Below are 288,358 nucleotides of genomic sequence, written 5' to 3'. Positions count from 1 at the left end.
ATAATAGATACTGTGTACTAAATTCACTTAGGCAAAGTTTAAGTACTTGTTACCACGGGGCCAATACTATAAAACAATGAGCCTTTTCGGAGGTGGAGAAATTAATTAAATAATTGCGTTCCACAGCCATTGCGGCGTGCATTCCACCGTCGCTTATGTGCTTCCTGTAATTGTAGAGCTCAGCTGTGAAGCCGCGCCAAGCGGCGATGCTCCGTGACTCAGTGTACCATGGCAACCGATTGTAGCCTTGACGCGCTTCCGCCTTCCGGCGCGTCATGCGTTTCAGTATTCATGGACTTCCTGTATTTGCGTTCCAGCCAGCGTGTGTGAATTATGTTGTGTACGACTATGTTGTTAATACATTAAAGGTGTGAACGAACCATTATCATTTCAGGCAAGACAATTTGAGTAATTTATATAGTTACCGTACATATATGTTACCTATGGGTTTAATTCACATTTGCTTAAAGGGCCACTATATTAAGAGTCCATGATAGACCTAAATGTAACTAGTCAATATTTAAGAAATAACAATATTATTTAAACCTTAATGTGAATTGTTAATAGTGCACTTATTAAATATTGGTTATGATTAAATATGGTCAATTACATAACTATGACCCTATTGGTCAAATGCATTTATTCCAGGTCACCTATAATTAATTGTGATCTTATGTGTATCTAATGTATTTAAATCCTAATTGAAAATCTAATCCTTAGTGTCATTTTCCTATCCAATTAAACCTTATTGTGATTCTTCAATAGTGCATTTATTTAATTACTTCTATTATTATATCATAATAAATTGTGATCAATTAAATGAATATATCCTATTAATTAGCACAATAGGATTGTGTATCAATCATATTAAAGTGTCTCACATAACATATTGATATAACCTCCTATAATTCAATATGGTACAGATGTGTTTAACTCATTTTAATCCCAATTAAAATCATTAATAAATCCTTACTATTCTGTGGTTACCATTTCAAACCACCTGTGATTTCGTGTATTTCATTGTTTTCATTGTTTAATCCCTTTACCCCTAGATTTGATGGTCGTAGATTAATTCCAATTTAAACTATGTGATACCCTTAACATTATATGATTACTATCTGGTCGGAGGAATTATGCTGGTTAACCGTGGATGTTCAGGCATTATACTCTTGTATTCCTCACATTAAAGGTCTTGAAGCTGTTAAGAAGACACTCTCAGCGGATCCAGATAAATCCACCAAGGGGATTGAATTTCTTTTGAATAGTATAACATTTATACTTAATCACAACTATTTTGAATTCAATAAGAAATTCTATTTACAACAACAAGGGACCGCGATGGGGACTAAATTTGCCCCATCGTACGCAAACATCCTTATGGGAGTCTGGGAAGACCTATTTGTATAGGTATGACGCGCCAGAAGGCGGAAGCGCGTCAAGGCTACAATCGGTTGCCATGGTACACTGAGTCACGGAGCATCGCCGCTTGGCGCGGCTTCACAGCTGAGCTCTACAATTACAGGAAGCACATAAGCGACGGTGGAATGCACACCGCAATGGCTGTGGAACGCAATTATTTAATTAATCTCTCCACCTCCGAAAAGGCTCATTGTTTTATAGTATTGGCCCCGTGGTAACAAGTACTTAAACTTTGCCTAAGTGAATTTAGTACACAGTATCTATTATGTATGGTAAATAATCCTTTTACACTCTAAATAGATAATTGAATTAAAGGAAGTGATGTCACGGGTAGTGGGGTTTAAATAACCCAGCCATTTCAGTCCAAATTTGTGCAGCAGCTAGGAGCATTACTGAATGCAGAGAGGTAAGCACACTGATCTCATGGTCTTCTATATTTTATTGGTGTGTAATTATAAATGATGTTAATAATTAGAATGTGTGGATTTAAATATTAGCCTGAAAAAATCTTGTGGCTTTGATAATAAGGATATTTATATAGATAATCCAAAATCCACTTTTCAGTTGATCTACAGCATTTTTCTCATAATATATAGCTTCTAAATGTGAACATGATAATACACATCTGATAAATAGTCCTGGATGTTCGGAAATCTAATTCTAACACATTATTTAATATTTAGATAAAAAGGGTTTATATATCTTTTTACCATTCTAAATCAGATATGAATAAATTCTGGTAGAACCCTTCAGTATATTTTTGATAATGATTAACACCTTCCTAAAACATTAATTCTGACTAGAGCTTGAGCTGATCAGAATTATTTATGTATCCATATCTTTATTCCCTTATTTATACATTCTGCTCCATCATAGGTATAATTACAGTTTTCTGCCTTGTGTAAAATCCGCGTTTGGATGTGATTAAGTGAAAAGCTGCTCTATGAGCTATTTTTCAACGCAATTGGTATGTATGAAAAATTATGGGCCAGCATTTTTAAGTATATATCATACCCATATAATATTGGAAATGTGTTTTCCATTATAGGTTTAAATACAATTGCTCTCAGAAATCTCCAAACATAATTTGGCTCAGTAGAATGAATTACATCTAATTATCTGCTGAATTGGTATGTATAAATATATCATTTGAATATGATACGTCCCCCATTTTAGTTTATAAATGATGAATATGATAAAAAATTTCTAACAGTTCCATCTAGCTTATAAATGATGAATATAATAAATCCCTATAATAATTTAACTATATAATTTAACTAACTTGGTTTGTAATGTTAACACAGACCTAATAGGTCAGATTTGATCCATTAAAGGAAACCCCATTTATCTATCATTCAGTTGTTATCCTCCACTCCTCCTCATATATATTCTTATCCTGCCATTATTTGAATTTACAGATATCCCATGTGGTGATCTAGTTCGATATCGCTTTTAAGTGTTTTTATTTATCTTTGAAGATACGCTAAGTTGCTTATCCATACTGTGATCCTTTGGTATGTATACATTGTAACTGCAATTAACATGAGTACACTGCAGATAAACAAAATGATATATTTATGAAATGCTTTCTACATTGTTTAGATTATAAATATAACCCCTGATGAAGTCCGTAGGACGAAACGCGTTGGAATAAGACAGCGGTTTTTGTCTTATCTTCAAGGAAGATCAATCATCATGTTGATATGTGACTGAAATGAATTGTTACCAACACAAATATCTGTATGAAACTTTGTTGATTGTCACTTTGGACATATTATTGTGATACAGCTTATTTTACTGTATTTTATTAAATAAATAAGTCTATTTCTTATGAATTTTCATTATAAGTGACAATTTTTGATATACCAAAGAAAATCACCAGCTCCCTGGGGAAACTTTACCTTTCTTATTCTTAACCATTGTACCCCATCTAACAGGGGGTACTTCCCCTTGGTGTAGCTTTATATCTATAGCGCGATAAAGGTCTTATACTTTTTCTATATATATATATATATATATACACACGTATATATATATATATATATATATATCATATGTGTGTGTGTGTGTGTTTATATGTATGTATATATATACATGTGTATATCTGTATGCACATGGATATATATACTGTCAAAGTCAGAAAAATATCTCTATGCACACTACCATATTTGCACCTCACACAGGTCCGTGCTGCGCATGCGTACGCTCTCCCGTACGTGCGCATACTCACAGTCGCGGGCACCCGCAGGCGCATGGTATGCGTATTTACGGTAGAGTTTATGTGGTTGTAGCGTGCGACTCAATCGTAACATATTTTCAGTAATAATGTATTTTGTAGATCATGGTCCCTTTGATAGATTCTGAAAGTTTGGTTAATATAGAATGTTTATGAACAGAGGAATCCCTCTTTGTTTGATACGAAGGGTCAGACAGGAGTAATACAGTGGTGTTTAGTATCCATCGGAAGAATATTTAATTAGAAATATTCCGGTGTTGGTTTGAAGCAGATCAATCGCTCGTGCGAATAGTTATGGACATAAGAAGTTTATGAACATTTACTTTATTTGCACTTTATTACCCATGCGGCGGGAAACCCAGTTTCCCTCCCACCTGAGCAGTTGGAAATAGTCACAGCCCACCTGTATGAATCAACCTATGACCTTTTGTTATAATGCGAAGCCGAATTCCTATGTCCAATGAACAATGAGATTGTAGGGACCATTGAATTGTATTGTGTGTGGGGCATAAATAGGCAGGCCGACCGTATCCAGCTCTCTCTCTCTCTTCAACGGTTCTCATTGCTGATAATCGGGAGCTGGATATCGAGGCGCATGCGATCGTTCCCCTTGTGCGTAAGTTTTCTCCGTAATCATATTGTCTTACTGTGAGCCATCTCTCTCTCTCTACTCTTTCTCTCGTATTTTCCTTAAATTGTATTGTATTGTATTTCCTGTGTAGTTTATCTGGTTAGTTGGTTTATGTTATATTGTAGTGTATCATTTGTACTGTGATTCCTTTTTGCAAGTATAATAGTTATAATACATATAATAGGTTTCGGACCCTAAGCCCAGGTATCTGTGTATTCTTTATAGTGTTAAGTATTCTCTGAGCGTCGGTGACGCTCAAGCAGCTTTGTAGTTAATCAGGTTACACCAGGTTGCACTTACACTCTGTCTCTACACTAAGGTATACTGTGTATCTCACTGTTAAAGGTATAGATATAAAGGTTTAAACGCTGTAAGCGTCTGCATCGCTGGTGATCTCCTCGTGGTCCCGAGCGTACGCTACGCTATAGCGAATCATTACGTTAGTCGGCAGCCAATAGCGTGCCTGCCTGTGATCACTGGGCCGTAAGCGAACGTGACGCTTGAGCGTCTCGACTACGGTTGAGCGATCGCTACACAACTTGCGTACCCTTACGGTACTTCTTACGTAGATAGCGTATAGTGTTCTTAGACCTCTTAAAGTGTTTTATATACGATAAATATTCAGCTTTATCAATATATATGTACTATAATTAAAATAAAGTAAACTTTTATTGCACCTACAAGTGCCACCAGGAAGACAGCAGGCTGCAGAGGACGCTAGACAGCCATTAATAATACTCATGCAGCTAAAAAAAAAAAAAAAAAAAAAAATTTTTTTTTTTTTTTTTTTTAGTGGAGGGGGGTTTCTGGGTGCTCGTAAACCCCCCCTGGGTGCAGGTTCGGAATTCAGGATTGGATCCTGGTTACCACAGACGCGAGCCTCCGAGGATGGGGAGCGGTCACACAGGGAAAAAATTTTTTCAGGGTATTTGGTCAGACCAGGAGTCCTGTCTACACCAGTGGCGTCATGAGGCGGGTGCGGGGGGTGCGGCCCACACCCGGGTGTCACCCTTCAGTGGGGTGACAGCAAACAAGAGCCGCACACCTCACACCGGTCACATTCCTACCATTACACTGACAATGTGTCAGAAAGCACGGACCCAGCCGCGGCGCACATGCACCTGCTCGGGAGGGGAGGGTGGGGGGGTTGCACGATCATAACTGTGCCGCGGCGTCCTCTTGTTATGATCGCATCCCCCTGCTGACTCAAATCGCTGCCTGAATACCGCCGCCGCCGGGTCCGTACTGGCGGTTCCTGACAGTCTCCTCAGCCAGGATGCCGGTCGCTGTACGTCACTCCTCATGACGTCATCTTGCGCGCCGGCACCGCTTGCAGCTTGCCATTCTCCTCACTGCCGCCTGCCACGTTCTGCACACCGCAGCCCACTTCCTCCGCTGCCTAGGGCCGCCTACTACACCCCCCTCCGCTGCTCAGGTACTTACCCTGCTTCCCTATGTCCCTGTCACTGCTGTCACTCACTTTCCCTGCTGTCACTGTACCTCTGTCACTATACTTCAGTCACTGTCCCTGCTGTCACTATACCTCTCACTGTCCCTGCTGTCACGGTCCCTGCTGTCACTATACCTCTGTCACTGTCCCTGCTGTCACCGCTGTCACTGTCCCTCTGTCACTGCACCTCTGTCACTGTCCCTGCTGTCAGTATACCTCTGTCACTGTCCCTGCTGTCACTATACCTCTCACTGTCCCTGCTGTCACTATACCTCTCACTGTCCCTGCTGTCACTATACCTCTGTCACTGTCCCTGCTGTCACTATACCTCTGTCACTGTCCCTGCTGTCACGGTCCCTGCTGTCACTATACCTCTGTCACTGTCCCTGCTGTCACCGCTGTCACTGTCCCTCTGTCACTGCACCTCTGTCACTGTCCCTGCTGTCACTATACCTCTGTCACTGTCCCTGCTGTCACTATACCTCTGTCACTGTCCCTGCTGTCACCGCTGTCACTGTCCCTCTGTCACTGTCCCTGCTGTCAGTATACCTCTGTCACTGTCCCTGCTGTCACTATACCTCTGTCACTGTCCCTGCTGTCACCGCTGTCACTGTCCCTCTGTCACTGCACCTCTGTCACTGTCCCTGCTGTCAGTATACCTCTGTCACTGTCCCTGCTGTCACTATACCTCTGTCACTGTCCCTGCTGTCACCGCTGTCACTGCACCTCTGTCACTGCACCTCTGTCACTGTCCCTGCTGTCACTGTCCCTCTGTCACTGTCCCTCTGTCACTGTCCCTGCTGTCACTCTCCCTGTCCCTGAATTTTGGATAATACTGTGTGCTTTAATGTGAATTTGGCTCAGTCAGTGTGCTACAATGTTAGTTTCGGCTCATTCAGTGTGCTACAATGTGAATTTTGGATCATTCAGTGTGTTACAATGTGAATTTCGACTCATTCAGAGTGCTACAATGTGAATTTCGGATCATTCAGTGTGTTACAATGTGAATGTCAGCTCATTCAGTGTGCTACAATGTGAGTTTCGGCTCATTCAGTGTGCTACAATGTGAATGTCGGCTCATTCAGTGTGCTATAATGTGAATTTTGGATCATTCAGTGTGCTACAATGTGAGTTTCGGCACATTCAGTGTGCAACAATGTGAGTTTCGGCTCATTCAGTGTGCTATAATGTGAATTTCGGCTCATTCAGTGTGCTACAATGTGAGTTTCGGTTCATTCAGTGTGCTACAATGTGAATTTCGGATCATTCAGTGTGTTACAATGTGAATTTCGGCTCATTCAGTGTGCTATAATGTGAATTTCGGATCATTCAGAGTGCTACAATGTGAATTTTGGATCATTCAGTGTGCTATAATGTGAATTTTGGATCATTCTGTGTTCTATGATGTGAATTTCGGCTCATTCAGTGTGCTACAATATGAATTTCGGATCATTCAGTGTGCTATAATGTGAATTTCGGCTCATTCAGTGTGCTATTATGTGAATTTCGGATCAATCTGTGTTCTATGATGTGAATTTCGGCTCATTCTGTGTTGTATAATGTGAATTTCGGCTCATACTCAATTATGGACATTATTCTGGTTGCATTTAATTTTAGCAATAAAATTGCTAAAATGCGCCACGCTGACAGTGAGCATGCAATCAAAGTGCGGTCGCATCCCTGAGGGACTGCACTTTCATTGGGGGCCGGCGTAGCAGGGTGTGGTTGGGAAAGGGGATCAGAGCTTTTTTGGGGCGGCTATGTGACATCACACGCACCCACTGCAACCCGAAAAATGGCGGTGCATTGCCTGCATACGCAGCCTAGCTACGTCTGCAGGGGGTCATCCTTCGTATCTGCTTCAGCGATGTGATCGCAAAATAATTGAAATCGCATCGCTGGATGCCAATTAGCATCCTGGACGGACCCCAGCATGCTACAGAAACGATTGCAGATTCTGCTTTTAAGCAGAATATGCAAACCAACCTAAATAGGGTCCTATGTCACTACTATTGCCATCGCATTCAGTGATATACAGGAATTATGACTTACAAGTAAAACTAGTACAAAAACATTTCTAAGGATTGCGTGTGGTGTGATATGGGAGAAGGTCCATGGGGGGGTGACACCATGAGTTACCACACCGGGTGACACCAACCCTAGTGACGCCTCTGGTCTACACATCAATGTGTTGGAACTCAGGGCCTTTTACAACGGCCTTCGACAAGCGGAGAGTCTTCTTCGAAACCTACCGGTTCTGATTCAATCAGACAATGTCACAGCAGTGGCTCGTGTGAACCGCCAAGGCGGGACAAGTAGCAGAGTCGCGACGGCGGAAGCCACAAGGATTCTTCACTGGGCGGAAAATCATATAAGCGCTCTGTCGGCTGTCTTCATTCCGGGAGTGAACAACTGGGAAGCAGACTTCCTCAGCAGACACGATCTCCATCCAGGAGAGTGGGGACTTCATCAAGAAGTCTTTGCAGACACAACACGTCTTTGGAGAACTCCTCAAATAGACATGATGGCATCACGCCTCAACAAAAAGCTTCGGAGGTATTGTGCCAGGTCTCGGGACCCTCAGGCAGTAGCAGTAGATGCTATGATAACACCGTGGCTGTTCAGATCGGTCTACGTGTTTCCTCCTCTTCCTCTCATCACAAAAGTGTTGAGGATCATAAGGCAAAGAAACGTACAGACAATACTCATTGTCCCAGACTGGCCTCGAAGGGCCTGGTACTCAGATCTACAAGAGATGCTCACAGGAGATCCCTGGCCTCTTCCTCTGAGGGAAGACCTGTTGCAACAGGGGCCCTGTGTATTTCAAGACTTAACGCGGTTACGTTTGACGGCATGGCGGCTGAACGCCGAATCCTAGCGAAAAAGGGGATTCCGGAAGAGGTTATCCCTACTTTAATAAAGGCTAGGAAGGAGGTGACGCTTAAGCATTATCACCGTATCTGGCGAAAGTATGTGTCTTGGTGTGAGACCAAGAATGCACCTACGGAAGATTTTCATCTGGGTCGTTTTCTCCACTTCCTACATACAGGAGTGGATATGGGCCTGAAATTAGGCTCTGTTAAGGTACAGATTTCGGCCCTCTCGATTTTCTTTCAGAAGGAATTGGCTTCTCTTCCAGAAGTCCAGACGTTTGTAAAGGGAGTGCTGCATATACAGCCCCCTTTTGTGCCTCCAGTGGCTCCATGGGACCTGAACGTGGTGTTGCAGTTCCTAAAATAACACTGGTTTGAACCGCTGAACAAGGTTGAGTTGAAATTTCTTACCTGGAAGGTGGTCATGCTGTTGGCCTTGGCATCAGCAAGGCGAGTGTCTGAATTTGCGGTTTTGTCACACAAGAGCCCCTATTTGATTTTTCATGTGGATCGAGCTGAATTGAGGACACGTCCGCAATTTTTGCCTAAAGTGGTTTCTTCATTCCATATGAATCAACCTATTGTGGTGCCTGTGGCTACAAGTGACCTGGAGGATTCCAGATCCCTGGATGTAGTCAGGGCCTTAAAAATTTATGTAGCCAGAACGGCTAAAATTAGGAAAACAGAGGCTCTGTTTGTCCTGTATGCTGCTAATAAGATTGGCGCACCTGCTTCGAAGCAGACTATTGCTCGCTGGATCTGTAATACGATTCAGCAGGCTCATTCTACGGCTGGATTGCCGGTACCAAATTCGGTTAAAGCCCATTCCACTAGGAAGGTGGGCTCTTCTTGGGCGGCTGCCCGAGGCGTCTCGGCATTACAGCTTTGCCGAGCGGCGACTTGGTCGGGGTCAAACACTTTTGCTAAATTCTACAAGTTTGATACCCTGGCTGATGAGGACCTAGCGTTTGCTTAGTCGGTGCTGCAGAGTCATACGCACTCTCCCGCCCGATTGGATGCTTTGGTATAAACCCCATGGTCCTTATGGAGCCCCCAGCATCCTCTAGGACGTAAGAGAAAATAAGATTTTAAACCTACCGGTAAATCTATTTCTCCTAGTCCGTAGAGGATGCTGGGCGCCCGTCCCAGTGCGGAAACTCTGCAAGACTTGTATATAGTTGTTGCTTACATAAGGGTTATGTTACAGTTGGAATCGGTCTTGGACCGTTACTGCTGTTTTGTTCATACTGTTAACTGGTTATGTATGTTCCAGGTTACATGGTATGATTGGTATGGGCTGGTATGAATCTTGCCCTTGGATTGCTAAATCCTGCCTTGTATTGTCCATCTCCTCTGGGCACAGTTCTCTAACTGAGGTCTGGAGGAGGGGCATAGAGGGAGGAGCCAGTGCACACACTTAGTAAAAGTTCTTTTTAGGTGCCCTATCTCCTGTGGAGCCCGTCTATACCCCATGGTCCTTACGGAGTCCCCAGCATCCTCTACGGACTAGGAGAAATAGATTTACCGGTAGGTTTAAAATCTTATTTTTTTCAAAAGGCTATCAGCCCCCCATCCGCCGCCCTTGGATGGGGGGGACAGCCTCGGGCTTCACCCCTGGCCCTTGGGTGGCTGGAGGGGGGGACCCCTTGATTTAAGGGGTTCCCACTCCTCCAGGGTACCCCGGCCAGGGGTGACTAGTTGGGTATGTAATGCCAGGGCCGCAGGGACCAGTATAAAAGTGTCCCCCGGCTGTGGCATTATGTACCTGGCTAGTGGAGCCCGGTGCTGGTCTCAAAAATACGGGGACCCCTACGCTTTTTGTCCCCCGTATTTTTGGAACCAGGACCAGGCGCAGAGCCCGGTGCTGGTTGATTAAATATGGGGGAACCCCTGTCATTTTTTCCCCCATATTTTTTCAACCAGGACCGGCTCAAAGAGCCCGAGGCTGGTTGTGCTTAGGAGGGAGGACCCCACGCATTTTTTTCAGATTTTTTAAGACTTTGATCAACTTTTTATTGTACACAATGAAGCCCTGCACGGATCTCACAGATCCAGCCGGGATTCCTTGTATTTTGTCAGGCAGTGTTTTACTCATCACTCCCGTAAAACACTGCCTGATATTACGAATCACATCGACATTGGAAAAAACGATTGTGCAAAACTCGGCAGCTTAGTGAATGATCGTATCAGGATTCAAAAAGTTGCAGTAAAATGCACCCGATACCATTCGAGTTCAAACACCCTTCAAAACGGCAAAAACACGAATCTTTGTAAATATACCCCCTTGTGAGGATCTGAGACCAACTCGTCATGGCCGACCTAGAGCTTTATTAACAGAGCGACCAGCACATGAGAAGGAATACTTTTACTTCAGCATTCATTAGAAATCGTAATATGAATATACATAAAGTAATACACAAATACACACATATCCTATATATATATATATATATATATATATATATGAAACATACATATAAGCGGATTGTCCGGAACCGTCGGGTCCCTAGTGACATTAATGTGTTCTGAATGTGTATGACCATGTACTGAATGCCCCAGTTGTGGATCTAACAGGAAACCTTATGGTCGACAGAAAACCTAGTATTCGTCGACAGCAGGGAGTAGTAACCAGGCAAAATAACATTCTTACAACCCGAGGGGTCCGAGGGAAGTATATACATATATAATTTTAATAACACTCCCCCACAAATACTACCATGTCTGTGCTCGAGCTACAGGCCCATGGAACCGTACCATACATATACATATAAATATATATTTACAAGTATAAGGCAGTTACAGCATGTTAATTTACACCCAGTAATAACAGTTGGTGCCGACAGGGTCACCCACATACTACTGTGTTTCCCATACAGTGTTTACTTTAGAAAAGCATACAACTATCGACCTGCTGACACTGTATCTACTGAATCAAGTACCAACAGGTGTCGGCGATGCCAACAGTGATCCCCACAGCTGTTTGTGACAGAGTACTCACGCATGTCGATACATGTGGACTAAAAAGCTATAGTGGGTATATCTGACAGGGAACACACAGCCATATATGCACAACACAATGATTACATGCCCATTCTCTAAAATAGTGCTATATTTCCTTCTATATAGCACTAAAACACTGTGCCCCCCCCTCATTTGCACTGTATACATAGCTTTGGCGGGGACATGGAGAAAATGGCGCTGAATCCTGTTGTAAGGACTAAGCCCCGCCCCTTCTCGGCGCGCTTCAGCCCCGCTATTAATATAGCTTTTTATGCTGGCCAGGGTCCGTATACAGTGCCTACGCACTGTATACGTTTTTAGCCAGACTCAAGTGAGGTATATATTGCTGCCCAGGGCGCCCCCCCTGCGCCCTGCACCCTTGTAGAGCCGTTGGTGTGTGGGAGCAATGGCGCGCAGTGCGACCGCTGCGCGGTACCTCTGAGACTCGGAAGTCTTCTGCCATCACTGAAGTCTTCTGTTCTTCTCATACTCACCCGGCTTCTTTCTTCTGGCTTCTGTGAGGTGGATGACGGCGCGGCTCCGGTAAACAAGCAGCTAGGCGCACCAAGTGATCGAACCCTCTGGAGCTAATGGTGTCAAGTAGCCTAAGAAGCAGAGCCTTTAACTCACAGAAGTAGGTCTGACTTCTCTCCCCTCAGTCCCACGAAGCAGATAGCCTGTAGCCAGCAGGTCTCTCTGAAAATAAAAAACCTAACAATTAAGTCTTTTAGAGAAACTCAGTAGAGCTCCCCTAGTGTGTGTCCAGTCACTCCTGGACACAGAATCTAACTGAGGTCTGGAGGAGGGGCATAGAGGGAGGAGCCAGTTCACACCCATTCAAAGTCTTATAGTGTGCCCATGTCTCCTGCGGATCCCGTCTATACCCCATGGTCCTTATGGAGTCCCCGCATCCTCTAGGACGTATGAGAAATAATAGCATTTCACCAAGAAAGGATTCAGTAACTAGCATTTGAATAAATTGCAGTCATTCAAGGATGGTTAAAAAGTTAACAGCAGGTCAGGTTATCCGGCTATCCTTATGACAGTACTGTCTTGTGGTGGATCCTTATCCGTAATATAATGCAGTCTTAAAGTCTATGATGCCAAATGCATAAGGGTGCCTCTCTATTGATAAAAGCATGGCAATGTGTGGCACTTAAATACCCGGTAATGATTGCTAGGGTATAGATGTATCCAGTGCTGTATGGTGTCAGGTTCAGCAATTAGCGGCACCAATATACCCCAATATTGTGTAGTATGGGTAAGGGTGTATCCAGTGCTGGGGAGTAATAAATAAGCCTCCAAGTGTCCAGACTTGTCTGAGCATCTTCGGATAGTTGGAGTTACCTGACCACACTGGAGATAAAAGCCAGGATTATACCACTATGTATTGAGTTACCTTGCCATGCTGGAGAGGAAAGCCATAAGGATCCAATACACTGCTGAGTCCCATGTGTAGGTTAAGAAGAAATTGAAGGCAGAGTCTAGTGCGTTTCAACACATTCACGTTACTTTCTCAAAGATCTTTTACAAAGTCAGTGCAGAAGTGAAACTGGCACTCTGCTAGCAGGATACAAAGCCAGCAAGGGTACTACCCCCAGGGCACTCTACCATGCTTATGACATTTAAGCTGTGTTGAACCATTTTAACTGTCAACTTTAACAATCGCCATTATGACCCTTTCTACCTTATGTCCATGTTGAGCTTTTAGTTGAGGGGAATTTGACCATGTCAACACTTTGATTGTCTAAGTTTTGACTAGCAATATTTTGGCTACATCCCTCAGGGATGTGCTGGAGTATTCCAATTACAGTGTGGCCCAACTTAAACTTGCTGGAAATTGTCCCATTTATTTATTACTTTCTTTTGTACGCAAACCCGATGGCTTGCATATAAATGTGATGTTTGTGGGTCTGTGCATATGCAGAATAGGTCTTGCCATGTCACTCGCAGCCCCCTGTCAGCCGCAGCATGATTGACATACTGTGGCATTTAAGGAGTGGGGCCGGCACTGTTCTTCAAACAGGGGCATGTAACCCCCATTTTGAAGGCATGATGGGTCCAGGGTCTGTGTCATTTTATACAGACTTCCTGGACCTGGATGACGGGATCTGACGGGCAGCATGAGCAAGCTTCAGAAACGGCTCACCTGACCCTGCAGAAGCTGCCAGAGCCCCTCTGCTCCGGAGAATCCCTCACCCGGTGGCCATCTTGGATGACAGTGGCTACATACAAGCTTGCAAATAGTGGATGGTAGTGGTTGCTGGCTGGACCGTGACCACTCTCCACTCACTCCATACTGGGCAGCATCCTCTCTTTGGCCACAGAGTGAGATAATAGTCAGCTACTTTATATACCTGATGACAGGGGTAAGCAAGACTGGACATAACTGTGCTTTACCTCACTATTTTGACTTTTATTTTTTATTTTTTTTATTTTTTTATTTTTTTTATTTTTTTTATTATTATTATTTTTTCTTATTTTTATTTTTTACTACTCCATATCTATACATAAATAATCATCACTGCTGGGTGCTGGACATTATAGGTCACCTGACCCATACACACCTCAAACGTTATTGCCTGTACGACAGTTCTTGGTAATGGATAAGTACATGGCTAAAACTCCCAGAAATCCCGGCGGCTCACAAGCGAATAAAGGCCGGGTTCGGGACAATATTCCTGCAGATAGCCCTCGGTCACCGGCATCTGGTCTCAGCAACAGCCCATTGGGACGCTCATCACTTACTACAACAACTGATCCCGCTAAATCCTTTACTACGCATGAGATCACTGACATATTGGCTTCACTCTTGGATCAAAAATTGGCTCCTTTGAAGGATTCATTGGACTCCGCTCTTACCCAATTGAATCATCATGACCAACGTATATCGGAGGCGGAGCAAAGAATCTCTGACCTCGAGGACGATCTAACAACGGCTAAAGCAGCGCTAACTGAACAGGATAAACTTGTGATGTCCATGCAAGAGAAACTTGAAGATTTAGAGAACAGAAACAGAAGAAGTAATGTGCGCCTCATAGGACTCCCGGAAATGGTAAAACCTTACGAACTCATGAACTTGGTCTCCCAATGGTTGCCGAGAGAGTTGGGATGTGTATCTGATACTGACTCCTTGGTGATTGAGCGTGTTCACCGTATTGGCCCTGATCGACATCCTACCAAGGATAGGCCTAGACCAGTTATCATGAAGTTCTTAAATTACGCGGATAAGGTCCGTCTACTAGATGCCTACAGGAAATGTTCCATTCTCAAATATCAAGAGTCCAAGATTCTACTTTTTCAAGACTTCTCATACATGGTGGCGGCAAAGAGACGAGAGTTTTCCCCGATATGCAAACGCCTGTTCGAGATGGAACTTCGATTTGCTCTATTGTATCCTGCCAAGCTGAGGGTCACATACTCAGGAAAAGCCTACTTCTTTGATACTCCACAAGCCGCAAAAAACTTTGTGGACTCAATGGCTTCTTCATGTTCGTCTAGGATGGATGATGCGGATTGACACTACAGAATTTCATTATGTCGAAATCTTCAAATTTATTGAACATTCAGGTCATGGATGGTTATTTTTTGCTTGAACTGTTATTGGCTTCTTACAGGTTGTTTAATTTAATGTAGCTATGATGTAACATTTCATAGTTCTAACTGGAGTCCTTTAGAGACCAAACTTGTTATGGAAAGTCTCATGTTTTGGTTTACTTTTTTCTTCCTTGGCTCGGTTGCCCTCTTTTTCTTATTCTCTTTCTGCATCTTGCTGAACTTCCTTCTTCTTCTTCTTCTTCTATTTACTCAGCTTTCAAAATGCTCTAGTTTTAGCTGTCCATCTGGTTTGAAATTACTATTGTTACACTGGTATGACGGTGCCCTGCAAGTTCCTGCGGGGATGCCACCCGGTTGGACATACTATTGGGTTCGTATAAGTTTAAAATGGTTCTTGATAATTGTTGAAAGGTTAATTGTGGCTAACACACATGGTATATTCCGCCTACATGTGATATGTTTACATCTCCCCTTGTTGGGCCGATATTTGCCTCCCCCTTGTCCGCTTGCTGGGACGGATAAGGGTTTTTCAAAGAAAGTTGATAATGTTACTCTTTGGCCTAGGGTAGGCATCGGTTAAATGGCAGCAACGGTAAATCCCCCCAAAGAGTTAAAAACGGCCCTTAAATTAGTAACGTGGAATGTGGAGGGCCTGAACTCCCCCATAAAAAGGAAAAAGATCCTGACCCACCTAAAACGTTTGCGACCGGATATAGTTTTATTACAAGAAACACATTGGAAGATTTCTGATCCCAATGTGGTAAGAGATACATGGATAGGAGACTTTAAAACAGCATCTTACACATCTAAGCAAAGAGGGGTTATGATACTTTTTAGCAAATTTCTTGTTTACAATATTGGTGACTGCTTGATAGACCCAGAAGGAAGGTATCTATTTGTAAAACTGACTATACATGATATATCTTACACAATTGCTAACATTTATGCTCCCACGGGACCTAATGCCCAATTTTTCACAGAGATTTACGCAAAGTTACAGGACTGGGCAGAGGGTGCTATAATTCTGGGTGGGGACTTTAACTGTGTTCAGTTGACTGGATTGGACAGATCCACATCTGCTAATTCCCATGGCTCGGCTGCTCCCCCATCGCTTTCGTTATTGACTAACACGTTGAGACTATGTGACCCCTGGAGGTGCCAGCATCCCGATTCTCGCGAGTATACATTTTACTCGCACCCTCATCATTCCTCGTCCAGATTAGATTATTGGCTGATCGCGGATACTCTTCTGCAACGGGTAGTACACTCACAGATAGACCCAATCCTCCTTTCTGATCATGCCCCGGTGTGGTTTACTTTAAAGTTCAACACTCCAATACCACGCTCTTACAATTGGAAGTTTCCAGCTTATATGGAAAACTCCTCGGACTTCCTTTTTTCATCTTGAACAGTCATTTCTAAATTATAAAACTGATAATATGGAACATGTTGAAGATATTAATTTATTTTGGTCCGCCTCGAAACCTGTACTACGTGGTCAGATCATGGAGTATGTCTCCAGGAGACGCAAGGCACTTAATAATCAATTAGGTGATCTTAGCCAAAATTTGACTAGAATTTATAATCTACTCTCATCACATTATTCACTTGAAAACCGCCAGGCCTATCTTACAGCTAAACAACAATATGATGCCCTATGTACTGAACGGGAGAGTTTTTCTCATGACATTCGTAGAAACAAATTTTTTAGGACTGGCAATAAATCAGGCAGGTTGTTGGCAAACTTGGTTCGGTCGTACTCTGCTCCCTCACGTATCACCCAATTGTCTATTGACCTCACCTCTAACGTTACGGATACTCCCGCTATCTCGGAGGAATTCCTACGTTACTACCAAACTTTGTATGAATCGCCTCCTGATCATCCACTAGAGGGCCTGAGATTTTTGGATACGGCAGGACTTCCGGTTTTGACGGAGGAAGAGAGGGAATCTCTGACGACGCCAATCCAGGAACCTGAATTATTATCCCTGATTAAATTATTGAAAAAAGGGAAATCTCCTGGACCGGATGGTTTTGGGGCAGAGTATTACCGAATGCTGGCTCCTCACTTGATGCCTTACATGCTAGCTCTTTTTAATTCATTATTATTAGGGAATCCAGCCCCGACTGGGTTCGATGAAGCGAGAATAGTGGTATTTCCGAAACCGGGAAAAGATCCCACATATGTCCAATCTTATAGGCCGATCTCCCTATTGAATCAGGACCTAAAATTATTTACCAAATTATTAGCGTTTCGACTTCAGCCCATTCTGCAGCGAATTTTACACCCAGCCCAAAATGGGTTTGTTAGAAACAGAACTTCAGTACATAACATCCGTACCTTATTGGCGGCGATACATAGCTCAAAACAATCAAAATATAAAAATGCCCTTATAGTCAGTTGTGATGCACACAAGGCATTTGACCGTGTCTCCTGGGCACATATACTGCGAGTCTTACATGCCCAACACTTTGGTACTCAGTTTATTGATATTTTTAAAACATTATATGCCACGCCACAAGCTTTTATCACGATTAATGGATTAAACATCAAACCATTTCAGCTATTTAGGGGAACAAGACAGGGCTGCCCCCTTTCCCCCTTGCTATTCAATTTGGCTTTGGACCCACTCATACGCACGTTCGTAAATGATATAGCTTGGAAGGGTATCCAGGTGGGATCTCATACCGTAAGGGTCTCCGCATTTGCGGATGATCTTCTACTGTATTTCAGGGAGCCTATAACATCCTTTCCCTCACTACTGACCGCATTAGAGACCTTCAATTTAATATCAGGATTTTTAATTAATTTTGACAAGACGGAGGCACTGGCATTGGGAGAAGATGCGAGCATGGGTTGGGACGATAAGTTCCCATTTAAATGGGCGCATAATTACATACAATATCTAGGTATACGGGTGTCAGCTAACCCCTCAGAAATATATTCTTTAAACTTCTCTCACTATATTAATAAGATGGTCAAGGATTTTACGAGATGGCAACACCTGCCAATTTCTTATTTGGGTAGGTGTCATTTGTATAAAATGGTGTCTTTTCCTCGCTTACTTTACCCGATACAGATGCTTCCGTTTTTGCTATTGAAAAAAGATATTCATACAATAAACAAAGCCATTACGAAATTTATATGGGCGAATAAGCGTCCTCGAATAGCTTTATTTAAATTAAAACAACCACCCTCACTTGGAGGAGTCAATCTTCCCTGTCCGGAGGACTACTCATTAGCGGCTAATTATAGATGTGCCCTAGATTGGATAGGTGGGGGAGACAATTTCGTTGATAAGGCACTGGAACAGGCTTTACTGCCTAGTCATGATTTGCTACAGATATTACATTTCCCGAACTCCTCGATGCTACAGGATATTAAATCAATTCCATTGTTATATGCTCCTTACAAGGCGTGGCATCAAATTAGAAAACGTTCTAAACTCATTCTGGCACATTCCTTGTTTCAGCCCTTGTTAGGGAATCCAGCCTTCCAGGGAGGAGAGGCGGATGAGGTCGTTCACAGTTGGCACCACGGGGGTCTTCGGTCCTTATTTCAATTTTTGAATGATGATTGTTCAACGGTATTATCATTGTCCCAATTACAAGCTAGATACCCGACCTTAAAATTCCCCTTTTTTGCATATTTTCAGATACGCAGCTTTGCCACACATGTTATTACTCACCTGCAGCCTATTGATCTTAATTTTCCACTAGATGGTATTGTGCGACGACGTTTGGACTCTCCCCATTCTACATCATTGATTTACTCCTATATCAGACGGAGGATTGACTACACCAAACTCACCACGGGCATAGTTAAATGGAAAGATGTCTTTACGGGAGTAGATTTGCACACTATTATTAGATGGTCTAATTTGCTTAATAAGCAATTGGTATCTTCCTCATATGCGGAGATGCATTTAAAAATTTTACATAGAGCTTATTATACCCCTCGTCTGCGATTCCTTACAGGAGCTGCAGACGCCTCTCAATGCTTTAAATGTAGGGCCCCTGATGCTGATATTATACACTGCTTATGGTCTTGCCCAATTATACAATCATTCTGGGACCTAATACAGACATACATCAAAGTTAACCTGGGTATTTCATTTACAATATCAATGGCATGGGCCTTTTGGAATTTTATAGAACCTCAAACTCCAGCTCTACCCAAGGGCAACAGATTGCTTCTGGCTCGCATCTCAGCAGCAGCGAAAAAAACAATATTATCTCAGTGGATTCAAAAAGATCATATCTCTGTGTCTCTTATGTTACCCCGGTTATCGTTCCTATTCCAAATGGATTGGACAGAATGCTCTTTAGATGTTGAGTCTCGGGCTACAAATTTTTTTTCGATATGGCTTCCCTATATAATTACATTGCCTGTTAATACCAAAGAAAGTATTCGTAAAGTAGTAAGATTGTCTACTTGGTATAATATGGCAACTCTCACTGATGGGTCACCACCGTTTTGAGCCTTTTTACATGGGTCTTTTGCCATTGGATGTCTACTACGCCACTTCTAAATTTAGCCATATATGTGTGTAATTGATTTATTTTGTTATACTGCATTTCAAGATTATTAGGGATTTGGCAATTTGGTTTCCCAATATTCCACAATTTAACATATCACTATAAGACTCGGATGATAGATTAGTCTGTTTGTCTTTAATTCTATGTGTTAATAACGTTGAATGTGTGTTGCCTCTCTTTGCTTCTTTTCAATAAACACAATTGAAAAAAAAAAGAGAAAATGTCCATGGTGGAGATGGGTCAGGAAGACTGAGCAAAGGAAAGGGAGAAACAAATTTGAGTTCCTGTCACAATATATTGTGAATTGAGTAAATACTATAGATTGATGATATAAATGTTTGTAATTGATAGTCTGAAGAAGCAGAGATCTCAAAAACACAGTAATATGTTGAAATTCTTATAGTGATGTAAGAAGTACTCAATTGTTTCTTAGTAACCCTAAACATTTAAGTTTTCCAATTCTTTTCATCAATATGATAGAGGTTTATTATTTACATCTCCATGTGCTGCCAATTTTTTGAAAAATTGTAAACTAGCTGTTCTACCCGTTCTTCACATGGGAGTTTCTGTTTTTCAAGGATGTAAATATAAATGAGTGCAAAAAATTTGGTAAATCTATAGAAATATAAATTTGAGACGTCTTAATGTAAGTAAATATTAACCCATGGTTTTTGGCGTTACCCGAGGAGCACCCGTAGCAGATACGGTAAAAGGTGACAGGACCATTTTCGTAGTTTATTAAATTCTACACACTAGAGGTGCAATCCAAATTTTGATCCTATTGTCCATTTGGGGGTTATCGTTCACGTAACGCAAGAAACGCATTGGTAATGATGTCATTATTTCAACCCCTTTTCATCCCTTTAGGGGAGGTTTATTAAAATTCTAATTACTTAGTTTTCTAATTTCCCACATGAAGAATACCTATGTTAAATTTCATCTTCCTAACATATGGGAAGTAAGAGAATTAGTGATGAGTGAGTTAGTGAGAGCTTTCGCATTTATATATAGATATTATCTAGCTTGTGATTCAAATTATTATCTACTATAGTGCTTGTGTGGTCTATTCTATTTATTGCAGAGAAGGCCACTCTACCTTGTAAATTATGCCACCTTCCCCCCACAAATATACAACCTGATTCAGAAACTTGCCAGTAATGTGCCTATAATCGAACACTTTAATGAAGCCAGCCATTCAATAAACCATTTGCCTTGATAAAGAGCCCAGCTGCTCAAAACGCGGCAGGGGCACTGTAAAGTGGATGCTGTTATTCTCTGATAAGATGGTCCTTGCCTGGTCCTATACCTTGGAGTCCAGCAGAGTGTTATATCTGGAGAACACTCTGTGTTTAACATCAGTGGCTCCCAACTCATTCCCCGGGTAGGACTTTGTCTTCTGAACTAAAGTATCCATGTTTAACATAGCTGTACTATTGCTTAGTGCAATATTTGCATGATTTTACAATCACTTACCATTCATATGCATCTCTTTTCATTATACTTAACGTGTTTGTGGTTGTTATATATATATATATATATATATATATATGTTTTTTTTAAATAAATATTCCTTTGGAAATTATTTAGCGCCCATTGGTCCTCAGCACCTTCTCTACACAAAATAACCATTTGTGTTTCAGTATTTACCACTTACTTCTACTTGGTGTAGTTTAGATAGGGAGAAATTAATGACACAAAAGGAGTAAAGGGGGTACACACGGAGAGATCCGTGTTTAAAATCTAAGCAATCTGACTAGATTGCTTAGATTTTAAGCACGGATCTGCCTTGTGTATGCCCCCAGCGATAGCAATGCGCTATCGCCGGTGCTAGATTGAGCCTCAATCTAGCGGGTCGCTCACTTCACCGCTGTGTGAAGTGAGCGCCCCCCCCCCCCCCGTCCGTCCGTCCGTCCCCTCGCTCAGCACATCACGCTGTGCTGATGGGGGGGAGAGATATGTGCTGAGCAGTCTGTGTTAAGATCGCTCAGCACACATCTCCCCCGTCAGTACCCCCCTTTACACCTTTACAGTGGATCTGTTCATTAGACACATTGGGGTAGATGTATTAAGCCTGAAGAAGTGATAAGTGAAAGGTGATAACGCACCAGCCAATCATTACGGGTTTAAAAAATTATAGGAGCTGATTGGCTGGTGCATTACCACCTTTCATTTATCACTGCTTTATCACTTCTCCAGGCTTAATACATTTGCCCCAGTATACTTTAAAGGGTTAAATGTGAACTTTCGTCCTTTCTTGTTAAAGGTTACATATTTCTTTTGTATGTTATATGCTGCTTGTTCTATTATTGTCTATGTTACACCAACATATTATGCAGAGCTTTGCCGAGAATATTTTGTTATTCATATCAGTCTTTGCCCCAACATGTTGTACTCTGAAAGAGTTAATGCACATATCTCACAATTTGTTGTTGCAATAAAACAATTTCATGAGGAGGTTTACAGAATGGACAACACTGATAGCTGTAAGTATATTATTTTATATACAGATGCTCATCACGGGTGTAGGAGAAACAACACACTTGTCCTCAGCATATCCTGGAACCATACAGAGAGGGTGGACCTGAAAGAAATACTTCTCTGTTTACACACATTTGTGACGGATGAATCATGAACACGTCATCTGTCAAGTGCACGGGAATATGAAGTCCTTTTGGGAAGCATGGGACATGACATCACAAACATGTAGCTAAAGCATTTCCATATCCATCCCTTTCCCGGCTGCAAATGTCTATTTTTTCCTGCATAGTCTTAAGACATAATCATCACAAACTAATTAAAAGAGAAGATGGCAAATGGAAAATCAACCTTATGTAATAATACTTTGTACAGTACATACTGTATATTTGTAGTAGCAGCATTAGTAATGCAGTCTAGGTTACTAAGGCCTTTTAGTGGCTATAGCTCGGCTCCAGAAAAAGAGATATCAGTGGTAAGCAAATATTTCAAATAACAACAACAGTAATAATAATAATAATAATGATGATGATGATGAAGATGAAAAAAAGATAGTAATACATTTTAATGCTTGGTACATACATACAAATTCTCATCAACCGTAGTTAAAACCCCGTCAACAACCTAGAGACCAGAAAACAAATTAAGCAAAGCCTGTTCAATGCAGTCCTATTGAATGGAGCTGATTAGAAGAACTGGACCTTGTGGCTTCCACTCCAAAATCCTCAAACAGCCCCAAATTAAAGGAAGTCTGGATTGAATTCCTCTCTGTTAATGTAGAAACAAGCTCCACATGGTCAGCACAGGGATTGTGCCAGTCTAGCATAAAACGTTAAACCACCCATGGATTACCTACTATGGTGCTAATCTTGCCCCTGATGTACTCCTAATTCGGTGGTAATTGACCAATGTTTTCAGGACTGCACAAGCGCCAGAGCCACAATGCACATGTTATGTGATGGTGCTGCTGCTTTGGTTGCAAAGCCCTGTTAGCTGCAGGCTGGTTGATAGGCTGCAGGCATTTCAGGGCAGCAACAAGGAGCATTCCAGAAAATGGGGGCATATTGGCTCCGTTTTCTGGTCGTGCCAGCAGAGTACTGTAGTCTAGCTGGACATACTGAGAAATGTAAGGGTTGTGATGCTTATTGAGGCTGTTCCTTCAGACGCAGGCAGCAGATCAGAGTAGACAGCAGTGGGCGTCTTTTAACACAAGACGCCTCCTGTGGCATTGGCATATTGTCGTTACACAACTGCTGCGTACAAAGAAGCAGTGACATTTGATTTGAATCAGACCTTCTGTGCTGAAGAGCCACAGGTGGTTATATCAACCCAGACAGAACCCTCACTGTTGCAATTTTGGCAGCCCAATGATGCCAGTATAAGGGGCTGTACAATTTATGAACTTTATACTGTAAAATCCACAATCACAATTATAAAAAAAAAAAAGTTTGACTGGAAAAAAAGTAATCAATGGCCATAGTCAACACTTACAGTATACAAAGTGGAAACTTCCTTATTCTTCTTGATTCACAGTAGCTCAATGGCATGAATGAAACCCATAATATATAATTATATGAACAACAGTCTGTTGCTAATTGATTATGAACAGGAGTGACCTGGAGTTCCCTTAGCGGGATGTAGTTAATTTGCCGGCTGTCGGGATACCGATGCCGGAATCCCGACAGGCGACAATGCCGACAACCGGAATCCTGGGCACACGGGCTATTCCCACTCGTGGGTGTCCACGACACCCATAGAGTGGGAATAGACCAAGTGACAAGCACAGCAAGCCACCGAGCCCGCAGCGTGGCAAGCACAGTGATCTTGCAAGGGGACTCTTTATGCTCGCCTCGGTGCTGGTATTCTAGCGGGCGGGATGCCACTGTCGGGATACTGACAGCCAGCATTTCATCCACCGGGAATACGTATGTATTCCCCCTCAGCACCAGTGTTTTCCACGATGGCCATCAATTGATTGGCTCGTGCAGTAAAATAATACATTTTAAACTCACAGAAGTGACATGTAATAAAAGCAGTTCTGATGTCCGTTCACACTTACCATTAAGATGTAAATGAGGCTACACTGAGTTTTTGAATAAAAATGTAACATAAAGACATGGCCTAGACTTTACTGTCACATTTTTGTTCAGTGCATCACGCAACATTTTTCAGCCTGTATTACAGGCGCTCCTGTGGAAAACTCCCTAGTTACCAGCCAAACATAAAGCTGCATTGGATTTTCACATATACAGTACAGTCACATTATATTTTGCTTACACTATCCTAGGTAAATGTGGGGGAGCTGCTTCACACTAAAAATGTACATGGGTCACTGGGATTATATAACAAGCTGAATTAATGAACCTTATAGAGGTATAGTTAATGCCACACAATAGTGACGTACTTAATGCCACTATTGTAATCACTAATCACTATTGTATGCTATATGGAAACTGTTCCTATTACTACAGTATGTAGAATTTTAATGGCAGATAAGAACCACTTGGCCCATCTACTCTGCACTAAACACATGTACATACACACACTTAAACGCTAGAGTTAATTTTTGTTGGATTGTGGGAGGAAACTGGAACACCTGGAGGAAACCCACACAAGCATGGGGAGAATATACAAACTCTACACAGTTAAGGCCATGGTGGGAATCGAACCAAGGCCCTCATTCCGAGTTGTTCGCTCGTTCTTTTTCTTCGCATCGGTGCGATAAGTCGCAAACTGCGCATGCGCAATGTTCGCAGTGCGTCTGCGCCAAGTAAATTAGCACAAAAGTTTGGTATTTTACTCACGGCTTAACGAAGATTTTTCTTTGTTCTGGTGATCGTAGTGTGATTGACAGGAAGTGGGTGTTTCTGGGCGGGAGTGTCTGGTGAAACGGGGGAGTGGCTGGGCGAACGCTGGGCGTGTGTGTGACGTCAAACCAGGAACGAAACTGACTGAACTGATCGCAGTGGCAGAGTAAGTCTCGAGCTACTCAGAAACTGCAAAGAAATATCTAATCGCTATTCTATTCGCAATTCTGCGAACCTTTCGTTCGCTATTCTGCACAGCTAATATTCACTCCCAGTAGGCGGCGGCTTAGCGTGTGCAAAGCTGCTAAAAGCAGCTAGCGAGCGAACAACTCGGAATGAGGGCCCATATCCTCAGTACTGAGGCAGTAATGCAAACCATTACACCATCCATACTGCTCAGCCTGTGGCTTTCCACTTGTCTACATCTCACTCCACATATACTGTATAACGTCACAGGAGTGGACATGTCACTGCCGCCACGAAGACCAGAAAACATATCCCTGAAATAATCTGTGTTGATGTGAAGATTCTGAAGAGCTGATTGGCTGCAGATAAGTCCTAGCCCTGCTGACTTCAAAATTAGGGACACATAGACCTGCAGTAGATGAAATAATTGAATAATTCCACTATTGGTAGTAGTGGAAAACGGATTTGTGCAGTGTTTCTCAAACTTGGCCTCAGGACCCATAGCATTTCAGGTTTTCTAGACAACTCGTGAACTTTCAGGGGTCCTGAGGACCAATCTGAAGAAATATTGGATTAGCAAATAAAAGCTGTACACTTAAGTGATGACAGTGCATTCTAGTGAGTGTTTCTTTGTTATGGTTTAGTAGCATGTTACTGTTATTGTTCATGCTTGCAATATAGTCACTTAAAGCACAATAAACTAATCTGTTATTGTTTCAAATATTTAGATGCTTCAGATTAGTTGAATATTTTTCATAGTAAAACTGTATGTATGAGTGCTGACCAGCCATTATCACGCCATCCTTCATATGCAGAGTGTTCCACTTAGAATAGTTTTGTGTGAGACATGCAGATTCAGATTAGCAGCAGAGCAAACAGCAAGCATACAAGCATGGATACTGTTAGCCCCACCCACTCCACAAGCAACTCCCAGTTACACTGAACATTCTGTACTGTAGCTTTTCTTTGTAATATAGCAGAATATAATAGTACCAATATACTGTACTCCTCAGATTTAGAGATGAGCGGGTTCGGTTCCCTGAGAACCGAACCCCCCCAAATTTAACTACCCGAGCTCGGTTCCGAGCCCGGCTCGGGTTTTCCCACCTGATTCAGAAACCAGAACGAGGAAAAACGTCATCATCCCGCTGTCAGATTCTCGCAGGGTTTGGATTCCATATAAGGAGCCGCGCGTCGCCGCCATTTTCACTCCAGTCCTGGAGAGTGTAATGAGAGGACGTGTCTCCGTCCTCAGTGTCTGTGCGGGAGGGAAAGTGGGGTGGCGATTCCAGTGCTGTCTTGTTCTGCTCAGTCCAGTGTAGTGTGTTGTGCTGCATCAGTCCAGTGTAGTGTGTTGTGCTGTATCAGTCCAGTCACAGTGGTGGTGTCCTCTGCTGCCATATGTCCAGTGCTGCTGTATAAGTCAAGTCCATTGCAGTGGTGCTGTGTTGTCCTGCATCAGTCCAGTGTTGGTGTCTCTGTGCTGCTGTATATGTCTAGTGGTACTGTCGTATATGTCCAGTGATACTGTCGTATGTGTCCAGTGGTACTGACGTTTAAATCCAGTGATACTGCCGTATATGTCCAGTGGTACTGCCATATAATTCCAGTGATACTGACGTATATGTCCAGTGGTACTGCCGTATAAATCCAGTGGTACTGCCGTATAAGTCCAGTGGTACTGCCGTATAAATCCAGTCCAGTGGTATTGCCATATAAATCCAGTGGTACTGCCGTATAATTCCAGTGGTACTGGCACATAAATCCAGTGGTACTGGCACATAAATCCAGTGATACTGCCGTAAAAATCCATTCCAGTGGTACTGCTCTATAACTCCAGCGGTACTGCCGTAGAAGTCCAGTGGTACTGCCGTATAAATCCAGTCCAGTGGTATTGCCATATAAATCCAGTGGTACTGCCGTATAATTCCAGTGGTACTGGCACATAAATCCAGTGGTACTGGCACATAAATCCAGTGATACTGCCGTAAAAATCCATTCCAGTGGTACTGCTCTATAAGTCCAGCGGTACTGCCGTAGAAGTCCAGTGGTACTGCCATATAATTCAAGTGATACTGCCACATAGATCCAGTCCAGTGGTACTGCCATATAAGTCCAGTGGTACTGCCGTATAATTCCAGTGATACTACCATATAATTCCAGTGGTACTGGCGTATAAATCGAGTGATACTGCGGAATAAATCCAGTCCAGTGGTACTGCCATAAAATTCTAGTGATACTGCCGTATAATTCCAGTGATACTGCCGTATAAATCCAGTCCAGTGGTACTGCCATATAATTCCAGTGATACTGCCGTATAAATCCAGTCCAGTGGTACTGCCATATAATTCCAATGATACTGCCGTATAAATCCAGTCCAGTGGTACTACCATATAAGTCCAGTGGTACTGCCGTATAATTCCAGTGGTACTGGCGTATAAGTCCAGTAATACTGCCGTATAAATCCAGTCCGGTGCTACTGCCGTACAAGTCCAGTGGTACTGCTGTACAATTCCAGTGATACTGCCGTATAATTCCAGTGGTACTGCCGTATTAATCCAGTGGTACTGTCCTGTGCTGTATATTATTTACTCCATTTTAAAGGGGTTATTAATATTTAATCCAAATCATTTTTACAGGGTTTGCCCTGTGAGGTGTAGGGCTATGCTCTCTTGTGCCGCATATTGTGTTATATAACTCCAGAAAAATAATGGAGAACAAAAATTTGGAGGATAAAATAGGGAAAGGTCAAGAACCACTTCCTCCTAGTGCTGAAGCTGCTGCCACTAGTCATGACATAGACAATGAAATGCCATCACCATCATCTGCCAAGGCCGATGCCCAATGTGATAGTAGAGGGCATCAATAATCCAAAAAGCCAAAGTTCAGTAAAAAGACCCAAAAAAAGAAATTTAAATGGTCTGAGGAGGAAAGAAAACTTGCCAATATGCCATTTACGACACGGAGTGGCAAGAAACGGCTAAGGCCCTGGCCTATGTTCATGACTAGTGGTTCAGCTTCACATGACGATGGAAGCCCTCATCCTCCCACTAGAAAAATTATATGAGTTAAACTGGCAAAAGCACAGCGAAGAACTGTGCGATCTAAGATGGGATCACAAATCCCCAAGGAGAGTGCAAGTGTGTCAGCGGTTGCGATGCCTCACCTTTCCAACACTGGACGGGAAGAGGTGGCTCCTTCCACCATTTGCACACCCTCTGCAAGTGCAGCAAATTGCACCCACAGTCCAGTTTCTGATATTCAAACTGAAGATGTCACTGTTGAAGTACACCAGGATGACGATATGGGTGTTGCTGGCGCTGAGGAGGAAGTTGACGATAAGGATTTTGATGGTGATGTGGTTTATTTAAATCGAGCACCGGGGGAGACAGTTGTTGTCCGTGGGATGAAAAGCCCATTGTGATTCCTGGGGAAAATACCCAAAAAGCCACCTCTTCGGTGTGGAATTATTTCTCCACAAATCCGGACAACAAGTGTCAAGCCGTGCGTTGCCTCTGTCAATTGGTAATAAGTAGGGGTAAGGACGTTAACCACCTAGGAACATCCTCCCTTTTACGTCACCTGCTGCGCATTCATCAGAAGTCAGTGTCAAGTTCTGAAACTTTGGGTAAGAGCGTAAGCAGTCCACTGACACCTAAATCCGTTATTCCTCTTGTACCCAAGCTCCTGCAAGCCACACCACCAACTCCCTCAACGTCAACTTCCTCCTCAGTCAGGAATGTCAGTAGTCCTACAGGCCATGTCACTGGCAAGACTGAGGAATCCTCTCCTAATCGGGATTCCTCCAGAGGATCCTTGAGTGGTACGCCTACTGCTGCTGTTGCTGCTGGGAGTCTATCGTCATCCCAAAGGGGAAGTCGGAAGACCACTTGTACTACTTCAAGTAAGCAATTGACTGTCCAACAGTCCTTTGCGAGGAAGATGAAATATGACAGCAGTCATCTTGTTGCAAGGTGGATAACTGATGCCTTGACAGCTATGTTGGTGTTAGACGCGCTTCTGGTATCCGCCATTAGTTCAGTGGGACTTAGAGAATTGATGGATGTAGTGTGTCCCCGGTACCAAATCCCATCTAGATTCCACTTCACTAGGCAGGCGATACCGAGAATGTACAGAGACGTCAGAAAAAGTGTCATCAGTGTCCTAAAAAATGCAGTTGTACCCACTGTCCACTTAACCACAGACATATGGACAATTGGAACAGGGCAGATTAAGGACTATATGACTGTGACAGCCCACTGGGTAGATCTATTGCCTCCCGCAGTAACAACAGCAGCTGCACCAGTAGCAGCATCTCGCAAACGCCAACTCGTTCCTAGACAGGCTACGCCATGTATCACCGCTTTCCATAAGAGGCACACCGCTGACGACCTCTTACGGAAACATCGCACAATGGCTTACCCCACTTAGACTCTCCTGGGGATTTGTGATATTGGACAACGCCACCAATATTGTGCGTGCATTACATGTGGGCAAATTCCAGCACGTCCCATGTTTTGCACATACAATTAATTTGGTGGTGCAGAATTTTTTTTTAAATGTCAGAGGCATGCAGGAGATGCTGTCGATGGCCCAAAAAATTGCGGGCCACTTTTGACAGTGCCGTGTGCCGAAGACTGGAGCGCTAGCAAACACTCCTGAACCTGCCCTGCCATCACCTGAAGCAAGAGGTGGTAATGAGGTCGAATTCAACACTCTTTACTGTATGCTTCAGAGGATGGAGGAGCAGCAAAAGGCCATTTAAGCCTATACATCCATCTACGATATAGGCAAAGAAGGGGGAATGCACCTGACTCAAGCGCAGTGGAGAATGATTTCTGTCTTGTGCAAGATTCTCCAACCCTTCGAACTTGCCACACACGAAGTCAGTTCAGACACTGCCAGCTTGAGTCAGGTCATTCCCCTCATCAGGCTTTTGCAGAAGCAGCTGGAGAAATTGAAGGAGGAGCTGAGATGGAGTAATTCCGCAAAGTATGTGGGACTTGTGGATGGAGCTCTTCATTCGCTTTGCCAGGATTCAAGGGTGGTCAATCTGTTGAAACCAGAGCACTACATTTTGGCCACCGTGCTCGATCCTAGGTTTAATGCCTACGTTGTATCTCTCTTTCCTGCAGACACAAGTCTGCAGAGGTTCAAAGACCTGTCGGTGAGAAAATTGTCAACTCAAGTGGAACGTGATCCATCAACAGCTCCTTCTTCATTTTCTCCTGCAACTGGGGCTGCGAGGAAAAGGATAAGATTTCCTAGCCCACCCGCTGGCACTGATGCAGGGCAGTCAGGAGCGAGTGCTGACATCTGGTCCAGACTGAAGGACCTGCCAACGATTACTGACATGTCTACTGTCACTGCATATGATTCTGTCACCACTGAAAGAATGGTGGACGATTATATGAGTGACAGCATCCAAGTAGGCATGTCAGACAGTCCGTATGTATACTGGCAGGACAAAGAGGCAATTTGGATGCCCTTACACAAACTGCCTTTATTTTACCTAAGTTGCCCCCCCTCCAGTGTGTACTCCGAAAGAGTCTTTAGTGCAGCCGGTAACCTTGTCAGCGATCGGCGTAGGAGGTTACTTCCACAAAATGTGGAGAAGATGATGTTCATCAAAATTAATTATAAATTCCTCCAGGAAGACCTTCACCAGCAATTGCCTCCAGAAAGTACACAGTGACCTGTGATGGTGGATTCCATTGGGGACGAATTAATACTCTGTGAGGAGGAGGATGTACACACTGAAAGAGGTGAGGAATCGGAGGATGAGGTCGAAATCTTGCCTCTGTAGAGCCAGTTTGTGCAAGGAGAGATTGATTGCTTCTTTTTTGATGGGGGCCCAAACAAACCAGTCATTTCAGCCACAGTCATGTGGCAGACCCTGTCGCTGAAATGATTGGTTTGTTAAAGTGTGCATGTCCTGTTCATTCAACATAAGGGTGGGTGGGAAGGCCCAAGGAGAATTCCATCTTGCACCTCTTTTTCTTCTTTGCATCATGTGCTGTTTGGCGACTAGTTTTATAAAGTGCCATCCTTTTTGACACTGCCATACAACTCCAGGGGTACTGCCGTATAAGTCCAGTCCAGTGGTGCTGTCTTGTGCTGCATCAGTCCAGCGGTGGTGCCCTGTGCTGTATATTATTTACTCCAAATAAAAAGGTTATATATATTACTTATATTATTATCCAAATAAGTTTTACAGGGTTTGCCCTGTGTGGTGTAGGGGTATGCTCGCCTGTGCTGCATATTATTATAATAGCTCCAAATAAAAGGGTTATTATTATTCAAACTAATTTTACAGGCTTTGCCGTGTGTGTGTGTGTGTGTGTGTGTGTGTGTGTGTGTGTGTGTGTGTGTGTGTGTGTGTGTGTGTGTGTGTGGTTTAGTGGTATGCTCTCCTGTGCCACCAATATTGTGCGTATATTACATCTGGGCAAATTCCAGCACGTTACATGTTGTTTGTGCCGCACACTTGTGTCGCTTAGCTTAGTCATACAGCTACCTCATTGCACCTCTTTTACTTCTTTGCATGATGTGCTGTTTGGGGACTTTTTTTAAGTACCATCCTGTCTGCAACTGCATTGACACTCCTAGATGGGCCACGTGTTTGTGCTGCACACTTGTGTCGCTTAGCTTAGTCATACAGCTATCTTATTGCACCTCTTTTACTTCTTTGCATGATGTGCTGTGTGGGGCCTATTTTTAAAATCTGCCATCATGTCTGCCACTGCAGTGCCACTCCTAGATGGGCCAGTTGTTTCTGCCGCACACTTGTGTCGCCTAGCTTAGTCATACATCTGCCTCATTGCACCTCTTTTACTTCTTTGCATGATGTGCTGTTTGGGGCAAAGTTTTTTTTAAGTGCCATTCTGTCTGCAACTGCAGTGCCACTCCAAGATGGGCCAGGTGTTTGTGCTGCACACTTGTGTCGCTCAGCTTAGTCATACAGCTACCTCATTGCACCTCTTCTACTTCTTTGCATCATGTGCTGTTTGGGGCCTATTTTTTAAATCTGCCATCCTGCCTGACAGTGCAGTGCCACTCCTAGATGGGCCAGGTGTTTGTGCTGCACACTTGTGTCACTTAGCTTAGTCATACATCCACCTTGTTGCAACCTTTTGGCCTAAAAACAATATAGTGAGGTGTTCAGTGTTCAGAAAAGACTGGAAATGAGTGGAAATGAATGTTATTGAGGTTAATAATACCGTAGGATCAAAATTACCCCCAAATTCTGTGATTTTAGCCATTTTTATGTTTTTTTTAAAAATCATCCAGATTTAAAACCAAAACACGAAAGAGAGGTTTTGGCAAAACCAATCCAGATCCAAAACAAGAGCATGGAACCAGAACCAAAACCAAAACACAAAACACGAAAAGTGCCAGCCGCACATCTCTACAGTCAGATTTAGGGGTCAATTTATTAACATTATTTTTACTATGTGGCTTCGAGTGCCATCTTGAAGATTGATGTATGCCACCGTGGTGGCATTGTCCGACTGTACTTGAACAGGTCTGTTCTGTATTAAATGGAGGGCCAAGTTCAATGAGTTGAACACCGCCCGCAATTCCAGAATGTTTATTGGGAGGAGAGACTCCTCCTTGGTCCACCGACCCTGAAGGGAGTGTTGCTCCAACACCGCGCCCCAACCTCTCAGACTGGCATCCGTCGTCAGAAGGACCCAGTGGGAGATCCAGAAGGGATGACCCCTGCTCAATCGTTGGTCCTGAAGCTACCAGCTCAGTGACAGACGGACCTCCGGAGACAAGGAGATCATTTGAGACCTGATCCGGTGAGGCAGGCCATCCCATTTGGCAAGAATCAGCTTCTGCAGGGAGCGTGAATGGACTTGAGCGTACTCCACCATGTCGAAAGCCGACACCATGAGACCTAGCACTTGTATCGCCGAATGTATCAACACTTGCGGACGAGATAGGAAGCATTGAATACTGTCCTGAAGCCTCAGGACTTTCTCCTGAGACAAGAACAACCTCTGGTTGTGAGTGTCCAACAACGCCCCCAGGTGCACCATGCTCTGAGCAGGGACCAGGAAAATTTCTTCCAGTTGATGAGCCACCCGCGGGCTCGCAGAAACTGCATAGTCAGATCCAAATGACGTAGGAGAATTTCTGGGGAATTTGCCAGGATCAACAAGTCGTCCAAGTACGGTAGGATCCTGACCCCTTGATGGCGGAGTACAGCCATCATTACCGCCATGACCTTGGTGAAAACTCGCGGAGCCGTGGTCAAACCAAAAGGTAACGCCCAAAATTGGTAATGGAGGTTGCCAACCGCAAACTTCAGGTACTGCTGATGCGACATTGCAATGGAAATATACAGGTAAGCATCCTGTATGTCCAGGGAGACCAATAATTCCCAGGTTCCAAGGCCAGAACAATAGAGCAAAGCTTTTCCATACAAAACTTGGAGACCTTCACAAATTTGTTCAAGGACTTGAGGTTGAGAATGGGGCGAGATGACCCATTCGGTTTCGGGACTAGGAACAGCGGTGAATAGTACCCCTTGCCTCTCTGAATCAGAGGCACCTGTACTACCACTCCTGTGTCCAGGAGGGACTGTACCACCGAATGAAGAGGGTTTTTTTTGCCTTCACCTGATCCAAAGGGATGTCTGTCAGGCAAAATCGATGAGGGGGACGATTTTTGAAGGATACGGCATAACTTCGAGTGACGACTTTCCGTACCCAGGCATAGGAAGTGGTCTTCAACCATTCCTGGGTATACCCTAGAAGGCAGCCCCCCACCCTGGGATCCCCCAGAGGGAGGCCCGCCCCGTCATGCGGCAGGCTTATCAGTCTTGGAAGCAGGCTGACAAGCTGCCCAGGATCATTTGGGTTTGGGCTTATTGGGTTTGAAAGTGCGAGACTGTTTCGGGTACGCCTGACCCTTTGCTTTCCCTAAAGGATGAAAGGAGCGAAAGGAAGTACTCTTAGCCTTCGGTACCGAAGGAGCAGTACTAGGTAGACAAGTTGTTTTAGCAGAAGCTAAGTCAGCCACTATCTTGTTGAGGTCTTCTCCAAAAAGGATGTCTCCCTTAAAAGGGAGTACCTCCAGGGTTTTCTTAGAGTCCAGCTCCACGGACCAGGACCACAACCATAGAATCCGGCGAGCCAGTATGGACGTAGTAGAAGCCTTGGCCACCAGGATACCGGCATCAGAAGCCGCCTCTTTAATGTAATGAGAAGCTGTGACAATATACGATAAGCATTGTCTAGCATGATCAGAAGCGTTGGAAGACATCTCAGCTTCCAACTCCTAAGCCCAAGCTTCAATAGCCTCTGCAGCCCATGTCGCTGCAATGATGGGCCGGTGCGCAGCATCTGCTAAGGTGTAAATCACATTTAAACAACCCTCTGCATGCTTATCCGTCAGTTCTTTCAAATACGTGACGGTAGTTACCGGCAGAGCTGAGGATACCACTAGCCGTGCCACCTGCGAATCCACTGGTGGGGGTGTTTCCCAATATTTACTTGGTCTTAGGTGGGCGAGGGTTAGACTTCTGAGTAGTCAGTGATTGGTTGAATTGCTGTAACTGAGCAGACAGTTGATCTGCCCAAGGCGGGGACCATAAGCGGTTGTACCGGCACAGGAGGTCCCATAGGGGACGTTAATCTAGTTACCAGTGTATTAAAAAGCGCAGAGAAAGTAGCCCAAGGTGGGTCATTTTGAATCCCCGTTGCTACTATCCCACTGGGGGGTAAGGAGCCCCCAGAACCTGAACCCTTAGCTGCTATATTTTCCTCAAATGCGTCTGTAGCGTCACCACCACACAATGTGGGATCAGCCCCAGCTCCGTTGCCCTTTGTAGCTGACATAACCAAAAACTCAATGCAGGGCAACCCAGTACAATATCAGCAGCACAATACCTGACAAGAACCCCCTGTGCAGTGTAACAGCACAAACAGGGAATTCAAGAGGTATATGGTGACTAATAATCACAGAAAAATACACACTGAGTATATCTTGTGAAACATCTATATTAAATGATAAACCTGGCGCACCTAGCCCCCTCAGGTTACAGAATATAGGGATAGCAATCTGAGTGAGATACACAAAATGGAGGTCACACAGCAGCTATATGCACACACACATAGTCACATTATACAATGCAGAAATTATGACATGCAATAAAACTGCACTGGACTAGCAATACAAAGTAGTACTAAGTTTAGCTATACACTCAATAGATAACAATGCACAGTAAAGACTGGATGTATATCACAGGGTACTTGTACTATATAACCCTGACTAAATGCAGTCTTTCTTAACTAACACTGTCAGCAGACATGTAGAATACTTAAGTGTCCTGTAAAATGCACAGCGCTGACATGCAGGCGGCTTTACAGAGGAGGATTTGCCCAAACAGTCCCAGGATCAGCTCTGCTTGCTATAATGGCGCCCAAACGCTGACAGGGAGTGAGAGAGAGAGAGAGCTGCAGCTCCAGGGCGGGAACATTTACTCTAAATGGCACCCTGGGGCTGGGGGAGGGGCTACAGATCAAAGCCTTATCCCCCTGCTGGACTTCACCATCGGGTACTGTGGGCTTATAAAAATGATTTATGAGAGAAAACCAACCTGTGCCCTTGCCCTGGTGGTCTAGTGGGGTCCCTGTACGGCCACAGTGTCCACGCCAGTGCGCGAGGCCAACCTCCCACCGGCCGCGCGGAATCGCGATTTACAGCGGGTCCCGCTGAGGGGACCCACTTACCTCCTCCCTGAGTGGGGACACGCAATTCAGGAGAACAGTGGTCGTGTGTGTGACTAACTGGAAGAAACTGGAGCTTCCGCTGTAAGTACCCGGCAACCAGGGCGCGGGAATATACAGCGCCACTGGGGGAGGTGATGGAGCTGGAGCAGGAGATGTCTGACTGATATCTAACACAGTCAGTGTCTCTGATGCAGCCCTTGAAGTCTTCATTTTTCATGAAAAGCTTCTTCTCAGGGCTGCGGGAGCAGCCCCCCTCTTGTATGCCTGCTTACTGCATGGCACCAACTACAAAACTGAGTTCCTGTGCACGGAGGTGGGGTTATAGAGGAGGCGGCGCTATGCATTCTGGAAAGAAGGTCAAAGCTTTGAGCCTGTTGGTGCCTCGGATCAAGATCCTACTCTACACCCCAATGTCATTCCCTGTGAAGCCCAGTGTACCCCGCAGCAGAAAAGGGTGTTTTCACACCCATTTCACATTATTTTAGTATCACCTGAATGTATAAAAGGGCATTTGGAGCAGTTTTCATGAAAAACTGCTCCAAACCCTTTAATTCACTTTTTTTTAGTAACCCACATTGCATTCACCATACTTACAATGGGAAATGTGATGTGGCCAAATTTACTAAAAAATGTTTTTGAAAAAATACTGCAGTGTGCCCTGTGATAATCTCACCAGGCTGGCGATTTCACAGGGCAGCACTGCGATAATGTGGCATTTGCCGAGCTTTCTCTGCCCCTGGCAGAGAAAGCTCTGTGGGGACCCGGCAGAGTGATCAGCTATGTGTGTCCGACAGACACACGAGCTGATTACAGTGTAAAAAATAAAAAAAAGTACAAAAACCCAAAAACCATACTCACCTGTCCAGGGAGCCGGTGTCCGCTGCTCCGGTGAGCGCTGCCGGGCGACCGTCCCCCATGTGCTGCAATGTGATCCCGGTGCAGTAAAGTGACGCTGCAAAGCGGCAGCGCAGCAGCGCACTTTACAGCAACGGGGGTCACCGCAGTGCACAGGATCTGGCACTGTGCATCCCAGCAGAAGCAGCACGGACCGGCTCCCTGGACTGGTGAGTATACTGATCTTCTTGGGGGGGTGAGGGGGGGTCCACGGCGCGCGCGGGTAGTCACAATGGGAAAGGGGGTCGACCAGGCCCCGATGACGCTGCGGAGTATCATCACGGGGACAGAGCTTGACCGCAAGCTCTGTCCCTGCTCGCGATAATTGATACATCCCTGCAATGTAATCAATTATCGCAGTGCAAGTTTGGGCGATTTTATCACCTGTCATCCGCATCCTGGATGCAGATGTTGATAAATAGGCCCCTTAGTGCTTTCAGCTATTTTTTCTTATTCAACCAATTCCTCCATGTGCGGTACAGAGAAAAACTACTATTGAGTCCCAGCAAATGGCAACCATGCCTCTGACTAAATCTTGGCTTGATAAATTGCTTGTACAAACATGTTATTGCTATATTCTGAAAGCAAGCTGTTTGCAACATTAACCTATATTTCTTGGCTAAATAATTTAAAATACATTCTATATAATTGAGTTCACAATGGAATTTACCATTATTAATTTCAAATGACTCCCTGCTCCCATCTCCAAAGAGAATGGTGAGACATAGGGGGTCATTCCGAGTTGATCGCTTGCTAGCTACTTTTAGCAGCCGTGCAAACGCATAGTCACCGCCCACGGGGGAGTGTGTTTTCGCTTTGCAAGTGTGCGAACGTGTGTGCAGCGGAATGGGACGAAAACGTTTTTTGCAGTTTCTGAGTAGCTCTGGGTCGTACTCAGCCGCTGCGATCACTTCAGTCTTTTTGGTCCCGGAATTGACGTCAGACACCCGCCCAGCAAACGCCTGGACACGCCTGCGTTTTTCCAAACACTCCCTGAAAACGGTCAGTTGACACCCATAAACGCCCGCTTCCAGTCAATCTCCTTGCGATAGGCTGTGCAAATGGATTCTTCGTTAAATCCATCGCCCAGCAACGAACCGCTTTGTACCCGTACGACGCGCGTGCGCATTGCGGTGCATACACATGCACAGTAGTAACCTGTTCGCTGCGCTGCGAAAAACAGCAGCGAGCGATCAACTCGGAATGACTCCCATTGCTCAGCTGCATGCCTCCCAGCGTTATTAGTACAGTATATTAAAATTTAATCAAAATAAGTAACACGCATGATCCACTAAAATCAAACCCTCATCCACACAAACCCAGATGTACATAGCAATGTTTTCTTTTTAAAATGTCATGCTACAGTACTTATAAGTTCTATCAGAACTGTCCAACTAAAATCAGAAGTATTGGGTGGTATGTAATTGAGTTAAATATGCCCACATTGCCAAACCCCAAAGTATTAAGATTGCCATGACATGGAATAATGATGTTGCACTTTTAAACACATTTATCATAAGCCGTCCATTGATTTTATTAACGGCCTCGCCGTCCACCCCCCTACCTTCTTTTCTCCCCAATAAACACGCGGACAACTGAATTGCGATTTAAAAGGTCACAGCCAAATTTATTGATTGAATTAGAATTGGTACTCTATAAGTGGGTGGCGAGAAAGCAGTGCATACCCCCGGCTACAGCCTCCATATTAATTTCTCCTCAATTAAACAACGGGGCGGAACCTAAGTCCCGCCCTTGCGCAAGTTAGCTGAGCGGTACCACTTCCCCTCATCGGCATAGCACCGGTCCACCCTTAAGATGACGACCGTGTCGGCCCTTGAGGCCACGACAAATTCGCCGAGTATCTGGGGAAGTGCCGGCCAACCGACGTTGCGCTACTACAGACCGCCGAGGAGCACTGCTTGCCGCGCCTGCTGGACCTCTTTTGCCAGACCATAATTAAAGACCGAATTGGCCTGACGTTGCCACCACCGGACGTAAACTTCAATTCAAATTCCAGTTACCTCACCTTCGCCCTGGTGATAGCGAAAACTCTGGATTGCCTGTCGGTGCCACCACCGAAATTAAAAAATGTTCAATTCCTAAATACCAGGGCCAAATTGCCCTACCAACTGGGCGGGAGGGTGGGTGCCTTCTTGTATCCTTGATCAGCCTGAAAGAGGGAGCCTGCCTGGCACTCCTGCTCTTTTGTACCTCCCAGGTAACTCTCCTCCCCCTCTTACCTATAGGATGCTGCTATGCTACCTGCTCTATCCCCCCCCCCCCTCCCCTCCCCTCCCCTTTTCTCTCCTTCCTTGCCCTAGGCTCCTTCTTTAAAAAACCCAGGACGCTTATTTATTCTCGGGCCTAGTTTGTCCCTCGAATTCTTTAAGCCGTCCATTGATTTTATTAACGGCCTCGCCGTCCACCCCCCTACCTTCTTTTCTCCCCAATAAACACGCGGACAACTGAATTGCGATTTAAAAGGTCACAGCCAAATTTATTGATTGGATTAGAATTGGTACTCTATAAGTGGGTGGCGAGAAAGCAGTGCATACCCCCGGCTACAGCCTCCATATTAATTTCTCCTCAATTAAACAACGGGGCGGAACCTAAGTCCCGCCCTTGCGCAAGTTAGCTGAGCGGTACCACTTCCCCTCATCGGCATAGCACCGGTCCACCCTTAAGATGACGACCGTGTCGGCCCTTGAGGCCACGACAAATTCGCCGAGTATCTGGGGAAGTGCCGGCCAACCGACGTTGCGCTACTACAGACCGCCGAGGAGCACTGCTTGCCGCCATAGCCTGGTTCCTAGAACCCAGGCCCGCCACCCCTTGCTACCTCATGCCTTCCACTGACGCTTTCTGCTATGTTGCCCAAGAATATAGCTAAACCTTCCTCTGTCAGGTGTACCCTGCCTTGCCTGAATAGTCCCTCCTCTCCGAACCTCAACAACGGGTGCCTGGCGATCGTATCGCCTTCTCCCGTTAAGAGACGGGCTACCGCCCTGTTCACCTTTCTTCTGACCCTTTGTAACCCCGTGCCCCCCTGTGCCCTTGGGACTATCTCGGACCATGTGATCCGTGTATTAGGCCACCGGCCCTTCAACCCTTGTATGCCGGCTTGAATTGCCGTAATCGGCTCGCTCCCCTAGCTTTTTCCTAGATCGCTGCCCCCTAGACCTTTTGCCCTCCTGAAAAGTAGAATTACAAATAACCGTTACCCCCTGTTGTATGCGGACCTATGGTGCGAACTTTCGCGCGACCCATATGAAGGTGAAAACCACAAAACCTCTTTTTGTTTGAGGGCAAAATTGGAAAAAGTCCTTCATTCCCCCATTTATGGCGGGCAGCTTAAGGCCTTGGGTTTCGCGAAAGACGCCGAGCTGCCTTCTAGTCTTGCTTTTCCGCGCGTAAGTGTACCTTGTACGCTCCTGATTTCCCCCTGGCCAGATTTTTGGTCTCGCCCGCTGGCAACCCCTTACGTGCCACTACTGCCATGTCTTGTCAGTTGATAATTACACTTTCAAATGGCCTGACGATGCCTCCACCGAAAAAAAAAAAAAAAAAAAAAAAAAAAAAAAACAATTTCTACATCCTAACGGTGCCAATAAAAAATTTCTACATCCTAACGGTGCCGAAATTAAAAACACAACAATTCTACATCCTAACGGGTTCAATCCGGTTAGGTATACTCATCATATAGCGCCCTATGATCTATACCTAGCAACTGACATATGACATAAGACACCCGAGAGTGCATACAAACTCCACAAAGAATGCTCTTAACTGGATTGAACCCATGACCTAAGCACTGTGAGGCCGTAATACTACCCATTGCCACATACTGGTGCGTTTACGCTGACTTGATATTCATGCCTTGCGCCAGACTATAGTTGTCCTACGTTATCCCGTCTACCGCTAAGGCACATGCAGCCTTGACCCCTACTTTATGCAGAGATGAGGTATTATTCAGCCCTTAAACCTTCGCTTTGCGCCTGGACCTTTTGCTTTCCTTTTCCTTCTGTCCTGTCTACCTTATTATGATACCATAAGTGACCATCATATTGCACGTTCACTAAAGTAGCTTTGATGGGTTTTTACTGTGATCGCTACCGCTACTTGTTGCATTTTGTATGACCGTTCGGTTCTGGAACAAACTTATTCAGCGCTTAAAGGCATAGCTAGTAAATGTAATATGAATTAAGAACTGGGATTGAACCCATGACCTCAGCGCTGTGAGGCCGTAATGCTAACCATTGCCCCATAAATGGTGCGTTTCTGCTATTCTGCTACCTAAGTGAACATAATACTGCGTATTCCCCAAAGCCGCTTTGATGGTTTTTCTATTGAGATCGCTATCGCTACTTGCTTTGTCTCCCAGGCCTGCCTTTTGTATGACACTCAGGTTATATAACAAGCGGTTATCATTATAACTATATACCACATAATACAATGCCAGGGGATTAAACCATGCGTTTAGCACAGTGGAAGTTGTACTGCGTAGCGCTGGGCTGTACCGCGCTATGCAAATCGTGGTCTGTCTATTTTTTATTTATTTTTATTTATTCATTATTATTATTATTATTATTATTATTTTTGGTTTTTGTTACTGCCTCGTTATGCTCTGTGTACCCATGCATTTTTCTAATGTATGGACTGTGCAAGGCATTGCAAATCGCCTGTGACGCCTTCCTACTAACTGCAATACAATAATAATGGAGCTAAGGCCACGGGTAATACTGAAAAAATTTGCTAGTATGAACGTTATGGTGCGTGACTGTCCCCCACTGATCTGTATTATACTGTTCTTATATACCTACTATCAATGCAATAGTACATGCTCACGGCAATGCGATGACTGTTCTGCCTTATATTATATAATTCATCGCTATTCCCCTCTATAATGTGCAAAATACCCCCCGGCCATTCGATCCGGTATTAAGCTTTATATTAGCCCGCTAGTATACCTATGATGCTGAAATATGCTCTTGCCGCCATGCCCTCAGTAATCATTACGCTGTATACCTAGTACGACCCGTACCCTGTAATATACCCATGCGGCAATGACATCGCTGATTTGCTTTATCTCGTATACTTCCCCTTTCACACTGCCGCCCGTACCCGGTATTTTGCCATTTTAACTGGCTTCCTAAACGGGTCAAAACTGCGATGTGAAAAGGGGTCCCCTTCAATTTACCGCTTTCAACTACAGGTATTTTGAACGGTAAAAGAAGGGTCCTCCCCGTTTCAGTCCCATTTCACTGTGCAGTGTGAAAGGGTCTGAAACGGTATTTGCAAGCCCCAGCAGGTCATAGGCTGTCTCCATGTGTGATGTCAGCAGCCACAACCAGGAAACAGCTTGGAAAACACCGGAGACCCATGTGAGAGTGGCTTTATAAACTTTTATACTGCAAAGCCACTATAAAATGTCTCATTGGAGTGATGAAGAGGTGAGGGAGCTGCTTTAGGATCAGAGGGGATGAGGAAATCTGCAGACAAATTACTGGGACAGTCAAGAATACCCTCATATATAAAAACATAGCAAAATGCTTCAAGCTGCTGGGTTCCATCGTACTACTATCCAAATTTATTAATAATTAATTAATTAATACTTATTAATAATGTGTGGTTAGAAAAGTCCATTTATAGCGACAACCACTGTTTTCTATTGGTGAAACGGGTTCAGTGTGAAAGGTACCAAAAAAAAATTAATGAAATGGTAATATACTGGTTACAACATGAGATGTGAAAGGGGTTTAACTGCTCAAACCCGTTTTAAGAACCGTTTCAAATACCGTTTCAAAAGCAGGTTTTGCGATGTGAGCAGCATTGCTAGTACCTATTCTACCCTGCAATATATACACGCCGTTGCACTTCTGCGATCCTTGCATCACTCGCATATTATAACCTTATCATACTTTATACGCTGTAATTTAATACTGACTGCAATGTAACCACTGACCCATGTTATACTGTCTACTATGACACTATTACACCCTATGCGCTGCCATAACCCCCACAACCCTGTAATTCTACCCAGCCCCCCACTGCCCTTTTATTTCCTTTATTTATGTATTTTTATTTTTACACCCCCTCCCTCGTATACCTTACACTGGTCACCCTGCTGGGAGGGGTTATGTGCAGGGGAGAAGATGAAAGGGAACCACCACCATTGTTGGAGGAGGGGAGATAAGATAACCCCCAGCCAGATAGCGTCTGCTGGACATGCTATCAGTAATTAAGAAGGGGGGAAGCTATTGTATTACTGTGAGAGCAAAGATTTTATGCGGGAAGCCTTAGCAACGGGGAAGGGGGGGGGGTTGCTTAGATGTGGTGTTTGCTATCCCTGCAGCAGCTGAATGTCCCATGCGTTTGTCTTTTAAAACCAACTCCAAGGCTGGAGTGATTATCTTATGTTTTCTTACCAGACAGTCGCTTTAACCCACTAAGCCATAGCGCAGAAGCCATACCCCTAGCCTGTAAATACATGATACTTATCTGGGTGGTCCCTCTGCGTGCCTCCTAAGGAATCATTAGATTGCAAAGTTTCGCGTGGGCTCCCCCTGAAGCTAAGCCGTAGGGAGAAGCGAGACGAGTAGCCTGATCATCTGTAAGTAAGTACAGTAAGTGAGAGGGAAAAGTACCATATTACAAAGTAACATGACCGAAAAGGGAACATTCATGGAAATAATTAATTAACTAACAACCCAATAACTTGAATTAATAAATAGGCTGGCTGATTGATATGGGTATTGGTACTGGCTAGCGCCCGTGCAGCCTGGCGGATATGGCGGGGCTGATACCCGGTGGAGTGGGCTGCGGCGGGCCAGCAGCTTGCCCACTGCGGATAATGGGCTGTGGGGAAGTGCTGCAAGCTGCTGCCCCCATCCCACTTGCTCTGGCTGTGCAAAATGAGTGTTTAGCAACTATTTTTCTATATAAACATTACTCAATTACCGACATAGGAGTATACACAGATAAAATGTAAGCTAACATGGTGCTGTTATAAAGAATGAGAAACTGTGACCTGTAAAATGTGGATTACTCCAAATGATCTTTACATTTTTGAAATCTTACTTTCCTATAATGTTATATTTTCATGTTATATTTTTATTGTATCATATTTACTTACCACTTTGCTCTTATTATTTTTATTGTATCATATTTATTTACCACTTTGTTCTTATTTTGATTAAAGATTTAGAACACATTCTGCTGTACCGTTTACCTTTAATTTTTAGTTAAAAACATGAAAATACTAATAAAAGTATTTTAAAAAGGAAAGCATGTTAAGTTTCTTAGTGAGAAGTAGAGTATTCCACCCACAGCAATCACGGGCTCCTGCGGTGGTGTCTGTCCCGCCGGAGCCGCTATCTGTGCCTGCTGTCGCTGCTGGGCGCGCACCTGCGTGTGTCGGTACGCGCCGCTACTGTGCAGCGTCGCTGGGGGTGTGAGTGCGGGCTCTGGCGGCGGCCTGTTAAGTTTCTTAGGACCTGACCCGCCGTAGACGGGGATTGTAGCTGCTGCTGTGGCTGGGCGGCGCCGAGCGTGACGCGATCGCTCGGCGCCGGAAGGAGGGGGGGGGGTGCGGCCTGCGGCTGGCTACGGGCTGGCTCGCCGGAGCCTGCTTCCGGGCCGCCGCGCGCCAGCCACGTGCGTAGGGGTGACGCGGTCGGCGGTCTCGCCGATCCCGTCCGGGGCCCTCGGGAGTGAGCAGCGTGCTGTGAACCGTGCGCTGCCTGGTCCGCCTGGATGAGGCGCCGGGGGGCGGGGGCATTCCTCCTGGGTCTGGGCATTCTGGTGTGCGGGCGCTAGATGACTGGGCTGCGTTTGGTGCAGTGAGTATATTTTGTGGTGAACTGTAAGGAGGGGGGTCTAGATTTTGGGCTGCAGTGTGTGTATAACTGAAGTGTATGAGAGGGGGCTTATAATAAAATTGTACTTATTCCTTTCCCTTGATTCCAGGAGCTGTGAGGTGGGTGCCTTCTTGTATCCTTGATCAGCCTGAAAGAGGGAGCCTGCCTGGCACTCCTGCTCTTTTGTACCTCCCAGGTAACTCTCCTCCCCCTCTTACCTATAGGATGCTGCTATGCTACCTGCTCTATCCCCCCCCCCCCCTCCCCTCCCCTCCCCTCCCCTTTTCTCTCCTTCCTTGCCCTAGGCTCCTTCTTTAAAAAACCCAGGACGCTTATTTATTCTCGGGCCTAGTTTGTCCCTCGAATTCTTTTGTCTGCAGCACATGATAACCCAGACCATAAGCTTTATATAATTGTTCAGAGAACCCCGTTTGCCCACACCTCCAGTATATATGAGGGAGTTTAGGAATTCATATAGTGCAATACTGACAATAGGAAATACAGGGCAAATACTGACAATAGGAAATGCAGGGCACATTAGGCAATGCCCCTGAATATAGCCAGTCTACCCACACATTCATTTCTCAGTAGACCACCTCCATGTCCTGACAAATCACACACGTTCAAGATCCAAAATTGACCACAATCAGATAAATTCAGAACCTCGACAATGTGTTTTGAGTTATTGTAACAATACTATGTAACCATCTCTAGCAATAATAGTAATACAAGCAGGATTGGACTAGTCCACAGGGGTACAGGAGAAATCCCCGGTGGGCCCCATTGCCTAAAGGGCCCTACACCCTGGCCGATCCGCCGCCGAGCTGCCCGACGGCGGATACGGCCGACGAGCGACCCGGCGGCGGGGGGGGTAGTGACGGGGGGAGTGAAGTTTCTTCACTCCCCCCGTCACACGGCTCCATTGAAGTGCAGGCAAATATGGACGAGATCGTCAATATTGGCCTGCATGTACAGCCGACGGGGGACCAGCGATGAACGAGCGCGGGGCCGCGCATCGTTCATCGCTGGAGCCTCCACACTGAAAGATATGAACGAGTTCTCATTCTTTTATGAACGAGATCGTTCATATCTTTCAAGCAAATCGGCATGTGTGTAGGGCCTATAAGGGTCCACCCCCTCTTCTAGGGATCAGTGTCCAGACTGTGCATTTGATTTATACATTATACATGTTACCTTATGCTGCATAGGACTATGGTGTATTCTGTAGTTATTAATCTGGTAAATTATATATATATATATATATAAAGATAGATATAGATAGATATATAGATATATATATATATATATTATTAGAGATGTGCACCGGAAATTTTTCTGGTTTTGGTTTTGGATTCGGTTCCGCAGCGTGTTTTGGATTCGGACGCGTTTTGGCAAAACCTTCCTTAAAATTTTTTGTCGGATTCGGGTGTGTTTTGGATTTGTGTTTTTTTTTTTCAAAAACAGCTTAAATCATAGAATTTGGGGGTAATTTTGATCCTATAGTATTATTAACCTCAATAACCATAATTTCCACTCATTTCCAGTCTATTCTGAACACATCACAATATTATTTTTAGTCCTAAAATTTGCACCGAGGTCGCTGGATGACTAAGCTAAGCGACCCAAGTGGCTGGCACAAACACCTGGCCCATCTAGGAGTGGCACTGCAGTGGCAGACAGGATGGCACTTAAAAAAATTGGCCCCAAACAGCACATGATGCAAAGAAAAGAGAAAAAGAGGTGCACTGTGGTCGCTGGATGGCTAAGCTAAGCGACACAAAGACCTCAATATCACAGGAATTATTTGTTCCAATCAATGGTATTATTGGTCCAAATCACTGGAAGAAAATGACAAAATCACTGGAATTAAATGGCAGTAATGTCGGGAATTATATCAAATGGCAGTACCACTGGACATATACGGAAGTGTCAGACAGGATGGCACTTAAAAAAATAGTCCCCAAACAGCACATGATGCAAAGAAAAGAGAAAAAGAGGTGCACTGTGGTCGCTGGATGGCTAAGCTAAGCAACACAAACACCTCAATATCACAGGAATTATTCGTTCTAATCAATGGTATTATTGGTCCAAATCACTGGAATAAAATGACAAAATCACAGGAATTATTCGTTCTAATCAATGGTATTATTGGTTCAAATCACTGGAAGAAAATGACAAAATCACAGGAATTATTTGTTCTAATCAATGGTATTATTGGTCCAAATCACTGGAAGAAAATTACAAAATCACTGGAATTATTTGGCAAGATCACTGTAATTAATAATTATAAATCACTGATATTAATTGGTAAAATCTTGCTATCACCTGCCTAGTGAAGTGGAATCTAGATGGGATTTTGTATCGGGGACACAATAACTTCATCAATTGTCTAAATCCCAATGCACTAATGGCGGAAAACGGGCGCACGTCTAACAGCGCACTATTTATACTGAGAACTGATTATACTGATCACTGATGATACCACGGAGAACTGACACTGAGCAGCGAGAACAGCACTGGACTATTGTACTGTAGTATACTGGTCCCCACAATGCAGCAAAGATATTGAGCACTGATCCGGAGAATAGAATTGATGCTGACACGGAGCTGCACGATACAGCAATGGCCTACTGTACTGTACTACTATATACTGGTGGTCACCAAAATGCTGCACTGTACTACTATATACTGCTCACAACAATGCAGCACAGATATGGATACTTCAAGTGACACAGAGCTGCAAGATACAGCAATGGCCTACTGTACTGTACTACTATATACTGGTGGTCACCAAAATGCGGCACTGTACTACTTTATACTGTTCACAACAATGCAACACAGATATGGATACTTGAAGTGACACAGAGCTGCAAGATACAGCAATGGCCTACTGTACTGTACTACTATATACTGGTGGTCACCAAAATGATGCACTATACTACTATATACTGCTCACAATAATGCAGCACAGATATGGATACTTGAAGTGACACAGAGCTGCAAAATACAGCAATGGCCTACTGTACTGTACTGTACTACTATATACTGGTGGTCACCAAAATGCTGCACTGTACTACTATATACTGCTCACACAACAATGCAGCAGATATTGAGCACTGATCAGGATACTAGAACTGAGTCTGACACAGAGCTGCAAGATACAGCAATGGCCTACTGTACTGTACTACTATAACATACTGGTGGTCACCACAATGCAGCACACTGAGCACAGATATTGAGCTTTTCAGGCAGAGAACATAGCCACGTCCTCTCCGCTCAATCTACAATGCACGAGTGAAAATGGCGGCACCGCGCGGTTCTTTATGTGGAATACGAATCTCGTGAGAATCCGACAGCGGGATGATGATGTTCGGTCTCGTTTGGGTTAACCGAGCAAGGCGGGAAGATCCGAGGCTGCCTTGGACCCGTGTAAAACATGTGAAGTTCGGGGGGGGGGTTTGGATCTTGACGAACTGAACCCGCTCATCTCTAATAAATAATTATATATATATATATATATATATATATATATATAAAAGGGGCCAAGACATCCACTCTCTTATAGATAGCCAAACATCTGTGGTGGCTGGCCACGCTACCTCTGGGGCTGGCCACACCCCTAAGCATGGGCCCCTACCACTGCATTCTCTCGGTGGGCCCTACATGCCTCAGTCCACCACTGAATACAAGTAAAGTACCACAATCTTTCCAGTTGAATCTACATCAAATATATAACTATACAGCTGTCTTTAGAGCATCGAATAAATATTTGTCAAGTTGACACGTTTTAACAATGGAATAGGAATACAAAGTTATATACAGAACCTTCATCCTACACAGCCACAACAACCCCTCTGACTACCTGGTTCCTGTCACTGGAAGTCACTTATACCAGATGGAAGAGCTAGCGGAGAAAGGAGGCAACAGAGTCATCAATCTGACTCATAGGACTAAAATAAAACTTACTTCAGTCTTGGGGCTAGGTACCACTTACTGCTTTGTATTTCTAATGTAGATGCCGATAGCTCTTTTCAAGTTAGATAGAGGGATTTCAATTATCTAACATTGTGATGTCTCTAGCACAAAGTAAAACAGACCAGACCTGAATAAGGAGGATTGACATTTACTATTAATGTGTGGAAAGAAACATCCATTATTAACTAGAGAGGAGCGGGTTCGGCTCTCAGAGAACCAAACCGTACCGAACTTCACGCTCTGAACCCGGTTATGAGTCAGGCTCGGGTTTTCCCGCCTGACTCGGAAACCAGAACGAAGCAAAACGTCATCATCCCGCGGTTGGATTCTCACGGGATTTGGATTCCATATAAGGATCCGCGCATCCCCGCCATTTTCACTCCGGCATTGGAGAGTGTACAGAGAGGACGTGTCTCCGTTCTCTCAGTGTCCTCAGTATCCTTGGCTTGTGCTGAATCTGTCCAGTCACAGTTCTTGTGTCCTCTGCTGCCATATGTCCAGTGCTGTCCAGTGGTGCTGTGTTGTGCTGCATCAGTTCAGTGGTGGTGTCCTGGCCATCAGTCATTCCAGTGACCAGGCAGTCACAGTGGTATACGCTGCTGCTATATGTCCACTACTACAGTATTATAATAATAATAATAATAATAATAATAATAACAACCACAAGTCCCTTACAGTGTTGCTGTGTTATGCTGCATCAGACCAGTGGTAGTGTCCTGGCCATCAGTCATTCCAGTGACCAGGCAGTCACAGTGATATACGCTGCTGCTATATGTCCACTGCTGCCGTATAATAATAATAATAACAACAACAACAACAACAACAACAACAAGTCCCTTACAGTGTTGCTGTGTTGTGCTGCATCAGACCAGTGGTAGTGTCCAGGCCATCAGTCACTCCAGTGACCAGGCAGTCACAGTGGTATATGCTGCTGCTATATGTCCACTGCTGCCGTATTATAATAATAATAATAATAATAATAACAACAACAACAGGTCCCTTACGGTGTTGCTGTGTTGTCCTGCATCAGACCAGTGGTAGTGTCCTGGCCATCAGCCATTAGTCATTCCTGTGCCGCATATTGTGTTATATAACTCCAAAAAAAAATGGAGAACAAAAATTTGGAGGATAAAATAGGGAAAGATCAAGAACCACTTCCTCCTAGTGCTGAAGCTGCTGCCACTAGCCATGACATAGACAATGAAATGCCATCAACGTCGTCTGCCAAGGCCAATGCCCAATGTGATAGTAGAGGGCATGTAAAATCCAAAAACCCAAAGTTCAGTAAAAAGACCCCAAACAATAAATTTAAATGGTCTGAGGAGAAACGTACACTTGCCAATATGCCATTTATGACATGGAGTGGCAAGGAACAGCTGAGGCCCTGACCTATGTTCATGACTAGTGGTTCAGCTTCACATGACAATAGAAGCCCTCTTAACTGAGGCCTTGACACTTATGTTGGTGGTAGACGTGCGTCCGGTATCCGCCATTAGTGCAGTGAGATTTAGACAATTGATGGAGGTATTGTGTCCCCGGTACCAAATCCCATCTAGATTCCACTTCACTAGGCAGGCGATAGTGAGATTTTGCCATTTAATTCCAGTAATTTGGACGTATAATTATTAATTACAGTGATCTTGCCAATTCATTCCAGTGATTTGGACGTATAATTCCAGTGATTTGGACATATAATTATTAATTACTGTGATCTTGCCAATTCATTCCAGTGATTTGGACGTATAATTACAGTGATTTTGCCAATTAATTCCAGTGATTTGGATGTATAATTCCAGTTGGAATTGTTTGTGTCGCTTGGCGTAGTCATACAGCTACCTCATTGCACCTCTTTGACATCTTTGCATGAGGTGCTGTTTGGGGCCTAGTTTTTGAAAAATGCCATCCTGTGTGACACTGCCGTATGAGTCCAGGGGTACTGCTGTATTAGTCCTGGGGAACTGCCGTATAAATCCACCAATTGCAGATTTTTTCAAAAGTGACTGGAGCGTGCTGGAGATGCTGTCAGTGGACCGAACAATTGCGGCCCACTCTCGACATTCAGCCACTGCGTGACACTACTAGATGGGCCAGGTGGTTGTGTCGTTTAGCTTAGTCACACAGCAACCTCGGTGCACCTTTTTTTCTTCTTTGCATCATGTCCTGTTAGAGGCCTTTTTTTATATCTTCCCTCTTGTCTGCCACTGCAGTGCCACACCTATATGGGCCAATAGTTTGTGTCGCTTGGCTTAGTCATACAGCTACCTCATTGCACCTCTTCGACATCTCTGCATGAGGTGCTGTTTGGGGCCTAGTTTTTGAAAATTGCCATCCTGTGTGACACTGCCATATGAGTCCAGGGGTACTGCTGTATTAGTCCTGGGGTACTGCTGAATAAATCCACCAATTGCAGATTTTTTTTAAAGTGACTGGAGCGTGCTGGAGATGCTGTCAGTGGACCAAACAATTGCAGCCCACTCTCGACATTCAGCCACTGTGTGACACTACTAGATGGGCCAGGTGGTTGTGTTGCTTAGCTTAGTTATACAGCAACCTCGGTGCACCTTTTTTTCTTCTTTGCATCATGTTCTGTTAGGGGCCTTTTTTTTTATATCTGCCCTCTTGTCTGCCACTACAGTGCCACGCCTAGATGGGCCAATTGTTTGTGTCGCTTGGCTTAGTTATACAACTACCTCATTACAATTCTTTTTCTTCTTTGCATGATGTGCTGTTTGGAGCCTTTTTTTTTTATATCTGCCCTCTTGTCTGCTACTGCAGTGCCATGCCTAGATGGACCAGGTGTTTGTGTTGTCCACTGGTGTCACTGTCGCTTAGCTTAGTCATCCAGCAAAATTACCCCCAAATTCTGTGATTTTAGAAATTTTTATGTTTTTTTCAAAAATCATCCAGATCCAAAACCAAAACAAAACAAGAAAGGGTGGTTTTGGCAAAACCAAGCCAAAACCAAAACACGAAAGTGGAATTAGAACCAGCCGTACATCTCTAATTTTAATTAACCCCTTTGCTTAAGAGAAGTTACTAATTCATAGTAGGGGTAAAGTAGCTAATTTGCATAAAGGGTGTCTGTGGAAGATTCTAAAAAGGAGTAATTTTTGCAAGTATCCCTGTATACAGATTAGCGCTTAAAATAAAACTAAATAAGTAAATAAATAAAAATATTTGCATTATTAGCACACACAAAAAGGAAGTTCTTGACAAGCAATTTTTATTAACAAAATGCAAGCATGATATACAGGTACATAGGTTGTGTATACCATTAAATCAGGAAATATTACTTAATTGTGATTAATGTTCTGTATCCATATCGTAACACAACTTATTTCATTCAACAGATCTACAAAAAGGTATCATGATGAAAATATGCTTTGACCCAGTTCTTCATGTGATACAATAACAAAACATATATTTCATCATGTATCATTTGGCAAGAATTCTGATTCAGGGCTGGCAAGAGGCATTAGGTGTGGAGGAAGCACAATTATCTAAGGAAAGCTGCTACATTCATTACCACAGGTAGGTCACCAATGGGAAGACATTTATTTATTATCAGTTAATTATATAGCGCACACATATTCCGCAGCGCTTTGTATAGACTATATGCCCCAGTGGAGCTTACAATCTATATTCCCTATCACATGTACACTAGGGTTCAGTTGTGTTGGGATCCAATTGACCTACCAGCATATTTTTGGATTGTGGGAGGAAACCGGAGTACTCGGAGAAAACCCACGCAAGTATGGGGAGAATATACAAACTCCACACAGTTAGAGCCATGGTGGGAATTGAACCCATGACCTCAGTGCTGTGAGGCAGTAATGCTAACCATTACACCATCCATACTGTCCAAAGACATTGCACATTGGGCCTGATTCAAGTGTGTGTGTATGTAATGCAAAACAAAAAAAGCTTGTTAACTTTGTGTCTGGAACAAATCGTATTGCCATGCAAGAGGAGCAAATACATTTTTATTGTTTCTGTGCAGGGTAAATGCTGGCTGCTTTTGTAATTAGCCCACAGATGTTAGACTGCTTTATTTTTACACTGCAATTTAGATTTGAACACACCCCACCCAAATCTAACTCTCTCTGCACATGTTGCATCTGCCCCACCTGCAGTTGTGGCATGGTTTTGCCAAGCTGCTTGCTTTTTTGCTTTACTTACAAACATGAATCAGGTCCATATACTTTTAAATCATCAGTGGCACTCCTCCCCGGTTGCGAAGACACGGTGAATTTGGGCGCGGACGCCATCTGACCGTAACCCTGAGATCAACCAGGAGACAATCATGTGGAAAGGAGAGTGGAGTGGCTGCCCCTGTGTGCGGACACCGATGGGAGTCAGGAGCGCAGCATCTAGTAAGCTCAAGCCCTATGGCAGTGGGGTGTAGGTGCTTGGAAAAGGGGGAAGGAGCATTCCATATTCCACATCACTTTTGATATGACAATGTGTAATAATGTCATTAAGATATATTAGATAAACTTACAGTGCTACAAAAAGATTTGGTCGCACTGCAGGATGTAGCACTGGAGGTGTATCTATTCTATCATAAAGACATTATTACAATATCTTTGCACTATGTTTGTTAAATGGACTCAGTTTGTAATGCCACCTGTCAGGATTCCAGCGGTCATAATACCGATGCCGGGATCACGATGAATGAAAGACTGACAGGGGTAAGTAGAAGGTATTCTCCCCTCTCTCTAACCCTCTAGCCCTCCCTTCCTGCAGCCTAACCCTAACCTCCCCCATTAGTGCCTATCCTTAATCCATCCCACATGTGCTTAAACCTAACCCCGCTGCCTAAACCTAACCCGCCGTGTGGTGGCTAAACCTAACCCCCCCCCCCTAAATCTAACTGACCGGCTGTTGTTATGGTCAGGATGATGGCTGTTGGGATTCCGATTTCAGTCTCCTGCCCCTTTCAGAGTTCAGTCGTTTGGGATTCCAACGGGTGTCGGCATTCTGGCATCAGTATTTCAACTGCTGAGATCCTGACAGCCGGCATTTTGACCGCATCCCACTTAAATATATCATGACAGTCAATATCCAGAAAAAGCAGGAGCACTCAGAGCACTTTAACATATGCTGAGAAGTTATATTTATCATATACCGGCATTCCAGGGCTCTCTAGCCCTTTTTTCAAGGTGGGCAAACAGAATATAAATGCAGCTTACCTTAGATAAGGACACTAATCAGTTGAATGCAGCAGGCTGGGCAGGGCAGGAATGCCGTACACACCGTGCGCTCCAAGCTTCCCGCACCTGTGATGTCACGTCCAGCATGACTTGATAACCACAGAGACTGAACGCTTGCCGGGTGCTGGCATCTCACTGGTTTGCAATATATTCCACATTATAATGTCCACCTTGAAAAAAGGGCTAGAGAGCTCTGAAACATTGGTATATGACAGGGGGTGTCTATTCTACCATAAAGAAATTGTTATTATTTGGCAAAGAAATAAAAGGTGGGAGCCTACTCAAGAAAAACATAGACTGCGATAGCAACAGTAGCTATCTCCAAGCTCTGGAAGTAAAGTAAGACATCTATATAAAGGCGGTGTAAGTGTGTGTGTGTGTGTGTGTGTGTGTGTGTGTGTGTGTGTGTGTGTTTTGGGCACCAATATTTGTCTTGCCTCTGAGCAACTGGGATAAAGTTACGACACTGCAAAGAATATTTTCCTTCACTCAATACATTTTAAGAAATGCATGCTTTGAGATGAAATTGATTGCCTGTCTATTACCTAAATAAGTAATGGTGCTAAGTACATAAATATATTTGTATTTTTATTCCAATATAATACAATACAATCTGCAATTAATATTTGTATATAAAGAAAGTTTCATATTCATCCGGTCTTATTATCTAACCCATTATTAGGGTACTCAGAATTTCTACAGGTGTTCTGCCCTTGGACAACATACTGTAGCTTCACAAGCTCCCAGATAGCCAATACACCACACAAACAGCTGATAGTAACAGCAGCCCCAATATGGCAGAGCACCACACGACTCCATTGTTCCTCTTTTATGTTCCCTGCTTCCACTTTTCTTTTTTAAATCTAGAGGGGGCATAGGGGGGAGTTTAGAGGTGGGTAAGTCAATAAGTCTTTCTCAACTTAACACGAGGCTTACCAGGGGTGGTCAATTGACTGTTTTCACATTTTTAAGTATCGCTGCTCTGTTATTTAGGTACTTATGGCAACAAAATTTTGTGGCTTTTAATAATTTGGGCGATTGTATGAAAAAGTGATAAAACAATTTTTTTTGAAAACCATTAGAAAATCTAATTTTCGCTTTTTTACCAATCTTTAACAGGAGTGGTCATGTGATCATATGGTCAATGTGACGATTTTGTTTTTTGATGTTTGTTTTGTAACCCAATGTTGTGTCTGATGCTGACAAACCATATACAGTATTTTTGGAAAATGAGAGTTCCGTATGCAATTACTGCATTTATCTGTATTTATACATTACCACAAGAAGTGACTTGCGTGCACGTGCTGTATGTTTTTGGATTCCAATTCCATATATTATGTCTGTAGGATAAAAACTCACTCTCTCTGGCTTCTGAAAAATCTCTGTGGAGCTGACAAAGTGCAATTTCCACTTTGTTGCGCTGAGCGTGTTTCCTTGAAGGTGCGTAGTGACAGACTGCGCTGATCAGGCTGAGCCGCAACAATGCAGCCACGTGGAAGTTACAACTTGCTGAGGCTGGTGTACTGTGGTTTTGTTTACAAGTCACTCAGTCCTTCTGTCTGCTTCATTCACCCTCTTCGGCATGCTACATATTAGTACACACGGAAGTAGCCGCTCCTGCTTCACAGCATTGGCAGGTGAAGTAGGAGTAGTATCTCCTCAAAAAGATGATTTTTAGTACATAGATCCCTTTATCTCTCAACACTCTATCACTCTCCAAGGCTTAGTACATCTGCCCATTTATCTCTCTTCACTTTATCTCTCTCCAAGCTTTTATATATCTCCTGCATACTGTAGTGCGGTGACAAGAGTTCCCAGTATAAGCCCCCCTATACGTGGCAGCATAGTAGCCACATGACTGATATGCCCTTGTCTGTTCCTCATTAAAAAGCAGACTAATTAACTGTGGCACTGGGCTGTCAGTGATCAAGAATGAATTAATGGCTATGTAGCTTGTGATCATTCTGTTTATTTCTTTGTTATGAAAATAAAACACACAATACACATTTTCACTTGTTGAAAACAATGGATAAAAGCTTAATAATTATCTTTGACTAATGAGGGAACTATAATTATTTTACACACAGAGGAACCAAACTAGACCTGCACGTTTACCAACTTAAATAAAACTAGAGATAATTATAGCAAGAGCAGGTAGTATAATTAGTTTAATGGCACAATATAAGAAGTAATCGAGGAGACCACGGTGACTTGTAGAGGGTGTGCTATCCTGTACAGTACACACGTTTGCCTAGTAGGGAACACTGAAGTAATGACTTTATGACTCACAGAAAACATACAATTCAATATTTATAGTTATACACATATTACTTACAGAACTAAATATAGCTTCATTTAGTGCAGGCATGTCCAAACTGTGGCCCTCCAGCTGTTTTGAAACTGCACATCCCAGCATGCCCTGACACAGCTTTAGCATTCTCTGATAGCAAAACTGTGTCAAGGCATGCTGGGATATGTAGATTCACAACAGCTGGAGGGCCACAGTTTGGACATGCCTGATTTAGTGTCACTTGTGTATTTTATAAATATTTGCTCCAGGAAAACGCTCAGGGCAAACTTAGGGGGTTATTCAGGTTGGGTCACAAAATTGCGCCTTCGCAGATCAGCCGATTATAGACCAACTGTGCATGCACTGCGACTGGATCGCATGTGCTTTTACAATGCGATTGCTTCCCGACAGGATGGGATCGCATAGTGATTGACTGCAGGTGGGCGTTCAGGGGCGGCGGCGCGACATTGGTGGGGAGTTGTGTGGGAAATACAGGCGTGTCATGGCAGTTTTCAGGGCAGCCGGATAACGTCGCCTGCAATTTCTGTGTTGGGAAACCTGGCTGCGAATGCGGGGGGGGGGGGGGGGGGGGGGGGGGGCTACCGGTATATCCCAATTTCTGTGATGCAAGCACATTTGCAATGTGATCGCAATGCAGGGTGTCGCTACACATGTACAGTAGCAGGTTTGCGATTTTAGCAAAATTGCTACTGATGCTGAATAACCCCCTTCATACAAAGTGAAACTTTTGGCTCATGCAAAAATAGCCCACCCTATGGCACCCAAATTGAAATTTATTGTGCCCAAACTATCCACCAATACAATGGCCTACTCACCGAATTTCCCATTTTCATGAAGCATTATCAAATATAAACAGCCCCCCAAATGTGACAAACTTTCTGAATGGTTAATCACAAAGTAGCAATCAGTCTTGATTATTTGGGGAAGACCAGTACGGAGACTATTGTAATAATCAATGCAGAAGATAATGATTATATGAATTCAGAGTTTTCGCAGTGTCATGCGTCTTGTATGAGCGTATTCTGCATATGTTCTTTTTGGAAATAGATTGAATGTGGGGAACAAAGGACAGTTCAGAGTCCAGCATTACACCCAGGCAGTGAGCTTTAGGGATAGGGTTGATTGTCAAGTTATTAACAGTGATAGAGATATCAGGTTGGTAAGTATTATGGCCGGTGGAATTATAATTAATACTGTTTTGGAAAGTTTGAGGTGGGGAGGATAGGTAAAAGTACAGATGATGCTGAAATGTCAAAAAGCTGATATGTTTGGAATATAACTTTTTTACTTATTTGAGCTGTTACTTATTTTTGGAGGGTGGACGTTTTCTGGATGCAGCATGCTCCATTTAATTCATTTTTAATGCAAGTTCAATGTATTGTGGTCAATTAAATTACCTCCTATGAAACCCCAATTGGAAGAAAAAACTATTAAATGCTTTTTCATTTAGCATGCAGTTTCACTTACGATTTTTAATGTAAATCAAATGCCAGTGGAGACAGTGCCTTTAGAAGACAGAATCACTATGGGGCTGAGTTAGTGTCAGGTATACATTTACCTGGGTACAAATACAAATATTTGTTGCATGTGGGCAAATACTGCATACACGTGCAGGGACGGATTGGGATGGAAAACCAGCCTGGGAAATTTATGAAAGCAGCCCTAATAGGGGTGCGGTCTAATGAGGGGGTGGGGTCTGTTAAGCAGACGGGATACTTCCTCATAGGGCCTGATTGTACGAAATTGTGCACTTTCTTGTGTTTTCTGCTGCAGTTATGTCTGACCAGGGGCGGATTGGACACTAAAGTAGTCCTGTCAAATTTAGTAGAAGTGCCCCAACGTGGGCAGCACAATAGGTATAACATACTGTGTAGCCATGACAGCATCACTGGATGGCAGAGTTACTGTACTGCAAACGAGATGAACCACCTGTGCTCCTAAATCACCTTGCAGCCTAAACTCAGTAAAAGTACACCCTGTATATTTTAAACAAATCCAAATAGTCCAAAAAGTTATACTGGGTTTCTGGTGCTGTGATACAATGTAAAATCCTAATGATTCCTTCTGTAACACTGAAACAACTCTTCTCATAAACAGCTCCTGTTAGGGACAGACTTATATTAGGGTTCTCACCCGCTGGCACGTCATGGTATCTTTTGACCGGATTTCCACACACAAATTACGGAATTGCACACAAAGATTGCAGTGCAGATTAAAGAAATATACATCATATCTCTGTCACGAGTTCACATAATGGTTTCTTTGATCTTTAGTAAAAGATGTTGTCCTTACACCAATATGTAGTAAAAGAAAGTCTTTAATATAAAAGCATAAAATACGGTCTTTATAAAAGCAGGTAACAGAGTGGGAGTCTCACAATCAGCAGTGCTTGCTAAAGTCAGATACCCGGCTGCAGACTGGGAAAGACCCGATGGCATATGCAAGCCGTGTCCTCTGTCCGTTCACTCTCCTTACAATTTCCGTTCCTGGTATCCTCAGCAGCAATGGGTAACGCATTTCAGGGTTGTCCCTCCCCTTCATCAGACAGAGTTACTGTACTGCAGAGATGGAATAACAGAATGAATGGGGACAATGCAGGGTACTGAGTGCGATGGGTTGCCTGTCATGTGTGTGGTGGGGCCACATGACAACACACAAAACAGGCCTCACAGACACGTCGGCCTACCAGGAATCTTCCTGGTGAGCCCTACGGCCAATCCACCCCTGTACACGTGTATGCTGTGCACATAGTACACCTACCAGGTTTCATTTAAGCTGCATTTTACATCCATACCTGTTAGGACAAAGGTTATATGTTACACAACTAGTAAGTATATTACATTTCTCAATTATTTTATATATTTTTTCATATTGTAGGAAATATGGCTGTTTTCTTTATGGAATGACTGAAGCGCGATCTTCAAAATAGCGGTGGGAAAAAGAGACAGCCTGCAACGTGCGTCTTCTGAATTAAAATTTTGTTGCTTCTATATATTCCTGTATGATGTATCTGTTTTTTTAATATAGTGAAAAGGTGGGGAGTGGGGGTAGATGTATGCGCTGTATAGAATCTTAAGCAAGCCCAGGGAAGGTGCTGGAGATCCCCTAGTGAACTCCCTGAATATACTGCACAAAGAAGGAATTTTTTGCATCCCCTTTAGGGTGCTGGATCCTTAACACCCTGTTGCTAGGTGTCTAATAAGTAGGTGTGATAATGTAGAATATAAAATCACTTTTAATCCATATAAAACAGATAAACATAATAAAATAATTCACATACGAGTTTAGGGTAATGAAATAAAATAGTTAAAAAAATAGTTCAAAAGTTATTAAGAAATGAAGTGGTTCAGAAGCACTTTTGGTGGCAGGAATAAAATCGTACCGGTGGAAGTATATGGTGCCGCAGGTGTTAAATGATGCAGAGTACCCCGGGAACCCTGCTTGTTGGCTCCTGTGACATCTCTGTGGGTGGGTGTCAGGATTATTTGTAGCACCTTTTGTGAAGCGCAGGGTATCTCTTACTTGTTTTCCCACCTAGCAACAGGGTGTTAAGGATCCAGCGCCCTAAAGGGGGTGCAAAAAATTCCTTCTTTGTTTTTTTAATATAGTATACTTAACTTGAAGAAAGCCAACTACTGTATATACTGTATATTGTATATACAAAAAACATCTCTCTCTCTCTCTCTCTCTCTCTCTCTCTCTATCTCTCACTCTCTCTCTCTATATATATATATATATATAGATGAGCAGAAATGGAGGCACTCGGAAATAATCAAACTACTCAGACGCTGGTTAGGCCTGAGTCGTTTGATTATTTCAGAGTGCCTCCATTTCTGCTCATCTACATGCTCTTGATTGAGTGGTTGTGCACCAGACCAGGTTGTGACTTTTTATTAATTTTGTGAGTGGCGGACATTTGTGTATCTATATATATATATATATATATATATATATATATAAAAATATGGAAACCGGAGGGCGCTGAGACTTCAAATACAATTGTACATAGTGAAGTCCATACACGGTTCAAGGGAAACCAATGTTCCAGTATTCAGATTCCAGCAGGACTTCATTGTGTTCCCAGCCTGGGATTTGTTGTTGGATGAAGCTTGAGCTGCCAAATTATTAACCTGAATATTGGTCTGGAAGATACCCTCACACCAGAGCAGACACCAAAAACACGGCACACAAGGCCTTTCATTAATAGAATATCTGAAATGTATTCATGACATTCAATATAAAATGCATACAATAAAAGAACTTTAGCTCTTACATCGTAAAGAAGGTGGTTTAGCATGAAACCAATGCTACACAAGAATAGATGTAGTAGGTCAACGCCAATGACCCTAGGGTGTGAGCTCAGTGATGAGAGTTCTTCAGTGTAGACCGTGGGTCCAATCACCTCGAAATGAGTAGGCGATAGTTTAGGCTCCTACATTACTGCCTACTGCTTACTGCCTACTGCTCATGTGCAAGAATAGTCTGGCCAAGAAGCATCTGTAAATGTAGCCTATAGGCTACAATGGCTACAATTGACCATTTTTTTAAGTGCCCATTGAAGCGCCCATTGAAATCTATGGGGACTACTTTTTCGATAGAATAAAAGAGAGAAAGCTACAGATATATAGGCGATATACCTTTGTGGTAAATGGCACTGCTACATAAATATGGTGGCTCCTGAGAATTGGCCACAAAATACCATGATGAATAGACCATCTAAGGTTTTAGCAAATAGTAGTTTGGAGCAAAGTAACTTCTAAACAATGAACGTTGTGGTTCATAGGTGACAGTAGACATTTCAATCCATGGAAGCTTGCAATATCTCTGAGTACCAATCATAATTGGCGCAACGGAATATGCTGCGCTATATAAGAAACTGCTAATAAATAAATAAATTCACTACAATATGATATTGTATCATTACATGATGGAATGTAATCATTATTCACTATATTCACTACAATATGATATTATGTCACTACAAAACTTGAAATATCTGTTAACTGAAACCTTATAATACACGAATATTGTATACAATTTTAATCATATACTGTAGAGATATATTGCTTGATTTTGTTCAAATTACATAAAATAAAATAGTTTCATCTTTCTTTTCATTTTACATAAATAAGACATTTAAATAAACCACAATCTAATGCTGTATTCAGAATGTGTCTCTGTCTGCCAAGGGATTCTGGAGTCTCTTCTTTATTGTGGATTATTTCACAATACTTCACATACACAATTGCATGGATGAGCCCCAGGTAATACAATAACAATAGTAATTATTTTTTTTAGAACATTCAAATCAATTGATAAATATGCCACTGTAGATTTAGGGCCAAATTCAATCAGCGGCAAAATCACGGTAATTTACTGCAATTGCCATTTTTGTGGATATCACATCTTTTTGGTCACGGAAATGGGCTTTTCAAGGGTATGTGCACTCCTGTGATTCGTCTATTCAATTGCAAATTTGTGAAAAAGGGGTAACAGTTAAAAATTTGTTGCTGGCAGTGAAATATGAAATATACTGTAGGTAAATCTGCCTGTACCCCCCCAAAAAAGCTAAACTAATAACATCGGATTACAGTATAGTCGTATTTCGGGTACGTAAATTGGGTGAAATGGCTGTTACATACGTTTTTTTAAAAAGTGAAAAAATTATAGAAAGCAAGTTTTTTTCATCAAAATAAGTGCTAAAATTAAATTGTGGGTACATAAAAATGAGTATAAGTATATATTTGGGTCATTTTATTCCACTTTGCAAAAAAAAAAAAAGATTGCTCCCACCTGCAAGCGCAAAGACACTTGTCCCACTCATAAAGCGCCCACTTTCCATCATTCTGCACTTTTTTTACCCCAAAAAATGGGCAATAAAAATAATTAAAAACATCTAAGTGCCTAATTAGTCATTCAGGGGGGTGTCCCAGGGGTTCTGAACCAATTCCTGAATTTTTTAACTTAAAATAGGGATTTTTTTCCCAACTTTTCACCTGCTCAGAGGTGGTGAATTGAAATTTGCAGTAAAATTACCACAAATCTGGTTTTGCAGACAATTGAATAGGCACTTTTTGTGATTCACGGTAAATTTGTGTTTTTTACAGTGAAAATGGCTTCTCGTGGCTAATTAAATGCGGTCCTTAAGCTTTTTTATTTGTTGCTCTGATAAAGTATAATCGTTTTTGGTCTATACCTCATGAGCTATATTTTCTATCTTTTTTGGCAATTTACAACCAGTGAATTCACCTTCCAAGCTTCTGGATATATTCGTCACTAATATTTGCTAATACAGGGTGTTTCTAATTACCCTTAATTGCATGCAGTCTAAGGGGAAACCTCCATTCCTAAATTTTAAAAAATCAGTTCCCTTAAATAATAGGCTGTGCTACTTCACATCTTTTCCTAGTCCCCTCGTTTGGGCCTCCGCACCTAAGGATGCCCGGCCTCCTCCTGCCATAACTTTGTACTGATGGCTCCTATCCCATAGGCTAGGCTAATGCTCAGTAGCATAACCCTTAATTGAAGGGGAGTGGGGGAATTGTTTTAACTTTTCATATTTGTTAATATGCTGATAGGCAAGATAAATGAAACCGTCTGTGGCTTGAGTTGTCTCATCTGTCAAACGGTAATTAATACATTTTACAGTTTGTATTCTTAGGTAAAGAATTGCAATGGCGATGCACTTTTAGTGCTTTTCTGGACATTTTTTTAATGGTTCAGCCTTTTGTAAATTTGCAATTATAAAATTGCTTAATAAGCCCATCAAGAACCACACTTTAGTAAATTTGAGTCACATATGGTAAAGTTGACCATTCATTTTTGAATTCACTAATTACTCTCCTGTTAAGATAACATTATTTAGTATAAGCATTGCAAGCAAGTCTGGTGGCTAAAGTAAGAAACAAATCCAGAAGAACCAGAAGTACCACTGTGTTCTAGCTGCTTCCAGCTAGGGAACTGCTGGTGTACAATCTATTCTGAAGTACATGCATGATATTGTAATTAGGTAAGATTTATGATTCATATTTAAGAAATGTGGATAGGAATGCTAACACTCTCCTTTAATTCCTTTATATGTATCGAGAGGCACATGTGCTGTTCCTGAGTACAGTATGTTGTGTACATCTAGTCTACATTATGTACTGTACAAATTTATCATAGTTTTGAATCTAAAAGTGAAATAATAATAATCAATATCCCTGATTGAATTTATGGCAACAAAGGAAAAATTGTCAGGAACAGCTGCAAATATCAGCTGACGATGGTCACGAATGCACCACTGACACACGTTGGGACTGATTTACAGGAGGATGCTATATCTATTAGATATTTTTTTTTAAACTGGGCATACGCCAGAGCCGCAGTGCACATGTCCAACAATGGTCTCAGTGCCCTGGATGCCGCAGCTTGATTGACAGGCTGTGGCTGTTTGGGGGTGGGATCAGCATTGGGGACATATGACAAAATTGGGGCGTGTCAGCCCCATTTTGTATGTGTGTCAAAGCTAGGGTCTGTGTCTACCAACGCATATTTACTGGCCTCTGCAGCAGAATTCTGGTGGCGTCCTCACTGCTAAATCCGCCCCGCTGAAGTGTAATACCTTTCGTGTTGGAAGTAAGTGCATACGTTATGCATAAAAAAGTGTTGTGCCTCACTGCACATGTGTACAATCATATAGCCATATTTATTGTTTTAATTAACTTGCCCTAATGGCTCCTTATGCCTGTAGACGCTGGTCAGGGGCTTGCATGTCCTGTACAGTGGCAGGTCACATGTACTCCCAAAGGGTTAGCCATAGCCAACACCCCAGGAGGGTTAGGGTTAGGGTAGGGGACGAATAGAATACTTACCCTGTCCGGTGTCGGGATTATCAGTGTTGGGATACCGCTGTTGGTCATGTGACCACCAGCATCCCAACCACCGGCATACCATACCCAACCCCATTTGCCCACATCTTATGTTATGCCTCTTAGAAACCATACCTATTGCAGCTCATGAAAACCTGCTGTAAAATTACGTGAGGGAAATGATGATGATGATGACCCTACAAAAAAAAAAAACCGTTACAGAGGCGCATTCTGCACTGCTTCTATTACCAGAACCGACCACTGCCATGTACTAGGACCCAGAGTGGCTTTCCTGGAGGCGCAACCTCTGACCTGTGCCTTCAGCACCAGTGTGCCTAAACAGTACAACTTTCTCCTCATTCATCCAAGCTAGATGTGCCCCCGGGATCTCCCAAGTGTGGGAGCCCTGCATAGACCCCATATTCCACTTAACCACCACAATATATTAACCATTCCCGCTGCCACCACTGTACCATAGCATATACAGTGAGTGCAACATCTGGTGCACCACAATGCCCAGCAACCCTAAAAATGCTCTTGGCTGCAACTGGGGAATCTTCTTACCATGTACCTGCTGTTAATCCTGTGTTGACATGTTCCTGTTTCTACCTAGGTTAATATACTTTCATCAAGTTAAACTGACATGCCATGGGGACTAACTTCCATTTGTGTACCGCTAGCACCTACCTCCGTATTGTCTGTCAATAAATAAATCCTTTAAAAAAAAAGCCAAAACTATGTGCAACTCCTCCTCAACTGAACATTATCAGCGCTATAGTATATCTTTGGGTGCTTACCACTAATGTAGGGGGACAATGAATGCAAGGTCACCCTGCAACTGCCGCAAACAGCACCAAGCTATGCAGTCAGAATAATTTACACTATAAGTGTGGGCTCCCCATGGCAGCACCATAGTGTAAACCAAACACTGGCAATCTTAAGTTACAAATTATAACAATCGGCCGATCCATAGATGGGCCGATACGATGTATTGATATATTCCACCAGCGTCCTCACTGCATGATCCACCATACAATTATGTTATATTGGTAAATAACAAATGTAACTAATTCAAACCGTACGTCGTGTAACACCTGCTCACCTGGCTTGTTGTATAAGGATGAGGGGGTCACACTAATAGGGTCTCTTGCTTAGGACTTCTTCCTACAAGTGATCTCTTACTGGCGGTACCTTCAACCAAGCCTTCTCATAGGTTGGTCATAGAATGGAGTCCACCAATATATATACTGTGATGATCTACCCTACCTCAAATACTATTACTAAAAATGTACCACTGTACACATACTATACTTCCATATACAGTACATATACATATACACAATCGAGTCACATTATTATGACCACAAACTAATAAAGTAACCGCTGCCTGCAGCACGGAATGTAGCTAGACGGGCTGGGAGTGACTTAATAAGGTGCTGGTAGGTTGGCACAAGGACATTTTGATGATGATCTGCTATATATATATATATATATATATATATATATATATATATCAGGCTGCATTCCAGCACTCACCCCTGCATGTGTCATATAGTATGTTAGCTCCGGTGCCCTCAGTTTCACACTGCTGGACGGCAGTGTTGTTTATGCAAAATCACCCTGCTGCGGCACTCAGAAAAGAAAACAATGAGGCAGGTCTCCTGGTCAACGTTTCAATGTTCACACATTTTCGTCAGGACAAAGAACAATTAGTAACTCACCAGTTTTAAAGTGTTCCCCCTCACCATTTTCGCGCTGTTTCCTGCAGGTCCCGTCGGTGGGAGTGCCTCCCGATGACATCACCAGAGTGCACCCATCACCATGGTAACATTTTGCAGCTTCAATGATGAACAATAAAGCTGTTACAAAAAGACAAAAAATCAATAAGCATTTTTTTCTTCTTTAAAATGATAACACCTTAGACACTGCTTCCATCACATACACACTCCTTATGTTGACCTCAAAAAACATAAGAAGAAAAATGTCAGTCTCTTTGCTATAATTTATAATTACTGGCCAGGAACATGTTGGTGCACTTAGGATGGTCACTGAACACCAGGGTTTAGTTTTCTATCATTCAGCATGAGTTGTCTCCTAACTTAAGGCTCATCATATAGTTTTCTCATCCTATGAAATGGTCCTCCTTGCTTTTTTACACAGTCTGGATGAGTAATAGGGGTGCTCAGAGGTAAAACTAGGGGCAAATCTGGAAAATGAGGGTAAGGATGGTGGAAAGGGATGATAGCTGTTGACCTTGTAGTAGTTTCTAAACTTGCAGTGGCTTGTACTTAATTAGGGGGCTATTCATGAAGCAGTGAAAAGAGTAGAGAAGTGAGTCTGTGGAGAAAATGCCCATGGCAACCAATCAGCTGCTCTGTACAAATGTATAGTATGTAAATTATAAATGTTACTTCAATGCTGATTGGTTGTCATGGGCAACTTCTCCACTTGCTCACTTCTCCACACTTTTCACTGCTTCATGAATAGACCCCTCGCTGTCTTCTCATTGACTACTTGCCTCTCTCTGTTGGTCACCTTAGATAAAATGGCAGCTACTGTAACCCATCACCCCTCTCTCCCCCTTACCAGATGTTGGGGACTTTCAATGACCACCTCACAGTAGGGCTCTTTTGCCTTCACATTACACTGCCTCCTCGCTCTCTCATTCACTTCACTGAATGTACAGTAGGAGACTCTGATGAGTGACAGTCTCCTGGTTAGGCACCACAACACTCACTCCCCCTCTTTCAGCTGATTCCCCACTGGCTCCAGAAACTTCCATGGCATGCACTCCTCCAAGTCTCTGCACTTAGCCCTATCTCCATGGTAACCTCACCATCTTCTGTCATTAGGCTGCAATACAGTCTCCCTCTAGAGACTGGCCACACCGCTAAACATGGGCCCTATCATGGCATTCCCCCGGTGGGCCCCTCACTGACCTCGGGTTCCTATATGTGTGTATAAATCTGGCTCTGATATAAGCCAGTGCCTCCCTTGCCATTTACCTCACTGCGCGTCACTGCTGTGGACAGCACAGCAGAGTAGCAGATGTGACCCTACGGGTAGCATAGCATAGCAGCGGGTAAGTACACAGCATCTACACAGTGCAGGGGAGAGCCTGGGGCAGCCCAGCATCTCAGTGAGTGCTGGGCACACTCCTACTGTAATGAAAATGGAGGTTTGCTATGAGGCTATTCCCCTGCAGTACAAGCCCAAGTCTCTCTTTTACAATCCTGTATATTGGCATGCAATTTTACAGCTGTACTGTAGGTTTATCCCGGGTGTAGTATGTTATGACGGCGGATGGGCTCCCGGCGGCCAGCATACCGGCGCCAGAATCCTGACCGCCGGCATACCGACAGCTGGGCGAACGCAAATGAGCCACTTGCGGGCTCGCTGCACTTGCCACGCTGCGGGCACGGTGGCGCGCCACGCTATCTATTCTCCCACCAGGGGGGTCGTGGACTGTTTGTAGGTAAATCAAGTGTATTGACTAGAACTAAACGTATTTTAGCACAGTATAAAAAATGTCATTTTAAAGCCTATAATTACATACAAATGATGCAGAGCCGTACCTAGGTGTGTGCCAGCGGTGCCTTGCCCACGCCACACCGTATGCACTGTGGGCACAGAACCATCGGCAACACCTGCACTGCTGCCGCCAGCTACAGTGCTACTTCTAACATAGGTAACCGGGCGGCGAGCTGCGCTGCAGCTGAACTTCCATAGCATCGTCAAGCTCCGCCTCTCCCTGCTTCCCCTTCTGTGTCCGCCCCCAGCGCTCACTGTCCCTGTTTTAAATATGAGGTGGGGGGGAATCAATTCTCTTTGTGGCACAGGGCACCAATATGTATAGTTACGGCACCGAAATGCTGAGTTTTGGAAAACGTGCTTACTTTTTAAAAACATATCAAAACAGACTTGAAACAACCTAATGACATTGATTCCCTTATATTATGTGTACATATTAATCACACCACAAAGTAAATATACAAATGCATTAGGAACTCCCTCAATATCTTCCATGCTGACCATTCAACAAAAGTTCTTAGTTGTTTGGTGAAAATTGCTGATGAGACGGTATAATGGAATTCCAGGTTTATGATGACCAACCTGACATACCAGTAATAGAAAGCATTGTGGTACGGTCCCTCCCACATGTTTTTATACATCACAGTAATTATTAATTACATCTTATTTAAGCAAGCTGCTCACTCACGTCTCTTTAATATAAAGGAATATCCACAACCGAACGGTCACAGAAACAGTTGTTTGGGATTGTAATATCTCAGGAAGGATTAGTAGCAGTTTGTTCTACCTGTATGGGAGCAGCCTCATTGAGGCACACAAGGTAAGTCCAAACATTTTATAGTTCCCTAAATAAGATGCTGAGGAGATTTATATTTAAGTCTAGTTGTTGGATTTGTAGTGTACTTTACATAGTATTGGTTATCACTATTGGTTATACACTTTTAGCGTAATTTGTTTTGTGTGTACAAAGTGTACAAATGGATGATTGACATGTACTGTATGTATACTGTTATAAAGTTGATCTATCTATCTATCTGTCTGTGTATATGTGTGTGTATGTATATATATATATATATATATTATACATACACACACATACATACATACATTCATACGTATATATATATATATATATATATATATATAATACATAAGTTGTGATACTATCATGCTTAGATGGGTAACGTCTAATGTTTTCTACTCCGTGGTCTATACGGCATCTACCGGTGTACTCGTGCCTACAGAGTCAGTGCTGATAGTGACTGTACACATCCATGCTGTATCCTCCTAATACCTATATTGTGGGATTATTAGGCTAACAATACAAAAAAGTGTGAGTGCTGCATATGGTGTTTGGTATTTAGGTTTCTTTGTCGTAGATAGGATTTAGCAAGGTATTATAAAGACCTTTTGATGATTTCCAGAGAATTTTGTAAAGTAAGTAAAATTAATTAGTAAAAAAAAAGTGCAATCTTGTTTTAAAAACTAGTATTAAGTAACTATAAGGTTCTGGTTGCTTGTATGTTTATATACTGTATGTAGTTAAGATCAGTCTTCTGATTGAAAAAAGATCTGCTTACCCCCTTGTATGGAGTCTCTTTATCTCCATATCTGCGCTAATCATTGATGAGATAATCACAGAAGTCTTATAATATGGGTTAAAGATGTCGTAAGAAGAACGGAATGACTGAAATAGGAATGGAGAGGGTTAAACATCCATGGGCTGGGGATGACTCTCTGAGGACATGTGATTAGACATCCAATAGGGATGCAGGCTGACAGGATCTAGCTGGTTCATATTGCTGGGGAAGAGGAGGAGTTTCCTCTTTTTCTGATGTTTCCTGCCCTCCCTCCCGTTTTTTGTGGTAGTATGGGGTGGATAGTTGCGTTGGCTGATTGGCTGAAAAGAACGCCAGATTAATTGTTTTTTATGATTATCTAGATGTTTCTAATGATTATTGCAGGTTTGGTTGGTGCACTCACTTTTGTTGACTATAGGCATCTGCTGGATCACCTGGTCGGGGACAGCGACACCACCCGGATGGGTGGGTAGTTAAGGTATAAGGTGGAGTGGATACCGTTTGTTGTTTTAGGCTGACTTTTTTGAGTTAGGAACAGTCGTATGGGTTGAGGGTAGAGGTTAGCCGTTCTTTCTTGGCCACCACTAGTTAATCTTCATTCAGACATTTTTAGTTATAAGTTATTGAATAAATCTGCTAACAATTTCTGCCAAATCTAAGTCTCCGAGTCTATATTTTAGAGTTAAGAGTTAAGGGTTTATCGAATGCAGAGTTATCCATCAGCCTTATGATGTTTAAAGACATAAATCATTTATTAAATATAATTTATTAATAGTTACCGTATTTATTTGCACATTTAAATTAAAGATAATTTTTAGCACATGTAAAGTATTCAAATTTAGGTCACCCATGTGACTAGACATGTGACACAATGACTAGGAGCTATTAATGACTGCTCACATTTGCAACATTCATTGGCACAGAAGCAAAATTACATCCAGCCAACACTGGCGTTTTGTCAAGTCATATTGTCCTGTAATTACAGCTATGTCTGTGCACATGAAGGCATTACAAAGTGAAACATCATTATATACTGACAATGAGAAACATGGCTGGTGCACAGTATAGATCCTGTAATGTGCCAGGGCAAGTTTGAGCAAAATACAGTATACTGTCTGCCTGGCATCCATGGGTTACTGCTTTGTAACATCATTTTGATTTGGTTTACACTACAGAGGTATCACTTTCTGGCACAGCCCTGTTCCGTTGTTGTTAATAGCTGACCCAATGATACTACACAGTTATCTGATATGTGACACGAAAATGTCAATTATTGAAGGTTCATGTCACATTATGTTATATATAATGTAATAATAGGATCATTTCACCACTTCATCAGTTACCACATTTTACTTTGTATGAGTACCAGCTGTATGTGGTTCAGAATCCAGTTTGCAGTAGTGTCTTGGTGATAATAGGCATGGCCTGTACCTCTATCAGTGGAGGATGCTAGTAGGCACACATAACAGTCAGTGCTTCACGTATGGTATGACAAGAGATAAAGTAATGTTAAGGGGAAGTGTTGCTATATATTTCCATGTATTTAGGGTAATATTGTCACTGCTCAGAACATAAACTGTGTATATTAAATTATTACATGGGGTCTATTTATCAAATAATATTCTCTGACAACAGCCATTTTCAGGTGGTACCCTCAAATATTTAGTATACACCAAATGTACCACAGAGGGTACATATCTCTGAGATCTGCTGTGGTCCCTCCATTTCCAACATCAGCCCCTAGGGTTTCTATGTGGGCTACGAAGCTGTCAGATTTACCAAGCTCTGTAATGCAAGGTATTCCTGAGCTTGGCCCCTGATAGAATAATGCCATCTCCAGATGGCATTATCCTATAATGGGGAACTTCTCCGTCGACCTCTAGTGACGCATGCGCCAGCCGGCAGCCACGCATGAGCGTTGGCTGCTCTCAGCTCTTCTCCAGGACAGGTTCTTATTGTAGCCTGTCTCCTGGCAAGTGAAAATTAATAAATATGCATGAAAATATTAATTTTCATAAAAAATATTGATCACAACATCTGCAGTAAAAATACGGATTGTGGCCTATATGCCCCTTAAACTTATAGGCTTGCAGTGTTCTCATAATAATTTACACTGGAAAGTGGTCTGAAGTTTATATCATGTGGTATGAGTGTTATAATAATTACTGTAGGTGCAATAAAAGTATGCGGAGTAGTGATTCCTGGCATTAACACAGCCCAGGATCGAAGTTAGTTACAGCTTGCCACTATTCACCATTTATTCAATCTGCCAGTTCTGTACCAGGCTTAGACAGCCTGTTGCGCGTCAGCTGTTGTGGAACTACAAATTTCAGCAAATCCTAAATAATTTAAATGTTTAAACTTAAATAAAATAAGTCCAGCATCACATCGGTCCCATCCTTTGATGTCAATATAATTGTTTATTGCAGAGTAGGAAGCAGAGCTTAACCAACTGGCAGCATTGTGAATCAGAAAGGTGGAAAAGTATAGTACATAGAAGTCTAAATCAAGCTGTAGGTTTATGTTATTTGGTGTTACAATAAGTGGAAAGGTATTGTACGTATTGGTGGAGTATGACCAGTGTTAGCATTAAAAGTTCTGCTGGCTAGTGAAATTGTTAGACCCAAATTAAAAATTGTTTAATGGCTGACTGCAGTACTCTTATTACTTTACATAATACAATATAAAAGAAAAAGCCCAATGTTCTGACACAAATATAAATAAATGAGTAAGGAAACAGATGGTAGCCACTTGTTGGTTATAAACAGAGAATTGCAGGTCAAACCCCCCCATAATAAATGGGAATACATTTGGGCAGAGATTCACAAAATGTAAACAACTGTAGTCAGGTCATATAGTGAGGTTTATCTATTGTCCAATCTGTCCCTGTAACAACAAACACTGGGCCTGATTCAATTGGATGCTTCTAGGCAACCGCACTGCCCTGGCCCTACGCTCCCAAGAGCATCTGTCTCCTATCATCGCCATTTGCTGGCCTCGTCCGTAGTGCAGGAGAGCAGCTGCATTTAAATAGATCTCTGCATGTGCACAGCTCAGAACAGGTTGCAGTCTACGAGTGTGTAGGCCTCTACATACATGCAGTTTGCTAAATACTGCTCTGTCTGTCTCCATTCTAAATTGCATGCCACTCAGAATCAGGCCCATTGTGTCTAATAATGGAACACAGTATTAACATAACACAACAGTCATGCCTGCTCAGCGATCCAGCCATGAAAACAGTGTGCAGTGAGTGAAGCCTATTATAGTATGGTCCAGCAATTGAGCAGTTAGAGGAAACATATGGATAGTTATGGGGATGGTGTATTAACCGTGGATTGAATAGTAAGACGTTGGCAGGAATACCTTGAGGTGAGATGGAAACCATTTACTAAAGCTGTTTAGCATCCATGAGGGGTGCTGGACTGCAGTTTTCAATAGAAGTTACGCCATAATAATTTACATAAAAGCTCAGTAGAAAGACATGTTTTATATATGAAAGCTCATTTTGTGTTAAGTTTACCTTTAATGTGTTTATAGACATTTGTTCAATTGCAGCACACTGGGGTATATTTACTAAAGTGCGGGTTTTTAGAAGTGGAGATGTTACCCATAGCAACCAATCAGATTCTACTTAACATGTATCTAGCACCTTCTAGAAGATAATAGCTATAATATGATTGGTTGCTATGGGCAACATCTCCACTTCTAAAAACCAGCACTTTAGTAAATATACCCTACTGAGTTCACAGCCTGATATGATTACAGGTGGTTTATTTACTAAAGGTGGACTTTCATTGATATGTATCCATTTCAAATTGATGAAAATCTCTCTAAATCGATATTGTATTAAAGGGGTAAAAACACACATTTACAGTTAATTAATAACATAAAATGAATAACATAAAATTAATAACATAAAATCTCTGTTAATAAATGTATTTTTTAGCTTCAGAAACCCAACATCGATTTAGATTGAGTTCCAACTATTTAAAAGCTATGAAAATTGACCTTTAGTAAATATGCCCTCAGGTGTTTGTTTCTTACTCACAGCAGGGATGGTCATCGACCATCGATGATTCAAAATCATTGATTGTTTATGGTCGATGTAGAATACTTTTGCCATTGATGGGGAAGACCCAGATGGTTACCCTCCATCGATGGCAAGGCACAACCAATTTTTTTTTCATATATATAATGTGGTGTCGGGACATAAAGCATAGCTCTGGACCCCCAACACCTGCGAAGACCCACCCCATGTTCTGATTGGCCCACGGGCCAGTCAGTGACAGAACAGGAATGACCATTGGTTGTGGAAACCATCAACGGTCATCCACTGAATAGTTGGCAGACATCGATGTTTACTTGTCATATTGCCATCGATGGCAATCATCGATCGCAACCACACCGATGGCCATACCTGACTCACAGTGTGATGATGATGGAGATTCATCAGTAACAGAATGATACTACAGTCAGAAGAGAAACAGTGGTATAATGCAATAAATGGATGATAAAATGTCTTAATGGAGAAAACTCAAGTAGCTGGAACTGTATGTTATACTCGGTCATCTTCACTTCTTAGCAAAGTGTACATTTTTCATTTGCATCCAGGTAGTACTTTGCCTTCTTCATTCATTATTCCCAATAATCCGGCACAGGACACAAAACAGGGTCCATGTTGTTAGAAATACACTATTGCTGGCTGTTACCACTATGCTTACACTCACCCATTTACTCTAGCCCAGTGGTTTCCAACTCCAATCCTCAAGTGCCCTCAACAGCTCATGTTTTCAGGATTTTGTTTGTAGGAGGTTTGTAGAAATAGGTGGGATAATTACTGATTCACTAAACTAGATTAACTCACATGTGCATGATAAAAGAAATCCAGAAAACAGGACATGTTGGGAGTACTTGAGGATTGGAGTTGAAAACTGCTGCTGTACCCATTCCTACACCCATCTGCATGATACTACTTCCTTTTGGCACTACAAGGGGCAGGGGCGTATCTAGAGAGGAAGCGACCCATGTGCATGCTCCATCCTGGCCCCCTCGTCTCTAGCCGGCAGCGCCACAGCTCTGGGCACTAGGGTCACTATGATACCCTAGCACTGTTCCAGAGTCTGGTGTGCATGCGCAGGACTCTGGAAAATGGTATGGTGGCTATTTTCCTAGTGATTTTCCTACTGCCCATGTGCGAAACACCAGGAAAATGGCCACCGTGCCATTTTCCTGCTGACTTCTGCAGCGTTGCTGCTGCTGTCGATGTTGGACTATGGAGGGTAAATATTGAAAAAATGGGTGTGCAGTGTGGGCCCCTCTGGACCCAGGGGGCCTGTGTGCACCGATTATAAACACATAATAAACAGTGACAAGGGGTAGATTTGCTAAAGCTTCTAAAACAGACAAGTGGTGGTCTTGCCAATAGCAACCAATCAGATTCCAGCTATCATTTCTTGATTGCATTCTAGAGAATGAAAAACAGAGTCTGATTGGTTGCTATGGGCAAAATCACCACTTGTCTGTTTTAGTAGCTTTAGTAAATCTACCCCCAAGTCTCTGTAGCTCCTATGGTCTCAGCATTGCTATCTCCCTCTTGCTGTACACCCTCGTAATCACGACTCTCTCTACCGTTTGCCACCTGTCTACAACTCTTCCCTCATATGTTCTTGTTCTGGGCCCACAGTATTTAAGTGTGGGAGAGAAGTACTGTGTCCCAGGCAGATTCCTGATTATTGGGAATCTGTGTCTTCGCATGCACAGAATAAGCCTTGTGATCTCGCCCGCACGTTCCTTCTGCAGCGTTGAGGGGGTGGGGAGGCCTAAGTTCCCTGAAACCGGTGCGTGCCACCCCATTTTCTGGGAGGGGAAAGCCAAGGGTCTGCTTGTCACCACGCAGACTTCCTGGCCTTGCAGCCCCTGCTTCCGTCGGTCAGTTGAGTAAGCTGGAGCTTACTCAGCTGGCCATCTGTGTTGGTTGCAGTGCTGGGATGGCAACTACAAGTAGAAGGCGTCTCTTCTATTGAGCCATCTCTTGCATGGACCTCCTGAAGATCGGATGGAAATACAATGTTGCTGGCAAGCAGTATTGCATTTTTGTCTATCTCTGAATCAGGTCCTCTGTGTCAATCTACAATGTATTTTTATTTTTGAGTTATCGGTGTACCTTTTAGATGTTAGAAGTTTAGTAATATTTCAACATTGTTATGACTGACCCCGTGTAAAGCACTTATCCATCCATATGGCACTAGAGCCTAAGCACCTTGTCCTTTCCGTAATAAACCATGCAGCGTCACCAGCCAATGCTGTAGGCTTTTAGAAACTGCTGTTGGCAGAAATGTAGAAGATCTTTCTATATCTGTTTTACATGTATCATTGTAACAGTTTTTAAGAAGTAGACAATCATGGAAGTATATTTCTGCCATCATATGTTTTCTGTAATCCCAGCATATAAGCGCAGTACCAACAATTGTGAGAAAGAAGATTCATGGCAAAACAGCATAAGAGATCTGTTATATCTTTTACTGTATATTAATGAGAATTTGCTTCTTATAAAAAAAAAACTTCATGAATTGATTATATTGTGAATTATTAAATGGGTAAATGAGATGGTTATTATAAAAATAGGCAAATCAAGCAATGCTGTTGTCAGACCGCTGTGTACCATAAACAGGAGGGCATTATGAAGCACAATTTGTTTTTGCAAGTGTGTTCTCGGATGTCTTCCTCAGCACACTTCAAGGAACAAGCCTACTAGTCTGTAAGCCAGTAGTGTGCCCAGGATCGTAGACTGGTGTGAGAATATAAACAGGCACACTAAGCAACTGGTAATCATTAAAACAAGCATAAACCATCCCCACTTTACAGTCGCCCTTTTCACTACATTAAACCTTCCTGATTTTCTTGCAAAACACTGATATCGCATTATTTATGGCTTAAATGGAGATTGAGACTGGGATGTACTGAAGTCCGATTTTGGCGGCCGCGTGGGATGCTGGCCGAACTCAGATTTTTTTTTTAAGGGGGCAATCATGTACAAGGCTAAACCATTCCTTGCACATGATTGCCCCTTTAAAAAAAAGTCCAAGTTTGGCCGGCATCAGCCGCTGAACTGGGACTTCATTGCATCCCACCCTGAGAGTATCAGCACTATTCTTGTAATATGTGCAGTTAGAAATAAGGGATGGAGGCTGTGAGGAACAGAAAGCAGGTGACATGTTTTCAGTATGACGCTGCAGCATATTTCACAGAAGTTACTTCTTACTAGAAAGTCACCTACACATCAGCACAATCATATGTCCCTACATACAGTATTTTTGTTCTGATAAAAATGTTGTTTCTCTTAGTGATTATCCCTTCTTCATACGTCTGCAACTGATTCAACTGTGTGCCATAGGGATGGCCATCGACCACTGATGATGCAAAATAATCGATGGTCCATGGCCGATGTAGAAAAGTTTATCCATCGATGGGGAGAACCAGATGGTTCCCTGCCATTGATGCTACACAACCATCACATTTTTTTTCTCAAGGTGTTAGCTTAGCTTTGCCCCCAACACTGCTGCAAAGCTCAGCCTCCGGGCTCTGGTTGGCCTGACCATACGTGGGTGAAACTACTGATGGTTCCCTTGCAGATAGTTTCACACCATCGAGGTCATCCTTCAATGGTAACATCAATGATGATCATTGATGGGTAACCCACTGATCAGGGACGGATCTAGATTTTTCTTTAGGGGGGGCGGTTTACTGTTTAATCTTGACTCCTCCCTCTACAGTCCCAACTCCTCCCATCTGCAATCCTAACTCCTCCTCTCTCAATTCTGACTGAACTTTCTGAGTGAGACTGAGATAGAGCTTTGTGATTGTTCTATGTACATGTGACTGTGCTATGGGGTAATTGTATTTATTAACCCTAGTACCCACACACCAGCAAGTGAGGGGCAAATGTTCTGTAACCCTTGCTCTCCTGGCTCCTCTGTGCTGCTGTGGTATAGGCTGCAGCACATCATTCTGCCTCAGGCTCTCCCAGGAGAGCTCTCTTCTGCTCAAAAGTGGGCGTGGCTATGACTGTTAGGGGGGGCGGTCGCCCCATTCGCCCCCCCCTAGATCCGGCCCTGCCACTGATGGACATCCCTAGTGTGTTGTTGACATTTGATTCCTTGGGATGGTGCAGCTAGCGTGAGGGGTCTTTTGGATATAAGAGAATTGTTACTGGACAAGACTGGATATTGTGGGCAGTGCTGACTTTACAACACCTGTTAGGTGCACATTGCTTTATTACATGAGGCACTACTGTGTGTACAGTATGATTTTAAATACATTGCTTGAAGTTCCTAGAAATATACCTCACTATGTAAATGCATCCATTAAGAAGATAGGATGGGACCCAAAGATGTAATATTGAAGTCCTTTTGTACAGTATCTCAGGGCCATGTTAATGTACAGGCACACTGGGCATCAGGGGCATAGCCAGAACTTTGTGGGCCCCATAGCAACATTTTGAAGAGGCCCCCGTCCCAGCAGTTCTTAATTTTATGCCCTATAATAGTGCCCTAGTTCATTTTCTGAACCATAGTAGTGCCTTATTTAATGTTATGCCCCATAGTAGTGCCCTAGTTTCTTTTATGAATCACAGTAGTGCTTAAGTTCACCTTATGTCACATTTCATAGCTGCCAGTACACATTATGCCGCACAGTACCCCCAATTCACCTTATGATATATATTGCTCCCCGTTCATATTGTGCCTCATTACTGTGCCCCGGTTCATATTATATAACATTTAAATGCTCTCCAGTTCATTTTATACCACACTACAATGAACAGATCCAGGGGCATACCTAGATATATTGCACGCCCCAAGGAAAAAGTTTGAAAGGACCCCATACATAACACCCAATGGTGAAAAATGTATACAACGCATGTAACTTTCACATGGAAGGTGGGCTCCTCTCAGCTCTGGGCCCCATAGCAGCTGCACTGCCTGCACCTATGGTAGCTACGCCCTTGCCGGGCAACAATTTAGGGTCCTTCAAGCCGGGGCGGGTGGTGGTCACAAAATCAGGCAATTCAGCATACTGAGTTGTGGATCAGCGATACCTGTACTGCTGGCTGTCTTCCTATGCTATCACCATCTCAGGGTGGTGATAGCAACAATGAAGAAAACCTGTTTTTATTATTAAATATAGCCTGACTGTCCAGTAGGAACCCTGACTGGATGGGAATGCAGTAAGTCACTGCTTACTGCTGCCAGTCAGTATGGTCAGGAAGCTGAGCATTGCACAACTGACCTGGTGTTTTGTTTTGTTAAATAGCAAAACATTGTCTATTACTGAGATAAACAAGTAACTTATTCACCCATTATCTTATACATGACATTAACACACCTCTCCCTGTCCCCCTGTTGGGCCTGTGTGACATACCACAAAATGACATTGAGCATATGTCCTTTTGCACAAGAGATCCAAAAATATAAATTTAGGTCCATCTTTATTTGGACAGTGACACAATTTTTCCTCATTTTGGCTCTGTATGCCACCACAATTGATTTGAAAATAACAGAGATGTAACTCAAGTGCAGTCTTTCAGCTTTAATTCAAGGGGTTGAACAAAAATATTGTATACAAAGTTTAGGAATTGCAACCATTTTTATACACAGTCCCCTGTTTTCAGGGACTCAAATGTTATTGGTTTAATTAACATAATCGCAAATAAAATGTTAATTTTTAATACTTTATTGAGAATCCTTTGCAGACAATGACTGCCTGAAGTCTGGAACCCATGGAAATCACCAAATTCTGGGTTTCCTCCTTTGTTATGCTTTGCCAGGCTGTTACTGCAGATATCTTCAGATGTCATTTGTGGGTCTTTCTGCCTTTAGTATTGTCTTCAGCAAGTGAAATGCATGCTCGTTCAGGTTTATATCAGGTAATTGACTTGGCCATTGCAGAGTATTCCACTTCTTTGCCTTAAAAAACTCCTGTGTTGCTTTCACAGTATGTTTTGGGTCATTGTCCATCTGTACTGTGAAGCATTTTCCAATGAACTTTGCAGAAATCAACTGAATCTAAGCTGACCGTATAATACACTTCAGAATTCATCCGGATGCTTCTGACTTCTGTCACATCATCAATAAACACTAGTTGCCAAGTGCCATTGGAAGCCATGCAGGAACATGCATTACACTGCTTCCACCACATTTTATAGATTATGTGGTATGCTTCGGATCATGAGCCATTCAAAGCCTTCTCCATACTTTTTTCTCCCCTTCTTTCTGTTAAAAGTTGATCTTCGTTTCATCTATCCAAAGAATGCTGTTCCAACCTATTTGTCAAAATCTATTCTGTCCTACTCCTTTCTAATCTTGAGGCTTATGAATGGTTTGCACTTTGTGGTGAACTCTTTGTATTTGCATTTGTGAAGTCTTCTCTTTATGGACTTCAATAATAAAATGTGTACCTCTTGGACAGTGTTCTTCACTTGACTGGATGTTGTGAAGTGTTTTTTCTTTACCATGGAAATGATCCTATGATCATCCACCACTGTTGTCTTCTGTGTATGTCCAGACCTTTTTGTGTTGCCGAGCTCACCAGTGCATTCTTTTTTTTCTCAGAATGTGCCAAACTGTGATTTGGCCACTCCTAAGGTTCTCACTATCTCTCTGATGGATTTCTCTTTTCTTTTGCAGCCTAAGGTTAGCCTGTTTCATGTGCATTGAGTGCTCCTTTCACCACATGTTGTGGGTCCAGAGCAACAGCTTCTAAATACAAATGCCACACTTGGAATCAACTCCAGATCTTTTCCCTGCTTAATTGATAAAGAAATAACAAAGGAATAGCCCACACCTATCCAGCGGTGCAAGTGTGCGGGTACAGGTGGATATGGCGTACCCTTAAGAATTTAACCGTGGGTACGCTGTACCCACGATGACGGGCCGCCACTCCTTGACGCTTCATCCCACCCTCCCTCTCTCCGCTGCTGACCGCCGCTGACCACCACTCCTGCTCCTCTCCTGCCCCCCAGTGTCTTTGTTCAATTCAGCGCCGCCCGTGAGCCAATCAGAGCTTGCAGACCATCAGCCAAGGCTGCCGGACCACGAGCTTTGATTGGCTCACGGGTCGGCGCTGAATTGAACTAAGACACCCGCACCCGCCGGAGACTGAGGGGCAGGAGAGGCGCAGGCTGCGCTCTCCTCCCCTCACACACACACACAGGACAGCAGCAGCGGTGAGCAGCAGGGGAAGGGGGGGGAATGGGGCATGTTTACCTGGCACTGGGAGCATATCTGGCACTGGGGGCATATCTGGCTCTGGGGGGACATGTGTATCTGGCACTGGGGGCATATCTGGCACTGGGGGACATGTGTATCTGGCACTGGGGGATATCTGGCACAGGGGGCATATCTGGCACTGGGGCGACATGTGCATCTGGCACTGGGGGCATATCTGGCATGGGGAGACATGTGTATCTGGCACTGAGGGCATATATGGCACTGGGGGACATGTGTATCTGGCACTGTGGGGGCATTTCTGTATCTGGCACTGCAGGCACATCTGGCACTAGGGGCATATCTGGCACTGTGGGGGCATTTCTGTATCAGGCACTGGGGGCAATGTATATCTGACACAGTGGGGGCATTTGTCTATCTGGCACTGTGAGGCAATGTATATCTGGCACTCTGGGGGCATTTGTGTATCTGACACTGTGGGGCAATGTGTATCTGGCACTGTGAGGCAATGTATATCTGGCAATCTGGGGGCATTTGTGTATCTGGCACAGTGAGGCAATGTGTATCTGGCACAGTGAGGCAATGTGTATCTAGCACAGTGAGGCAATGTGTATCTGGCACTGTGGGGCCTCCGCCACGCGCACACAGTACCTGCAAGACATTTTTTCTACTTGCACCACTGCACCTATCTAAAAAACAGCTTTTGAGTCAATTGTCCAATTATTTTTGGTCCCTTGAAAAAGAGATATTAAACAGCTGTAATTTTTAATCCCTTTCTCCAGTTTGAATGTGAATACTCTCAAATTAAAGCTGACTCTGCACTTTAAAACCATATTAATTAAACAACTAACTTAAATCTGTTTTGTTAAACAGCTAAAATGACAAAAATTGTGTCAGTGTTCAAATATTTATGGACCTAACTAGATTTTTAAGAAAAATTTCAGAATCTTTTAGGCCGCTATAGGCAACACCAACTTTTTTGTTTGCATAATTTTTCATTCCTTTAGGTAACCTTATATCACCTTAAATTAATATTTCATATCCAAATATGTTTAATGGAAATTGTTAAAATTACATTTCATAAACATAATTGTATTTCTATTAAATTAGGATGTGTTCACAACATAATGAGTTATATAATAAGCCATGGGCCTGTTTATCTAATGATGCATGTTTTCGGCACTACAGTAGTTACAACATCCTCAGCAATTTCTAAAACAACTTAGTCATATTTTGGTTGATATTGTACTTTTGTCAAAACTGTCACAACAATAGCAGCTGTACTATATCCGGCATATACATATATGAAGTATGGAAGGTTTCAAGGTAGTTACATCCTGATTTGTTTCCAGGCTGTTCACATTCCTCATTTTATATCACAAAGGAACCTATGCTACATTTTAGTTAATACATATATTTTAAAGACTTATGGGGGTATTCAATTACCCTCAAAAAAACATAGAATGCGAAAAAAGTCAGTTTTCACGATTTTTCATAATATTTTACCGATATTTTTTTTATAGGCTATCCAATTAGTTCAGTGAATCCTGTGTGTGTTTTCGACAGCCGCAGCCTTGTTTTTGCATGAAAACAAGGCTGCTTCTAGGGATTTGGTTTCGCCTGTCTGAGGCAGGCGAAACAAAATCCCTGATAAGACGCGGTTTGCGCCAGCTTATCAGAGCTAATTGGATCACCTCCGGCGAACCAATTACCCATGGTCAATGGCCGTTGGTAACTGGATACCACGCTTAATTGTTAATTTTAAGGTTTTGTCAACTCAATTTGTGTTAAGATTTTTAGCCTTCCAATTTAAAAGATGATCAGAAAATATTTTTTTTTTATTCAATCCTCCTTTATTGAAGGATAGCATACACTGCACACATAAAAGTACAAATAGAGATAGTGTCAAATATCCAGATAAAAAAGTTAAATTACAAGGCAAATTCAGATTAGAAATTTTTAAAAGGAAAAGTAAATTGGGATGGTCAAGAGGATGCAGAAATAATGGTGATAAGGAATAGGGAGACAGAATATCAGGTTCTTCATGAGACAATATGTACTCCAGTTGGAACCATTTAGGTTTGAGCTATATATACTGTTTTGTGCCTCCCACCCCAAGGTGTTTTGTAGATTGGATACAGATCTCCTGACTGTAGGGTGACACATAAATAATGAGTATGCACCTTTATTCAATTGTTTAAATAACAATTTCTTGTACTGAAAAATTAAGATGTTTTGAAAATTAAACAACAAAAACCCAGGGTCCAGCCAGTATCTCTCCGTCTACCATAGTTGCAAAGAGTTAATCATATTTTATGCACAAAAAGAAACAGAGAAGGATTGGACTTGAAGTGGCGCACTTAAACATTAAATTGATGCATAAATTATAACTTTTATTAGAGTATATTTGTTAAAAAGACCTGTAGCTGTGAAATATTAAAACCAAAAAACCAAAAACAATTTACAGCAGGTAATACCTGAAGTCAGTGTTACTTAAAGTGACACTGACTTCAGGTATTAGCTGCTGTAAATTGAATAATGAACAGCCAATTATATTGAGATCACTAGTGAGGAGAAACACGGATTCATAGCTGTATAAGCATATGAATGCATACAAGTGAGGGGTCATAGCGCCCAAACAGATTATTCACTTAAAGTGATACTGACTTCAGATATTACCTGCTGTAAATTTATTGAGAACAGCTAATTACATTGAGATCACTAGTGAGGATAAACACTGACTCATAGCTGTACAAGCATATGATTGCACATAAGTGAGGGGTCATAGCGCCCAAACTGAGGGGGAGCTTTCTATTGGAATATTGCACTTTACAGTACCCTCAGTAAGCCTATCTAGTACAACTGATCAGTGACTTCAAAGCGCCATTGGGCACTCAGCCTAACAATACATATAATTTGATTCAAGGGTCATAGTACCTATAATATATTATATATGTGTAGCACTACACAGTTAGCACAGTGTGTGTTTTTATTCACACATATCACACTTTGTTTTGTCAATTTATATGTTTTTGGTTTTAATATTTCACAGCTACAGGTCTTTACTCTTTTTAACAAATATACTCTAATAAAAGTTATAATTTATGTATCAATTTAATGTTTAAGTGCGCCACTTCAAGTCCAATCCTTCTCTGTTTATTTTTGTGCATAACTATATATTGGCAACAATATATTCAGTGGCAGCACCCCCTATATAATTCAAATATCTGATATAGAATATAACTAGGGGTTTCCTTTGTTCTAATTTGTAACTTTTCTATAATATGCTAGTGCAGTAGTATCCCTTTCCCTTTCCCTGCTAACGTATTAATCATATTTTACCAGTATGGTGATTCCTCTGCTCTTTCAATTGTTTGATAGAGTTCAACTGGGACCATTCTATCACACTAGTGAGAACAACCTTCCTTCTGGTAGTTATTTGGGCAACTGTAAACACCTCATATTTTGACAGCTATAAAGAACATCTTCTGTAAGCCTTGTTCTTCCCCTGCACCCCTGGACAAAACAATAGTCTTCTCTTGTTATTGATGGTTAAAGATTCAGGGCCAGATGCATCATCGCTTGGAAAGTGATAAAATGGAGAGTGCAAAAGTACCAGCCAATCAGCTCCTAACTGGCATTTTTCAAACACAGCCTGTGACATGGTAGTTAGGACCTGATTGGCTGCCACTTTTTTACTCTCCATTTTATCACTTTCCAAGCGATGATACATCTAGCCCTCAGACTTGGAGACATTTATTTTAAACAAGGCTGTGGGTTTCTTATAAAGAACCAGTGTTCCATGGAAGCAGGCCATCTGTAATGTGATCCGATCCCATACTGTATGTTTCAACAAGCCTGCCAGAAATTGTCAGGTAGAGCACCATTTATCATGCACAGTGGGTTTTATAATTCACAACAAGTTTTATCACTCATTGATAAATGAGCCCGTATAATTTAGACTTTCAGCAACAAAATGTATTACCAGCTGAGTGGAACACACTAAGGGGGACATGTACTAAGCAGTGATAAAAGTGGAGAAGTGAGCCAGTGGAGAAGTTGCCCATGGCAACCAATCAGCATTGACGTAGCATTTATAATTTACATACTATAAAAGTACACAGAGCAGCTGATTGGTTGCCATGGGCAACTTCTCCACTGGCTCACTTCTCCACTTTTATCACTGCTTAGTACAGGTACCCGTAAATGCTTAAAACTAAATACTTGTGTGTTCATTGCCTAGCTATATTTAGGAGTTCTGCAAAACCTGTGCATCAGTTTAAATCTTGCTAAGGGAGAATGATATGAGGACTGCATCTACCATATCTCTTCAAATTGAATTGATTCAGTAAATTGGCTCTAAAATCAGAAAACTCATCACAGTTTCTCGAATTGTATAACTGAATAAAAAACACATTGTTGAACTGTTCAAGCTGGTCTGACATGTTTCACAGTTACATTTCAGCTGAGATTTTAGCTGGTCAATTTTTATTTTATTGTTTTCAATACTGTTAAAATGTATTTCCCAACAAGTTCCCATTCCCATCACCTGCCTTTCTGTTAATTACATTTTAATGTTTAGATCAAGTGGATATCTGATTTTGCCTGTATATATTATTATACTAATCAACTTTCTCTTTCTTATTGCAGAATGATGAGTAAGAACGAGGGGGTGCCACTTCTGCCCAAGGACAGGATTCCACCAGGGACTCCCCCAAGAACACCAAAACTAGATAATGGACTGAAAAGAAGGTGAGCATTATACAGATAGTATCATATTAGGAGCCCTGCACTTCACCAGAGAGCTACTCTTTTCTCCATACTTGTCTATTTTTATCTCCCCTACAAGAGAGTAGCAGGTGGCAAGGCAACACTGGGTGACAGGGCCTCGTTTTGGAATCCGTAACCCACAGCACAATGTGTGATCACACCCTCATTTTATCCATTTCACTAAAGAAAGAAGGCTGGGTGTGGGAGGATGACCTGCTGTCCCAAGAGTCAGTGGGAACTCCCCAAAATGTATGAACCTTCCTGATGTTAACGGATAGCAGACACTTGTGACTTTTTCATATATCGATCCAAATGATACTTGGTAACCTGGACATAGAATGCGATATGGTCACAGGAGAGGAGTGCAGAAGAGGAGTGCATCCACTAAGAGGGAGGGGATGTATTCTGGTGGCTGGGAAATTAAGATATCAACCAGGGTCTCTGCCCCTTTACTCTCTGCCCCTGGTGTTCTGCCTTCCGAGTTCTCCCCAAACCTATTGGTAGCAATGGACCTTTTTGTAGTAATACAAATAGAATGGAATATATACAGTATACATAATACATTTTCTCATTGTACATCCGTAGAGAAGACAGAAAGCTACTGTATATTTTGCTTTTAAATTATTACTTGCATTTTAGTATAAACATATGAATGGAGCTATAATTTGGCTAGAGATGATAACATACAAAAAAATTTAAACTTTAAGTGGAATACACCTTCCCCACATAAAATTAAATAAAATTATATCTATCTATCTATCTATCTATCTATCTATCTATCTATCTATCTATCTATCTATCTATCTATCTGTATATATATATATTTTATATATATATATATATATATATATATAAAGGAAGATCAGAGGAGCGCTTCATAGTGCAAATATGCTTTTTATTCACAGACACATAGTGTCAGGCCCCTATGACTCGTACCACTGGCTTCATACCAGTGGTACAAGTCATAGGGGCCTGACGCTATATCGGCGGCTGGTGGAGCTGATGCCAGGAGTGTGTCAATCTAAACCAAGTGGTAATCTAAGTCCACTCAGAGGAACTCTGAGCAGTGGCGTCACAAGGCGGGTGCGGGGGGTGCGGCCCGCACCCGGGTGTGACGCCTGGAGGAGGGTGACACCAAATGTCAGCTCCTCCGCACTGACAGGAACCAGGTGCTGCAGTGAGAAAGTCTCCTACAGCACCCGGCTCCTGTCACAGAAGAGGAGCCGACAGCGGACGGAGACTGGCTCTGGGGGAAGCCCAGCATCTCCGGAGATGCTGGGCTCACCCCAGAGTGACGATTCTGGGATCCCCGCAAAGCCACGCCCCCTAAGTACAAGGCCACACCCCCTTTTTGCCGTGATCGCGGCAGGAGATCAGGGGCGCGCACCGGGTGTCACCACACCCGGTGTCACCACACCCGGTGACGCCTCTGACTCTGAGGTATTAGGAGAAGCTAAATTTGGATATCTGCTGTATTTTAACATGTGTCTGTGAATAAAAAGCATATTGCACTATGAAGCGCTCCTCTGATCTTCCTTTTTAGACAAATCATCCCATGGGATTCTGGGATTCCTTCCAGAGGTAGCTGCAGTCTGCAAACACAGATTTGGTGCTGGCAAATAAACTAGAGGATAAGCTCCGGGCTAGTCCTTGGAATTACCGTGAAGCACACCTGTACACTGTTACACAAAAAAAAAATATATATATATATATATTTATTTATTTATATATAGCATCCAGAGATAAATCGCACACACTTTGTAGTCTAATATCATGGGTGCCAGGTCAAATACATTTAAATACAGTCCATTCCTTGTATATTCCACCAAGGTCTAATACAAGGAGACCAGCACTACACCAAATAGCAAAAAAGTGAATAAAATGTAATGCAATAGCAGCATATTCAGGCCTTTAAGATAACTTGCTTATACTCATCAGGATTATGTGGGATAAAGTCCATAGGTAAATACACAGTATATATATATATATATATATATATATATACTGAATACAAATATATTCACGCACTGCAGAATTAACACGCAATATCCATGACTTGCCATTTCTAATTGAATTGCACAACTACAGTATCAGGAGCGCGCTTCATGAAAATATCCTGTGAAATGTGCCTAATGTTAACCCGCGAGCACAGGGCACATGGACCTTGGGGGTAATTAAATCTACCCCTGTATGTTTCTTTTTTGTCCTGTTTTTGCCATACATGTGAGGATTTAAAAGGCGAGGCTTTCGGAAGTTAATGGACTGTATACTTAAGAGGAAGTATATACATTCTTATCACTTGCCAGGCCAGTAAGGTGACATGTGTGATCTTTTTTATGGTTTCCTGTGTGCCTACTGTATCTGGAAGTTAGGATTTGGTCTTCCAGTTCTACATTCCACAAGAATCTTGTGGGCACCCCAGCTAATGCAGAGGTGCAAGTAGAAATATTTTCTTAGTGGTACTGAGTGCCGAAAAATGGGCGTAGTCATGTGTTGTGAGGGGGCGTGACCACATTTCACTAGTGGGAGTGGCTACATGACACTAGCGGCGTGGCCACACAACACAGACCCTTTTCTTTGGACTCTGGGGGCAAGGCTGGAAATATATAGTAATGCCTCCAGTATAATAAATACATATAGTAATGCCCCCAATTTGATAACAATATATAGTAATGCCTCCAGGAGGCTTAGTGATGCATTATAATTGTGGTAATGGAGGTCAGGGGTGCAAAGTGTGTGGCAGGTGGTACTGCGTACCCGCTGCCAAATTCTTAAGGGTACTCCATACCCGAGCGTACCCGCATACTTCCACCACTGAGCTAATGCAACCCTGAGATGGCAATAGCAATCAGAGGATAGGAGCAGAATATGAATGCCCCACCGATTATGGCTATTGCTTGCACCCTTGATAACATCCCGCCTTCACAGAATCTAGACCTTTCGGCTTTAATCAATATCTATATCCACGCCACAACCACACAGTGGAAGATTCTTTACATTCCAGTATAATATATCAGGAATAATTATGGATTATTATGCATCAATCACAGAAACCAGTTATCAGAACATTATGCAAACAAGACAACTTTATAATTGCAGCATCTATTCTTAGGCACAAATAATATGCCTCACTGCATTAACACAACTGGTTAGGTAAGGCTCTGCCCTGATTTATGCCACTCAGGCTATGTGTGTTTCATTTATCACAAGGACTTTTGAGCAGCTCAGTTCTAAAGCAGATGTCCTACTCAAGCACTTAAGATACTGTATAGAGAAAATACCTTTTCTTTTCTTTTTTTTGTGTTAATCGGTTACTTAAATACTTTATCAATGTCAATCCAGCATCTTGATCGATTACTGACAGAAACCTCTTTTTCCAGTGACACCACAGACTTCCCGGTGGTACCCAACAAATCTTCTTTCCCAGTGTTTTCCAAACCTATGGATTCAAATATAAAGCAATGGTGAGTAGCTACATTTCTAATCATACATTTATTAATGCATCTATTAGAGTATGATACAGGTTACTTTGCTGTATCTGATGTTTTGTTATTGTCTGCGTTAGTCATCACTGACTAGATCACAGGTTCTCAAACTCGGTCCTCAGGACCCCACACAGTGCATGTTTTGCAGGTCTCCTCACTGAATCGCTAGTGAAATAATTAGCTTCACCTGTGGATTTTTAAAATGTGTCAGTGAGTAATGAGTACACCTGTGCACCTGCTGGGTGACCTGGAAAATGTGAACTGTGTGGAGTGCTGAGGACCGAGTTTGAGAACCACTGGTCTAGATCAATCCCTACAAGGACTACAATATGCTGACCTTATGCAGAGAGCTACACTGTAGTCATCATTAAAGTCCATTCAGGTGCTATCTGCTCAGAAAATGCAGTGATGGATAGCGCTGTATCACATAGGTATGGAAGAATATAAGCTCATAGTTATAGATATAATTTGCTGCCAGTGTGTGTGTGTGTGTGTGTGTGTGTGTGTGTGTGTGTGTGTGTGTGTGTGTGTGTGTGTGTGCCCCCTGTCTCATGTCAAATGCTAAAATTAATGTTCTTTCACAAACATCCTAATAAATCAATTCTTCCAATTATATCAGTATGTATTCACTTACTGGGATACAATAAGAGGAAAGTATACATATATGTGATTCACATATGAGACAGTTGTTGGAAATGTCTTTACTGTAATTTTATATCGCAAAATTCTAAGATGTATTTTGCGTATTAGACTTGGGTTAGAGTGTATATATATATATATATATACAAAAACAGCTTGGAACACACTCACATTTTGAAAATTCCCTTGCTGGGGTGCGATCCAATGAGGGAAACCCGAAGCTACTGGAAAAGGGGTATAAGTAAATAATTGGGAAACAGAGCCTGATGTATATGTATGATTATGTAAATGATGGAAGGCCTGAATGTAAGGAAGGACAAGCCGAAAGCCACAGGTTGAGAGTCAGATAGTAAAAGGATTAGAGACATCCAACATCACAGAGGAGTGATCTCAGGCTCCAGTTATACTGATGCAGAAAGATTGTGGCAACAACGTTCATTCATCTTTTTTAATTGTCATTAATTTGCAGTTTATCATTGAAATAAGAGAACTGTGGTCTTAGCAAAAACACAAGTCAGTATTTTCAGGTGATGGTAGCAATAGATTACCATATTTCTTAGATCAAAATCTAAATGTGCAGTTATTATGTTTTTGCTGAATGACAAAGACAGATGACATCTATATAATGTGCTGTATAAATCTTTTTATATACTTCTACCCTAACTAGTGATAGCAGAAAAAGTGAAGACATCGACTCCCCGCAAACTCCTCAAGATGTGTCAGAGTATCTGTTAAGACAATATAACACTGGGTAAGGTCTTTTTCTATGCAAAATATTAGGATACATCTAGACGGGTTGAAAACAAAATCCTGGCAGTCAGGATCCCGACAGTCAGAAGACTAATAGCGGAACCCCAATGGACACAATCCCGATCGATCCGGGTAAGTATTCTAGCCCTACCCCTAACCCACCTCCCACAGCCTAGAATAACCTTCCCTTCCCGAAGCCTAACCCTAAGTGCCCCCCCCCCTCCCCCCACAGCCTACCCCTAACCCACCCCTAATGCCTAACCTTAACCCCACTACTTACTCATGGGATCTGTCAGGATTCTGTCCGTCAGGATTCCGCTGTCAGTTTTCTGACCGGCTGCCACATCCCCTTTAGACATCCAATATTATCAATTTTCATTGATTTCAAATCAGTATTTGTATGTATTGGGACAGTTTATCATGACTGGGCGATAAGAAAGAATTTCTGTCACCGCTTAGTCCAGTGACAGAAGTTAACTTGGCATCTAATTTATTATTAAAATATTGCAACGACAACTGAGTGATACCCAGCTCCCAGCAATACTGGCTGGCATCAGTAAGGGTGGCTACACATCAGAACGACTGGCAATCGGGCCGATTGTCAGGGCGATTTCCCTTCGTCCTGGACCATACCAGATTGCTGATACACACCAGTAAGATGTAATGACCAACGGAGCGATAATTTTTCCATCCTTCATTACACTGCACTGGGTCACATGCTATATCTTTCGGGTGGCCATGTAGCAGGGCCGACCGAAAGATGATGCATGTGATCCGTGGGAGTGAGCAACAGTGCGCACACAGTAAATGATTTGCACGATTTGTCGTGCCATTGCGGTAAATCGTGACGATAGTGCTCTGGTGTGTACCCACCCTAAGGGGCCTCTTTCCATTTTACATGCCCTCTGGTCATGCATGAAATGGCCTTTTCAGTTCACATATGTGTCTATTCATGAAGCAGTGAAAAGAGTGGAGAAGTGAGCCTGTGGAGAAGTTGCCCAAGGCAACCAATCAGCTGCTCCGTACAATTGTATAGTATGCAAATTATAAATGTTCTCCACTGGCTCATTTCTCCACTCTTTTCACTGCTTCATGAATAGACCCCTTAATTCTGTGCAGTACATGCATTATTATAATGTACATGATCATTAGTATAATGCAGAGGTGCGTCTTAAATAATCAGCTCTAAGTGTAGAGCTGCTCAGGTAATTTCAGGAGTCGGACCTCATTATATTTCTTACTTAAGGTTTTTGTAAGAGACATTACATAGGGAGCTCATTTGCATTCACCATAGCTACTTACAGAATTTTCTTTAATGTCTCTTATTTTGTTAAGGTGTCCCTAAAACCACTGGGATACATTTACTGAAGATTGGTTTTCAAAGCTGCCGAGAATTGGTGGCTTTGAAAACGATATTTAAAAATAAGAATTTACTTACCGATAATTCTATTTCTCATAGTCCGTAGTGGATGCTGGGGACTCCGTCAGGACCATGGGGAATAGCGGCTCCGCAGGAGACAGGGCACAAAAAGTAAGCTTTTAGGATCACATGGTGTATACTGGCTCCTCCCCCTATGACCCTCCTCCAAGCCTCAGTTAGGTACTGTGCCCGGACGAGCGTACACAATAAGGAAGGATCTTGAATCCCGGGTAAGACTCATACCAGCCACACCAATCACACCGTACAACTTGTGATTTGAACCCAGTTAACAGTATGATAACAACGAAGAAGCCTCTGAAAAGATGGCTCACAACAATAATAACCCGATTTTTGTAACAATAACTATGTACAAGTATTGCAGACAATCCGCACTTGGGATGGGCGCCCAGCATCCACTACGGACTATGAGAAATAGAATTATCGGTAAGTAAATTCTTATTTTCTCTAACGTCCTAGTGGATGCTGGGGACTCCGTCAGGACCATGGGGATTATACCAAAGCTCCCAAACGGGCGGGAGAGTGCGGATGACTCTGCAGCACCGAATGAGAGAACTTCAGGTCCTCCTTAGCCAGAGTATCAAATTTGTAAAATTTTACAAACGTGTTCTCCCCTGACCACGTAGCTGCTCGGCAAAGTTGTAATGCCGAGACCCCTCGGGCAGCCGCCCAAGATGAGCCCACCTTCCTTGTGGAGTGGGCATTTACAGATTTAGGCTGTGGCAGGCCTGCCACAGAATGTGCAAGTTGGATTGTGCTACAGATCCAACGAGCAATCGTCTGCTTAGACGCAGGAGCACCCATCTTGTTGGGTGCATACAGGATAAACAGCGAGTCAGATTTTCTGACTCCAGCCGTCCTTGAAATATATATTTTCAATGCTCTGACAACGTCCAGCAACTTGGAGTCCTCCAAGTCGCTAGTAGCCGCAGGCACCACAATAGGCTGGTTCAAGTGAAAAGCCGAAACCACCTTAGGCAGAAACTGAGGACGCGTCCGCAGTTCTGCCCTGTCCGAATGGAAAATCAGATATGGGCTTTTGTACGATAAAGCCGCCAACTCTGCTACTCTCCTGGCTGAAGCCAGGGCCAGTAGCATGGTTACTTTCCATGTAAGATACTTCAAATCTACCGATTTGAGCGGCTCAAACCAATGGGATTTGAGAAAATCCAAAACTACGTTGAGATCCCACGGTGCCACTGGAGGCACAATCGGGGGCTGTATATGTAGTACACCTTTGACAAAGGTTTGTACTTCAGGCACTGAAGCCAATTCTTTCTGGACGAAAATCGATAAGGCCGAAATTTGAACCTTAATAGACCCCAATTTGAGGCCCATAGACAATCCTGCCTGCAGGAAATGTAGGAATCGACCCAATTGAAATTCCTCCGTTGGGGCCTTCTTGGCCTCACACCACGCAACATATTTTCTCCAAATGCGGTGATAATGTTGTGCGGTCACTTTCTTCCTGGCTTTAATCAAGGTAGGAATAACTTCCTCTGGAATGCCCTTTTCTTTTAGAATCCGGCGTTCAACCGCCATGCCGTCAAACGCAGTCGCGGTAAGTCTTGGAACATACAAGGTCCCTGCTGAAGCAGATCCCTTCTTAACGGTAGAGGCCACGGCTCTTCCGTGAGCATCTCTTGAAGTTCCGGGTACCAAGTCCTTCTCGGCCAATCCGGAGCCACGAGTATTGTTCTTACTCCCCGTAGCCGTATAATTCTCAGTACCTTTGGTATGAGAGGCAGAGGAGGAAACACATACACGGACTGGTACACCCACGGTGTTACCAGAGCGTCCACAGCTATTGCCTGAGGGTCTCTTGACCTGGCGCAATATCTGTCCAGTTTCTTGTTGAGGCGGGACGCCATCATGTCCACCTTTGGTTTTTCCCAACGGTTCACAATCATGTGGAAGACTTCTGGATGAAGTCCCCACTCTCCCGGGTGGAGGTCGTGTCTGCTGAGGAAGTCTGCTTCCCAGTTGTCCACTCCCGGAATGAACACTGCTGACAGTGCTATGACATGATTTTCTGCCCAGCGAAGAATCCTTGCAGCTTCTGTCATTGCTCTTCTGCTTCTCGTGCCGCCCTGTCTGTTTACGTGGGCGACTGCCGTGATGTTGTCCGACTGGATCAACACCGGCTGACCCTGAAGCAGCGGTTTTGCCAGGCGTAGAGCATTGTAAATCGCTCTTAGCTCCAGTATATTTATGTGAAGAGACGTCTCCAGGTTTGACCACACGCCCTGGAAGTTTCTTCCCTGTGTGACTGCTCCCCAGCCTCGTAGGCTGGCATCCGTAGTCACCAGGACCCAGTCCTGTATGCCGAATCTGCGGCCCTCTAACAGATGGGCACTCTGCAACCACCACAGAAGAGACACCCTTGTTCTTGGTGACAGTGTTATCCGCTGATGCATGTGCAGATGCGATCCGGACCATTTGTCCAGCAGATCCCACTGAAATATTCGTGCGTGGAATCTGCCGAATGGAATTGCTTCGTAAGAAGCCACCATCTTTCCCAGGACTCTTGTGCATTGATGTACTGACACATTTCCTGGTTTTAGGAGGTTCCTGACAAGTTCGGATAACTCCCTTGCTTTCTCCTCCGGGAGAAACACCTTTTTCTGAACAGTGTCCAGAATCATTCCCAGGAACAGCAGACGTGTCGTCGGGGTCAATTGAGATTTTGGAAGATTCAGAATCCACCCGTGTTGTTGAAGTACTACTTGGGTTAGTGCTACTCCGACTTCCAGCTGTTCTCTGGACCTTGCCCTTATCAGGAGATCGTCCAAGTAAGGGATAATTAATACGCCTTTTCTTCGTAGAAGAACCATCATTTCGGCCATTACCTTGGTAAAGACCCGAGGTGCCGTGGACAAACCAAACGGCAGCGTTTGAAACTGATAATGACAGTTTTGTATCACAAACCTGAGATACCCTTGGTGTGAAGGGTAAATTGGGACTGCAGATAAGCATCTTTTATGTCCAGGGACACCATGAAGTCCCCTTCTTCCAGATTCGCTATCACTGCTCTGAGTGACTCCATCTTGAACTTGAATTTCTGTATGTACAGGTTCAAGGATTTCAGATTTAGAATAGGTCTTACCGAACCGTCCGGCTTCGGTACCACAAATAGTGTGGAATAATACCCCTTTCCCTGTTGTAGGAGGGGTACCTTGACTATCACCTGCTGAGAATACAGCTTGTGAATTGCTTCCAATACCGTCGCCCTTTCTGAGGGAGACGTTGGTAAAGCAGACTTTAGGAACCGGCGAGGGGGAGACTTTTCGAATTCCAACTTGTAACCCTGAGATACTACCTGCAGGATCCAAGGGTCCACCTGTGAGCGCGCCCACTGTGTGCTGAAAATCTTTAGTCGACCCCCCACCGCCCCTGAGTCCGCTTGCACAGCCCCAGCGTCATGCTGAGGGCTTTGTAGAAGCCGGGGAGGGCTTCTGTTCGTGGGAAGTAGTTGCTTGCTGCACCCTCTTACCCCTTCCTTTGCCTCTGGGCAAATATGACTGTCCTTTTGCCCGCTTGTTCTTATAGGAACGAAAGGACTGCGGCTGAAAAGACGGTGTCTTTTTCTGTTGGGAGGTGACCTGAGGTAAAAAAGTGGATTTTCCGGCTGTTGCCGTGGCCACCAGATCCGATAGACCGACCCCAAATAATTCCTCTCCTTTATACGGCAATACTTCCATATGCCGTTTGGAATCCGCATCACCTGACCACTGTCGCGTCCATAAACTTCTTCTGGCAGATATGGACATCGCACTTACTCTCGATGCCAGAGTGCAAATATCCCTCTGAGCATCTCGCATATAAAGAAAAGCATCCTTTAATTGCTCTATAGTCAATAAAATACTGTCCCTATCCAGGGTATCAATATTTTCAGTCAGGGAATCCGACCACACCACCCCAGCACTGCACATCCAGGCTGAGGCTATTGCTGGTCGCAGTATAACACCAGTATGTGTGTATATACTCTTCAGGGTAGTTTCCAGCCTCCTATCAGCTGGATCCTTGAGGGCGGCCGTATCAGGAGACGGTAACGCCACTTGTTTTGATAAGCGTGTGAGCGCCTTATCCACCCTAGGGGGTGTTTCCCAGCGCGCCCTAACCTCTGGTGGGAAAGGGTATAATGCCAATAACTTCTTTGAAATTAGCAGTTTTCTATCGGGGTTAACCCACGCTTCATCACACACGTCATTCAATTCCTCTGATTCTGGAAAAGCTACAGGTAGTTTTTTCACACCCCACATAATACCCCCCTTTGAGGTACCTGCAGTATCAGAGATATGCAAAGCCTCCTTCATTGCCGTGATCATATAACGTGTTGCCCTATTGGAAAATACGTTTCTTTCTTCACCGTCGACACTAGATTCATCTGTGTCGGTACCTGTGTCGACTGACTGAGGTAAGGGACGTTTTACAGCCCCTGATGGTGCCTGAGACGCCTGGACAGGTACTAACTGGTTTTCCGGCCGTCTCATGTCGTCAACTGACTTTTGCAGCGTGCTAACATTATCACGTAATTCCATAATTAATGCCATCCATTCCGGTGTCGACTCCCTAGGGGGTGACATCACCATTACCGGCAATTGCTCCGCCTCCACACCAACATCGTCCTCATACATGTCGACACACATGTACCGACACACAGCAGACACACAGGGAATGCTCTTATCGAAGACAGGACCCCACTAGCCCTTTGGGGAGACAGAGGGAGAGTTTGCCAGCACACACCAAAGCGCTATAAAAATGTATATAAACAACCCTAAAAGGTGTTGTTTCTGTTATATGCGCTTAATATATAAAAATATCGCCAAAATATGCCCCCCTTCTCTGTTTTACCCTGTTTCTGTAGTGCAGTGCAGGGGAGAGTCCTGGGAGCCTTCCTCACAGCGGAGCTGAGCAGGAAAATGGCGCTGTGTGCTGAGGAGAATAGGCCCCGCCCCCTAAAACGGCGGGCTCTTCTCCCGGAGTTTGCGATATATGGCAGGGGTTAAATACATCCATATAGCCTCAAGGGCTATATGTGATGTATTTTAGCCATAGAAAAAGGTATTATACATTGCTGCCCAGGGCGCCCCCCCCAGCGCCCTGCACCCTCAGTGACCGCTGGTGTGAAGTGTGCCGACAACAATGGCGCACAGCTGCAGTGCTGTGCGCTACCTTCTGCCGCCTGTTTCCGGACCTCTGGACCTCTTCAACTTCGGCATCTGCAAGGGGGGTCGGCGGCACGGCTCCGGGACCGGACTCCATGGCTGGGCCTGTGTTCGATCCCTCTGGAGCTAATGGTGTCCAGTAGCCTAAGAAGCAAATCCATCCTGCACGCAGGTGAGTTCACTTCTCTCCCCTAAGTCCCTCGATGCAGTGAGCCTGTTGCCAGCAGGACTCACTGAAAATAAAAAACCTAAAAACTTTTTCTAAGCAGCTCTTTAGGAGAGCCACCTAGATTGCACCCTGCTCGGACGGGCACAAAAACCTAACTGAGGCTTGGAGGAGGGTCATAGGGGGAGGAGCCAGTACACACCATGTGATCCTAAAAGCTTACTTTTTGTGCCCTGTCTCCTGCGGAGCCGCTATTCCCCATGGTCCTGACGGAGTCCCCAGCATCCACTAGGACGTTAGAGAAAGGTAAATACTGATACACCATACAGATTCTTCTTAGGGGATGTTCCTACATAAATATACACTATATAAATTTATTATTTTTGGAAGAAAGCTGTGCATATTAGTGTATGTTTCACAGGTGTATAAAAGCATATAACTAAAACGTTGGTGCCCCATAGCAAATTATGATGGGGTCCTCCAAAGTTTTAAGGCCCCCCACCTCTTTCCTCCCTTATCATAATAAGCCAAACAACCGGCTCCTCCTCCGCCACCACTGCTGTCTACATATGTCGCCCCAGAGCTTTATTCCACTCTGAGGCCTAATTCAGACCTGATCGCAGCAGCAAATTTGTTAGCTAATGGAAAAAACCATGTGCACTGCAGGGGGGGGGGGGGGGTCAGATATACTGTAACATTTGCAGAGAGAGTTAGATTTGGGTGGGTTATATTGTTTCTGTGCAAGGTAAATACTGGCTGCTCTATTTTTACACTACAATTTAGATTTCAGTTTGAACACACCCCACCCAAATCTAACTCTCTCTGCACATGTTATATCTGTCCTCCCTGCAGTGCACATGGGCCCTCATTCCGAGTTGATCGCTCGCAAGGCGAATTTAGCAGAGTTGCTCACGCTAAGCCTACGCCTACTGGGAGTGTATCTTAGCTTCTTAAAATTGCGACCGATGTATTTGCAATATTGCGATTACAAACTACTTAGCAGTTTCAGAGTAGCTTCAGACTTACTCGGCATCTGCGATCAGTTCAGTGCTTGTCGTTCCTGGTTTGACGTCATAAACACACCCAGCGTTCGCCAAGACACTCCCCCGTTTCTCCAGCCACTCCTGCGTTTTTTCCGGAAACGGTAGCGTTTTTCTCCACACGCCCCTAAAACGCCGTGTTTCCGCCCAGTAACACCCATTTCCTGTCAATCACACTACGATCGCCGGAGCGAAGAAAAAGCCGTGAGTAAAAATACTATCTTCATTGTAAAATTACTTGGCGCAGTCGCAGTGCGAATATTGCGCATGCGTACTAAGCGGAATTTCACTGCGATGCGATGAAAATTACAGAGCGAACGACTCGGAATGAGGGCCATGGTTTTGCCCATTAGCTAACAAACTCGCTGCTGCGATCAGATCTGAATTAGCAACTAAATCCTTTACTGGGTCAGCAACCCTTTACCCTCCTTCCCCACCAGGGATGTCCCACAGAGCAATGTGCCTGGAGTAGCAATAGTGGTAGAGATTTGCATTAACATCAACATTATATAACATTTATGTCGCACAAATGTTACTTGTCATCTATAATTCAGAAAAGTAGCAATAATATGTTTTGTCTGCTTTTCTTTAGTCCTGATTCATTAAACCCAAAGAAAACATCAAAAAGACCACCTAAAAATCTGTTGTTTAAAGCAGTTTCTGAAGGAGATTTGGAGTCATTGAACAGATTTCTTGAGGAAGCAAAAGAATCAGCTGCTGCATTAACCGAGAGAGGTGCACAAGGTAACTATTCTCATGCTACAGTGATGACGTCACAATCCCACATCCGTAACTTGAAGGAGTTTCTCACATTCAGACAACATGGCTTTACTGGCTTGTACTACAACTTTTTCTAAATGCAATGACTTATATTTCAGATTTTTATTCTGCCATGTTATTATATACCATTCAGCAAGGTTTCAAAGCTGCCATAGCAGTCCAGGTTTTAAGGCTATCCCTGCTTAAGCACGGATTAATAATTCAAACTGACTGAATTTCTAATTAAGTCACCGGTGCCTAAAAAATGGATATCCTTAAAACCTGGGCTGTTAGGATGCCCTGAGAACAAGTTTGGGAAACTCTGCCATACAGAATTGCTTATGTTTCCCCTGCATCAAAATTGACACAACACCATAACAAAGGGTTGTGTCATATCGTAAGCAACAGATAGAAATTCAGTAGTAAACCTCCAAAGCAACTATCTTTTTGTGTTAAAAGATATTCATTCAGCCGATGCAAATATATCTGAAAAATGTATCAGTGCACCTAAATTTTTGTACGGACGACCAAACAGCCCATATACTGCCGACACTGACATCACAACTGGGTGGGCAAATTTAAATGACTGCCCAGTTGTGATGTCTGGCCTGGCTAAATTGGCTACTCTGTCAGCAGATTTGGCGGCCCGCGGACAAGTCGCCATGCATGTACCCAGCCTTACTAGAGGAAATTGGATGGCTTATGCTAGTCCTCATACGTTGTGCTTTCTCCACCATTTCATCAGACATGTACAGTAGTTAGTTAATACTAACATCAATGTTTTGTTGGAGTGTGACTCACACTTATAATCTCTGTTTCAGATTTTTTCATGTACAAATTTACATCAAAGGACACTGGGAAAACCTGTCTGATGAAAGCATTACTGAACATAAATGATAACACTCATGAGATTGTGTGTATTCTGCTGTCATTCGCTGAGGAGAATGGATTCTTGGATAGATTTATTAATGCTGAGTACACAGAAGAAAATTATAAAGGTAAGTAACAATGTGTTTGCACATAGCTGCGTATCTCCCAGCTTTGTGGATCCTTGAATTGGAACAAGCTGCGTGGTTATATCCGGATGGGGCATGTCTACATTACAAAGGAGGCATAACCACGGTTAGGGTGACATTTACTAAGCAGTGATAAAAATGGAGAAGTGAGCCAGTGGAGAAGTTGCCCATTGTAATTTGTAACCAATCAGCATTGACGTAACATTTATAATTTGCATACTATAACAGTATACAGAGCAGCTGATTGGTTGACATGGTCAATTTCTCCACTGGCTAACTTCTCCACTTTTATCACTGCTTAGTACATGTCTCCCTCAGTGTTCTTTAAGTGCTAGGTTATCCTTTACCTCCTTCCCATTGCCACGCACTCCAGTGTCAGGCAATAGAAATTGGCCCTTGAATAGCCCCAATACTTAAATCCATGCAAAATGTACACTTTCATCATGACTATTGCATACCTCCCAACATTTCTGTGTCTGAGAGAGGGGGATATCCCACCTACCAAAGGAGCGCGCCCCGCCAACAAGGAGTCATAACTTTGTGATAAAGCAGTGAAGCCCCTCATTAAAGGGGCAGAGCCCCATACTAGTGCCCTAGTTTCTTTTATTAATGGCAGTAAGGCTTAAGTTCACCCTATGTCACATTTCAGAGCTGCCAGTACACATTATGCTGCACAGTACCTCAAATCCACATTATGATATATAGTGCTCCCCGTTCATATTGTTCCTCATTACAGCGCCCTGGTTCATATTGTATAACATTAAAATGCCCTACGGTTAATTTTATACCACACTACAATGAGCAGGTCCAGGGGCATACATAGATATATTGCAGGCCCAAAGGAAAAATTTTGAAAGGACCGCTACGTACCACCCAATGGCGAAAAATGTATATAACACATGTAACTGTGACAGGAAAGGTGGCCCCTCTCAGCTCTGGGCCCCATAGCAGCTGCACTGCCTGCACCTATGGTAGCTATGCCCTGTATATAACACATGTAACTGTGACAGGGAAGGTGGCCCCTCTCAGCTCTGGGCCCCATAGCAGCTGCACTGCCTGCACCTATGGTAGCTACGCTCTTGTCTATAGGGCTTTATGATATGACCATAAGTGGCACTGTCTGTTCTCCTCACCCAGTAACACATAAAACAACATTTGTAATACTGTACATTACCGGGTAATGAAGGGCGATATATTCACAAATTGTGCTTCATGCTATCTGACAGCATAAATTACAAATGCAAGTTTATTTTATCTGATACCTATTTAAATTTTTTTGAACCATTATGGTTTATGTCTCCACTTCTAGGTCAAACTGCACTGAATATAGCCATTGAGAGACGACAAAGTGACCTTGTCAAGTGCTTAATTAAGAAAGGGGCGAATATCAATGTACGGGCACAAGGCCGCTTCTTTAACCCCAAAAATAAGCATGAAGGATTCTATTTTGGTAAGTTTGACAAACTCTATAATTTATTAGCAGTGCAATAAATGTATCTACCAGTTATTTTAATCCAAATGTCCAATCATGGAAATTTATCAAAACCAAATCATGAAAATCTGCACAGTAATTCTGACAAAAATGACAGATATATAATTATATACGTTACAATACTTTGAGGAATCCCATATTTATTTTTTTGTTTTCTTTTAGCTTTTATTAAAACTGTTAGAGCTGAGAGCTTGTCTCCGAGTAACCAGTAATATTTTTTTTATTATAATTTATTTGTATGGGATGCAGTCAGAATCCTGGAGCTCGGGGTACCGACTGCATCCCATAAAAATAAATACAGCGACCGCTAATGTAGCGCTGTTCAGATACTGTATTATTTGTCACTCACATCCTTCCTTGCGGTAATGGAGATTACAGTGTAGATTCAACACACAAGCACACACATACTAGAGGACATTTTTGTTAGTAAACCTACCGGTACATTTTGGGAGGAAACTGGGGCACCTGGAGGAAACCCTACCAAACACAGAAGAACATGTAAAGTCACACAGATAAGGTCTGGGGAGGGGAGTGGTTATCTCCAAAACAACCAATCAGCTTCTAGATATCTGGTACATTCTGTAAAATAATAGCTATAATCAGCTGAATGGTTGCTGAGGGTAACAACTCCACCTGCCCTCTTCAGGAGGATTGGTACATCTCCTTCCCTGGTCAGGAAGCAAATGCATGACTCCAGTGCCATGAGGCAGCAATGCTAACCACTGTGCTATTGTGCAATAGTGATCACCACTTTTTCATCCCTTTAAACTCACTATAAAAAGTACTTTATAAGCCTATATATTAAGTTAGTCTCTATTGTATTTAAAGGTGAAACTCCACTAGCTCTTGCTGCATGCACCAACCAACCAGATGTTGTACAGCTGCTCATGGAGAACAACCAGACCAATGTCACCATCCAGGACTCTCTGGGAAACACTGTATTACACGCTTTGGTGACTGTGGCGGAGAATTCAGAAGCACAAAATGCCTTCATAATACGCATGTATGATACAATCCTACGCACCTGTAAAAACAAGTCTTTGGAGAGCATAGAAAATAATGATGGTCTCACTCCAATGCAACTGGCCGCTAAAACAGGGAAGACTGAGGTGAGACAATGTAAAGACTAAAGATAAGAGATTTATTCAATTCAATGATAACATTGTTATTGTGCAGTATGATCAACACTAATTATTGCTTCTCATTTTAGTATTCAAGGTGAAACAGTCTTTAACTGATATCAATGTGTACGTCCTATGTTTACTCCAGATCCTGCATTACATTCTCAGCCGAGAAATCAAAGAAAAGGAAAATAGGATCCTCTCCCGCAAGTTTACAGACTGGGCTTATGGACCGGTCTCCTCTTCTTTGTATGACCTGAAAGATGTGGACACATGTTCGCGGAACTCATTACTTGAAATTGTGGTTTACAACACAGATATTAATGTAAGTGGATCCGATGTTACTGTGTAGTTGTAGCAGATATTCTGTAATCTTACTTATAATGATATACTTTTACCATAGCTAACAATCTCATGCACTTTATTATAATGTTGTCATAATCATAACAACACACTGATAAATGTTTCTTTTTTTTTTTTTTAATATAAACAGATTTTTATATAACATGTATTCACTTATATCTATTATGATTCTATAGAGCATCAAGGTGGGCATAAAATACTGAAACACTTATTACAGTATTTACCCTATAGCAGTGTGGTTCCCAAACTCGGTCCTCAAGACATCCTAACAGTACATGTTTTAAGTGTTTCCCTGCTTAAGCACAGGTGACTTAATTAGTAACTCAGTCAGTTTGATTATTCCATCTGTGCATATGCATGGATATCCTTAAAACCAGGACTGGTAGGGTGCCTTGAGATCCAAGTTTTGGAAACCCATCTCCTGATGATCGCGGGGCCACTTACATGGAAAGTAAACAGCTGGCGGCTCCTTACCGTCTGGTTGCTGCTCCTCCATATTGGTAATTGGCAGGGAGTGTGGAGCTTGACTATGACATCAAAGTCTAGTGCCACACTCCCTATCTAAGGAGTAGAGGATGCTGTTTTACTCTCTTTCTCTACAAGGGGATGGAGCTGCACCTGCGAAGCCTCTGCCAGCTCTCAATACAAATATACAGACACTTTCAGATGGAATATAGAATTGTGAATGCAACACTAAATAAACAATTGCAGTATACTAGAAAAATTACCGCATAACAAACCTGTATTTATTATTATTATTATTATTATTATTATTAATGTATATGGCACCTCAATGATGAAATATCAGAACTTCCAACATAATTTTATTTATATATATATATATATATATATATATATATAAAGAGGCAGAGACCTAGGCGCTACAGTACAGACGTGCGGTGGAAAAAATAATAAAGAACACTCTTTAACCCTTTTAAGAGTAGCAGCTCATAATACAAGATTAGTGTATGGTGTACACATAGATAAAAATAGGTAGTAGAGAAAATAAGCGCTAATGAGTGTAGTAACAATTATAACGGAAATACTCAGGTGGGTAAAAATTATGGCCTTGGACACTTATCTGGTAAGTGAGAACTTCCAGCCGATGTTCATCATTTTAAGATTAACATGTAAAAAAGAAAAAACAGCAAACATAGTGTGTATCGTTCATGGATTAAAATGATGTCATTTGCAATATAGGGCAAGAAATTAGGGAACTTGCTTATTCCCAATAAAATGTAATCTGTAGCTTCACAACATAAAATACAGATTTAATGAACAATAACATAAAAACGGCTAGACAACACATGTACAAGATTTAAAATTATAAAAGCTTATCTGTCCATCATAGGAATAGGGAGGTCAGTAACAAACTATCCCAAGGACACAAGATAGCCAAAGATTATGCGTACAGGATAAAAAAGTTCAAACGCTTATCTGTCCATCAAGGGGAGTTCAGCAGCAAACAGTCCCAACGCGTTTCGTCCGTCAAGGTGTGGACTTCTTCAAGGGGATCAAGACAGTGAGCTCAAACAGCTCCATTTATACCATCCAACAGGAAGCTGCACATGTCAGTTTTAGTGACATCACTTCCTGTGTTGTTATTGATGTCAAATTTATTTAGAGACAAAAAAAAGGACTTAAAAAATACCTAATTTGTTAGAAACATGAAGTGGGATAACTAATATTACCAGGCCAATCGTGATAGGAATATAGAAGTGATTAGGAAAGTGATTAAATGATGTAGACGGCGGTGGAGCGCATTGTGGAACGCACCGCCGTCTAAAATACCGGTGGAATGCACCGCCATCTTGCGTACGTCACTTCCGCCAATGCAGACGGCGGTGGAACGCATTATGGAACGCACCGCCGCCCAAAAAACCTGTGGAACGCACCGCCATCTTAGGTGCGTCACTTCCGCCGCTGGTGCAATGACTAGGTGGAACGCACCGCCATTTTAGGTGCGTTACTTCCAAAATATGGAGCGCACCGCCATTTTGGGTGCCGTATCTGGCGGGGGGATGGCTTATAACCACGGGGAACGGCGTATTGAAAAATATAACATATTAGTTAAAGAAAACGTCATATGGTGATTGTAAGGAAGGTTGTGGTTTGTGCTTCCTATTTTTAGTCCGAGTGACGCCATAATGTTGTGGAACGCACCGCCATTTTTCAAAAGTAACGCACCTAAAATGGCGGTGCGTTTCACCTAGTCATTGCACCAGCGGCGGAAGTGACGCACCTAAGATGGCGGTGCGTTCCACAGGTTTTTTGGGCGGCGGTGCGTTCCATAATGCGTTCCACCGCTGTCTGCATTGGCGGAAGTGACGTACGCAAGATGGCAGTGCGTTCCACCGGTATTTTAGACGGCGGTGCGTTCCACAATGCGCTCCACCGCCGTCTACATCATTTAATCACTTTCCTAATCACTTCTATGTTCCTATTACGATTGGCCTGGTAATATTAGTTATCCCACTTCATGTTTCTAACAAATTAGGTATTTTTTAAGTCCTTTTTTTTGTCTCTAAATAAATTTGACATCAATAACAACACAGGAAGTGATGTCACTAAGAACTGACATGTGCAGCTTCCTGTTGGATGGTATAAATGGAGCTGTTTGAGCTCACTGTCTTGATCCCCTTGAAGAAGTCCACACCTTGACGGACGAAACGTGTTGGGACTGTTTGCTGCTGAACTCCCCTTGATGGACAGATAAGTGTTTGAACTTTTTATCCTGTACGCATAATCTTTGGCTATCTTGTGTCCTTGGGATAGTTTGTTGCTGACCTCCCTATTCCTATGATGGACAGATAAGCTTTTATAATTTTAAATCTTGTACGTGTGTTGTCTAGCCGTTTTTATGTTATTGTTCATTAAATCTGTATTTTATGTTGTGAAGCTACAGATTACATTTTATTGGGAATAAGCAAGTTCCCTAATTTCTTGTCCTATATTGCAAATTACATCATTTTAATCCATGAACGATACACACTATGTTTGCTGTTTTTTCATTTTTACATGTTAATCTTAAAATGATGAACATCGGCTGGAAGTTCTCACTTACCAGATAAGTGTCCAAGGCCATAATTTTTACAAACCTGAGTATTTCCGTTATAATTGTTACTACACTCATTAGCGCTTATTTTCTCTACTACCTATATATATATATATATATATTTAAAATTGAATGTTTGTGTACTTTGAAATATTGATCCCGCTCTCGTCACCAATGCTTTTGCTTTTATTGACAATCTCTTTTATTAGTTAAAGGAGCAGTTAATGTCTGGTAGTTCCTTATTTTGTTCAAGTGCCTCTTAGTTTAATATCGGTATGAGTAAGTAGCAGAAAAAGCAATACTATGATAGTTATATAACAAATATATAGTATATTTGTTTTTATATAAGGAACATTATCCGTTTTGTTCCTATAAAAAACCCTTTGAATAAAATATGTCTTCTTTTTTTTTCTCCTAGAACCGGCATGAACTGTTGGCACTCGAACCTCTCCACAACCTGCTTCAAATGAAATGGAAAAAATTTGCAAGATACATGTTCTTTATTTCTTTTCTTCTGTCGTTCATGTATAATGTTGTCCTAACATTAGTCTCCTATTACCGACCACGTGGAGATCAGGTATGTCCCCATTCATCATGTTCACTTACTACTCTCTAACCAATGAGTTGATATTCTTGGCTTGGGTAGTTGACCAGTAGTTGGAAGTTGTTGAAGTCATACCTCCGTTTGACAGAATAATGGGGGGGGAGAGGCAACCACATGATATAGCATGATAGAGTAGGGTAGTTGGGGTATATGCTTGCAACTCATGCACTCCGGCTACCACACTTTGCGGTGTGGATAAACGTGGTGAAGCACAACAGTGGCAATCAGGAATTTTAAATAAATCCATATACTGTGTGTGCATGTGCATTTTGTACATGTATGTGCAAGCCACAAATCTTGCAGAGCTACAATTTGTATTTGCACAGTAATACAAGGAGAACCTTGCAGAAGATTTAGTCTTGTTTATTATAAAAAAAACATTACCAGAATGTCAATATTGAGGATTGTTGTGTATTTATGACATAGAATATGTGCATTGTTTTAAATGGAACTTTAATATAACGCCTAGAATAATATAATATATTATTTCGGCATTAACAGTGGGAAGTAATATATTCCTTCCTTTGCAGGCTCTTTATCCGTTAAGTCCAACATATGATCGGGGATGGATACAGCTGGTCGGACAAATGTTTATTATTGTTTGTGCTACATTCCTCATGATCAAAGAGGTGAGTGATCACATAGTTTGTGAATTAGGCACTATAATTATGCAAATGACTCATTGCCTATGCTTTGTAAGTTTTACAATGTTTCTTAATTCTTTGCATAATTTTGCATTTGATGTTGTGTCCTATATTTATACTAAGCAATTATCTGGGAGTGCTTACCAGTGTAAAAACCTGTCTGCAATTTACAGCTAGTAAGAATTTTATATGAAAGAAGATAATCCGCAGAATACAGTAAACATGTGTACAGCATTGCTGGAACACGCATAACTGATTTATACACAGATGCTGCTCAAAATAACGTTGCTATATGTTACGTCTGTGATTTATATTTCAATAAAGGATTTCTTAGTAACCATGACACAGTTGTCATGCTTCTTTACTGTAGAACTGCTATAAGCACATAACACTGAAGATAGATTCATACACTGCAGTTAGATCCTTCCACCGAATACACACAGCAAGAGGAATTACATCCACCACAATATAGATTCCCAAAAATGTTTTACACTTTTTTAATAAAGCTTACTGGCAAAACAGTGCAGATAGTATATTTTAAAATAGTTATATGAGGCAGGATGTAATGGCATCTGAGTTTGCTGGAGGTGCGGGATACCGCTCGAACTTGGACTTTTTTTTAAAGCGGCAGTCATTTACTAGGCAAAACCATGCCTTGTAAATAACTGACACTTTAAAAAAAATAAAAAAATGTCAGAGTTCAGCCGGCATCCCGCACCTCCGGCAAACCCAGACACCATTACAGCCCACCCACAGAACTTAAAATCAGGCAAGAGCCTATTCTTTAATAAAAACAATTTACAGTGCATTAATCATAGAAATAATTTATGTAATAATGCAATCACCAGAAAGAATTTATTTTCTATAGGTGAAAGGGTTTATTACATATATATATATAATTATTAGTTATAAAATATGTCTTAAAAATAGATAAATAAGACAATGAACCCAAAATAGTACAGGAAATCACATAACATAGATTACACCCCCTCCAAAAATGTACTTAATAATATAAAGTATTTTTTCACTGCTGACGATGAAGAATCCAGTGCGTATGTGCTTTTTGTTTTTGAAAATGTGTTGCATGTAATATACTGATGATTGATGCTGATTAAATGCTTTGTTTCCTGCACAGGGTGTGGTTATATTCTTGGTGAAACCGTCAGATCTACGATCAGTTCTGTCAGACTCTTGGTTTCATATTTTGTTGTAAGTAGCTAAATCCACCTCACGAGTGTAAATTGCTCTGCTCCTCTCACCGACCAAATACATTCTGAATAGCTATACAAGACAACAATGTTTCCTAATGGCAAACTTATCAGAAATACACCTTTATCTTTCCATCTTTACTTATAATCTTCATTTTACATTTACAGAAATTCATTCACTATTAAACAGTATTCACCTCACATGGTGTAGGCAGCCATGTTATGGACCTGGGTTGAGCTAATGGTCACATGATGACAGGCTGTACAACCTGTAACATCACTGATTCACTTTATGAATAATTATCATGAGGCCTGGTAAATATTATGAAAGCATAGTCCCTAGGCAATTGATACCCTGCATTATTATACAGTAAATAGTGCAGAAGACAATATTGATGCCATTAACATTCAATATATAACATACACAATAGGAATTGGTCATGGAATTATTTCTTGTATTGCTCAAAGCAAAATAATAATGTAAACTGATTTTTACGGTAATTTTCCATTTTGCCTGTTTTGGTTCTTTTAGCCCATCTCACAATAACCTTAGTAGCTATTTTATGGGGACAATTCAGTTAGCTGTGGTATGCCAGTGCCAGCACATCACAACCGGTAACATGGCTAGTTTATTACATAGTGATGCGCATTAGAAATAGTTCCAGGTGCCGTATGTGCAGCCGATCATCAGGGCAATGCGCTGCACCACATCGTGACTATTCTTCCATGTATTTTAGGGCTCAATCCAAATACTTGCGAAGGGGCCAGTTGTCATTACAGTGGCATGTAATTGCCAGTGACGGCACTGCAATTCTCCTCCCCCCCACCCCCTTTGAGGCCCAATCTCATCCCGGATTCGCTGATTTTTGTAAATCATGAGGATATTATGGGGCTGATTCTAAGTCACACACAAAAGTGAACGCAGAAGTGTCTATTGGCAGTCACCTGTCGGTGACTTTGTGAATGGACTGCAAACTCCTTACCTGGTGTACATACGTGTGGCCACATGTGCAAGGACTGAGATGCCCACTTTTAGTACCCATGCACACTGTAATGCCAATTGGTGCGTCCTTATATATCACCATCTAATGCACCATAGAAACTTGAACCTGACCATGGCCTCCTATGCCTGCAGCTGTGCGCCTGTAATGCAGTCACTCCCACTGAATGGCCCATTTTTGCCTGCACTACTAGCTACCACAATCCAGGAGCGCCCATCAAGTTTCTGCCACCTTTCTGTTACCGTCTGACCTGATCACAAAAGCACAATTGTGCTTGCACTCTGTGCAACGCATGCACTGTAGGGGTTTTCATACATTTGTGCAGTTGCAAATAATCACCCAACTGTGTGACCATCGGTATTGCGTCCAACTCAGAATGAGGCCCAGTATGTCATTAGTAAGATCATTACCATACAGGAGAAAACTCATGGCTCTCAAGGTCACTTCTTGTGTCCATAATTATTGGCATTAAGAGGGTGTGTTATATACACAAGTTTTCCCGATGTGTGAAGTGATGACATCAGAAGTGGCCAATTATACAGATATTATTGACAGCAGTTTATGTACAATTTATGTTTTCATTATTGTATCAGTTACTACAAACAAAACAAACTTATCTTTTTCCTTTGCAGTTTCATTCAAGCCGTCCTGGTTATTTTATCAGTTTTCTGTTTCCTTTTTGGCGTCAAAGAATATCTGGCCTTTCTCGTATTAGCCATGGCACTAGGATGGGCAAACATGCTGTATTATACTAGAGGGTTCCAGTCCCTGGGAATCTACAGTGTTATGATCCAGAAGGTAAGCGCCAGCACTTACTGGTCTGTGATAGGTATCCTGTATGAAGTCATGTGGACAAACAATAGGAGAAAGCTAACTATAAAAGTTAAAAACGAAGTTAAACCACCACAAGCTTTAAAGTATGCTCAGGCCACTAAATCCAACTGTTACTACCAATTATGTGCCTAATATGTGCACTTACGCTAGACATATATGCGGCGGGATGTAATGCAGTCCGAGATCGTGGAGGTGTGGGTTGCTGGACGATCTCAGACTTTTTTTAAAGGGACAATCACTTACAAGGTTTGGTTTTGTCTTGTAAGTGATTGACCCTTTAAAAAAATGTTTAGCCGGCAACCTGCACCTTCGGCAATCTAGGACTGAATTACATCATGCCACAAGAGTCTGGATTATGGGAAAATAAATGTTGCAAGTGTAAGATTTTTGGTTCACATAATGGGGGACCCCTACTTGAGAAAAACAGGACACGTGAGACCTCCATTGTTTATCAGATTGTGAACTGTAGATTCTAAAGTCCCTCCTATTAAATTAGCTGTTTTCAAATTCAGGGGTATTTCTAGGTACGGGCACTAGTTACTAATAACATGTTAAACTATATTATTATTATTATTATTATTATTATTATTGTTGTTATTATTATTATTATTATTATTATTATATTGCTGTTTCCAATAAATATAATCTATCAGCAAATTTATAATACTCTAATCAGTAACCATTTTCTATAACAAAAATTTCTGCCTTCTTTTTTATCTAGACGTTACACGCTGATAAGTTCACATTTGACAAATCAAAGACACTATATTATTATATATTAACCAAACTCTTACGTGTCAATTCAGGGGCAAAGTGGGTGAGTTGCTATAGAAACAGTGTAAAAACGCTGGCAACTGCGCGTCAACGCGCCCCCACCGTAGCCCGATCTCACACTGGACTTGCTGATTTTCGTACACAGCCTAATGGGCTGGGAAGAAAACTCAGCGAATCTGGCAGTACAGTAAGTGCATCATACAGTATAGCTGCCCTCACTCGCGGGTGCAAGAACATCACTCCTAATTGATCCCATACCCTTTATAACTTTTCTCCCATTAATGTTAATTCATGGTAAAGAGATAAAAAAAATAACTTGCTCCTGATGGCTTTTGAATAAATGCATGTTTCCATAATTTTCAGCAGTGTAAGACCATTAATTTTAACATTACATTGTATATCTCTTTCTTCTAGGTCATCTTGAATGATGTTCTGAAGTTTTTATTTGTCTATATTTTATTTTTGTTTGGATTTGGAGTAGGTAAGTAAATTTTTATCCTGCGCTTTATAAGGATATATTTCATTAAAGTGGTGATGTAGCGTACTCACAATTTTATTTAATTAAGAGGAAAGTCATAATCACTTAAATGTTCCATGAGCCTGATGAAAGGTGGAAGATGTACATTTTGGGGATGGTGTAGAGTTGTTGTATGTGTGTTGTGTAAAATACTAATTTACTACCATGTAAGTGCAAAAAAAAGAAATTTTAGACCATAGATAGATTTGATTGTGTCTTATGTATACAACTTCCTACAGTTAGAGCGTTATAGAGGTGGGCAGACATAGGCTAAGTATAGTAAGGGGATGGCCACATAAAGTTCTTGCTTCTGACCCCTCCCGCTGTGTATAGGAATCAGTAGTGTGGCTGTTATGTTATATGAAGTCATGGCCATCTACAGTATTTTGCATTCAATCTGTGGCAGTTAAAAATATTCCTATGTCATGTGTAAAGGGGAAGACAACAGGTATTTGTATTTAACTCAATTTTGTAAATTGGTATCTGCATTTGTCAGTATTTTGTGACTATCACATTTATTAATAATAATGCCAGACACCTCATTACATAATATATTGTGTACAATTTGTGTAATGTGACTTCATTAACATTGTCAGGCCACACTGCTGCACCTTTGTTACTCCTGGTGTAAACTTGATACATATGTTTTCTCATGGCGTAAATGTAATGAATATGTAACTGCTTCCTCCTGGCATAAATCAGGCGTATAGTCTACTGCCAGAGGTGGACAATGCGTTGAAACTTTTTTGGCCATATTTTCCCAGTGTTTTTTTTTTCTTCTTAAAATATATCCAACTCTACATAAGCCCCTTGTTTTTCTATATCTGTAACGTAATGTTATATTTTCCTTTAGACATTAGACAAAAGTTAAAAATGTATAAAAAGCTTTGTCCACTTAAGGATGACTCCATTCCTTCCTAGTCCAGTTTCCCCCAGGTTGAAATCAGGCAGAGGTTCTTTACATGGGACCTGACAATTGCTTCTGTATTGCCACTGGTCACTGCTATGCACTGAAGAATGGATGACTAAAGGGTACATTTACTAAGCAGTGATAAGAGCGGAGAAGTGAGCCAGTGGAGAAGTTGCCCATGGCAACCAATCAGCACTGAAGTAACATCTATAATCTGCATACTATAAAAGGATACAAAGCTGCCGATTGGTTGATGGGGAAATTTCTCCACTGGCTCACTTCTCCGTTCTTATCACTGCTTAGTAAATGTACCCCTTAGGGGTCTATGTACTAAAGGGGGGTACTCACGGGAGAGATGTGTGCTGAGCGATCTTAACACAGACCGCTCAGCACACATCTCTCACCCCGCTCAGCACAGCGCGATGTGCTGAGCGAGGGGGAAAGCCGACGGGGGGCCGCTCACTTCACACAACGGTGAAGTGAGCGACCCGCTAGATTGAGCCTGCATGCAGGCTCAATCTAGCATCGGCGATAGCGATGCGCGGGGCCGCGCATTGCTATCGCTGGAGGGCATACACACGGCAGATCCGTGCTTAAAATCTAAGCAATCTAGCAAGATTGCTTAGATTTTAAGCACGGATCTCTCCGTGTGTACCCCCCTTTAGACTTGCAGAGAGATAAAGTGGACGGAGAATACGTACCATCCAATCAGCTCCTAACTGCTATGTCACAGGTTGTGTTTGAAAAATGACAGTTAGGAGCTGGTTGTTTGGTACTTTTTATTAGTCAGCTTTATCTTTGGGCTATGGGCAAAGAAGGGCTGGGTGAAGTTTGGAGTTGTCCTTAAAAGACAACCCCAAAGAAAACTAAAACTGCAACAAACTACTGCACCCCAAATATGCAGTGACATATTTTACATTTAATCTTAAAGAGAAAGAATACATGTTACATGAATGCACCCGTTTTGTAATGCTTTTTTATTTTTATTTTTTTTAAATAGCACTTGCATCACTAATAGAAAACTGTGCTGATGGTGATGAATGCAGCGCATATAAGAGTTTCAGCACAGCCATTGTGGAACTGTTCAAGCTCACTATTGGACTGGGAGACCTGGAGATGCAGCACGACTCTAAGTATCCGGTCCTGTTTTTGCTTCTTCTGATCACTTACGTGATACTGACATTTGTGCTGCTTCTAAACATGTTAATTGCATTGATGGGAGAAACAGTGGAAAAGATTTCAAAAGAAAGTGAGCACATTTGGAGACTACAGGTGTGTATGTACTCATGTATGCTAGATATATGCATGTTCTCAGTCAAACAACTTTCCAAATACTGCCATACATATATAATTATTATTATTACCAGTTATTTATATAGCGCACACATATTCTGCAGCGCTTTACAGAGACTATTTGCCCATTCACATTGGCCCTGCCCCAGTGGAGCTTACACTCTATATTCCCTACCACATGTACACGTACACACATTCATACTAGGGTTAATTTGTGTTGGGATCCAATTGACCTACCAGTATATTTTTGGATTATGGGAGGAAACCGGAGTACCCGGAGGAAACCCACGCAAGTACGGGGAGAATATACAAACTCTGCATAGATAGAGCCATGGTGGGAATCTAACCCATGACCTCAGTGCTGTGAGGCAGTAATGCTAACCATAATGTCTACAGGAGCGCATTACAGGAACTGGCGTGCTCTACATTGCTGTTTTTTTTCACATAACGATCAAATAGAAAGCTGGCAGATAGCGATGTATCCCCCTCATCGTTGCGGCAATGTGTACTCATGTGAACACGCATCGCGGCAGCGACTACATGCGCCCGGGAGCAAATAGTTGCACCCATGATCGTATTATGAATTTCCTATGGATCGCAGGTGCAAACATGCACACTAGTCGTGGCAAAGGCGTCAGCGTGGCCAGGGCTTAACAATGGGGTGTGTGGAGCTACAGCACCAGGCCTCTACATAAAAATAGGCCCATCATCCTGGCAGCAGGATGATATCCAGCTGCCTACCTGGCCAAGCGTGGCTACATCTTTACATCTCGGAATGAAAAAGTCTGCTTTCAAATATCCAGAGTGAGTCTTCTAGAACAGGACATGCATCCAACTGATAAATGAAAATAATATGCAATGACAATAATACAATGATAATTTCTCCTTTTTTTGTACCACCAGAGAGCTCGGACTATACTGGAGTTTGAGAGGAGTTTGCCAATGTGGCTTAAGGCTAAATTTCAGCTGGGAGAATCGTGCACTGTCTCCAAAAATGACAACAGAACATGTTTAAGGTAACATAATGGATACATTATTTAATACAGTTTATTATAATGAACTACAGGTATTATATGTGATTCTTTTTTTTTACAAACTATATGTACTCAAAAAAATGTTCTAAAAGAAAGGAAACAGTATATTTACATTCAATGGTCAGCAGTGGCATCACTAGGTGGGCTGTGAGGGGGGGGGAGGACCGCACTGGGTGACACCATCAAAGGGTGTGACCCCAAAATGGCAGACGTGCTGTGCTGTTTTAGTTTCACTGAGCAGCGGTTATAGTGGAGATGGATGAAGCGCATGCGCACATTATCCACCATGTCAGGAGAGGTGGCACATCTGCAAACTCTGTACCCCAAGGCCACATCCGCTTTTGCTCACACAGTGCCCACTAGCCACAGTGACACCACTGATAGTCATTGCTGTAAAGGCACAATTGAAAAGGTGTGCAGGGAGGGGGAATTTATGAAAATATAAATGGTCATCTTATAAGACGTGGAGAGCTCCTGGTGACCTCTAATTACTGCTTTATGTTAGGATGACGTTATTCAGTATATGATGGGGACCACTTGAAATGACTAATGTATATTCTTTTTCCTTAACAGGATAAATGAAGTAAAATGGACTGAATGGCACAATCATGTTACCTGTATAAATGAAGAGCCCGGTTTTGCAATGTTTACTGGTAGGTAACCCATGGCCGCAACTAGGGGGAAAGCTAAGAGGGCATGCAGCTCAGGTGCAGAATTTAAGAGGGCGCAGAGATGGGTACTCTGCCTCCCCTCCTTCCTCTCAGCCCTAAGGGGCTACCTTCTGCCGGGTCCAAGAACCCTCGCTGCAGGTACCCTCTCCCCAGCATCACCAATGCAACTCCCCCCTCCCCGGCAACTAGAATGCTAATGAATAGGGCAGGGGCGGTGACCAAGGACTATCCAGCTGCCACCTTTCATTTCCCAAGCATTGGTCCATGGCCACTCACACACTCCTTTGCCTGTGTAAGCAATGTCTGCCCCCAGGCCTGTTCCCCAGCACCTCCCCCTTCCCACACGAGGCTCCACCAGAGGAGGACAGGGCCCTAAGGGGCTACCTACTGCTAGGTCCCAGAACCCTCGCTGCAGGTCCCCGCTCTCCAGTACCACCAATGTGGACTCCTAGGAAACCAACCCCCCTGGCTACTAGAACACTTATGAATGGGGTGGGTGTGGCCGTTCACACACTCCCGTGCCTGTGTAATCTATGTCTGCCCCCGACCCTGGTCCTTAGGGCCTCCCCCTTCCTGCATGGCAGCTCCACCAGAGGAGGACAGGGCGAGACGAAGCAGCAGTAGCCGATAATTGGCCTGGGCACTAAGGTGAGGTCTATATATGCCAGGACAGCTTCTGCCTCCCAAAGTGTGGCCCTAGGTCCCAACTTGGATGCAGGTCTTTGTAGTCCTACAGCAGTTGGCCAGTTGGAGTCCTCCACCCCAGTGTGGGTGATACAGTGATTGCATGGCTTATATCGGGTACATAACACCAGCCAGTCCTAGGAACTCCTCTCTGCAGCCAGGATAACCCACATTGTGTGTCCTCACCCCAGAAAGTTGGTACTCCTCCTCTTTAATTGGCCCTAGGTCCTGACTAGCATACTGGGCTTTGTAGTCCTACAGCAGTTGACCAGTCCCACACAATACTGTATCTGAGGTGCATGTTCGTTTTCTTGTGTTCCTATCCATTTTCCTACAGAAAGTGTGCTGGATGCACCCTGATGATGCTGGTTGTCACTTTGTTAACTGTTTACTACTGCGTTTTTGATGTGGTTCCAAAGTATGTGTGTGTGCATGGGGGGCGGTAAACTACTGCCTTGCCCCGGGTGCCAAAAATCCAAGTTTCGGCCCTGGGTAACCTACATGTACATCTAAAAAAATAAAATAATGGATGGATTTCCCTCTGGTTTTGGTAGTGATAGTTTACCAACTGGCCACAGATTTGTCTCATTTTGACCAGTCTGGGAATATTCTCTGCCACATTTGCTGGCAAATCAGCATCTTCTGCACTATTATGTCCTGCCGAGAGTCCTAAGCAGTCTGAAGAAAAAATGCACCTAAGTCCATTTCCTGGCTGTAGTTTAATTGCTACACGGTACATGGTGCAACATAAATGCAGTAAATAGTCCCTACGTCTTATAAAAAAAAAATATATATATATATATATAACAATTGGAAAGTAGTATATATTATGTATCTACAGTATTGTAAAATGGACCACTAGTGACAGCTAAATGACAATATTATATATAGCATTACCTCTGTGATTACCGCAGCATTAACAGTTCAGTAAGGGGCTGAGCACTGTATACAGTGTATATTTGTTCAGCTAAATATTATATAATACATCATGTTATATTCAATATAACGTTTGTCTATCTTTGTGCAGGGATGAGCTACAACAACTTGAACACTGAAGATGAGCCTGATAATTTTGAGAATGATCGACCATTTACAATTGACTTCAGAGATACAATGGATGCAACAGTCGAGACTACAGTTTAAGATCTCTGAATGATGGGTTGTTGTTGTTGTTGGGCATGTGTGTATCTAAAGCAACAGTTAGATGTTATAGAGTATGACAAACGCAAGAAATTGTAAATTAATTATTTTGATTTGCATTATCCAAATATGTCTGGCTAATGCATAGTTATCTGGATAATATAATATAAGTCTCATTTATTGCATTGTCAATAACATTGCCATATAAGCACAACACTGCCAAACTGAGGCTGTAGGTTATGCTGAGATTTATAGTTCCACAACAACTGGGTCCCGATCTCTGCTTTACTGTAGTATGGTCCTGAGCTGCCTGTAAAATAAAACTTTCAAACTGTGAATAATTTTTAACAAAAAAAGTTCAATTATTTATTTATTCAAGTCACTTTCCAGTGCATTGGTAGGGAGATTTTGCCTTACAATTGCTGTAACGTTAAATGGAACTACAATGACTGTATGCTTATTTATATTTGTATATGAATCTATGGTACTATAAGCAGTACACATAACGAGTCTCTGTACAAACTGTGCACATTCCATGAAACTCCTGTCACAGTAGATCATACACTGAGCAATGTGTAATTAATATGTACTTATCAGGAAGTCCTCCTCACTCTGTGCCTATGGCTGGAGCATGCAAATAAGATGCTGGCTGTCTTGTTTGCTGATGGTTTTTATATTTATATTTATTTTGGTCCAAAGTCTTGGTGCTCTTCTCACATCTCTGTTAACGTGTGTGATACTATTATGGGATACTGTTCAGGAACATAAGGGGGATAGTCTGCACACATACCACAGCTGTTTGTTAGGTAACCCACAAGATGGCACATTTAAGTCTGTGAATCAGCTTTGCTAATATACTTAATTTTAATACTATATTTCATTTTAATTACTATGCTATTGTCTATAAACCTGATATATGCAAAGAGGCAACAAAGCTATACATGGGTAATACCTGCATACTCGGAACCCTTGCTCTAGATTAGAGTTTGGCAGTCTGTTACTCTCTGGCTAGGTATGCTGAGATTTGTAGTTCAGCAACAGCTGGAGAGTCACAATTTGTCTAATCCTATACAGTATGACACTTTTCTCATCACCCAGAACTGGCTACAAAAGCCGAGAAACAACCCGTATCACACACTGAGATTGAGTTATTTATACCTATTGTATAAAAGGAAATAACTGATGTATTTGAAGTGGTGTATTTGCCTGACGGAAGCATGGAAGTGTATATCTAATCCACATGAGACAATGCACATATATTGTTTGCACTTTTACGAAATTGTTACTAAACATTGTCTTTAATTTATTATCATTAACTTTTTGATGATGTGTGTCCAAATGTGTTTATTCAGTAAGTAGACTAATACATTAACCGAAGGGCATGCACCGCTGTTCTGGTAACCATAAGTGCGTATTGCTAGGAATACAGTATAGGCAGAATCTCTGAAATACTGAAATCTAGTCCTACATGACAGCCAGGAAAAGGTTACTGCCCTGTTCACTACTTAAGTATCTGCCACAGCAAACATCTGTAAGCTGGAAATCTCACATGGGGGAGATGCATCAAGTCCTGGAGAGAGAGACAGAGTGGAGGAGTTGTTGCCTAAAGCAACCAATCAGCTGCTGTCATCTAGCATAGTCTTTGAAATGACAGTTAAAAGCTGATTGATTGCTTTGTGCAACTTTTCCTCTCTCTCTCTCTCTATCGCTTGATAAGATCTCCCCCATAATCTTTTAAAATAGCCAATGAGCCTTAAACATCATTATTATCATTTTATATTCATCGGAGGACAATGATATTATTGTTTTATGGTTGAGCATTTTCAACAGCATGCAGATTTTGTTTTTTTCCATGGAAATTTTAAATAAATTCTATAAATACATGATTTTGAAAAAAATAAAAAAATAAAAATCTGCAGACTAGAATTTTGTGCCAGAGTTATACTGTTAGTCCATTCATTATGCTGCATTTTTATGCTGTGAAATATTTATTTGTATTTTGTAATATTAATTTATAGTATTTATAGCTCTAATATTTTATATTTTTACTCCACATTTCCAAACCTTATAAATATTTTACATTTTCATATATTTTCTATGTTAGATTTATGTTTTAAATAATAAAAAAATAAAAAATCTACCTCGAATTTCTAGGTCATGACTTTGGTGCCATAAGAATGAATGTTCTTAACAAGTCAACTTTGTTTCTGTGTTGAATATATTTATGAAATGTAAATCTTGTAATGCAATGTGAAAAGAAAACAATAAAGCAATATATTTTATAAGAACGATAAGTGTTTATTGTCTCCTGCAAGACTTGCATAGAAAGGAAAGGAGGACAATAAATCCTCTAACTTCGCACTTACTTTGCAAAATTGGGTTTTCCAGCCCAGTGAATGGTAAAAGACTGGCATGGTGCCTTGTAACAGACAGGAATGCTAAATACAAAGAAGCCGCTGAGATCTAAGGTCCTAGCTCTGTATCCCTCATTTGTACATATTAAATGGCAGTTTCCTGCTAACTGTATTTGCATAGTTACAGGTGGTCATTGTTAATAATCAGAGGTGATAAGTATTTTTTCCTGAGCAACTTGCGGCATTCTGAAGACCTTGCTGTGCATATAGGTATTATTTATATAGTAAGTTACTTTTAAAGGAGTACTGAGTTTTTTTCCCCCCCTTAGTGGAGCCCCAGGACGCTGAGAAGTTTTCCAATGTCACCTCTATTCCCATATAACTTTTTGGTCTTCCTGCTAACACTGTCCTTTTAGAAAGGCAAATAAATGTAATGCATAGCTAATTGGAATTGCTACTTTAATTGCATTTTCTTTTTAACTCTATGCTTAGGACACATAAGGAAATATATAAATGACCAGTGAAGTCACTGCATTTTGAAGAGTAATATCGGACTAGCGATGTACATAGAGCTCATATAACCAGACATTTCCTGCTGGTTACAACAGTTTCACTTTTTCACAGAGCTGCAGAGGAAAATTGAGCATATACTTTAATCTTCACCTGTATAGGGTATATCCCTATGGTATACGTCCCTTCTATAGTTTTAACCTTTGCTCGTGGCCTGTTCCCTGCCTACAGTCTACATGACAAATAATCCCTGTGACAACATACATTATCCTCTATCACTCACTGCCAACTAGTCATCTTAGAGTCTTAGGGAGTTGCAGTCTGACAAGGGCTGGAATGTTTCATAGCATTGTATAAAAGAAGCGAGAAAACCCTGTGATGTAAAAAGACTAATGACTACATTTTCATCATTACACGAAATCTGCAGATGAGTAACCTGACAGCATGACCTGTATGATATGTAGTTATAGAGATTAACATTGGACAGCTTGTACAGTTAATGTCACTTTCTGGGTTTTGGCAAAAGCCTGGTTAGTTTCATAGTACGCTGCCTCATTCACAAAAGTGGGATAAACTGTATATTCTCCTTCATAATGTATGACTTCACCGTCCAGCGTTATAAACATAGGATCACCAGGGTTAAGAGCTCTCCAGTCCTGGTCCTGTAAAACAGAAAACCCAAAATGACATACTGGGCAGGATTCAAATGTTCCTCCCTCCCTCCCACCTCCTTACACGCCCGTTGGCGGTATTCTAATGTTAATTACACAGGTTCTGTGGCTGATGAAAACCAGATGAAATGGAGTCTTGAAGTCAGCCAGCCACAGAACCTGTGTAGTTAATGTGTCCCGAATTAAAGGGATGGGGTGATCACCCTAATGGAAAGGCTGGTGGACAGACTATTAGGTGGAAATATAGGATATTAAGAATATACACTGGTGACTATAAATGTGTCATTTGTTTAGGGCTACATTCATTCTGCACAACATGCACAGAGATTTACATGGCAGTCACATGGCATTGCAGCCATCACACAGCACAGAATTGCCCCACATCACTCGCTCTCCAAGCAGTGATGAGACATTGGATTCAGCAATTAATGTTTCTACTTCACCTGGTTGGTGCTGGATTTTTTCCAGGTTTTCCATGTGGCCCTGTAGAGTGATATATGTACGTCCTTATGCATTAGTGTTCTATTCTATTGGACTGTCAGTGAAGGATATGTTCACTAATATAGCAGCTACACTGTGTTTCACTGTTTCCCACCTCCTTACTACAGCTATGCTTCACACTACTGCATGCCAGGTTGGGTACAGGACACAGACAGTAACTATGGTGGTCATTCCAAGTTGATCGCTCGCTAGCAGTTTTTAGCAGCCGTGCAAATGCTATCCCGCCTCCCACTAGGAGTGTATGTTAGCTTAGCAGAAGTGCGAACGAAAGGATCGCAGAGCGGCTACAACTTTTTTTGTGCAGTTTCAGAGTAGCTCAAAACCTACTCAGTGCTTGAGATCACTTCAGACTGTTCAGTTCCTGTTTTGACTTCACAAACCCACCCAGCGTTCGCCCAGCCACGCCTGTGTTTTACTGAACACTCCCTGAAAACAGTCAGTTGACACCAAGATACGCCCAATTCATGTCAATCACACTGCGGCCACCAGTGCGATTGAAATGCTTCGCTAGACCCTGTGCAAAACTACATCATTCGTTGTGCTCGTACGACGCATGTGCGCATTGCGCCGCATGCGCAGAACTGCAGTTTTTTAGCCTGATTGCTACGCACAACTGCAGCTAGCGATTAACTCGGAATGACCCCCTATATATCACCAGTCTTTATGTCGACAAACTTAGATATTGAGCTAAGTCACTGCTACCTCTAACTTCTACACCAGGCATTCCCAACCTCGGCCCTCAAGGCACATCAACAGTCCAAGTTTTAGTATATGCAGGCTTGTGCACAGATGGATAAATCAAAATAACTTAAGGTACTAATTAAGTCACCTGTGCTTAAGCCTGGATATCACTAAAACCTGCACTGTTAGTGTGCCTTGAGGACCGAGGTTGGGAGCGGTGTCGGACTGGGGCATAGAGGGCCCACCGGAGGAATGCAGAGATAAAGGCCCATGCTTAGGGGTGTGGCCAGCTGCCACAGAGGCTTGGCTAACATGGTATGGGCCCCATGATAAATATATACAGTATAGTAAATACTGCTAGTGCATGCATGATAATGTACCAGATTAATAACTGCAATGCACTGTAGATAATAAGTATAATGTACAATTCAAGTGCACAGTCAGGACCTGATCCATAGAGGAGAAGGTGGGCGCCCGGGCAGTGGGGCCCACTGGTGGTTTCCCCTGTACCCCTGTGGGCCAGTCCAACCCTGGTTGGGAATACCTGTTCTACACACTTGTATTATTACTGGTAACTTATAAGTGATAACATTATGTGCTAGGTATTTGCATTTTCTAGAATTAAAATATTACTCCTTTCACTTAATAAGCAAAATGTTAAATAATTTACTAAAGTGGGGCATACCTGAAGGTTCTGGTGGATAATAGCACCAAGTTCACCATTCTTGTTCCTGGGATAGCCGATCTTCTCCAGCACTTTGTACACTTCAATGCTACATGGTGGGAATGCTGTTCCTGCAGTGTATTTTGACAAAAAGCATACACACATCAGTACTAGAACCATTACTACAGTATGTTCTAAATATTTTATTTTAAAAGTTATTTATTTTTATCTAAAAAATAATCCACACTAAATGAAAATAAATTATTATTATTATTATTATTATTAATAATAATAATAAAGTGAGTTAATGAAGAAGAAAAACAGGGGCTATGCGTGTGTATGGTATAGCAGGGTGCCACCATCACAAATAGAGAAATCTAAATCAAGTCAATATTTGGTATGACCACCCTTTGACTTCAAAACAGCATCAATTCTTCAAGGTACACTTGCACAAAGTCAGGGATTTTAAAGGATTATTGGGGGTCATTCCGAGTTGTTGCTCGCTAGCAGATTTTAGCAGCATTGCACACGCTAAGCCGCCGCCCTCTGGGAGTGTATCTTAGCTTAGCAGAATAGCGAACGAAAGAATAGCAGAATTGCGAATAGAAAATTCTTAGCAGTTTCTGCGTAGCTCCAGACCTACTCACAGATTGCGATCAGCTCAGGCTGTTTAGTTCCTGGTTTGACATCACAAACACGCCCTGCGTTCGGCCAGCCACTCCCCCGTTTCTCCAGACACTCCCGCGTTTTATCCTGACACGCCTGCGTTTTTCCGCACACTCCCAGAAAACGGCCAGTTTCCGCCCAGAAACACCCACTTCCTGTCAATCACACTCCGATCACTTCAATGATGAAAATTCTTTGTTCGGACGTGAGTAAATCTACTAAATTTTGTGTTAAAATACTCAGCGCATGCACACTGCGAACCATGCGCATTTTAGCCTTAATCGCTCCGTTGCGAAAATCGGCAAGGAGCGATCAACTCGGAATGACCCCCATAGTCAGAAGTATAATTAACCAATCATACCAAACAGGTGATAATGATCCCTTTCATATGTAGGTTGAAACACAGTCATTAACTGAAACAGAAACAGCTGTGTAGGAAGCTTAAAACTGGGTGAGGAATAGCCAAACTCTGCTGCAAAGGTGAGGTTGTGAAAGACAGTTTCAGTCAGAGGTCATACACTATGGCAAGACTCAGTACAGCAACAAGACAGAAGGTAGTTATACTGGTGCTGTTAGGCGCCGGGGTCCGCAATGTCCGCGCGTCCCGGCGCCTAGCAACTAGGGACGCCGTGCGCGTTCAGCCGCCGGCTTCCTAGCAACGCTAGACGCCGGGCGTGCTGAGCCGCACAGACCCTAGCAACGGGGACGCCACGGGCGGACCGCGTTCCCCGTTGCAGGGTCTAATTGCACACACACTTGTCTTCTGGCCGTGCAGCAAGGCAGCTGCACGGCATTAATACCAATCAGGCTCTGAACAGCTGATTGGAGGACTCCCTGCTAAATACCTGCCCAGTGCTGCACACAGACGCCGGTAATAGCTTCCTGCATGCTGCCTTGGTTTGCTGAACGTCTGTTCCTGTCCTGCTGTATCCGGTCATTCCTGTCCTCAGAAGTTCTGTATCTTGGAGTTGTCATCTCATCCCAAGAAGTCGTTTGGTCCCCTGTTATCCTCAACGATCACCAGAGAATATCGTGTGGTGTTCGTGAGTTACGGCTCTGCCGTATGTTGCGGCTCAGCTGCCTTTTCTTTATATTCTGTTTCGGAGCATTTGCGGAGGGTTCCGCTTCCACAAGTCCTCTCCGGAACTCGGCGGTGCCGGGTAGGAGAGTGGACAAGTGGATATTTTGGTTGTCCTTTTCCCTGGCGGTTTTTCCGCACATATTCTAGTTTTAAGTTTCTTGTAGCCCCTGGCCTGGTTGTTTAGTCAGAGGAGGGCCCCTTGTTATCACCGTGTCTCGGATTTCCCTTTGTCTCCCATTAAGACCTGAGGGGGCATCGGAGTTGGGCAGACATAATCCGCCCTTCAAACGCGGCTGCCATGGGCTCAAGCAACCATAGTCTCGCAGGGGATTTCTGACAGCACGGGTGAGACAACGGAGTTAGGGCGCCAGGGGCTATTTTCCATTCCTGCTCCCTTCCCCCTCATTTCGTTCCAGTGCTCCGGTCCTCGCAAAAGATCTCCTCAGACCAGAGTGCTGGAATCATAACATTATTACCGGCCATACCAAAAAATTAAAATTAAACAGGGCTTTAATTTTTTCCTCTCATTCAGTTTTTGTTAAAGTTTTTTGGCCGCATGAATCCGACAGCTTTAGGGCCAAATCCTGGCCAGCTCTTAGTCAATCAGATTCAAGAACTTACTCAGATGGTTCAGGATCTTTCTCTTCGGGTGAGGTCGCAGGAAGATCTTTTGCGAGCCTCCCCAAAGGTGGTCCCTGAACCAAAGATGCATTTGCCCGACCGTTTTTCTGGTGATAGAAAAGATTTTTTTAATTTTAAAGAGTCCTGTAAACTTTATTTTCGTTTAAGACCTACTTCCTCTGGTACTGAATCTCAGCGTGTTGGGATTATTATTTCTTTACTCCAGGGGGATCCTCAGACCTGGGCATTCGGTTTAAGAGCAGAGGATCCTGCGTTGTTGTCAGTAGACGCTTTCTTTAAATCTTTAGGGCTTTTGTATGATGACCCAGATAGAGAGGCGTCCGCTGAAAGTCAGCTGCGCGCTCTCAAACAAGGTAGAAATCCTGCAGAGGTTTATTGTACTGAGTTTCGCCGTTGGTCGAACGACTGTGGCTGGAATGACCCAGCCCTGCGCAGTCAGTTTCGCCTCGGCTTATCAGAGTCTATTAAAGACAGTCTCCTCCAGTACCCCACTCCTGAGACTCTCGATAAACTCATGGAGCTTTCTATTAAGATTGATCGTCGTCTCAGAGAGCGGAGAGCTGAAAGAGGAACATCTGTAAGGTCAAGTCCTTGTGTTTATTCCATTCCAGAAGACGTCGAGGAAGCCCATGCAGATGGGTCTCTCCCGGCTGTCTCCTGAGGAAAGGACCAGAAGGCAAAATTCCGGTCTTTGTTTGTACTGTGGTGGTAAGGGACATTTTGCTCGTAACTGTCCGAACAAGCCGGGAAACGCTTTGACCAGGTGAATTGTGAGGGGGTTCACCTAGGTCTGCAGCTTATCTCCTCGAATAACTCTCTTTTAGTTCCAGTTAAGGTTTCCTTTGACAGCCTCAGTTCTTTGGTGTCGGCTTTTGTTGACAGTGGAGCTGCAGGAAACTTTATGGATTTAACTTGGGCTAAGGCCTTAGGCATTCCTCAGTTACCATTGGGTAGGTGTGTCACCATGCATGGCTTAGATGGGAGTCCGCTTTCCAACGGAGTTATTACTCACCGTACACCTCCCGTAGTACTTACAGTAGGAGCTTTACATTCCGAAAAGATCGAGTTCTATCTAACACATTGCCCAGCAGTTCCAGTTGTTCTGGGTCACCCTTGGCTGGCCTTCCATAATCCCACCATTGATTGGCTGTCCGGGGAGATTTCACAATGGGGTACTTTTTGTGCTAAGGAATGTATTTCGTTTCCAGTTAGAGTAGCAGCTATCATTCCAGAACTCATTCCTGTGGAATACCAGGAGTTTGCCGATGTATTCTCCAAAGGCAATGCGGACATTCTGCCTCCCCATCGGCCTTATGATTGTGCTATTGAGCTAATCCCTGGTGCCGCATTGCCAAAGGGGAGATTATATGCATTGTCCGGGCCAGAAATTTCGGCTATGAATGACTATGTTCAGGAGAGCTTACAGAAAGGTTTTATTAGACCATCAAAATCCCCTTTAAGTGCTGTTTTTTTCTTTGTGGAGAAAAAGGATGGCTCGCTTAGACCATGCATAGATTTTAGAGCCTTGAATAAAATCTCAGTCAAAAACACTTATCCTTTGCTGTTGATTTCTGTACTCTTTGATCAGTTACGTTCTGCTGTAATTTTTTCTAAAATTGACCTGAGAGGAGCTTACAACCTCATCCGAATTAAATCTGGAGATGAGTGGAAGACGGCTTTCAGTACTCAGTCGGGTCACTACGAATACCTGGTGATGCCGTTCGGCCTGTCTAATGCTCCAGCAGTTTTTCAAGACCTCATTAACGATGTGCTCCGTGACTTCCTAGGGAAATTTGTGGTCGTTTATTTAGACGACATCTTGATTTTTTCTGAATCGATGGAACAACATATCACCCAGGTGCGTCTGGTTCTTCAAAAGTTACGTGAGAATCGTTTATATGCCAAGCTGGAGAAGTGTGAATTTCACGTCACGAAAGTATCTTTTTTAGGGTACATAATTTCCCCTCAGGGATTTTCCATGGAACCTAAGAAGCTTCAGGCCATCCTTAATTGGGCGCAACCCACCAATTTAAAAGCAATTCAGCGCTTTTTAGGGCTTGCGAATTATTATAGGAGGTTCATTCATTCTTTTTCTGACCTGGTTGCTCCCATTGTGGCTCTGACAAAGAAAGGAGCGGATCCTACCAACTGGTCGCATGAAGCTGAGTTGTCCTTCCAGGCTCTGAAACAAGCCTTTGTCTCAGCTCCAGTCCTCAGACATCCTAATCCGGAATTGCCCTTTGTTGTGGAGGTTGATGCCTCAGAGGTTGGAATGGGGGCTGTCCTTTCTCAAAAGGATCCGGTGTCTTTGGACTTACATCCTTGTGCCTTTATGTCCAGGAAGTTCTCCTCCGCTGAATCCAATTATGACGTTGGTAATCGGGAGTTACTGGCGGTAAAGTGGGCTTTTGAGGAGTGGAGGCATTGGCTGGAAGGAGCGAAGCATCCTATTTCGGTATTGACTGACCATAAGAACCTGCAATACATTGAATAAGCTAAACGGCTTAATGCCCGGCAGGCACGTTGGGCATTATTTTTTACTCGTTTCAAATTTATAATCACTTTCAGGCCTGGTTCCAAGAATACTAAAGCTGATGCCCTGTCACGTAGCTTTCTTCCGGTTCACAATAACAATCCTGTTGTTACCCCAATACTTCCATCTTTGGTCATCCGGGCAGGCCTCACACAGGATTTATTTACCCAGTTAAACCAACTTCAACATCAAGCTCCTAGATTTACTCCTGCTGGTCGTCTTTACGTTCCTGAATTTTTGAGAGCTACTGTTTTAACTGAATTCCATGACAACAAAGTTTCAGGGCATCCGGGAATCACTAAAACATTGGAGTTAGTCTCTCGCTCAGTATGGTGGCCTAGTATTTCTAAAGACGTTAGGGAATTTGTTTATTCATGTCAGGTTTGTGCACAGCATAAGGTTCCCCGTTCCTTGCCTATAGGGCAACTTTTGCCCTTAAGTGTCCCTCTCAGGCCATGGTCTCATTTTTCCATGGATTTTGTGGTTGACCTTCCCCTTTCAGCCGGATTCCGAGTCATATGGGTGGTAGTGGACCGTTTTAGTAAAATGGCTCATTTTATTGCTCTTCCCCGATTGCCTTCTGCTCAAGGGTTGGCAGTTTTGTTCCTCCGCCATGTGTTCAGGCTTCATGGGTTGCCCACTGATATTATTTCTGATCGGGGTCCACAATTCGTCGCACAATTCTGGAAATGTTTTTGTGCTTCATTAAAGATGAAACTGTCGTTAACATCCGGTTACCACCCACAATCCAACGGGCAAACCGAACGAGTTAACCAGTCATTGAAACAATATCTGCGCTTGTATTCAGACAAACTCCAGAATGATTGGTCCGAGTTTCTTCCTTTGGCTGAATTTGCTTACAATAATTCTTGTCATTCCTCCACTAAAGAGTCTCCTTTCTTTTCAGTTTTTGGTTTTCACCCCAGAGCTAATTCTTTTTTTCATCATTCTCCAGTCTCCTCGCTGACTTTGACCTCCCATCTCAGAGCAATTTGGAAAAAGGTGCACCTTGCTCTCAGAAGGGCGGCCTTTTGAGAGAAGAAATTTTCTGACAGGCTCCGACGTCCTTGCACTTTTAGGGTGGGAGATAAGGTGTGGTTGTCAACTCGCAACATCATGCTTCGACAATCCTCGGCTAGACTGGGACCCAAATTTATTGGACCATTTCTTATTATTAAAAGAGTCAACCCAGTTGCCTTTCGGCTACGTTTACCAAGATCTCTCAAGATTGGAAATACGTTTCACTGTTCCCTGTTGAAACAATACGTTTCTTCCAGTAGATTTCCTCGGAGGATCTCTCAGGGTAGATCTCCAGTGGATGTACAGGGACAACAGGAGTTCTTGGTAGAGAAAGTTCTTGATTCCAAATTGTCCCGGGGTCGGCTTTATTTTTTAGTTCACTGGAAAGGCTATGGTCCGGAGGAAAGGTCTTGGGTCCTAGATAAGGATCTTCATGCCCCTAGGCTCAAGAGGGCATTTTTTCAGGAATTTCCTCAGAAACCTGGCTTTAGGGGTTCCTTGACCCCTCCTCAAGGGGGGGGGGGGTACTGTTAGGCGCCGGGTCCGCAATGTCCGCGCGGCCCGGCGCCTAGCAACTAGGGACGCCGTGCGCGTTCAGCCGCCGGCTTCCTAGCAACGCTAGACGCCGGGCGCGCTGAGCCGCACGGACCCTAGCAACGGGGACGCCACGGGCGGACCGCGTTCCCCGTTGCAGGGTCTAATTGCACACACACTTGTCTTCTGGCCGTGCAGCAAGGCAGCTGCACGGCATTAATACCAATCAGGCTCTGAACAGCTGATTGGAGGACTCCCTGCTAAATACCTGCCCAGTGCTGCACACAGACGCCGGTAATAGCTTCCTGCATGCTGCCTTGGTTTGCTGAACGTCTGTTCCTGTCCTGCTGTATCCGGTCATTCCTGTCCTCAGAAGTTCTGTATCTTGGAGTTGTCATCTCATCCCAAGAAGTCGTTTGGTCCCCTGTTATCCTCAACGATCACCAGAGAATATCGTGTGGTGTTCGTGAGTTACGGCTCTGCCGTATGTTGCGGCTCAGCTGCCTTTTCTTTATATTCTGTTTCGGAGCATTTGCGGAGGGTTCCGCTTCCACAAGTCCTCTCCGGAACTCGGCGGTGCCGGGTAGGAGAGTGGACAAGTGGATATTTTGGTTGTCCTTTTCCCTGGCGGTTTTTCCGCACATATTCTAGTTTTTAGTTTCTTGTAGCCCCTGGCCTGGTTGTTTAGTCAGAGGACCCCTTGTTATCACCCTGTCTCGGATTTCCCTTTGTCTCCCATTAAGACCTGAGGGGGCATCGGAGTTGGGCAGACATAATCCGCCCTTCAAACGCGGCTGCCATGGGCTCAAGCAACCATAGTCTCGCAGGGGATTTCTGACAGCACGGGCGAGACAACGGAGTTAGGGCGCCAGGGGCTATTTTCCATTCCTGCTCCCTTCCCCCTCATTTCGTTCCAGTGCTCCGGTCCTCGCAAAAGATCTCCTCAGACCAGAGTGCTGGAATCATAACATTATTACCGGCCATACCAAAAAATTAAAATTAAACAGGGCTTTAATTTTTTCCTCTCATTCAGTTTTTGTTAAAGTTTTTTGGCCGCATGAATCCGACAGCTTTAGGGCCAAATCCTGGCCAGCTCTTAGTCAATCAGATTCAAGAACTTACTCAGATGGTTCAGGATCTTTCTCTTCGGGTGAGGTCGCAGGAAGATCTTTTGCGAGCCTCCCCAAAGGTGGTCCCTGAACCAAAGATGCATTTGCCCGACCGTTTTTCTGGTGATAGAAAAGATTTTTTTAATTTTAAAGAGTCCTGTAAACTTTATTTTCGTTTAAGACCTACTTCCTCTGGTACTGAATCTCAGCGTGTTGGGATTATTATTTCTTTACTCCAGGGGGATCCTCAGACCTGGGCATTCGGTTTAAGAGCAGAGGATACTGCGTTGTTGTCAGTAGACGCTTTCTTTAAATCTTTAGGGCTTTTGTATGATGACCCAGATAGAGAGGCGTCCGCTGAAAGTCAGCTGCGCGCTCTCAAACAAGGTAGAAATCCTGCAGAGGTTTATTGTACTGAGTTTCGCCGTTGGTCGAACGACTGTGGCTGGAATGACCCAGCCCTGCGCAGTCAGTTTCGCCTCGGCTTATCAGAGTCTATTAAAGACAGTCTCCTCCAGTACCCCGCTCCTGAGACTCTCGATAAACTCATGGAGCTTTCTATTAAGATTGATCGTCGTCTCAGAGAGCGGAGAGCTGAAAGAGGAACATCTGTAAGGTCAAGTCCTTGTGTTTATTCCATTCCAGAAGACGTCGAGGAGCCCATGCAGATGGGTCTCTCCCGGCTGTCTCCTGAGGAAAGGACCAGAAGGCAAAATTCCGGTCTTTGTTTGTACTGTGGTGGTAAGGGACATTTTGCTCGTAACTGTCCGAACAAGTCGGGAAACGCTTTGACCAGGTGAATTGTGAGGGGGTTCACCTAGGTCTGCAGCTTATCTCCTCGAATAACTCTCTTTTAGTTCCAGTTAAGGTTTCCTTTGACAGCCTCAGTTCTTTGGTGTCGGCTTTTGTTGACAGTGGAGCTGCAGGAAACTTTATGGATTTAACTTGGGCTAAGGCCTTAGGCATTCCTCAGTTACCATTGGGTAGGTGTGTCACCATGCATGGCTTAGATGGGAGTCCGCTTTCCAACGGAGTTATTACTCACCGTACACCTCCCGTAGTACTTACAGTAGGAGCTTTACATTCCGAAAAGATCGAGTTCTATCTAACACATTGCCCAGCAGTTCCAGTTGTTCTGGGTCACCCTTGGCTGGCCTTCCATAATCCCACCATTGATTGGCGGTCCGGGGAGATTTCACAATGGGGTACTTTTTGTGCTAAGGAATGTATTTCGTTTCCAGTTAGAGTAGCAGCTATCATTCCAGAACTCATTCCTGTGGAATACCAGGAGTTTGCCGATGTATTCTCCAAAGGCAATGCGGACATTCTGCCTCCCCATCGGCCTTATGATTGTGCTATTGAGCTAATCCCTGGTGCCGCATTGCCAAAGGGGAGATTATATGCATTGTCCGGGCCAGAAATTTCGGCTATGAATGACTATGTTCAGGAGAGCTTACAGAAAGGTTTTATTAGACCATCAAAATCCCCTTTAAGTGCTGTTTTTTTCTTTGTGGAGAAAAAGGATGGCTCGCTTAGACCATGCATAGATTTTAGAGCCTTGAATAAAATCTCAGTCAAAAACACTTATCCTTTGCTGTTGATTTCTGTACTCTTTGATCAGTTACGTTCTGCTGTAATTTTTTCTAAAATTGACCTGAGAGGAGCTTACAACCTCATCCGAATTAAATCTGGAGATGAGTGGAAGACGGCTTTCAGTACTCAGTCGGGTCACTACGAATACCTGGTGATGCCGTTCGGCCTGTCTAATGCTCCAGCAGTTTTTCAAGACCTCATTAACGATGTGCTCCGTGACTTCCTAGGGAAATTTGTGGTCGTTTATTTAGACGACATCTTGATTTTTTCTGAATCGATGGAACAACATATCACCCAGGTGCGTCTGGTTCTTCAAAAGTTACGTGAGAATCGTTTATATGCCAAGCTGGAGAAGTGTGAATTTCACGTCACGAAAGTATCTTTTTTAGGGTACATAATTTCCCCTCAGGGATTTTCCATGGAACCTAAGAAGCTTCAGGCCATCCTTAATTGGGCGCAACCCACCAATTTAAAAGCAATTCAGCGCTTTTTAGGGCTTGCGAATTATTATAGGAGGTTCATTCATTCTTTTTCTGACCTGGTTGCTCCCATTGTGGCTCTGACAAAGAAAGGAGCGGATCCTACCAACTGGTCGCATGAAGCTGAGTTGTCCTTCCAGGCTCTGAAACAAGCCTTTGTCTCAGCTCCAGTCCTCAGACATCCTAATCCGGAATTGCCCTTTGTTGTGGAGGTTGATGCCTCAGAGGTTGGAATGGGGGCTGTCCTTTCTCAAAAGGATCCGGTGTCTTTGGACTTACATCCTTGTGCCTTTATGTCCAGGAAGTTCTCCTCCGCTGAATCCAATTATGACGTTGGTAATCGGGAGTTACTGGCGGTAAAGTGGGCTTTTGAGGAGTGGAGGCATTGGCTGGAAGGAGCGAAGCATCCTATTTCGGTATTGACTGACCATAAGAACCTGCAATACATTGAATAAGCTAAACGGCTTAATGCCCGGCAGGCACGTTGGGCATTATTTTTTACTTGTTTCAAATTTATAATCACTTTCAGGCCTGGTTCCAAGAATACTAAAGCTGATGCCCTGTCACGTAGCTTTCTTCCGGTTCACAATAACAATCCTGTTGTTACCCCAATACTTCCATCTTTGGTCATCCGGGCAGGCCTCACACAGGATTTATTTACCCAGTTAAACCAACTTCAACATCAAGCTCCTAGATTTACTCCTGCTGGTCGTCTTTACGTTCCTGAATTTTTGAGAGCTACTGTTTTAACTGAATTCCATGACAACAAAGTTTCAGGGCATCCGGGAATCACTAAAACATTGGAGTTAGTCTCTCGCTCAGTATGGTGGCCTAGTATTTCTAAAGACGTTAGGGAATTTGTTTATTCATGTCAGGTTTGTGCACAGCATAAGGTTCCCCGTTCCTTGCCTATAGGGCAACTTTTGCCCTTAAGTGTCCCTCTCAGGCCATGGTCTCATTTTTCCATGGATTTTGTGGTTGACCTTCCCCTTTCAGCCGGATTCCGAGTCATATGGGTGGTAGTGGACCGTTTTAGTAAAATGGCTCATTTTATTGCTCTTCCCCGATTGCCTTCTGCTCAAGGGTTGGCAGTTTTGTTCCTCCGCCATGTGTTCAGGCTTCATGGGTTGCCCACTGATATTATTTCTGATCGGGGTCCACAATTCGTCGCACAATTCTGGAAATGTTTTTGTGCTTCATTAAAGATGAAACTGTCGTTAACATCCGGTTACCACCCACAATCCAACGGGCAAACCGAACGAGTTAACCAGTCATTGAAACAATATCTGCGCTTGTATTCAGACAAACTCCAGAATGATTGGTCCGAGTTTCTTCCTTTGGCTGAATTTGCTTACAATAATTCTTGTCATTCCTCCACTAAAGAGTCTCCTTTCTTTTCAGTTTTTGGTTTTCACCCCAGAGCTAATTCTTTTTTTCATCATTCTCCAGTCTCCTCGCTGACTTTGACCTCCCATCTCAGAGCAATTTGGAAAAAGGTGCACCTTGCTCTCAGAAGGGCGGCCTTTTGAGAGAAGAAATTTTCTGACAGGCTCCGACGTCCTTGCACTTTTAGGGTGGGAGATAAGGTGTGGTTGTCAACTCGCAACATCATGCTTCGACAATCCTCGGCTAGACTGGGACCCAAATTTATTGGACCATTTCTTATTATTAAAAGAGTCAACCCAGTTGCCTTTCGGCTACGTTTACCAAGATCTCTCAAGATTGGAAATACGTTTCACTGTTCCCTGTTGAAACAATACGTTTCTTCCAGTAGATTTCCTCGGAGGATCTCTCAGGGTAGATCTCCAGTGGATGTACAGGGACAACAGGAGTTCTTGGTAGAGAAAGTTCTTGATTCCAAATTGTCCCGGGGTCGGCTTTATTTTTTAGTTCACTGGAAAGGCTATGGTCCGGAGGAAAGGTCTTGGGTCCTAGATAAGGATCTTCATGCCCCTAGGCTCAAGAGGGCATTTTTTCAGGAATTTCCTCAGAAACCTGGCTTTAGGGGTTCCTTGACCCCTCCTCAAGGGGGGGGGGGGGGGTACTGTTAGGCGCCGGGTCCGCAATGTCCGCGCGGCCCGGCGCCTAGCAACTAGGGACGCCGTGCGCGTTCAGCCGCCGGCTTCCTAGCAACGCTAGACGCCGGGCGCGCTGAGCCGCACGGACCCTAGCAACGGGGACGCCACGGGCGGACCGCGTTCCCCGTTGCAGGGTCTAATTGCACACACACTTGTCTTCTGGCCGTGCAGCAAGGCAGCTGCACGGCATTAATACCAATCAGGCTCTGAACAGCTGATTGGAGGACTCCCTGCTAAATACCTGCCCAGTGCTGCACACAGACGCCGGTAATAGCTTCCTGCATGCTGCCTTGGTTTGCTGAACGTCTGTTCCTGTCCTGCTGTATCCGGTCATTCCTGTCCTCAGAAGTTCTGTATCTTGGAGTTGTCATCTCATCCCAAGAAGTCGTTTGGTCCCCTGTTATCCTCAACGATCACCAGAGAATATCGTGTGGTGTTCGTGAGTTACGGCTCTGCCGTATGTTGCGGCTCAGCTGCCTTTTCTTTATATTCTGTTTCGGAGCATTTGCGGAGGGTTCCGCTTCCACAAGTCCTCTCCGGAACTCGGCGGTGCCGGGTAGGAGAGTGGACAAGTGGATATTTTGGTTGTCCTTTTCCCTGGCGGTTTTTCCGCACATATTCTAGTTTTTAGTTTCTTGTAGCCCCTGGCCTGGTTGTTTAGTCAGAGGACCCCTTGTTATCACCCTGTCTCGGATTTCCCTTTGTCTCCCATTAAGACCTGAGGGGGCATCGGAGTTGGGCAGACATAATCCGCCCTTCAAACGCGGCTGCCATGGGCTCAAGCAACCATAGTCTCGCAGGGGATTTCTGACAGCACGGGCGAGACAACGGAGTTAGGGCGCCAGGGGCTATTTTCCATTCCTGCTCCCTTCCCCCTCATTTCGTTCCAGTGCTCCGGTCCTCGCAAAAGATCTCCTCAGACCAGAGTGCTGGAATCATAACATTATTACCGGCCATACCAAAAAATTAAAATTAAACAGGGCTTTAATTTTTTCCTCTCATTCAGTTTTTGTTAAAGTTTTTTGGCCGCATGAATCCGACAGCTTTAGGGCCAAATCCTGGCCAGCTCTTAGTCAATCAGATTCAAGAACTTACTCAGATGGTTCAGGATCTTTCTCTTCGGGTGAGGTCGCAGGAAGATCTTTTGCGAGCCTCCCCAAAGGTGGTCCCTGAACCAAAGATGCATTTGCCCGACCGTTTTTCTGGTGATAGAAAAGATTTTTTTAATTTTAAAGAGTCCTGTAAACTTTATTTTCGTTTAAGACCTACTTCCTCTGGTACTGAATCTCAGCGTGTTGGGATTATTATTTCTTTACTCCAGGGGGATCCTCAGACCTGGGCATTCGGTTTAAGAGCAGAGGATACTGCGTTGTTGTCAGTAGACGCTTTCTTTAAATCTTTAGGGCTTTTGTATGATGACCCAGATAGAGAGGCGTCCGCTGAAAGTCAGCTGCGCGCTCTCAAACAAGGTAGAAATCCTGCAGAGGTTTATTGTACTGAGTTTCGCCGTTGGTCGAACGACTGTGGCTGGAATGACCCAGCCCTGCGCAGTCAGTTTCGCCTCGGCTTATCAGAGTCTATTAAAGACAGTCTCCTCCAGTACCCCGCTCCTGAGACTCTCGATAAACTCATGGAGCTTTCTATTAAGATTGATCGTCGTCTCAGAGAGCGGAGAGCTGAAAGAGGAACATCTGTAAGGTCAAGTCCTTGTGTTTATTCCATTCCAGAAGACGTCGAGGAGCCCATGCAGATGGGTCTCTCCCGGCTGTCTCCTGAGGAAAGGACCAGAAGGCAAAATTCCGGTCTTTGTTTGTACTGTGGTGGTAAGGGACATTTTGCTCGTAACTGTCCGAACAAGTCGGGAAACGCTTTGACCAGGTGAATTGTGAGGGGGTTCACCTAGGTCTGCAGCTTATCTCCTCGAATAACTCTCTTTTAGTTCCAGTTAAGGTTTCCTTTGACAGCCTCAGTTCTTTGGTGTCGGCTTTTGTTGACAGTGGAGCTGCAGGAAACTTTATGGATTTAACTTGGGCTAAGGCCTTAGGCATTCCTCAGTTACCATTGGGTAGGTGTGTCACCATGCATGGCTTAGATGGGAGTCCGCTTTCCAACGGAGTTATTACTCACCGTACACCTCCCGTAGTACTTACAGTAGGAGCTTTACATTCCGAAAAGATCGAGTTCTATCTAACACATTGCCCAGCAGTTCCAGTTGTTCTGGGTCACCCTTGGCTGGCCTTCCATAATCCCACCATTGATTGGCGGTCCGGGGAGATTTCACAATGGGGTACTTTTTGTGCTAAGGAATGTATTTCGTTTCCAGTTAGAGTAGCAGCTATCATTCCAGAACTCATTCCTGTGGAATACCAGGAGTTTGCCGATGTATTCTCCAAAGGCAATGCGGACATTCTGCCTCCCCATCGGCCTTATGATTGTGCTATTGAGCTAATCCCTGGTGCCGCATTGCCAAAGGGGAGATTATATGCATTGTCCGGGCCAGAAATTTCGGCTATGAATGACTATGTTCAGGAGAGCTTACAGAAAGGTTTTATTAGACCATCAAAATCCCCTTTAAGTGCTGTTTTTTTCTTTGTGGAGAAAAAGGATGGCTCGCTTAGACCATGCATAGATTTTAGAGCCTTGAATAAAATCTCAGTCAAAAACACTTATCCTTTGCCATTGATTTCTGTACTCTTTGATCAGTTACGTTCTGCTGTAATTTTTTCTAAAATTGACCTGAGAGGAGCTTACAACCTCATCCGAATTAAATCTGGAGATGAGTGGAAGACGGCTTTCAGTACTCAGTCAGGTCACTACGAATACCTGGTGATGCCGTTCGGCCTGTCTAATGCTCCAGCAGTTTTTCAAGACCTCATTAACGATGTGCTCCGTGACTTCCTAGGGAAATTTGTGGTCGTTTATTTAGACGACATCTTGATTTTTTCTGAATCGATGGAACAACATATCACCCAGGTGCGTCTGGTTCTTCAAAAGTTACGTGAGAATCGTTTATATGCCAAGCTGGAGAAGTGTGAATTTCACGTCACGAAAGTATCTTTTTTAGGTTACATAATTTCCCCTCAGGGATTTTCCATGGAACCTAAGAAGCTTCAGGCCATCCTTAATTGGGGGCAACCCACCAATTTAAAAGCAATTCAGCGCTTTTTAGGGTTTGCGAATTATTATAGGAGGTTCATTCATTCTTTTTCTGACCTGGTTGCTCCCATTGTGGCTCTGACAAAGAAAGGAGCGGATCCTACCAACTGGTCGCATGAAGCTGAGTGGTCCTTCCAGGCTCTGAAACAAGCCTTTGTCTCAGCTCCAGTCCTCAGACATCCTAATCCGGAATTGCCCTTTGTTGTGGAGGTTGATGCCTCAGAGGTTGGAATGGGGGCTGTCCTTTCTCAAAAGGATCCGGTGTCTTTGGACTTACATCCTTGTGCCTTTATGTCCAGGAAGTTCTCCTCCGCTGAATCCAATTATGACGTTGGTAATCGGGAGTTACTGGCGGTAAAGTGGGCTTTTGAGGAGTGGAGGCATTGGCTGGAAGGAGCGAAGCATGCTATTTCGGTATTGACTGACCATAAGAACCTGCAATACATTGAATCAGCTAAACGGCTTAATGCCCGGCAGGCACGTTGGGCATTATTTTTTACTCGTTTCAAATTTATAATCACTTTCAGGCCTGGTTCCAAGAATACTAAAGCTGATGCCCTGTCACGTAGCTTTCTTTCGGTTCACAATAACAATCCTGTTGTTACCCCAATACTTCCATCTTTGGTCATCCGGGCAGGCCTCACACAGGATTTATTTACCCAGTTAAACCAACTTCAACATCAAGCTCCTAGATTTACTCCTGCTGGTCGTCTTTACGTTCCTGAATTTTTGAGAGCTACTGTTTTAACTGAATTCCATGACAACAAAGTTTCAGGGCATCCGGGAATCACTAAAACATTGGAGTTAGTCTCTCGCTCAGTATGGTGGCCTAGTATTTCTAAAGACGTTAGGGAATTTGTTTATTCATGTCAGGTTTGTGCACAGCATAAGGTTCCCCGTTCCTTGCCTATAGGGCAACTTTTGCCCTTAAGTGTCCCTCTCAGGCCATGGTCTCATTTTTCCATGGATTTTGTGGTTGACCTTCCCCTTTCAGCCGGATTCCGAGTCATATGGGTGGTAGTGGACCGTTTTAGTAAAATTGCTCATTTTATTGCTCTTCCCCGATTGCCTTCTGCTCAAGGGTTGGCAGTTTTGTTCCTCCGCCATGTGTTCAGGCTTCATGGGTTGCCCACTGATATTATTTCTGATCGGGGTCCACAATTCGTCGCACAATTCTGGAAATGTTTTTGTGCTTCATTAAAGATGAAACTGTCGTTAACATCCGGTTACCACCCACAATCCAACGGGCAAACCGAACGAGTTAACCAGTCATTGAAACAATATCTGCGCTTGTATTCAGACAAACTCCAGAATGATTGGTCCGAGTTTCTTCCTTTGGCTGAATTTGCTTACAATAATTCTTGTCATTCCTCCACTAAAGAGTCTCCTTTCTTTTCAGTTTTTGGTTTTCACCCCAGAGCTAATTCTTTTTTTCATCATTCTCCAGTCTCCTCGCTGACTTTGACCTCCCATCTCAGAGCAATTTGGAAAAAGGTGCACCTTGCTCTCAGAAGGGCGGCCTTTCGAGAGAAGAAATTTTCTGACAGGCTCCGACGTCCTTGCACTTTTAGGGTGGGAGATAAGGTGTGGTTGTCAACTCGCAACATCATGCTTCGACAATCCTCGGCTAGACTGGGACCCAAATTTATTGGACCATTTCTTATTATTAAAAGAGTCAACCCAGTTGCCTTTCGGCTACGTTTACCAAGATCTCTCAAGATTGGAAATACGTTTCACTGTTCCCTGTTGAAACAATACGTTTCTTCCAGTAGATTTCCTCGGAGGATCTCTCAGGGTAGATCTCCAGTGGATGTACAGGGACAACAGGAGTTCTTGGTAGAGAAAGTTCTTGATTCCAAATTGTCCCGGGGTCGGCTTTATTTTTTAGTTCACTGGAAAGGCTATGGTCCGGAGGAAAGGTCTTGGGTCCTAGATAAGGATCTTCATGCCCCTAGGCTCAAGAGGGCATTTTTTCAGGAATTTCCTCAGAAACCTGGCTTTAGGGGTTCCTTGACCCCTCCTCAAGGGAGGGGGGGTACTGTTAGGCGCCGGGGTCCGCAATGTCCGCGCGGCCCGGCGCCTAGCAACTAGGGACGCCGTGCGCGTTCAGCCGCCGGCTTCCTAGCAACGCTAGACGCCGGGCGCGCTGAGCCGCACGGACCCTAGCAACACTTGTCTTCTGGCCGTGCAGCAAGGCAGCTGCACGGCATTAATACCAATCAGGCTCTGAACAGCTGATTGGAGGACTCCCTGCTAAATACCTGCCCAGTGCTGCACACAGACGCCGGTAATAGCTTCCTGCATGCTGCCTTGGTTTGCTGAACGTCTGTTCCTGTCCTGCTGTATCCGGTCATTCCTGTCCTCAGAAGTTCTGTATCTTGGAGTTGTCATCTCATCCCAAGAAGTCGTTTGGTCCCCTGTTATCCTCAACGATCACCAGAGAATATCGTGTGGTGTTCGTGAGTTACGGCTCTGCCGTATGTTGTGGCTCAGCTGCCTTTTCTTTATATTCTGTTTCGGAGCATTTGCGGAGGGTTCCGCTTCCACAAGTCCTCTCCGGACCTCGGCGGTGCCGGGTAGGAGAGTGGACAAGTGGATATTTTGGTTGTCCCTTTCCATGGCGGTTTTTCCGCACATATTCTAGTTTTTAGTTTCTTGTAGCCCCTGGCCTGGTTGTTTAGTCAGAGGGCCCCTTGTTATCACCCTGTCTCGGATTTCCCTTTGTCGCCCATTAAGACCTGAGGGGGCATCGGAGTTGGGCAGACATAATCCGCCCTTCAAACACGGCTGCCATGGGCTCAAGCAACCATAGTCTCGCAGGGGATTTCTGACAGCACGGGCGAGACAACGGAGTTAGGGCGCCAAGGGCTATTTTCCATTCCCGCTCCCTTCCCCAGCATTTCGTTCCAGTGCTCCGGTCCTCGCAAAAGATCTCCTCAGACCAGAGTGCTGGAATCATAACAGGTGCCTCCCCCGCAATTGATACCCCCCTTATGCATCTGAAGCTGCTGATGCTTCTGGTGATGGGACTTGAACACACAGCCCCTCCCCCCTAAGCGATACACACACACACCCTCAGCGATGGACAAACACCTTTCCCCGTGATCGACCACCCCTCTCACGCATTAACAACTACTTAGGTATATGAAGCTGCTGCTCATGGAGGCTGGAGATGAGAGCTGCATGCACAGGACAAGGTCTTCTAAGATTTCCTTGTAGACAACATTAAGCATTTTTCCTCCTACCGTCAACACAAAAGTTTTCATTTTGACGTGACATTCGAAAGGGCCACGTAAAGTTGTCCATGAGAAAAACACTCCCAACTTAGATCAACTCCATTTAATTTCATGCCAAAGCAGACTCTTACCGGGAATTGGACTCAAGCAGAGACGTGTTGATGCAATAACAGACGCATTTACTATGGGCATGCGCCGTGTGTAGTCTCTCACGACCATCCGTGCATGCACCTCTGATCATCCACTCGCTGGGAAGGACATTTATCTTTTACTTACTTCACTAATTACACTATAAGAAGAGACACCTATAAGGCAAGTCACCTACAGGAATGTTAGGTTCTGGTGGAATTATACCCTCTGGATATTTCTATCAATATTTGTAAGACGGATACAGGTTGAGTATCCCATATCCCAATATTCAGAAATACATCGGAAACCTTTGTTTTCTGATGGCTCCATGTACACAAACTTTGTTTAATACACAAAGTTATTAAAAATATTGTATTAAATGACCTTCAGGCTGTGTGTATAAGGTGTACATGAAACATAAATGAATTGTGTGAATGTACACACACTTTGTTTAATGCACAAAGTTATTAAAAATATTGGCTAAAATGACCCCACCGGCATAGATGTGTATAAAAGCGGTGCAGTGCAAGGCTTTTATAGCCCTCCCTGCCCCGCATACTCTCTGAGCCCCGGAGACTCCTCTGCGCGTGATGTCACAGAAGTGCTTCCCCGCCACAGCCGTGCCCAGATCCCCAGAGGCCCTGACTCCACAACACAGCACCTGGGCTGCCGGCCTGGAACCCCCGAGATGGCTAATGTAACGGATAGAGTGGATGATATTGCGGAGGGTAATGTCCGCAGCACCACCACACCAACCCCTCCCCCACCCGCGGCACCCCTGCAACCGCCCCTCCCCCACCAGCGCCACCCCCGGACCCCCCCATCCACTCCTCCCCCGCACCTGCCACTCCCCCAACCACAGCATCTACTAGGTGATTCATGAGGCCCTGTGTGCGCTGTTCACGCCCATGCAAGGGGCTACGAGCCCATAACCATTGCACGCCCTTTGTCCGTGCAAAATTTTACCACTCACACAATTATGATTGGAGGTAATACTCCATATAATAAAGGGCGTGCAAGGGTTTAGGCCCCTTACGACGGTGTGAAGAGCGCAATGAATCACCTAGTATATATATATATATATATACACACACACACACACACACACACACACACATATATATAAATGCAGGTTGAGTATCCCATATCCAAATATTCCGAAATAAGGAATATTCCGAAATACGGACTTTTTTGAGCGAGAGTGAGATAGTGGAACCTTTGTTTTCTGATGGCTCAATGTACACAAACTTTGTTAAACACACAAAGTTAATAAAAATATTGTATTAAATGACCTTCAGACTGTGTGTATAAGGTGTATATAAAACATAAATGATTTGTGTGTATGAACACAAACTTTGTTTGATGCACAAAGTATATTATAACATTGGCTGGAATTACATTCAGGCTGTGTGTATAAGGTGTATATGAAACATAAATGCATTCTGTGCTTAGACTTGGGTCCCATCGCCATGATATCTCATTATGGTATGCAATTATTCCAAAATACGGAAAAATCCGATATCCAAAATACTTCTGGTCCCAAGCATTTTGGATAAGGAATACTCAACCTGTATATATATATATATATATATATATATGAGATAAGTAGATAAATAGAGACATAGGTAGGATGTAGATAGATATGATATAGCTACAGTATATAGAAGACATAATGATATAATGTAGGTAAAGATGTGGTAGACAGACAGACAGACAGACAGACACAGACAGACAGACAGACAGACAGACAGACAGACAGACAGATAGATAGATAGATAGATAGATAGATAGATAGATAGATAGATAGATAGATAGATAGAAAGGTATGTAGATATAACATAGATAGCCGGACGAGCCTGGGGGCACATACAAATAGTTACATTTTTTAATGTTTATATGTGTGTGTGTGTGTGTGTGGGGGGGGGGGGGGGGTATACTGTTTGCACTGGGAGCCAAAATGTCTAGAAACGGCTCTGGGTAGGTAGATAGATATGACAAATACAGTATATAGTATGCAGTAGGTAGATAAATATAGATATGAGGTAGATAGATGTGACAAATATATAGATATGAGGTACTGTACATAGAATAATATAGGTATGAGGTAGATGGGTGTAGTATGGTATGCCGGCGGTCGGGCTCCCAGCGCCGGGAGGCCGACCGCCGGCATACCGACAGTGTGGCGAGCGCAAATGAGCCCCTTGCGGGCTCGCTGCGCTGGGCACACGCTATTTTATTCTCCCTCCAGGGGGGTCATGGACCCCCACGAGGGAAAATAAGTGTCGGTATGCCGGCTGTCGGGATTCCGGCGCCGGTATACTGTGCGCCGGGATCCCGACAGCCGGCATACTGAAGACCACCCGAGGTAGATAGCCATGACATACCTAGATGTACAGATATGAGGTAGGTAGATATGCCATAGATCAGTGAGACCGGGGACTTACTTTTGCAGAGTGGGTGGGTGCCTGGGGACATGTTCCTCTGCAGCCAATCCTCTGACTCCCGATTAAATGATTAATATCTCCCTGGCCCAGCTGCAGGGAGGACTGGACAAAGTGGAGCTAGAGCAAGCCCTTTGGCGCCTTTCCTGGATGCAGCGGCCTCTGCACCCGGCATGCAGATGGCCAAAGCACCCTGTCAGCATATTGAGAAGGTGGACATGGCGTGAAGGCAGCACTGGCACCCAGCATGGAGTACTACACAAGGAGCAAAGGAGAAGACCATGTCTGCGTGTGGCTGCACTCTCTGACCTGGAGGATTTAAGTAACTTTAACGCGCAGGTAGTGTGTGGGGGGTGTTGCTAATACAGTATAATACAAACAGGGTCAGAGCTGGAGGTGCCATGGTGCTATTATGTACTTGACAAGAAAGTCCCTTTATTTTAACCACAATTTACCTAGATGATTCGACTGGTACCTCCAATGGTTTGCACAATTTTTGATGGCACCACGCTTTCCCCATACAAATGTATAGCTCCTTTTAGAACACAAGGGGCTGCCTTTGGGCTGACCAGCTAACAAGGGGCTAGTAAGAGAGCCAACATAGTGGGTCTTTCCGAGTTGATCGCTCGCTAGCAGTTTTTAGCAGCCGTGCAAACGCATAGTCGCCGGCCACGGGGGAGTGTATTTTTGCTTTGCAGGAGTGCGAACGCCTGTGCAGCAGAGCGCCTGCAAACACATTTTGTGCAAAACAAGACCAGCCTTGTAGTTACTTATCCTGTGCGATGATTGCTGCAACGAGTGACACGGTAATGACATCAGATACCCGCCCAGCAAACGCCCGACTACGCCTGCGTTTTTCCAAACACTCCCAGTCAGTTGACACCCAGAAACTCCCACTTCCTGTCAATCTCCTGGCGTTCGGCTGTGCGATTGGAATCGTTGGTAGAACCAGTGCAAAACCACAAAGGACTTCGTACCCGTACGACGCGCGTGCGAATTGCGGTGCATACGGTGCATTTCACTGATCGCTACGCAGTGAACAACGGCAGCTAGCGATCAACTTGGAATGACCCCCATAACCCGATGTCCTCACAAATTGGGATAATTTTCTACAATGACAGTTTTGGATAATTCGATAAAACTTTATGCAGGTATTGTTCTTGGCCATAGAACACACTTAAGTGATGCTGCCACAAAAGAGGGATACATTAAATATCAGGACTTTCTAAGTAAAAGGTAAAAAGTCAATAATTATCTGGATCACAGCAACTAAAACGCAAAAAAGAAATAAACTGGAAGAAATGTTATGGTGCTAGTCAAATTCGTGAATGTAGAGTGAAGGACTGAAGGAAGCAAGGAAAGAGACAGAAGAAAACTGAATATGAAATGTAGAAACAAATCATTTACCACAAATGCAAGGCTATAGATTCTTACTATTAAATTAGAATTGTGCTTTAAGTTCAATATTTCAAATATCTAATAGAAAATGTTGCACCTCACACATCTGTACCTTGGTTGAAGCACTGCATGAAATTAAGAGCATATTTTACTGTTCTCCTCATTTTATCCAGAATATCCGCTCGAAGAACACCTTGAGGTTGAGGTCCTACTTCTATGCCTGTCAAACACAATAATTGTCAATTTAATGTGTGCACAGTAGAATATAATGAACCTGAAGTTCTTTGTAGAATTGCATCTCTCTTGAGACACTACTGGGGCAGTCATCTATATATATATATATATATATATATTATATATATAAATATTCTATATTTGAGGGGAAGCCCAAGACTAGGACAACCCAGCAGCACAGCAGAGAAGAGGCTCTGGTATTTTAATTTAATAATGTACGTTTATTAACAGCTTTGTATTGACCACTAGCAGTCAGGAGCCGATTGGCTGGTACTTTATCTCCAGCGACTTTATCTCCATCCAAGGCTTAAGGGGGGTACTCACGGAGCGATATTCTAAGCAATCTGACTAGATTGCTTAGAATATCAGCATGATCGCTCTGTGTGTAGCCCCCTCAGCGATAGCGATGCGCGGCCCCGCACATCGCTATCGCTGCTGCTAGATTGGCCTGCATGCAGGCCAATCTAGCGGGTCGCTCACTTCATCCGCTGGGTGAAATGAGCGTCTCCCCCGTCTCCCCCCGCACGCTCAGCACAGATCGCGCTGTGCTGAGCGGCAGGAGAGATGTGTGCTGAGCGGTTCGCTCAGCACACATCTCTCCTGCATCGGCCCGTGGGTACTGGGCTTTAGTAAGTAGACACCTTAATGTCACAACTGAGGGCCTGAGCTGACGGGAGGCAGCCTCAGTTGTAGGGGCTGAGATGTACCGGAACCTGGGAGGTTGTATCAGACCCCTGGACATGTAAGTAACATAAATAATAACTGCCCGAAGGCGTGACCACGACAACTTGGATAAAAGTCAATGATGTTTATTATGACAACTCCGCAACACAGCAGCAGTAAAAGAAAACGTAAAAGTCAGCAAAGAATAAATACAGTTCCTGGGTACTACAGGATGGCAGGAGCCACAGGGCACTGGTAGTGTGAGATAGTTCTTATGATCTTCTAGATGGAAAGTCCTTACCAGGCCCGACTGTAGCAATGGAGATAACCCAGGATTGTGCCAGCTGGTGTTCCAGGAAAAGCTGGGTTGCTGAAGATAAAACAGCTGCTGTGGATACTGGCTGGAACCAGACTGTTGTTAGCACGGAGTGAATACTGGCTGGAACCAGTTAAATAATAAATGAACTTGGGAGCGATGAAATATGAACTGAAATGTAGAACTTGAGAGCGGAGAAATAATAATACCGGTGGAGAGTGGTAAAGTGTAGAAAGGACACCGGCCCTTTAAGGGAAGCTGTACTCTGCTGGAAGCTGAGCTGGAAGCAGGTAATGTTGTAGCTGGAAACAGATGAATCCACAATGGATTGGAGAGTCAGGCTACACCGCAGGTGGAATGCTGGTGCGGGTCTCTATGGTGGAAGTCTTGAGACAGGAGCTGGAACCTGGAAGACAATCACAGGAGAGAGACAAACAGGAACTAGGTTTGACAACCAAAGCACTGACGCCTTCCTTGCTCAGGCACAGTGTATTTATACCTGCAGCAAGGAAGGGATTGGCTAGGCAATTATGCAGATTATCAATACTGAGAACAGATTGGTGGAAATGATCAGCTGACAGAATCCAAGATGACTGCGCCCATGCAGACACTTGGAGGGAAGTTTGGTTTGTAATCCATGTGGTAATGAAAACAGTAATGGCGGTGCCGGCCACCGGAGACAGGAGGCGCCAGGCTGACAGATGCACATCCAACCACGCGGACACAGCGGAGGCCGCGGCTGACGTAATCGCCACTCAGACACTCTGCATGCAGAAGTTCAGGGATGGCGGCGGAGGCCGCGGGAGACGCCATGCCAGGTGTAATATGGCGTTTACTGTGACAGCGTCCCAGAGTGACAGGAGAGGATACAGGAATGTACACATCAGGATAACAGATGGGATCCGGTCCTGGAGCGCTGAGCCAGCCTTAGGAGGCATCTGATGGGTAAGAAATGGCGTCCAGATACCCGGATCGTGACAGCACCCCCCCCCTTTAGGAGTGGCCCCAGGACACTTCTTTGGCTTTTGAGGAAACTTGGAATGGAATCTCCGGACCAAGGCAGGAGCATGGACATCAGAAGCATTGGTCCATGAACGTTCCTCAGGACCATAACCCTTCCAGTCAATAAGATATTGTAGTTGACCGTAACGGTGACGTGAGTCCAGGATCTTGGCCACTTCATACTCAACGCCTCGTTGAGTTTGGACTTTCGGAGTTGGAGGAAGTGAGGAATGAAACCGATTCAAGATCAGCGGTTTCAACAGGGAAACATGGAATGTCCTGGGTATTTTTAAGAAGGGAGGCAACTGGAGTCTGTAAGCAACAGGATTGATGACTTGTTCAATCTTGAAAGGACCGATATAGCGAGGTGCAAACTTCATACTGGGAACTCTTAACCTCAAATTCTTCGTGGATAACCATACCCGATCACCCACCTTGAGAGCAGGAACTGCTCGACGCTTCTTATCCGCAAACTTCTTGTACCTGAACGATGCCTTGAGCAGAGCTGATCGTACGCTCTTCCAGATATTGGCAAACTGATGCAAGGTGATATCCACTGCGGGAACAGAAGTTGCTGGAAGCGGTTGGAACTCAGGGACTTTAGGGTGGAATCCAAAGTTAGTGAAGAATGGTGTTGAAGCAGATGAAGAATGATACTGGTTGTTATGACAGAACTCGGCCCAGGGAAGTAATTGAACCCAGTCATCTTGAGAGGAGGACACATAGATGCGGAGGAAGGCCTCCAAGTCCTGATTCACCCTCTCGGTTTGACCATTGGTCTGAGGATGGTAAGCCGTGGAAAACTTTAGCTTGACTTGGAGGACTTGACATAAACTTCGCCAGAATTTGGCTGTGAATTGAACTCCTCGATCAGAGATAATTTCTTCAGGAAGACCGTGGAGTCGGAAGATCTCTTGTATGAATACTTGAGCCAACTTGGAAGCTGACGGAAGACCGGTGAGAGGAATGAAGTGTGCCATCTTGGTGAACCGGTCAACTACCACCCAGATGGTATTGAACTTGTTGCACATGGGTAAGTCTGTAATGAAATCCATCGACAAGTGGGTCCATGGTCGACGGGGAACGGATAGTGGAACCAGTTGCCCCGCAGGCGACTGGCGGGATACTTTATGTTGGGCACACTTTGGGCAAGATGCAATAAACTCCAAGACGTCCTTTTTCAGAGTTGGCCACCAATAGGACCTAGAGATAAACTCCAGGGTTTTTTGGATACCTGTATGTCCGGCAAAACGGGAAGCATGGGCCCAATGCATGAGCTTCTTCCTTAGCATCGGCTTCACAAAACTTTTCCCTGATGGGGGCGTAGAGTCCATCCCTACCGTGGAGAATGCCAACGGACTTATAATAGGATGCTTGTCTGAAGACTCTGACTCATTTTCTTGCTCCCATGAGCGGGAAAGGGCATCGGCCTTGCGATTCTGAGAGCCCGGACAGAACTGGAGTTTAAAGTCGAACCTGGAAAAGAAAAGTGCCCATCTGGCCTGACGAGGGTTGAGACATTGTGCGCCTTTCAAATATAGAAGGTTCTTGTGGTCTGTAAGGATGGTGATTGAATGAGAAGCTCCCTCCAACAGATATCTCCACTCCTCTAGAGCGAGCTTGATGGCTAGCAACTCCTGGTCGCCAATGGCATAGTTGCGCTCCGCTGGGGAGAACTTCCGTGAGAAGAAACTGCAAGGATGTAAATGGCCATCTTTAGCCCTCTGAGATAACACCGCTCCTACTCCAACGGAGGAGGCATCCACCTCTAGGATGAAAGGAGAGTCGATGTCAGGCTGTTTCAGGACAGGCGCAGAGATGAACCTCTGTTTTAAAAGATGAAAAGCTTGCATGGCTTCTTCAGACCACTTGGACGGGTTAGCACCCTTCTTGGTGAAAGCAGTAATAGGCGCCACAATGGTGGAAAAGTCTCGTATAAACTTTCGGTAATAATTGGCGAACCCTAAGAACCTCTGGACCCCTTTGAGGGTTAAGGGTACCGGCCAATTCTGAATTGCTTGTAGTTTCTCAGGATCCATCTCTAGTCCGGAACCGGACACAATGTACCCTAGAAACGGAATGGACTTGACTTCAAAGACGCATTTCTCTAATTTGCAATAGAGATGATTGACACGGAGACGGGACAGAACCTCCTTTACCCAAAAACGATGTTCCTCTAAATTGTTGGCAAAAATGAGGATATCATCTAGATAGACCACGACATGACGGTATAGAATGTCTCTGAAGATCTCATTGACGAAATGCTGGAAGACAGCTGGAGCATTGCTCAATCCGAAGGGCATGACGAGGTACTCATAATGTCCGTCACGGGTGTTAAATGCGGTCTTCCACTCGTCACCCTCACGGATCCGGATGAGATTGTATGCACCTCGCAAGTCCAGCTTTGTAAAGATGGTAGCTCCGCTAACTCTGTCAAAGAGCTCAGTAATCAGGGGTAAAGGATAACGGTTCTTGATGGTAATGTCGTTCAAACCTCTGTAGTCGATGCACGGCCGCAGACCACCATCTTTCTTTTTTACAAAAAAGAAGCCTGCGCCGGCTGGAGAAGAAGAAGGTCGAATGAACCCCTTTGCTAGGTTCTCTTTAATATATTCCTCCATAGAATGCGTCTCAGGCAGAGACAACGGATAAGTTCGGCCTCGAGGTGGAACCTTCCCTGGAACGAGATCAATCGGACAGTCCCATTCTCTATGAGGAGGAAGGATATCAGCAGAAGCTTTACTGAACACATCCGTGAAATCTTGATATGGAGGAGGTGGAACATCAGACGACCTGGGGGAGGAAGAACAGACAGGCAATACTTTAAACAAACATGTCTCAGCACAGGAGGAACCCCATGCCAGGATTTGCGTAGTCGTCCAATCAATTGTAGGATTGTGAAGACGGAGCCATGGAAGGCCCAGGACCACAGGATGTGTGGCTCTTGGAATCACTAAAAAAGAAATAAGTTCGGAATGAAGAACTCCCACTCTCAGACGAACTGGTAGAGTCCTTAAAGAAATAACTGCATCAAAAATTTTGCTGCCATCCACGGCAGTTAAAGAAATGGACGAAGGAAGTCTCTCGGTGGGTAGGGACCACCGTTTAACATAGGCTTCGGTAATAAAGTTCCCAGCTGCTCCGGAATCAAGGAGGGCAATGACGTTCCGATAACGTTGAGCAACTTGAAGCGAGACTGGGAGATTACAATCTTGAGGAGATGGAGAGGAGATCATTACTCCTAGCCGGCCCTCTCCTTGGCGAGCTAGGATTTGGAGTTTCCCGGACGTTTGGGACAGGCATTAATGGTGTGAGACGGAGCTGCACAATAGAGACAGAGAAACTCGGAGAGACGTCTTCGGCGCTCAGCAGGAGTTAAACGGGAACGGCCAAGTTGCATGGGCTCATCTTTAGATGGTGACAGTTGACGAGGAGGAGGAGCAGAAGATTTCGGAGCAGATGATCTTCCACGCTCAGTTGCTCTCTCTCTGAAACGTAAATCAACTTTCGTGCAGAGTGAGATTAGCTCATCTAACTTAGAAGGTAAGTCTCTGGTAGCTAACTCATCTTTAATACGCTCAGATAAGCCATGCCAGAATGCAGCATACAGGGCCTCGTCGTTCCATGCCAGTTCGGATGCCAGGATCTGGAACTGTATCAGATATTGTCCTACAGTACGTGACCCCTGGCGTAAACGGAGAATCTCGGATGAAGCTGAGGTTACCCGGCCTGGCTCGTCGAAGATGCGCCTGAATGTTGACACGAAGGCAGTGTAGGAAGATAGCAGGGTGTCGGACCTCTCCCATAACGGTGATGCCCAATCAAGGGCTGAGCCACTGAGAAGAGAAATAATGTAGGCAATTTTTGTACGGTCACTGGGAAAATTGCCAGGTTGTAGCTCAAACTGAATCTCACACTGGTTGAGAAATCCCCTGCAGAATCTTGGAGATCCGTCAAATTTTGCTGGCGTTGGAAGATGAAGACGTGGAGCAGAAATGGGTAAGGTGGGTGGGGTTATAGCTGGAGTCACTGTGGTTGACGCACCAGACGCGCCTGATCCACGGAGAGTTGTCTGAATCCCATCCAGCCGAGTAGAGAGATCCTGGAGACAGCGGATGATGTGGCCCTGTGCAGCCTCCTGATGTTCTAGTCGGGCTGCCAGTTCTTGCATCGGCCTGGCCGCTTGATCCTGGTCTCCGGCTGGATTCATTAGGTCAGTGCTTACTGTCACAACTGAGGGCCTGAGCTGACGGGAGGCAGCCTCAGTTGTAGGGGCTGAGATGTACCGGAACCTGGGAGGTTGTATCAGACCCCTGGACATGTAAGTAACATAAATAATAACTGCCCGAAGGCGTGACCACGACAACTTGGATAAAAGTCAATGATGTTTATTATGACAACTCCGCAACACAGCAGCAGTAAAAGAAAACGTAAAAGTCAGCAAAGAATAAATACAGTTCCTGGGTACTACAGGATGGCAGGAGCCACAGGGCACTGGTAGTGTGAGATAGTTCTTATGATCTTCTAGATGGAAAGTCCTTACCAGGCCCGACTGTAGCAATGGAGATAACCCAGGATTGTGCCAGCTGGTGTTCCAGGAAAAGCTGGGTTGCTGAAGATAAAACAGCTGCTGTGGATACTGGCTGGAACCAGACTGTTGTTAGCACGGAGTGAATACTGGCTGGAACCAGTTAAATAATAAATGAACGTGGGAGCGATGAAATATGAACTGAAATGTAGAACTTGAGAGCGGAGAAATAATAATACCGGTGGAGAGTGGTAAAGTGTAGAAAGGACACCGGCCCTTTAAGGGAAGCTGTACTCTGCTGGAAGCTGAGCTGGAAGCAGGTAATGTTGTAGCTGGAAACAGATGAATCCACACTGGATTGGAGAGTCAGGCTACACCGCAGGTGGAATGCTGGTGCGGGTCTCTATGGTGGAAGTCTTGAGACAGGAGCTGGAACCTGGAAGACAATCACAGGAGAGAGACAAACAGGAACTAGGTTTGACAACCAAAGCACTGACGCCTTCCTTGCTCAGGCACAGTGTATTTATACCTGCAGCAAGGAAGGGATTGGCTAGGCAATTATGCAGATTATCAATACTGAGAACAGATTGGTGTAAATGATCAGCTGACAGAATCCAAGATGGCTGCGCCCATGCAGACACTTGGAGGGAAGTTTGGTTTGTAATCCATGTGGTAATGAAAACAGTAATGGCGGCGCCGGCCACCGGAGACAGGAGGCGCCAGGCTGACAGATGCACATCCAACCACGCGGACACAGCGGAGGCCGCGGCTGACGTAATCGCCACTCAGACACTCTGCATGCAGAAGTTCAGGGACGGCGGCGGAGGCCGCGGGAGACGCCATGCCAGGTGTAATATGGCGTTTACTGTGACAGCGTCCCAGAGTGACAGGAGAGGATACAGGAATGTACACATCAGGATAACAGATGGGATCCGGTCCTGGAGCGCTGAGCCAGCCTTAGGAGGCATCTGATGGGTAAGAAATGGCGTCCAGATACCCGGATCGTGACACTTAATCTCTCTAAAAGGGTTAGTACATCTACCCCTAAATCATCTGAAGCAGGTAGTTTTGGTATCAACTCTTTTAATGGTGTAGGGCAGAGATGACAATGTCACCAAGGTCACCACAAAGAGATGCTAATTCTTTTACAGAGTATAAATCTGTAAATCATTTCTGTACAAGGTCCAATTTATATACCTAACCAGCTCTCGTCTGGGTTTGCTTCATCTGCAAGAAAATAAAACTTCCCCACTGGTGCCAAGAAGTTAATTTTTACCACTGAAATGTATACTATTCCCTAGTGATGTGCACCGGACATTTTTCGGGTTTTGTGTTTTGGTTTTGGATTCGGTTCCGCGGCCGTGTTTTGGATTCGGACGCGTTTTGGCAAAACCTCACCGAAATTTTTTTGTCGGATTCGGGTGTGTTTTGGATTCGGGTGTTGTTTTCAAAAAACCCTAAAAAACAGCTTAAATCATAGAATTTGGGGGTCATTTTGATCCCATAGTATTATTAACCTCAATAACCATAATTTCCACTCATTTCCAGTCTATTCTGAACACCTCACACCTCACAATATAATGTTTAGTCCTAAAATTTGCACCGAGGTCACTGGATGGCTAAGCTAAGCGACACAAGTGGCCGACACAAACACCTGGCCCATCTAGGAGTGGCACTGCAGTGTCAGGCAGGATGGCACTTCAAAAAATTGTCCCCAAACAGCACATGATGCAAAGAAAAAAAAGAGGCGCACCAAGGTCGCTGTGTGACTAAGCTAAGCGACACAAGTGGCCGACACAAACACCTGGCCCATCTAGGAGTGGCACTGCAGTGTCAGGCAGGATGGCACTTCAAAAAAATAGTCCCCTAACAGCACATGATGCAAAGAAAAAAAGAGGCGCAATGAGGTAGCTGTGTGACTAAGCTAAGCGACCCAAGTGGCCGACACAAACACCTGGCCCATATAGAAGTGGCACTGCAGTGTCAGACAGGATGGCACTTCAAAAAAATTGTCCCCAAACAGCACATGATGCAAAGAAAAATGAAAGAAAAAAAGAGGTGCAAGATAGAATTGTCCTTGGGCCCTCCGACCCACCCTTATGTTGTATAAACAGGACATGCACACTTTAACGAACCCATCATTTCAGCGACAGGGTCTGCCACACGACTGTGACTGAAATGACTGGTTGGTTTGGGTCCCCACCAAAAAAGAAGCAATCAATCTCTCCTTGCACAAACTGGCTCTACAGAGGCAAGATGTCCCCCTCATCATCATCCTCCGATTCCTCACCTTTTTCACTGTGTACATCCCCCTCCTCACAGATTAGTAATTCGTCCCCACTGGAATCCACCATCTCAGTTGGAGGCAATTGCTGGTGAATGTTTCCACGGAGGAATTGATTATAATTCATTTTGATGAACATCATCTTCTCCACATTTTCTGGAAGTAACCTCGTACGCCGATTGCTGACAAGGTGAGCGGCTGCACTAAACACTCTTTCGGAGTACACACTGGAGGGAGGGCAACTTAGGTAGAATAAAGCCAGTTTGTGCAAGGGCCTCCAAATTGCCTCTTTTTTCTGCCAGTATACGTACGGACTGTCTGACGTGCCTACTTGGATGCGGTCACTCATATAATCCTCCACCATTCTTTCAATGGTGACAGAATCATATGCAGTGACAGTCGACGACATGTCAGTAATCGTTGCCAGGTCCTTCAGTCCGGACCAGATGTCAGCACTCGCTCCAGACTGCCCTGCATCACCGCCAGCGGGTGGGCTCGGAATTCTTAGCCTTTTCCTCGCACCCCCAGTTGCGGGAGAATGTGAAGGAGGAGCTGTTGACGGGTCACGTTCTGCTTGACTTGACAATTTTCTCACCAGCAGGTCTTTGAACCTCTGCAGACTTGTGTCTGCCGGAAAGAGAGATACAACGTAGGTTTTAAATCTAGGATCGAGCACGGTGGCCAAAATGTAGTGCTCTGATTTCAACAGATTGACGACCCGTGAATCCTGGTTAAGCGAATTAAGGGCTCCATCCACAAGTCCCACATGCCTAGCGGAATCGCTCTGTTTTAGCTCCTACTTTAATGTCTCCGGCTTCTTCTGCAAAATCCTGATGAGGGGAATGACCTGAACCTTGCACAACGTTGAAATCATTCTCCACTGCGCTTGAGTCAGGTGCATTCCCCCTCCTTTGCCTATATCGTGGGCAGATGTATAGGCTTGAATGGCCTTTTGCTGCTCCTCTGTCCTCTGAAGCATACAGAGGGTTGAATTCCACCTCGTTACCAGCTCTTGCTTCAGATGATGGCAGGGCAGGTTCAGGAATGTTTGGTGGTGCTCCAGTCTTCGGCACGCGGTGGCTGAATGCCGAAAGTGGCCCGCAATTCTTCGGCCACCGACAGCATCTCTTGCACTCCCCTGTCATTTTTTAAATAATTCTGCACCACCAAATTCAATGTATGTGCAAAACATGGGACGTGCTGGAATTTGCCCAGATGTAATGCACGCACAATATTGGTGGCGTTGTCCGATGTCACAAATCCCCAGGAGAGTCCAATTGGGGTAAGCCATTCTGCGATGATGTTCCTCAGTTTCCGTAAGAGGTTGTCAGCTGTGTGCCTCTTATGGAAAGCGGTGATACAAAGCATAGCCTGCCTAGGAACGAGTTGGCGTTTGCGAGATGCTGCTACTGGTGCCGCCGCTGCTGTTCTTGCTGCGGGAGGCAATACATCTACCCAGTGGGCTGTCACAGTCATATAGTCCTGAGTCTGCCCTGCTCCACTTGTCCACATGTCCGTGGTTAAGTGGACATTGGGTACAACTGCATTTTTTAGGACACTGGTGAGTCTTTTTCTGAGGTCTGTGTACATTTTCGGTATCGCCTGCCTAGAGAAATGGAACCTAGATGGTATTTGGTACCGGGGACACAGTACCTCAATCAAGTCTCTAGTTGCCTCTGAATTAACGATGGATACCGGAAACTAGTTTCTCACCACCCAGGCTGACAAGACCTCAGTTATCCGCTTTGCAGCAGGATGACTGCTGTGATACTTCATCTTCCTCGCAAAGGACTGTTGGACAGTCAATTGCTTACTGGAAGTAGTACAAGTGGTCTTCCGACTTCCCCTATGGGATGACGATCGACTCCCAGCAGCAACAACAGCAGCGCCAGCAGCAGTAGGCGTTACACTCAAGGATGCATCGGAGGAATCCCAGGCAGGAGAGGACTCGTCAGACTTGCCAGTGACATGGCCTGCAGGACTATTGGCTTTCCTGTGTAAGGAGGAAATTGACACTGAGGGAGTTGGTGGTGCGGTTTGCAGGAGCTTGGTTACAAGAGGAAGGGATTTAGTGGTTAGTGGACTGCTTCCGCTGTCATCCAAAGTTTTTGAACTTGTCACTGACTTATGATGAATGCGCTGCAGGTGACGTATAAGGGAGGATGTTCCGAGGTGGTTAACGTCCTTACCCCTACTTATTACAGCTTGACAAAGGCAACACACGGCTTGACACCTGTTGTCCGCATTTGTGTTGAAATAATTCCACACCGAAGAGCTGATTTTTTTTGTATTTTGACCAGGCATGTCAATGGCCATATTCATCCCACGGACAACAGGTGTCTCCCCGGTGCCTGACTTAAACAAACCACCTCACCATCAGAATCCTCCTTGTCAATTTCCTCCCCAGCGCCAGCAACACCCATATCCTCATCCTGGTGTACTTCAACAGTGACATCTTCAATTTGACTATCAGGAACTGGACTGCGGGTGCTCCTTCCAGCACTTGCAGGGGGCGTGCAAATGGTGGAAGGCGCAAGCTCTTCCCGTCCAGTGTTGGGAAGGTCAGGCATCGCAACCAACACAATTGGACTCTCCTTGGGGATTTGTGATTTAGAAGAACGCACAGTACTTTGCTGTGCTTTTGCCAGCTTAAGTCTTTTCATTTTTCTAGCGAGAGGATGAGTGCTTCCATCCTCATGTGAATCTGAACCACTAGCCATGAACATAGGCCAGGGCCTCAGCCGTTCCTTGCCACTCCGTGTCGTAAATGGCATATTGGCAAGTTTACGCTTCTCATCAGACGCTTTCAATTTTGATTTTTGGGTCATTTTACTGAACTTTTGTTTTTTGGATTTAAAATGCTCTCTACTATGACATTGGGCATCGGCCTTGGCAGACGACGTTGATGGCATTTCATCGTCTTGGCCATGACTAGTGGCAGCAGCTTCAGCACGAGGTGGAAGTGGATCTTGATCTTTCCCTATTTTACCCTCCACATTTTTGTTCTCCATTTTTTAATGTGTGGAATTATATGCTTGTATCAATAGCAATGGCCTACTACTATATATACTGCGCACAAATGAAATGCACCACAGGTATAGAATGTAGAAGGACAGTATACTTGAAGACACAGAGGCAGGTACAGCAATGGCCTTCCGTACCGTACTGCTATATATACTGGTGGTCACTGTGTCAGCAAACTGCACAACTGAAATGCACCACAGGTATAGAATGTAGATGGATAGTATACTTGACGACACAGAGGTATGTACACCAGTGGCCTTCCGTACCGTACTGCTATATATACTGGTGGTCACTGTGTCAGCAAACTGCACAACTGAAATGCACCACAGGTATAGAATCTAGATGGATAGTATACTTGACGACACAGAGGTAGGTACAGCAGTGGCCTTCCATACCGTACTGCTATATATACTGGTGGTCACTGTGTCAGCAAACTGCACAACTGAAATGCACCACAGGTATAGAATCTAGATGGATAGTATACTTGACGACACAGAGGTAGGTACAGCAGTGGCCTTCCGTACCTTACTGCTATATATACTGGTGGTCACTGTGTCAGCAAACTGCAAAACTAAAATGTACCACAGGTATAGAATGCAGATGGATAGTATACTTGACTACACAGAGGTAGGTACAGAAGTGGCATTCCGTACCGTACTGCTATATATACTGGTGGTCACCGTGTCAGCAAACTGCACAACTGAAATGCACCACAGGTATAGAATGTAGATGGATAGTAAACTTGACGACACAGAGGTAGGTACAGCAGTGGCCTTCCGTACCGTACTGCTATATATACTGGTGGTCACTGTGTCAGCAAACTGCACAACTGAAATGTACCACAGGTATAGAATGCAGATGGATAGTATACTTGACGACACAGAGGTAGGTACAGCAGTGGCCTTCTGTACCGTACTGCTATATATACTGGTGGTCACTGTGACAGCAAACTGCACAACTGAAATGCACCACAGGTATAGAATCTAGATGGATAGTATACTTGATGACACAGAGGTAGGTACAGCAGTGGCCTTCCGTACCGTACTGCTATATATACTGGTGGTCACTGTGTCAGCAAACTGCAAAACTAAAATGCACCACAGGTATAGAATGCAGATGGATAGTATACTTGACGACACAGAGGTAGGTACAGCAGTGGCCTTCCGTACCGTACTGCTATATATACTGGTGGTCACTGTGTCAGCAAACTGCACAACTGAAATGCACCACAGGTATAGAATGTAGATGGATAGTATACTTGACGACACAGAGGTAGGTACAGCAGTGGCCTTCAGTACCGTACTGCTATATATACTGGTGGTCACTGTGTCAGCAAACTGCACAACTGAAATGCACCACAGGTATAGAATCTAGATGGATAGTATACTTGATGACACAGAGGTAGGTACAGCAGTGGCCTTCCGTACTGTACTGCTATATATACTGGTGGTCACTGTGTCAGCAAACTGCACAACTAATATGCACCACAGGTATAGAATGTAGATGGATAGTATACTTGACGACACAGAGGTAGGTACAGCAGTGACCTTCCGTACCGTACTGCTATATATACTGGTGGTCACTGTGTCAGCAAACTGCACAACTGAAATGCACCACAGGTATAGAATGCAGATGGATAGTATACTTGACGACACAGAGGTAGGTACAGCAGTGGCCTTCCGTACCGTACTGCTATATATACTGGTGGTCACTGTGTCAGCAAACTGCACAACTTAAATGCACCACAGGTATAGAATGTAGATGGATAGTATACTTGACGACACAGAGGTAGGTACAGCAGTGGCCTTCCGTACCATACTGCTATATATACTGGTGGTCACTGTGTCAGCAAACTGCAAAACTAAAATGCACCACAGGTATAGAATGTAGATGGATAGTATACTTGACGACACAGAGGTAGGTACAGCAGTGGCCTTCCGTACCGTACTGCTATATATACTGGTGGTCACTGTGTCAGCAAACTGCACAACTGAAATGCACCACAGGTATAGAATCTAGATGGATAGTATACTTGATGACACAGAGGTAGGTACAGTAGTGGCCTTCCGTACTGTACTGCTATATATACTGGTGGTCACTGTGTCAGCAAACTGCACAACTAAAATGCACCACAGGTATAGAATGTAGATGGATAGTATACTTGACGACACAGAGGTAGGTACAGCAGTGGCCTTCCGTACCGTACTGCTATATATACTGGTGGTCACTGTGTCAGCAAACTGCACAACTTAAATGCACCACAGGTATAGAATGTAGATGGATAGTATACTTGACGACACAGAGGTAGGTACAGCAGTGGCCTTTCTGTACCGTACTGCTATATATACTGGTGGTCACTGTGTCAGCAAACTGCAAAACTAAAATGCACCACAGGTATAGAATGCAGATGGATAGTATACTTGACGACACAGAGGTAGATACAGCAGTGGCCTACCGTACCGTACTGCTATATATACTGGTGGTCACTGTGTCAGCAAACTGCACAATTGAAATGCACCACAGGTATAGAATGTAGATGGATAGTATACTTGACGACACAGAGGTAGGTACAGCAGTGGCCTTCAGTACCGTACTGCTATATATACTGGTGGTCACTGTGTCAGCAAACTGCACAACTGAAATGCACCACAGGTATAGAATCTAGATGGATAGTATACTTGACGACACAGAGGTAGGTACAGCAGTGGCGTACCGTACTGCCATATATACTGGTGGTCACTGTGTCAGCAAACTGCACAACTAAAATGCACCACAGGTATAGAATGTAGATGGATAGTATACTTGACGACACATAGGTAGGTACAGCAGTGGCCTTCCGTACCATACTGCTATATATACTGGTGGTCACTGTGTCAGCATACTGCACAACTGAAATGCACCACAGGTATAGAATCTAGATGGATAGTATACTTGACGACACAGAGGTAGGTACAGCAGTGGCCTTCCGTACCGTACTGCTATATATACTGGTGGTCACTGTGTCAGCAAACTGCACAACTGAAATGCACCACAGGTATAGAATCTAGATGGATAGTATACTTGACGACACAGAGGTAGGTACAGCAGTGGCCTACTGTACCGTAATGCTATATATTATATACTGGTGGTCACTGGTCAGCAAAACTCTGCACAGTACTCCTCCTATATAATATTATACTGGTGGTCCCTAGTCCCCACAATAAAGCAGCACACTGAGCACAGATATGGAGTGTTTTTCAGGCAGACAACGTATACTGGTGGTCACTGTCAGCAAAACTCTGCACTGTACTCCTGCTATATAATACAGCTGCTCCCCAGTCCCCACAATTAAGCATTGTGAGCACAGATATATGCAGCACACTGAGCACAGATAAGGAGCGTTTTTTTTCAGGCAGAGAACGGATAAAACTGGTGGTCACTGATCAGCAAAACTCTGCACTGTACTCCTCCTATATTAATATAAAGCTGCTCCCCAGTCCCCACAATGATATAAGCAAGCACAAATATTTGCATCAACTCAACAATGAATAAACGGAGAGGACGCCAGCCACGTCCTCTTCCTAACATTTCCAATGCACGAGTGAAAATGGCGGCGACGCACGGCTGCTTATATAGAATCCGAATCTCGCGAGAATCCGACAGCGGGATGATGACGTTCGGGCGCGCTCGGGTTAACCGAGCCATACGGGAGAATCCGAGTATGGCTCGGACCCGTGTAAAAAAGGTGAAGTTCGGGGGGGTTCGGTTTCCGAGAAACCGAACCCGCTCTTCACTACTATTCCCTGACCTGCATGTGTGTCCTGACGAAAAGTACAAGTCTTGTTATATTTGTTTCAAGAAGACTACAGAGGCCCATAGACATGTAGGCAGGGGCGTTTTAACAGAGTAGGTGGCCCGTGTGCACCTCCGGGTGGGACCCCTCCTCTGTACAGCGCAGTAGTCTCTGACATTGTGCTTGGAGTCTACTGCGCATGTGTAGGTCTCCGGAAACATGGTGCCTGCCATGTTCCGGAGACCAACTTGACTACTGCGCATGCGTGGTGGTCATCTTGGCTACAATTTATGCTGCGACTGCAGTGCCTGAGGCTGGACTCCGGAAAGGTAAGTATTACAATATGAGTGCAGGGTGTGTGGCGTGGACCCCCCACCCCACCCCCCTGGACCCAGGGGCCCGTGTTCACCGCACACATTGCACCCATTATAGAAACGCCAATGCATGTACTGTAGGTAAATGCATGAAAAAGTGTATATTTTTATAAAACAATGGGGGTAATTCTGAGTTGATCGCAGCAGGAACTTTGTTAGCAGTTGGGAAAAACCATGTGCACTGCAGGGGAGGCAGATATAACATGTGCAGGGGGAGATAGATTTGGGTGTGGTGAGTTAAATCTGCAATCTAAATTGAAGTGTAAAAGTAAAGCAGCCAGTATTTACCCTGCACAGAAACAAAATAACCCACCCAAATCTAACTCTCTCTGCAAATGTTATATCTGCCTCACCTGCAGTGCACATGGTTTTGCCCAACTGCTAAAGAATTTCCTGCTGCGATCAACTTGGAATTACCCCCAATAAGCAATAACCTAGTATCTTGATTGTAAGTTTATCATAAGGTTGATACAGGCCAGGAGAACTGATGTGCATTAGCCCACTGCCGAGTCACAGTGAGACCTAAAAGGCTTACGATTAGAGGCGTATCTAGGGTAGGGCGAGTGGGGCACGTGCCCTGGGCGCCTTGGCAGGCCCAGGAGAGGGGGGCGCCGCCGGCGTCCAGGGCATCATGCCCCACTCGCCCCTGTCAACCCTAAATGTGAGGGGAGGAGAGCGCAGCATCTCTCCCTCCCGTCACCGCCGCTGCCAGCACTAGCTGCTGTGTCCGGTCTCCGGCGCTAGCCAATCAGAGCTTGTGGACCGGCTCCTGTCCGGAGACCTGGAGCGGTGAGGTGAAGGAGAGGCGCTGCGCTGCACTCTCCTCCCCTCACATAGAACAAGAAGCCACCGGCCGGTAAGTGACGGGGGGGGGGGGGGCGGCAGGGGGGGGGGGGTCCGGCGGCACGGGGTGGCATGTATCTGGCACCAAGTGGGGCCTGGCACTGTGGGGCATGTATCTGGCACTGTCTGTGGGGCAATGTAACTGGCACTGTGGGGCATGTAACTGGCACTGTGGGGCAATGTATCTGGCACTGTGGGGCATGTAACTGGCACCAAATGGGGCATGTAACTGGCACTGAGTGGGGCCTGGCACTGTGGGGCATATATCTGGCACTGTGGGGCAATGTATCTGGCACTGTGGGGCATGTAACTGGCACCAAATGGGGCATGTAACTGGCACTGAGTGGGGCCTGGCACTGTGGGGCATATATCTGGCACTGTGGGGCAATGTATCTGGCACTGTGGGGCATGTAACTGGCACCAAATGGGGCATGTAACTGGCACTGAGTGGGGCCTGGGACTGTGGGGCATATATCTGGCACTGTGGGGCAATGTATCTGGCACTGTGGGGCATGTAACTGGCACTGAATGGGGCATGTAACTGGCACTGAGTGGGGCCTGGCACTGTGGGGCATATATCTGGCACTGTGGGGCAATGTATCTGGCACTGTGGGGCATGTAACTGGCACCAAATGGGGCATGTAACTGGCACTGAGTGGGGCCTGGCACTGTGGGGCATGTAACTGGCACTGAGTGGGGCCTGGCACTGTGGGGCATTTAACTGGCACTGTGGGGCAATGTATCTGGCACTGTGGGGCATGTATCCGGCACTGTGGGGCATTGTATCCGGCACTGTGGGGCAATGTAAGTGGCACTGTGGGGCATGTATCTGGCACTGAGTGGGGCATGTATCTGGCACTGTGGGGCATGTATCTGGCACTGTGGGGCAATGTAACTGGCACTGTGGGCAATGTAACTGGCACTGTGGGGCAATGTAACTGGCACTGTGGGGCAATGTAACTGGCACTGAGTGGGGCAATGTATCCGGCACTGTGGGGCAATGTAACCGGCACTGTGGGGCAATGTAACTGGCACTGTGGGGCAATGTATCCGGCACTGTGGGGCAATGTATCCGGCACTGTGGGGCAATGTAACTGGCACTGTGGGGCAATGTAACTGGCACTGTGGGCCATTTTCAGTGGCCACACCCCTTCTGGAGCGTGGCCACACCCCTTCTGGTGTGTGGCCACGCCCATTTTTTCGGCACGCGCACATGATTCTTTTTATATGTTTTTTTTTCTGGGGAGGGGGGGGGCGCCATTTTCCATCTTGCCCTGGGCTCCGAAAACCCTAGTTACGCCTCTGCTTACGATATAGAGCATTATCATAGCCCATACACACAGGAGGACTCATCTTAAATAATAATTGATACTACTGATTTATCTACAGTACTATATTTATAATTAAAGGTCAATCTATAACATCTGTCTGTACAAACACAATAATATACAGTTTATACCCCTCTATGCTAAAGAGGGGACACTATGCATAATTCATAGTGAGGATTGAGGTTTTCCTTTCACTACTTGGGGCATAATACTCGCATGAACTACATAAATACCAACACCTTGTGTACTGTGATAATAAAAGCATTAAACAATCTCGCCAATATGGTATCCGGTCTCTAGGTCGACCACACTTAGGACGACAGTCATTAGGTCAACCACTATTGGTCGACATGCATTGGGTCGACAAGGCCTATAGGTCGACATGGAAAAGGGTCGACATGAGTTTTTCACATTTTAAAAAATAATAATAATTTACGATCCACGTGGACTACAATTGGGAACGGTAACCTGTGTCGAGCGCAGCGGTGGCGGAGCGAGGCACCTTGCCCAAAGGGGACACGGTGCACTAATTGGGGTTCCCGGTCACTTTACGAAGAAATTGACGCCAACATTTTTTTTTAAACTCATGTCAACCTTTTTCCATGTTGACCTTGTTCATGTTGACCTAATGACCATGTCGACCTATTTCAGGTATTGACCTAGTCACTGTCGACCAATAGTAGTTGACCTAATGATCCACACCCTTTACATATACAGGCATTACTGACAACATGCAGTACAGCATTTAAGTATGTTTAGTATGATATTTTCTATCTTCCCTATCTTTTATTTCCATGGTATAGTAACACTCCCCATCTATTTCATTTGTTTATAATAATTTACATACTAATAACAGTTACATTTTAACTAATTGTTGCAAGGTCAGAGAAGTGTGCTACTTCAAATGGGACCACCTTTTTCACATCTTGTGCTGTGTACACACTTGTAGATATATCTGTAGATCAATGGATCTGCAGCTATAACTACAGACATACCGGGCGGTATGTTGTGCATACACACTGCCTGATCCGCTGGGACCAACGTCACAAACAGGGCGGGCATTTATATGCACCTGCCCTGTTGTGCTGTCAATCATTGCCGGCGCCTGACCATCCGTACACACAGCACAATACGCCAATATATCATTAGATATATTGGCCGTCGGCTGTGCTGCAGGGCCAGCGCGATGTGTCTGTGAACAACAGTATTCACAGACATATCGCTCGTACACACTGACCGACAGACCTGATATATCGGTTGTTTAATGGCGCGGTCGATATATCGGCCAGAGTGTACGCACCTTTAGTGAATTAATACATAGGGAAAGTAACTTTGTAACTTACCAACAGGATGTCTTGCTATAGAGCGAGTGGTGGCATATTTTACTCCAGGGTGTTCAATTAGTAGCACAGAACAAGGCACTGGAGCCATGGATTTCTATGGTATAACAAGGAACAGAAATTAATACAAGTCTTATACTTTATAACTCTTGAATCATAGATATGAATATAACATTACATAGATATCTATGTAAAATTATTGTCTGAGAAGATAGTATATATAATGCGGAAAGTTCTAATGTAGCTTACATAATAGCACTCTAACACCAATATCTAGACAAAAAGGTAGTGGGTGGCGCTGCACACATCAGCCAAAGTACTAACAGATCATCAAAATGCTGTAGTATACAGAATTTATTTTAAAAAAAGCACATATAAACGTTTATTAAACAACTCAATACAATCATAAAATATCAATGACATTCCCAAGATTGTGTTAAAATCAGTGTATACATATTTTATATATATATTATACTGTATATATATATATATATATATATATACATACACACACACACACAGTGGTCGAAGTGCCACTTCTTCCACTGATTTGGAATTGAAAAAGTGTGTGTCCCAGCTCGGCGGCCGGCGGCTGTGTAGAGAGCTGTACTAGCTCACAGCCGCTCACCGCCGCCAGCTGCCCACCGCTCAAAGCCGCCAGCCACCAGCCGCTCACCGTCGCCAGCCACCAGCTGCCCGCCACTCACCGCCGCCAGCCGCTCACTTGCAACAAGTGGCGGTCAGAGGGACCTCACTGCACCAAAGGCCTCCTGATCACTGGCGCTGTCCATGGGTGCCTCCGCCGACCAAGGTCAGGTAATGTTCCCCTGCTGTCACCCTCTCTCCTTGTCGTTACTGTCCCTGTCCCTACTGTCACTCTCTCTCTCCCAGCTGTCACTGTCGTCACTCTCTCTCTCCCTGCTGTCATGCTCATCACTCTTTCTCTCCCTGCTGTCACTGTCGTCACTCTCTCTCTCTCCCTGTCATCACTCTCTCTCTCCCTGCCCCTGCTGTCACTCTGGCTGTCCCTGCTGTCACAATTTCAACTCATTCAGTGTGCTATAATGTGAATTTCGGCTCATTCAGTGTGTGCTATAATGTGAATTTCGGCTCATTCAGTGTGCTATAATGTGAATTTCGGCTCATTCAGTGTGGTATAATGTGAGTTTCGGCTCATTCAGTGTGCTATAATGTGAATTTCGGCTCATTCAGTGTGCTATAATGTGAATTACGGCTCATTCAGTGTGCTATAATGTGAATTTCGGCTCATTCAGTGTGGTATAATGTGAGTTTCGGCTCATTCAGTGTGCTATAATGTGAATTTCGGCTCATTCAGTGTGCTATAATGTGAATTACGGCTCATTCAGTGTGCTATAATGTGAATTTCGGCTCATTCAGTGTGTGCTATAATGTAAATTACGGCTCATTCAGTGTGCTATAATGTGAATTTTGGCTCATTCAGTGTGCTATAATGTGAATTTCAGCTCATTCAGTGTGCTATAATGTGAATTTCGGCTCGTACCGTGTGCTATAATGTGAATTTCGGCTTGTACCGTGTGCTATAATGTGAATTTCAGCTCGTACCGTGTGCTATAAGGTGAATGGGGCACAGTACTAGATAGTATAAGGGGTTCTACTACAATGGACACGCCCCTTTTTGGGTGACCATGCCCCCTTTTCTGGAGCGCACGCTTTTCCATACCCCCAATTCAAAATTTACACTTCGACCACTGTATATATATATATATATATATATATATATATCCACTGCTCAAAAAAATAAAGGGAACACTAAAATAACACATCCTAGATCTGAATGAATGAAATATTCTTATTACATACTTTGCTCTTTACATAGTTGAATGTGCTGACAACAAAATCACACAAAAATTATCAATGGAAATCAAATTTATTAACCCATGGAGGTCTGGATTTGGAGTCACCCTCAAAATTAAAGTGGAAAAATAAGATTTTACTTACCGATAAATCTATTTCTCGGAGTCCGTAGTGGATGCTGGGGTTCCTGAAAGGACCATGGGGAATAGCGGCTCCGCAGGAGACAGGGCACAAAAAGTAAAGCTTTTCCAGATCAGGTGGTGTGCACTGGCTCCTCCCCCTATGACCCTCCTCCAGACTCCAGTTAGGTACTGTGCCCGGACGAGCGTACACAATAAGGGAGGATTTTGAATCCCGGGTAAGACTCATACCAGCCACACCAATCACACCGTACAACTTGTGATCTAAACCCAGTTAACAGTATGATAACAGCGGAGCCTCTGAAAGATGGCTTCCTTCAACAATAACCCGAATTAGTTAACAATAACTATGTACAATTATTGCAGATAATCCGCACTTGGGATGGGCGCCCAGCATCCACTACGGACTCCGAGAAATAGATTTATCGGTAAGTAAAATCTTATTTTCTCTATCGTCCTAGTGGATGCTGGGGTTCCTGAAAGGACCATGGGGATTATACCAAAGCTCCCAAACGGGCGGGAGAGTGCGGATGACTTTGCAGCACCGAATGAGAGAACTCCAGGTCCTCCTTAGCCAGAGTATCAAATTTGTAAAATTTTACAAACGTGTTCTCCCCTGACCACGTAGCTGCTCGGCAGAGTTGTAATGCCGCGACCCCTCGGGCAGCCGCCCAAGATGAGCCCACCTTCCTTGTGGAGTGGGCCTTTACAGATTTAGGCTGTGGCAGGCCTGCCACAGAATGTGCAAGTTGGATTGTGCTACAGATCCAACGAGCAATCGTCTGCTTAGACGCAGGAGCACCCATCTTGTTGGGTGCATACAATATAAACAACGAGTCAGATTTTCTGACTCCAGCTGTCCTTGCAATATATATTTTTAATGCTCTGACAACGTCCAGTAACTTGGAGTCCTCCAAGTCACTTGTAGCCGCAGGCACTACAATAGGCTGGTTCAGATGAAATGCTGACACCACCTTAGGGAGAAAATGCGGACGAGTCCGCAGTTCTGCCCTGTCCGAATGGAAAATCAGATATGGGCTTTTGTAAGATAAAGCTGCCAGTTCTGACACTCTCCTGGCCGAAGCCAGGGCTAGAAGCATGGTCACTTTCCATGTGAGATATTTCAAATCCACCTTTTTTAGTGGTTCAAACCAATGAGATTTTAGAAATTCCAAAACCACATTGAGATCCCACGGTGCCACTGGAGGCACCACAGGAGGCTGTATATGCAGCACTCCCTTAACAAAGGTCTGGACTTCAGGGACTGAAGCCAATTCTTTTTGAAAAAAAAAATCGACAGGGCCGAAATTTGAACCTTAATAGATCCCAATTTGAGACCCATAGACAATCCTGATTGCAGGAAATGTAGGAATCGACCCAGTTGAAATTCCTCCGTCGGAGCACTCCGATCTTCGCACCACGCAACATATTTTCGCCAAATTCGGTGATAATGTTGCACGGTTACTTCCTTCCTTGCTTTAATCAAAGTAGGAATGACTTCTTCCGGCATGCCTTTTTCCTTTAGGATCCGGCGTTCAACCGCCATGCCGTCAAACGCAGCCGCGGTAAGTCTTGAAACAGACAGGGACCCTGCTGAAGCAAGTCCCTCCTTAGAGGTAGAGGCCACGGATCTTCCGTGATCATCTCTTGAAGTTCCGGGTACCAAGTCCTTCTTGGCCAATCCGGAACCACTAGTATCGTTCTCACGCCTCTTTGCCGTATAATTCTCAATACTTTTGGTATGAGAGGCAGAGGAGGAAACACATACACCGACTGGTACACCCAAGGCGTTACCAGCGCGTCCACAGCTATTGCCTGCGGATCTCTTGACCTGGCGCAATACCTGTCCAGTTTTTTGTTGAGGCGAGACGCCATCATGTCCACCATTGGTCTTTCCCAACGGGTTACCAGCATGTGGAAGACTTCTGGATGAAGTCCCCACTCTCCCGGGTGAAGATCGTGTCTGCTGAGGAAGTCTGCTTCCCAGTTGTCCACTCCCGGGATGAACACTGCTGACAGTGCTATCACATGATTCTCTGCCCAGCGAAGAATCCTTGCAGCTTCTGCCATTGCACTCCTGCTTTTTGTGCCGCCCTGTCTGTTCACATGGGCGACTGCCGTGATGTTGTCCGACTGGATCAACACCGGTTTTCCTTGAAGCAGAGGTTCTGCCTGGCTTAGAGCATTGTATATTGCTCTTAGTTCCAGAATGTTTATGTGAAGAGACGTTTCCAGGCTCGTCCATACTCCCTGGAAGTTTCTTCCTTGTGTGACTGCTCCCCAGCCTCTCAGGCTGGCGTCCGTGGTCACCAGGATCCAATCCTGTATGCCGAATCTGCGGCCCTCCAATAGATGAGGACTCTGCAACCACCACAGAAGAGACACCCTTGTCCTTGGAGACAGGGTTATCCGTAGGTGCATCTGAAGATGCGACCCTGACCATTTGTCCAACAGATCCCTTTGGAAAATTCTTGCGTGGAATCTGCCGAATGGAATTGCTTCGTAAGAAGCCACCATTTTTCCCAGGACTCTTGTGCATTGATGTACAGACACCTTTCCTGGTTTTAGGAGGTTCCTGACAAGCTCGGATAACTCCTTGGCTTTTTCCTCCGGGAGAAAAACCTTTTTCTGAACCGTGTCCAGAATCATCCCTAGGAACAGCAGACGAGTTGTCGGCATTAACTGGGATTTTGGAATATTCAGAATCCACCCGTGCTGTTTTAGCACTTCTTGAGACAGTGCTAATCCCATCTCTAGCTGTTCTCTGGACCTTGCCCTTATTAGGAGATCGTCCAAGTATGGGATAATTAATACGCCTTTTCTTCGAAGAAGAATCATCATCTCGGCCATTACCTTTGTAAAGACCCGAGGTGCCGTGGACAATCCGAACGGCAGCGTCTGAAACTGATAGTGACAGTTTTGTACAACGAACCTGAGGTACCCCTGGTGTGAGGGGTAAATTGGAAAGTGGAGATACGCATCCTTGATGTCCAAGGATACCATAAAGTCCCCCTCTTCCAGGTTCGCTATCACTGCTCTGAGTGACTCCATCTTGAACTTGAACTTCTTTATGTACAGGTTCAAGGACTTCAGATTTAGAATAGGCCTTACCGAGCCATCCGGCTTCGGTACCACAAAAAGAGTGGAATAATACCCCTTCCCTTGTTGCAGAAGAGGTACCTTGACTATCACCTGCTGAGAGTACAGCTTGTGAATGGCTTCCAAAACCGTCTCCCTTTCGGAGGGGGACGTTGGTAAAGCAGACTTCAGGAAACGGCGAGGTGGATCTGTCTCTAATTCCAACCTGTACCCCTGAGATATTATCTGCAGGATCCAGGGATCTACTTGCGAGTGAGCCCACTGCGCGCTGTAATTTTTGAGACGACCCCCCACCGTCCCCGAGTCCGCTTGAGAAGCCCCAGCGTCATGCTGAGGCTTTTGTAGAAGCCGGGGAGGGCTTCTGATCCTGGGAAGGAGCTGCCTGTTGCTGTCTCTTCCCTCGACCTCTGCCTCGTGGCAGATATGAATAGCCCTTTGCTCTCTTATTTTTAAAGGAACGAAAGGGCTGCGGTTGAAAGGTCGGTGCCTTTTTCTGTTGGGGAGTGACTTGAGGTAGAAAGGTGGATTTCCCGGCTGTAGCCGTGGCCACCAAATCTGATAGACCGACTCCAAATAACTCCTCTCCTTTATACTGCAAAACTTCCATATGCCGTTTTGAATCCGCATCGCCTGTCCACTGTCGCGTCCATAAAGCTCTTCTGGCCGAAATGGACATAGCACTTACCCGTGATGCCAGTGTGCAGATATCCCTCTGTGCATCACGCATATAAAGAAATGCATCCTTTATTTGTTCTAACGACAGTAAAATATTGTCCCTGTCCAGGGTATCAATATTTTCAATCAGGGACTCTGACCAAACTACCCCAGCACTGCACATCCAGGCAGTCGCTATAGCTGGTCGTAGTATAACACCTGCATGTGTGTATATACTTTTTTGGATATTTTCCATCCTCCTATCTGATGGATCTTTAAGTGCGGCCGTCTCAGGAGAGGGTAACGCCACTTGTTTAGATAAGCGTGTTAGCGCCTTGTCCACCCTAGGAGGTGTTTCCCAGCGCTCCCTAACCTCTGGCGGGAAAGGGTATAATGCCAGTAATTTCTTTGAAATTATCAGCTTTTTATCAGGGGCAACCCACGTTTCATTACACACGTCATTTAGTTCTTCTGATTCAGGAAAAACTATAGGTAGTTTTTTCACACCCCACATAATACCCTGTTTAGTGGTACCTGTAGTATCAGCTAAATGTAACGCCTCCTTCATTGCCAAAATCATATAACGTGTGGCCCTACTGGAAAATACGGTTGATTCGTCACCGTCACCACTGGAGTCATCGCCTGTGTCTGGGTCTGTGTCGACCGACTGAGGCAAAGGGCGTTTCACAGCCCCTGACGGTGTTTGAGTCGCCTGGACAGGCACTAATTGATTGTCCGGCCGTCTCATGTCGTCAAACGACTGCTTTAGCGTGTTGACACTATCCCGTAGTTCCATAAATAAAGGCATCCATTCTGGTGTCGACTCCCTAGGGGGTGACATCCTCATATTTGGCAATTGCTCCGCCTCCACACCAATATCGTCCTCATACATGTCGACACACACGTACCGACACACAGCAGACACACAGGGAATGCTCCTAACGAAGACAGGACCCACTAGCCCTTTGGGGAGACAGAGGGAGAGTTTGCCAGCACACACCAAAAGCGCTATATATATATATCAGGGATAGCCTTATAATAAGTGCTCCCTTATAGCTGCTTTGTTATATCAAAATATCGCCATAAATTTGCCCCCCCTCTCTGTTTTACCCTGTTTCTGTAGTGCAGTGCAGGGGAGAGACTTGGGAGCCGTCCTGACCAGCGGAGCTGTGAGAGGAAATGGCGCCGTGTGCTGAGGAGATAGGCCCCGCCCCTTTTCTGGCGGGCTCGTCTCCCGCTATTTAGAGAAATCAGGCAGGGGTTAAATATCTCCATATAGCCTCTGGGGGCTATATGTGAGGTATTTTTAGCCTTTATATAGGTTACATTTGCCTCCCAGGGCGCCCCCCTCCCAGCGCCCTGCACCCTCAGTGACTGCCGTGTGAAGTGTGCTGAGAGGAAAATGGCGCACAGCTGCAGTGCTGTGCGCTACCTTTAGAAGACTGCAGGAGTCTTCAGCCGCCGATTCTGGACCTCTTCTGACTTCAGCATCTGCAAGGGGGCCGGCGGCGTGGCTCCGGTGACCATCCAGGCTGTACCTGTGATCGTCCCTCTGGAGCTTGATGTCCAGTAGCCAAGAAGCCAATCCATCCTGCACGCAGGTGAGTTGACTCCTTCTCCCCTCAGTCCCTCGCTGCAGTGATCCTGTTGCCAGCAGGAATCACTGTAAAATAAAAAACCTAGCTAAACTTTTTCTAAGCAGCTCTTTAGGAGAGCCACCTAGATTGCACCCTTCTCGGCCGGGCACAAAAATCTAACTGGAGTCTGGAGGAGGGTCATAGGGGGAGGAGCCAGTGCACACCACCTGATCTGGAAAAGCTTTACTTTTTGTGCCCTGTCTCCTGCGGAGCCGCTATTCCCCATGGTCCTTTCAGGAACCCCAGCATCCACTAGGACGATAGAGAAAACACACTACAGGCTAATCCAACGTTGATGTAATGTCCTTAAAACAAGTCAAAATGAGGCTCAGTAGTGTGTGTGTGGCCTCCACGTGCCTGTATGACCTCCCTACAACCCACACAAGTGGCTCAGGTAGTGCAGCTCATCCAGGATGGCACATCAATACGAGCTGTAGCAAGAAAGTTTGCTGTGTCTGTCAGCGTAGTGTCCAGAGCATGGAGGCGCTACCAGGAGACAGGCCAGTACATCAGGAGACGTGGAGGAGGCCGTAGCAGGGCAACAACCCAGCAGCAGGACCGCCACCTCCACCTTTGTGCAAGGAGGAACAGGAGGAGTACTGCCAGAGCCCTGCAAAATGACCTCCAGCAAGCCACAAATGTGCATGTGTCTACTCAAACGATCAGAAACAGACTCCATGAGGATGGTATGAGGGCCCGACGTCCACAGGTGGGGGTTGTGCTTACAGCCCAATACCGTGCAGGACGTTTGGCCTTTGGCAGAGAACACCAAGATTGGAAAATTCGCCACTGGCGCCCTGTGCTCTTCACAGATAAAAGCAGGTTCTCACTGAGCACATGTGACACGTGACAGAGTCTGGAGACACCAAGGAGAACGTTCTGCTGCCTGCAACATCCTCCAGCATGACCGGTTTGGCAGTGAGTCAGTAATGGTGTGGGGTGGCATTTCTTTGGGGGGCCGCACAGCCCTCCATGTGCTCGCCAGAGGTAGCCTGACTGCCACTAGGTACCGAGATGAGATCCTCAGACCCCTTGTGAGACCGTATGCTGGTGCGGTTGGCCCTGGGTTCCTCCTAATGCAAGACAATGCTAGACCTCATGTGGCTGGAGTGTGTCAGCAGTTCCTGCAAGGCGAAGGCATTGATGCTATGGTCTGGCCCGCCCGTTCCCCAGACCTGAATCCAATTGAGCACATCTGGGACATCATGTCTCGCTCCATCCACCAACGCTACGTTGCACCACAGACTGTCCAGGAGTTGGCGGATGCTTTAGTCCAGGTCTGGGAGGAGATCCCTCAGGAGACCATCTGCCACCTCATCAGGAGCATGCCCAGGCATTGTAGGGAGGTCATACAGGCACATGGAGGCCACACACACTACTGAACCTCATTTTGACTTGTTTTAAGGACATTACATCAAAGTTGGATTAGCCTGTAGTGTGTTTTTCCACTTTAATTTTGAGGGTGACTCCAAATCCAGACCTCCATGGGTTAATAAATTTGATTTCCATTGATAATTTTGTGTGATTTTGTTGTCAGCACATTCAACTATGTAAAGAACAAAGTATTTAATAAGAATATTTCATTCATTCAGATCTAGGATGTGTTATTTTAGTGTTCCCTTTATTTTTTTGAGCAGTGTATATATATATATATATATATATATATATATACCTCTCTTTTTTTGTGTAAATTAATTATATTGAATGAAGGTTAAATGCATATCAGGCTAGTTATACAATAAGTTACATTGCCTATATTAATTTGAATGGTTCCTTGCAATTGCTGTATAAAATGAACAGTCAATCAACGGTTAGTTGCCTTTAATAATAAAACATCTTGGTGCTGAATAGCTTTCACTAGCCTTTACCTGAATATAATGAAGCATCTGCATGGTAAAATCATCTCTAGAGTCTTCAAGGATCAGAGTAACCCCCATTTGTGCCGTGGTATTGTGAAGGTCAAGAATCACATCATAAGCATTTGTACTCCCCTTTGGTCCAAATATAGAGTTGATCTCTTGAGCTTGTGCTACTTCATATGGTAATTTCACTGTATTTTCTTTGCTGGAAAATGAAGCACACAGAATGTCTTGTACGAAAAAGATGCCTAGAATGTATAATGGACTAAACATTTTTTTAATAAATAATGTTCTGAGCCAGTAAACATACAATCCAAACTACAAACCATACTGTGCTGTAAACAAGACACTTGAGGTTACAATTTCATTTTAACAGAGTTTGGTTCATGTCGCACATATTTTTAGAACCAGTCAGATATAATTTCCAGATTATGCCCTTTTTACAATATACAATATGTGGTGTCCCCAATTCAACCATATCTGTATTTAAAATGTGCACGTGTTAACTTAGATAAAGTTATATTAGTTAGATTTTAAAGTCTTAATGAGCACTTACACCCAGGATCAGTAAAATTCAGGATTCTCTAAAGTTAAAGGCATAGTATGGCACAGTAAGAGGTTTTAGGGGAAAAGGCTGGTCACTGTGTAATCTGTGACCATTTGGGGGGTAAGAGGAGAGTTGGTTGGGTGTCTTAGGGGTATATTAAAATAAAATTCTAGCACCTATAACACAAACATCCATTATATATATTACACAAACATTTATATTACAGCAGCTACAGGATACCATCTCCTGTAATGCTGTGATTATGGAAATGTAAACCTAGTAGTGTCAGACTGGGGCATGAAGAGCCCACCAGGGAATACAACGATAGGGTGCCCTTGTTTAGGGGTGTGCTCTCCTGCAACAGAGGCCTGGCTAAGGATTGATATTGCACCACATGTGATGGGAACAAACGTATCAGATATGTTGTATATGATATAATTATAAATTATTAGACACTCCCCAATATTAAGAGGCATCAGCTCTTCCCCTAAAAAAAGAACAGAGATGGTAATTTCCCTGAATGAATGGAATTGATAAAGGATGAGGGATATACAGCGACCACTGGTGTCTGCAATAAGGTAGTATACCAAATTGATATAAAAATAATTACAATTTATTAACAAAGTATATCACATTAGACACATTTAAGAAAAAATGGGACAATACATACAAACACAGCTGAGCCATAGTACTTAGAATTAGAGTTAAAAGACTAGAATAAAAATATTAAAATGGTTATACCTTATCTGGGTATGAGGTCAGTACAGGTCTTCCAACGCGTTTCGTCAAATAGACTTCATCAAGGGGTCCCCTTTCTTTATCAATATATATATATATATATATATATATATATATATATACACACATGTATATTATATACAGATGTGTCCTCATACATATTGCCTCAATATGCCACTCAGTGATAGATGCCTGGCATGAATAAGCCGACAGGTCCTGTACAACTCTTTGAATGTCTGGCATCTTTTTTTGCCGAAACTGAGACTTCTATTTGCATTGCTATATGAGTAAGACGCACAAGCAGGCTCTGCTGATTAAAATGATATGCAGAATGCCTATATTCCGTGTGCGAAATGCTATGTTACACTGTTTTCACACTGTAGCGCAGCATTTCATATGCAGATACAGCTGCAGTCACACACAGAATATCTGTACCTAAAAAGATTTATACACAATGAATGGATATTAGAGCATGACTATCAAGGGGAGGATCTCGCAGTGTATATCTACACGCCATAAATTCAGTACTGTTTTGTTTGTGCATTCATTTTATTACAGAGGAACTGAAATACCAGATGCAGCTACACTGCATGTGTCGGACCTTACTGATGCTCAGGTGGCCAGAGTGGGGACCCTCTGGCTATAATGGATGGACACAAACCACCAGGTACCGCTGTGCTGCGGGGCAGTAAGGGGGGGCCCTTATTGCCCCGCAGCACAGTGGTACCTATTGCACTAAATGAAGTAATACATTATGTTGCATAAAGTGTGTCACATTTTTCCATCAACTGAGACAATGCCCAAAATGCTTATCCCCAAAATGAATGCAGAAACTTTACACAAATTAAGGTCACTTAGGAACAGCAAAATATGTGGGCATGTGGCAACTATAGTGATCAGTTCAATTCCATGCACTGGCAGCTGTTGTGCTGATGGACAGCATATTACCATTATAACATCACTCATTTTACCTCAATGGGGGATAGGGAAGAGGGCAGGGACGGATTTGGGGGTCTATTCATGAAGCAGTGAAAAGTGTGGAGAAGGGAGCCAGTGTATAAGTTGCCCATGGCAACCATTCAGTGTTGAGGTAACATTTATAAAATGCATTCTATAAAATTATACGTAGCAGCTGATTGGTTGCCATAGGCAACTTTCCCACTGGCTCATGATAAAGCTGATTATCTTTACAGGAATGAAAGCTATACCTTAAATACACTTTAAACCTTTAGCCGCTGCGGCCGCTATACTTAATTCACACTCTACGCACCTTTTACGCTATTAGCTTACAGAGTCCCGTACAGTGTACGGACTTTGCGTACACACGCCGCGCTGACGGTACAAAGTACTCACAGCGCATACACACCCAGAGATACACTTTAAACCTTCTACAGAAATGCTATGCAATAATAATACACTTTAAACCTTAGCAGGGCAATGAGGACACGACACCAATTGTGATTTTACCGCTGGGTTCCGACACCATAGTGGATTATTTCTGAAAGGGGGTTTACAATACAAATTATACACTACAATACAAGACAATATAACAGAATAATGGCTACAGTCAATGTACATACGTGAGTATATTTGCGTGCGCTTCCCGGTCCGGTCCTCCGTCATCAAATAGATAACGTTGTGAGTCTTGTGTGTGGCCAGGCTGCAGCAGGCTTCATTTATACAATTCTTCCAAAAGCAATACAATTGATACTGTAATCCCTTTGTCCATTGGACACAGGAATGCACTTTTACAGTACAGGAGAGGTCATAGGTTGATTTGAAAAGGTAGGCAATGTCTTTCTCAACTGCTCTTGTGGGTGGTCTCCTCTGGATTCCCGCCGCATACATAATATACAGTAAATACAGTTAATATCTATATTCTGCTTCTGCACATAACTATCCGCAGGAACATGCGATCTTCCGCAGACCAACACCGGAATGTTACCCTTAAAATACCCTACAGCTGGATACCAAATACCACCTTATAACCTTAGTCTGTCCTCTATTATCCTGTAAAGGTGAATCCCTTTGTTCTGCAACCATTTAAACAGCTATAACTTTCTGATGTGGTGCAAGGAGACTATGTGTACATTGTGCACAATTTGGATTAAATATGTAATGTGTTTTGATGGCTCTCCATGCGTACACAAACTCTGCCGTAAATACCCTTACCACACGCCGATGCACAGGACCGCGGAAGCGACCATACGCAAATTGCGGATATGTGCACGCACGGCAGAACCAGTGCACGCGCAGTGGGCATGTGTGTGCAGTTTGTACGTGATGTGTGTTCTGCAATATTTTTCGACTTTGACAGTCCACCCTTTGGCAGTCACCAATAACTGCCACTATCTAATCACTAAACAGAAAAATATCAATACAATATCTACAGACGATTGGATGGTCGGAGGAGAGTTGTAGGCGGGAAATGTATGACCTAGTGGGATAGTAAAAAGCATGTATGTATGAATCCATATCTGAGGGGCATGTATCATCGTGCCGTATATGTTTTAGATAAGCTTCGAGGTATTGCGAAGTATACATTAAATCCTTCTTATCCCGTATTAAGGGTCTGTAAGTGGGCCGACAAACACTACCGAGCTCTTTTCGGCTTCTTGTTCCAACAAATGGGGTGCACATTTAGTTGATGATACATGGAGGGGGAACATATGTGAGTGCTAGTATATGTGGATATCACCTGTCGACTATGTGTGTCATTAACTGAAGGTTGTAGAGATGAAGATAAGACACATATCTAAAATACATTCACATAACAGTTACATAAACATTCTTGGGTAGGACTGATGTCTTTTCCAGATGGGTGTATCTGGGCAGAGGAGGAGACAAAGGAAAAACGAGTGAAAGAAACAGGCAATGGAATTCATTTGCAATCCTTATCATAACACTGTCTCTATGGATGGGTCGTAAATTAAATCTGCTGCTATAACAATGCCCTCGCTCCTTAGACTCATCAAATTTGTGCCGTGCTTGCACCGCATCAGAATTCGAACACACCTAAATATCAAGCCAATAATTATGACGACTCCCAGGATACAAAGGAGAAACTTCCCTACACTCATAATAACATTTTGAGCCCACTCTCCTAATCCTGAGAACCAATTTCATGGGTTCAACCATGAGACCCAGCCGGTCAGCTCATTACCCACAGCCGAAAGGGTAAGGTTTTGTCTCCTCCGGAACTCCCACTTCAACTGCAAGATATCGTCCATCTTTTGATCGATAATCTCCGTGGGGTTGTCAGTATTGTTTGTAATATACGTACAGCACTTCACACCATATTGAGTTGCCAAAGTGACACAGTACCCACCCGTCACGGCTGTGATATAATTAAGGACCATCCTGTGCTGGATCAGTTCCATCTTGTAAGCTTGTAACTCCCTTCCCGTATACCTGAAGGTGTCGTCATACATCTCAGTGATATTATCTATCAAGTTCGCTAGCGCATGGATATACCTATAATTTATAATTCCACTGGCAGTACGGGTGATGTCTAATGCGAGAAGGAATTGAATCCCGGGGGATTCGTGGATCAAATCAGAGGCTACGTGCTCTGTCCTCTCTATGAGGTGTCTCTTGACGATGTGTTCATAGTGAGTATGAGTGTAAGGAGCCTGAGCACTGCGGTGAACATCTTTCATCTTATCATGGGTTATGGTCATGACCTCTGGCAACACTCTTCCAACATAACACAATCCCTCTGAGCTCGGGGCAAGCCACTTGTACGCCTTCCTCCCACATATGAAATAGGCATCATCGGGGAGAACATAGGGGACAGAATATGACATTACCATATTACAAACTTTCCAAGTGAAAAACCCAATCCCTAGTTCTCCCATCTGCTCAGTACAAGTATCAGGCTGGATGATATGAGCACAGTACCCTGGTGATACTTCTCCAACCCACATGGTCTTGCTTCCTCGAGTATACCTATACCGGAAATACCTTCCACTGTTGGCTATTTGGCGTACAAGTTCAGAGTCTATGGGTATCCTATCAGCTCTGTGCAAAAAGGCCATTGTCTGGTTATTCCACGTCACTTCCCAATTTCCCGGTTTTCGGTAATTGGAAATATTGAAACATAAGAAGGATCTATCTACATGATACTGGTGGAGCTTCAAACTAGGGGGCCTAGAAATATTGAATTTCTTGTCCACCGGTCTCCCACCCAGTAATTTGAGTACCTCATCTATTGCTAAAGGGTACGGTACTAATCCTGACTTGCTCTGACCTTGAGGTACTTGTGAGCACACCCAGCATTCTGTCTGGTTTAAGACCTTACCCACTAGTGAGTGGTAATCACTCAATGGATGACGGTCCATGTTGATATTAAGGCTGGACTGACATCTCTGGATGCACCCATCCTCGACTATGTTCTCACAATTCCTAAAAATGCAATTTTCCTCAGACAATAACCCTTCACAGTGCCTCCGAGCTCCCTGACTACCAGATCGCTTTCTGATACTCGCCTTTGCTCGAGTGATGTGTTGCTCTTGAGATTCTACAAATCCATCCTCGCCATCAGAACCCATTCCAGATCCTTTCTCGACCTCTCTGGGACCCTCACCGAAACAGACTGTCCTGGTCAACAACAGGATTAACAGGAAAACCCAAAACGCAGTCTCTTGGGGTAAGTCCATCTTGTTAAGGGAAGAGAAGGGAAACAAGAAGGGGGAGAAAGAGAAGGAGAGAAGGAGGGTAGTGGGGGATGGAGAAAATAAAAAAACTGGTGCGACAACCGCCTCTGGTCTTGTTGTTTTCCGCGCTCAGGTGCCGTCTCAACAGTACTGCCTCTCAACCTTCCCGGAACAGACACTCCAGTGATACGATGTCCTCTACACTCTGCTCTTTGTCATGGGTTCTCTCCGTCAGCGACCTTCTTACAGTGGGACGAGTAGACCCAAGTCTCTCTTTCGGCAACCTTTAATGCTGTCGTGCTGGTTAGCAAAACTTGGTACGGTCCTTCCCACCTGTCAATGAGGCAACCTGAGCGTAGAAAATTTCGAATCATTACATAATCCCCAGGTTCAATGTCATGACAATTACTGTTCGGTAGGTCAGGAATCACCAGCTTTAGATTTCTATTTTGATTCCTCAGCTGCTGGCTCATCCTAACCAAATATTTTACAGTCACTTCGTTATTGCATTTCAAATCATCCTGGGGGTCTATCGTTACATGAGGTTGTCAGCCAAAAAGAATCTCAAAGGGTGATAGGTTAAGGGGGGACCTGGGAGTGGTTCTGATGCTGTACAATACTAGTGGCAAAGCTTCTGGCCACAACAATCCAGTCTCAGCCATCACTTTGCTCAGCTTGTTCTTAATAGTGCTGTTCATTCTCTCCACCTTCGCACTCGCCTGTGGTCGGTACGAAGTATGCAGCTTGCTATTAATTCCCATCAGTTTGCACATTACCTGAAAGACTTCACCTGTAAAATGGGTACCCCTATCGCTTTCAATTATTCTAGGGATTCCATATCTACACACAAATTCCTGCACAATTTTCTTGCAGTGAACGTAGCCGTATTTGTATCAGCAGGGAACGCTTCTACCCAATTGGAAAATACATCAATACAGACTAACACATATTTTAAATTCCTACAGGGTGGTAACTGTATGAAATCAATTTGTATTACCTGAAAAGGGCCGTCTGTCGGAGGGATATGGGATGGCTCTGTTGGTATTGAATTTCCAATATTCTTCCTCAAGCAAGTAAGACATGTAATTGCTCACTTACCCGCATGAGAAGAGAATCCTGGCGCACACCAGTAGGCTCTCACCAGCTTACACATACCCTCTTTACCCAGATGAGTCAGACCGTGTGCCGCCTCAGCTAAGCTTGGAAGATATGTTCTGGGGGCCACTGGCTTACCGTGTCCACCTGTCCAGAGTCCTGAGGACTCCTGGTCATACCCCTTTGACCTCCAGACCGCCTTTTTCTGGAGAGAACACAAATTTTGCATTTCAATTAATTTTTGTGTGTTGATTATGTTGAATGTCATCAGTGATGTGATGTTCATTTGTATGGGGGTGCTTGCTGCAGATTTAGCAGCCTCATCTGCCCGGCTGTTACCAAGTGATATTGGGTCTTGGTTGTAAGTGTGTGCTTTGCACTTGATAACAGCCACTCTGTCTGGTTCTTGTATCGCTGTTAGAAGCCTTTTTATGTGGGATGCATGCGCTACAGGTGTGCCAGCTGCCGTCATGAAATTTCTGAGGCGCCATAGGGCCCCGAAATCATGCACTACTCCAAAGGCATACCTAGAATCTGTGTATATATTGGCTGACTTACCCTTGGCCAATTCACACGCTCTGGTTAGGGCGACCAGCTCAGCAACTTGTGCTGAGTGTGGTGAGCCCAGGGGTTCAGCTTCTATGATACCTCTGTCATCTATGACTGCGTATCCAGTACACAAGTCTCCCGAGTCCGTCTGTCTGTGGCAACTACCGTCAGTGTAAAAGGTAAAGTCTATGCCTTCCAGTGGGTTGTCACTGATGTCAGGTCTCGCAGTGAAAGTCTGATTCAGGTATTCCATACAATCATGCATATCAGTATCTGCACTAAATCCTCCTTCACCAACATTCTCATCCTCCACCCTTTGTGCTTGTCCAGGCACACTTGGCAGATAAGTTGCAGGATTTAGTGCGCTGCATCTTTTGATGGTGATGTTTACAGGGGCCATCAGTGATAATTCCCACTTTGTAAACCGTGCCGATGAGACATGTCTGGTTTGGGCGGAGTTCAGTAAGGCTGATACTGCATGGGGTGTATGGATGGTCAGGTTGTGTCCTAACACTACGTCTTCGCTTTTACTTACTAGCAAAGCTATTGCTGCAACACTTTGCAAGCATGTGGGGAGAGACCGCGCTACGGTGTCCAACTGTGCACTGTAGTAAGCTACCGGCCTGCTGGCATCACCATGTCTCTGGGTTAAGACTCCTGCTGCGCACCCTGCACTTTCTGTACCGTATAATTCAAAAGGCTTCCCATAATCTGGCATACCTAATGCAGGTGCCTGTGATAGGCACTGTTTGAGTCTCTCAAAGGCCAATTCGGAATCATCTGTGTGCGAGATCCGATCTGGTTTGTTCGAGGAGACCATTTCTTGCAAAGGTAAAGCCAGTATGGAGAATCCTGGGATCCAGTTTCTGCAGTACCCACACATTCCAAGGAAAGTGCGGATCTGTTGCTGGGTTTGTGGCAGGGTCATGTCACGAATCGCCTGTATTCTATCAGCGGTGAGATGTCTAAGTCCTTGAGTCAAGCAATGTCTTAAATATTTTACCCTGGTCTGGCACAGCTGCAACTTATCCTTTGAAACCTTGTGTCCCGTATGGGAAAGATGAAACAGTAGCTGTTTCGTGTCTATCAAGGACGATTCGAGTGAGTCAGAACACAACAATAAGTCATCGACATACTGTATTAATACTGACCCGCTCTCAGGTTGAAAGGATTGTAAACAGTCATGCAAAGCCTGGGAGAAAATACTTGGGCTGTCAATGAAACCTTGGGGAAGACGAGTCCAGGTGTACTGTACTCCCCTGTATGTAAATGCAAAGAGGTATTGGCTGTCAGGGTGCAGAGGGACAGAAAAGAAGGCAGAACAGAGGTCAATGACGTTGAAAATTTTTGCAGTAGGGGGAATTTGCATGAGGATGACAGCTGGATTGGGCACTACGGGGAATTGGCTCTCAACTATCTTGTTTATCCCCCTTAGATCCTGCACTAGCCTGTAACCCCTCCCCCCACTCTTTTTCACAGGGAAGATGGGACTATTGGCAGTGCTGGACGTCCTGACTAGTATGCCCTGTTGTAGCAACCGCTCTATGACGGGGTACACTCCTAATTCTACCTCTGGCTTCAGAGGATACTGAGGGATTTTTGGAGCTATCCTACCGTCTTTTACTTGCACTACTACCGGAGCTACATTTGCCATCAATCCAGTGTCTTGTCCATCTTTGGTCCAAAGGAAACCCGGTATTTGTGAGATCATTTCCTCTACCTTTGATGGACACTTGTCTATAATGGCAGAATGCGACATTAGCCTTTGAGGGGTGTCTAATATATCTTGCACTTCCTGAACGTGATTCTCAGGTATATCCAAGAAGACACCCTCAGGAGTACAGTATATGACATACTGCATTTTACACAATAAATCTCTTCCAAGCAGGTTAGTCGGAGCCGCTGCAGCCAGCAAAAAAGAATGCTTGGTTTGCAAGGGCCCTATCGTAATCTCTGTAGGTCTACTCAAAGGGTAGTGTTGCACTATTCCTGTTACTCCCATTGCCGAAACTGTTTTACCCGTGGTTTTCATACCTACAGTTGAATTTAACACTGACCTGGCCGCCCCTGTGTCTACAAGAAAAGGTAATCGTACACCAGCTACATCAACCGTGACCTTAGGTTCACTACCAAGGCTAGCAATCAACTTCACTGGCTGCAGACTACAGGTGTGGCCCAACCCCTATTGTGTGGTGAGGCCCTCCCGCAGCGCACTGGCAGCAACGATATGTGGGGGAGGTAGCTGAGAATTTCTGGAGGTCTGCCCATCTCTCCTTGGGGGGGTATCTCCTTGTTTCCCCTGCATGTGGCTCGTAGCTTCTCCTATGTGGTCCCTGATCCCAATTATGTGAGTAGTAGTGTGGTTCGTATTCTCTGTCTAGGGTTCTATCTTGGCTATGCGCTCTACCACTCCTACAGGCTTTGGCAAAATGCCCTACCTTCCTACAAATGAAACATGTTCTAGGTCTGTCCCAAACAACAGGGGTCCGGGTTTTTTCGGCTGATGGGGTTTTGCCATAAGGGCCTGTATACTTACCGTCATCAGTTTTTCCCCCTGTGACTCCCTGTGTTTAATGATGTTCCTATCATGCTCGACAGCGTACTCTCTCAATGCAGCCACTGAGATACCTCTCCAGTTTGGTAGAGAGGTCTGTACCCTTGTTCTGAGTGCCTCCTTCAACCCGTCCATTAATACTGAAACAGCTACCTCCCTATGATGTGCATTGTCTCTAATGTCCTCGATCCCAGTGTATCTAGTCATTTCCTGCAGTGCTCAATGGAAATATTCGGATGCCGTTTCACCTTCCTTTTGTCTTATGGAAAAGATTTTATTCCATTTGACAACAGTAGGGAAATATATTCCTAATTGCAGATTGATTTGTCGTACCTTCTCCCGAGTGTACTCATCAGTGATAGGTACTTCTTCGTCTAAATTGCAATCAGTTATGAACTTCGCGGGGTCAATATTGGAGGGTAAACATACCCGTAGCACTGTTCGCCAATCTTTGTTTGTGGGTTCTGTGGCGTTACCTAACTCTTTAATGAACCTCTGGCATGCGACTAGATCCTTTCTGGGATCTGGAAATTCTGACATAATTGACCTTAATTCTGTCCGGGACCAGGGACAATGCATGGCAATGTTCCTGATGGGAGTGACTCCCTGAGCGTCAGTCTTCCCATTGGGAACTGCAATCACCCTGACAGGATTTAATTAAATTACATCATTCTGGTTTGATTCTACAATGTGGGGTGCTATGGTTTCTGCATAATGTACGGTACCGTATTTACCTGTGGATATGACCTCACTTATCCCTCTGCTAGGGGGCCTGACTACTGCTCTTGTTGGTTGGGCCGTGCCCACCTGAGTGTCTTGTATGGTGGCTGCTAGAGAGAGTGCCGATATCGTGCTGGGCTCATCTTCTTGTTCGCAGTCCTGGGGAAAATTTAAAACAGGGTACAACTGGCAAGGGTTAGAGTTAGTACATTTTGCAATTACACTCTTATTCTGTACCAATGTATCATTGCCTGTAGCAATTTTCTCCCCAACAATATATGGTGGTGGTGGTGCCGTCGCCATTGTTTTCCCGCTAGGTTTGGAACCTGCTGCACGAGCTAATTCCTTTTGCATATCCCCCTCCTGTTGCCATAAATTTAAACAGTCTGTATGTTTAATCCTTTGTTTCTTGGATTTTATCAGACATATCCTTAACCTTAAGTTCTGTAATAACTGTGGTTCAAAGCTGTCCACTCTAGGGAATGGTACCCTATCATTGTTGGTCATACATATCCACTCATTGCATAAACCTTCTGTGTGTGAACCATATTTTTCACACATGATAAACCTTGCTGAGCCTTTTGGCCACAATTCTGCCTGAACCCTGTCTAAACGTCTCTTACTTGAGCAACTGGCTCCCATATTTGTGGGTCTCTTCTAATACCTTTAAAAAAATTCCCACAAACACCAAAATACTCAATATAAGTAGACGGTGGAAGTATACCTGAGCGCCTTCCACTCGCTCGCGCCCACGCTCGCCAATACAACGATACACTGTTGATAGCGGATCGCAATGTACCCAACTTAGGGCTCCTATCAGACCTTACACCGTAATTTCTTTCGGTGGAAGTTCTGTTTGGAATATTTTCCTGAGAGAGGCAGTGAACATTTCCTTTTCGGTATCTTTCAACTGGAATTGTTTGTAGGGTGAAAAACAGAGAAATTAGATAACTATCCTTCACCCTTTCCAGTGAAGCCCACCAGGGAGATTTCCCGAAGTTATCAAAGAAAAACCCCTTTGTCTATACAATCACATCTGCGTATGCTCTTCCACAGCAAATGTGACACAATAATATCACGTTGCGCTATGCAGAACAAACGGACATGTGATGCAATAGCACAGCCTATAGATACTAGTTATCTATATGCCCTACGATTGTTGTAGACCACCTAGTAGGCCACCTAGAGTTGTATGGGATACCACTCAGTCCACCAAGACCACCTAGTCCACTTAGTTAATAACGCAGGGTTGCGAACCCTTCGCCACTGGGCCACTACTAACCCAGTGTGTCCACCTAGACCACCTAGCAATCCACCTAGTCCACCTAGTCCTTGGGTTCAGTATCCACTCACTCCTGTATTCGCTCACTCAAATACACTTTATTTTTCTGTACAGAAAATTATCATTCAGACAAGCAGCTTTACTCCCAGAGGCAATACAGTAAATAAGGGTTTTATACTAAACTTTGGAAACTGGGCAATCTTGTGTTATTGTAGCGTGGCTACTGTCCCACCTTTAAACTAAACGAATTATCGTGTGGTTTTATTATGCACACACAATGCTACGCAAGCTTGCGTTATTACGCAACCGTGCGTACCTTTATGTCACATGTGCGGCCTTGCGCTACGTGCACGTTTTGTGTACGCTGTCCTCACGTTCCGTACCACGTGTACCAATGTGCGGACGCAATAAAACAACTCACACAATTTCTATAAATGTGAGCAATATTAACTATAATCGCTCACTTAACACGCCACACAGTTTCTTTTGTGTATAAACCTTTATAACTAGGCCAGACTGCGTTTGTGTTTTACACTTACTTCCTTAATATTTATATTATGAATCTAGTAATCTGAATGTTATGGCAACAATGTGGGAGAGTATGCACAGAGTATGGGTGTACGCTTTTGTTGTGTACGCATTTGGCGGCAAAAATAAATTCACAGATTTTAAATAGCTTTTTTCCTGCTTATCTTACGAGTTCTACCAGCATCCCTACAAACCATACAGAGCAGACACCATCTGATCAGCAATTAAGTAGGGTTTTCAGTGCATCCACCGACCAAGAAAAGGATTCGTAGGATCCCTGTCCACCCTTATGCTGATAGATTAAGTCTGCTTGTGACCTGTTAAGCAGTAAAAACGTGGAAAACCGGACGATGCCCCCTATTGATAAAGCTGATTATCTTTACAGGAATGAAAGCTATACCTTAAATACACTTTAAACCTTTAGCCGCTGCGGCCGCTATACTTAATTCACACTCTACGCACCTTTTACGCTATTAGCGTACAGAGTCCCGTACAGTGTACGGACTTTGCATACACACGCCGCGCTGACGGTACAAAGTACTCACAGCGCATACACACCCAGAGATACACTTTAAACCTTCTACAGCAATGCTATGCAATAATAATACACTTTAAACCTTAGCAGGGCAATGAGGACACGACACCAATTGTGATTTTACCGCTGGGTTCCGACACCACAGTGGATTATTTCTGAAAGGGGGTTTACAATACAAATTATACACTACAAGACAATATAACAGAATAATGGCTACAGTCAATGTACATACGTGAGTATATTTGCGTGCGCTTCCCGGTCCAGTCCTCCGTCATCAAATAGATAATGTTGTGAGTCTTGTGTGTGGCCAGGCTGCAGCAGGCTTTATTTATACAATTCTTCCAAAAGCAATACAATGGATACTGTAATCCCTTTGTCCATTGGAATGCACTTTTACAGTACAGGAGAGGTCATAGGTTGATTTGAAAAGGTAGGCGATGTGTTTCTCAACTGCTCTTGTGGGTGGTCTCCTCTGGATTCCCGCCGCATACATAATATACAGTAAATACAGTTTTATATCTATATTCTGCTTCTGCACATAACTATCCACAGGAACATGCGATCTTCCGCAGACCAACACCGGAATGTTACCCTTAAAATACCCTACAGCTGGATACCAAATACCACCTTATAACCTTAGTCTGTCCCCTCTTATCCTGTAAAGGTGAATCCCTTTGTTCTGCAACCATTTAAACAGCTATAACTTTCTGATGTGGTGCAAGGAGACTATGTGTACATTGTGCACTATTTGGATTAAATATGTAATGTGTTTTGATGGCTCTCCATGCGTACACAAACTCTGCCGTAAATACCCATACCACACGCCGATGCGCAGGACCGCGGGAGCGACCATACGCAAATTGCGGATATGTGCACGCACGGCAGAACAAGGGCATGTGTGTGTAGTTTGTACGTGATGTGTGTTCTGCAATATTTTTCAACTTTGACACTCACTTCTCCACACTTTTCACTGCTTCATGAATAGAATACTAAGGGTGGAGTTCAAATGTTTGAAAAGTCGGTTGGGTGTCTGTTTTTTCCTGTCTATTAGATAGGAAAAAACAGACTCCAAACTGACTTTACAAACATTTGAATCTCCCCCTAAGTCTTAGGGGGGCCAGGGGCACTTAAGCCGTGGGGGCCGGAAGGGGTGGTATATATTGCATTGTGCAATTCTCCCAACATGACCCATTCAAAGAAGGAGAAAATGCTCTCTACCTGGACTTTCCTCCTAATATATGATTAGCATCAACTGTGTTTAACTATTTAGTTGGTAAGAAAGGCATTTCAACACAGGTGATTGTAATCAGAAATTAAGAGGGAAGTCCAGATAAAGAGCTTATTGGCCCTCCTGGAATGGGTGATGTTGGGAGGTATGCAATGTGTACAGTATATTAAAGGTAAACCAATGATATATATTAGATTTAAACTAATAGTTTAATAATGCCTGGGTACTGTTTATAGCTCCAAATAATTGAAAGACTACCCGCCATGTTTCGAGTCGCAGCGGCTGAGTGTGATATCATGCAGCCGCCATGGCCCACCCCACAAACTGTCTGAACACGCCTGCCTTGTTCAGACCACGCTCCCCCAACGCCACCCTCGAAACGCTGACACGATGCCCCCTCCCACTTTCAATAAGGCATAGGTGTTTGCACATATAAGATGCCGTCGCATCTCACTGTGTGCGCACACGCAGCACGGCTTCTGCGCATGCGCACACTGCAGAGGGCTTGAGCATGCAAACGCTGTCTGAGCAGCATTCCATGCTAAATTAGGCCCTCTCGTATCTCGGCCTGCACTGCATACATTCTGGCTGCCTGGTTCGGCTGCGGCACAAGAGTGTCAGTGCAAGGGTGTAGCTACCATAGGTGCAGGCAGTACAACTGCTATGGGGCCCAGAGCTGAGGGGGGCCAACTTTCCTGTCAAACTTACATATATTGTACAGTATAAATTTTTTCACCATTGGTAGATACATAGGGGCCCTTACAAACGTTTACCTTGGGGCTACAATATATATAGTTATGCCACTGGCATTATACTGTTACATAATATAAACTAAATCACTGTAATGTGGCACAATATAAAGTGGAGGCACTATGGCGTGGCATAATATGAACTGTATCATAATGTGAATTGGGGCTACTGTGTGGCATAATGTGTACTGGCATCCCTACAATGTGACATAATGTGAATCAGAGCACTATTGTGGTTCATAAAATATACTAGCACACTACTATGGGGCATAACATTAACTAAGGCACTATTATTTATTTATTAATTAACAGTTTCTTATATAGTATAGCAAATTCCATTGCCCTTTACAACCAGACACAATAATAAGACAAAACAGGGTAATAACAAACAGTCGTAGAGGTAGGAGTGCCCTGCTCGCAAGCTTACAATCTACAATTATGGTTCAGAAAATGAACTCGGGCACTATTAGAAGGCAAAAAAATTAACAACTGCTGTGGAGAGGTATCTCTCTTGAAGCATTAGGACAGAGGCCCTTCAAAATGTTGCTATGAGGCCCATTAAGTTCTGGCTACGCCCCTGTGTCAGTGTGCTCCGGCTGAGGGGGCTCCTGACAGAGGGGCCAATTGTACTTTATCCCCTGCGCCCCCCATATTAATCTGGCTATGGAAGAGGGATGAGGAATTGTAATGAGAAAGGGAAAGGAGATGTGAAATGGGGAAGGGGGAAGTGGGTTGCAGTAAAATTGCGATGTGTTCTATTGCAGTTCAGACTGATGTGCTCAGCCGTACCTCATTTCAAATTAAATTGCCCCATAATAAAGTGATTTTAAATTAGTGATGTGCACCGGAAATTTTTCGGGTTTTGTGTTTTGGTTTTGGATTCGGTTCCGCGGCCGTGTTTTGGATTCGGACGTGTTTTGGCAAAACCTCCCTGAAAATTTTTTGTCGGATTCGGGTGTGTTTTGGATTCGGGTTTTTTTTACAAAAAACCCTCAAAAACAGCTTAAATCATAGAATTTGGGGGTCATTTTGATCCCATAGTATTAACCTCAATAACCATAATTTCCACTCATTTTCAGTCTATTCTGAACACCTCACAATATTATTTTTAGTCCTAAAATTTGCACCGAGGTCGCTGGATGACTAAGCTAAGCGACCCAAGTGGCCGACACAAACACCTGGCCCATCTAGGAGTGGCACTGCAGTGTCAGACAGGATGGCACTTCAAAAAAATAGTCCCCAAACAGCACATGATGCAAAGAAAAAAAAGAGGCGCAATGAGGTAGCTGTGTGACTAAGCTAAGCGACCCAAGTGGCCGACACAAACACCTGGCCCATCTAGAAGTGGCACTGCAGTGTCAGACAGGATGGCACTTCAAAAAAATAGTCCCCAAACAGCACATGATGCAAAGAAAAAAAGACCTGCAATGAGGTAGCTGTGTGACTAAGCTAAGCAACCCAAGTGGCCGACACAAACACCTGGCCCATCTAGGAGTGGCACTGCAGTTTTCTAGCGAGAGGATGAGTGCTTCCATCCTCATGTGAAGCTGAACCACTAGCCATGAACATAGGCCAGGGCCTCAGCCGTTCCTTGCCTCTCCGTGTCGTAAATGGCATATTGGCAAATTTACGCTTCTCCTCAGACGCTTTTAATTTAGATTTTTGGGTCATTTTACTGAACTTTAGTGTTTTGGATTTTACATGCTCTCTACTATGACATTGGGCATCGGCCTTGGCAGACGACGTTGATGGCATTTCATCGTCTCGGCCATGACTAGTGGCAGCAGCTTCAGCACGAGGTAGAAGTGGATCTTGATCTTTCCCTATTTTACCCTCCACATTTTTGTTCTCCATTTTTTAATGTGTGGAATTATATGCCAGTATCAATAGCAATGGCCTACTATATACTGTGCAAAACTGAAATGCACCACAGGTATGGATGGATAGTATACTTGACGACACAGAGGTAGGTAGAGCAGTGGCCTTCTGTACCGTACTGCTATATATTATATACTGGTGGTCAGCAAAATTATGCACTGTACTCCTACTATATACTACAATACAGCACAGATATGGAGCGTTTTTCAGGCAGAGAACGTATAATACTGGTGGTCACTGGTCACTGGTCAGCAAAACTCTGCACTGTATTCCTCCTATATAATACTGGTGGTCCCCAGTCCCCACAATAAAGCAGTGTGAGCACAGATATATGCAGCACACTGAGCACAGATATGGAGCGTTTTTCAGGCAGAGCACGTATAATACTGGTGGTCACTGGTCAGCAAAACTCCGCACTGTACTCCTCCTATATAATACTGCTGGTCCCCAGTCCCCACAATAAAGCAGTGTGAGCACAGATATATGCAGCAAACTGAGCACAGATATGGAGCGTTTTTCAGGCAGAGAACGTATAATACTGGTGGTCACTGGTCAGCAAAACTCTTCACTGTACTCCTCCTCAGTGGCGTAAGTTCGTCCCAGTCGCCCGGAGGCAAGATAAATATTGGTGCCCCCCCTATATTTAAATAAATACATGTATGTATGTGTGTGTATATATAAATTATATATCCATTCTCTCTATCTATCTATATATATATATATATATATATATATATATGTATATAGGGCGCCCATTCCTCTATTGTTATACATTTCCATACATTTAGTTCCTTCTAACAGGGAACTTAGTAGAATTCGGCAGCCAATCCCAATTTTTCACATATTCTTATTTTCTAATAGCGCAGAGGGAGAGTATTTGTTTTATATATATATATATGCATGTGTATGTGTGTGTGTGTGTGTGTGTGTGTGTGTGTGTGTGTGTGTGTGTGTGTGTGTGTGTGTGTGTGTGTGTGTGTATGGAGTGTTCTGAAAAAAAGTATATACTGTGTATTTGCTGTGTATTAAAAATGTATATACTGTGTATACATTTAATTGTCTTTTATTTTAAATCACACATTTCTTAGCAGTCATACCCAGGATTAGAACCCATGACCTGTTACACTGACAGCAGACACTTTACTGATGGAGTTTTTTGCTCCTGTAGAGGAAGCATGAGAATTCTAACTATATGAAGTTATGTGTAATTGTCAGAGAAGTATCGTCATATAGTTAGAATTCTCATATTTCCTATACAGGAGTAAACAGCTTCATCAGTAAGGTGTCTGATTCCAATGTAATAGATTATGATTTCTAATCCTGGGTATGAGACTTGTAAAAGTGTATCTACAGTAGGGGTGGGCAACATGCGGCCCGCGAACCGATTCTGCCTGGCCCGCTGTCCCATACCACTGTGCAATGACAAGCGGCCCGGCTACGATCAGGTGGTCGCCACCTACAGGGGGAGGGAAATCACTGTGCAGGGGTGCGATCGCATGTGCAGAGAGCTGCACAAACAGAAGTTTGTGCAGTCTCTGCTCAGCCCAGGACTTACTCTTCCAGTGCGATGATCGGGGCCGGAGCTGACGTCAGAAACACTCCCTCCAAACGCCTGGTCCCTCCTGCGTTTTTCCGTGCACTCCTCTAAAACGGTCAGTTGCCACCCACAAATGGCCTCTTCCTGTCAATCACCTTGCGATCACCTGTGCGATCGCTTTGTTCGCACCATCCCATCACTGCCCGACGCTCCCCAGCGCGGCGGACCGACGTGCCTGCGCACTGCAATGCATGCGCAGTTCAGACCCGATCACCCGCTGTTCGAAAATACACAGCAGCGACCGGGTCAGAATTGGGACCTATAACGGGTCTTATTTTGAGTTGGCTGCATTTGCATCTTGCAGCAACTGCTGACTAAGAGGCTGATTCAAACCTGATCACTGTGCTGCAAATTTTGCTGTCCTGCGTTCGGGTAGTCGCCGCCCCCAGGAGGAGTGTAAATTCGCCAGTGCAAGTGTGCAATTGTATGTGTACACAGAGCTGCAAAAATCTACTTTGTGCAGTCTCTGCGCAGCCTAGGACTTACTCCTACAAATATTTGTCATTCATATTAGGCCCCGCCCTTGTGTGTGGCCCTCGAACATTCACTGGAAGTGTTAAGCGGCCCCCCAGCTGAAATAATTGCCCACCCCTGATCTACAGTATAATAAAGAAGGTGTGATTTGTAAGGTGCAGGGACCAGTGAGGAAGTCGGCCACTGAACAGATAGCGACAGCTATCAATTAACTTAGTTCAATGGTGTCACAGAATGGGAGGAAAGGTGCCCCCTTCAGAGCAGGAGCCCGGCGGCAGTTGACTCCGTTGCCTCCCAGAGTTCCACCTCTGCTCCTCCTATATACCAAGTCCCCACAATAAAGCAGTGAGCACAGATATTTGCAGCCCCCTGAACAAAACTGAGAGGATGCCAGCCATGTCCTCTCACTATCATTTCCAATGCACGAGTGAAAAATGGCGGCGACGCACGGCTTCTTATATAGAATCCGAATCTCGCGAGAATCCAACAGCGGGATGATGACGTTCGGGCGTGCTCGGGTTAACCGAGCAATACGGGAGAATCCGAGTATGCCTCGGGCCCGTGTAAAATGGGTGAAGTTCGGGGGGGTTCGGATTCCGAGGAACCCGCTCATCACTATTTTAAATTCAACAAAAGTTTGGGTTTCAGAAAAAGACATCAGGATACACAATGCTTTCTTACCTAAGATTTTGATTGTCAAAAACTCTGTTCAGGTCAGTGTCAATGTATCTAACACATTTCTCCACAGCTTTTGGGTTGGTAATAAATGGCCTCACCTCCAAACCGGGTCTGGCAATCTCCCCTCCATGTTTTAACCAGTGCTTAACCAGAAAGACTCCAGATAACTCATTGCCATGGGTGCCCCCAAATATAGCCACCCTGCGTATAGCAGCGACACTACACTTCCCAGCCATGTCAAACACTGGCAGACAGCTGCAAAATACATGAGAAACATATCAGTACGCTTCATGGAATATAAATATAGTGCACATGACCCAAGAAAACATTTGTAAACAAACAATTCTTGTCATAATTCAACTTCTCTGTTGTCTATTTTCTGCCGTCAATTTAAAATTATGTAATATAATATATAATAATATCCATTGTAGAGCATATAGAGATAGCTATTGAAAATGAGCATAATACATTTTCAAAAGTTTGAGAAACAGAGAAGTACAAAGGGGACAAGCAATGATATAACAAACCTGCAGCAGCCTGTACAAGGCTCACAGTGTTTCCAGCAAGGCTATTTATATTTCATTAAACATTGCAGCTCGCTTTTATCTAATGCTGCTTTCCTTTGCCCTTTTGTACTTTTCAAGGAACATTCAATCTGCTCAGCACTTTCAGTGAACAATAACTTTTTTCACACAAGTGACTATCAAAATAAAGTTAACTAAAAACTTTACAACAACAAAACACAAACGTACATTAACTTAACCAAATATTTCCTTCACAAACAAAGCTTCAGATCTTTTACTTCATGCGTGTAGTCAGAGGATGATTCCTGCAACATTATATCTCTGTCCAGAGAGCCAAGGGCAGCTTGTTCATTTCCCCAGAGCGAATAAACTTCTCTTACGCTGGAGTGAGCAGCTAAATCCTTCAGTTTGTACTAAAATCTTGGAGGATTTTGTTCCTGCAACCAATAGCTTAAAAAAAAAGAAGGAAAATAAGAGGCCAGCGTGTCTTGCTTCACTTCCTACACACCAAAATATCCAGACATTCACCACATTGATTTCACAAACAGGCAACTCCTGTGCCTGCCACTAGATTACTGCTGACTACAATCTTTCTATAAATAGATTTCACTTATATTTAATGCTAAAACATACTAATACAGTATAGAAGCAGCTGTAAGAGAAGGATGGGTAAAATATCGTGCAGCACTGCAAGGAAAATTTGCCCCATTCTCTCTTGCAGCACACTCTATTACCCAGGGACTAACTTGCTGACTCAGTGTCCTACACTACACAGAGCTATGTGAACTCGTCTCAGGTCACCATTGTTACTGTGTTCTTCTTCCTGTTTGGTATGAAACTCTATGGGATATCTCATCTCAAAACATCAAACCTGTATGGAAAAAAAAACCCTAAATAATGTTGCAGATATTCCGAAAGAGCATGCACGTAAGATTTAACTATATTACCACTATTTAAAACTATTATTGCATCTATTATTCTTATGGGTTATGGGGGTCTTTCCGACCCGTTCGCACGCAGTGGTTCTTCGCTGAGGTGCGAATGGGTTGGAACTGTGGCTGCGCGGCGCCCACATTGCACATGCGTGTCGTTGCCCAGCGATGGCAGTCGCCGGGCAACGACGCCAGGACCGAAGAAAGCGATCACAAACAGATTGAGGATCAGGGCGTCTACTCATCGTTTCCCGTGCGTGGTAAGGCGAACATAGGCATGTCCAGGCATTTGGAGGGCGGATGTCTGACGTCACAGCCAGGACCTTCATCGCTGGATCTGTCACACTGGGTAAGTAGGTGCAGGGCTGGTCTTGTTCTGCACAAAACTTTTTTAGCATAGCAGGGCTGCACAAGCGATCGCAGCCCTGCTATGCTAAAATACACGCCCCCATAGGCGGCGTCAAGGTGATCGCATGAGCATCAAAAAGTTGCTACGTGCGATCAACTCGGAATGACCACCTATACCACATATCGCAGTTACTGCTGAATAAAACACATTTCACCTGGGGGCGTGGCTTGACGAGCAAGCGAACCGGACGTGCCTGAGTGGAGCTCCGTGGTAAAGCTCTATAAAGATCCTGTTTTAACTCGGGTAAATCACTCAGGCTGCCCGTTAACTAAGCCCTGCCACCTGGGGAGTGTGTGTGTAGAGTTCCGGAGCTGGAGGGAGCCTCCTGCTTCCCTGCGTGTTGGGGCCTACGCGCTCATTGGAGACCGGGGGCTCAATTTGTGAGGCGCTCGGGACCTGGTAGAACCATACATGTGATTGATCTCTCCCCTACCCGGCGCGAGTGGATATCCTCTCTGGCTGCATCTCCCACATGTTGTGCTGGCTGGACTGCGGGACCCGACCACGTAGCTGTGGTGCCGCATTGGAGGAGAGTGCGGCCATATTGGATACTGATCTGTGCCGCTTCTGTCTCCCTGCGACTGTGTACGCCGCTGTTCGGACCTCCGGCTCACTCGTGCTCTCCTTAGACGGCAGCTCAGCGGTTAGTAATATACACACGGCGGGCGTGCTTCCGGCGGCTGAGATGGGTGCCTGCCTGGGATCGTTCGCTGTAGCGGGGAGCGGGGGGGGGAGGGGCTCAGCAGCCTGGCTGACACTCTTGGCCACATAACGCTGGGCGGTGGGGTCACATCCTGAGAGTGGAAGTAACTCCTCTGACTAATCACCCCACCTCCTGGACCAGACTCCGATGCCCAGTGTTGGAGGGGCTGCTTCCCATGGCCCTGCTCTCCCCCAACCCTTTGACTACCTCTGCCGATATTGCATGGATGCCTGGCTCCATCTCCATAGGGCAGCGATCTCTCTCTCTCTCTGCCGCATCAGCGCCCAGGCTCGACTGTCGTTGGGGAGCGCTCAGCGGATGCGGTGCTTCTACCCCCGACCGTCATCTTTATATAGCCACCATATGAACGGCACTGCTGCTGTCTCTTGAATGACGATCACTGCCATTGGAGCGGTTCTCTCTCTATTTACCAAATTGTGGATGAGCCCGGACCTACCCTTTAATAACCGACACACATTGAGTGTGAAGTGTGGTGCCAGAAGAGGATGCCGTGAAGCCTCCCCTCCGGTGGGTGGTGAATCCTGCACATGGGACACTCTCCCTCGCTTTCTTCCCCTCCCTAGCATTGAGCACCCCCAGTGGTCCTTATATTTATATTTGTAGCCATGCATTTGGGTCTCTTTTGCTCTTTAACCAGCAACTCTTCTGCAAATTACTTCACTGATATACCTATCACACTGGACAGGCTCTCACAAAGCTCTTTTGGGACTGTGATTTCCTTCTCTTTCATGATGTCATAAAGATTTTAATACGAGGCCCTTACATTTCTATTTGCAACTCGCGGATCCCTACCTAAGTTCCTGAGGTTTTGCCATTTCAATACTATGCCCTGTAAAGTGAAAAAGGTCTCAGTCGCAACGACTCCTGCTATGTTCACCTCAAGACCAAAAGTTCCTCACAGATTGCCGGTAGGAGTAGTCCATCCTCTCCTGAATCTTCGCCAGATCTATCGATGCACCCACATATTCAAACCATGCTTTCCACTCATGTGGAGGGGATCAAAACGATGTTCCAACAAGAACTTAGAAAGGCGGTGGACAACTTTAAGGCGGAACTGACCTCTCTCGGGTCACGGACCGACGCCTTAGAGACTACAACCAATGACCTGTGCAGATATCAAGGAGTGGTGGATAAAGAACTCTCTCTTCTACGCTCAGAAATCAACGATCTCAAAGAAAAACAGGTAGATATTGAAAATAGATCCAGGGGGAATAACCTGAGAATCCGGAATGTACCAGAGAGAATCTCTCCATCCGTCCTCGCATCTTTCCTCAGAGATCTGTTCAAACACGTTGCTCCTGATCTGCTGGACAACGAACTTCCTCTGGACAGAGCGCACCGCGCTCTCAGGGCGAAATCTACATCTGGCCAACAACCGAGAGATATCATTATGAGACTGCACTACTATTGCACCAAAGAGAAATTGATAGTGGCTATCAAAGACACTCCAGATATCCTGTATAAGGGCATGACTGTTCAAATATTCCAGGACCTTGCTCCTTCAACCATTCAAAAATGAAGGGAATTACAGTCGGCAATGAGACTACTCCGTCAAAATAATATCAAGTATCAATGGAACTTTCCTTTTCAGCTTCAGGTCCTGGCAGACACTACTACTCTTATGGCTAAAACCCTAGAACAAGGGCAGAAGCTGTTGTTGGACTTAAACATTCTTTCAGACCCCACCATGTCTGCCTCATTGCAAGGGTCACCCAAACCTCAGCGTAGCCGTCCTCCGCAACCACAATGGTCCACGGTTCGTCGAGGTAGACTGGATGATGCTAATCCCCCTTGAGCGAACAAATTGGTATTGCCTGGAAAATACTCTTTCTCTATAATTGACTCTTCCTCTGTGATAGCTGGGACTGTTTGATTATGTTGTTTTCTCAATGCTAGTGTTAAGGGTTAGTTCCCGATCTGCAGTTTTTTATGCAAATCGTTACTTCTTTTAGAATTCTAGTTTTGATTTGAGGGCCTCATACATAGGTTTATAATCTTTGACGTAAACCGCCCCTTACCCTGATATATGTTTGTAATATTTATAATGTTTGTTCTAGTCAGACCCCTTTGTTGGGGGGGGGTTTCAACAGGGTTTTGGCCTAATTAGGCCGCCTTTTGTTTTTCTTCTTTTTTCTCCTCTTTTCTCTCTCTCTTTCTGACCCTCCAGTCTTGCTCCCTTCTTCCTGAATCCGACTGGCCTCCCCCTATTGGGCTTAAACTGATATCTGAGTCTTATCTATGTGTTCTATACTCGAAGTATCATGGGGTTTAAAATTCTCGACATTAATGTTAATGGATTGAACTCACCTAAACGTCGTACCCTAGTGCTGGGGGCGTGTAGGCATGAGAAAGCAGACATTGTATTGTTGCAAGAGACACACATTACGGGTAAACATTCACAACTACGAGGAAAGCGTTTCCCTCACACTTTTTTCGCCTCCGCTCCATGTAAAAAGAGGGGTGTGGCGATTCTAATAGCTAACAATGTTCCCTTTGTTCTTTCTAAAAGTGTGTCTGATTCAGATGGCAGCTACCTTATATTGGTGGGTTCCATAGGCGCAGAACAAATCACTTTAGTTAGTGTTTATGCTCCCAACACGGTTCAAAGCCTGTTTTTTCTAAATTATTTAAACAGATAGAAAAATGCATGCTAGGCAATTTGATAATAGGTGTATACTTTAATGCTGCGTTGGATCCCTCTTTGGACAAATCTGCCTTACGGACCCTAAAACACTCACCCGAAGTCATTTGCACCTCATTTAATCTTTGTAAGTAGCTAACGAAGCTAGCGGTTTTGGATACATGGCGCCTTAAAAATTAGACGGCCAGAGATTATACTCATTAGTCTGGTCCCCATCAAATCTAATCAGCATTTACATGATCTTTGTATCCAGACCGCTTGCCTCTAGAGTAGGGGCAGCAGGTATAACACCTTTCTCTTGGACAGACCATGCGGGGCCTTATGTTCTCCTGGATACCTTTTCATCCCAAACCAGATCCCGTGTGTGACGTCTGGATGATAATATGTTGCTGGACCCTTCATTTTTTGAGATTGTTAAGTCTGCCATATCGGAGTTCTTTGATTTCAATTTAATGGAGGAGGTGTCGAAGGGGATTATTTGGGAAGCGCACAAAGCTACACTCAGGGGTAAATTTATTAGTAGGGCAGCATTTCGGAAGAGGCAAGCCCAACGAGAAATTTCTCAACTTGAAACTGAAATTTCCTCTCTTCTTGCTCAACATAAGCAGAACCCCACGGCACCCCTACTGATTCAGATAAATTCTCTGAGGGGCAGACTTAATACTATTCTCTCTCGCAAATCTGCCTATATCCTGAAATGGCTCCAGCAAAAATATTATGATAAAGCAGATAAGGCTGACTCTGTTTTAGCTAGTAAACTCAGACAAAAGAGGGCTTCTGACTTGATTACTAGAATCAGGGAACACGGTTCCGGAACAACTACTTACGACCCCATACGCATAGTCTTAGACTTTCAAACATACTTTGAGAAGTTATATAATTTATCTAACTCCCCCCCCACCTCAGGATCTCTCTTCGATCCCCCCCTGTCCACTTTTTTCTTCAACGAATTACTCCCCCATCTAAACAATCAACAGTGTTAGACCTGAATGCGAAAATATCGGAGTAGGAGATTTTATCTGCCATTAGGGGACTTAAATCTTCCGCTGCTCCAGGCCCAGATAGGTTCACATCTCAATATTATAAGAAATTTGCACCCGTTCTCACGCCCTTCTTAAAAAAATGTTTTAACGACCTTCTAGATGGTGCTTCTTTAGACCCTTTTAGCTCCTTGGCCAGCATAGTTGTAAACCCTAAGCAGGGCAGAGGCCCAGAGTTAGTCTCTAACTATAGGCCTATCTCTTTACTAAACATGGATATGAAAATCTACGCAAAAGTACTGGCAAATAGACTATGTCCTTTACTTCCCTTCCTGGTACACCCGGACCAGGTCGGTTTTATATCCGGTCGGCAAACGTGTGATAATACCTGACGTACAGTTGATATCGTTCATGCGATCCACAAACAAAAACTGCCAGCTCTGATCTTGGGATTGGATGCTGAAAATCTTTCAACTGGATTCAATGGCCCTTTATGTTTTATACCCTCCAATCTAAAGGGATTGGAGATCAGTTCCTTCAGGGTATTCAAGCTTTATATGATAAACCTAGTGCAGCAGTGCTGGCCAACGGGGTTGCATCCCCTCCCTTTCCGATACCTAATCGGACCCGGCAGGGATGCCCTTTATCCCCTCTTATATTTGCCCTTTCTTTTGAACCGCTAGCCGCACGTATCTGAGCTAACCCACATATTAAAGGAATTAGAATAGGGCCTAAAGAATATAACCCAAATATTAAAGGGATTAGAATAGGGCCTAAAGAGTATAAGATTGCTCTCTACGCGGACGACGTACTACTTACAATCTCTGACCCACTTCATTCTTTGCCCCATCTCTTTCAGGAAATTAATACTTATGGAGCCCTCTCGGGTTATAAGATCAATGCAAGTAAAACTGAGGTTCTTGATTTCTATATTCCTCAAGCGACCAAAGACTCATAGTAACATAGTAACATAGATTCTAAGGTTGAAAAAAGACAATTGTACATCGAGTTCAACCTATTTGTGTTCTCCTATGCACGATTATTTTGTATCAAATTTTGACTGAAGTTGATGACTGCCGTTACGTTTTACCCCTCTTTTTTATAATAACCATAGTGCGTGACTATGCCCCGTAACCCTGGATATCCTTATCCATTAGGAATTTATCTAACCCATTCTTAAAGGTGTTGACTGAGTCGGCCATTACAACTCCCTCAGGCAGGGAATAACAAACACGTATCGTCCTTACCGTAAAAAAGCCTTTACGCCGTATTGTGCGGAATCTCCTCTCCTCTAACCTGAGGGAGTGTCCACGAGTTCTCTGTGTTGATCTAACCAAAAACAGGTCCTGTGCAAGATCTGTATATTGTCCCCATATATATTTGTAAATGTTGATCATGTCCCCTCTTAATCTCCTCTTTTCCAGTGTAAACATGCCTAGTCTTGCAAGCCTTTCCTCGTATTCCAGCGTCTCCATACCCTTAATTAGTTTGGTTGCCCGCCTTTGAACCTTTTCTAGCTCCAGGATATCCTTTTTGTAGTAAGGTGCCCAGAATTGTACACAGTATTCAAGGTGTGGCCTCACAAGTGATTTATATAACGGGAGTATAATACTCTCATCCCTAGCATCAATTCCCCATTTTATGCATGCTAATATCTTATTAGCCTTCTTTGCTGCAGTCCTACTTTGGGTACTACTGCTTAGTTTGCTATCTATGAGGACACCTAAGTCCTTTTCCAATAGAGAATCCCCTAATTTTACCCCATTTAGTAGGTAGGTGTTATTTTTGTTCTTGTTACCACAGTGCATTTACACTTGTCTGTGTTGAAGCACATTCTCCATTTCGCTGCCCAAGCTTCTAATTTAACTAAGTTGTTCTGAAGCGACTCAGCATCCCCCTCCGCATTTATAACTTTACACAATTTGGTATCATCTGCAAAAATTGACACCATGCTCTCTAGACCTTCTGTTAGGTCGTTAATGAAAATATTGAACAATAGCGGTCCTAATACTGAGCCTTGCGACACACCACTTATTACTTCAGTCCAAGTTGAAAAAGATCCATTAACCACAACGCGCTGCTCCCTATTGTCACGATCCGGGTATCTGGACGCCATTTCTTACCCATCAGATGCCTCCTAAGGCTGGCTCAGCGCTCCAGGACCGGATCCCATCTGTTATCCTAATGTTCACATTCCTGCATCCTCTCCTGTCTCTCTGAGACGCTGTCACAGTAACGCCTTATTACATCTGGCATGGCGTCTCCCGCGGCCTCCGCCGCCGTCCCTGAGCTTCTGCATGCAGAGTGTCAGAGTGGCGATTACGTCAGCCGCGGCCTCCGCTGTGTCCGCGTGGTTGGATGTGCACTTGTCAGCCTGGCGTCTCCTGTCTCCAGTGGCCGGCGCCGCCATTACTGTTTTCATTACCACATGGATTACAAACCAAACTTCCCTCCAAGTGTCTGCATGGGCGCAGCCATCTTGGATTCTGTCAGCTGATCATTTCCTCCAATCTGTTGTCAGTATTGTTAATCTGCATAATTGCCTAGCCAATCCCTTCCTTGCTGCAGGTATAAATACACTGTGCCTGAGCAAGGAAGGCGTCAGTGCTTTGGTTGTCAAACCTAGTTCCTGTTTGTCTCTCTCCTGTGATTGTCTTCCAGGTTCCAGCTCCTGTCTCAAGACTTCCACCATAGAGACCCGCACCAGCATTCCACCTGCGGTGTAGCCTGACTCTCCAATCCATTGTGGATTCATCTGTTTCCAGCTACAACATTACCTGCTTCCAGCTCAGCTTCCAGCAGAGTACAGCTTCCCTTAAAGGGCCGGTGTCCTTTCTACACTTTACCACTCTCCACCGGTATTATTATTTCTCCGCTCTCAAGTTCTACATTTCAGTTCATATTTCATCGCTCCCAAGTTCATTTATTATTTAACTGGTTCCAGCCAGTATCCACTCCGTGCTAACAACAGTCTGGTTCCAGCCAGTATCCACAGCAGCTGTTTTATCTTCAGCAACCCAGCTTTTCCTGGAACACCAGCTGGCACAATCCTGGGTTATCTCCATTGCTACAGTCGGGCCTGGTAAGGACTTTCCATCTAGAAGATCATAAGAACTATCTCACACTACCAGTGCCCTGTGGCTCCTGCCATCCTGTAGTACCCAGGAACTGTATTTATTCTTTGCTGACTTTTACGTTTTCTTTTACTGCTGCTGTGTTGCGGAGTTGTCATAATAAACATCATTGACTTTTATCCAAGTTGTCGTGGTCACGCCTTCGGGCAGTTATTATTCATGTTACTTACATGTCCAGGGGTCTGATACAACCTCCCAGGTTCCGGTACATCTCAGCCCCTACAACTGAGGCTGCCTCCCGTCAGCTCAGGCCCTCAGTTGTGACAGTAAGCACTGACCTAATGAATCCAGCCGGAGACCAGGATCAAGCGGCCAGGCCGATGCAAGAACTGGCAGCCCGACTAGAACATCAGGAGGCTGCACAGGGCCACATCATCCGCTGTCTCCAGGATCTCTCTACTCGGCTGGATGGGATTCAGACAACTCTCCGTGGATCAGGCGCGTCTGGTGCGTCAACCACAGTGACTCCAGCTACAACCCCACCCACCTTACCCATTTCTGCTCCACGTCTTCATCTTCCAACGCCAGCAAAATTTGACGGATCTCCAAGATTCTGCAGGGGATTTCTCAACCAGTGTGAGATTCAGTTTGAGCTACAACCTGGCAATTTTCCCAGTGACCGTACAAAAATTGCCTACATTATTTCTCTTCTCAGTGGCTCAGCCCTTGATTGGGCATCACCGTTATGGGAGAGGTCCGACACCCTGCTATCTTCCATCACTGCCTTCGTGTCAACATTCAGGCGCATCTTCGACGAGCCAGGCCGGGTAACCTCAGCTTCATCCGAGATTCTCCGTTTACGCCAGGGGTCACGTACTGTAGGACAATATCTGATACAGTTCCAGATCCTGGCATCCGAACTGGCATGGAACGACGAGGCCCTGTATGCTGCATTCTGGCATGGCTTATCTGAGCGTATTAAAGATGAGTTAGCTACCAGAGACTTACCTTCTAAGTTAGATGAGCTAATCTCACTCTGCACGAAAGTTGATTTACGTTTCAGAGAGAGAGCAACTGAGCGTGGAAGATCATCTGCTCCAAAATCTTCTGCTCCTCCTCCTCGTCAACTGTCACCATCTAAAGATGAGCCCATGCAACTTGGCCGTTCCCGTTTAACTCCTGCTGAGCGCCGAAGACGTCTCTCCGAGTTTCTCTGTCTCTATTGTGCAGCTCCGTCTCACACCATTAATGCCTGTCCCAAACGTCCGGGAAACTCCAAATCCTAGCTCGCCAAGGAGAGGGCCGGCTAGGAGTAATGATCTCCTCTCCATCTCCTCAAGATTGTAATCTCCCAGTCTCGCTTCAAGTTGCTCAACGTTATCGGAACGTCATTGCCCTCCTTGATTCCGGAGCAGCTGGGAACTTTATTACCGAAGCCTATGTTAAACGGTGGTCCCTACCCACCGAGAGACTTCCTTCGTCCATTTCTTTAACTGCCGTGGATGGCAGCAAAATTTTTGATGCAGTTATTTCTTTAAGGACTCTACCAGTTCGTCTGAGAGTGGGAGTTCTTCATTCCGAACTTATTTCTTTTTTAGTGATTCCAAGAGCCACACATCCTGTGGTCCTGGGCCTTCCATGGCTCCGTCTTCACAATCCTACAATTGATTGGACGACTACGCAAATCCTGGCATGGGGTTCCTCCTGTGCTGAGACATGTTTGTTTAAAGTATTGCCTGTCTGTTCTTCCTCCCCCAGGTCGTCTGATGTTCCACCTCCTCCATATCAAGATTTCACGGATGTGTTCAGTAAAGCTTCTGCTGATATCCTTCCTCCTCATAGAGAATGGGACTGTCCGATTGATCTCGTTCCAGGGAAGGTTCCACCTCGAGGCCGAACTTATCCGTTGTCTCTGCCTGAGACGCATTCTATGGAGGAATATATTAAAGAGAACCTAGCAAAGGGGTTCATTCGACCTTCTTCTTCTCCAGCCGGCGCAGGCTTCTTTTTTGTAAAAAAGAAAGATGGTGGTCTGCGGCCGTGCATCGACTACAGAGGTTTGAACGACATTACCATCAAGAACCGTTATCCTTTACCCCTGATTACTGAGCTCTTTGACAGAGTTGGCGGAGCTACCATCTTTACAAAGCTGGACTTGCGAGGTGCATACAATCTCATCCGGATCCGTGAGGGTGACGAGTGGAAGACCGCCTTTAACACCCGTGACGGACATTATGAGTACCTCGTCATGCCCTTCGGATTGAGCAATGCTCCAGCTGTCTTCCAGCATTTTGTCAATGAGATCTTCAGAGACATTCTATACCGTCATGTCGTGGTCTATCTAGACGATATCCTCATTTTTGCCAACGATTTAGAGGAACATCGTTTTTGGGTTAAAGAGGTTCTGTCCCGTCTCCGTGTCAATCATCTCTATTGCAAATTAGAAAAATGCGTCTTTGAAGTCAAGTCCATTCCGTTTCTAGGGTACATTGTGTCCGGTTCCGGACTAGAGATGGATCCTGAGAAACTACAAGCAATCCAAAATTGGCCGGTACCCTTAACCCTCAAAGGGGTCCAGAGGTTCTTAGGGTTCGCCAACTATTACCGAAAGTTTATACGAGACTTTTCCACCATTGTGGCGCCTATTACTGCTTTCACTAAGAAGGGTGCTAACCCGTCCAAGTGGTCTGAAGAAGCCATGCAAGCATTTCATCTTTTAAAACAAAGGTTCATCTCTGCGCCTGTTCTGAAACAGCCTGACATCGACTCTCCTTTCATCTTAGAGGTGGATGCCTCCTCTGTTGGAGTAGGAGCGGTGTTATCTCAGAGGGCTAAAGATGGCCATTTACACCCTTGCAGTTTCTTCTCCCGGAAGTTCTCCCCAGCTGAGCGCAACTATGCCATTGGCGACCAGGAGTTGCTAGCCATCAAGCTCGCTCTAGAAGAGTGGAGGTATCTGTTGGAGGGAGCTTCTCATTCAATCACCATACTTACAGACCACAAGAACCTTTTATACCTGAAGAGCGCACAATGTCTCAACCCTCGTCAGGCCAGATGGGCACTTTTCTTTTCCAGGTTCGACTTTAAACTCCAGTTCTGTCCGGGCTCTCAGAATCGCAAGGCCGATGCCCTTTCCCGCTCATGGGAGCAAGAAAATGAGTCAGAGTCTTCAGACAAGCATCCTATTATAAATCCGTTGGCATTCTCCACGGTAGGGATGGACTCTACGCCCCCATCAGGGAAAAGTTTTGTGAAGCCGATGCTAAGGAAGAAGCTCATGCATTGGGCCCATGCTTCCCGTTTTGCCGGACATACAGGTATCCAAAAAACCCTGGAGTTTATCTCTAGGTCCTATTGGTGGCCAACTCTGAAAAAGGACGTCTTGGAGTTTATTGCATCTTGCCCAAAGTGTGCCCAACATAAAGTATCCCGCCAGTCGCCTGCGGGGCAACTGGTTCCACTATCCGTTCCCCGTCGACCATGGACCCACTTGTCGATGGATTTCATTACAGACTTACCCATGTGCAACAAGTTCAATACCATCTGGGTGGTAGTTGACCGGTTCACCAAGATGGCACACTTCATTCCTCTCACCGGTCTTCCGTCAGCTTCCAAGTTGGCTCAAGTATTCATACAAGAGATCTTCCGACTCCACGGTCTTCCTGAAGAAATTATCTCAGATCGAGGAGTTCAATTCACAGCCAAATTCTGGCGAAGTTTATGTCAAGTCCTCCAAGTCAAGCTAAAGTTTTCCACGGCTTACCATCCTCAGACCAATGGTCAAACCGAGAGGGTGAATCAGGACTTGGAGGCCTTCCTCCGCATCTATGTGTCCTCCTCTCAAGATGACTGGGTTCAATTACTTCCCTGGGCCGAGTTCTGTCATAACAACCAGTATCATTCTTCATCTGCTTCAACACCATTCTTCACTAACTTTGGATTCCACCCTAAAGTCCCTGAGTTCCAACCGCTTCCAGCAACTTCTGTTCCCGCAGTGGATATCACCTTGCATCAGTTTGCCAATATCTGGAAGAGCGTACGATCAGCTCTGCTCAAGGCATCGTTCAGGTACAAGAAGTTTGCGGATAAGAAGCGTCGAGCAGTTCCTGCTCTCAAGGTGGGTGATCGGGTATGGTTATCCACGAAGAATTTGAGGTTAAGAGTTCCCAGTATGAAGTTTGCACCTCGCTATATCGGTCCTTTCAAGATTGAACAAGTCATCAATCCTGTTGCTTACAGACTTCAGTTGCCTCCCTTCTTAAAAATACCCAGGACATTCCATGTTTCCCTGTTGAAACCGCTGATCTTGAATCGGTTTCATTCCTCACTTCCTCCAACTCCGAAAGTCCAAACTCAACGAGGCGTTGAGTATGAAGTGGCCAAGATCCTGGACTCACGTCACCGTTACGGTCAACTACAGTATCTTATTGACTGGAAGGGTTACGGCCCTGAGGAACGTTCATGGACCAATGCTTCTGATGTCTATGCTCCTGCCTTGGTCCGGAGATTCCATTCCAAGTTTCCTCAAAAGCCAAAGAAGTGTCCTGGGGCCACTCCTAAAGGGGGGGGTGCTGTCACGATCCGGGTATCTGGACGCCATTTCTTACCCATCAGATGCCTCCTAAGGCTGGCTCAGCGCTCCAGGACCGGATCCCATCTGTTATCCTAATGTTCACATTCCTGCATCCTCTCCTGTCTCTCTGAGACGCTGTCACAGTAACGCCTTATTACATCTGGCATGGCGTCTCCCGCGGCCTCCGCCGCCGTCCCTGAGCTTCTGCATGCAGAGTGTCAGAGTGGCGATTACGTCAGCCGCGGCCTCCGCTGTGTCCGCGTGGTTGGATGTGCACTTGTCAGCCTGGCGTCTCCTGTCTCCAGTGGCCGGCGCCGCCATTACTGTTTTCATTACCACATGGATTACAAACCAAACTTCCCTCCAAGTGTCTGCATGGGCGCAGCCATCTTGGATTCTGTCAGCTGATCATTTCCTCCAATCTGTTGTCAGTATTGTTAATCTGCATAATTGCCTAGCCAATCCCTTCCTTGCTGCAGGTATAAATACACTGTGCCTGAGCAAGGAAGGCGTCAGTGCTTTGGTTGTCAAACCTAGTTCCTGTTTGTCTCTCTCCTGTGATTGTCTTCCAGGTTCCAGCTCCTGTCTCAAGACTTCCACCATAGAGACCCGCACCAGCATTCCACCTGCGGTGTAGCCTGACTCTCCAATCCATTGTGGATTCATCTGTTTCCAGCTACAACATTACCTGCTTCCAGCTCAGCTTCCAGCAGAGTACAGCTTCCCTTAAAGGGCCGGTGTCCTTTCTACACTTTACCACTCTCCACCGGTATTATTATTTCTCCGCTCTCAAGTTCTACATTTCAGTTCATATTTCATCGCTCCCAAGTTCATTTATTATTTAACTGGTTCCAGCCAGTATCCACTCCGTGCTAACAACAGTCTGGTTCCAGCCAGTATCCACAGCAGCTGTTTTATCTTCAGCAACCCAGCTTTTCCTGGAACACCAGCTGGCACAATCCTGGGTTATCTCCATTGCTACAGTCGGGCCTGGTAAGGACTTTCCATCTAGAAGATCATAAAAACTATCTCACACTACCAGTGCCCTGTGGCTCCTGCCATCCTGTAGTACCCAGGAACTGTATTTATTCTTTGCTGACTTTTACGTTTTCTTTTACTGCTGCTGTGTTGCGGAGTTGTCATAATAAACATCATTGACTTTTATCCAAGTTGTCGTGGTCACGCCTTCGGGCAGTTATTATTCATGTTACTTACATGTCCAGGGGTCTGATACAACCTCCCAGGTTCCGGTACATCTCAGCCCCTACAACTGAGGCTGCCTCCCGTCAGCTCAGGCCCTCAGTTGTGACACCTATTATCTAACCAGTTTTTGACCCAAGTGCATATTGTGCTTCCTAGCCCTGATTCTTGTAGCTTGTAGATAAGTCTCATGTGTGGTACAGTGTTGAATGCTTTGGCAAAATCTAAAAAGATTACATCCACCTCTTTACCCTGATCTAGGTTTGAGCTTACTGTTTCATAAAAGCCAAGTAAGTTGGTTTGACAGGATCTGTCCTTCATAAACCCATGTTGATTCCTTTTAATGACCTTATTGACTTCAAGGAACTTCTGAATACTATCTCTTAGAATACCTTCCAATACTTTCCCCACTATAGATGTAAGACTAACTGGTCTATAATTACCTGGTTCAGCTTTACTTCCCTTCTTGAATATAGGAACTACTTCTGCTATACGCCAGTCTTTGGGAACCATACCTGATATTACTGAATCTTTAAAGATCAAAAATAGCGGTTTTGCAAGTTCAGAGTGAAGCTCCATTAGAACCCTTGGGTGAATACCATCGGGACCTGGTGACTTATTAATCTTTAAATGTTTTAATCGGTCACAGACTACTTCCTCGCTTAAATAAGTACCTATTAGTGGGATATTCTCATTATTGAGATTATGTGTTAGTCCCTGAATTGGGTCCTCTCTAGTAAATACTGTTGAAAAAAATTCATTTAGTGTGTCCGCTATGTCATTAGCATTTTTGCTTAAGACTCCCAACTTGTCATTTAAAGGGCCTATACTCTCCTTCTTTAATCTCTTGCTATTAATGTATTTAAAGATTTTTTTGGGATTCGCTTTGCTTTCCTTTGCTACTAGTTTTTCAGTTTCTACTTTAGCCGCTCTTATTTCCTTTTTGCATATTTTGTTACATTCATTATAGTGCTGAAATGACTCTGCTTCCCCGTCAGATTTGTATTTTTTAAATGCTCGCCTTTTCTTGGCCATAAGTTCCTTTATCTTTGTGTTAAGCCACATCGGTTTATGATTTTTATTCCTTTTTTTGCTGCTCGTAGGAATAAATTTGAGTGTATTTTTAGCTAGCAGGAATTTTAGTACCTCCCATTTCTCCGTAGTATTTTTTCCTAAAAACAAACCTTCCCATTCAATATCCCTGAAAAATACCCTCATCTTTTCAAAATTCGCTTTGCTAATGTTTAGAGTCCTAGTTGAGCCAGTATAGGGCTGTTTATGAAAACTGATATTGAATGTGACCATATTGTGGTCGCTGTTTCCTATGGGTTCCCCTACTATAATACCTGATACCAAATCCCCATTGTTTGTTAATACCAGGTCTAAGATTGCATTGTACCTAGTTGGTTCCTCAATTAGTTGAACTAAGTAGTTATCATTAAGTGTGTTTAAAAACATATTGCCCCTAGCAGTATCACATGAATCGTTTTTCCAGTTTATCTCTGGATAGTTAAAATCTCCCATCACTAATATGTCTCCTACTCCTGCTGCTCTTTCAATTTGCTTTAGTAACAATTCCTCATCAGATACGTTGATACCAGGCGGCCTATAGCATACACCCAATACTAACTTTTTTATTCCTTTTTCCCCGCATGCAATTTCTACCCATAATATCTCGACAGTGTCTCCATTCCCATCCTGAATATCTTCCCGTATATCAGGTTTTAAAAACGGCTTTACGTAAAGACACACCCCTCCACCCTTTTTATTTAGTCTGTCTCTCCTAAACAGTGTATAGCCCTCTAGATTGACTGTCCAATCATGAGATTCGTCCCACCAAGTTTCAGTAATGCCTATAATATCATACTGTTTGCTTGCTGCAAGTATTTCTAGTTCGCCCTTTCTACCAGTAATGCTTCTAGCGTTTACATACATACAACTAAGATAAGTATTTTCCCTTGCGTTAGGGACATCTTTCACCTTATGTAGCAATAATGACCTTTAATCGTCATTGGTTAGTGCTTTGGTAAAATCTCTTTTAGTACCCATGTTAGTGACCTTACCACCTGCTCTTACCCTCCCCCCAGCTTCTCCCCCATTTCGTTTACTACCGCCATCCCCACTATTCTCACTGCATGACCCGTAGTTTCTAGCTAAACCCTCCCCCCAGGCTCCTAGTTTAAAATCTCCTCCAACCTTCTAACCATCCTTCCCCCCAGCACTGCTGCCAGGTGCAATCCATCACGACAAAAGAGATGGCGCCTGCCTGAGAAGTCCGCCCAGTGTTCCAGGAACACAAACCCCTCTTTTCTGCACCAATCCCTAAGCCACACATTTACCTCCCTAATCTCCCTCTGCCTCCCTGGACTAGCGCGTGGCACGGGTAATAATTCCGAGAATATTACCTTAGATGTCCTTGCCTTAAGTTTCTTTCCTAAGTCCCTATAGTCTTTCTTAAGGACATCCCACCTTCCGCTAACTTTGTCATTGGTGCCAACGTTCAACAAGACCGCCGGGTCTTTCCCAGCCCCTCCCAACAATCTATCTACCCGGTCCGTGATGTGCCGTACCCGAGCACCCTGGAGACAACAGACTGTATGGCGATCACGGTCCCAGTAGCAGATTGCCCTATCTGCCTTCCTGATGATAGAATCCCCTCTGATGATAGAATCCCCTCTTTAGAACGATCTTTCAATTTTCATTGGAATAGCCGAAATCTATCTTATCTAGGGATAGCCATAACCAAGACGTATTCGCAACTATATCAAGCTAACTATCCAAAGCTGCTAGCTCACCTCCAGAAGGATCTTGAGGAATGGGGAAGGTACCGCATTTCTTGGATAGGGCGAATTAATGCCGTTAAAATGAACCTATTGCCAAGACTACTCTATCTATTTCAAACATTGCCAATTCGAGTTCCCTCCTGTGTCTTCAAGGGACTCCAACACAGCATAATGTCATTCATATGGTCAAAAAAGAAACCCAGAGTGAAACGATCAGTGATCCAAAGGTGTACTTCCGAGGGTGGACTCGGGGTCCCTAACATAAAATCTTAAGACCTAGCAGCCAGACTTTCTCAGTGCATTCTCTGGAATAGGCCCACATCTGAAAGAATTTGGGTTGAAATAGAAGCAAATGAACTTAATCTCCATACTATATCCTCTCTGTTATGGATACCTAGAAAGTCCTGTCCTAAAACAATTCTCGGTCATCCTGTTGTCTCACATACATTAGATGTGTAGGACATGGCAAACAGGAAGTTTGACCTAGCCCCGGCCCCCATCCCTCTGATTCCACTGTTTGACAATCCTGGTTTCCGGCCAGGGTGCTCCGCTTCCTCTTTCAATTGCTGGTCGAATGGCGGAATCAGACTACTTAACGACATTACTCAAGATTGTTCTTTCCCCTGCAAACTAAACATTCTATCCCGCATAAATCTTTTTATCAATATTTACAAATTAGACATTTTCACTCTGCGGTTTCTTCTCAATTATGTGCTAGACCTCTTTCCTCAGTGGAAAACTTAGCATTTTGTAAAGCCTCCAGTAAAGGACTTATATCCACCCTACCCTCTTTACTACCTCCCTCAGCTACAGGGGCTAAAGAATCTCATGAACAGGCATGGGAATCCGATCTGGGGGAAACGCTAGAGGCGGACGAATAGTCCTCAATTTATTCTAGGGTGGCCTCTGGTTCTATGTGTGTGAGATTGAAGGAGAACGCCTATAACTTTTCTATAGGTGGTATTATGTCCCAACTAGACTTAACAAAATGAATCCTGAGATTTTCCCCCTGTGCTGGAGATGTAAAAATATGGACGGCACATTCCTTCATATATGGTGGACATGCCCAATTCTTGCTCCCTTGTGGAGGGAGGTGGTGACATTGGCCTCTGCAGTCCTATCTATTCCAATTCCTTTTAAGACAGGCTGTTTCCTTCTGTCAATGGACATCCCCGAGATTACACGCCACCAGCATAAATTATTCACCAATATGGTCCTTGCAACCAGATGTTGTATAGCAGCGCAGTGGCAGTCCTCGGGGGTCCCCAGGATAGATGAGATAATAGCCAAAATATGCATATTTACTCAATGGAACATGTTACAAGTATCCTGAAGAACTCTTCTGCTTCATTTATAAAGGTTTGGAACCCATGGTCCTTATTTTTTAACTCCCCTCTCGCCTTTACTTAAAGTGATGGCAAACTATCTATAGTATATTAGACCAGTTTAATGTATCCAATTCACCTGGGCTAATCAGTTGGAACCTTGGATGACCTGTCGGATCGTTCCCTCCTATCCCTTTACCTCCTCTACTCTTTATCTTCTCCTCTCTTTGGTTTTTTCTTTCCTGTCTTCTTTTTCTAACTGTCATTGTCACCATGAGTTTTAGTTTCTCTAGTGACTCCTTTTCTTAAACTGTTTTTTAATAATATTAAAATAAAATGTGAGAGCGACTTTAAGAAGTATTACCTACAAATCTTTTATTGGTTTTTGATATATTTTTAGTTCTGTGCCCAATTGGCCTACTAGAATATTTCAATTAGGCTTTGCTGTAAGCTGTTTGTTCACATCTTCAATGGCCTCTGTGTAGGTCATCTGTGTTTTTCATTTCTGTACGTGTCCTCTCACGCATAAAACTTATATATAAAAAAAACACATTTAACCTGATTCTGACACTATTCTGATATGGATGGTGTCAGGGACGGACTGGGGCCTCTTTCCGGCCCTGGCATCCGTGTGCGCGCAGACACTGCAAATGGGGGTGTGCCACGAGTCAGGGGGCGTGGACTCGCTGCACGCACCAATATTGCTAAGCAACGGGCACACGGACACTGCAAGTGGGGGTGTGCCGCGAGTCAGGGGGCATGGACTCGCGACATGCCCCCATGTTGCTAAGTACTGGGGCACCATGGGCGGTGGCGGCAGCGGGGGGGGGGGGGGGGCGAACCAGAGATCCAGGAGCATGCGCACAGCGTCTATTCTCCGCTGTTCTGCTCTGAACTGAGCAGAGCAGCAAGTTGTACGGAGCCTCCCAACTGCCCCACCACCACCGCGGAACACTGTCGCCCACGGGTGGGACAGCGGGACAGTCCTAAAAAAATGGGACTGTCCCGCGAAAATCGGGACAGTTGAGAGGTATACACGGATATAGATCAGGGAAGGGCTTTATAGCAGTATTGGCCATACAATAGTGGCTGTTTTGTTCATATGTTTGTAAATCCAGTCATAAGGATACAGACATGTGAGTTCACTGCTGTGCTGTTTTATTCCATCACCAACTCCAGGCACACTGCACACTGGAAGAAGGAAGCGAAACATCGAAAGAGCAATTAGATAAGTAGGATGAGACCCAGGATAGAACTGTGTCCTGAAGGCATAGGGATTGTAGTAGACAAGATGAACTTTCAATGATATAGATGACTGCGCTCTAAAGGCTGCCCTTCACTGCAAGTACCAAAGAAGTGTCTATCCAAAACACTTGAATAGCAAATCTAACAAAAAAGGGCGGTACTTGCTACAAAAGGTGCCACACCAGTGAAGAATCAAATGATGCAAAATGCGTTCCTTTATATGCAGAATGTCCTCATATTCCTCCTGTCCTCTACCCTCATGCCATCAGCACATGTGGAGAGAACAAAGATGCACCATGTGTAGTAAAGGCAAAATATCACTTTTTAATTACATACACATATATAGGAACACAACATAACAATGTAAAAATAGATCCCCCTTTGATCCTTAGATAGAGTAGTTAAAAGCTGTGCAATTACCAGAATTTCTGAGAACTAGTACTATTAGTTCTCGAAAAAAGCATTTAAATCATTCACCAAACGAGCCAGTCTGGGATAAATGTTCTGGTTTCCGGACAGCAATCCACTTTTCATCCACAGGAATCTGGGGTCCAAACAGCCGACGCGTTTCGACCCACCTGCTCTGGGTCTTTCTCAAGGCAATATAAATTCCCTCCTGTATCTGGGGTCCTTAATAAACCCCTACTAACCAATCACACCCATCAATCCTCAAAGCTGGATTTTAAAAACACTGCTGTTGTCTATGGGTATCCATAGCAACGTAAGAGGATATAACGTTACGTTGCAAAGCAATCTAGATGGAGACTCCGGGGATGACGCGCATCTGGCATCGGCGTTACCAGCTTCATGGTAACCAGGACGTGTTTCCAGGGGTGAGGCGCCGTAAGAAGGAGGCCAGTGGCGGCGCACGCTGACGGATGACGTCACGGATCCAGAAGTGGAGGGCCATATGTCCAGACGTGACGTGGTCCCGCGGAGGATCTTGAAAGCGTGATTGACAAATATTTGGACCATTTCAGCAGATTGAAAAGGGATACACTTTGGAGGAGGGGATTAGGGACTATGACGGACAAGTATTCCAGCCATACAAACAAAAGACAAAGAGGCGGAACAGTTTTGGATTGGTTAATTAATAGCTTTGAGGATTGATGGGTGTGATTGGTTAGTAGGGGTTTATTAAGGACCCCAGATACAGGAGGGAATTTATATTGCCTTGAGAAAGACCCAGAGCAGGTGGGTCGAAACGCGTCGGCTGTTTGGACCCCAGATTCCTGTGGATGAAAAGTGGATTGCTGTCCGGAAACCAGAACATTTATCCCAGACTGTTTACCCGGGTGGCTCGTTTGGTGAATGATTTACATGCTTTTTTTGAGAACTAATAGCACTAGTTCTCAGAAATTCTGGTAATTGCACAGCTTTTAACTACTCTATCTAAGGATCAAAGGGGGATCTATTTTTACATTTTTATGTTGTGTTCCTATATATGTGTATGTAATTAAAAAGTGATATTTTGACTTTACTACACATGGTGCATCTTTGTTCTCTCCACATGTGCTGACGGCATGAGGGTAGAGGACAGGAGGAATATGAGGACATTCTGCATATAAAGGAACGTATTTTGCATCATTTGATTCTTCACTGGTGTGGCGCCTAGGGATTGTAGTGTTTGCATGAGAAGATAGTGGTTAATAGTGTCAATTGCAGCAAAGAGACTGAGAAGTAGTGAGTAATGGCCTTTACACAAGTGATCAAATCATTCACTTCCCTAGTCAGTGCAGCCTCTGTGGAGTGTTGGGGTGAAAGCCAGACTGAAGGGGGTTCAATAAGTTGTCGGAGTCAAGTAACTGTGTGAGACAGATGTAGGCAAGTCAGTATGGTATGGTAATTTGAAAGCTAGGGTCAGAATTCAGTTTTTTTTTCCAGAATAGGAGTAATCACTCCATGCTTTAGATGGAAAACAGCAGAAACAGAGCTCCACTGATTTGTGAGGTTATATGATCGAGGAAAGGTAGTAGAGTAGGAAACCGAGAAGAGTGTAGATCAGTGTTTCCCAACCTCGGTCCTCAAGGCACACTAACAGTCCAGGTTTTAGTGATATCTATGCTTGATCACAGGTGCTTATATCGAAATACCTGAGGTACTAATTAAGTCATATTTGCTCAAGAATGGCTATCATTAATACCTGGACTGTTAATGTGTCTTGAGGACCATGGTTGGGAACCACTAGTGCAGATACTGTACTTCATCTTCATTTGTGGGATCAAGTGAAGAGATGGTACCAGAGGTTGAAATTAGGGGAATGAACAGGGTGCTGGCTGAGGAACGGTACACCATTAATTTTGGATCTTATCAATCTTGTCCTTGAAATAGGAAAAGTCAGTTTATGACCAAGGGGTCTATTTACTAAGCCTTGGATGGAGATAAATCCGACGGAGATAAAGTCCCAGTCAATCGGCTTCTAACTGTCATTTTTGAAACCCAGCCTGTGACATGACAGTTAGGAGCCAATTGGCTGGGACTTTATCTCTGTCGGATTTATCTCCATCCAAGGCTTAGTAAACAGAGCTTTAAACCGGTTAGACCTATCAGAGAGCCTCACCATAAACTCTGTTGGACTTTGCCTGTCACACAGAATGGGAAAGGGACGGCTCGCAGCAGATCCGCCTGCTAACGTCGGACCACTGCATGCAGCTCACGCCTCCCACAGCGTAAAAACTGAGAACTATCCCCCGGGGACAGTGACTCACAGGAGGGAGCCACTAGAACCAAACCATCATCTCCCTGCTTGCAGCCAGACCATCTCACGGAGGTCACTACTAGTGATGAGCGGGTTCGGTTTCTCGGAAACCGAACCCCCCCGAACTTCACCCTTTTTACACGGGTCCGAGCCATACTCGGATTCTCCCGTATGGCTCGGTTAACCCGAGCGCGCCCGAACGTCATCATCCCGCTGTCGGATTCTCGCGAGATTCGTATTCTATATAAGCAGCCGCGCGTCGCCGCCATTTTCACTTGTACATTGGAAATGTTAGGGGGAGGACGTGGCTGTCATCCTCTCCGTTATTGTTGAACTTGATTGCTTAATTGTGGGTAGGACTGGGGAGCAGCTGTATAATATAGGAGGAGTACAGTGCAGAGTTTTGCTGATCAGTGACCACCAGTTTTATCCGTTCTCTGCCTGAAAAAAATGCTCCTTATCTGTGCTCAGTGTGCTGCATATATCTGTGCTCACACTGCTTAATTGTGGGGACTGGGGAGCAGCTGTATTATATAGCAGGAGTACAGTGCAGAGTATTGCTGACAGTGACCACTAGTATACGTTGTCTGCCTGAAAAACACTCAATATCTGTGCTCAGTGTGCTGCTTTATTGTGGGGATTGGGGACCACCAGTATAATATTATATAGGAGGAGTACAGTGCAGAGTTTTGCTGACCAGTGACCACCAGTATATAATATATAGCATTACGGTACAGTAGGCCACTGCTGTACCTACCTCTGTGTCGTCATTAAGTATACTATCCATCTACATTCTATACCTGTGGTGCATTTTAGTTTTGCAGTTTGCTGACACAGTGACCACCAGTATACTATATATAGCAGTACGGTACGGAAGGCCACTGCTGTACCTACCTCTGTGTCGTCATTAAGTATACTATCCATCTACATTCTATACCTGTGGTGCATTTTAGTTTTGCAGTTTGCTGACACAGTGACCACCAGTATATATAGCAGTACGGTACGGTAGGCCACTGCTGTACCTACCTCTGTGTCGTCATTAAGTATACTATCCATCTACATTCTATACCTGTGGTGCATTTTAGTTTTGCAGTTTACTGACACAGTGACCACCAGTATATATAGCAGTACGGTACGGAAGGCCACTGCTGTACCTACCTCTGTGTCGTCATTAAGTATACTATCCATCTACATTCTATACCTGTGGTGCATTTAGTTTTGCAGTTTGCTGACACAGTGACCACCAGTATATATAGCAGTACGGTACGGAAGGCCACTGCTGTACCTACCTCTGTGTCATCATTTAGTATACTATCCATCTACATTCTATACCTGTGGTGCATTTTAGTTTTGCAGTTTGCTGACACAGTGACCACCAGTATATATAGCAGTACGGTACGGTAAGCCACTGCTGTACCTACCTCTGTGTCGTCATTAAGTATACTATCCATCTACATTCTATACCTGTGGTGCATTTTAGTTTTGCAGTTTGCTGACACAGTGACCACCAGTATATATAGCAGTACGGTACGGAAGGCCACTGCTGTACCTACCTCTGTGTCGTCATTAAGTATACTATCCATCTACATTCTATACCTGTGGTGCATTTTAGTTTTGCAGTTTGCTGACACAGTGACCACCAGTATATATAGCAGTACGGTACGGAAGGCCGCTTAGCTTAGTCACACAGCGACCTTGGTGCACCTCTTTTTTTCTTTGCATCATGTGCTGTTTGGGGACAATTTTTTTGAAGTGCCATCCTGTCTGACACTGCAGTGCCACTCCTAGATGGGCCAGGTGTTTGTGTCGGCCACTTGTGTCGCTTAGTTTAGTCACACAGCGACCTTGGTGCGCCTCTTTTATTCTTTGCATCATGTGCTGTTTGGGGACAATTTTTTTGAAGTGCCATCCTGTCTGACACTGCAGTGCCACTCCTAGATGGGCCAGGTGTTTGTGTCGGCCACTTGTGTCGCTTAGCTTAGTCACACAGCGACCTTGGTGCGCCTCTTTTTTTCTTTGCTTCATGTGCTTTTTTTGGACAATTTTTTTGAAGTGCCATCCTGTCTGACACTGCAGTGCCACTCCTAGATGGGCCAGGTGTTTGTGTCGGCCACTTGTGTCGCTTAGCTTAGTCACACAGCGACCTTGGTGCGCCTCTTTTTTTCTTTGCATCATGTGCTGTTTGGGGACAATTTTTTTGAAGTGCCATCCTGTCTGACACTGCAGTGCCACTCCTAGATGGGCCAGGTGTTTGTGTCGGCCACTTGTGTCGCTTAGCTTAGTCACACAGCGACCTTGGTGCGCCTCTTTTTTTCTTTGCATCATGTGCTGTTTGGGGACAATTTTTTTGAAGTGCCATCCTGTCTGGCACTGCAGTGCCACTCCTAGATGGGCCAGGTGTTTGTGTCGCCCACTTGTGTCGCTTAGCTTAGTCACACAGTGACCTTGGTGCGCCTCTTTTTTTCTTTGCATCATGTGCTGTTTGGGGACAATTTTTTTTGAAGTGCCATCCTGTCTGGCACTGCAGTGCCACTCCTAGATGGGCCAGGTGTTTGTGTCGGCCACTTGTGTTGCTTAGCTTAGTCACACAGCGAACTTGGTGCGCCTCTTTTTTTCTTTGCATCATGTGCTGTTTGGGGACAATTTTTTTGAAGTGCCATCCTGTCTGACACTGCAGTGCCACTCCTAGATGGGCCAGGTGTTTGTGTCGGCCACTTGTGTCGCTTAGCTTAGTCACACAGCGACCTTGGTGCGCCTCTTTTTTTCTTTGCATCATGTGCTGTTTGGGGACTATTTTTTTGAAGTGCCATCCTGCCTGACACTGCAGTGCCACTCCTAGATGGGCCAGGTGTTTGTGTCGGCCACTTGTGTCGCTTAGCTTAGCCATCCAGCGACCTCGGTGCAAATTTTAGGACTAAAAATAATATTGTGAGGTGTGAGGTGTTCAGAATAGACTGGAAATGAGTGGAAATTATGGTAATTGAGGTTAATAATACTATGGGATCTAAATGACCCCCAAATTCTATGATTTAAGCTGTTTTTTAGGGTTTTTTGAAAAAACACCCGAATCCAAAACACACCCGAATCCGACAAAAAAATTTCGGTGAGGTTTTGCCAAAACGCGTCCGAATCCAAAACACGGCCGCGGAACCGAATCCAAAACCAAAACACAAAACCCGAAAAATGTCCGGTGCACATCACTAGTCACTACACATTAGACCTGTAGCGCTGAACTGCTTCTCTGGATAATCTGAAGACAGCTATAGGGTAAGCCAGTGGTTCCCAGCCTTGGTCCTCAAGTACCCCCAACAGTTCATGTTTTCCAGGTCACCTAGCAGTTGAACAGGTGTATTCATTACTCATTGACACATTTTAAAAGACCCACAGGTGGAGCAAATTATTTCACTTGCAATCCTGTGAGGAGACCTGAAAAACATGAACTGTTGGGGGTACCTGAGGACCGAGGTTGGGAACCACTGGGGTAAGCCATAGTCAGCTTTCTTATTACACTGCAAGCAGGCTGGAGTCCACATTTTTTTCATTTAAAAGGCCCTAAACATTGTTATGTTTATTTATATCAAGCAGCAGTGCATCCGTCACATCATTTACGATTTACTTGTTATACACATTCATTTATTTCTACACAGAAAGAGCCCCACTGCATGTGCACTTTACAATGATACTGATCCTATACAACATCTCAGGATTCACATCCAGCATATATGTGTATATGTATACTGGTTTCTCCACGTTGCATATCTGTGTATACTGGTGTCTGTTCTGTGCATACAGGTGTCATGTTTCTTATCTGTGTGCACTGGTGTTTCCTTATTACATATCAGTGTGTAACAGAAAACAAAAAGAGAAATGTTGAATTTAAATATCTGCATGAACATGTGTACAAATCAATGAGAGAAGTATCCTATGTACACAAGCCTAACCATTAGCCAGACCACACAAGCACCTCAACTCACACAGTACCCCGTTCAGATTGCAATTGCCGGGTCGCACCTGGTAATTGGATAAAGGTCTTTCCTGAGTGCGACCTGGCATTGTACCCTGTGAACATGCTTACTGACCCAGCAATATGCCGGGTCGGGTTGCCATCTGGGGGTGGGAACCTCGGCGGCATCGGAGGCGGGTGCGGAGGCAGCGCTGTAGATCATCTCCGCACCGTCTCTCCCTATGCTGTGAATGGGTACCGGGTCGCATCGACCTGGGCAACGCGTTCACATTGCGTCTGACCCGGTAATAACCTGGGAATAACCCTTCTTCATTCCTGGGTTGAATTACCAGGTCAGACGACCTGGGAATTCGGCAGTGACCCGTTCACACCGCACAGCGACACGTGTTGACCCAGCAATATACCGGTTCGATACCAAGTTATTTGTGCAGTGTGAAAGGGGTATTCGTATAACCATAAAATTTACACTTTTGCACATGTAAACACAAACTTTCAACATAGACTAATGGCACAAACAAATACACGTCTTTTTGTTTTCTTGTTTTTTGCAACTAATAGAGGAGAGAAATGCTGCAATAGTGGATATAATACATAACATTTTAGGTGAAGATGAGCTTAACGTCCCATACACACTACACTATCCCCGGCGTCGCGATATTGGCGGCAGTGGGGACTCTGAGGTGCAGGTGTGGCATACTGGAATGTTAGGAGACAAGAGATATTGGAAAGTTCCAAAAGCCTTTTAATTCTTATCAGTGAGTGGGGGAGTTTTATGGCCCCAACCAGTTACTTGCAGACCCTGTGACATGTAAGAGGTTAGGACAGGAAGTGTAGGGGGATTTTAGAAGAAGGAACAAAGCACAGGACAGTTCAGTGTGAGCTGAGGACTGAGGATGGAAGGCACAGGCTAAGTGTCCAGGAGAAACGCAGGCTGGGGACTGTGGAACAAGAATGGCACTCCACAGTCCCTGGCATGATGGAAAGAAGAGCAGCGTGTGGGTGTTGCTATGAAGAGAGGGAGAGTCAGCAGCTTCAGTGAGAGATGGAGAGTGCAGTGTGAGAGCCACAGTATGCAGAGTACAGTGGAAGGAACCAGGAACAAAGGACCTTCAGGGGTACCCAAGAAGCAGGACGGGAGGTGTGAGTCTGCGGGATAGGACGAGCTGGGTGAGTGGTAGGAACCACGTTTGGCGGAAGGCCCCCAGTAACGTGTACATGAGATCCCGTTTAGATAGAGCCCCTAGCGAATGGGGGAGAGCACACTAAAATGAATTTCAGTTTGCGAAAGCCGCACTACTGATTCCCAGAGACTGCGCTGGTATGTACTGTACTGTAATTATGTCACATCACTGTAAATGCTGTTATTGCCCGTGAAGCAAATGAAAGGAGATGTAACTTGATGTAACCCATATGAATATTGCGCTGGAGAGGAGAACAAGGAGTTAAATGTTACTGTCGTGATAACTCTGTCTGAACTGTGAATAAACTGCTTGCTTATGTGATGAAACGGCTTGGTGTGCAATGCTTTTTTACAAATAACTGATGGAGCGGCCGCTCCCCGGCTATCACACAGGCATCGTGGGGAGCTGGATGCAGGCATCGTGCCATCATTGGGGGGAATGACACCCATGCTGCAACTTCAGCATGGTTGTTGTTAACAAAGACCTCCCTCATCTGTATATGTTCAGATGAGTGAGGGGATCGTTAATGATACACGGGAGCACACAGTGCCGTAACTAGACATTTTAGCGCTGTGTGCAAGAAACGGTATTGGCGCCCCCACCCTCATACATAAAACAGGGCCAATGCACGACGCAGGCGCGCGCCAAAAGTATAGGGGCGTGGCTTCATGGGGAAGCGGCGTGGCCACAGAGCTCCCTTTTACACAGTACGGCAGACAGAGTCCCCCTTTTAAACATTAAGAAGGTAGAGTCCCCATTTTACACATTACTGCATTCGAGTCCCCCTTTTTACGCATTAGGCAGGCAGCAGTCCCCCTTTTATTACATTAAGGCAGCAGTCCCCCTTTTTACACATTACAGCAGCAGAGTCCCTTTTTACACATTACAGGAGGAGAGTCCCCCTTTTTTACACATTTGCGGGTGTGTGTATGTGTGTCTCTCTCACCTGGGGAAGGGGGGATGATCCGGCATCCAGGACTTCCACAGTGACAAACACCAGGAACTGCTGCACCGCTCCCTGTCCCTTGCACAGGCGGCCGCTGGACACAGGCGGTGGGGGCAATCCGACATCCAGGGCTTCACAGACACTCATGTCCGAGAGCTGCCGCAGCGCACCCACTCTCTTGCAAACGGCGGCGGGTCTTAGTGACAGATAACAGGACAAGGGTGGGGGGGGGGCTGGCACATAGCGCCTGTGGCACAGCTCCCCGTCCCTTGCAGCGGCGGGGATTTCAGTACTGACTCAGGGCTGTTTCACGCTACACACTACCCGGTAATGACGGCCGTACAGAGGAGTGTGATGCCAGATGGTGCGCCCACAGGGCATTTGCGCTGTGGGCAAGGCACCATCGGCACACACCTAGTTACGGCCCTGGGAGCACACATCGTTAGTGACAGGGGGGCAGATGTATTAACCTGGAGAAGGCATAAGAAGTGATAAATCAGTGATATGTGCAAGGTGATAAAGGCACCAGCCAATCAGATCCTATCTGTTAATTTACATATTAGAGCTGATTGGCTGGTGCCTTTATCACCTTGCACATATCACTGGTTTATCACTTCCTTATGCCTTCTCCAGGTTAATACATCTGCCCCATTGAGTGTACACACTGGATAAGATTGTAAAAGATCACACTCAGGGGGTCATTCCGAGTTGATCGCTTGCTAGCTAGTTTTAGCAGCCGTGCAAACGCTTTTCCGCTGCCCACTGGGAGTGTATTTTAACTTAGCAGAAGTGCGAACGGTTGTATCGCAGTCCGCCTGCACTTGCGATCACTTCAGACTATTCAGTTCCGGATCTGACGTCACAAACCCGCCCAGCGTTCGCCCAGCCACGCCTGCATTTTTCCTGGCACGCCTGCGTTTTTCCATACACTCCCTGAAAACGGTCAGTTGCCACCCAGAAACGCCCACTTCATGTCAATCACTCTGCGGCAGGCAGTGCGACTGAAATGCATCGCTAGACCCTGTGCAAAACTACATTGTTCGTTGTGCCCGTACATTGCGTGTGCGCATTGCGACGTATACGCATGCGCAGAACTGCTATTTTTTAGACTGATCGCTGCGCAGCGAATAAATTCAGCTAGCGATCAACTCAGAATGACCCCCTCAGATAGGTTCTTCTGAGCGAGATCTTATACTTTCTCATCTAGTGTGTATGCTGTATGGGGCTTAAGATTTATCTCCAAAGCAGAAAGTCCAGAGTAAGCTAGTGTCTCAATATCATCTGTAAGATACACATGACAATAATATACATTTATGTGGTCTTGGCTCTGAATCCTACAGTGCTAAGACTATTCAGACAAAAATGTAACAAAAGATACCTGTTGTACATATAAAACATTTATGGAATTCATAAGGGACTTAGGGGGAGAAAAGTGAGCCAGTGGAGAAGTTGCCCACAGCAACCAATCAGCATTGAAGTAACATTTATAATTTGCATACTATACAATTACACAGAGCAGCTGATTGGTTGCCATTGGCAACTTCTCCACTTGCTCACTTCTCCACTCTTTTTAGTGCTTAGTACATCTCCCTCCAAGGGGTCTATTTACTAAGCCTTGGATGGAGATAAAGTACCAGCCAATCAACTCCTAACTGTCAATTTTCAAACCCAGCCTGTGACATGGCAGTTAGACGCTGATTGGCTGGTACTTTATCTCCATCTATGTTATCTCCATCCAAGGTTTAGTAAATAGACCCGTAAGGGCCTAATTCAGACCTGATCGCAACAGCAAACGTTTTCTCTAATGGGCAAAACCATGTGCAGTGCAGGTGGGGTAGATGTAGATATAACATCTGCAGAGAGAGTTAGATTTGGGTGGGGTGTGTTCAAACTGAAATCTAAATTGCAGTGTAAAAATAAAGCTGCCCAGTATTTACCCTGCACAGAAGCAATATAACAACCCAAATCTAAATCTCTGTGCACATGTTATGTCTGCCCCACCTGCAGTGCACATGGTTTTGCCCATTAGAAAAAGATTTTGCTTTTGCAATCAGGTCTGAATTAGGCCCTAAGTTCGGGTAATACATTATCTAAAGATAAAAATAATGGACAAACATTAATATTGCATGATATACAATATCCAAATCTGTAATATAGGGCTCCCTCTTGTGGTAAATTAAAATCAATCACCCTCTGAAAACTATGGCCCTCATTCCGAGTTGATCGGTCGCAAGGCGAATTTAGCAGAGTTACACACGCTAAGCCTACGCCTACTGGGAGTGTATCTTAGCTTCTTAAAATTGCGACCGATGTATTCGCAATATTGCGATTACAAACTACTTTGCAGTTTCTGAGTAACTTCAACCTTACTCTGCCTGTGCGATCAGTTCAGTGCTTGTCGTTCCTGGTTTGACGTCACAAACACACCCAGCGTTCGCCCAGCCACTCCTCCGTTTCTCCAGCCACTCCTGCGTTCTTTCCGGAAACGGTAGCGTTTTCATCCACACGCCCATAAAACGCCGTGTTTCCGCCCAGTAACACCCATTTCCTGTCAATCACATTACGATCGCCGGAGCGATGAAAAAGCCGTGAGTAAAAATACTATCTTCATTGTTAAATTACTTGGCGCAGTCGCAGTGCGAATATTGCGCATGCGTACTAAGCGGATTTTCATTGCGATGCGATGAAAAATACCGACCGATCAACTCGGAATGAGGGCCTATGTTCACTTTAGACGTTATGGGGCCTAATTCAGATCTGATCGCAGCAGCAAATTTGTTAGCTAATACGCAAAACCATGTGCACTGCAGGGGAGGCAGATATAACATGACCCCCCATGTGCACTGCAGGTGTGGCAGATATAACATGCGCAGAGAGAGTTAGATTTGGGTGGGTTATTTTGTTTCTGTGCAGGGTAAATACTGGCTGCTTTATTTTTGCACTGCAATTTAGATTTCAGTTTGAACACAACCCCGCCAAAATCTAACTCTCTCTACACATGTTATATCTGCACCACCTGCAGTGCACATGGTTTTGCCCGTTAGGGGAAAAATTAATTTTGCAATCAACCTTGAATTAGGCCCATTATTTTTTATTGTGGATCAGTATAATCTTAAACTAAATGTTCACACTCAAAATGTATTATTTTTTTTACAGATTATAATTTAAAAAAAAATTCTACTTGCATAAGTACATACCTCCCAACATTGATAGGAGAGCTGGAGGGATGTTTTGGCGCGGCGAAGCCTGAAAGGGTGTGTATGAGGAGACCAGGGAAAGGGATGTCTAGGACTTGCTTTCATGTTAAAAAGGAAAGAGTTAATCCTATGGCCCAAGTTCTGAGTTCTTAAATTGAAGCCTTCAGTCTGCAGAAGTCACACACAGGAAGTATCCCAGAAGCATATAGCAGGGGAGTGTTCCTTTTAGAAAAGCCCTCCTCCCTCCCCTCTGGAAAGACTGACAGCATGATCCACCAATCAGAAAGGAGGAGAGAGAAGGAACCAGCAAGGGGGGAATTGTGGGGGGAGGAAGTGGCTGGGAAAAAGAGACTCGGTGTGTGTGTGTGTGTGTGTGTGTGTGTGTGTGTGTGTGCGTGCGTGCGTGCGTGCGTGTGTGTGTGTGCGTGTGTGTGTGTGGAGGTGATGGTGCACAGCTAGACTCACTGGAGGTTGGGGTGTCGTCCCCTCTCAGTGTCATCAGTGACCAGCTACTCTGTGTGCCCTGCTACAGCTGTCATTACTGCCCAGGCCTGGAGGAGATATAGAGCAGCTAGTAAGGACTTTGCTGAACTCTGAGTGGACATTATTAGTATAACCCTGCTTGCTGTTCACTGGATTTCTGGGTCTTCCTGAATAAAGATCACCTTGATTTTCATTATAACCGGCTCCACAGTGTGATCCCTGAACCCCAGGATACCCAGGTCACCCGGTATCCTCACATTTGGCGGCAGCGGTGGGATATCACACAGTTCCTGTAGTGTTTCCAGGGAGAGAGTTTCCAGGGAGCTAATACACAAAGTATCAGCATGGAGAGTCAGCCAGCAGTTGTGGCCAGCAGTCAAGGGGAGAATGCAATGAGAGAGCAGGAGAAGTTTTACCGTACAGCTCGGAAACCTCACCTACAAGGATTTTGCAGGATGAAGGGAATTACTTATGATGGGACTGAGACCAGGGAAACTCTGGTACTTCGGTTGTTGGAGTGGGATCGTGGGGCACCCAGAGGATCCTGACCACCTGAGTGATGATGAAGAGGGACCAACAGGCATTGGTAGTAATTCATCCAAAGGGTTACCAGAGTTGACCGATGCCACTCCTGCCATACTGCAGAGCTTGAAGGGGGCGCTAGGCGAAGGTGCGACCCCACAGGAGAGAGCTGGAGTGATCCAAGCTATACTAGGAGTACAAATTCCTGCTGGCAGTGGAATTCCGGAGTCCCCCCGAAGTTTTGAACAAGAGAAGCGACGCTTGGGATTTAAGGATGTTCCCAAAATTTCGGGAAAATTAAACAGACATTGACACTCACCTCCAGATCTTTGAAAATCTCATGGGGGTGCATGGAATAGAGCCAGCTGACTGGCCAAAGTACTTGGGGCCAAGTCTCACTGGCAGGGCTCTGGAAGCCTATCGGGCCCTAACCCCCCAGGAATGTGGAGTCTATGCCTTTATAAAGAAAGCATTGCTTGCTAAGTTCCAGATAACTGCAGAATCTTATCGTCTTAAATTCAGGACACTGAATAAAGGTGGAACTGATTCCTACCAAGAGTTTGCTAGTCAGCTACGGCAAGCCTGTGGGAAATGGCTTGAAGGAAGACAGGCCTCCACTGTGGAGCAGATTGTCAACTTAATTGTGGTAGAACAGCTAATGATTAAGATGGCACCAGAGGTACGGGAGTGAGTCGCAGACAGGAAGCCCAGTACACCTGAACAAGCTGCGGAATGGGCTGATGAATATATAGCCAATCGTCCGCAATGGAGAATCTTCAGTGCAGCAGGCGGTACAAGAACCCCACGAGTGGAGAACCTCTCTGATAAAGAACCGCAAGTCAAAGATAGTAATAAAGGAGGCCCTATCAAAAACATCACTTATCAGCCACCCAGATTCAGAGTGGCTAACCCAGAACCTCGGAAGTGTTTTCGCTGCAATCAACCAGGACACGTGCTTAGGGACTGTCCACGCACAAGAGGGCCATTCCCTGGGGCTAGACCGGCTCCAGTCTCTGTGGTATGTTACCCCACGGAGGAGTATGGTGAGGAGGTCGTCCAGTCAGATATGGATGGGATGATGGGTGGGGTGTATATTGTGGACTTGGTTCTGGGGGAGGAGAAGGCGACTCCCTGGAATATGCGAGGACACCTACAGACTGTGATAGTGGAGAACCAGCAGGTACAGGGCCTACGAGACTCTGGGGCCTCACTTACGTTGATTGAGCCAGACCTGATTCCTGCCTCCCAGGTGATACCTGGACAGTATGTGCGAATTGCCACTGCCGGGGGACAACAGGCCGATATCCCTGTTGCCAAAATACATCTGGACTGGGGAGCTGACCAAGGAATCGTGGAAGTCGGAGTACTCAAGGGGCTACCAGCCAAGGTAATCCTCGGGAATGATCTGGGACAAGGACTAGTGACACGCTTCGTCCAGGTGGTAACCAGAAGCCAAACACGAAGAGAGGTGACCCAGGCTACAGATATGGACCAGAATCAGCCTACCCAGACAATGGTGAGTGACTCTAGTTCATTGTCCAGTACTTTAGAGGTAGACTTGGGGGAGGTGGACCGGAGTGAGTTCCGACAGGCCCAACGGACTGACCCCTCCCTGAGCAAATTGAGGAGTGCAGCCGAACTGGGGTTGGAAACAGCTGATGGAAGTAAGATAGTGTGGGAAGAGGAATTACTGTACCGAGTGGTCATCCCTCGGCCTGGACAGGAAGCAGTCATGCCTACTAAACAGTTGGTGGTACCTACACAATACAGAGCACAATTACTAGCTCTTGCCCACGACATCCCTGCAGCTGGCCATTTTGGCACCCGGAAAACATTGGCTCGACTGTTGCGGAATTTCTTCTGGCCACGGATTTCTAGAGACGTTAAGCAGTATCGGGACACCTGTGATACCTGTCAGAGACTGGGAAAGCCCCAACAGAAAGCTTTTCTGCACCCATTACCTATTATAGGGGAGCCCTTTGCCCGTGTTGCCATAGACCTAGTTGGACCATTATCTATTCCCAGTCACACGGGCAAGAAGTACATCTTAACACTGGTGGACTTTACGACACGTTACCCTGAAGCAGTGGCCCTGTCATCCATTGACACGGAACATGTTGCGCAAGCACTGACGGACATATTCAGTCGGGTCGGATATCCACAGGAAGTCGTCACAGACCAAGGGCCTCAATTCCAAGGTGAACTAATTCAAACCCAGTGGGAAAAGTGGGGGGTTCGGCCTCTTCGGACCACCCCTTATCATCCTCAGACCAATGGACTATGTGAAAGATTCAATGGAACGCTGAAAAGACTCCTACAAGCTTAGGTACAGTCCGAGGGGAGGGACTGGGAGAGAGCCCTGCAACAGCTTCTATTTGCTTATCAGGAAGTTCCACAAGCATCTACCGGCTATTCCCCGTTTGAACTTCTGTACGGCCGGAAAGTGCGGGGGCCCCTAGACCTGGTCAAAGAGAGTTGGGAGGGAACTTTCCAAGAGCACCAGCAGCCCATTTTACAATATGTAGAGAACATGCGGAATCGGATGAGAAGATTGCTACAGTTAACCGAAGAGCATCTCCGGGAATCACAAGAGAAACAAAGGGAATGGTACGATGCCCACGCTCAAGACCGTGAGTTGAATCCAGGGCAAAAGGTCATGGTGCTTATCCCAGTGCGTAGAAACAAACTGCAAGCCACCTGGGATGGACCGTATACAGTGGTAAGGCGCACCGGACCGGTCAATTATGTGATTGCCCTGGATAAGGGAGGGAAGCGCCTACGCACCTTCCATATAAATAGAATTAAAGCTTATAGAGATCGTCGAGTAGCGGCCATGATGGTATGTTGCCCTCCGATGGAGACACCAGAAACTGATCCATTGCCTGACCTTTTGGGAGCTGCTAAAGAGAATAAGGGAGTGGAATCAGTCCAGGTGGGACTACAATTGAATACGGCACAGCAGCAAGAGATGCAGAGGATCTTAGAGGCTGAACAAGCCCAGTTTTCATGTCAACCTGGTCGAACTCACCTGACCACTCACCATGTGGACACTGGGAACAGTAAGCCCATCCGACATGTCGCTTACCGAATGACCCCAGATGTTATGAGACAGGTGAAGACTGAGATCAAAGAGATGCTAGCTTTGGGGGTCATTGTGCCATCTAAAAGCCCATGGGCTGCTGGGGTCGTGTTGGTTCCCAAGAAAGATGGGACTACACGGTTTTGCGTGGACTATCGCAAATTGAATGAAATAACCATAACTGATGCTTACCCTATGCCCCGTATTGACGAGCTACTGGACCGGATTGGAGGGGCCAAGTTCGTCTCAACGCTGGACTTAAGCAAGGGTTACGGGCAAATCCCACTTACCAAAGAAGCCCAGGAGCGTTCTGCCTTCATCACACCCATAGGACTCTTTGAGTGTACTACCATGCCTTTCGGGATGAAGAACGCCCCTGCCACATTCCAGCGAATGGTGAATGACCTACTGGAGGGATGTCAAGACTTTGCACAAGCCTACCTCGATGATATCGCCATCTTCAGCCATACCTGGGCAGACCATTTAACTCATGTGGCAGAAGTGCTCAAAAGGATCAGACAGGCCGGGCTCACCATACGCCCAGATAAATGTCAGATGGGGATGGCTGAGGTTCAGTACCTAGGACATCGGGTTGGAGGAGGATCTATTAGACCAGAACCGGCAAAGGTGGAGGCTATTGTCAACTGGCCCCGACCTGTCAACCAGAAGCAAGTGCGGGCCTTCCTTGGGGTTGCTGGCTATTACAGAAAATTCATACCACATTACAGCACTGTGGCCAAGGCCCTAACGGACTTGACCAAAAAGAGATATGCTCGGAAGATCGAATGGACTGTTGAGTGTGAGCAAGCCTCCACCATCTTAAAAGACACATAAGAATAAAAAACAAATGGTCTGAAACTAGCGCTGTGCAGAGGGTGAATCTGACACTCTGGATATAACTTGTACCACCAATACAACAGAGGAGTGTATATGATCCTTCTCAGGAGAAACTAAGAGACACCGTGTTCTTTACTTCATTGGAAAGGAACTTACATTTAATTCCTTTCCCGTGTGCCCGTAAAGGTATCTTTAAACACTATCCTCTCTTCTCTAGTGGGAAATATTGCTGTGCAGTATAGAAAGATGAGACCCTTACATGAGATTTCTGTCCCGCATACACGTAACAGGTTCTTTAAAATCCTTCGATCCCCATAAAACTGACGTCCTCCACAATCTTCACAAAGAGGTTTATTCCACAGTTCACATAAAACATAGACAGAAAGAAACAGGTGTGGACAATCTTCCGGTTCACCTGGGAAACCAGCAGGATGGAAAATGGACTGGCACCTCCGTCCCGGCTGCAGTCACAGGATCGTGGTGCAAAAGCTGGATACAGTCCTAGCGGTGTCTCCCAAATGTCTCTCCGGTAAAATGACAGTCCTCCTGTACCGAACGGCTTCAACGCGTTTCTGTGAATACTTTAACCTTTGTCAAGAAGTCTTCTTGACAAAGGTGAAAGTATTCACAGAAACGCGTTGAAGCCGTTCGGTACAGGAGGACTGTCATTTTACCGGAGAGACATTTGGGAGACACCGCTAGGACTGTATCCAGCTTTTGCACCACGATCCTGTGACTGCAGCCGGGACGGAGGTGCCAGTCCATTTTCCATCCTGCTGGTTTCCCAGGTGAACCGGAAGATTGTCCACACCTGTTTCTTTCTGTCTATGTTTTATGTGAACTGTGGAATAAACCTCTTTGTGAAGATTGTGGAGGACGTCAGTTTTATGGGGATCGAAGGATTTTAAAGAACCTGTTACGTGTATGCGGGACAGAAATCTCAGGTAAGTGTCTCATCTTTCTATACTGCACAGCAATATTTCCCACTAGAGAAGAGAGGATAGTGTTTAAAGATACCTTTACGGGCACACGGGAAAGGAATTAAATGTAAGTTCCTTTCCAATGAAGTAAAGAACACGGTGTCTCTTAGTTTCTCCTGAGAAGGATCATATACACTCCTCTGTTGTATTGGTGGTACAAGTTATATCCAGAGTGTCAGATTCACCCTCTGCACAGCGCTAGTTTCAGACCATTTGTTTTTTATTGTTATGTGTCAATTTTTTCAAAGTGTTGGATGTACTTTGTGTGTCTGAAACTTGGAGCCTAATTAATTTAGATAGCGCAAGGCTGACCCCATCACCCAGCTGCACATCTTAAAAGACACGCTGACTCGAGCCCCAGTGTTGGCTGCCCCTGACTACAATAAAAAGTTTATTGTGCAGACAGACGCTTCGGGGTGTGGACTTGGGGCAGTGTTGTGCCAGGTGGGAGAAGATGGTATGGAACACCCAATTGTGTATCTATCTCGTAAGCTAGCTGACCGAGAGATAGCCTATGCCACTATTGAGAAGGAGTGTCTAGCCATAGTCTGGGCCTTAAAGAAACTACAACCTTATCTCTATGGTAAATAATTCACTGTTATTACTGACCATAACCCGTTAAATTGGCTAAACAGAACCTCAGGGATAAATGGGAGGTTGTTGAGGTGGATTTTGGTGTTACAAGGTTTCAACTTTTCTATTTCTCACAAAAAGGGACGAGACCATCACAATGCTGACGGGTTATCCAGACGTGAGGAAACAAATGCCAGACTTTGCAGACCTTCGGGCCGAGACAACAGTCAGGACTCCAACATTGGCATCATGCCTGTCTCCTCGATTTAAGAAGGGGGAGGTATGTGAGGAGACCAGGGAAAGGGATGTCTAGGACTTGCTTTCATGTTAAAAAGGAAAGAGTTAATCCTATGGCCCAAGTTCTGAGTTCTTAAATTGAAGCCCTCAGTCTGCAGAAGTCACACACAGGAAGTATCCCAGAAGCATACAGCAGGGGAGTGTTCCTTTTAGAAAAGCACTCCTCCTTCCCCTCTGGAAAGACTGACAGCATGATCCACCAATCAGAAAGGAGGAGAGAGAAGGAACCAGCAAGGGGGGAATTGTGGGGGGAGGAAGTGGCTGGGAAAAAGAGACTCGGTGTGTGTGTGTGTGTGTGTGTGTGTGTGTGTGTGTGTGTGTGTGTGTGTGTGTGTGTGTGTGTGTGTGTGTGTGTGTGTGTGTGGAGGTGATGGTGCACAGCTAGTCTCACTGGAAGTTGGGGTGTCGTCCCCTCTCAGTGTCATCAGTGACCAGCCACTCTGTGTGCCCTGCTACAGCTGTCATTACTGCCCAGGCCTGGAGGAGATATAGAGCAGCTGGTAAGGACATTATTAGTATAACCCTGCTTGCTGTTCACTGGATTTCTGGGTCTCCCTGAATAAAGATCACCTTGATTTTCATTATAACCGGCTCCACAGTGTGATCCCTGAACCCCAGGATACCCAGGTCACCCGGTATCCTCACAGTGTGTGACCTACTGGAAAGTGGGCGTGGCTTAGGGGGAGTACCGCGATCGCGAGTCATGCCCCCATTTTCCGGCACTATGGGGGCATGGCCAGCGCTCTATGAGCTGCTGGCATGCCCCCTCTCCCTCCGTCTCTAGTGAATAGATGCTGTGCGCATGCACACAGCGGTCTATTCACCACTGCTCTGCTAGGCAGAGCAGCAAATGCAGAAGCCTCCCAACTGCCCCAATCAGACAAATTGGTTATATCACAGCTTTTACCAATTTGTATGAACAACAGGTTTTGTCCGTTTTTCAGTGTTTGGGAGCAAATGGTCAATTATCATTTGCTCTCAACCATTACCAGATTTTTATTCCAACCAGCCAGATCTGGCAGATAATCTGCCAGATAATTGTATAGTGTATGCCCAGCCTTAGAGCCGGTCCTGGTTAAAAAAATACAGGGGAAAAATTGACTGAGGTCACCCTGTGTTTTAACAATCAGCACCTGGATCTGTCGCTTAGTGGAAGTGGATGTGGTCACACATCCGCTTCCACATGTCCGTGTGGTGTGCGTGTATCTTTTTTTATTTTTTAACCCCTTGGATGCCTACTTGGAATGAAGAGTACTGATCTACAGTACACAGGAAATAGGTGAGTATGTTTTATTTTATTTTTTACAGGTGTCCTGGATTTCTCCTGGAGAAGAGGACCGAGAGGTCAGCGGGGGATGTAGGTAAGTATGTGTGAGTGTGCATATGTATGTGAGTGTGCATGTATGCTTTATTAAAGTTGTACTTTGTACTGTGTGCGTGTCCTGCGTTTATTGTGATATTTCTTTTACAGGGGGACTACAGGTACCACTGAGCCCTTTAATGCCCCACATGTTGGAACTTGTGGTTCTCCAAATACCAGCATGCAGGGGAGACTTGCTTAGACCTGTAGTTCCACCAGCAGAAGACAATATTAAATCTATTTTTACACTTTTATTTTTACAAGCTATGAACTCTGCATCCACCGCTAAGGGATGCTGGGTATAGCCCTGGTCTTCAGCCTGGCCTTTGGTGCCTTCGGGAGGGACCCTTTAATTGGGGAGTCCCCACTCCCCCAGGGTGCCCCTACCAGGGCTGACTAGTTGGGGGGGGGGGGGGGGGAGGTAATGCTACGGCAGCAGGGACCAATATAAACTTGCCCTGTGGTTGTGGTATTACTACCTTGGCTAGTGGAGCTGGTGCTGGTTTCAAAAATATGGGAAGCCTCTACATCTTTTTCCGCCAGGGCTAGTCCAAGAGTCCGGTGCAGGTTTTGTCATTTAATTTTTTTTTTGAACTGTTTCTTACCTTTCACAGAAAGACACATGCATGGATCTTACTGATCTCTGCATAGGCGTGCGCAGCACATTTTATTAGGGGGTGCACGACTGGAGTGGCGTGCCTAGCACCGCCTGTTGGGCGTGCCTAGCACCATATATTAGCAGTCAATGCAAACTAAATAATATAGGGAATTTGATTAAATAGAGTGTACAGTAAGGGCTGGCATATGTTTATTAAACCTAATAAGCTGTAAGCCTGGGACCTCATTGACATCTGTTCTGCTCCTGTCGGGATCCTGACGAAGTGATCCACGAAACGCGTTAGTGTGTGGCTTCTTGACGTCACCACAGCAGGCTCGCAGCTCCGGTTAGCTCACTCTGAGGTAGTCCGACACGTATCGGTTCCTGGCTCTGTGAGACGAAGTAGTGTGGGGCAGGATCCCGACAGGAGCAGAAGGAAGCTGTAGCTTTGCCTGGTGGAGTATTATTGATTCAAATCATGTGGTAACCAGCCCACACAGTAGATTGTAATGGTACGGGAGGCTATAAGTGATCTGTAGCTTTGTACCTGATATATATTTTAACCAAATAAATCTTTTAATGCACTATGGAGCGCCTCCACTATTTATATTTTTTGTAGATGTATGTGACCCGGTGGACTACAGGATCACATAGAGAAGTTGCGGTAAAAAGAATTTTCTGGGTGTAAAGATTTTATCTCTCACCGTTGAAAAAGTGTTGACAAATTATTGGAATAGATATTGTGAGCACAGTATACATAAATATATATATATATATATATATATATATATATATATAACATACAGTATCTCCACAAAAAGTGAATATTTATTGTAAAGTTTGTCTCACAGTTTTCCAGGAAATGTCCAACGTTTCGGTCCACACCGGGACCTTTTTCAAGGTATACAGCAACAGAAACATCCAAACAGCAATGCAGCATAAGTCAAAGTGAGCAGGGAAACTGGAGCACCGGATGGACCTCACAGGCCCCTGTTATATACCCAGGTAACGGCGCCATTCCCGCCTCCCAGATGACTGGGGGCGTGTTGGAACGCATGGTGGAACGCAAAGACATCACTTCCGGTTCCGCCGGAAGTAGGTCACGTGACCGGACTATAATACATACTTATTAAGTCTATGTAATGGAGCTAATGTAGTGCCGCAACGCAGCATCGCTGGAGGGAGCTATTGTAAGCAGCACCCTCGCTCCGGCGCCTGACACGCAAGCGTCACTTCCGGTATTAACCGGAAGTGAGTCACGCTTGCGGCCTGACAAGTGTCTAAAGTTATACATCTGTGTTGAAGGGGTGACACTAAGGGCTGTATTGTAACATAAGCCACATGAGGGAGCTAATAATAGCAGTACCCTCGCATCGGGGCCTGTAGGCGCATCCGGTGGGACGCACGCTGAAACGCAAGCGTCACTTCCGGTATTAACCGGAAGTGAGTCACGATAGCGGCCTGACAGTCAGGTGTATAGAGTAAAAACAAGTTGTGCATATAGGTTGAAGGTGTGTAGATAACTACAGAAAAAAAAGAGCTGTGTCATAGCATGAGTCACATAAGTACACCATAGTCAAATAAATATCAATATGACATAGTAAATTGTAGTACAATGATAAATTGAATGATCAATTAGAATATAAGGTCTCTCAATGGGGTATATAAGGAGGCCTGTGAGGTCACTCCAGGTAAAACTTAACGTGTATTAATGAGATCGGTAAAAGTGCACATATTGAACAATAATGTTAGTCAACGAACATAACCAGCAGAATGTGCATACGGTACATTGAATAAAGTGTGAAATGAACAAAGGATTTCAGGGTTATTTCAAAAAAATTGACAATGGATTATTTTCATTCATGCCCCTAGGGGCGATAGTGTCCAGTCTGTGGATCCATGAACTCTCCCTCTTCTTGAGCAACAAGGTACGGTCTCCCCCTCTGGGTGGTGGGGGTATCCAGTCTATAAGTTTCGATCTGAGGTCCGATACCTGGTGTCGTGATGTCATAAAGTGATGGGCTACTGGTAATGTCGCTGTGCCGATTGTGATTGCTTGATGGATGGAAGTTCTATGGTTGGCCATCCTGTCTCTAAATCGCCTAGAGGTCATCCCAACATAGTAAAGTCCACACGGGCAGGTTAAGAAGTAGATGAGGTGGTCCATCAGACAGTGTAGTCTATATTTAATCGCTATTGGTCGTCCAGAGTGGGGATGTGGAAAAGATGGTCCTGTGAGCATACCTCTGCATGTAGTGCAGCCTGTGCACTTGAAGCAGCCTGGGCATTGTTCATGAAGCCAAGTATGTGTCGTAGCTGGACTAAGTTCAATCAGGGGTCTCATCAGTAGCTGCTTCAGGTTCGGTGCTCTACGGTAAGCCATCATTGGAGGATTGCTTTTTTTCAATTTAAGTTGGTCATCAGTTGCGAGGATTGGCCAATGTCTGCGAATGGACCTTGCGATCTTGTTCGATTGATTGCTATATGTGGTGGTGAATAACATCCGATCTGCAGTTGGTGTGCCCTGTGTGTTGGTAGTCGGTTCGGAAAACTTCTTCCTGGCTTTTAACAGACACCCGGATACTGTTTCTTTCTTGTAGCCTCGGTGTATAAATCGAGTGGTCATCTCGGATAACTGACACTCCATGGTGTCCCTTTCTGAGTTATTTCGCATCACCCTGAGAAATTGTGACACTGGGAGGTTGTTTTTTAAAGCCGGTGGATGTTGGCTACTAGAAAGTAGCAGAGTATTTCTGTCTGTGGGTTTTCTATATAAGCTAGTGATAATGCGGCCCTCAGTCAGGGTTACAGTTATGTCCAAAAAGTTGATGCTGTGTGGATCACTCTGACAGGTGAATTTGACAGGGCTGTCGAGGGCAAACTCAGATTACGGGAATTTTTCCCTACAGATCGTGAAAGGGATGACACACATCTTCATAGGCCATCCACATTCGATCCGACCTCCACAAACCCTAGCATCAAGACGTTCACCCGACTTGTTGAACATGATGCACGTACACCCACTACTAAAAGACAATTTGACAACCTCTCCACCACAGAGCGTAAGGCACTTACTGAATTAAAGAAAGATACTAGCATTGTAATTAGACCAGCCGACAAGGGGGGTGCAGTGGTGGTGCAGGATTGGGGAGATTACGACTCCGAAATAATGAGGCAGTTGTCCGACGAAGTGACCTACACCTGCCTCCAGAGCAACCCCATCCCCATCTTTAAAGCCAAGGTGGATGACCTATTACACCTTGGGTTCCAATTATCGCATATTGATAAACACACATATGAATTTCTGACTGTTGACTCACCAGTGTGCCCAATTATTTACACCATTCCTAAGATCCACAAAACCCTGGTACACCCACCAGGTAGACCGATCATTTCGGCCAGAAACTCACTTCTACAACCGTTAGCCATGTATCTAGACACTTTCCTACAACCCATAGTACAACTCAGTAGTAGCTATGTGCGTGACACCTCTGATTTTCTACAAAAATTGGCCAATCTCCCTTCAGATTTGGACAATACTCTACTGGCGACAATGGACGTGAGTTCCTTATATACCATAATCCCTCACGAACAAGGCCTCCAAGCACTGGAAAGAGCATTATTACAAAAACCTCCCACCGGACGACCAGTGGGTTTCCTCCTGGATCTAGCTGGATTAGTCCTCAAGCAGAACCATTTCCTGTATCGAGGGAAATACTATCTACAACGTGAAGGGACTGCTATGGGATCGAATCTGGCACCGGCGTATGCTAACATCTTCATGACCCAGTACGAGCAATCACACATCCTGTCCAACTATGAGACTGAAATATTATTATATAAACGGTTTATAGATGATATTTTCCTCATATGGAAAGGTGATATGGAGACGTTTAATCAGATGGTGAGCTCTTTGAATGCCCTCGACAGCCTGGTCAAATTCACCTGTCAGAGTGATCCACACAGCATCAACTTTTTGGACATAACTGTAACCCTGACTGAGGGCCGCATTATCACTAGCTTATATAGAAAACCCACAGACAGAAATACTCTGCTACTTTCTAGTAGCCAACATCCACCGGCTTTAAAAAACAACCTCCCAGTGTCACAATTTCTCAGGGTGATGCGAAATAACTCAGAAAGGGACACCATGGAGTGTCAGTTATCCGAGATGACCACTCGATTTATACACTGAGGCTACAAGAAAGAAACAGTATCCGGGTGTCTGTTAAAAGCCAGGAAGAAGTTTTCCGAACCGACTACCAACACACAGGGCACACCAACTGCAGATCGGATGGTATTCACCACCACATATAGCAATCAATCGAACAAGATCGCAAGGTCCATTCGCAGACATTGGCCAATCCTTGCAACTGATGACCAACTTAAATTGAAAAAAAGCAATCCTCCAATGATGGCTTACCGTAGAGCACCGAACCTGAAGCAGCTACTGATTAGAGATGAGCGGGTTCGGTTTCTCTGAATCCGAACCCGCCAGAACTTCATGGTTTTTTTCACGGGTCCGAGCGACTCGGATCTTCCCGCCTTGCTCGGTTAACCCGAGCGCGCCCGAACATCATCATGACGCTGTCGGATTCTCGCGAGGCTCGGATTCTATCGCGAGACTCGGATTCTATATAAGGAGCCGCGCGTCGCCGCCATTTTCACACGTGCATTGAGATTGATAGGGAGAGGACGTGGCTGGCGTCCTCTCCGTTTAGAATTAGAATAGATTAGAGAGACACTTGATTTACTAATTTTGGGGAGCATTAGGAGTACTCAGTAGTGTACAGTGCAGAGTTTTGCTGATAGTGACCAGTGACCACCAGTTTTATTTATAATCCGTTCTCTGCCTGAAAAAAGCGATACACAGCACACAGTGACTCAGTCACATACCATATCTGTGTGCACTGCTCAGGCTCAGGCCAGTGTGCTGCATCATCTATTATCTATATATAATATTATATATATCTGTCTGACTGCTCAGCTCACACAGCTTATAATTGTGGGGGAGACTGGGGAGCACTACTGCAGTGCCAGTTATAGGTTATAGCAGGAGCCAGGAGTACATAATATATTATATAGTGAGTGACCACCAGACACACAGTGCAGTTTATTTAATATATCCGTTCTCTGCCTGAAAAAAGCGATACACACAGTGACTCAGTCAGTCACATACCATATCTGTGTGCACTGCTCAGGCTCAGGCCAGTGTGCTGCATCATCTATATATATTATATATCTGTCTGACTGCTCAGCTCACACAGCTTATAATTGTGGGGGAGACTGGGGAGCACTACTGCAGTGCCAGTTATAGGTTATAGCAGGAGCCAGGAGTACATAATATTATATTAAAATTAAACAGTGCACACTTTTGCTGCAGGAGTGCCACTGCCAGTGTGACTAGTGACCAGTGACCTGACCACCAGTATATAATATTAGTAGTATACTATCTCTTTATCAACCAGTCTATATTAGCAGCAGACACAGTACAGTGCGGTAGTTCACGGCTGTGGCTACCTCTGTGTCGGCACTCGGCAGCCCGTCCATAATTGTATATACCACCTAACCGTGGTTTTTTTTTTCGTTCTTTATACATACATACTAGTTACGAGTATACTATCTCTTTATCAACCAGTCTATATATTAGCAGCAGACACAGTACAGTGCGGTAGTTCACGGCTGTGGCTACCTCTGTGTCGGCACTCGGCAGCCCGTCCATAATTGTATATACCACCTAACCGTGGTTTTTTTTTCTTTCTTTATACATACATACTAGTTACGAGTATACTATCTCTTTATCAACCAGTCTATATATTAGCAGCAGACACAGTACAGTGCGGTAGTTCACGGCTGTGGCTACCTCTGTGTTGGCACTCGGCAGCCCGTCCATAATTGTATATACCACCTAACCGTGGTTTTTTTTTCTTTCTTTATACATACATACTAGTTACGAGTATACTATCTCTTTATCAACCAGTCTATATATTAGCAGCAGACACAGTACAGTGCGGTAGTTCACGGCTGTGGCTACCTCTGTGTCGGCACTCGGCAGCCCGTCCATAATTGTATATACCACCTAACCGTGTTTTTTTTTTCTTTCTTTATACATACATACTAGTTACGAGTATACTATCTCTTTATCAACCAGTCTATATATTAGCAGCAGACACAGTCCAGTGCGGTAGTTCACGGCTGTGGCTACCTCTGTGTCGGCACTCGGCAGCCCGTCCATAATTGTATATACCACCTAACCGTGGTTTTTTTTTCTTTCTTTATACATACATACTAGTTACGAGTATACTATCTCTTTATCAACCAGTCTATATATTAGCAGCAGACACAGTACAGTGCGGTAGTTCACGGCTGTGGCTACCTCTGTGTCGGCACTCGGCAGCCCGTCCATAATTGTATATACCACCTAACCGTGGTTTTTTTTTCTTTCTTTATACATACATACTAGTTACGAGTATACTATCTCTTTATCAACCAGTCTATATATTAGCAGCAGACACAGTACAGTGCGGTAGTTCACGGCTGTGGCTACTTCTGTGTCGGCACTCGGCAGCCCGTCCATAATTGTATACTAGTATCCAATCCATCCATCTCCATTGTTTACCTGAGGTGCCTTTTAGTTGTGCCTATTAAAATATGGAGAACAAAAATGTTGAGGTTCCAAAATTAGGGAAAGATCAAGATCCACTTCCACCTCGTGCTGAAGCTGCTGCCACTAGTCATGGCCGAGACGATGAAATGCCAGCAACGTCGTCTGCCAAGGCCGATGCCCAATGGCATAGTACAGAGCATGTCAAAACCAAAACACCAAATATCAGTAAAAAAAGGACTCCAAAACCTAAAATAAAATTGTCGGAGGAGAAGCGTAAACTTGCCAATATGCCATTTACCACACGGAGTGGCAAGGAACGGCTGAGGCCCTGGCCTATGTTCATGGCTAGTGGTTCAGCTTCACATGAGGATGGAAGCACTCAGCCTCTCGCTAGAAAACTGAAAAGACTCAAGCTGGCAAAAGCACCGCAAAGAACTGTGCGTTCTTTGAAATCCCAAATCCACAAGGAGAGTCCAATTGTGTCGGTTGCGATGCCTGACCTTCCCAACACTGGACGTGAAGAGCATGCGCCTTCCACCATTTGCACGCCCCCTGCAAGTGCTGGAAGGAGCACCCGCAGTCCAGTTCCTGATAGTCAGATTGAAGATGTCAGTGTTGAAGTACACCAGGATGAGGAGGATATGGGTGTTGCTGGCGCTGGGGAGGAAATTGACCAGGAGGATTCTGATGGTGAGGTGGTTTGTTTAAGTCAGGCACCCGGGGAGACACCTGTTGTCCGTGGGAGGAATATGGCCGTTGACATGCCAGGTGAAAATACCAAAAAAATCAGCTCTTCGGTGTGGAGGTATTTCACCAGAAATGCGGACAACAGGTGTCAAGCCGTGTGTTCCCTTTGTCAAGCTGTAATAAGTAGGGGTAAGGACGTTAACCACCTCGGAACATCCTCCCTTATACGTCACCTGCAGCGCATTCATAATAAGTCAGTGACAAGTTCAAAAACTTTGGGTGACAGCGGAAGCAGTCCACTGACCAGTAAATCCCTTCCTCTTGTAACCAAGCTCACGCAAACCACCCCACCAACTCCCTCAGTGTCAATTTCCTCCTTCCCCAGGAATGCCAATAGTCCTGCAGGCCATGTCACTGGCAATTCTGACGAGTCCTCTCCTGCCTGGGATTCCTCCGATGCATCCTTGCGTGTAACGCCTACTGCTGCTGGCGCTGCTGTTGTTGCCGCTGGGAGTCGATGGTCATCCCAGAGGGGAAGTCGTAAGCCCACTTGTACTACTTCCAGTAAGCAATTGACTGTTCAACAGTCCTTTGCGAGGAAGATGAAATATCACAGCAGTCATCCTACTGCAAAGCGGATAACTGAGTCCTTGACAACTATGTTGGTGTTAGACGTGCGTCCGGTATCCGCCGTTAGTTCACAGGGAACTAGACAATTTATTGAGGCAGTGTGCCCCCGTTACCAAATACCATCTAGGTTCCACTTCTCTAGGCAGGCGATACCGAGAATGTACACGGACGTCAGAAAAAGACTCACCAGTCTCCTAAAAAATGCAGTTGTACCCAATGTCCACTTAACCACGGACATGTGGACAAGTGGAGCAGGGCAGGGTCAGGACTATATGACTGTGACAGCCCACTGGGTAGATGTATGGACTCCCGCCGCAAGAACAGCAGCGGCGGCACCAGTAGCAGCATCTCGCAAACGCCAACTCTTTCCTAGGCAGGCTACGCTTTGTATCACCGCTTTCCAGAATACGCACACAGCTGAAAACCTCTTACGGCAACTGAGGAAGATCATCGCGGAATGGCTTACCCCAATTGGACTCTCCTGTGGATTTGTGGCATCGGACAACGCCAGCAATATTGTGTGTGCATTAAATATGGGCAAATTCCAGCACGTCCCATGTTTTGCACATACCTTGAATTTGGTGGTGCAGAATTTTTTAAAAAACGACAGGGGCGTGCAAGAGATGCTGTCGGTGGCCAGAAAAATTGCGGGACACTTTCGGCGTACAGGCACCACGTACAGAAGACTGGAGCACCACCAAAAACTACTGAACCTGCCCTGCCATCATCTGAAGCAAGAAGTGGTAACGAGGTGGAATTCAACCCTCTATATGCTTCAGAGGTTGGAGGAGCAGCAAAAGGCCATTCAAGCCTATACAATTGAGCACGATATAGGAGGTGGAATGCACCTGTCTCAAGTGCAGTGGAGAATGATTTCAACGTTGTGCAAGGTTCTGATGCCCTTTGAACTTGCCACACGTGAAGTCAGTTCAGACACTGCCAGCCTGAGTCAGGTCATTCCCCTCATCAGGCTTTTGCAGAAGAAGCTGGAGGCATTGAAGAAGGAGCTAAAAGGGAGCGATTCCGCTAGGCATGTGGGACTTGTGATGCAGCCCTTAATTCGCTTAACAAGGATTCACGGGTGGTCAATCTGTTGAAATCAGAGCACTACATTTTGGCCACCGTGCTCGATCCTAGATTTAAAGCCTACCTTGGATCTCTCTTTCCGGCAGACACAGGTCTGCTGGGGTTGAAAGACCTGCTGGTGACAAAATTGTCAAGTCAAGCGGAACGCGACCTGTCAACATCTCCTCCTTCACATTCTCCCGCAACTGGGGGTGCGAGGAAAAGGCTCAGAATTCCGAGCCCACCCGCTGGCGGTGATGCAGGGCAGTCTGGAGCGACTGCTGATGCTGACATCTGGTCCGGACTGAAGGACCTGACAACGATTACGGACATGTCGTCTACTGTCACTGCATATGATTCTCTCAACATTGATAGAATGGTGGAGGATTATATGAGTGACCGCATCCAAGTAGGCACGTCACACAGTCCGTACTTATACTGGCAGGAAAAAGAGGCAATTTGGAGGCCCTTGCACAAACTGGCTTTATTCTACCTAAGTTGCCCTCCCACAAGTGTGTACTCCGAAAGAGTGTTTAGTGCCGCCGCTCACCTTGTCAGCAATCGGCGTACGAGGTTACATCCAGAAAATGTGGAGAAGATGATGTTCATTAAAATGAATTATAATCAATTCCTCCGCGGAGACATTGACCAGCAGCAATTGCCTCCACAAAGTACACAGGGAGCTGAGATGGTGGATTCCAGTGGGGACGAATTGATAATCTGTGAGGAGGGGGATGTACACGGTGATATATCGGAGGGTGAAGATGAGGTGGACATCTTGCCTCTGTAGAGCCAGTTTGTGCAAGGAGAGATTAATTGCTTCTTTTTTGGGGGGGGTCCAAACCAACCCGTCATATCAGTCACAGTCGTGTGGCAGACCCTGTCACTGAAATGATGGGTTGGTTAAAGTGTGCATGTCCTGTTTTGTTTATACAACATAAGGGTGGGTGGGAGGGCCCAAGGACAATTCCATCTTGCACCTCTTTTTTCTTTTCTTTTTCTTTGCATCATGTGCTGATTGGGGAGGGTTTTTTTGGAAGGGACATCCTGCGTGACACTGCAGTGCCACTCCTAGATGGGCCCGGTGTTTGTGTCGGCCACTAGGGTCGCTAATCTTACTCACACAGCTACCTCATTGCGCCTCTTTTTTTCTTTGCGTCATGTGCTGTTTGGGGAGGGTTTTTTGGAAGGGACATCCTGCGTGACACTGCAGTGCCACTCCTAGATGGGCCCGGTGTTTGTGTCGGCCACTAGGGTCGCTAATCTTACTCACACAGCTACCTCATTGCGCCTCTTTTTTTCTTTGCGTCATGTGCTGTTTGGGGAGGGTTTTTTGGAAGGGACATCCTGCGTGACACTGCAGTGCCACTCCTAGATGGGCCCGGTGTTTGTGTCGGCCACTAGGGTCGCTTATCTTACTCACACAGCGACCTCGGTGCAAATTTTAGGACTAAAAATAATATTGTGAGGTGTGAGGTATTCAGAATAGACTGAAAATGAGTGTAAATTATGGTTTTTGAGGTTAATAATACTTTGGGATCAAAATGACCCCCAAATTCTATGATTTAAGCTGTTTTTTAGTGTTTTTTGAAAAAAACACCCGAATCCAAAACACACCCGAATCCGACAAAAAAAATTCGGTGAGGTTTTGCCAAAACGCGTTCGAACCCAAAACACGGCCGCGGAACCGAACCCAAAACCAAAACACAAAACCCGAAAAATTTCAGGCGCTCATCTCTACTACTGATGAGACCCCTGATTGAACATAGTCCAGCTACGACACATACTTGGCTTCATGAACAACGCCCAGGCTGCTTCAAGTGCACAGGCTGCACTACATACAGAGGTATGCTCACAGGACCATCTTTTCCACATCCCCACTCTGGACGACCAATAGCGATTAAATATAGACTACACTGTCTGATGGACCACCTCATCTACATCTTAACCTGCCCGTGTGGACTTTACTATGTTGGGATGACCTCTAGGCGATTTAGAGACAGGATGGCCAACCATAGAACTTCCATCCATCAAGCAATCACAACCGGCACAGCGACATTACCAGTAGCCCGTCACTTTATGACATCACGACACCAGGTATTGGACCTCAGATCAAAACTTATAGACTGGATACCCCCACCACCCAGAGGGGGAGACCGTACCTTGTTGCTCAAGAAGAGGGAGAGTTCATGGATCCACAGACTGGACACTATCGCCCCTAGGGGCATGAATGAAAATAATCCATTGTCAATTTTTTTGAAATAACCCTGAAATCCTATGTTCATTTCACACTTTATTCAATGTACCGTATGCACAATCTGCTGGTTATGTTCGTTGACTAACATTATTGTTCAATATGTGCACTTTTACCGATCTCATTAATACACGTTAAGTTTTACCTGGAGTGACCTCACAGGCCTCCTTATATACCCCATTGAGAGACCTTATATTCTAATTGATTATTCAATTTATCATTGTACTACAATTTACTATGTCATATTGATATTTATTTGACTATGGTGTACTTATGTGACTCATGCTATGACACAGCTCTTTTTTTTCTGTAGTTATCTACACACCTTCAACCTATATGCACAACTTGTTTTAACTCTATACACCTGACTGTCAGGCCGCTATCGTGACTCACTTCCGGTTAATACCGGAAGTGACGCTTGCGTTTCAGCGTGCGTCCCACCGGATGCGCCTACAGGCCCCGATGCGAGGGTACTGCTATTATTAGCTCCCTCATGTGGCTCATGTTACAATACAGCCCTTAGTGTCACCCCTTCAACACAGATGTATAACTTTAGACACTTGTCAGGCCGCAAGCGTGACTCACTTCCGGTTAATACCGGAAGTGACGCTTGCGTGTCAGGCGCCGGAGCGAGGGTGCTGCTTACAATAGCTCCCTCCAGCGATGCTGCGTTGCGGCACTACATTAGCTCCATTACATAGACTTAATAAGTATGTATTATAGTCCGGTCACGTGACCTACTTCCGGCGGAACCGGAAGTGATGTCTTTGCGTTCCACCATGCGTTCCAACACGCCCCCAGTCATCTGGGAGGCGGGAATGGCGCCGTTACCTGGGTATATAACAGGGGCCTGTGAGGCCCATCCGGTGCTCCAGTTTCCCTGCTCACTTTGACTTATGCTGCATTGCTGTTTGGATGTTTCTGTTGCTGTATACCTTGAAAAAGGTCCCGGTGTGGACCGAAACGTTGGACATTTCCTGGAAAACTGTGAGACAAACTTTACAATAAATATTCACTTTTTGATTTTTTGAAAATCCAATTTGGAGAGTGCTGTCTTTTCCACATAGTGGAGATACTGTATGTTGTACTATGGGCCCCATCTTTTACGAGATTGGACTCTGACTGGCACCCCACTATTTACTTTTATCAAGTGAGAGTGCAGGGACCCCCCACTACATATATACATATATATATATATATATATATATATATAAATATATATATATACAACGAAAACAGGCGGCACTCACAGACTTGTATCGTGTATAAAAGCCACCCCTCCGGGTGAGCTATTTATTGAAAGTGCACTTTCAATAAATAGCTCACCTGGAGGGGTGGCTTTTATGCACGATACAAGTCTGTGAGTGCCGCCTGTTTTCGTTGATTGTATCATGGTGGGTCAGCAAACCCACAAGGAGGGCACCACAGCAAGTAACTAGCAGCTGCAGTGCCGGGGCCTACATATGATATATATATATATATATCATAATATATAACCTGAGCCAAGCAATCAGTAGTCTACTGAGTGCACCTTTAGACTATAGCCTAAAGGTGTACTCAGTAACCCACTGATTGCTTGGCTCAGGTAAATATATATATATATATATATATATATATATATATATTTATATTTATATTAACAATAATTAATAACCCTTTATTTTTTTAGTCATAATGTTATCCCCCTCACCCCCTGCCTGGCCTGAACTCCTATCTTATCCCTGGTGCACACAGACACAGTGAGTGAGTGATTCTAGACTTGACTTCACTCACATTCTGAGGGCTCAGGCAGGATGAGAGACCACTGCTGTCCTCCTGACCTTCTGACCTCCTCCAGGCTCCATCGGTCCTAGGGGCTCAGCTCCACTGTCCAAACAGTCCTGGCGTGGTGTGCTGTCCAAAATGGAAGGGCAGCAGGGCAAGGCACACACACTCGCTGCCACTAGAACTGAGCGCAGGTGAGAGCCGGGGAGACAGCGCAGGGCGGGCGGAGAGGAAGGGAGGGAGGGCGCGTGGTGTGAAGTGCTGACGTCACACCGCGAGGCAGTCGGACCATTACGGTGGGTGGGCTGGGCTGTGCAGCCAGCCACCCAACCACGAAGAAGAAGCTGAAAGTTCAGCTGTGACGGAGTCTGACCGGCGTCTGCGCAGCGGGAGGGGGTGACTGACTTGGCAGCGGGTGATGCAGGACTCAGGAGGTTATCCGATCATCGCTATCAGTGTGCTACTGTACACAGACAGGGATGATCGTAGCAGGCGTGACATGCGGGAGGTGCCTGACATTAGGGGGTGCCTGTGCGCAGCAGGCACCCCCGTGCGCACGCCTATGGATCTCTGCATGCGTCTGTCAAACTCGCCAGCCAGGAGGCGGTCTATTTTTTTTTAGATATTTTGGTAATGTTTTAGATGTGAGTTTACAACTTGCACCCTATTACAATGCCCGAGTTGTATGTGTGCAGTAGCAAAACATCTGAATGCAAGTTTTGCCATTTCAAGCTTTGGGACTGCAGGAAACATGCGAGTTTGCATGTTCCCTCACCCTATTACATTGGCAAACAGCTGCATTGTTGTCTCACTTGTCCACAAAACCTGATCCCACATTTTAGCTGGGTCACATTTTAGCTGATGTTTTCTGGCAAACTCCAGGTGTGCTTTGATGTGTTTTTTTTCTGAGCACTTGGTTTGGTTTACTGATGCACCTTCATGCCATTCTCAGGGCCGGCAACAGAAATCTTGGGGCCCATTACACTGATATCTCTGCGGGCCCCCTCTCTTGCCCCCTGACCCATACACAACCCTCCCTGCATGTGCCAGTAAATATGCATGCAGATACATCCATATGTGCCTGCCCGCAGCCCGCCCCAAACCCAAAAGCCCAAACCAAACCCAAATACACAAACATGCTGGAGTTGGAGAGATCCTTACCAGCAGCACACAACCGCTGGTGCCGCTAATTAACCAGCTCCTCCGAGTGACAATCTGCCAGCAGTCCCAGTCCTGCAGTACTGTCCGAGTCTGTCCTGTGCCGCTCCTGCTTGGCGCTCCGGCTCCTCACACATAGCAGAGACACAGGGCGGAGTGCAGTGAGGACTTGAAGAGGAGAGGGCGGTCTGGACCAGCGTCCTGCTGTGTGACTAGTGGTGCAACGTCAGTGCACTGCACATGGCACGGCCGGGGACTGGCTCAGGCTGACAGCTGACTTGGGGCTAGGGGCAGTGCACTGAGGGGTGACCACAGGGCTCGGGCGGCCTGCAGCTTGCGAGATGCCGTGAGTTATATAATTATTTTACATTTATGATTACATGCTGCCGCCACTGGACCTTGGGGCCCCTTACAATGACGGGGCCCGGGACGAGTGTCCCCTTTGACCCCCCCCCCTGTCGCCGGGCCTGGCCATTCTCAGCCACTGATCTTCTTCAAAGTGATAGTTGGCCTCTCTGTGTCATCCTTCACAAGTCTCCTTCTTGCTGAGGCTGAGGTCTGAGGAATGGCCTTGTATGATGCAGCTTCCATTTCCTCACAATTGATGCAAAAGGGTTCACTGTGATATCCAAGACCTTGGATATTATGTTATAGCCTTTTCCTATTTTATGAATGTCTATAACATTATCTTTAATTTTCTTAGAATATTCTTTAGTTTACATTTTTACAGCTTTACTTCTTATTCACAGTATTGTATTCATGTGCCTGGTTTAGGCAGGCTTGGACTGGCCCACAGGGCTACAGGGGAAACCACCGGTGGGCCCTACTGCCTGGGGCCCCACCTCCTGCTCTAAGGATCAGGTTCCAGACTGTGCATTGAATTATACATTATACATATGTTACCTTATACTGGACTATAGTGTATTTTCTAGAGTGCATTATTGATAAGTAATCTGGTACATTATCATGCATGCAGCAACTGAATTTACTGTAAATATTTATGAAAGGGCCCAGACGTTGCACTCGACGTCAAACCAATGAGATGGCAGGCCACAGCCCTTCTGGACTGGCTACACCCCTAAACATGGGCCCCTACCACTGCATTCCCCCGTTGGGCCCTACATGCCCCAGTCCGACACTGGATTTAGGTATAGGTTTCAGGTGTTCTGTTAGTGCTAAGCACCCTAATCACAGGAAAGATCCTGATTGGATTAGATCCCTTTAACTACTACCCATTGATAACCTGTGTGTTGCAACAGTATTAGGTCCCTTTCCTCATACTAGTTGTTTCATACTGCTGAAACTGTTCTGGCACTGTCTCTGGTAACCATTGGGATATCTGTCAATGGCCGCTGCTGCCACAGACACTGTTCCTGTATTCTGTCTCCAGATGATTGAGTGTTTTTTTTGCTGCTACGCATGCATTAAAATCCCTAAAAACTCATACAGTGTATGCAGTACACACAAAGATGCTGACGCAGTGAAGATGCACGGTATCAGAAAAGTCTAGGAAGAGTTATAGGCATTTTTGGGCAGTGACAGGGAGGTATGGAGATGCACGGAGATGGTTTATCTTATGGGCGTGCTATGAGACGTGTTGAAGAAAATGGTTGTGTACACAGACGCTCAACAGCTTACTCAGGAGATCATACAATCTGCACCTGCCATGGAACTGGTACAAATTTCAATGGCACAATAGATGGTGCATCTGAAGACACACCAGTCAGTATTTCAGGCATCTACGAACACTGACAGCAGAGACGTAACTAAACATTTTGGTGTCCTGTGCCAGAAAGAGAATTGGTGCCCCCTCCACCTATTTCTAAAATAGGGACAGTGCGCACCTTATATACAGTAGGTTACACTACAGTAGAGCCCCTTATACATGTTTCACCACAGCAGAGTCAAACCTATATGGGTGTGGCTTCATGAGGAAGGGCATGGCCACAGAATAGTACCAATTCAAATGACAACACACAGTGGTGTCCATTAGTCACATTACACTGCACAGTAGTGTTTGTTAGTCACATAACACCACACAGTAGTTTCCACTGGTGCCTGAATTACACAAACAACATCATCATGATCAACAATATCATCACTAGCGCTGGCATCAGCTACACAGATATCTCCCTCATCCTGTTGCACTGCCACAGTGGCATCCTCAATTTCTGTCACCAGCTATACTTGACCTGCTGCTCATCCCCACATTTGCAGAAATGATGGAAGGAGGCTTCTCTATGTGTACAGTATCAGAAATGTCAGGCTCACACATAGCACTCATGGACACACATAAGGTCCATAAACACGGAGCGATATAGCTGAGCGATTTTGACTATATAGTCAAAATCGATTAGAAAGTTAGTGCATATGCTCTGTGTGTACAGAGCCAGTGATAATGATGCGCGTCCCCACCAGGTCGCTATCGCTGCTAAAACTGGACTGTGCAGGTAAGTAAATTTTGGCTAGGTCGCTGGAAAAGAAAAAGCATCCCCTTGTTTAAATGATTTAGCCAAAATCACCCATAGCCAAAATTGCTTGCACACTTAGTCAAAATCGCTGGTAAAGTTAGTCAAAATCTCCTACTGCCAGTTCAATGGAAAACGCTCAGTCAAAATCTCTCATAGACAAAATCTCTCCATGTGTATGCACCTTTAGACTCTACTCTGGAAATTGTGATGCTTCTCAACACACAGTTTGTTCTACTGCCTTAGTGGATTTTTTAGCACTGATGTTAGGGTTTTCATTTTTTTTTACTCCTGTTCTACATTCTTCTGCACTCTGACTGAGAAGGGTTTGCATTCTCATGAAAGGAATAAGAAGATGCCTCAATGACAGTTGCAGAGTCACCACTCATAAATAAAGACCTACGCCTGACCCTTCCTTGCCATTATGGTGGTCATTCCGAGTTGATCGCTAGCTGCATTCGTTCGCTGTGCAGTGATGAGGCAAAAAAAGGCACTTCTACGCATGCGTATGCGTGCAATGCGCACGCGCAACGTACTATTACAAAGAACGATGTAGTTTCACACAAGGTCTAGCAAAGCTTTTCAGTCGCACTGCTGGCCGCCAGTGATTGACATGAAGTTGGTGTTTCTAGGTGTCAACTGTCCGTTTTCAGGGAGTGTTAAAAAAAAACACAGGTGCGGCAGGAAAAATGCAGGCATGGCTGGGTAGGTATTGAGCTACTCTAAAACTGCACAAAAAATTTTTGGCGCCGCTCTGCGATCCTTTCATTCGCACTTCTGCTAAGCTAAAATACAATCCCAGTGGGAGGTGGCATAGCGTGTGCACGGCTGCTAAAAACTGCTAGCGAGTGAAAAACTCGGAATGACCACCTATGTGTGGTGAAATGGCAATTTTATGTTTTTCTACAGTAAACATTTCCTTTATTAGAGGTGTTTTTACCATTACCACTGTAAAATATTGTTTTCCTTTATTTCAGATGCCCTGACTTAAACACTCTATGTCCTTGGGCATTGGCTTTAGTAGCTGACGTTGAAGGACAAGTATTGTTATGACTGGTGGCAGCAGCTGCAGCACTAGTATTTGGTTGCTGCTCCTACTCTTCTCTCGACTGAATATCATGATCCATATCGATGAACACACACAAGTTGTACAAAAACAACTACAGTTGAACAGTATTATTTATTTAATTTACTTTTTTTCTCAAAAATCACCACTCACTGCAGAGTCACAATACTTACATGTTATGTGAACTATGTGGGTTATGGTCTGTGGAGTCACAGTTCTTATATATTATGTGAACACAGTGGGGTATGGCCTATGGAATCACAGTACTTATATATTGTGTGAATGCAAGGGGATACATCCTGCATAGTCACAGTACTTATATGTTATGTGAACGCAGAGGGGTACGGCACCTACACCACACACCAGCTATAAAAAAAAATATAGTTTTTATTTATTTTAACTTTTATTTTGCAAATGACAACCACACTGCAGATTGAGTCACAGTACTTATATGTTATGAGAACACAATGGGGTAAGACCTGTGGAGTCACAGTTGTTGTTTTTTTCCAATATATATTTTATTGAGGTTCTTTACAATACCATAACATGTGTTAAAACCATAAGATGTAAACACAGTTAAAAAAAAATCATACAGTAAAGCACATGGGATACATTGAAGTTGACATCATTTACAAGGACCTCAAAATTTTCCATTATACAACATAAATGTTAATACACTGTTCCAAGACTGAATAGAGAACATAACTGGTGCAGGCGGTTCAACATCTGCAAATAGGTGAACTAGAAAAACCATCCATCTACGTACATAGCAACACATGCCAAAATGTTTTTGCATTGAAAAGTATCTAAATGTGGTAACCTGCTACACAGGTGCAAAATTTGAGCAAAGACATGAGGAGGAATATAGACAAAGACAATAAACATAAACAGATACATAAACATAAATATTGCCTACCTAGGCCTAGAGGCTGCTGACCCATACATGGATACGTCCAGCTGTTTGGTAAGTACAGTAGCATGTGGAAAGGAGATTCAAAGAAGAGAGAAAGGAAGGAAGAGGGGAGTGGTAGAAGGAGAAAGCTGTAAAGATTAAAAGGAATTATAGGAGGTGTAGGAATGATGTAGAGGCTTAAATGAAATTGTTAAAGGGAAATAGGGGGTTTGTCATCTAAAAGTTAGTAAGAGTACCATGTAGTACCATGTAGTAGATTGGCTACATTGCCTAATTGCTAATTTGGTTGAAGAGGGCAGGGTGTGAATAAACTTACCCCAACATTGTGTCGAAGTCAAAAATATTACATAGAAAGAACATACAAACTCTACACATTATAAGTCGCTATACTTGCAAATACGCGCAGCGAGCACAGCAACATATGGTAACACACGCATTTACACGGACATGCCACAGAGATGGATTCGACACTTATTTCATACAGTACATAATTATAATAATATCAAGCGCCAGACATCATAATGATTTAAAATTATATAAAGGAGTAATGTCATGTATGTGTATTATGGGAACGAAGCCAGATACACTTGTCATATTTGGTATTAAAGCAAGCAGATTAATGTGTAGATTCATTTGATACTTGTTATTAAGTTGTAGGACATTGCAACAAATAGTTATGATTAAATGTATGAAAGCTAAAATCACTCTTATTAGGATAGTGGACAGGAAGCTCAGGCCAGACCCTTTTGATGTCTTCAAGGCTGAACCTGTTTAGCATACAAACAGACTAGTGACTCATCATGAATGAGAAAGTTCCCTCCCCCAAAACTAGATAACACATTGCAGAGACACACAGTTCTCAGTTGCTGTTTTGTCCCAGACGATGATGGAGATGCTGTCTGCCCAGTTCCTGCATGATTTTACAGAGAGAGAGAGAGAGAGTGATATGGAGGGACAAATTTATATGTGAAAGATATAGTAATTGTATCGCTGTAACTGTAACTGTATGTATTTTGTGTTAACTGATTACTGTGCTATTGTATCCATGTAACTATATGTATACTGTACATTGTGATATATTGAATACATATCCTTTTAATAACAAATATATACATCAATGAGCTTTGGAACTCAGATAATGTGTGGGTGTATTGTTTTCTCTTATGGGATGTAGTGTTTAGCTATGTATAGCACACATTCATGGCACAGGGTAATAAGAGGTGCAGGCGTTTACAATATATATTAGAGCAGGCATTTTAAATATTTGTGAGAAAGCAATTTGGTATTTACAATTGGAACAGTGCAGGAGTCAGTATCTCCTTATTTAGGGATGTTTCCAACCAGTCCATGGTGAATAAGAATAGTAGTCTAGATGTTTCTATTGGCACGGGGTGGGCAGCTTCATGCATCCATTGCTGGAGTATTGCTTTCCGTCCCACAGCTGATAAAAGTGCTATTAACTTTTTGTCATTTTTAGGGATGTCTGATTGGTCAATTAAATGTCCGAAGAGTGCCCAAGATGCAGTGCAACAAAATGGAATACCCAGTATTGTGGTGCCATATATCTGTAGCTCATTCCAAAACCATTAAATGTGGCAGCAGTTCCAAAATCAATGCATAATGTCTTCTTCAGTTGTGGAGCATTTAATACATTTTGCGGTTTTGGAGAGGCCCATTAAATGGCTTTTTTTAGGTGATACAGTATGTATGCCCTGTGCAATATCTTATAAGTCATTCCTAGCTGGAATAAGCTTCAGAGATGTTGCAAAGTTATCCATTATAGTTTCAGGAGATATTGAAGGAATTTGAGATGTCCATTTTCCCAATTGTGTTAAGTCAAAGGCAGAGATAATTTCAGTACGTATGCATGCATATATGGACGAGATAGAATATGTGCCAGAGTGCATAAGTGTGTCAATAGGATTTCAAAAAATCCTGGTTTTGCAGTTTAGATCAAATAGAATGTAGGTAACGGGAGGCATGAAAGTAATAGAATTTATGTAGTGAGTTGATTCCATATTTTTCCATGGCCTCAGTGAAGGTAAGTGGTTTGTTGGAGGAATTTAGGAGATTGCGGAGGTGTAGAATTCTAGCAGAGCAGTAGTAAAGGCTACCGAGGTTCCATCCTTCTGGAAATCTAGGTTACCGGTGAGAGGTAGGAACACTGAGTGGAAGCATTGCAGGTTGAGAGACCTCCTGGTAGTAGTACTCGCACAAACTGAGAGACCGGAAGTCCCTCTTTCAAGGGCTTGGTGTGGTGACTTGATAATATATGGTGTGTATCTTTAATATAACTCTCACTCATTGACAGGGGTGTATTTAGGGGTCCGAGCGCCCCTGGCAAAGTAAAGGACTGGTGCCCCCCCATATTTGAAATAGGGAGGGCACGTGTGCCAAAAAAGGGGTGTGGTCACTCAATAGTACCCCAATTCAAATTACACCAGAGTAGTGTGCCTTACTCACATTACACAGCATAGTAATGTACATTATTCACGTTATGCTACACAGTAGTACCCCTTATACACATTATGCCACACAGTAGTGCCCAGTCAGTTTCGTTCCTGGTTTGACGTCACAAACACACCCAGCGTTCGCCCAGACACTCCCCCGTTTCTCCAGCCACTCCCGCGTTTTTCCCAGAAACGGCAGCGTTTTTTCACACACACCCATAAAACGGACAGTTTCCGCCCAGAAACACCCACTTCCTGTCAATCACACTCCGATCACCAGAACGAAGAAAAATCCTTGTTATGCTGTGAGTAAAATACCTAACTATTGAGTAAAATAACTAAGCGCATGCGCTCTGCGAACATTGCGCATGCGCAGTAAGCGACTAATCGCAATATAGAGAAAATCGGCAACAAACGAACAACTCGGCATGAGGGCCAATACCCACAGTAGTTCTCCTTACACATAATGTCCCCAGTATAGTGTCAGATGCACTTAATGTCCCCCAGTATAGTGCCAGTTACATACAGGTTGAGTATCCCATATCCAAATATCCGAAATACGGAATATTCCGAAATACGGACTTTTTTGAGCGAGAGTGAGATAGTGAAACTTTTGTTTTCTGATGGCTCAATGTAAACAAACTTTGTTTAATACACACAGTTATTAAAAATATTGTATTAAATGACCTTTAGGATGTGTATATAAGGTGTATATGAAACATAAATGAATTGTGTGAATGTAGACACACTTTGTTTAATGCACAAAGTTATAAAAAATATTGTATTAAATGACCCTCAGGCTGTGTGTATAAGGTGTATATGTAACATAAATGTATTCTGTGCTTATATTTAGGCTCCATCACCATGATATCTCATTATGGTATGCAATTATTCCAAAATACGGAAAAATCCCATATCCAAAATACCTCTGGTCCCAAGCATTTTGGATAAGGGATACTCAACCTGTATAGGCCCCCACAGTGCCATATACACATATGCCCCCACCGAGCCAGACACCGAGCCCCTACAGTGCCACACACTCGTATGCCCCCACAGTGCTGTGCACTTGTATGCCCCCACAGTGCCAGACACTCAAATGCCCCCACAGTGCCAGATACACCTATGCCCCCACAGTGTCAGATGCCCCTACAGTGCCACACACTCGTATGCCCCCACAGTGCTGTGCACTTGTATGCCCCCAAAGTGCCGGACACTCAAATGCCCCCACAGTGCCAGATACATCTATGCCCCCACAGTGTCAGATACACATATACCCCCACAGTGCCAGACACACATATGCCCCATGTTGATTTTACTATTAAAGGCAGCACTTTTAGGTAGATTCACTTTTAGAGGCGACAGCTATCCCCCCACCCCCATGTAGTTCAACAACAGCAGGGATGCCCAATAATGATCAAAGAATGCAGCAGCAGCAGCCACTGTAATTGGCGCCGGGGTCCAGCACCGCACCACAATACAGGCAGGAAACTCTACATAAACTACACCCCCCAGCAGCCGCTGCTGCATATTGTGAACGTTACTGGGCATCCCTGCTGATGAGGAACTACACGGGGTGGGGGTATAGCTGCTGCCTCTAAAAGTAAATCTACCTACTGCCCGTGGGTGGCACCTCTGGGCGGCGCCCCCCCACGGCTGGTGCCCCTGGCGAGTGCCATCCTGGCCAATAGGAAGATACACCCCTGCTCATTGACACTACTGCTTGTACAAGAAAAACTCTATATTGTGGCAATGGTTGTAAAACTGATTGCTAACACAATAGGGTGGCCAGGTGGCGTCAACAATGATTTATGAATTTTAGGTAAGCTATAGAATATCAGACACACTAATATATGCATCATAATAATCAAAGTCCAAAACCACTACGCCCCCCCCCCCCCCCCCCTTTGTTGGCCAAATGAATTACTATGTCATCATTCTTCTGTAGAGATGTTATAGCCAATCTTTGTTCCTTCATGAGATTATACCGATGATAATATGATTTAAAGTACACTCACGTATATATATTCCTTCTCAACCATACATAGGAAATTTTTAATAGAAGCGTTAGGGGTCATTCCATGAAAATGGTCTTTTTATGTATAGTTTGTTGCCAGTTTTCATGACAAGCTTTGCATCAAAATTAAAGCAAGTCATGTACCACACAAACAACATTTACTTTGCACAAAATATTCAAACACATGCTCAAAATTGATAAAGGCTCCAAGGAGCCGAAACGCGTCAGTGAAAGACCTTTGCTGCTGCCTACCCAGGACTCTGTGAGAGGGGGGACTCCTGTTGCCGGGAAGTACCAGAAAAGATCCCTTAAACCACTTGTGAGAATTGGTGTGCATTAAACACCATCACCTGAGGTACGCTGCTAAGGTTATGTTTTTACATTGTCCTCAATAAAACTGTATTACACTATCGTTGCCTTTTCTGTTCTCTTATCTGAGATACCCATTCCCAGAGTTAAACAGAGGGAGGAGAAAGTTTACAGTCGATTGCTTTGAAGGACATAGAAGAATTCTTGGGCTAGAGTTGGTGATTAAGGACATTTTAAATGGACTCTCTGACTGTAACTGGGCCATTTTAAATGGCCATTACAGCTAGGCTTTGCATCACGGACATTTTACTCCATAGGGGTTTGCGCTGTATCCATATTTTCTTCATTTTCTATATGTTGTGGCCCTGCAGATGGGCTTTAGGATAGAGCTAAACTTTTAATTATTCTGTACATGCTCAAAATAATATATTTCACATTATCTGTTTAGTCAAAATGTAACGTTTGTTACCATGGAATGACCCTTAGAATGAAGAGGATCGAAATGACTCTAATTTCTTGGTAGTGCACTATGTCCCATGTTTGGTTGGGACTCCCTGTACTCAAAATATTCCCTTAATCATAATTTGTGGAGCATTTTATAAAGGTCAAAATCCAAAATCATCACCCACTTTCCCTCCCCTTATGGGGCCTTTTTATCTCTCGTGTTGTCTCTCCAGACACCCCTAAAAAATAACCAGAACCACTCGGGTGCAGGTGCTCACTTTGTTAGACTTACTGAAGGCGATGCTGAGAAAGCTCTGTATGCGGCACTGTGCAGTGTAATGAAGGACGGAATGAAAATAGCCTTTTTATTATCGTTTGATATTTAATGTACTTTTATGGATGGGTCCTGATCAGGATCGTTGTACAGGCAGTTTTTGTTCATGATGTACTAATGTTAGATCCTTTTGTCTTCCAGATAGAAGCTCCCAACGAGTGAAGCTTGCAGCTCCCCTACTAGAAACTAAAGGAAGCTTTTCAACCAGCCAATATGCCGGACTGGTGACTGCGGTGGGAAAGCGGGCTGACGCGGGTCGCAGCGAGGTAGCATCTGTGTCAGGCTCCCGGCTGCGACCCACGATATTGGTGTAAAGACGGTATAAAATTGGGTAAAAAACACACACATAAGTTCAGTAATTAAACTCCAACCAGACCCTTCATTCACACCACCCAATAACAGCAAACCAAGATTTAAAACACAGACCCAGAGCTGTTATATTTGCTGTGGGTTCTGTGTTTATGGCAATAGGGGCAGGGGTGTTTATCTTTTAAGCCCAGGGAAGCCATACAATTTGAGGATAGGACATGTGTGTCTTACCTGCTTGCATTTCTGCACTGTAATTTGGTGCTGCTGAATGCATGTGACTAATCAAACAGAGCAGCTGTGAGGACCTTCCTTAAGAAGGCAAGGTTGGAGTGTTGTTTGCCTGTCAGTCTGTAAATGGGAGGAGGAGTCTAAGATATAAAAAGACTGTCTGTGTAATTTATCTTGATGACCATAAAGCTGGCCGGTGACTAGGCAGAAGGTCTCTGTTTGTGATAGGTTTGATTGGGAGCTTTTGTGAGGAGCTGGGACCCAAAAGGGGGATACACATGTAGCGATGTGTGCTTAATTTCAAAGCAATCTGTCTAGATTGCTTAGAAATTAAGCACACATCGCTCCATGTGTAGAGGCAGAGCCGGCGGAACCCGCTCAGCAAAGGGATGCAGTGCAGGGAGGCGCATGCCTGGAGAGGTGCTCTCACTGCTCTGCATCCCTTTGATGTGCGCTGCTGCTGCCAGCTGCGCCTATCACTGTAAAGGCATACCGGCTCTTCAAGACCCTACTCCAGCCAGGCCGCTGATGTATTCTCCTCCCTTCCTGTACCAGCGCAGTGGCACTAGCAGTGGGAGGTGTGTGGGCGGGACTGACGAACAAAGGACGGCTCCGGAAGCAGAGAGCTGCAGTTAGTACTGACTGCAGTACTGCCAGGAGCCACTAGATGCCCCCACATCCATGGAGCCATCTCATCACCTGACAGAACAAAAGAGAGACTGCCCGGGAGGTTGTGTCTATCAGAGGAACTAAGTGAGTATTTTGTATGTGTGATTATCTAGCTATCATCTATATATGTGTCTGTCTGTCTTTCTGTCTATTATCTATCTATGTGTCTGTCTGTCTGTCTGTCTGTCTTTCTGTCTATTATCTATCTATCTATGTGTCTGTCTGTTTTTTTTTTTCAATCTGTCTCTCTTTGTTGAAGGGGTCTCTGCCTGCTATAATGTGTACAATGTGGACTCTTGCCTACCGTAATGTGTAAAATGGGGACACCTGCCTGCACTAATGTGTAAAATGGGGACACCTGCCTGCCGTAATGTGTAAAATGCGTACACCTGCCTGCCGTAATGTGTAAAATGGGGACACCTGCCTGCCGTAATGTGTAAAATGGGGACACCTGTCTGCCGTAATGTGTAAAATGGGGACTCTTGCCTGCCGTAATGTGTAAAATGGGGACTCTTTCCTGCCGTAATGTGTAAAATGACAGTCGGTGTACCGACAGCCGTGAATCAAGTTCCTTCTGTACGCTATGCGCGGTGTAAATGTGAACAAAATTGTGCTACTGTATGGAGTAATTTGAATTGGTACTATTGTCTGACCACGCCCCACCTGTTTTTTTGCGGCGTGCAACTTCATATTGCATGGTCCCTTTATTAAGTATGGGAGAGAGGGAGCAAATTTATAGTTTGCAGGAGGGCGCCGAACACCCTTGTACCGGCCCTGTGTAGAGGTGTTGGCGTCAATAAAGCGCGCCCCGTGCGTCGCTTTTGCCGGCTCTAGATTTGGCAGCATGCATGCCAGATCTAGTCAGATCGCTCACTTCACCGCTGGGTGTGATATAGATAAGTGAATACACAAAATGGAAGCTGGATGTCAGTTTGTCTACTGTTCAGAAAATAAACTGTGGCTTTGAGAGTGATTATTATATGTTTGCAGAAACTGTGATTTTTAGCCTAAACAAGAAGTGAGAGCCATCTGCACAGTATGTCATGAGACTCCTACGCACGCTGCGCAACCCTGGAGCGTGGCTACATCTGTATCATCTTATAGCATAAAGAAGATAGAGGGTGTGAAAATTCTTGGAAATGTTTTGCCACTGGCTGCTCTACCACTTTACAGTATGTCATAAGACTGTGGTTAGTTAGTGGTCTGCAGAATAGGGAATTGTATCCTGCAGACTAAAGAGAATTAAAAGTAGGTGAGAGGTAAAATGGATTTCACACTTGCTTACTTTTGAAAAATCCATTCAGATTGTGAAAGTAACACCTATAAGCACGGACGTGTACTGCTACATATGATAGGCATGTTATAAAAATTACTTACATCCAAATGTAAATGATCCTGAAAGTTAGTAAGAGCTACTTGTTAAAGAAATGACACTGATATATTTCAGGATTTGTTTGTGCATTATGTTTTGCAAGAGGTTGCATATACTGTAAGCGGCCACGAGAAACCTTATTTAAAATGCATGAAGCCAAAGGGATCATTGTGCCTTATAACCAATGCAGGGCAATGGCACTGATGAGCCCATCTGAATGTACACTGCTCAAAAAAATAAAGGGAACACTTACACAACACAATGTAACTCCAAGTCAATCACACTTCTGTGAAATCAAACTGTCCACTTAGGAAGCAACACTGATTGACAATCATTTTCACATGCTGTTGTGCAAATGGAATAAAGAACAGGTGGAAATTATAAGCAATTAGCAAGACACCCCCAATAAAGTAGTTATTCTGCAGGTGGTGACTACAGACCACTTCTCAGCTCCTATGCTTTCTGGCTGATGTTTTGGTCTCTTTTGAAAGCTGGCGGTGCTTTCAGTCTAGTGGTAGCATGAGACGGAGTCTACAACCCACACAAGTGGCTCAGGTAGTGCAGCTCATCCAGGATGGCACATCAATGCGAGCTGTGGCAAGAAGGTTTGCTGTGTCTGTCAGCGTAGTGTCCAGAGCATGGAGGCGCTACCATGAGACAGGCCAGTACATCAGGAGATGTGGAGGAGGCCGTAGGAGGGCAACAACCCAGCAGCAGGACCGCTACCACCACCTTTGTGCAAGGAGGAACAGGAGGAGCACTGCCAGAGCCCTGCAAAATGACCTCCAGCAAGCCACAAATGTGCATGTGTCTACTCAAATGATCAGAAACAGACTCCATGAGGGTGGTATGAGGGCCCGACGTCCACAGGTGGGGGTTGTGCTTACAGCCCAACACCGTGCAGGACGTTTGGCATTTGCCAGAGACCACCAAGATTGGCAAATTCGCCACTGGCGCCCTGTGCTCTTCACAGATGAAAGCAGGTTCTCACTGAGCACATGTGACAGACGTGACAGAGTCTGGAGACGCCAAGGAGAACGTTCTGCTGCCTGCAACATCCTCCAGCATGACCGGTTTGGCAGTGGGTCAGTAATGGTGTGGGGTGGTATTTCTTTGGGCGGCCGTACAGCCCTCCATGTGCTTACCAGAGGTAGCCTGACTGCCATTAGGTACCGAGATGAGATCCTCAGACCCCTTGTGAGACCATATGCTGGTGTGGTTGGCCCTGGGTTCCTCCTAATGCAAGACAATGCTAGACCTCATGTGGCTGGAGTGTGTCAGCAGTTCCTGCAAGACGAAGGCATTGATGCTATAGACTGGCCCGCCCGTTCCCCAGACCTGAATCCAATTGAGCACATCTGGGACATCATGTCTCGCTCCATCCACCAACGCCACGTTGCACCACAGACTGTCCAGGAGTTGGCGGATGCTTTAGTCCAGGTATGGGAGGAGATCCCTCAGGAGACCATCCGCCACCTCATCAGGAGCATGCCCAGGCATTGTAGGGAGGTCATACAGGCACGTGGAGGCCACACACACTACTGAGCCTCATTTTGACTTGTTTTAAGGACATTACATCAAAGTTGGATCAGCCTGTAGTGTGTTTTCCCACTTTAATTTTGAGTGTGACTCCAAATCCAGACCTCCATGGGTTAATAAATTTGATTTCCATTGATCATTTTTGTGTGATTTTGTTGTCAGCACATTCAACTATGTAAAGAACAAAGTATTTAATAAGAATATTTCATTCATTCAGATCTAGGATGCGTTATTTTAGTGTTCCCTTTATTTTTTTGAGCAGTGTATATATCTTTGATTTATTTTGTTTCCCCAAGAATGTAACAGCTGCATAATGGAGGTAAGGTGAAATCAGGGAGATTGCAGGTCTATTCAGGGAGTCAGGGAGATTGCTACTATTTCAGGGAGTCTCCTGCAGAATGAGGGAGGGTAGGCAACTATGATGTATTTTTATATTAAACAGTCATAATTACAAGATGTTGAGCTAATTCAATGGAAATTCCCCATAAGGGGAGTATATAAATTAATAATATATTCTGATAAATGAATTGTGATTGGTCTCTTTACAGTATATGGTTGGCCTGTTAATTTGATTGGATCATGTAATGCTGTAATGAAAGTATATAAGATGAAACCAAGGTGTAAATGTTCAGTTCATTATATTCTTTTATCATGAGCCCTGTGAACTTCACAATGCAATAAATTTACCAAAGAGACATCATTATTCTTCAATTACTTTAAACGGCGCTATCAGGTGAAGTGAGCGTTTTTTGTTTTTTTTCCCCCTCGCTCAGCACATATTGCGCTGTGTGCTGAGTGTCCAGAGATGTGTGCTGAGCGATTTGTGCTACATTGCTCAGCACACGTCTCTGGGAGAAATCTCTACGTGCCCCCCATTTGTCTGCGCCTTATACGAAAACTAACTGTATAATGGATACTACTCTCCGATTATCCTGACAAAATAAACTGTAGTGCACAAGTCCAGAGTTAGTGTGTGCTTCCACTATACAACTATGTTTTCGCAATATATATATATATACTGTATATATATATATATATATATATATATATATATATATATGCAGGAATCGTCTATCACAGTCATAAATGCAGCTTGCCCGCTGCCGCCTCTTGTATACAAAATGCTGGTTATATGGCAATGGTCAAGTGGCACTCCAGGGTCTTTGATGTAATAAACAATGGGACCTCACCCCCGGATCTGCAACGTTTCGGTTCTTTAATAAAATCTTCGTCAGGCATAAACAACAATAAAATACATCTTACCTTTATAGAAAAGTATCACCATGTGAGACAGCCCCAGGGAGTACAGCTGACCGGACTTCTGCTGACATCGCGGACTGGTTACATGATGTCCAATTTATCCCTTCACCACACAAATATAGCAGCAGAGTAAGTAACATACTGAAATACAAATGGAACAACTCATTTTAGAATAAATCTAGAGCAGAGGTGGCCAAAAGGTAAATCGCGAACTACCGGTAGCTTGCGGAGCATCCGCTGGTAGATCGCAACAGACTTAACAGAAAATAACTGTAAGGAGCCTGCCGCCACTGCTTCTCTTCATAGTTCCCACGGAAGCAGTGTGCGGGTGACGGAATGAAGTCACCCGCGATGTGAGGAGCCTGAGCGCTAGTTGGATCCAGTTTGATCCAGCTGTCGGTGGCGACAACAGGAGAAGCAGCCAGCGGGAGGCCATGCAGCGTGAAAGCGGGAGCCGTGACTGTGGGGAGACTGAGGACTGAAGCTAGGCAGCCTGACTTGTCAGGTAAGTTATGCAAAGGGGGGTTTCTTCACAAGGAGAGGGATGATCTGCAAAGGGGGGATCTGCACAGAGCGTGGTATCTTCACAAAGGGTTTTTTTTTACACAAGGGCGGATCTTCAAAGGTTGAAAGATTTGTACAGAGAGGATTATTGTACAGGGGGCTATTATGCAGGGGACTGGAAGGGGGTATCTGCAAAGTGGGGGATTTGCAAGGAGGCGGTTATTGTACAGGGGGCTATTATGCAGGGGAGTGGAAGGGGGGTATCTGCAGAAGGGGGATTAGTACAGAGGGGGTAATTTGATGTAATTCTTAGTGCTATTTTTAAATGTGCATATTATTATTGGTGCTGTTATTTGATGGCATCATTATTAATGCTATTTTTAAATGTGAGTGTTACTATTGGTGTTATTTGACGCCGGTAGATCACCAGTAAGTAAGTGGACAAAAAGTAGATCCCAGGTCCAAAAAGTCCGGCCACCCCTGATCTAGAGCCTTACAATGTATCAAAAACGTCTCAGCATATAGAAACATTTGTAACATGCATAGATAGTAACTAACTCAATGTATATAAATTGATGCAGACAGATTAAGAAAAGCTCAAACGTAATCTACAATAGGGATCATATTAAAAGGCTCTTGATCAGCAACATAATCACATTTATAGAAAACAATTAAATGACAAGGCTTCATTCAACCCCTTTGGAGCTATCGTATTTACCGATCATTCCAACAAGCCTCTCTTTGTAATAATAGCTTATGTCTGTCAACTCTCCTCCTACCCTCAGGAATAAAATCTACAGATGGAGCCACATTAATCGTGGCTCCGTCTGCGACTAGGTGCGCTCGGCGAGGCACACCGCCAGGAACGAATGGGATGCGCATGCGTCGTAGACGCGCATGCTTCCCAGTCAAAGTGAATGGAGCATATCTGTACGCTCGGCGGCATGCTGAGGCACAGGCACTCCTAGGCACGCTGCGCGCCCCTGCCTGCGATGCAGCAGCGTGGCTCCATCTGTATCATTTTATAGCATAAAGAAGATAGAGGATGTGAAAATTCTAGTTTGATGGCGCTCCATTGCTGCGCCATACGTTCCCTGAAAGAGCAGGTGGTTTTGCCTATATAATATACAAGGGCATCTTATACAGTACAAGTGTGAAGTGCAAGTTAGACAATATTTGATCTTAATAATTTTACCAGAATGAGGGAGCACCAATGTATCACATGTCTCCAGGTAAATACATGTAGTGCACCCCAAACATTTATAATTACCTGGTCTTTTTGTTAAAAAATGTTTAGCAGATACAGGCCCAAGATCAGATACATCATTATGCACTACCATATCCCTGATATTACGGCCTCTTTTGTAGCAAGGCAAAATGCGCTTATGGGACAATGATGGTAAATCAGGATCAGTTTGAACAGTAGGACAGATGTGCATGTCCTTGGATATCAACTTTTTACTAGAGGTCATATATTGATTAACAAAAATCATAGAATCATCCATTTTATTGGTAGAGGATACTTTAGATGACCTAATTCTAGGTTCAAACATTGCTATATTTCTGGCCTCCTTTAACAATCTGTGAGAATAACCCCTTTCTAGAAATCTAGCTGTCATTTTATCCATCTGCAAAGATTCATCTTTTTCATTACTACATATTCGATGTACCCGTAAAAATTGTAAAAATGGTAATCCCTTCTTGTGGGGCTCGGGATGATGACTGGATGCAAGCAAGAGGTTATTACAATCTGTTGGTTTACAGTATAATGAAGTAATTAAGCCAGATTTACCCTTACATACCAATACATCCAAAAGTCAATTTCATGCTCCTGAATATCAAATGTGAGCTTGATGTTAGGATCCTGCCCATTAATATCAGACATCATGTCCAAAAAGGCTTGCTTTGTGTCCCCCCATAGGAGGAACACATCATCAATACAACGCGTGAATTTTAAAAATAATTCTACTGTAATCATCCTTACCAAAAAACAGGGTCCTCTCAACGCTACTGGCGATCCCATGACACACCCGAGTATCTGAATATAATACTCATTATTAAAAATAAATTAATTTCATTTAAGGACTAAATCTAACAACCTGAGGAACAAAGGCACTTCAGGATCTTTATATAAAGGATTACCACTGATCAAATTTTCCACCGCTGCAATACCTCTATCATGCGATATATTTGTGTACAGGCTGACTACGTCAGCCGTACACAACCAATAATCTCAAAGATTTGAGGTAATATCCTATAATTTTTCCAAAAAGGTAAAAATTTCCTTTAAATAGGTGTCCTCACACTGAATGACGGGTCGCAGATAATGGTCCAAATATTTTGATACTTGGTATAGCATAGAGTCCCGAGCTGCCACTATAGGACGTCCCGGTGACTTAGTCCTGTGTTTGTGTAACTTGGGAATAGTATAGGCTTAGGAACCATTAATGCATTCATAGTTCCCTCTTCTAAATGACCCAGGGTAACTGCTTCCTTCAACAGCTCAGACAATTCCTGTATATAAGCCTCAGTGGGATCATGTGACAATTTAGAATACACAGCTTCATCCGATAATTGACGAATATGCTTCATTTTGGTAATCCTGTATGTCTTGTATCACTATACCACCTCCCTTATTAGCGGGGAGGACAGTGTGATCTTTTCTCAATGCAAGTGATTTCAAAGCCTTTTGTTCCGATGCAGTAAAGGGGGGTACACACGGGAGAGATCCGTGTTTAAAATCTAAGCAATATGATTAGATTGCTTAGATTTTAAGCACGGATCTGTCGTGTGTATGCCCCCCAGCGATAGCAAAGCACGGCCCCGTGCATTGCTATCGCCGGTGCTAGCGGGTCGCTCACTACAGCGCTGTGTGAAGTGAGCGGCCCCCCATCCTCACCCCCCCCTCGCTCAGCACACATTGCGCTGTGCTAAGAGGGGGGAGAGATGTGTGCTGAGCGGTCTGTGTTAAGATTGCTCAGCACACATCTCTCCCGTCAGTACTGGCATTAAGATTACTACTTCTCACTTTAGACTCTTTGGACAAAGCCACTTCCAACTACCAAAATTTCTGAATGTCCTCTTTCCTGCGCTCCCCTTAATTGAAAAAACAAAAAAAAGGGAATCTCTACTTATCTTAAACCAGATATTTCTCTCAGTTTTCCACAATCTTCATACCCCCATGTATTGTCAATAAAGGTGTATGTTTTTCAGAAGTGGTACATGTAAAAGAGAAGTCAGGAATACAATCTAGTGTATTAACTTTTTAACTTTAAACGAAAATCACTTCCAACATATGGAGTCTAGTGACCAAAGTATTTATGATAAAATATCTGTTTAATAGTCCAGGAATAATCCAGTAATAAAATCTTCATCAGATTTTACATGTACCACTTCTGAAAAACATACACCTTTATTGACAATACATGGGGGTATGAAGATTGTGGAAAACTGAGAGAAACATCTGGTTTAAGATAAGTAGAGATTCCCTTTTTTTTTGTTTTTTCAATTAAGGGGAGCGCAGGAAAGAGGACATTCAGAAATTTTGGTAGTTGGAAGTGTCTTTTCTTGGGGTGAGGGTAACATCCCACTTCTGAGTGTCCATTGACCTGCAGCTTGGTAGCGCAATTTCTTTATGGTGTGAAATCTCTGTATTTTCTTTGGACAAAGCATCTATTTCCTGAGTCAATGTCCTGGTAAATATCCGTACAGACGTATTTGTAGAAAGAGGATCAAAGTTTGATTTAGCTTTAATAGGACAACTGTCTGCATCAGTTTATATACATTAAGTTAGTTGCTATCTGTGCATGTTACAAATATTTCTATATGCTGAGATGTTTTTGATACATTGTAAGGCTCAAGATTTATTCTAAAATGAGCTGTTCCATTTGTATTTCAATATGTTACTTACTTTACTGCTATATTTGTATGGTGAAGGGTTAAATTGCCCACAAGTCCTTGATGTCAGCGGAAGTCCAGTCAGCTGGACTCCCTGGGGCTGTCTCACATGGTGATACTTTTGTATAAAGGAAAGATGTATTTCATTGTTGTTTATGCCTGACGAAGATCTTAATAAAGAACCGAAACAGTGCAGATCTGGGCGTGAGACCCGTTTTTTTACATCAAAGACCCTGGAGTGCCACTCGACCATATATATATATATATATATATATATATATATATATAGCACTCACTGCTCTCTGAGGAGGACACACCTATGCTATCTGCTGGAATTACTTTTTCCTCCTTGAGACTATGCTGCATACCCTAAAGTGAAGACACTATTGGTCTCCTGTCTACACCTCCTAGAGACAGTGGTGGTTTTCTCAGGATAGGACACCTATCTTTGATCCATCTGTGTCTAAGCCCTCATTTGGACTGAAACTTTTAGAACAAAATACCTTGTGGTTATTAGTACATCTGAGGTACATTTTGTTTCCAGATAGGCCATCCCACGGCATGTCAAGTTTTGTCCAATCTGTATCAAACCATTGAATTTATGTATGAATAATCACTGGCACCTGATCGCTTAACCCCTGAAGTCCTTGGTGATGAAACATGTTGGGTTATTCTGGCTTACGCAACATCAGCATCTTATTGAGATCAAACTCCACTAAAGGAACTCAGTGTATTTAATATGGATGAACTCTCTCTGCACATGTTATATCTGCCCCACCTGCACTGCACATGGTTTGCCCATTAGAGAAAAATGTTGCTGCTGCGATCAGGTCTGAATTAGACCCATAGTGACATGTGCCTATTTCTCACCAGCAGCACCTCACCTTTTCTCTGTTTTGTATTCACTTCCTAATATGTACAGTACTTTCTTGTTTTTGTTTTTATTCCTCTGTACCACTAACTTGAATATAAAAATATATCATAAAAAAAAAATCCCTAGTTTTATATTTCAAGACATAGCTAGCTGAAAAGGGGCCCATGCCAGTTTGTGGCACGTGCCTCCCTTCCACTGAGCCCCTCAATTCTAGGGGACTTCAAGCAGGTGCAGATGGTGGCCACACAATCAGAGTGGTGAGGGAGCAATCTCTACCTACCTCCCAGCCTGAGCCAGAGAGTGAATGGATGTGAATGTTAGAATGCTGATTGGTGGATGGCTGGAGCCATCCACCAATCAGAGTGCTGACAACCATACACCGTATGGAAGCATGTGAAGGGATGGTGTGGGACCATATGGGCGTGTTATGATTTTTTATAATTAGTATCTGTGAATGGATGTATAGGGGTCTGAATTTGGCCAGGGCCTACTATGCTATTAAGACAATCCTGGCTGTCGCTGAACACGCACAGCAGCTCCCCAGCATACATTCTGTATACAGAGAGCTCTGTTTATAACCTCTCTGTAGTGGCAGCTCTGTGATCGTCTTTAAAATAAAATATTCAGCCCATCAGGGGGGTTTCTATGTACTTAAAATCCCCCACTGTGTGCGCCACTGCACCTGTGTTATCTGTTAAACTAAGGGACATGGTATATATAATAGGTGTGGACCACAGCTCTAGTGTTCTGTATCCTGACAATGACACTGCTGTGACTGAATGTACACTTCACAATCCATAATGCAAATGCAGTAATTCATGCAAACATGGTATTTTCTTCAATTTCTACCTTTCCAGCCTGAGCCTTATATATAATGCTGTTTACTCCACCAAGATGCCAGAGGCTTCACTGATTCTAGCTCAAGTTACATGTTATACATAAAAGTATTATTTTGCTGGTTTGGAATGAGATACTCCTAAAATGTGTCACATTGAATGTTTCATGTAGGAATTCAGTTACATAATTAAAATCTAAAGTTCCTGTTTCAACATACTGTACAATACAGCATTAATCAGAGAATGATGTATTCACCATTGTGATTTGTTTTATTGCACTGAAATCTGTCACTCTTTGTAGTCACGCTATTACTAGAATAACCTGATTTTTAACTATACATGGGAAGATCAACAATACAATGGCTGCAGTTTTATTGCTGATCCAAAATATATTCTACCAACCAGTGTCAGACTGGGGCATGAAAGGCCCACCGGGGGAACACAGTGATAGGGGCTTATATTTAGGGGTGTGGCCAGTCTCCACAGGGGGTGTGGAAAGCTACCACATTTGTTTTCCTAACCATTAGAGAATGCATGGGCTGGGGCCCTTTCAGCTTTAGCGTGCTGGCCCGGAGCTACTCGTCACTCCCTGGCCCGCAGCGGCTGCGTATGACATCACGCAGCCGCTGCGGTCAAATCCCGGCACGGACCGGCCACGCCTGCATTGGCCGGACCACTCCTACGAAACAGCGTCCATACGCTGCCGTTCCGCCCCCTCCCGCCCAGCAAATGCCTCTGCCTGTCAATCAGGCATAGGCGATCGCAGCCCAGCTACAGCCTTCGGCCATCTGGCATGCGCCGGCGCACTACGGTGCCGGCGCATGCGCAATGGGTACCCCTTCGCTCGGCTGCGATAAAAAGCAGCGAGCGAATGGGTCAGAGTGACCCCAATATTCACCATTTATGGCGTGTTAAGGTTATTAATATCAATAGGTATGTATATGAATAGATTCAAAACAGGGATTATCTATAAGTGAATTGCAATGAGTTTTGCATTCTCCTTCACATGACCACACGTCGAACAAGCTTTGTCATTTGTTGACGTTATCAGGGTGTGGGAATTTGCATCGACATGGAGCTATGCTGCTCACAATGAGCATTCATATGTTCACCATTAAACCCCTTGAACACAGTAGCTGAGTCGGAATTAACGGCGGGGCGGAAGGGCGGTCGTCCCGGGGCCCCCACACAATGTCCTCACAACTGCAAAAAAAACATTGGAGTAGGAGTACATCATTTACCTGTCTCCTCTCCGTCCTCCTCAGCAGCTGAGATGTTCCATTACAGCTGCAGCTGCCGAGGAGCTTCGCTCACTGCAGTGTGAAGTCGCGCGAGATTCAACATTATCTTGCGAGACTTCACACTGCTGTGAGTGAAGCTCCTCGGTGGCCGCAGCAGTAAAGGAACAGCTCAGCTGCCGAAGAGGACGGAGAGGAGACAGGTAAATTCTGTACTCCTACTCCAATGTTTTTTTGCAGTTGTGAGGACAGTGTGTGGGGGCCCACAAATTTGTTGCCATGGGGCCCCCACAGGCCTTAATCCGGCCCTGTACAGTAGTGTAAGAAAACATAATTTACATGTCAAGATTCCTGACTCCTGAGAAAACTCATCACAGTAGTAGGAAAAAGGTAAACTTTCAGTATTTATAAGGTTAACACATACTTGCCTACTCTCTCAGAATGTCCAGGAGAATTGCTAATTTTCACAGAGAAGATAAATGGCAATTGACCATCACTGACCATTCCATATTGTTTTGATTTTTTATATAAATATAATGGGCCTGATTCAGATGTGAATGCCCGCCATTGACTTTGTTCAAATGCTGCAATGAATTCCGTTACTGGTGTACTTCTTTCCAGACGAATGTACAAGGCTTGAGATGCCCACTGTCAGCATCTGTAGACACGGTAATACCTCCTGGTGCTACTTTAAGCACCACCATTGGTCGCACCAACCAAACTTGCACCAGCCCTATGGTAAGTGCAGATTTTCAGTCTAATTATTGTTTGTTAGCAGTTGAGCATCTGTGTATGCAACTAACTTAAGCATCATGTACACAACACACCCATAACGTGGCCATAAGATGGACCAGCACTGTGAGTCTGTTTAGCCACAGCCCAAGAACACCCAGCACTTTTCCAAGGCATTTCTGTTACTGTGCGTCTCAATCGAGAAAGCAGTAGCACATGCAGTAGCAAAAGTCGCTCCACTCTGTGAGCATCAGCATTGTGTGTGGCTCTGAATTAGGCCCATATCATTGCTGAGGAGTTTCTCACCCTTGTGCTGAGGTTTTTTTTTTCACATTTGCGCTCACAACATTCCTACATCAGTGTTAATTACTTTTTTTTTGCGGTTTCCACACAAATAATACTGTAGCTTGTGTTTTTTCTGAAAACTTTCAGAAAAAATAAGATTTTAATACCTACCGGTAATCCTTTTCTCTTAGTCCGTAGAAGATGCTGGGGATGCTTCAAGAACCATGGGGTATAGACAGGATCCACAGGAGACATGGGCACACTATAAGACTTTGAATGGGTGTGAACTGGCTCCTCCCTCTATGCCCCTCCTCCAGACTCCAGTTATAGGAACTGTGCCCAGGGAGACGGACAATTAGAGGAAAAGGATTAATTTAATGTTTTTTAAAAACTAAGGTGAGATACATACCAGCTCACACCTCAAACACGCCGTACAACATGGCATTCAACAACAACGCATGCAACGGCATGACCAACAACAGTCACAGACTGACTGAACTTAACTCAACATGAGCGTAACTAATAACCAAACTGCAGATACAGCCCGCACTGGGACGGGCACCCAGCATCCTCTACGGACTAAGAGAAAAGGATTTACCGGTAGGTATTAAAATCCTATTTTCTCATACGTCCTAGAGGATGCTGGGGATGCTTCAAGAACCATGGGGTTTATACCAAAGCTCTAGAATGGGCGGGAGAGTGCGGATGACTCTGCAGCACCGATTGACCAAACAAGAGGTCCTCCTCAGCCAGGGTATCAAACTTTCGCAAAAGTGTTTGATCCCGACCAAGTAGCAGCTCGGCAAAGCTGTAATGCCGAGACCCCTCGGGCAGCCGCCCAGGATGAGCCCACCTTTCTGGTAGAATGGGCCTTCACAGATTTCGGTAACGGCAATCCTGCCATAGAGTGAGCTTGTTGAATCGTATTACAGATTCAACGTGCAATAGTCTGCTTGGAAGCAGGAGACCCAATCTTGTTGGGAGCCCACAGGACAAACAGAGCCTCTGTTTTCCTAATTTGAGCCATTCTGGCGACATAGATTTTAAAAGCTCTGACCACATCGAGAGACTTCGATTCCGCCAAAGCGTCAGTATCCACTGGCACCACAATAGGCTGGTTTACGTGAAACGATGAAACCACTTTTGCCAGAAATTGCTGACGAGTTCTCAACTCCGCTCTATCAGCAAGGAAGATTAAATAGGGATTTTTGTGAGACAAAGCCGCCAATTCGGATACCCACCTTGCAGAAGCCAAGGCCAACAACATGACTACTTTCCAAGTAAGGAATTTTAACTCACCCTTATGCAAAGGTTCAAACCAATGAGATTGCAGGAACTGCAACACCACATTCAGATCCCATGGTGCCACTGGGGGCACAAAGGGAGGTTGAATGTGTAGTACGCCTTTCACGAAGGTCTGAACTTCTGGAAGGGAGGCCAACTCTTTCTGAAAGAAAATTGATAAGGCCGAAATTTGTACTTTGATTGAGCCCAACTTTAGGCCCGCATCTACACCTGCTTGCAAAAATGGAGCAAACGCCCCAGCTGAAATTCCTCCGTAGGAGCCTTCTTGGATTCACACCAAGACACATATTTCCTCCAAATACGGTGGTAATGCTTTGCTGTTACTTCTTTTCTAGCCTAAAGAAGTGTGGGAATGACTTCACTGGTAATACCCTTCCGGGCTAGGATTTGGCGCTCAACCGCCATGCCATCAAATGCAGCCACGGTAAGTATTGATACACGCATGGTCCTTGTTGTAACAGGTCCTCTCGTAGAGGAAGAGGCCAGGGATCTTCTATGAGTAATTCCTGAAGATCGGGATACCAGGCCCTCCTTGGCCAGTCTGGAACAATGATTATCGCCTGAACCCTTGTTCTTCTTATCATCTTTATAACCTTTGGAATGAGTGGAAGTGGAGGGAACACATATACCGACGGAAACACCCACAGTGTCACTAGGGCGTCCACTGCCATCGCTTGAGGGTCCCTTGCCTTGGAACAATATCTCTGAAGTTTCTTGTTGAGGCGTGACGCCATCATGTCTATTTGAGGAATTCCCCAATGACTTGTCACTTCTGCAAAGACCTCTTGATGAAGACCCCACTCTCCTGGATGGAGATCGTGTCTGCTGAGGAAGTCTGCTTCCCAGTTGTCCACTCCTGGAATGAAGACCGCTGACAGAGCGCTTGCATGTTTCTCCGCCCAGCGAAGAATTCTCGTGGCCTCAGCCATTGCCACTCTGCTTCTTGTTCCGCCCTGGCGGTTTATGTACGGTTTCAAGACAGGCAGACCGCGAAGAAGATGATCCGCTTGCAGAATGCCGTTGTAAATGGCCCTTAATTCCAGAGTGTTTATGTGCAGACAAGCTTCCTGGCTTGACTATTTTCCCTGAAAAATTCTCCCCTGTGTGACTGCTCCCCAGCCTCAGAGACTTGCATCTGTGGTCACCAGGATCCAATCCTGAATCCCGAACCTGCGTCCCTCCAGAAGGTGAGAACTGTGCAGCCACCACAGAAGGGAGATCCTTGTCCTGGAAGATAGGAATATTTTCCGGTGCATGTCCAGGTGAGACCCGGACCACTTGTCCAGCAGGTCCCACTGAAACACCCTGGCATGGAACCTGCCATACTGAATGGCCTTGTAGGCCGCCACCATCTTTCCCAGCAACCGAGTGCATTGAAGAATCGACACTCCTGCCGGTTTCAGAATTTGTTTTACCAAGTTCTGTATTTCCAGAGCCTTCTCCACTGGAAGAAAGACTCTCTGTAATTCTGTATCCAGAATCATACCCAGGAACGACAACCGTGTCGTCGGAACCAACTGTGATTTTGGCAAGTTTAGGAGCCAACCATGTTGTTGCAGAATCGTCAGAGAGAGTGCAATGTTTTTCAGCAATTGTTCCTTGGATCTCGCCTTTATCAGGAGATCGCCCAAGTACGGGATAATTGTGACTCTCTGCTTGCGCAGGAGAACCATCATTTCCGCCATAACCTTGGTGAAAATCCTCGAAGCCGTGGACAGACCAAACGGCAACGTCTGAAATTGGTAATGATAATCCTGAACCGCAAACCTCAGGTATGCTTGATGTGGAGGATATATGGGAACGTGTAAGTAGGCATCCTTTATGTCGACCGACACCATAAAATTGCCCTCCTCCAGACTGGAGATCACTGCTCGGAGAGATTCCATCTTGAATTTGAATTTTTTTAGAAAGAAATTGAGGAATTTTAGGTTCAGAATCGGTCTGACCGAGCCATCCGGCTTTGGTACCATGAACAGACTCGAATAAAAACCCTCCCCGTGTTGTGACAGGGGTACCTTGACAATGACTTGATTTTGACACAGCTTGAGTATCGCAGCGCATACAACCTCTCTTTCTGGAAGAGAAGCTGGCAAGGCCGATTTGAAAAATCGGTGAGGGGGCACGTCCTGAAACTCTAATTTGTACCCTTGGTCTACTATTTCTAATATCCAAGGATCCAGGTCCGAGTGCACCCAGACCTGACTAAAGAGTCTCAGACGTGCCCCCACCGGTGCGGACTCCCGCAGAGGAGCCCCAGCATCATGCGTTGGATTTGGTAGAAGCCGGAGAGGACTTCTGCTCTTCGGAACTTGCCACAGCCTGTGACCTTTTTCCCCTTCCTCTTCCTCTCGCAGCAAGGAAGGAGGACCCTCGTCCTTTCTTGTATTTATTGGGCCGAAAGGACTGCATCTGATATTGGGGCGTTGTCTTTTGTTGCGCAGGAACATAAGGTAAAAATGACGACTTACCCGCGGTAGCCGTAGATACCAGGTCAGTGAGGCCGTCACCAAACAAGACACTACCGTTAAACGGTAACGACTCCATCGCCTTCTTAGAGTCAGATTCAGCATTCCATTGATGAATCCACAATGCTCTCCTAGCCGAGACTGCCATGGCGTTGGCCCTTGATCCCAAAAGGCCAATATCCCTTACAGCTTCTTTTAAATATGCTGCAGCATCCTTGATATGACCCAGAGTCAAAAGCACGCTATCTCTGTCTAGGGTATCTATCTCAGATGACAAGTTATCTGCCCACTTTTCAATAGCACTACTCACCCATGCCGAGTAGCGAACCCGTAGTGACATAAATGGGTTTTAGTGTATTTTCCTGCTTACGATCCGCAGGATCCTTCAGGGCTGCCGTGTCAGGAGACGGTAGTGCCACCTTTGTGGATAGACGCGATAAAGCTTTGTCTACCGTGGGGGTTGATTCCCACTTTTCCCTGTCCCCAAATGGAAATGGATATGCCAATGGAATTCTTTTGGGAATTCTTGTCAGGATTTTCCCAAGCCTTCTCAAAAAGAGCGTTCAGTTCATGAGAGGGAAGAAACGTTACCTCAGGTTTCTTTCCTTTATACATACAGACCCTAGTATCAGGAACAGCAGGGTCCTCTGTTATATGCAACACTTCTTTTATTGCCACAATCATGTACTGAAAGCTCTTAGCCAGTTTTGGATTCAATCTGGCATCACTATAGTCGACACTGGAATCAGAGTCCGTGTCGGTATCTGTATCCGCTATCTGGGTAAAAGCACGTTTCTGTGACCCCGAAGAGGTCTGAGCTTGTGACAATGCATCCTCCATGGATTTTCTCCATGTCTGGTTCTTAGACTCAGATTTATCAAATCTCTTAGACAACCGAGCCATATTTGCATTCAAAACACTCAGCATATTTACCCAATCATCCGTCGGCGGTGCCGACACGGTCACTCTCACAGTCTTTTCTGACCCCACTCCAGCCTCCTCCTGGGAAGAGCACTCAGCCTCAGACATGTCGAGACCCACGTACCAACACCCCCAACCACACTGGGCTATAGGAGACAGACCCACAACAAAGCCTGTAAGAGAGACACAGAGGGAGTTCTGCCAGCTCACAACCCAGCGCCTGTCCCGGTACTGAAGCGAGTAAAATACTACTCAGACCTGTTAGCGCTTTTATATGTAAATAATTAGCACCAAATTTCTTTCTTGTACAATAGTGTGGGAGGCCAGGCGCAGCGTTCTCTGCAGCTTCTGTGAAGAGAAAATGGCGCTGGTCAGAGCTGTGAGGGCTAAGCCACGCCCCCTTAATGGCGCATTTCAATCCCGCTTAAAATACATATTTTTACTGGCGGGGGTCCGTAATTAGTGCCTAGGCACTGTTTACACATCTGTCAGTCGCTTTTTGAGGGTCCTATGCTGCCCAGGGCGCCCCCCCTGTGTCCTGCACCCTGCAGTGCCGTTCTCATGTGGGGTACCTCAAAAGCCGTCTTCTGCCGTCACTGAAGTCTTCTGATCTTCCTTTACTCATCCGGCTTCTGTCTTCTAGCTATGTGAGGGGGGTGACGGCGCGGCTCCGGGAACAAGCAGCTAGGCGCACCAAGTGATCGAACCCTCTGGAGCTAATGGTGTCCAGTAGCCTAAGAAGCAGAGCCTTTGAACTCAGAGAAATAGGTCTGCTTCTCTCCCCTCAGTCCCACGATGCAGGGAGCCTGTTGCCAGCAGGTCTCCCTGAAAATAATAAACCTAACTAAGTCTTTTTTCTGAGAAACTCTGGAGAGATCCTCAGTGTGCATCCAGTCTCACTGGGCACAGAATCTAACTGGAGTCTGGAGGAGTGGCATAGAGGGAGGAGCCAGTTCACACCCATTCAAAGTCTTATAGTGTGCCCATGTCTCCTGCAGATCCCGTCTATACCCCATGGTTCTTGAAGCATCCCCAGCATCCTCTAGGACGCATGATAAATTTCATTAGTCTTTTTACTCATTCTAATTTCTAACACGTCAACCTTTAATCAAAATGGGCAGCAAAAAATATTTGTTTTCTCTAAATTGAATTGAAAAAATGGAACATAAAGCCAATGTGATTTATATCCGTCTTACAAACACCAAGACCAAAATTGTTGTGGATTCTATGCAAAAATGTTCACATTTTTGCAGTCTCAATTTAAACGCTTGCTATGTTTAGGAAGAATATAGCAGCCCAACAAGACCTACCATTTTATAAACTAGACAATCTACAACATTAAATGAGGGATACAATATGGAGCAGATATGGGCTTTATTTTATGTGTACTGATAATAACACACCATTGCACAACTCTGGAGCAGCAAATACTGACAAGAACACAAAAGGGGGCTCATCTAACACCCCAATTACATGTAATAAAAGAAGTTCCTGACCAATTACCTCTCACAACCATAGATGAATTAACCAAAAAATAGCACAAAATTAAACAATAAAACATGTAAAAGAAAAATACACATAATTTGTGATATTGTAAAAAAAAACTACCAAAAGTGAATCATCCTTATTAGGGCTTAGGGCCTAATTCAGACCTGATCGTTAGGGTGCGTTTTTTGCATCCTTGCGATCAGGTAGTCACCGCCTACAGGGAGAGGGGGAAATCGCTGTGCGGGGGTGCGATCACATGTGAAGGAGAGCTGCACAAACAGAAGTTTGTGCAGTCTCTGCACAGTCCAGGACTTACTCTTCCAGTGCGATGATCGGGGCCGGAGCTGATGTCAGAATCCCTCCCTCAAAACGCCTGGTGCCTCCTGCATTTCTGTGGACACTCCTTAAAAACGGTCAGTTGCCACCCACAAATGGCCTCTTCCTGTCAGTCACCTTGCGATCGCCCGTGTGATCGCTTTTCTCGCACAACCCGTCACTGCCCGCCGATCCCCGTCACTGCGGACCGACGCGCCTGTGCATTGCGGTACATACGCATGCGCAGTTCAGAGATGATCGCAGGCTGTACAAAAACGCAGCCTAGCGATCAGGTCTGAATTAGGCCCTTAAACACAGCTTTAAATACAGTGATGATACAGATATTCTCTGGACTTTCCACCGATATACAGTAGATCACAGATCAACAGACGTATGGTTCGAATGATGGAGACATGTGATACAAGTTCTTTATGGAAAGTGGTATTTTATTCCATACATCAGGGATTAAAATCTATATCCCACCATGGAGGGGCAGATAGTGCCACACACAAACAGATGATAGTCTCCAAGTGTTGGCCAAATCACCAAAAGTGTCTATTGTCAACCAAGATGTAATAAGGAGTGGTGTGGCAAGTCAGAATCTTCTAGTTCCAAACACCAGCGCGATTTGACTAGAGATGTGTGGTTTGGTTTCCAAGGAAACTGAAACCACCCAAACTTCCAGTTTCCGAGCACTTCTGACCCCAGGCTCAGTATTTCCCACGAGATTGGGTTCTGAAAGCAAGGCAATATGTCCTCATCTTGGCATTGGATCTTGTGTGTTTTGGATTCGATACAATTCCCCCCCTCGTGATTCGGCTCCATTAAATATAGAAGAGAGGGAGAGGGTGTGGGGCAGGCTGCAGTGTGATTAAGGACTACAGTGACTGTGATTATGGGCGACTGTGACTGTTATTATGGGCTGGTACTGTGTCACACACACCAGGGGTGCATCAAAGAAGGAGGAGGCCCGTGTGCAGTCTCCGTCTGGGCCCCCTCCTTTCTAGCTGGCAGATATATAGACTCTGGGTACTAGGGTCACTAGGAGACCATAGCGCTGTCCCAGAGTCTAGTGCGCAGGTCTCTGGGAAAAAGGTGCAGTGATAATTTTCTTGATGATTTTCCTACTGCACATGCACGAACCGACTGGAAAATGGCCACCGCTCCATTTTCTCCGTGATTTCAGCAGCACTGCTGCTGTTGACCTGGGACTCCAGAGGGTAAGTACTGAAAACATGGGTGCAGTGTGTGCAGCAGTGTGGCTCCCGGGGCCCCGTGTGCACTGCACACACTGCACCCATTATAGATATGCCAGTGACACACACTCAGTGTCACCAGTGAAATAGGGCTGTGGGCTGCATCACTGTCTTTGACTGTGTCAGTGTCGTCATCATCATCATCATCAATGAAGGGCTGTGGGCTGCAGTGTAAGGGTTGCAGGCTGCAGTGTCAGTGTCATCATCATCATCATCATCATCATCACCACCACCACAGAACTAGGGCTGCAGCACTGTCTGTGATTGTGTCAGACTGCACGGTGTCATCAGTGAGGGGCTGTAGACTGCAGTATGACTGTCAGTGAAGATTAAGGGCTGTGTGCTACCATGTCAGTGTCATCAGTGAAGGGCTGTGGGCTGCAGCACTGTGACTGTGTCAGTGTTAGGAAAATCATCACTATAAAAAAAAGTGTGTTTTCAGGACAAGTTCAGGCAGTGCATTTAAAAAATAACGTTCAGTACATGTACTGTTAGTTACTGCAGTATTGAAAAAAATAAATCATGTATTGTTGTTCAGGCACTGAACTTAAAAAATAATGTTCAGTACAGGTGCCACTGTTACTTACTGCAGTGTAAAAAGCTCTAGAATGCTTATTACTAACACAACCAGGCATCTTCTTCTGCAGCCTCATATGATGATGCATCACCATCTCGCTCTGGGTCTAGTAGGGGTGTCACCTTTAAAACAGACAATTCAGTCCGACCCAAAAAAGGCTGAAGAAACTGTGTGTTCACAAATCCCTGAGTAGAGTCTATGGTGTCCATGTTAGCTACTGTATGTGTGAGTCTGGCATTACTGACATTGTACTCATAGAGAAGCCTCCTTCCACCATTTCTGCACCCTCTGAACATGTGGGGATGAGCAGTACAGGTAAATATGGTGACATAACAGAAATTGAGGATGCTACTGTAGAAGTGCAACATGCTGAGGGGGGGATATTTGTGTATCTGATGCTAATGAGGATGTTGATGATGAGCATGTTGATTGTGTAAGTCAGCCACAAGTGGCAGCAGTTCTTGATAAGAAGGCCATTGTCATGCTTGTGCAAAAGACCAAAAAAATCCACCTTATATGTGTGAAATTAGTTTTACTCAAATCCTGACAACAGTTGTCAAGCCATCTTTAATGTTTGTATAGCCAAAGTAAGTAGAGGTAGGGATGTTAACCATCTAGGAAGCTCATCCTTGTTATGTTATTTGCAGTGAGTTCAGCAAAGTTTTTGTCAAAATGTGAAAAATCTAAATTTAAAAATACTGTAATACCATGCAGTCAAGTATCAGCTCCGCCACCAACATCTTCTTCATCATTCTCTTCATTAATGATTAGAGGAATACCTGTAAACAATTTGCAATGGCTAACTGACTTCTCCCCTTTCCAGGATTCCCCAGAAGTATCCCTGTGCGCTAGGGCTGCTGCTGCTGATGGAGGTGAATCTTCATCCCAGAAGGGGGCCAAGAAGACTAGTAGTTACAAACAATTGGCTGTGAAACAGTCCTTTGCAAGAGGAAGCAAGTATGAAAGCTGCTCTCCAGTTGCACAGGGGATCACTAAAGCAAGGCTAGTATTAAGGGGCTAATTCAGGTGGGATCACAAATCACGATCCGGCCGGAATTTTTGCAGGGGTGCCACGAGCGCATGCGTCCTCATTTTCTGCAGGGGGCCACACAAAATGCCAGCTCATTCACAGACATTCTACTCTCTGTATCACTGGCTTCTATCAGTGTCAACCTGATAGAAAAACTCAGGGATGTTATAGCAAAATGGCTTACCTCTGTAGCATTTGTCATTTATGACAAAGCAAGTAATATTGTAAGAACATTACAACTGGGTGAATTTGAATGTGTCCCATGTTTTGTGCACACAATAAACTTATTAGTACAGATTTTTTTTTTAAATGGCAGGATCATGCAGGAGATGCTGTCTGTGGTCCAAAAAATTGCAGCGTACCCTGCATTGTCAATATGTCCAGGATGCATTGCAGCGTGCGTTTCACCTGGAACACACATCTGGGGGCCAGACCACAATGCATGTCAGTTATTGTTTGACGATCACCAGACCAGGGCTGTAACTAGGTGTGTGCCAGTGGTGCCTTGCCCACAGCGCACATGCACTGTTGGCGCAGAACCACTGACATCACGGCCCAGTTGGAGAAGGTGCCCGGCCGCTACCGCAGCGGTGTGAAAGAGAAGCTGCGGCAGGCAGTGGAAATTGGACGCTGCCTGCCGAAATAAGGGTAGGCTGTGGGAGGAGGACACAGAGCAGGGTGAGGACAGAAGCTCCTCCTCCTTTACTCTGTGTGTTCTCTGCTACGGCTTCCGCCGCTTGGGGGGGGGTGCCCATCTATTATTGTATGCCTGATTAGTTGTTGGCTGGGTGGGGGTGCGGGTGGATGGTGCTGGGAGGGGAGCAGGTTTTTTAATGTGCCGCTGGGCCAGGAGTGGCGACAGCCCTGTCGCCTGCACACAGACAAGTGCGGGTGATGGTGATGTGGAAATGCACTGGGTCCCGGCGTTGTGGTGAGGGGGGCTGGCGGTACAGTGTTGGCTGGGGTCATGGGTATGAGACAGTTTGTGCTGGGGTAGTGGGGAGGCCGGGAGCGGTCTGTGCGGCCGGGGTGTGGACGGCGTGTTGGCGTGACTGTGTGTCCGCGGCGTGCCTGCAAGGCAACAGATGGTGGGGGGGTTAGTGGCGGGCTGGGTTGTGGCTGTCTGTCCCGCCGTGGTGGGGAAGGTGGGTGCGGAAGGTGGTGGTGGGTTTGTGCAGATGACGGGAGGGGTGGTGTGGGGTGCGGCTGGCTGGGCGGCCATGGTGCGTGTCCCTGCCACGGAAGGATGTGGGTGGTGTTGTGGGGCGGGTGGGATCGGTGCTGTGGGGTTAGGGTGGGCAGAGTGTACTGCATGTGGGAGTTGGTAGAGGGGGGTTTAGGGGTGTGTGGTCTGGGTGTCAGTGGGTTGTAGGTGCCAAGGGAGGGGTCCATGCTTACCTGGCACTGTGGGGCATCCATGCACTGGTGGCTTGTGGCTGGGGGGGTCTGGGACTCCAGGTCGACAACAAAAAGGTCGACACACCTTAGGTCGACGACAATTGGTCGACACACCTTAGGTCGACATGGACAAAAGGTCGACACGGACAAAAGGTCGACAGGAACAAGGTCGACATGGAAAAGGTCGACATGAATTTTTTATGTTTTTTTGGTGTCGTTTTCTTTGTAGAGTGACCGGGAACCCCAATTAGTGCACCGCGTCCGCTCGCCATGCTTCGGGCATGGTGCCTTCGCTCCGCTCCGCACAGATTGCCATTCCAATCGTAGTCCACGTGGATCGTTAAGTATGAAAAGGTTCCAAAAAAGAAAAAAATTGTGAAAAACTCATGTCGACCTTTTTCCATGTCGACCTTGTTCCTGTTGACCTTTGTCCATGTCGACCTAAGGTGTGTCGACCAATTGGTGTCGATCTAAGGTGTGTCGACCTTTTTGTTGTCGACCTGGAGTCCGGATACCATCTGGGGATGGTGGGTGGATTCTGAGGCTGCTGCTCCGTTTTGCTAGTGGTGTGCTGGCACTGGGACAGGGCAGGAGCTGCTAAATCTGCCCAGGTCTGTGACTCCACCCAGCGTTGGAGGGCCAGGCACAGAGTCACATGGCTAATATATAGGAGATAAGAAGTATATTTACTCAAGGTCACATTTTCATATAAAAAAAAAATGATGGTCATCATGGTTTAGAAACACATTTTTAACACAACACATTACTGTATATATTATATATGTATTCTTGTATATGGGTAATGAGATACTAATTTGAGCTATTGGCTTATTTGTTGACATTGCCTATTTATATTTAGGTAATTTTAATTGCATAATAATAAAGGTTACATTTTATTTCTAGGTAGGTTTCAGTGTCCCAAATAGCGAGAGTACTTTTACATTTTGCTTTTGTTTACTCTAACTGAAATTTAAAGGGTGAACCTCCACACTTGCTATACAACATCCGTGATAATGGTTTCATTCTGCTTTGATGGATTTACCTACTAACTAAGCTGTCATACCAGTTAGAGTTCCAGTGCTTACGATCACTCTTTTTCCCCTGTTCCCTGATTTACATACATACAGAGCCGGCCATATGCATAGGCAAACTAGGCAATTGCCTAGGGCATTTGATATGCCATGGGGCATCAGCAGCTTCTGCTGATTAAAATGATATGCGGCATGCCTATATTCTGTATGTAGCATTTCATATACAGATACAGCCACAGTCTTACACTGTATAAAGGCATGCTGCATATCAGTTTATTCAGCAGAATCTGCTTGTGCATCATAGCCACATAGCATTGCAAATAAGATGCATTTTCATTAAAAAAAAAGTGCCCGACGTTAGCATTGAGGCAAGATTTATGAGGACACATCTGTATCCAAGCAGAGGCAGAGGTCACAGTGTCATTGGCAGTGTGAGTGCTGTGTGCATGTGAGTGGGTTGGTTGTGCAGTAGTGTTCGGAATATGTGTAAGGAGCATTATGTGTGTCATGTAAAAATGCATTAATAATGTGCAACATATGTGCAAAGGGGCACTATGTGTGTCATTATGGCCCTCATTCCGAGTTGTTCGCTCGCTAGCTGCTTTTAGCAGCATTGCAAACGCTAGGCCGCCGCCCTCTGGGAGTGTATCTTAGTTTAGCAGAATAACGAACGAAAGATTAGCAGAACTGCTACTAAATAATTCCCTACAGTTTCTGAGTAGCTCCAGACCTACTCCTAGACTGCGATCACCTCAGTCCGTTTAGTTCCTGGTTTGACGTCACAAACACACCCTGCGTTTGGCCAGCCACTCCTGCGTTTTTACCTGGCACACCTGCGTTTCTTAGCACACTCCCTGAAAGCGGCCAGTTTCCGCCCAGAAACACCTACTTCCTGTCAATCACACTATGATCACTCGAGCGAGGAAAAAACGTCGCTCGAGCTTGTGTAAATCTACAAAGTTTTGTGTGAAAGTACTTAGCGTACCATGCGCATTTTTGCAGTTTTTTCACTTAATCGCTGCACTGCGAAAATCGGCATCGAGCGAACAACTCGGAATGATCACCTATGTGTATAAGGGCATTAATAATGTGCGAACTGTTCCTATTTAAAATATAGGGGGTACAAACACCAAAATAGGGACTGCTGTGGGTGAGGGGTGATGGTGCCGGGAAAGAGGTGCAAGGTCAGAGGCGGAACCAGCGGTGGTGCTAGGGGGCACCAGCCAATATCTTGCCTAGGGCATCATATTGGTTAGGGCCGGCTCTGCATACATATGTATATATATATATCTATATCTATATCTATCTATCTATCTATCTATCTATATATATATATATATATATATATATATATATATACAGAGGTGTAGCTAGCTGCCATGGTGCCCGGAGCAAGGGTATGTTACGGCGCCCCCTCACCTGTACTGAATTGGGGGCATGTTACATTTGAAAAGAAAAGTATTTAAAAATCCTAAATTGGTGACAGGGCCGGTTCTAGACCTATTGAAGCTGACCCATGTTTAAAATAGGGAAAATATAGGGGTGTGGCTTCATGGGGATGGGGCGTTGACACAGAATAATAACAATTCACATTACAACACTTATATATGTTACTCTGCAGCTTTAGGGGGTCATTCTGAGTTGATCGCTCTCTAGCAGATTTTAGCAGCATTGCACACGCTAGGCCGCCGCCCTCTGGGAGTGTATCTTAGCTTAGCAGAATTACGAACGAAAGATTAGCAGAACTGCGAATAAAAAATTCTTAGCAGTTTCTGAGTAGCTCGAGACTTACTCCTACACTGCGATCAACTCAGGCCATTTCGTTCCTGGTTTGACGTCACAAACACGCCTACGGCCAGCCACTCCCCCGTTTCTCCAGACACTCCCGCGTTTTATCCTGGCACGCCTGCGTTTTTCCGCACACTCCCAGAAAACGGCCAGTTTCCGCCCAAAAACACCCACTTCCTGTCAATCACACTCCGATCACTTCAACGATGAAAATTCTTCGTTCGGAGGTGAGTAAATCTACTAAGTTTTGTGCTAAAATACTTAGCGCATGCGCTCTGCGTACCATGCGCATGCGCATTTTCGCCTTAATCGCTCCGTTGCGAAAATTGGCAGCGAGCGAACAACTCGGAATGACCCCCTTAATGCAGAGAGAGGTTCTGAAGCAACAGTAGCAGCTGGGACAGAGAGAGGTGCTGCAGCATCAATGTAGAGAGAGAAGCTGCAGCAGCTAGGGAAGCCAATCCCGGGCCATTTTTTTCAATCCCGGGTATTGGGATTGAAAAACGTCCAATACCGGAATTCCCGGGATACCCGGGATTGGCTTTTAACTATGTGGCCGCCCCCTCACCCTGCCCTGCCCCGCCCACCCCACACACAAAACTCACCATTTACTGGGGGCGGGCAGGTGGGGAACATCCTCTGCTCTCTCCTGGTGGCTCCCAGCGGCGAGTGACGGCACAGCGTGACCTCTCACGCTGCGCTGGGGAGCCGGAAGAAGGAAGCCGGGCAGCGTCTGAGCGTCCTGTGGACGCTCAACGCTGATCCCTCAATCCCCGGGATTGGAGCTTCCAATCCCGGGATTGAATCCCGTCCGTTTTTGGCCCAGGATCCCGCCGATCCCGATCCTGGGATTGGCCACCATAGTAGCAGCCTAGCAGCCAGGGCAGAGAGAGGTGATGCAGCAGCCAGGGCAGAGATATTTGATGCAGCAGTCGGGGCAGAGAGAGGTACTGCAGCAGCCAAGGCAAAGAGAGTTGCTGCAGCAGAAGGGGCAGAAAGAGGTGCTGCAGCAGCCAGGGCAGAGAGTGGTGTAGCAGGACAGAAGTAACCCTGCTGCACAGCTACAAGCAGACATTGAGACATATAAAGAGGGTGGGCAAAGCTCCTGCATGTGATGGCTGTCAGTCTCTCCTGCTGTCGTCTCTGGCCTGACATGTACCCTACCTAGTCTCCAAGTCAGAGTCAGTGTACGCTTCTCTGCTTCTGCGTCTGCCTGTACAGCGGCCCACGGTATAGCGTGAAGAGGGAGGAGGGTGTTCAGGCAGCGCGCCCTTTAGGTTTTCCAGTGCCCGGAGCTCGCGCTCCACCGGAGCCACCCTCGCTACACCCCTGTATGTGTATGTATATATATATATATATATATATATCTACTATATAAAAATTAAAATCTGTCATTCTGTCCTTCTGTCTGTTTTTCTATACAAATCCAGTTTACAAGCGAAGAATGTGAAATTTTACATACAAGCGTATTAAAACATGGCGGACACAACTAAAACAATTTGAAATCCCTAGCACCCCTAGGGGGCGGACAGCAGTATAGAGTATATCAGGAGACAGCATAACTCCGGAATTGCTGGACCCATGTACTCAAAAATTGGTACACATATGCCTTCCAATCTGCCAACAATCACTGTGGGAGGAAGACACCCCTAGCACCCTTAGGGGTGAACCAGCAGCACTGAATATTTCAGCAGACAGCATAACTCTGGAATGCCTACAGCAATTTACAACAAACTTGGTACACATGTGACTTACACTCTGCAAGCAAATACTATGGGGGTCAGACATGCCGAGCACCCCTAAGGGTGGGACAGCAGCCCTGAGTATGTCAGCAGCCAGCAAAACTGTGGAAGGCCTGGAGCAATTTACACCAAACTTGGTGCACATCTGACTTAAATTCTTGGAACAAACTCTGTGGGGGTTAAACACTCCTATCACCCCTAGGGGTGGGACATCAGCACAGAGTATTTCAGGAGACAGCAAAACTATGGAAGGCCTGGAGCAATTTACACCAAACTTGGTACACATCTCACTTACAATCTGGGAACAAACTCTGTGGGGGTTAGATAACCGTAGCACCCCTAGGGGTGGCACAGCGGCACAGAGTATTCAGGAGACAGCATAAATCCCAAATGGGTAGACCAATTTACAACAAACTGGGTACACATATGACTTACACTAGGGTAAAAAAAATGTGGGGGTCAAACACCGCTAGCACCCCTAGGGGTGGGACAGCAGCATAGAGTATGTCAGCAGACAGCATAACTGTGGAAGGCCTGGAGCAATTAACACCAAACTTGGTACACATTTGACTTACAATCTCGAAAACACCCCATACCACCCCTAGGGGTGGGACAGCGGCACAGAGTATTTAAGAAGATAGCATAACTCCCGAATGGCTAGACCAATTTGCAACAAACTGGGTACACATATGACTTACACTCGGGAAACAAACAATGTGGGGGTCAGACACCCGTAGCACCCCTAGGGGTGGGACAGCAGCACAGAGTACATCAGCAGACAGCATTACTGTAGAAGGCCTGCAGCAATTTACACCAAACTTGGTACACATCTGATTTACAATCTGGGAACAAACTCGGTGAGAGATATACA

General features: G+C 44.6%; 2 protein-coding genes across 3 annotated transcripts; one reads left to right on the top strand and one right to left on the bottom strand.

The window, feature by feature from the left end:
• Positions 1 to 88,448: 88,448 nt before the first annotated feature.
• Positions 88,449 to 117,009, top strand: TRPV3 (transient receptor potential cation channel subfamily V member 3). Its single transcript, XM_063957369.1, has 16 exons — positions 88,449 to 88,582; positions 89,910 to 89,993; positions 98,397 to 98,548; positions 99,385 to 99,561; positions 100,889 to 101,029; positions 101,900 to 102,180; positions 102,341 to 102,517; positions 106,029 to 106,187; positions 106,745 to 106,843; positions 107,994 to 108,067; positions 109,700 to 109,865; positions 111,090 to 111,156; positions 113,103 to 113,374; positions 114,299 to 114,411; positions 115,003 to 115,082; positions 116,812 to 117,009. The coding sequence occupies exons 1-16, from the start codon at positions 88,449 to 88,451 to the stop codon at positions 116,925 to 116,927; spliced, it is 2,292 nt and encodes a 763-aa protein (XP_063813439.1). The 3' UTR covers positions 116,928 to 117,009.
• Positions 117,010 to 119,201: 2,192 nt separating this feature from the next.
• ASPA (aspartoacylase) lies at positions 119,202 to 194,281 on the bottom strand. Of its 2 annotated transcripts, XM_063955818.1 has the most exons (7): positions 193,893 to 194,265; positions 193,144 to 193,395; positions 173,343 to 173,538; positions 164,112 to 164,205; positions 144,513 to 144,620; positions 122,327 to 122,436; positions 119,202 to 120,450 (listed from the first exon to the last, which is right to left on the bottom strand). In XM_063955818.1, the coding sequence occupies exons 2-7, from the start codon at positions 193,374 to 193,376 to the stop codon at positions 120,262 to 120,264; spliced, it is 930 nt and encodes a 309-aa protein (XP_063811888.1). In that variant the 5' UTR covers positions 193,377 to 193,395; positions 193,893 to 194,265; the 3' UTR covers positions 119,202 to 120,261. The 2 variants fall into 2 exon arrangements, with proteins under 2 accessions (XP_063811888.1, XP_063811889.1); XM_063955819.1 differs by lacking the exon at positions 144,513 to 144,620 and having other exon boundaries at positions 193,893 to 194,281.
• Positions 194,282 to 288,358: the final 94,077 nt, after the last annotated feature.

This window comes from Pseudophryne corroboree, chromosome 2 (assembly GCF_028390025.1).
Source record: "Pseudophryne corroboree isolate aPseCor3 chromosome 2, aPseCor3.hap2, whole genome shotgun sequence".
Lineage (NCBI taxonomy): Eukaryota > Metazoa > Chordata > Amphibia > Anura > Myobatrachidae > Pseudophryne > Pseudophryne corroboree.
This window is presented reverse-complemented; position numbering and strand designations above follow the sequence as displayed.

Excerpts from the sequence above, each read along its gene's own strand:
- TRPV3 (XM_063957369.1), top strand. The coding sequence starts at position 88,449 with ATGTCAATCCAGCATCTTGATCGATTACTGACAGAAACCTCTTTTTCC. Across the intron at positions 102,181-102,340 it reads CTAAAACAGGGAAGACTGAG|ATCCTGCATTACATTCTCAG; the intron begins GTGAGACAATGT and ends TGTTTACTCCAG. Across the intron at positions 102,518-106,028 it reads TTTACAACACAGATATTAAT|AACCGGCATGAACTGTTGGC; the intron begins GTAAGTGGATCC and ends TTTTTCTCCTAG.
- ASPA (XM_063955818.1), bottom strand. The coding sequence starts at position 193,376 with ATGGCTGGGAAGTGTAGTGTCGCTGCTATACGCAGGGTGGCTATATTT. Across the intron at positions 144,621-164,111 it reads TATAGCAAGACATCCTGTTG|GCATAGAAGTAGGACCTCAA; the intron begins GTAAGTTACAAA and ends TGTGTTTGACAG. Across the intron at positions 122,437-144,512 it reads CATGCAGTGCTTCAACCAAG|GAACAGCATTCCCACCATGT; the intron begins GTACAGATGTGT and ends AATACACTGCAG.